The 249,682-nt window shown below is 46.6% G+C and overlaps 3 protein-coding genes and 1 long non-coding RNA gene across 8 annotated transcripts; 2 read left to right on the top strand and 2 right to left on the bottom strand.

The window, feature by feature from the left end:
* Positions 1-60,165: 60,165 nt before the first annotated feature.
* LOC115247606 (uncharacterized) lies at positions 60,166-66,258 on the top strand. Its single transcript, XR_003886648.1, has 3 exons — positions 60,166-60,644; positions 60,737-60,870; positions 65,788-66,258. It is a non-coding gene; the product is annotated as an uncharacterized lncRNA (long non-coding RNA).
* A 5,994-nt stretch (positions 66,259-72,252) lies between these two features.
* LOC101075546 (netrin receptor UNC5C) lies at positions 72,253-185,541 on the top strand. Of its 2 annotated transcripts, XM_029830365.1 has the most exons (18): positions 72,253-72,789; positions 126,389-126,625; positions 133,276-133,419; positions 141,984-142,087; positions 155,994-156,174; positions 158,808-158,975; positions 159,044-159,208; positions 162,723-162,779; positions 167,564-167,755; positions 171,050-171,267; positions 172,257-172,392; positions 173,201-173,288; positions 175,593-175,761; positions 177,416-177,649; positions 178,967-179,116; positions 179,228-179,392; positions 181,498-181,676; positions 182,816-185,541. In XM_029830365.1, exons 1-18 carry the CDS (start codon positions 72,672-72,674, stop codon positions 182,976-182,978), a joined length of 2,868 nt encoding a protein of 955 aa, XP_029686225.1. In that variant the 5' UTR covers positions 72,253-72,671; the 3' UTR covers positions 182,979-185,541. The 2 variants fall into 2 exon arrangements, with proteins under 2 accessions (XP_029686225.1, XP_029686226.1); XM_029830366.1 differs by lacking the exon at positions 162,723-162,779 and having other exon boundaries at positions 72,269-72,789.
* Positions 185,542-185,893: 352 nt separating this feature from the next.
* On the bottom strand, positions 185,894-201,161 carry bmpr1ba (bone morphogenetic protein receptor, type IBa). The gene is made up of 11 exons (XM_003974817.3): positions 200,750-201,161; positions 189,900-190,062; positions 189,714-189,816; positions 189,490-189,592; positions 188,713-188,809; positions 188,431-188,569; positions 188,052-188,244; positions 187,415-187,712; positions 187,153-187,328; positions 186,795-186,925; positions 185,894-186,712 (listed from the first exon to the last, which is right to left on the bottom strand). The coding sequence occupies exons 1-11, from the start codon at positions 200,853-200,855 to the stop codon at positions 186,587-186,589; spliced, it is 1,635 nt and encodes a 544-aa protein (XP_003974866.1). The 5' UTR covers positions 200,856-201,161; the 3' UTR covers positions 185,894-186,586.
* Positions 201,162-224,126: 22,965 nt separating this feature from the next.
* pdlim5a (PDZ and LIM domain 5a) lies at positions 224,127-249,338 on the bottom strand. Of its 4 annotated transcripts, XM_029829809.1 has the most exons (13): positions 249,209-249,338; positions 238,847-238,886; positions 237,641-237,666; positions 236,850-236,870; positions 236,722-236,739; positions 236,280-236,452; positions 236,140-236,176; positions 228,842-228,924; positions 227,815-228,010; positions 226,399-226,579; positions 225,523-225,643; positions 225,302-225,417; positions 224,127-224,957 (listed from the first exon to the last, which is right to left on the bottom strand). In XM_029829809.1, exons 1-13 carry the CDS (start codon positions 249,310-249,312, stop codon positions 224,868-224,870), a joined length of 1,206 nt encoding a protein of 401 aa, XP_029685669.1. In that variant the 5' UTR covers positions 249,313-249,338; the 3' UTR covers positions 224,127-224,867. The 4 variants fall into 4 exon arrangements, with proteins under 4 accessions (XP_029685669.1, XP_029685670.1, XP_029685668.1 ...); XM_029829810.1 differs by lacking the exon at positions 236,722-236,739; XM_029829808.1 differs by lacking the exons at positions 236,722-236,739; positions 236,850-236,870; positions 237,641-237,666 and adding an exon at positions 238,068-238,498.
* Between the last annotated feature and the right edge of the window lie 344 nt (positions 249,339-249,682).

Here is a 249,682-nt window from a genome sequence, read left to right as displayed (position 1 = left end):
GTGAAACTATTGTAACGTGCAATCATCAAAACGATTGTAAAGAACAATAAGAAGTATTTACTGACTGAACAGTGGACCTTGAGTGCAGCCTCTGTTACCTTCGTGGTTCTTCAGAACAGGACGGTGGTTTGTAATGATGACAGATGGTGTGTTTTAGATATCTCCATTTTGCCATGCAGCGTTCCTGCCAGCTTTAACCCAGGACTCTTGGCATTCACCTGGCACAGGCTCGCTAAAACGTAGCCCTCCTGGGACCTGAGCTCCTATATCGCCTGTTGATCCACCACCACAGAACACGAGCCTCATTTGAAAGAGGCTTTGATTGATTTTCCTAAAAAAAAATCGAAAGCTTGATTGACCCAAGACTCAAAGTTTTTTTTTTTGCTTATCTGCCGGGACTCACAAGGTCTGCTCTCGTGTGTCCAAGCTCTCGTGCTGCTTTTACAAATGCGCCTAATGCAAACGGGGCAGCGGCTCTTTGGCATCATCGGACAGCCGCTTCTAATTGAAGCACTGATGACAATCTGCTGTCGGTCCTGCATGAAGGAAATCGTGTTTGGAATGGGAATTCTGATGAGTACTGGTATTTGTGACATCCTCCACGGTTGGCTTGTTAATATCTCGTGCTTTAAAAAAAGACTCTTGCACACTCACTGAAGAGGAAAAATGAATGGAATATAATGCACATATGGTGAGGAGACAGTGGAGAATGGGAAGCTTTTTAGCCATTTTGCTGAAGTGCAGCCTGACAGTTTTCTCCTTTGTAGCAGAAATTTGTTTAACATCTTTGGAATGAAAGAGCTGGTGGCCGCGCCTCTAAAATGTGCTCCGTAATTACGGCATTATTCAGCGCACAATGGCTTTCTTTAAAGATGCACGCGGCATGTAAGGAGCACTCAATGATGGAGCGGCTGCGATAAGATGGAAGAACGCCATTTTCCTCATTAGAACAGACACTTTTATTGCCTGGGCAAAGTTTTTTTTCTTTTCATTCTAAAAGCTCGTGCATCGTGAGACAGAGAGGAAGATAATGAGCTGGAAGCGGCTTGTGATATTACCAGGTGCCCGAGACACAGATTGGAAGAACAATCAAAGCTACGGAGCGAGAGATAAAGAAACAGAAAGTAAAGGTACTTTCAATTGTCAGGTGATTTGTAAAGATTTGTCAGGACTAGATGAGGAAAGATGCCAACAACAGTGGCTGTGTTACAGCGGCTGTCCTCGTGCTGCTTGTTCCTCCAGCCAGCAGAACTGCTTCATCAACATAATGCATTTAGCCTATTATCCTATATTTGATCGGGCTGCAGGGCTAATTCGATAAAGATGCTCGGTAATTTATGAGGAGCAGTTGATTGTGCTGCGACTGGAGGTCTGCTGGTCCGAAAGATAAAGGCTGGAGATGAATGATGATGGGAGCTGCAGCTTCACCGACATCCTTCAGCAGCACGCCACAAACCGCCCACATCATCCTCTGAACCGCGCTCTCATTTAGCCGCTACTGCTCGGAACACGTACGCACATCCTAGCTGACAAAGAAATATTTGAAACTTTTCCTTACATATAGAGCGTTTAGTTGAGGACAAAATACTCAAACAACTATTGGTGAAAACGAACCCCCACCGGAGCAGATGACGGTCCTGCTAACGGCTTAGTGTCCTACTACCCCCTTCTGCCCCTAGCATGTGTGGACGCGCCCCCTGAGGGGACTGTATGAGCTAAGCAACGCCTGGGGGCAGCAGACAGCATCACGCGCTACCGCTGAAAATATAAAAGAATTAGCCAGAACGGTGAGGAGATTCAAACAACGGAGAGACGAGCACGTCGCCATTCTATCGCCACCACCTTCAAAACCATTCCTTAATGGGTCCTGTCTTGTCGAGGGCCCCCTCCTTTCCATTTGTGCTTTGAGCAGTATATAACACACCTGAGTGCTGTCTGCTACAGGAGTGACTCATACCTCGCCCACTAAATCTGTCCTGTAGTCCAGTTCAAGCATTACAGGCAAGTTCTCTCTCGCTCTCTCTCTCTCTCACACACACGTGCACGCGCGCACACCATTCAGTTCCGCCATCTTGTCGGACTCTGACTGATTGATTACTACCCAGAAGGCTTGGCTTTGTTGATGTCAGGAACAGGACAGGTACTCCAGACCACAGGGGACGCTGAGAAGATTGATGTCTCTTTCACAACCCCCCTCCGCTTCCGCTTCCTCTCTCCATCCTCACCGTACACCGGAGTTCTCCTCTCATTTACATCTACAGATGATCGTTTCTGGCTCTTAATTCAGCCGCCGGTGTTTGGTCACAGTTCCTGCTTCAGCCCCCCCCCCCCTCCCACTCGTCCTGGTGGCAGACGCGCCCAGTATTCCTCGAGGATCTCGAAAGGGTCTTGAAAAAGTGGCTCTCCACCTCTACTTTTGTTCTCTGCCCCCGTCTGTGGTTCGCCTCTGTGGAAGGCATTAATGACCTGAGGTGGGATCTGCCCTCTACTGCCCCAACCAGCTGTAACGCAGCCTTTGCACTAGTTTTATCTGATGTGGGATCATCCACTGTTCCCCCCCAGCCAGGTGTTCCAGGGCACCTCAATGCTTAATGATCTGACCAGGGACGTGACCTTTGACATTTGGAGCAGCAGTCTGTTTCAGCCTTACCTCCCGTATCACCTATACTGTACACAAGCCGCGGTGCATTTACACAACCTGGAAACGGCCGACACGAAATATTTCTGGGGGTTAAAGGTCCCAGGAGGAGTTGGTGGCATCTAGTGGTGAGAATGGAAAACTGCGTTAAATAGATACTCGCCTCCTTTCTCTTTACTCTGAATGTCTTATTCAAAAATAAACCAAACCCCCCCAAAATATGTTTTTTAAAACACTTTCAACAATCTGAAGCCTCCCAGCCGTCACGGTCGAACCACACAAGCGATTCTCATCTCTTTTTATTACTTTTATCGTGTTGTTTTTCTTCTGCGCAGTAGATAAGCCTCCCACTGGTATCCCCACGCCGTCTGCTGCTGCATTCCTAATCTGAACTAAATGTCCAGACGAGGTCGACAATAAAGCCAGCTTTGTAGATCCTTCTTTTCCCCCCAAAAGAATGCAATTATATTGGGCATATTTTGCAAGTTGAAGGGGATTTCTCTTCATCCGTGTCCCATTTTTAATTCTTGTTTGGACCTATATGTGCTGAGCGCCACGTTCAGTAACCTGTCGGACAGGCAAAACAACGGCCAATTATGTCCTTTTGTGGTGGAACACAGCTGACTGGAGGTCCCCGTGAGCCCCAGCAGAGCTAATCTCGCCGTCTCTGTCTCAGATTTAGATTATGCAGCACATCTTTCTCCCTCTCGGCATATTGCGCGCTGCTCCATTTTCTTAGAAGCACCTTGAAATTCTGAGTGCTTTGGTAAAGCGATTATACAACCGAGGAGAAATCGGTGGTTTTGTTCATTTTCTCGGTTGCATTAAATGTTTTTAGACCTTTAACGGCCACGACAGTTTCTCTAAAAAAGAATATGAAAGCTCCAGCCAGACGGACCCTGAACCTTCCATGGGCAAAGGAGTGAACCTGTGCACCACTCTACTTCCCCAGTGGAACCTCTGCTACTGTCAGCCCTCACCCTGAACCTACCCCGTCTGTGCTCGAGTGGTGCCCATGGAGGTCAGGAACCAGTGAGGAAAGGACAACGGGGCCATTTAAGTGGCCACGTCACCTGTGAAGGGGTGTGGCGCCGTGCAGTCGCCATGACAACCAGATGGAATCAGCTGATTTAGAACACGCTTTTGATGAAGGGACAGGGTGGCGCCAAAGATGTCAGGTCAGAGCCAGGAGCAAATGGACACAGCAGCTGAATTATGGGTAGTGAGGCTGCATCCTGCTTCCTTCATGGGCTCCTCTCAACTATTTGATACAGTCAAAACTTATTGCTTATCTGCAAGTCTCTTTTTGGAACAGGAGACAACAAAAGTACAACAATTGTCTCTATAATACAACCCAGATATCTGCGGCTTTGCTTCAGTGCAGTTAATCCAAAGTAATATCGGATTTACCGGCATCAGAAAGGTTTCGTTTGATTGATAGGGTCAGTGATGCTCCCTGTTACCCACACAAGCCGGGCTGCTCTGCCCGGCTGCAGGTGTCACACGTGGCCTGTGGGTTTTCAGTGTTTTCCAGTGGGCCGTCAGGGCTCAAGGTTTGAAATCCTTGGACCTGGTGCAGCAGCTTGTGCTTTAATCTACACCTGAAGGCTGCGTTAACCTTTCAGTTACCAGCAAGCGCCTCATCACTGGCTCCAAAACACTGCGCATGATTACTTCCTCTTCTCAAAAAACAGGACAGATGAAGGCATCTGTAACACAAGGGTAATCCCCCACCATTTTGTGACTAAATTTACCAGATTCCCTCTGACAGGGTTCATACGATCCAAATACTTCCCTGTAAAGCTGTCCTCTACTCCTGCCAGTAGGTGTACAACCACACACGTGCAAAGGAAGAAGTAACCAGATCTGTCTTCAACATATTGTCAGCTGAGAGAAGCCACCAAGCAACATATGTGAAGGACTGGAGGGATGAGACGCAGGAATGGGCTCAAGGTGTCATCCCCGAGGGCTGATGGAGGAGTCTGCAAACTCCTGCTAGGAAAACAACATATTGCTTCATGTTTTAATTGGAGCAACTTAATGGTCCATGAAGACTTGTGTATTACTGACTACGACAAGCTGTTCTGATCAGAGTGTGTGTGTGTGTGTGTGTGTGTGTGTGTGTGTGTGTGTGTGAGTGTGTGTGTGTCGCTGTGCCAGTGTGTGGTTCTCTGCCTGTTTTGTGTCGGTCCTCCAGGGTGCGGCACTTTTCTCCTCTTCTACCAGCAAACTTTTTCTTTGATAAGAAACTTGAGGGAACTTCTTCCACTTCTTATTTTTCTAGGTCTTTTTTGTGTGCAAACAAGCTAATAGTAACGATGAAAACCCATGTCTGGACTGGAGGATATTCAAGGTGGATAGTGGAATAAAAGTTGCCACAAGGACTTAGCTTCATCATGTGTGTGTGTGTGTGTGTGCTTAAGGAGCTGTCCTCTCCATTAACTGTGGTGACAGCTGATAAAAAAGACAGACACACTACATTTATGTCACATGGCTTCCCTCTACAGTAAACACACACACACACACACGCACATGCACACACACACACACACACACATACACGCACGCACACACACACACACACACACACCACAGACAGGAAATGAAGCATTTAGTCAGGATCAGATCCTTATCTTTTCTCTCCAGCAGTTCATTTTACACCTCAAACTTCCTAACTTCAATTCAAAATTCAACAACCTGTCCTCAGAAACGATAACGCTCCCCCAAAAGCCGTTCATCTTCATCCTCATCCTCACAGTAAACACTGATGATGAAATGTGGTTTGTTTGCTAAAAGAAGTAGAGGAAAGAAGAAGAAATATGCTAGCTCCGATCTCTCAAAGAGAAGCCGTCCTGATATTTTCTGTAATTTTGTCACCGTTGGTGGCCAACTCCACTATTACACTGGATAGAGACATTTCTTGGCAGTGAAACATCAACTTGGAGGAGTGATCCGATACCAGTGTTGTTAACAAGCTGTACGTCTGAGACGGATCACTATTTTACTGGTAGCCAAACATAATTCGTCCCTTTAATAATCTAAAAAATAAAACTGAATATGGATGAGTGGTTCCTAATGAGAGGCACCATGTGTGACAGGACCTCACAGAGCCCCAGAAACTGCTGGTGACATCACCTGTGAGGCATTCACTGCCCCTGGTTCACTGGGAGACACTGGGATTTGGAAAAGGAATATCTATGCAGTCATGTCATGACAGACTAATTTTAATGAACTTATCCCACTTTAGTTTTATCGTGTGTTTGCTGAAAAGAAAATAAACAAAACATATCAGAATATGGTTTGATAAGATAAGAAAACCCATTATTATATCCGCAAAAGGTGAGCAGTTTTAAATTTAGTGTGGAGCAGCTCCTCCTTCATGACTTGGACTTCGTCGAACATTTCTTCTCCTCTCTACCCCCTTCCCCCATCAGCAGGAGGGTCCCCCTACATGAGCCTGGTCCTGCTCAAGGTTTCTTCCTGTTAAAGGGGAGTTTTTCCTTGCTACTGTTGCTTGTTGGGGGTCAAGTCCTGGGATTTTGTAAAGCGCCTCAAAACAATTTTGATTGTAACAGACGCTATATAAATAAAGATTGATTTGATTGATGGACGACGTCCTCCTGGCAACGGAGGGGCGGAGCTTCAGGCCATCTGGGAATCCCAGGTATCGGTACAGTGTTGGTTCACCTGCGTGCTGCTTCAAGGGCCTCAACAATGCAACAGCACATTGACACAGGCAGCCCGAGACCAGAATTTCACCGACATCCGCGTTGTAATTGTTAGATTATCCAGCTGCACACTGACTCCTAGTGCCGTTGCTCTTATTATTAGACATCATCTCAACTGGTCGCCTGATTCGGGGTGATTAAGGTTTTGCACACAGAGGTCAAAATACAGTAGTATAAATCCACACCTATACAGGCTTTCCTACTTTACACGCCAACGTGTTTCCATTCTCGTCTGATGACGGCTCTGCTGCACACAGAGACGGGCAAAAGCAGCATAAATTAAAAGTGATGGGAGCAGGGAGCAGGACAAAGACCGGAGGTGTGCTGCTCCTCCTGTCTGTAGTTCCTGCTGTCTGTAGCTCTCACAGGGGAGCTGAAGATGAATACCTTGTCCTCGGACCACATTGGCCATTGAGCAGCACATCTTCTGTCTCATCTGATGCTCTCGCCGCCGTCTCTCTGCTCTGGAGTCTGTTTTTCCTGCTGTTTACTTTAGCAGTGCAGCAGATCAGAGTGAGGGCAGCAAACAAGCCCTTTATGTAACTCTGAGTGCGTTGGTGAGTGCGGATCGAGCCGGTATGTGTGTATTCATGAGAGTGAGATCATATGTATTGTTTGTGTCAGCAACAATGCACACACTTGCACACTGGTGTTGGACGGGTTCAATCCTCGGTGGTTACATGGATCAGGCGTTATCGATGGTGTCGGAGATCTCGGAGGTGAATTCCTTTAGTCTGAGCTGGTCGTTGTTGCCGAGTGTGAAAGTCACAGTAAAGTCAAGCTCAGTCCCACGAATGTATGACGAAACACTTTTATATATCCAGTTTGTTTTGCTCGACGCTATATTTTTATATATATTGAACATGTTGTATTCTATTTTCCCTTTTTCTATAACTCTGATGGTTCACTCCATATTCGCAGGACTTTGGACTTGACGTCATCACGTTTGTTTTCTGATGTTCTATAAAAGGATAATAAACCGGTTCCCCCCTCTTACATTGACGTGATGGAACTGGTCTTACTGTAACTGTTACTGTTAGCTGTGTGACGCTGTTTGAAGCAAATCACCGAATCCAAGAATCATCAGGAGTGTTCTTAAAGCAATGACTGGCACTAATTTTTGTCATGTTGACATATGCACACACACACACACACACACACACACACACACACACACACGCACACACACACACACACACACACGGACCTTTATGTAACCCTCAGATAGTGTCCTTGCCCTCAGCAGCCAGCAGCTAATGTGTCATGCTCAGAGGTGGTGAAATTTGGTCACCGAAGCTGGCACTTGCCCCGGGTCACCCCCCCCCCCCACACACACACACACACAGACACACACCAGTGTGCTAACCTGTCCCCAGAGGAGCGAAAAGAGGACAGTGAATCAAAGGACACTGAGGAACAGTCATCTGTGACACAGATTGATTCAGACAGCCGCGTTCCTCGTCCTCCTCGTTCCTGCTCCATTAACGATGCGGGGACGTTTTCTCCATCAGATGCTAGCGAGCTTTTACAAAACTTTCTGAGGCCAAAACACATTTGCCTATTTATTTCCACATTTTAAAGCTGTTTTCATGCCCAAAAAAATGAGAGGAAAAACATCCACCCACGGCTGACCTTTAGTTGTAGCAGCGCTGCTTGGTTACGGGTGTATCAGTTCATAAAAAGATCAGATTGTGGCGATTCTAGCACGCTCAGTGTGGTTTAAGGTCACTGCAGCAGACCTTCTATTGATCATGAGTCTATTGTAATGCGATTTTTTACCAACAACATTAGAAATAACACCTGGAAAAACAAACACATCATACTGCAGCTCTCCTTCTGAAGGCCTTTGTAAGTCACACAGAGTCATATAATGGAAACACACACACACACACACACACACACACACACACACACAAACCAATTTTCCAGCTGCAGATCTATTTTCGCATTAGTCTATTGTGCAATGAAGAGCCAAACTGCGCAGAGAAATGCTCCAGGGAGTTACTTTGCCATTCATGTGTCCTATCTATATGAATTAAAGAACTGAAAGTGCTGGTGTAGATATCGCCCCCCCCCCCCCCCCCCCCTCCTGCCACCCCTCCCACATTATCCCCACGCCTTTATCCAAATGTGTAGGAAGAATCGAGGCTGTGCAGACATCAGCATTTTGCTGACTCACTTCACGCCCTGCAAAATTGAGGGACCTGAAGCGTAAGGTCAAAGTGATATAAACCGGACATGTAGAAGAAGAGGAGGAGGTTGTGCTCTGGGGGGCGTGGATGCCCTGGACTCCGTATACAGGGGTGTAAAGCCTCTCTACCCCTCTTTCATGAATGCATTCCAGCACCACTCCAGCAAAGCTAACTGGTGTCTGGCTAAACGCAGATGCTCCGCTGATCCGGAGGAACAAACAAGGTTTGGAATTTCTGGTGCGTTTACACAAACATCCAAGTGTACACTTCCCCCAGTGATGCAGCGCGTCGGCTGCCATATCAGGCAAAGAAGCTGTCTCAGTTCAGCTGTTTTCAAACAGCGGGCAAAGAAGGAAAGAGGGTAATTAGAGAACAGGTAACAGCTGCACTAATTACCCCACCTCATGTAAGCCAAGTCACACCGCTGAGAGCCAAAAACGGAGCCGAGCCCCCAACGAACACGCTAGATTGCGAGTTACGCAACTGACGGCTGTGAATTCGCGTCACCTTCTGCGTCACCCCAGCCTTGGGAGCGTCACGTAAGATGCTCCGCCCACTCGCTCCTGTCACTGTTGCGTTTGCTGTCAAATCGTGACGCCAAGGCGACGCCAACTCCTTTCCCATCATATTCACCACACCAGTGTTTGGATGATCGGGGGCTCTGTGGCGACTGTTTTAAGAGAGCGGGTCCGTCCGAGGTTTCTGCCCACCGAAGGAATGTTTTTCCTTCACACTGTTGCAAATATGGCGTCAAGCTTCAGAAGTTAGAAAGAGCAAAAAATAGAATAGTGCCGCAGAGGTAACTCACAGGGAAAATGTGCGTCTGTCACGTGTTTAAACGACACGGAGATGTTAATGAGAAGGGACAGCTGTCCTCGGCCCATCGATCTGCACGTCCTACTGCTCTGAGCCAGGATTCAGGCTCACGCCCAGAGTTTCATCTGCGTTGGGAAAGATTTTGAACACACCCCAAACGAAGACCGGAGGCTGTCGGTCTCCCTCTGACCTCTGACCTCCCTGACTTTTGAAGGACTTTTTGTGAAAACCTGATCTGCGATCCTGACCTCCTGCTCCCTACGGTGGTGGAGATATGAGTGGATCTGACTTTGTGTCCGTCCAATCCTTCCTTTCATCTCCTCCGGTCACCTCGCGCCCCGCTGCCTCTCACCTCAGCCTCAGACCCAGTTCCCTCCTCTCACATCAACACGCGCCTACGCCTGCAGCTCCGTGGGTCGAGTCCACACTGTTCCTCTCTCCCTAAATCTTCCAGCTCCCTCCGCTCCCTCCCACCGTCTCTCCTCCTCTGCAGCGGAGCGCCATCTGTTCCACGCCCGTCCTCCTCTCCTCTTCTACCTCCTTTTATGTCACATTTGTTCAATCCATTTGGATGCAAAAACAAGACAGGTGGACAGTTCACATATCAATTGTGAATTCGCTCTGTCATTGACGTGTGTCACTACAAGGGAGCTCAAACTTCTATTTATAGTCCTGAGGTTTGCTTTTTCACGTACATATGTATTATCTGGACTTCTGCCTGACCTGTGGGACTACTGTCGTCATGACAGCAAAAATGAGTCGTCTGACTGATAAAACAGGGATTTAAAAGCATTGCTTTAAAACAAAGACACTACGTTGTTCTTTCATTTCGGTGTGAAACAACACAGAAACTCCCCGTGTCACTTTCTGCAAGACTTCCTGCGGACTTCACAAGAAACTCAGCAACTGTCACGTGCATCAGCAACATCGGCCAAATTAAGATTCTCTTAGAAGCGGAGTCACATCTTAATTATTCTCGCTTCAAAAACACCCTCAACAAGCTCATTCATGTCGTTTCAATAGCAAAAACATACAACTTTTAGAATAAACAAGAGCTGAGCTACAAAATAACTGGTTAACTTTGTCCTTGCACTTTGATGTTGAACTTGTTGTCCACTAATGGCGGCGAGTACGTTCACCCTAGCGTTCCAATACCAAGAGTCACTGACTGGATCTTTTTTTAAAATTTCTTTTACTTTTTGAAGTACAGTAAAATGAGGTCTGCAGCTGCCGAGAAGTACCAAAAAGTCTATGTTGTCCCTTCAACTTGGCCCTGAAATTTCTCAGTCAAGGTGATTTTGAGACGTGCATCAGTCAGTGAACGCACCACGGAAGTGAAGACATTGTGTAGAGTTTGTGTAGAGTTCTCTGGTGCTAATGATGCTAATGTCCAGTGGTTTCATGTCCAGATTGTGATGGGATCTGTATTCTTGCTGTGAAGGAGACCATTGATATCTCACAAATGTTTGTCTTTGGTTCAAACCACAGGAAATGCATCTATTTAGGAACCTTTTTAGGCTGAAAGGATGCAGCATATTAATGAGGCCTTTACAGTTTCACCACTCAACCTCTGTTATTCAGCCGGTCCTCGAGAACGAGAAGGAACGTGAGCGGCTTGAATTGGGTTAGTGCGCGGCTACCTTCACTCTCCTTTCCTCACACACCTCTCCTTAACTCGCCCTCCCTTTGCCCTCTATTCAATTTCGACAAGGCAAGTTAATGGGTCTTTAACCTTGTGTCAATGAGCTAGGGGCTTTGGTGTGATCGCCCACACCACCACGGTTTCCCTTCCAATTAGCCTAAGAAGCAGGCTGTAACTGTGTGTGGATGAGTGTATGTAGCCTCCAAACATAGCCTACAGGGCACCCACAGTATTGTTGGTAATGACAAAGATAATGGGGTACACATACTCTCCCAACAGTAAACATGATAATAACTATAATATAATACACACAGATTCCCACTGGGCCGTGTAAGATAATACAATCAGGAGATTATTAGAATCACCAGACTTGAAGTGATTCATTTTCTGCAGCGATTGCCTGATTTGATAACGTACAGTTTTCCTCCATTAGCTGGGATATTGTTCTGTGCCTGTAATTAGACGGCTGTGTTATTAAAAACTTTGGTTGGCTCACACTGACCACAACTGAAGTCGGTCACATGTTGTGTAAATGTCAGCTGGTCACTGTAGAATCTGTATTTTTAGTTGTTTTCTTCATTGTCCATTACAATTTAATAAAATTTTGTTTACACAGTATATATAATGATACAACAGTGCTGCTTTTACTCTGGTATTCTTGAAGGCCCAAGCTGTTTCCCCAGCAACGAGTACGCAGGCGGGGACTTGTTAACGACTGAAGTATGCTCTTTCAGCCATTGCTGCCCTCACTGACCGAGGTGAAATGCATTGTGGGATACCTGGCTATGCCGAGTCCAAACAAGTCATGTCTAATGCATACTTGATAGGACGGGTGGCGCAAGTGCACATCTGAGCTCTTCCCAAGGCTTCACAAAGCTCACATAGAATCACAAGAAGGGAAACTGCTGAATTTTACACATGGATTTTGGAAGTTTAACCAGAATTCCTCCCTATCGAGCATAAACAGTGTCATGGGTGCTCTTCTCTGCCTCTCTGATGGTATTTTTTTTGTTTGCTGCAGAATATTTGAAAGTGAATTATTTCCTCATCCTTCACCGGGACAGCTTAACCCCCTGCTGAGACGTGGCAGGTTGGCACGTGTGTGTTGGAAAGCCGGGAGGGGGTGGAGCAAAAGTAGGTGAGAGGGGTGGGACGGGGTAGATAAGGGGCATTATCTACCCTCTAATTCTCTCTTTCACCATTGGAGGACTTTGGTGTTTGAGCCATGCTTCCTGCTTTGTGGGCGTAAGTTATGTATCACCCACACCCACACCCACACACACACCCACACACACACACACACACTGAGAAATCCCACTGTCAGCACTGAGGCATCGACACACACAAAGGTTTTGTGTCCTCATGCACACATTTCAGTTTTACATTTACTTGTAAACAACCCGTCCCCCCACAAGGACACCGTCCGCCTCGGAGCGCCGCCCACTGTCAAACTGTGAAGTGCAAATTTGTGAAGTTTCAAATTCAAACCCAAATGTGGTTGGGGGGGGGATTCCAGATGAACAAAAAAGGGCTGAAATGGCAGAAAGACCATTGAAAGTGATGCTGAAGGCACAAAGGAGTAAAGAGTAAATGGTGGTAACAGAGAGCAGAGTATCCACGGTTGGGAGGGACATGGAGGACAAAGGTAAGGGAGGAAGGAGGGACGCATCATCGGCCTGTCCTTGATTCTCTCTTGCAGCTGAAATGAAAGTTATCAGCCTCCTTCTCAGAATGAGCGTGGTGGTCATTTTCTAAAAGCCACGGACCGACGGTGATATTTACCAGAAGGATGCTCTTTAGATGATAAGAGGAAACTGCACGGGGACGAAACCGACTTGTGGCAATCGGCGTAACATTTACAAAGGAGATGATTCACAGCAAAATGCCAACAGTTTATTGTAAAACAAAAGGCTTTTGTTTCCTGTCCAGCTTTTAGTAATTAAGTTCATAATTCATAATTCAGCCGTTACACTCAGATATTGAAGCTGTGATTTTCTCAGAAAAGGCCATTATATTACCAGAATGTGATCTGAGCTGAAAAGAGCACGCGCGCACACACACACACACACACACACACACACACACACACACACACACACACACACACAGACTGCATTTATCAAGTCTCACATTTGCCCTTGAAATGCACCAACCTTCGTTAATAATGCCTGTCTCTGATGCTCAGCCCACCAGATCAGCATTTAAAATCACTTTTCTTCCTCTGAATGATTCTGAGATCAACGCGACACAAGGACCAGCGTTGTGCGTTTGGATCGTCGCCTTGTGCAGAATCGGTGGAGGCTGGTGCACTTTGCCGCCCATCTTTGTGGCGTCCTATCGACCATCAGATATATTCATGGACATCAGTATTTTTATTTAGTTGGGAAGTAAAGAGTTTAGATCTACCTAGAGCTGTTAGCAACATTTTAAATAACTCCATTTTTGATATTTTATTGAGATTTAATGGGGAAACACTGTTAATATTACAAGCCCATTTCCTGAGTTTTTGTCATCATTTGAAGGTTTTTATACGTTTCCATATATTTTTATGACTATTGTGGTAGAAAGTAGATGAAATACAACATTCCAATTTGTAATAATGAGGAGACTGTACGTTCAACATCAGTGGACGGCTGATTTCCATCTGCATCAGAAATGGGACTCAGTTTTCACTCTAGAACCTTGTAAACACAGAGGCGATAATGAGCAAGCAGCAGTGCTGAGGCACCGGGCATCTCATGGTGAACCGACAGGCCGTAATTCCTCAGCCTTTCAAAGTGTCTTGGCAACAGCAAGAGCGCACGAAGCATTATTACCTTGACCAGCCACGGTTATTTAATGAAGACAGAAAAGAAAAAGCGATGAAAGCAGTGACGTTCCAGCTGTCTAAAGGTCATCAACACATGTGCACACACCCACATACACACATTCTTGTTTGTATGCCTTTGTGAGGACTTTCCTTGACACAATCCAGTCCCCGGGTCCTTATCCTAAATCTAACTGGATCCCTAATAGGAACATAAAGGAACATCAGGATGAGGAGCAGATGAAGGAGCACCTGCCTTGTCAAAACAGGTCCAGACCTTTTGTTTAAATCCCAGCCGAGGCTTCGTTTCACTCTGAAAACTCTCCTGTTTTAGCAAGCTTTGATTTCCTTTTCTTATTAATAAAAATTCACTGTATGCTACCAGTGTGTATATTTTCTAATCCTGCATACCTCAGAGCGTATTCTCTCGCTTTGGTGCACAGAACATTTTGTTTTCAGTGGAGAGCCACTGGCGCTGACCTCCACACATCCTGTTGTTCTCAGTGGCGTTCCACCCTCATGGGCAAGTTTAGCTCCAACTTTCTTCCCCGTTTTAGCTCCGTGCATGAGCGCTTGGCAACATCCGTGCAGGTTGGGGTCTGCGCGTGTGCATTCAATGCTACTTCCTGTCTGAACCCTTTTTTCTCTTTAAATTCAATCGCTCCGCTTCCGTTCCAAACCTCCTCGTGCGATCACTTTGCTATAATTGAAGTAACCGTATGTAAGTGGTTAATTATTCAGTTCGGCCATCATGTCGGGGATTAAAGTAGTGATGCATGTGCTCTGTTAATAACGATCGCACGGCGACTTCACGTCGCTATATGATACAGGCACGCCGAATCATAAATCACTGTCTCCGCAATGAAAACGCAGCCATCATGACTTCATGTCGGTTTTAATTGACTCTATACTCACTAAACGCTCCTCCCCTGCATTTGAACATCCACTCTTTTCCACCGGTGTGGTCAAATGGAGAGAAATCGCCACATTAACTGTACATAATGGTTGCCCACTGCATACAGAAGCCCACCTCTTCCGCCCCAGTGGGGGGGTTCCTTCACAGAGACCCCTCAGATGCTGCTCATGTTATGCAGGGTAATGGCGTGCGTCCATCTGCACAGAACAGTTGCGTTGGCGAGCGGCGGCTTGGGCTCGGCGGAGGCGTGATTTATAGATAAATCCTGTCGCATCAGCCGCAACATTAACCATACAGTCACAAACGAACGGACAAGTGGACGGCGATGGTCGTCTGGTGAAAGTGCAGCATGCTGGGAGGTTTCTTGTTGTGGCACTCATGCGTGACGTTTTGAGTCAGAGCATCTCATGGAGCATCTATACACACCAGAGACTCACGTTAAATCAGGTTTTTATGTTATGGCTGGCTAATCACAATGCGTTTCAAGTGAGCACTGAAAAAAGAGGAATAAAACTGGAAAAACATCTGCCATTATTCCAGCTGAGTCACACTTCCTCCCTTCGGTTCTCATGTGTTGTGTGGGTCGGGGACATATAGTCCCTGCTATCACATTTTCTCCCTATTTGCAATTCCGTCCTGCTCTCCATACTGGTTTGCTCTTTTCTTCCCTCCATTTACCCACAAAACCACAACTTCAGAGCTTTTTTGCAGCTTTATCGACCTGTAAAATGAAACAGTCATTAAAGTCCGATGTTTAGTGGAATTACAGCAAGTACACAATTAGAAAAATGTTTTTATTGCCTATTTCTTTAAATGTCAAGTGTGAGAAAACCCCTGCAGCAAAGTGAACTAAATAATGAATTTCTATAAAATATGACGTATATTCTATAGAGCTATTTCATGTAAATTCTTATTAGACTCCAGCCAATTAAGGTGATAAATTTGCTCGACATTTTTAGAAACATTTCAAGTGCTTTTCCTAAGAAGTCAAATTCTGCCATGCAACTCAGATATATACAGCTTTCAGCCTTTCTCTAAAAGCCTTTTCTTTTATTATTTTACCCTCCGATCCCTCTATTCAACTCTATTTTGAAGCAATCTGTCAGATCTTGGGTCAGAGTGTGAGTGCACAGTGTTTAAAAATATAGATGTTTAATCCCGGCTACAACTTTTGTTCATATTAGAGGATTTTCAGACAGGAACACAAAGGTTCCATCAAAGAAATGAACCCGAGTCCTGTCTGGACTTCTGTAATGGAACCTGACATCTACAGTTTCAAGGTCTTTTATTGTTGCTGCGATGCATCCATCAAGGCTGCGTTGTGACGACCCGCAGCAGTGACGGCGCCGAGGAAAGCAAACAGCGGAGTTTATCAGACCACTGAGGTGTGGAATGAAGCCTTTCACTCGCCCCGTGCCCAGAGAGTAATGGCTGACGGAGAGGAGCGGCGTCAGCAGTGCTTCCGTTCTGATGATGCTGGTTGGGAAATGGCATCAGCGACTGGCTGTTTTTCCACAGTTCGCTGCTCACCCTCGCCAGTTGTGCCCTCTCTGCAGCTGTGAGGGGCCATCGACTGGTCTTCTGAAGCCCTGGAGAACAGTGTCTGTGTGGGTTTCCTCCAGTTTCCTCTCACGGTCCAAAAACATGCACAATAGTTTGACTGGAGGCTCTGAACTGGTGTCAGTGGGTGAGTGAATGTGTTGTGTGTGTGACTGACTGGTCACCTGTCCTGGGTGTATTCCTGTCTCCCACCCAGTGAATGCTGGGATAGACTCCCCACCCAAACTTAAATAATCTGCACAAATTTGTGAATTTGTGGATAGATTGAATTTTCTTTGATATAGCAACATCATCTTTGATGATATATAATTAGCCACTTTCTGGACGCAATAGTCCGCAGTTCAGTTGGCTGCAGATCGTAGCGGTTTATCCCTCTCTACTGTTTCCTTAGCGTTACTTCCTGTTTACTTGAAATGGCTTGTCAGGCATCCTTGTAGGCTTTAAAAGACACCTAAAATAAAATGGGTAATAAGTATAGTTATTTTTCTGTCCAGTTCCGGTCCTTGGTTTAAGGCTCCTTCATGCTGCAAAGCTGCTATCGCCAGTCAGATGTTTGGGACTTCATAAACGGGCTCTAGCTACTGTATGTTCTCTCCACACCCTTAAATGTAATCTATCGCTCCATCACAACCTGCTTGTAACTCTATCTAGGTCAGGCGGCACTTTGTGACTCACCTCACGCTGACGACTGCCAGAGGAAAAGGAAGTCGTCTGCCATCCTCATTTTCCACTGCACGGTGCTGTGAAATGGCTCTGATGTGAGCGGGTGCTTGACAGCTGATGACTGTTTATGTGAAAATGTACAGACGGTAGCTCAGTGTGACTGCGCCACTCGCTGCTTTCCTTTTTAAATGACATGCGTACGGTCAGGACAGAATAATTAGAACTTGTGTTGGTGTCCACTGTTGCCCTAAAATAATCTGGACGTGGATTTGAAAAGCCCCCAGTGGGTGTTTTCAGCTTCTCTGCTTCTTAATAGTCAGCCAGTGAACAGTATGGACCCAGTAATCTTCTGTAACTGTCACTTTTGTACCTGGTTCGATCCACCCATTCATCGGTCATCAGTCCTTCATGCATCACACAGTCCCCAGGTGACTGCATCCTTGTGTGTATCATCTTTAGGTACAGCAGGTATGCTTTATTTATTCATATGGCCTCTGTGACCACCACGGTTGTCTTAGTAACCCAGAGCTTGAACCCCATAAATGTATGCATGTAAATCTGTGTATGAAGTCATGTGGTCCTTTCTCCCCCCCCCCCCCCCCCGACAGTAGCTTGATTCTACACGAGAAGATTCCCTCGCCACCACTGCTGTCTGCTTTCTCCAGGGTGTTCACGATCTGGGTTCCGTAAAGCATCTTGAGACAATCTATTATTTTTGATGCCTTATGAATAAAACTGAATTAAACTGGGGGAGGAAACGCACACACACACATTCTAAAGGTGTGTAGAAATCATCGTGCAGGGCATTGGGAGGCTGCCTCATCATAGCATTTTAGTATTTGATATTGTCTTAAATAACATTTGCACACAAGGCGGCGAATGAAAGCGCATCACCGAATTCATAAAATACGAATAATGAGGAAAAGTTTTCCCGTCTTCGGCAGCTCCACTGAAGTCAACATGTACTGTATCTGTAATCAGAGCAGCAGAAAGTCAAGTCAGCCTAATTACGGGCCGTGTAATGAACCACCTGCTGGGCGGCCGTGTCGCTGAATGTTTATGAAGTGGCCCAGATGTGCACACGCACAAGCTCGCTCATGCACACCGGCTCTTACAAATGACTGAGATGTGAGAATGCAAATCAAATTCACACAAAAACTGAATAAATACTCAAAAAACAGATGTAAACACACATTTGAGCGTCTGTTGTTGTGAGTCCTTTGACAGACAGGTAGGTCCAAACCCCGACCCTGGCCATCAAAAGGAAACCCCCAAGTCTAACCTTAACTTAAACCCGACTCTAAACCTCTAAACCAAGTCTTCAAACTGACCTTTGGAGCCAAATTGTCCTCATTTCTCCAAATGTCCTCACTTTGACAGTGAAATGCATATTCTGGTTGTCACTGTCGTGTGTATACACACACGCACACACACACACACACACACACGCACACACACACACACACACACACACACACACACGCACACAGACACTCTCTCCTATGATGGAGGGTGGGGAAGATTCTGTCTTTGACAACACTGCCAATTTTCCTCCTTCAACAGCTTTCTGATCCTGACAGATAATTTTGTGAGCCTTCAATCGATTATCCAGGACGTCGTCCACCCAACCAGCAGAGCTGAGCTCAGAGACCACGTCCATTCTCACACGGACACACGTGTCCACAGACGTGATCACAGAACAATCCCAGCTCTGCGGTCTCCGCAGTAACATCCCCCGTCGTGCCATCTCACACTTGAAAACATTTAAATGCATAAATATTCCAGTTTGTGTGTATTTGTCCTCTCCACATGTGCAGAAGTTGTTTTCATATATCCTTTGAGTGTGTAACAGGATTATGTTGTTTCCTGCCATGCAGATTGCGATAGTTTGTCATCATTTGCACATATTAGTGCACAGCCATGTTCTCATACTGGCCCAAATGTGTAACTATTTACTTTTAGGCGCACACTCAGACACACCGAATCACAGCCACGCAGTTCATTATGAGGAATTGTTCCGTTCTGAAAGCAAAAATATGTAAGAAATGCAGCACAACAGTGTTGCTGCCCAATTTGTTTGATTTGTATAAAAGCAAGGGGAAAAGAATCAACACGGCCCTTTTGAGGGTGCAGTTTATTTTCACACAGCATTTCATTTCCAGCGCTGCTGCAGAGCCACTGTGGGGATGTTTTATAAGCCACCTCCACTCCAGGGTAATTGGTTTGGGATGGCACTTAATGTGGCAGACCCTCTGCGAAGATGTGGAAACTGAGTAGATAGGGTAAATGGTGCAAGGTTCAGTGTGTGAAGGGCCCCGAGAGCGCCATTATGGCCCCTGTTAGTGTGGAGGAACCAATGAAAGAAAAGCTCAGAGTCCCCAAATAACAGTGGAGGAGGTGAGGGGACACTCGGGTGCTCTAGTGTGCTGTTTCAGAGATGCTGGTTTTGAATTTTATGAGCCACTTCCCCATAAATTCACCACACACGGGACTGAAGCTGGTCGGCCCCCCTTTGTTTTCTGATCTATAACAGACGGATATGACGGATCAAAACCGATGGATGGATGACAACCCATAACCCTAAACACACACACACACACGCACACACGCACGCACGCACGCACGCACGCACGCACGCACGCACGCACGCACACACACACACACACACACACACACACACACACACTCTGACCTTTTCAGTCCACATCCAACAGAATCCAGAAGCGTCTGTGTTTCTTACCAGCCTGATACTCAATTAATAGTTCTTTTCCCTAATAAACTGTTTTATTCCCTAATTGTCTGAAACTGCAACAAAAGTGTCCTTTGTGTAAAATTGCTGGTAGACATTCGTCAAAGCTTTAATAAATGGCTTCATTGAAGCGTTTCTTCTAATTTACTCTGTTGTGGTTGGTTCAGACTGTCCATGGTTTTATTATGCGCTACTGTAGCATCGTGCATGATAATGGGACGAGGGGAAGGAAATTGCACATAAAAGCATCACATTAAGTAAAATGAGTGTGATTTCCCTGGCAACGAGAATGAATTACAGAGGGGAGATGATGTACGATTGAAGGGGGAAGCATCTAATAGAGATGTACTGTACATGACAGGAGCCATTTCTGTGTGTCGCGGTGATGAGTTTAGAAACTACGTCTCCGCTCATATCAGCTTTCCTTCAGCTGTCCCAGGTGACAGACGTAAACAAACACAGATCCAGACGCACTGCAGGCCTCTACGTCTATATAGGTGTGGAGGAACGCGCACGGTCACATGCACACGTCCGCACAAGCAGCACACTAGGCCGCCAAAAGGGCAATGACAGCCGGCTGAAATTGCACCTATAAATCATCCGTCAGACAGGTTTAAATTCTATCTGCCAGCTATACATGCGCTCAAATGTTCCTGTAACCACACACGTGCGCGCCCGCTGCCCAGGATGGATCTGTTTGTTAAATTGAGTTCCCGACTGACAAATGCTCAAAACGTAAACTTCAGGCTCCATTTTGTCCATCTCAAAGGATCAAATGTGCCGTTTTTATCCGAGGGCGGATTGACGACATTGAGCAAGAATTCCAACGTTAAAAACGCACCATCAGCCACGTAACTGCATTGATTTCTGCATCTGTAACCAACTAACCTTAATCCTAACGTGCCCGTAAGGACAACGGCGTGCAGCTAAGATCTTTGGCCACATTCTGCCATTAATTTCAAATCAGCTGCCTTCACCTTGATCCAATTAGAGGCACTTGCCTTCTCTTCAGCGCAAACAAACACGACACGGTGTGACATCAATTAGTTTATCAATCCATCAGCTGCAACTCTGGCAGCAACGAAAAAGAGGTTTTGACACGAGGAGCGAGACGGAGGCGGAGCCTGCACCTGTACCTGTTGTAAAGCTGAGCTTGCCAGTCACGTTCTGAACGGTTCCCTCTGCCTTTTCCCATCACGACTGTATTCTCATCTGAAACAATAAGGAATCACAACATGTCGCGTGTCTGTCTGCTGATATTTTTCAGCGAGCCATCGGGCCCCGGCGCTTTGGCTGGCGGCCCTGCCATCAATCACAGGGAGCGGGTGGTAAATGGCTTATGTAATTCTGTCTCAGATGAATGACCGTGGAAGGGAGTGTCACCGCTAACATTATTGAGATCTATACGGAAGCAACCAGGGGTGGTGGGGGGCAGGAAAGCGGCAAAGAGCGGGTTTTTATAGATCTGAATTAATAACTGATGAATTACGAGGGAACGCATACTATAATAATAATTTATATGAATCAAACTAACCATGATTCATCTTTTTGATATTCGTGTGAGTTAAAAAACATACGTTTATCACTGGGCCAATGATTTTGTTACATTATTATTGAACATATACGGACATTGAACATAAGCAGTTAGGAGAACAGGCCCCGCCCCCAAATTTAATGGAAGGAAGAGTCTCTTTGACTAGGTTAACCTTCAGAACATCACCTGGCCCGCTCAGACTTTCCTTTTCAAAGTTCCTTCAACATTCCTTCAATAAAATGCTTGTGACATTTCTGTTCTGCATCTTAAGGGCAGCATGGCTCCAGTTATGGTCGGGAGAGCAGCAGGAGTGATTGACAGAATAGACTTTCTAACTGAAGGCGAGTTCCTGACAACTGGCACCGTATTGGATCAAGAGGTCAGCGAACGCCAGGTTTGACGGGCGATGTAGAGGCTGGAGGACCTCACACCGAAGAAAATGGCGTTCGCTTCACTATATTTCAAAGCATTGAGCGAGTTTCAGTGTTGTGTGGAAGCTGTCGGAGATGTGCGTGAACACCGAGCATACGTAGCATGTTTTTCTCTTTCATTGGTCGTTCTAGTTCGGCTGTCTCGGAATGACCCCGGAGCTCTTCCCGTCATTAACGTAAAGTCAATATCGTCCTCCCCGCCTATAGAAGCGGAGAAGCTGTAACCTTTACCTCAAAAGAGGTGACGACGTTTGTGACTAAATCACCTTCTGACTAAGATGTCGATGTGAGCAAAATGGCCGTCTCCTTTATCTTCTCGGCGGCTGAGCCCACAGAAGCACCGGCAGTCTTCAGAGGGGGATTTGTGGACGAGAGCAGGACGATGGCGCTCACTCACAGCCAAGCGACACGTGACGCGGTCACATATGTTTGACGTTGCTGCATCAAAGCCGGATGCTAACTCCCTGCCCTGCACAACTGAGGGAGTTTAGCTTTGTAGGACAGAGACAGAAGGCCCGGAGGGAGACAAATCTAGTCTTTATGCTCTGTGAGATCACCAGAACCCATGGGGAGAGGCTGACACGGATGGTTAGGAGTTCTTTCTGATTTGTTTCCTGATCACAGGAACGATCCTGCACAGAAGACGCTCTCCTCAAAGATTCTCTAGAACTGTGATACTAAAGTGGTGCAGAAATGTTCACACTTTCAAACTTTCAAACATATAATGCATTCAAACTTCCCACACAGCCCTTTGTTTATAGACACCCCCCCCTTCACACACACACACACACACACACACACCACCTCCACACACACATTCTGACTTAGAGCTGGGTTAACATCTCTGATGTGATCTTCATCGTATAATAGATCAGGTTCACCACTGCGTTATTATGCACCAACGACCAGCAGGGTGTTTTCCTGCTGTGTCCTCGTGTTTCTGCTGTTTTATCCGCATGTTTCCCACATTTTTCCTCTTCTGTCCCTTCTGTCTTCAGACCGCCTGGATTAGGCTGACAGATGGAGACGGTGTGATACCCTTCATGTATAGATAAACTGGTACTGAGCTCCTTACACACTCAACAGGCAGGCAGGCAGGCAGGCAGGCAGGCAGGCAGGCAGGCAGACAGACAGACAGACAGTCAGTCAGTCAGTCAGTCAGTCAGTCAGTCAGTCAGTCAGTCAGTCAGTCAGTCAGTCATTGACATACCACATTCCCCAGCCTGTTACCCAAACCCTATCAGAACTCACTGTACCCTTTAAACTGGTTCCAATCTTAAACTTCAAACCAAATCCCAGCTTTTAAACACGTCTTTTAAGTTCTGAGGTGAAACACCTGTTCTGGTGCTCAATATGTAGCATGCACAAAAACACTGGCTTCCTTGTGTAGTCGCATAATGAATGTGATAGTTTTCACCTTGAAATATTGAGTAAAAATCAACGTTCGGTCTTGGACATTTGAAAATCCGCTCAGCGTTAAGACATCAAGCCTCAAAGCCACAAAATATTATGCCAACAATAACAGAACGTTCCTTGCTTAGCATGAGATCTGCTTGAGTCCTGTTTTCTTTTTCTACATCAGTCATCACATTTTTCCCTCCTGTCCGTCTTCCTTTTACTCGGCCTTTTTGCTTCGTCACTGATTTTCAGGTTGAGCTTCCTCCATTTCAGCATGTAACGCTCAGGCTCGGGGGCATGGAAAAGAACTGCCTTTCCATATATTTGCATATTAAAGAGAAATGAGCCTCGTCCGCCGCCAAGCCTCACAGGACCGACGACTTCTTAAAATGGAAAAAAAAAGTCCCAGGACACACACTCTCTGAATTTGTTTGATTTCATCATATTAATTATTAAGATTACATTCAGATCACACATGCATGTATGCAGAGCTGCGCTTCCTGAACATAATCCTCGGTACGCTTTTCCACGACTGTTGCTGCCCACGTCCTCCACATTCCAGATGAGACCCATGTGTGAATGCAGCAGAAGACAAATGTGTCTTCTGTGAGAAGGTGTTGCTGCTAAAGCGTCTCATTGTCCCCAACGTTTGTGAGGGCGTCCGTTCTTCTGCTGTTCGCAGCATGTGTGAACGCACGCGTTCTCTGGAGATTCTCTGAAGTGAGCGTGTGAATAGGCCTCTCAAAGGCATCGTTGTTGTCAGAGCTGTGGCGGAGCGAACAAATGCCGTCGGATTGGACAGCGGTGAGCGTTCTTCAGGTCAGGACTTCCTGAGAGAGACGAGAAATCAACAATCGGTTATTTCCGGTTGTTTTACATCAAGTTTAACTTGTTCAAAAAAAGGGCTTCTCAAACTGATCTATTCTTGCGGTGAATTACCAAGGTGCCCCCCCCCCCCATCACTGATGCCCATCTGCCCGGGCGCTGGAACTCAACCGACGCAGTTGCTGTGGAGACTGCGACCTGGTCACCTCTGCGCCTGGTTTTCATAACAACCATGGCAACCAGCGTGTCAGCTGGCCAACAAGTGACCTCTTGCCGCCTGCCGGGTGTGCTTCATATGCTGTCGCTGGTTCTGCTTCCAAAGATTTTAATCTTTAGTTTCTCCTCACCGACCGACAGTCTTTTTCCCATCAAACCTTTGAAAGTGTAACCGCCAGAGCTCAGTCCCCTCAGTGACCTCTTTGGACGGATGAACAATGGAGGAGGAAGTAGCTGCAGAGAGATATTTACACAGGACGCTACCGTTAGTATGCTAGCATTTGCTCTGTTGAGTCAGACTTGTGGCCTGTTGTTGGCTTTTCATGAGGAGAAGCCATCTGCTCAGACAGATCCAGTCCAGACTCTGTCACTGTTTCTGGGGGAGGGGGCGCTGGCACGTCCTGTAAAAACCTGTTTCCCCCCCTTTTAATCTAAAGTGCTAGCCTAATTTTGAACATTGGCTCCTGCTAACAGCTTGTACAGTGCTGAGACTGATAGATTTCCACATTATGCATATTTGTAACCCAGCAACCTATTTCCTGGCTCCCATGATACCTTGCATGAATTATAGGCATGATGGCGCTGACTGTTGCGCCCCTCCGGGTTTTTTTTGAGTGAACGATGTCCATGAGTATGGTAGCATACTGTGAGTGAAGCTTCAAAGGTGATTAAACACAATTTTGGTGCTGGTCGAAGTTCTGAAAGATGCTAAATTTGTTCAAACATCTTCAGCGCCACAGCTGCTGGTTTCTAGCGAAGGAGCCGTTTTGCTAGGCTCAGAAAGATGAAGCTCGGCCTGCAGCAGAGGAAACAGAATCACAGAGACCGTGGAGAACATGACCAACCAACAGCTACCTGCCCTGGATAATAGCTTAACAACCTATAAATATTTAAATGAATATGGATTTCTTTAGCGATACATCAAGTTCATAGCAACATTTGTCATGTCGTTAGCTGATCTCAGCTTAGCCAGACATAAGATGCGATGTTGATCCAGGTTGAAAATGTGCAATGTGAAAATGCTTTTCCATCATGGGGGCGACGGCGAGCACAGACCTGGCATGAAAGAAGGAGAAAAAACAGACGACACACCTGCAAACCAAATGGGAGCACGAGGATGACAATGGAGGAAAGGTGGAAGAAGAGGGGAGACAAGTAAACTGATGGAGAGGACAAAAGAGGGGGTGTTACAATCGATGAGTGTGAGACGAAGAGCGTAATGGACCGATTAAAAACAGCAACGCTGATGAGGCGGCTGGAGAGAAACTGTATCTATGAGATAAAGCAGAAGAGGAAACGAGGCTGAGATCAAAGTGGCGCAGGAGGCCAGTGGTGTCTACCGGGTAGACTCTACCCGTCTGGGCCGGGAGGAAGTGCTCGTTCAGTGATTTGCTTGGTCAGCACACGGACATTTTCTAATGATTACAGAGGGGTCAGCCCGTACGTCTGACCCCCTCATGACAAAACAACATCCAAATGAAGCCAGGCTCTTTTCATGACTCCAAACAATTCCTTTAATTACTGGAAGGTTTCTTTTATGGTTCCTGTCAAAATCCCTCATGAGTGCACATTGGTGTTATTATAGGATCCATTAAAGCTCCATCGTCTCTGATCGACCACAGGAAACAAATGTTATTATCGCACGCACACACACACACACACACACACACACACACACACACACACACACACACACACACACACACACACACGCTTTATATCAGGAGTTGGTCTATTAATTATCCACTGGAAAACTGAGGACTCTTTTCATTATTTACTGTCTTTAGATCACTGAGAAGGAGTTTCATGTTTTTAATCTGAACTTAATTCCACACGTCTTCCTTCTTGAACTGACATAATCCTCTTGTTGTGTTAATTATCTCCCTTAATATTTACAATAAGTCAGAACAAATCAACCAAAATGGTGATGAAGGCATATGTATTGTTTGTTAATGAAGATAGTTCAAAAATCCCTTTTCCTTCCTGAATCAATCCTTTGATTTTGATAGCTACATGACTCAGCATGTTCCTTTCTTCCTTTGCTTTCTCATTTTTGACCAGTAGAAGTTGCGGTTTTGTGTTATTCACATAAATCTGACTACATTTAAACCCGACACAGTGACCACATACGTCGTTGGTCATTGTTTCGCTCTGCATCTCGCGCTTTGGATCAGTCGTAGCTTCTCCTCCATGTGCGATATTAGCAAACACTGCCGACCAAAAGTGCGCATTTGGATTTGCTGCCCAGTCTCAGCTGGATCACCGTCTCAGGTGGGGAACGATGACGATTCCTGCCCACTCCTGTTCCAGACAGACAGGGAAAAAGAAGAAAGGGAAGGGAAGACAGCGGTCCGGGACACCTTCTGTCACTCCAATGTCTGCCAAGACCCTCTCCCTCTCCAACAGCACGCGTCTTGGCCAGGCTTCTAACTCCGAGCATATAACAGATGAAGACACATTGTTCTTTCAGTTGGTTGTGTTTGAACCGTTGTTCTCCGTGTTCCTGTTGTGCTGTCTCCTCCAGACTGTTGTCCCTGTTAACATCTTTAATTCCTCGGGTTGGTTTCAGCGCGCAGCTGCTCCTTGAGACAGTGTTGAACCGTTGCAGGTGTGACTCAAACACAGAAACAAAAATTAAACACCAACAGATAATAAACCTGACGTAGCCCAAGCTGGCTCAAGCAGATGCTAACTTTTCTGCTACATATAGATTTTTTTTTTATAGTGCAGGGTTTAAAAAGACTCACAATTGTGGGTTAAAACCATAAAAAAAAAAAAAAACACATTTCAGAGCAGCATCATATCTCTACCGAATCAAAGCATCAAAGATCAAAGTATGTAAGAAAAACGTGCGTTGCGATTCACTTTCTGGTTAACAGAGGTGAACGCAGCTGGTGTGTGCATGCCGTTAAATCTTAATTAACTAATGTGTGTTTCCTAATCCTGGAGGGCAGCACATGGATTAGAGTAGAGCACACAAATATCATGGCAGAGGGTCGTGATTAGGCTGGTGAAATTGGCCTAATCCTGTGTCACTGTGGTGCTGGTGACCAGCGTTTGAGCTAATCTCATTAGCAACAGGCGGCAAATGTCTCATCACAGAGGTTTGTGTTGCTTAGTTGGTATTAAGAATTTGCTGAAATCAAAAGCCCAGACACTGTGTTGCTTAACTGTTTTCACAGCCATTTGACTTCAAATTAGGGGTCAAAAAAACACTAGAAGAGGTGAGACAATCAAAAACTAAGCATGTTTTCAGACACATTGTGTCCTTTTTCACTTCTGAATTTTTATTGGAGTCAGTGTGAGTCTCCAACATGAGAGATTGTGTGTAAATGAACTCCAGTTACTAAGTAACCGTTGATTAAATGATTCATATTTGGGATAATTAATAAATTGTGTCTCGATCGTCTCAAGAGTGTCTCTTTGCCCTGACTTAGTATTGCTAAGCTTTGTTTTTCTTGTTTGTTCTCTAACTCACGATAGCTATATTTGCTATCACATATTGGCTAATAAATTGCTGCTGCGGTTGTTAGCGTGGTCATTTCATTAAGAAGGTCGTGGGTTCGGTTCCAGCTCAGATCTTCCACTGTGGAATTTACATGTTCTCCAGTTTTCTCCCTCCCAAATTGGCCATGAACAGAAAACTATGATGAACAAACTTTATTATTGAAGCCAAATGAAAATATAACCCCCCCCCCCCCCCTCCCCGAAAAAACACATTTAGTGAAATGCCGAGTTCAGCCCCATTTATATGTGATAGGAAACAAATTCAGTAGTATCAGGGTGACAGTTTTTATGGCTCATTGACGTTCTGTCTCCATGTTTATGACTCACTACGCTCGTCACACCACTAAACAGCCTGACTCCCTCAAGGGCAGGGGGACCAATCAATATAGACAGAAGAAGACTTTAATAATCAAGCTAGACATATTCTCCTGGGCTCGATGCTGCTCCTCATCTCACCCCGCTGCACAAGTGACAAGCTCTTGATTTCATTTTCATAATGGCAACCACAATCTCTGTGGGCGGGGCTAATCTGCTCTGAATCTGCGAGAAGCTCAGTGTCTGATATCACGAACAATTACGGAAATTACTGCTGCGACGTCCATATTAATTAGACCCTGAGTAATAGTTCTCTGCATTTTAATCAGAGATTTTCCAGTAATAGGTTTTACAGCCACAGTTCTGATAAGAATCGTCAATGCGCAGCTTGTCTGAACGGAATTTCGGGATGTTTACATTCTGCTGAGCTGTCAATCAACGAGCTCGACCGAGCCGATCAATTAAAGCAGTTCGGTCACGAATGGGCCAGCGCTAACAGTGAGATATGCATTTCTAATGAGGCTGCAGACGCGAAGGCCGTGTCAGAGTCTGGGGGACATGAGACACACGCCAAAATGTTGTCCAAATGTTGGCCAGTGCTCATTTAAATATGCTGAAATGTGTCGGTCCGTCCCCCGGGTTTTCAGAAGACACATAAACAGGGCTTGTCACCTTTTTTTCACTTCTTTTTGAATAAAGTAGAAAATACATTTAATTCCAAATCCCCCCACCCTGTTTTTTTTTGGAGTTGGCTGTCGGAGCAGGCGAACCCGGGTACGACAGTGACATGGCACCGTGACATCTGTGATCTCCCTTTGATTCCAGTAACGGATCTCCCAGCAGGGTGAAAATGGGCTCTGGCTCGGCCCTGTCAAACAACAAAAAGCACTCAGGGTGAATACTTATGAGTAAAAATGTAAAAGCGAAGGACAGACCTCTCCAACAACAGCGTTTGACGAGCTGGCAGTCTGCCATTTTGATTAGCTAAAATCGCCGCTAAGGAGCTAAGAAACGGGAGAATCTATCAGGAGAATTCCTTTTGGCAGTTGCAGGAGAGTAACTGTTGTGTACTTGTTTATTAATGACTTGTCTCCCTCTCGTCAATGTGACCTTATCTAAAACCTGTCACCAGGAAGATGCTCAGTTTGGGGCCCGAATGAGCCGATCAGATCGAATCTTTTAGCCTTTCACGGAGCAACTTTTGCATTTGGTGCAGCACATGTGGAGTGAATCAGAGGCCACGTGAACATGGCTCCTTCACTGGCTTCCTGAAGACGTTTATTGTACTTTATTGAGTATTGATTTGTTTTTTCCTGGGGGAACGAGGACAAAATAATGCTATTTAATGGAAGGAAATAAGGATGAGAAAACAGAGATATTTCAGCTTTTTTGGGGAGCTTTATCTAAGTTTGGAGGACAGTAAAAGACAACCATTTTAGACGGAAGCACTCTAATGATTTTTTTTCCCATTAAACTCCAAACTGCTCAGGTAGCGAGCGGCCGGTGAGACAGGCCTTAACCCTTATTATGCCTGGGAAGCTTGTCTCAACCAAGGGTGGATTCTAGAATCTTGCGTGTTGGATTGCGTCACACTTTCTCTGTCAACCTAAATGTCCACACGAAACAGTTGTTTTAGTGTAAATCTGCTTTGGTGCGTCCTAACAAGCGTGAGGCATTTTCTACTCTTGTATAATCTTCTATGAGCAGTTCATCAGAACGGAACTCTGGAAGTTCTTGATCATGGCTAAAGATTTGAGGATGTCTGTCCCAACCACTAGGGGGCACTATTATAGGAGGTACTCCTCTAGGCGTCTCGAGGGTTCTTTGTGATTTGAGGGAGTGTTTCCTGTTTTATTTTGTCTGTCTGTCCCTTACTTGGAGGGTTTGACCTTTTGGCCCTGCGGTTTGAAGACGAAATGAGTAAGAAACAACCTCGCGTTGATAATGAACTTTCAAAGAATCACGATATGAGACGATCAGAGATGAAAGTATCGTCGCAGGATTCTGCCCAGAACAGAACACGCAGATCCAGAAGTTTGGAGTTTGATTCCGATTGGTCATAAAAGCCTAGTGATGACGCTCATGTTCAGACCTCCAAACGTCTGGGTGGATTCTGAACCTGAGATTATGTTTTCACAGTATTTTGAATATCGTTAATTCTCTCTCTCTCTTACACACACACACACACACACACACGCACACACACACACACACACGCACACACCTCATCCCATCTTCTTCCACGGATATCAGTCATACCTCAGCTTGGCTGGGCAGGGCCCCGACTAGTTGAGAGGGTGGGTAATTGAATTTCTCTCCAAGAGTGAGTCACACCAACACGGAGCGCTCAGACATAGCCGGGCGCCGCGTAATCGACAGGAGAGGCGCAATTAACTACAGGAGGACACAGACGCTTGAAGCCTGAACTGCTCTTTAATTTTACACTCCAGGTATTCAGTTTTGAGGCGGACGTGTCCTCTGAACAGCTGCAAAGGAATCGTGCTTCCTTTTCAGTCCAGGCTGTGGTTAAAAAAATAATGGTGATTTTTAATATTAACAAAAAAACCCTGTTAAATCAGTTCATATTAATTTTAGTTTAATCCTCGTTTGCCTTTAGGTCTGAGTGCACGACCATGGCCGACCATACATTTTAGGAATTCAGCATCTTTAAATTAATTACCTCAGCTGTTCCAATAGTGATTTAACTAAAATTTAATTAAGAGATCATACAAATGAACTATTTATTGAGTCGGGGGATATTAAAACTTTAAAAGATAATAGAATTACAAACATTGTGTTTAAATCTGAGAACAGCTTAAATCTCAAATATGCCACGTTGGACTATGAATCAATGGGTTACAGTTAGGGTCAGGGTCAGGGTCAGGGTGAGGGTCAGGGTTAGGGTTAGGGTGAGGGTTAGGGTTAGGCTCAGGGTCAGGGTTAGGGTTAGGGTTAGGGTGAGGGTGAGGGTGAGGGTTAGGGTTAGGGTTAGGCTCAGGGTCAGGGTTAGGGTTAGGGTGAGGGTGAGGGTGAGGGTTAGGGTTAGGGTTAGGGTTAGGCTCAGGGTCAGGGTGAGGGTTAGGGTTAGGCTCAGGGTCAGGGTTAGGGTTAGGGTTAGGGTTAGGCTCAGGGTCAGGGTGAGGGTTAGGGTTAGGCTCAGGGTCAGGGTTAGGGTTAGGGTTAGGGTTAGGCTCAGGGTCAGGGTCAGGGTGAGGGTGAGGGTTAGGGTCAGGGTCCTGCAGCTCCTCTGGTCTTTCTGTCTCCTGGTGTTTCCTAATGCTCCTGGTTCTCCAGGCCCCCCAGTGTTCTCAGTTCTCTCAGCTCCCCTGGTTTTCTTCTCCCAGTTCTCTTGATACTCCCAGACTTCCTCTAGTGTTCAGAGTTGTGCCCCGAGCTCTCGCAATCTTCCAGGTTCTTCTGCTCCTACTTCTCCTTCAAACACATGTGATATCAAAGTTGCAGCTCCCAGACTGTAGGCAAGAGGGGCCTAGATGCCTCCAGGGCTGAGGTCAGACCAGCAACATGGAGGCACAGTCTCTTTCTGATCACCCACTCAGCTGCCTGCATTCACAGGATGAGGTTGGGATGTAACTTCTTAATTACAGCAATTCCCTTTGGATGCAGGCAGCTGCTACACCTGCGACGTGCTTCCACAACCTATAGGAGACTGCTGCCAGCTTACAAATGAGACTTCCCCCCCCAACCACTCAGCATTAACTGAACATATTCAAGAGTAATAATCTATACTGGGCCTCTAATTACATCTGACTCATTATATATGGTGTGTTAAGGCTGTCGCTGAGATGATAAATCATCCTTCTGTGTGTTCTCCTGCAGCCGCTTTGTGCATCAAAAGCAAAGATATCACTATTCTCATATGACTTTAATGCCACAAGTCTATCCCATAATGCGTTATACTGGTGCCACCCTGTTATCAAGAAATAGAATGCATTTCTCTAAAGCGGTGAGAAGTTATGGAAATAGATTGCTGTGGGGGTATTGTGGTTGTCTAAGCAGTGCTGCGCCCATTTATCATGATACTGTGACACCTGGGGAAAGATGCTCTGCAGGAGATTCCTATGCACAGAGTGGTGCTACACACACACACACACCTGTGCATTTATAAGTCCTATAAGCAGCGATACACACGTTCCAATTGTAAATAATTCTGTTACTTACACATTAGCACAGACACGGAGACACCTTTTACCTTCTCTACCTTCAACGCCACTAACGAGCTTGCAGCTAAATTCCAAGTATGCAAATACAGCAGACGTGCACAATTGGAGACTGGGAAAAGCAGATGTAACCGGAGCAGACACACAAGGCTGGCGGAAGCCCGGAGGGTATAAGAAGAACCTCGCTGAGATATGAGCTTGTTTTTTCTCACTCCACCAACTCGGAGACAGATGAGACGTTCAGGAAGAAGAGAAAATGAGTTAAAGAAACAAAAAATAGAAGCCTGGTGGAGGGTGCACTGGCTTTGACAGATGGCAGTGGAAGGCGGTAAACTCATTTAATGTCCGCATATTTGTGTGGTAATTAGCAGATTTGTTGCATTTATAGGCGTCCCTGTGATGAATTAAGAGGCTCGACAAAAAGGTGCATTCTATGTATTTGTACTGTATGTTTTTGGATTTGTATTTCCTGTTTCCTGCCTGCTGTCGTCTCTACACAATGTTGTTCTGATTGTTGTCACTTGTTCTCCTCACCTGAGCCACGTTGGCTCCGCCCATCCTCAGGTATAAAAGCTGTGCTGTTCTCCTTCCCTGGTCAGATCACTGCTCTTCCTCTGCTCTCACTTCCTGTGTTTCTTCTTGAGTTCGGTTATTCTTCCCGTTGCTCTTCCTTACTTGTTAGTTCTCTAGTGATGTCATACCTGCCCGGGCTTTCTTTTGGCTGTTTTCTGATCGCCCTTTCAACAAGATGTCTGTCAGTCGGCGTGTCTTCTCCATCTTGGTGTTGATTGTTAGGAACATGAAGACTGCTTCGATATCATTGTGCTCAGATATAAAGGAAAGTCGGAAACCAATCAAATCAAACACGTACACAGTAAAACGGATCACTGGGTGCTAAAGATGGTGTTTGATTACAGAAGATTACATAAAGGACGTAACAGGCTTGTTGGTTAGCCTGCTGAATGTATGCAGTCAATAAAGAATCCTATAGTTCTGGACGCCTTGTTTTCCTGATCTTGTTTGCAGATGTTCACAACAAAAAAGGGGAAACTGTTCACACGGACGGATGGTGATGGTTATCTGAGTAAGCTAATGTGCAGAAATGCACATTAGCTTTTTTTGATGGACGGTAATTCGGTCGTCGTCCAGCTGTTTCAACTCTTTTTTTTTTAATGAAGGAAAATATATTGTTCGCTGAATAAATCATAATGGTCATCGGCACATTCTTGCAACAAAAACGTGCATTTTGTGTATACGATGTCCTCATCGTTGTATTTTATCTTCATTTTAAGAAACGATTTGTTATGTGAAGTCAATTTGAACAATCGGAAGCTGTTTCCAGAGCTGGCTGTTTTAAGACTTGTTTATCGGCTGGAGATGACAGAGAGGCTTCAGCGGCAAACCGCAACATCGTTCCCATCAAAATGATAATTTTTCCCTTCAAAATGTTGCCTCTGAGGAAGGCAAGGTTGAGTCAACAAACAGCTTGTCTGGTTCTACATGATAAGACCAGCCTGTGAATGACAAATGAGGGAAGTTTTACACCCTTGCACTTTACTCGGCTAATATCGGATTGTGTCCGTTGAGGCCAAAACTCTCATTTGACTCTGCTAATGCCGAGTCATGGCCCCGTAAAAAGGTGACTGTTGAGACTGTTGAGTGAAATGCTACCTCCACAGTCGGGCTTGCTGGGGATGTGGAAGGATTGTATTGCTCCAGCCATCCTGCTGGACATCTGGGCTGCTAGCGTATCGTTCCCTTGTTTTCATTTCCACAAGGTGTTCAGATGGAAAGGGTTTGAGAACAAACACCTTTCACTGGAATGACTGAAAATATTGTCATTTCCAATGCTAAGACACCTCCTCTCTAAAGCACACAAGAACAATATGCAGTAAGCAGATTTAGGTGTGGATAACACACTGTAAGAATGCTCAACTCTAGAACCCATTTTTTCCCCCATTATTATAGTCTAGAGTTAACATTTTCACCTGAAAACGCCCTTGTGTACCCGGGGCCTTAGATTATAAACACCACTCTAAGAGTGTGTAGAGACGGAGCCTCCTTCCATCTAGGAGCTCCACTAGAATCCATTTCTATGATCTTTTATTAAATCTCGTTTACACTTTAACCCAATGGCAACAATGTAACAAATACAGCCAACAAAACCCTCAATTTGTGTCCTGCATTTGCCAAACAAATGAGAATTACCTCTCTTGATGGAACACACACACACACACACACACACACAGACGTCAAGTCAAGGTCTGCAGCTGTCAAATTATGATTCAATCATGACGTTAATACCGTTTTTGCAGGGCAGAGCGTGTTGAAGCCAATATTTCATACTTCAGTGGCTGAGCTCAGACGTACCATCATACCATCTTGGCTGTGAAGAACATTGATACCCTTTGTTTTCTTCCTGTTAGCACTTCCTCTGGCATGTGTTGCCGAGGTGTTCTTCACAGGTGGCTGATGACGCACCGCAAAACAGCTTTTGCGGGGGAGGGGGGGTCGCACAAACGTAAGGAAAAAATGGAAAAAGAGCAGGAAAGTGTGCGGTAGAGACCACGGTCATCCGTCCCTGTGATCTATTGTGAGCTGACATGCTGTGCTGACCTTTACTTACATTATCTGCCATCACTTCACCATAAAAAAAACAGATTTATGACTTCACTGAATGCCACAGCCTTAAAAAATCTTGTCGCCTTCTTCTCTCTGTCTCCACCTTCTCGCCGGTGCCTCTTTTCCTTCTCACATCATCAGTCCTCCTCTGCCGGCCTGGTGTTTAACAGTGGAGAAGGTCAGAGTCGTTAGTAACGTGTAATGGATCATGTAAATGAGAAGGCCGGACTTTAGTAGCATGGACCTGGCAGCTCGGACAGCGTCCTGCTCGGTGAAAACATGAAGATGCTGCCAGTGGAATATTGAGCCTTTACAACGATTCAGTCGTGGAACCGGAAGCTTATTTTCATTTATTGTTGGAAAGTCACGTTTTAACAACAGGCAAACATAAAGTAACACATTTATTGTTTTTCATATAAGTTGAATCGATCAGATTCAGTTCGAACGTTTAGTTATGCTTGAACTAGTCGATGGGGGAGTCGCCTGTGTGTTCCGACCAGATGGTTTTCGTATGGTTAATAATCTACTTGAGGCATTATTAGCAAAGAGAGAAGGATCTCCTTAAGGTTCTGTGCTATATAAGTGCATCGGTACATGGAAGAGTGAGGCCATGGCCCTCAGGGTTATTAGGGATTAGAACAGGATTAGCATTTTCTCTATGTGTCATGACCTGAGTACAGTTTGGGGTTCACTGTAAACATTAATACAGGCTCATATTAAATAGATTTAAATAAGTGCTGATATCTAAAAGAAGAACAACATTTTTAATGCTGGGAAGCAGTTTATAACTCTGGAGTTTGGCCCTTCAGACCAATTTGTCCTTCCAAGAAATTTTCTGGTGTTTTCCCAAAACTTTGAAGTTTAAATGAATGCTTTTGCTTTCAGTCCTGTTCTCTGTTTACCAGCGATTAGTGCTCGGTTGCTCACAGGTTCTCAGAAGGAGTTCGGGTCTGAGGACACGTTTGCGTCTGCTCTCTGGTCGTGGGGACATGGCAGACACGTGTTCCTCCAGCGCTCCACGCACGACCTTGGTGAAGGACAAAGAGACGGAGTGCACCAGCTCTAAATCTCTGACATCAGGCAGGCTCCAGTGTCCCCACTTAAACCTCATCCGCGGTAATTAGCGCTGGCAAAATGGCCGACAGCAGAAGGAGGAAAACACTCAGGTGATTCAAGGACGTGGACGTATTTTTTTTGTCAGTTTCCTGGAATAAGTTTTTATCCTGTTGGATTTTTGAAGGGTTGTTTTCGGAGTGTGTGAGTGTGTGGACGTGTGGCTGGTCACGGCCCTGGTACTGTGTTCCCTGTAGACACAGGTCAGCTATTGAAATCCTCATGTGTCGAGGGACACCTGGGGGATTAGAACTGTAACAGCCACCATCCATCACAGTCCATGAGCCATTACCTGTGTTTATCACATGTTCTAATGTAAGTGTCGGGCCTCGTGCCCTTTCTGCTCAGACACCTCCGGTTGGAAATGCAGCGGCTGTCCAAATGTTAAGAAACATCTCTGACAGCCGTGAAGGCCACATGTGGAAGGATTGAGGAGAGAGGCTTGATGCCTTCTGCCACAGATCTATACTCCATGTCCTGTCTTCATCTGTATTCTGTCTGTGTCTAGATATAACGGAATAAGCTACCCTTAGCTAATGTATCTCTAAGTCTAATTATAATGTTGGGCCTTATCTTAACTCAGCCATCACTGATTTGTAGCAGATCTTACATAAGCAGGATTTCTTCATTAAAAATGAATGGGGTGCTTACTGTATCGTACTTCCTGTTTCTTCATCAGATGCTAATGTGAGCTTTAGCCTGGGCCGCTCTTTTAGCCGATTCAATAATTGAAAGAAAAACAACAAAATATGATGCCGTTCTTGTCTGGCAGCCCTGTTTTGGGAGTTGTATGCTTGGTCAGGATTCTGCAGCGGGGGGTGGGGGGGCTATATAAGGACTTTTGCACTCGAGCAGCATAAAGTCTTCTGGCCTAAACAGACCATTTTCTCGCTACCTCGAGAACACAAACAGATTTCATTGTTCTTGCAGAGGACGTGACAGCTGTTCCTCCTCACTGCATCTCTGAGGTGCAATGAGGTTTCCGAGCTCATCCACAGCTGAGACACGGTCGGCGGGCGTCTGCAGGACATGTGAGGGCTGTGACATGTCCCCTAGAACACCAGTTAACTGAAAGGAGAACCACAACTTTTGTGAAGGGTAGAATCACCGTGAGCTTCAGGGGTCCCTCCTCACAGCAGCAGAGAACATGCACCATGGATGACAGCTCCTCTCGCGCCTTTCTGTCCATAAAGCGCTGCTCCTGACTCATAAAAAGCGTTGCGGCTCTGCGGAGCTTCCAGTCGTGTCTATTTTTAATTGCAGGAGGTCCAAATGCCGTTAAAAAAGGGAACATACGGACCATAAATAAGGAAAGATGGAGCGGAGAGGGAGCCTCGTTTCTAGAGTGTTCTGCAATCTCTACGTGTAACAGCTCATAAATATCATCATTTAAACATGTTTTCAAGCATGTAACAGTCTCACACACACACACACACACACACACACACACACACACACACACACACACACACACACACACATGCACAAGTGTGCCACGTGTGAGAGCTAACTCACGCAAGCCGCAACAAATACAAAACATCTCGATGGTGGTTTTAGCCTTCTCGCATCCTCGCGTCCCCCCTCCCGATGAGCGGCTGTGCTCAGAACTCGACGCCCTTTCGGTCGTTGCCAGGACAGCATCGTCTCCGTGGCCTCACGTTGGAACCTTCACTTGACGTTGATGAATATTTGACATAATGGCCACAACGTATGAATTAATCTCCATTTAAGGGCTTGTCACTGATTCATTAATGGCGCTTGATGGCTTCACAAAATATCACTGTCCTGATCTGTCTCATCCAGTCCCCCCCCACCCCCACCTCTCGGCCTCTTCCACCTTATGGATCTCTACATTATAGATGACTCTGTCTAAGGAGACAGGGTAAGGCTCTTAGAGTGTGATGAATTTTGTACATTATCAAATTACATTTCTCTTCAATTCCGACGTCCCTTCCCTACAAAGACAGTCCGCCTCAGCGGCCCTGCGAGTGTGCGTGTGAACAAAGACCCACAGCTGGGTTCTTTTGAGCACTTCTTCTGAAACAAAGGGTCCAATCATTCCAGAGCTTCCATAAAACACCCTATCGCCAGGCACGTGTGAGTTGGCAGAACAGTGAGGTGCACGTTCTCACAGGCTGGGATTTTTCCATGTTCATACCTGCAGCTGCTGCCTGCAGTCTGGAACTGTGATAGGAATAAACTATTCTGCAGGACAGACCAGCATCAGCAACCCCCAGAGTCTCCTTTTTACTATTAAGAGGCTTGAACAGGTAACGGCGCCGCATGGCAACAGTGAAAAAGCATCTGAACTGAAACCTCCAACTCAAAGATAAATAACAGCGCGAGAGTGGAGATATATTTGCATGTTCAAATGGGATGGAAATGTGTCTTTCATATGGAAAAAAACAGTTTGAATGATAAAACAAATGGCTAATATTGCAGGAACGGCACCTAACTTTAGAACTTATTTATTCACACAATTTTCAATCTCCATATTTCTGGACTCAAACCTGGAACCTTTCTTACTCAGCTAGTGAAGGCAGGGTGGAGGCGCTTCTCTCTCTCCTCTAGTTGTTGGTATTTTCAAAGCATCTCATGTTCATATATCATCCGTATAAGGGGACTTTTGCTTCTCTATTCCCCAATGCCTTTTGTGCCCCATCTTCCATTCTGCTGGGACAAACTTTCCAGGGTGCTTATATCCAGCTGCAGAGTACTGGTAACATTTGCCCGAAGCTGGGTCCTCTGTCCTGGGTCCTCTGTCCTGGGTCCTCTGTCCTGGATCCTCTGACCTGGGTCCTCTGTCCTGGGTCCTCTCTCCCGGGTCCTCTGTCCTGGATCCTCTGTCCTGGGTCCTCTCTCCCGGGTCATCTGTCCTGGGTCCTGGGTCATCTGTCCTGCGTCCTGGGTCCTCTGTCCAGCCGCTGATGTGATGGATCAGCGTCAGACCTCTTTTCTTCCAGCCCGTGGTCCATGACCATCCCTCCTCCTCTTCCTCCTCTTCCTCCTCATCACCGGTTTAGTCTCTATTAATAGTAAAGATATTAACGACACTTCAGCAAACGACACGAGCATGTGCCTGACTCGTCTCCAGGGTGCTCGTGTGAAACACTGAACTCGCCGTCATCCTCGGTGAGAACGAGCGCGCCTCCATAATGGTTGCTAGGTAACATGTACTTTTTGGCAGCTGACACGTTGCCGAGCTTCTCCGCCTGGTAATGTCGAGGGGGGTTAGTTGAAACAACTCATGTTCAGGAGAAAGGTACAAGTGTGTTGCCCAACTGACCAAATTAGTCAAGTGTGCGAGGTAACAGGGCAGCAGAGAGCGCGGTGCTGGTGGAACGCGGCCCGACTGTTACGAGAGCGTTATAAATCTGGACTATGGTAATAGAGTAGCCAGCCTCTCCCACCTGCAAATGAATTATTACGCGTCGGTATTTTTCTCCCCTTCCTCTCAAGGTATTTTGGCTTGAAGTGTAAATAATTAATCTCCCCATTTAAAGAGCGCCATGTTTGATTTATACCCGCTGAAGTGCAGCGAGGTGACTGTACAGGGGTGGCATTCACTTCTGAATGACAGAGGAGCCTTCGCTCTCCACTGAACAGGGGAAATGAGCAATAAAGGTTAATATGGCGACCGCAGTATATCTACATGGAAATAAAAATGTAAACATAACCTTTACTGAGATCTTATTCTATAAAATTCAGCTAATTCAAAACTGAGAGGAGGCTACTGTACCTGATCTGATGAATGGCCACAGTGCTGGTAGCTGATTGATTTATTGTTTGACCTTTTTGGACTAAGAGTATGATATTAAAGGAAATTGACCCGCTCAGAAAAGATGCGGAGGTCTGCCCGGGAGGACCAGTTTCCTGAAGAACAGTCTATATAATCTTTACAGGCCTCAGACCAGAGGCCCCGCCCATCGCTGAAATAGCATATAGAAATTCTTTAATTTATTCAAGGTTCCGTTTCATTTTTAATACGGACACGAGAGCCTAATCGAGATCAGTTCTTGGAAAACGCACGCTGGGATGAAAATCAGACGTCTAACGATGTGTTTAATGAGACTCACAATGTGAAAGTCGCAGTTTTAATACACATATCAGATCGGACCTTCACTCGGTGTCGGATGGAGACTTTGTGTGGAAAGGTGTGCGTCTCAGATAGATTCCGTACGCTTGTACAGGTTGGAGCATGTGGAAATCGCCACCAGTTTTGTGTTGCTCCTGAGAAGGTTAACTGATGGTTGTGGAGATCACATTGAAAGAATCACACATGAAAGAATAAGAAAATCCTTCTGTTGGAGATTTCTGTGGACAGATAAAACAACAGAAGCGTCAGTGTGGTCGCAGCAGTATGTCTGGAGATGAAAAGCTGCGATCTTTGACCCCCAGAGCACTTAAGCTACTGTCATAGATGGAGTGTTGTGCTGTGAGGTTGTTTAGCTCCAAACAGAACTGCTGCTTTATGTTCTTTGCACAACGTTCTGAGCATCCTCCGAGCCGTGCTGTCATGGCCGTCCCAGTTCCTGACGCGCGTCTACGTTCCAGCATGAAGGAGCACATGCGGATTAGCCGTTTAGGATTAGCAAACTACCGATTGATGTGATCCTCTACAACAGTTGATGTCAGCAAACCAATTTGGAACAGAAAGGGAAGCAAACCGACCTATTTAGGGCAGTTTGTTTACCCCCCCGCCCCAATAAACTTCAGGAAAGTCCTCCCATCTGTCAGAGCCCACATGCTTCACCGTAAACACGGCTGAACTTTAACGAACGCTCTGTTCTTTAATTGTTCTTCAACAGTCACTCCCTTTCATCTGCGTCCTCCTAAGAAGTTTGAACATGACGCTTCGCCACTCACACGTCCATTCACCGAAGGTCAGTTTTTATCTATCTCTTTCTGTCTGTGTTGCCCCCCCTGGCTTTAGATTGATATCTAAGATGGCAGCTTTGAAGCCATGTCAAACTGGGAGGCTTTTATTGCAGCATTGGCTCGTGTTCTGCATTCATAAGTCAGTAATTTGGGTCGATGTAGAAACGCTCGAACCTTTCAGTAACTGCGGGACAATAGGAGGGAGCCGAGGAAACTAAATCAAACCACATGACAATATTCATACACACGATCCTCTTTGGAATACTTTGGCTTTACTGCTTTAATGCTTTGTTGATACAATCAGTTTGAAAGAGACGCTTTAAGCTGCGATTAGACTGGAAACCACGCTGACAGACATGCACTTTAAGTATCGTGCTGGCTAAATTAAATGTCCTGTGATGATTTCCTCCTGTTGACTTGTGGAAATTTAGCTGACGCCTGAGTGTTGGCGGCCCTGTGTTAAGACAAAAGCGGCATTTCTTTTCCAGAAATAACAGCGATGTCATGTCTGTCGCGTTGGGTCCAGATGACTGTGATCAACTGTATCTAAACATATAGCGTTACTGTAACACATACGGACCCGCATGTGTTTGAGGACAAATGGATCAGAGAGACGGTGGCGAAACACCCCTCTGTGCTCCATCCCCCTGTTTCTTCCTTCCATTGTTATCAGCATGGAGCAGGCATGGAGCCCGCCTGTAGAGAGGCCATGGTGAGGCTGGAACTGCTCTTCCAGCTGGAGGTCGAACACCATCGGGGGTGTGATTTGGTGTGATAAATTGACATCTCACCTCCCCCTAAAAAATGCACACGCTGGTTCTTGCACTTGATCTTGAGAAAGCACCCGGGGCTGCGCGCTAAGTCATTTCCCACATGTGTGCACGTGGCTCTTGAACAAACACCTTCCATCTTGTGATCAGCCTGTTTAATGTTTACACGCTAATTATCGTGAACCGTGCACTCCAAAACACCAACACAATCATTTTGCATGAACACGGTCATTTACTGGTGCCAGCTGGGTCACAGAGGCACTAAAACCTCATAGCACAAAGGTTGTAGGTTCGATCCCCCGTTACAACAGGCCTTTCTGTGTCAGTCTGCTGAGTTAGTCTGCTCTGTCTCTGGGTTCCAGCAGCTCCAGTTTCCTTCAGGTTGATCCACAGTGGTGGACCAACCCTCCGTCTGGCCATCACATGATGTTGTGCCATTAATAAAGGCAATAAAGGCATCTTCTGCTCGCAACGCTCCGCCCCCCTCGCCGGACGCTCAGCGTCCCCACCTACTGGAGGATTTACGTAAAAACGGCCACATTATCTGATTGGCAGATGAATTATTATTCAGCTCCTCTTCTTAAACCTTCACAGGAAATGCTGATGAGGTGTTATGTGGATGATGGTTATACAAGTGCTGATCTCTTAAACGCGGCAGGCAAAGCACGTAACGGATGATGTAAACCCTCCCTGGGCTGACCTCCTGACCCCCCCTCTCTGCTTGAGAGTTCTTCCAGGTTTCTAAACAGGAGTCTTAACAATCAAGACATTTGTGGATAACTGAGTGCTATTTATTTACAGGTTAGTCTGACTATTTCTAAAATTGGTGGTCAAATTTTGTCTGAAATGCTGTAAATACTTCGCACTGCCTCCTCTCCAGGCCTGAAAACATAGGACAGGAAGAGATCTGGGCCAAAGTATTACTATGACAACGGTGCGGAGCATTTTGGACTGGAGATGCCCTTTAAGCTGCATCACTTGACCATCTTGAACCAATTTTTTCAGCAGCTAAATGGGTCATCAGTGGCTCCATTTGGGTCAGAATGAGTAGACCAGAGAGGTTGGGATGGTAACGAGCTATCAGTAACGGGAGTCGGAGCTGCGTTGATGTGCGGGAGGTTCTTCCCAGGCAGTGGCGGCGGTCACGCTATACCCAGGTCAGCTAACTTGTGCTTTTAATGGCAGTCAGCATTGATGGAGTATCACCAGTGCTGCTTCGTTTCCAACCGGCGTGATGTTGCTGCTTTAAATATTTACAGTATGGATCTATAGCCTTAACGAGTGTTTGAGATTACAGAACATAAAGTGTGTGAGCGGCGCCGTTATGCACCTTTAATCCTCCACACTGACAGCGTTCCCTCGTGCCTTCTAACCAGGCACGTTACACGTCCGCAGAGCTGCTTATGTTTTATGTGCCAATAAACTTACAGCAACTTGACATTTTGAACTTCACATCCCTTTTAAACATTTGGATGAACATATTTGTTGGTAGACTTCACGATTAGAATGACTGCTGAGAGTCAGATTATCTCTTTTTCTTGGTTCGATTTTGATCCCAGTGGGATCCAGCACATCTTTAATGATCCGGCTGCATCAACATGATAGAATGAAGCGAACTTTGTTCTCCTCCGCGCTCTGTTTTAGTGAGCCACAGAACAGTGAGAGAGCTTTCAAAGGTCTTCCCCGTCCCTGCGTTGTCCTGTTCTGCAGGACATTTCCTTTGTTTGGTTAACTTTGTTAGTGCTGAAGGGAAGACAGGATTATTATTATTAATAATTTGAGCGTGTAAAGATTTCCTGGCTGAGCCGCAGCCTCATAAACGAGACCGCTGCCATTGTTGCTCATCTCATTATCCCCCATTCCCATGAGCGATTTTAACAATTCAATTTCATTAATCAATCTCATATGTACCAAAAATACAACTCACATATACGTTGTTATTATTTGTTTTCTGGGAAGTAATTGACAGAGTTGCAGCAACTTGTTGCGACTAATTACTTGTTTTTCTGTCTTGTTTTTAATCACTATTTCCAGCTCGGAATAGCAGAGAAATGCCTTTTAATGAGCGGAACAACTTGGTGTTTGCTCAGTGTGTGAAGGTGTGTGGGAGTGTTTGTGTATCAGCAGTGTAACCTGAATGGGTGAGGCCAGGGCTCTGTTTTTAGCCCGCTCTAAATGAATAATTGTTGTTTTTGTAAAACTTCAGTTTGTCAGAAAATTGGGCTATATCAATTTCCTTTAATATCATACTCTTAGTCAGGATATATTTCTTTTTCTTGGATAAGAGGACGAGTGCCAAATCCACCCATGCATGACCCCCGCCCCCAAATGAATATTAAAACAGTGATTTCCTAATTTCAGAGGGTTTGTTTAATTTGGGGCTGTTTTATTTACAGAGGAGGGAGGTCTGTGAACCCTTCTACCACAAACCAAAGCTCACAGTCCAACACCGGTGCCGGCGGAGTGGTGGCTTCCGCTCACGCTGATTGGATAACTTTGTCATTCCTCCGTCAGATTTCCAACCGATTTTCCCTCACAATAATTCCCTCACACATGTCTCGTTACAGCGCGACCCAGTCTTGAGTTTACATGCGGTCACAGCTCGCTGGTAGCCGCACTCCCAACATCCTGTATTAATTCACACAGTGGATCGCTTCAACGTTGCTCCTTATATTAATAGACTCTGGCAATACTGCAGGTGGTGTGCATGGTTGTCACGGTGATGAATGGTCTCCAGGGTAACAGAGGAAGTCCAAGTGTGGAGAGATCTGCACCAGGAAGCGGAGAAGAGAGCTCAAGGTTCCAGCTTCGGCTTCTACCAGATTTATTCCCATTCGCAAAATAATAATAATTAATTCGCAGATCTTTTCATTACAAGAAAAGATCTCAATTACATTCATTCTAATTGAATTTTCTCAGCTGTTCTCCTTCAGGATCCACAATTTACAGCAGGTACCGGACTCCTGAGCCACCGCTGGCCCAGATCTGGATGTATTGGTACTATTGGTTCATAGAGCCACGTCCAGCAGGTCAGCCTGGGCCGGAACAGACCTGCGCAGTGCTGACAATTATTAATACAGTCCAACTGATCAACATTTCTAAGTGCTGCTGCAGTGTTCTCCGTTTGTTCTGGGACCGTAGGTCGATTCTTTCAATAAGTGTGTTACCGCCCAGCATTTTCTCCATGCCTGCTTGTAACATAGTTTTTAGGCTAGTTTACAAGAGGGAAAATCCTGTTTCAATCAGAAGTCTGACATCAGATTTTCTCTTTACTCACTGTGTCCCTTGAAATCGCCTTTTCCCTGATTTCCACTAATTTATCTCCTTCCCTGCAATTTCTACGAGGGTTAATTTATCTTCCAGCCTTTCAGAAACAGCCATCCACCCATCCAGCGTGCATCTCCTCATTAATTGTGGCTATGTGACGCTGAACAGGCTATCAGAACGGCCTCACGGTGGCAACAAATTGGTGTCATGGTGATTTCCACGTAGGTTTCCAACATTTCTTTGCAGCCCCTCGCTGAGTTGCATGTGCAACATGTACTTGTTTTATCTCTGCCCACTCGCTGCTCAGCAAACAACTCAGATCTCTGCTAGCATAAATATCAAAGTGAATTTTCAGCGTGGTGCGAAGGCTGCGTGTTGGTGCTGCTTCTTTTCCTCACAGCTGATCTATGGAAGCGTTCCTGAGGGTTGGCTGAGGAAGAGGAAGCGCTAAAGCACAGACAATGTATAAACAATGTAAGTAAAAAGGATGGGGGGCAGGAATGCTTTGTGCCACCGTCTGTTTCAGATTATGAACAGTAAGAGCTACTAAAAATGTTAGCTGGAATGTTAGACAGTGAATATCAAAGTTTGCATTTCCCTTCATGTACGGTGTTTGTGGGAGCTTTGCTCTATTCTTCACCGGGCTGAAGAGAATAAAGGAGGACAACACCTAACGGCACATGAGCTCAGAAGTGTTTCCTGTATGACAAGTTTGCTGGTCGCAGAAGAAAGTGGGTCATTTCTGTCACTTGGTTCTGTGCCTCGATCCTCCGGAGAGACTGACAGTGACACGAGGGGAGAAGCTGTCACCGTCCTCACCTCTCCTCTGGCTCTGCTGTGTCAGACCGCGCGTGTGTGTGTGTGCGTGTCTGTGCGTGCGTGTGTGTGTGTGTGTGCGTGTGTGTGTGTGTGTGTGTGTGCGTGCGTGTGTGTGTGTGTGTGTGTGTGCGTGTCTGTGCGTGCGTGTGTGTGTGTGTGTGTGTGTGTGTGTGTGTGTGTGTGAGTACGCCTCTCTGAACATGCCAGTGGGTCCATTCCTTGATTTGTGTCATGCCTCGCTGGTCCTTCACTTAGTCGCTGCACGAGTGTATCTGTGCTCGTGCCTTTTATTTGAGGTGTGTGTAAGACACCAGACTTGTTCACACACACACTGACAGTTGTGAACTCTCCCCGAGGACACGTGGACGTGGACACAACTACTTAAAAAGTGCTTCTCACCAAAACTACATGCATTACAAACCAGTGGGAGTTGCACTATTAGATATTATTATTATTATTATTATTATTATTATTATTATTATTATTATTATTATTATTATTATTATTATTACCAACAACAACAACAACAACAACAACAATAATAATAGGAGGAGAAGGAGGAGGAATCGAGTCAGGTCATGCAGTGTTGTCTCCTTTCTGAAGGGTCTTCACTCTGGTGGACTGACCCAATGCTTGGAAAAGGGGGTCCAAGGAAGGGATTTTCTCTTGGTGGGAGCTGAAAGTGTCCATTTATTCTCATTATTCTATTTAGAAAACCCTTCTTTTTTTCAAATTTTTTCGCAAGCCTCAAATTTTCTTTTTCTGACTGTTCCTGAAAAATGTTTAGCTACCTGTGTGTATGTGTGTGTGTGTGTGTGTGTGTGTGTGTGTGTGTGTGTGTCGGTGCTGATCAGTCTGTCCATCCATCCAATTGATGACTGACCTTTTCAGTCCTAAAAAATCCTTCCAGCAGCCCAGCCGACCTCCTCCTTTACTGCCTTTATGACAGTTTGCATCGTAACAGACAGAAGTTCTCCAGCTGGTCACTAAGAGATTTTCAACAAACCTCTGTCGCTGGTAGCTGCTAAAATTCGACCTGCATCTACAGCCCAACACTCCCAGGCAATTGTGCTGTGTCAGCAGGTTGATCAGTGATAAAGGTTCATTTTAAAATAAAGGTCTTCCATGTTGTTCGTTGATTACCAGGATTGCATGTGATTTAAAAACTGTATTTGCTTTTATATCTGCTGCTGTTTCTCCTTTCCTTCTGCCATTTTTCTTCCATCCTCGGGAAAGTAGCCAGGCTGAAACTATTATCTTTAATATGATGGCTAAATGTAGCCCCGGACGGTGCCTAAGCCCACCATTTGATTAAAAACATGATCATTTCCATACGGTCCGGCGCCAGCGGGGAGATTGACAGTGATGTGGAGGGGCTTGGAGGTGTTCCTCAGAGAGCAGTTGACAGCTATATTCATCCTGGGTTGTTCTCTTCAGGAACAATAGACAGATATGCATCAGTGAATTCAGTTGTATGCAGATGACACATGCAGAGGAGAGGAGCGCTGCTGAGGTTCGAGGGCATCTGACAACTCTGCAAAAACAAATATCGGTGAATTTCACTTTGAAGAATGAAGCAGGGCGAGATGGACATTTGCACGGCTATGAAAACATGGACAGCGTCGAGATGTTTTCTGTTAAATTTTAGTTTGCTGAGCTCTTTGATTATAAACGTGCCGCTTCCTCAAAGATAACACATAATTAAAGTCTCTGTGAAAGGGTTTTAAACTGCAAATTATAAACCATGGCAACTGACACAGTTTCCTCAGTAAAACCCATATTAAGAGTTAAACAAAACAGAGAAAGGTGCAGTTTCAAATGTTCTAGCGCTAACTTTGCGCTAACAGTGGCGGCTAGCCCCAGCTGCCACCACCAGCCGACCAGGTTGGTGGTGTGAAGGTGGGATGGATGATATGTAAAGATGTGTGTGATAGTGTGTGTGGTGTAATGTGTACTGATTATGTGTTTAAACCTTCTCTGCAACATTCAAGGATCGATCGGATCTGAATCCTTCTGGGTTGTTTGAATGATTTAGTCATTTGATCACCATGGCGATGACCACGCACCACCACGTTCTACAGCTGATTTGGAACATTCGGAATATGTTTTTGCTTTGGTACCTGGGGAGGAACATCGCCCTGCTTTTGCTTAAGACCTACAGAAACTCCATATACAACATATGTTTACATCTCATAAAAAAAAGTTTGCATTGTTACTTTTGTCCTCTTCTGACGGGCCAGGACGAGAAAACTAACGAAAGAGAGACTCACTGCTGCTAAAGACCTGATGCAACATGTTGGCAAAAATGTCTGAGAAAACACAGAGGGTCTGATTTCAGCTCTGAGTTCTCACTAAGCCCTGCAGTTACGTTGGTATCATCATGGATTGGTTGACTAATAGGTGTCCTTGGAGGATTTGAAGGACGCACAAACATTCAATTATTGCTATTGGTATTGACGGGAGGGAGAGAGATGCATAAATGCATAAGAGACGGGAGCGCTGGACCTCCAGGTTCTTCAGAGAAGAACACCCCAGCTCTGTGCTTCCTCCTCTTCTGTGTTTACTGTTTGGGTATCCTTCCTCTCTTTCTCGCCGCCTCGGTGTTTTCCCTCGCTCTCTGACCTCGCGTCGCTATTTCCCCGCCTTCTCGTGTTTGCTCCTCTTTGATGCTCGAGCACTTCGGGCCCCTGCTGCGGAATTACAATTCCTCTCATGATTATTGTCTAATGGGGTTTGATCTTTTATTTATTTTTTTGCTTTTAAAGTGTTGCCGAGCGCTCGGTAAACTGTGGGAGCTGGATATGAGACGATGACACTGCTGGCGTTGCCCTTTCTCCCTCCCAAAGATGAATCGACTCCTTTTTAAGGGATCAAATAGATAGTAGATGATCCATAGGTAGGTCGTAAAGTCTACTCGTCTTTCCTAAATATAATACTGACGCTCTTTACAAGAGTCAAGGTCACCTCACAGAGGCAACAGCCATACAGGTTAGACAGAAGAGTGCATCTGAAGGTCACGGGTCATCTGTAGGGGAGAGGTTGTGGACGTCAGGGGTCTGCAAAGGTCAAATGTCGAGGCCCCACAAATAAACGGCGTGAAGTTGAAGCGAAGTGAAACATGAGGGAGGAGGAGAGGAAACTGGGGCGTGAGAAGGTAATCAGCCAGGCCAGAAAGGGAGGCGGAGGTGAGACCAGGTCAAAACTGACGTCTGCAGCCAGTCGGTGAAGGTGCTGAAGGAGGGGGGACGTCTTGGGGTCCGGGCCACCTGTAGAAGAAAATCGAGTGGAAATAAGAAAATCTCCATTTGATCAGTGTTAACGATTTAAAATGTGAGGTGACCAGTTAATCAGAAACTCTTACAGACAAGAGGTCGCAGCTCTTCATACTCACGAGGTGGGGAAGTTGTTCGCTCCGTTTCCCACTGGGTGTCCAGTGTGTCCTTCTGTCACCTGTTGGCATTTCTTCTCTATCGTCTGGGAGAGCTTTCATTGATTTCTGCGTCTTGCAGGTGGCATGTGTCCGAGACCCAATGATTAACGCTCAGCGGAGGGGGGGACTGCCAGCAACTTTGACAGCTGATCAAATATATATATTTATATCTCGATATCATTAATACCATAAGCTACAAACTGGGCAAGTGGAAAAGTTTGGGTGTTTTTCTGTATTTTCAGAGGCAGTTTGACCAAATCACTTGAAGGAAATGATAAATTGATGGATTGCAAAACATTTGCTATAATTATGGCACCTTATCTATTTTTTTTTTTTTTTTAAAAGCTGTTTTTCCAGTCTGATTTTATCGCCCGTCTTCTCTGGTCACCTCCAAACAAACTCAGCTTTAACCTCCATTATTTCTCAGGGCTCCCAACAGGCTAGCCAGAAACATTTATCCTCAACTAGTACATGAAATATATCAAAACATTTTACTGGAACTTCATATTCACTCTTATTGCACTCTTAGAACGGCGAGCTCTGATCTGACCACCTCCCTACGAGGCGTGTTTGCCGTGTCGGCAGCGAAGCAGCGTAGCAACACAGTCTCACCAATCGGATCTTTCCTTCTGGTTCACCTGTGTTAGACCTGGACTCTCCTCTCCAGCCACAGAACAAGCTACAGAGACCTGTGGAGGTTACCCAGGCAACAGAGGTCTGTCTCTCTTTCAACAGGTATGACTGAACATCTGTTCCAGTCCTCTTTCTGTCCCTCCCCTCCCTCTCATCTCCCCTTCTCCTCCTCCTTTAGCTGGCTGGTCATGAGCAGAAGGGCCCCCCATAGGAGCCTGGTCCTTTAAAAGGTTTCTTCCTGGTAAAAGGGGACTTTTGTCCTGACATTTTTGGTGAGTCGGTGAGTTGGTGAATTGTCTGTCAACCAATCAGCAGACTGTATTTTGCTTGGCCCCGCCCACACCACACCAAAAAAGGCACCCAAACAGTGTTTCAGTTCTAACACCACCTGCTGCCGTCCACCTTGCCAAGTCAAGGTCACGTGTCGTTAAAAAAACATGTTTGTCTGTTGTGATTTAAGCACCTTCGCACTTGTGTCTTTACTGCCGTGGGTTTAAAACCCCCCAGTCGGGCCCTGTTGGGCCTCCACCCAGGGTTTTCTATCATTTGCCTCTGTGCACAATCCCACTTGAACTCCCTGCTCTTCTTCATCATACCATGTAGACTTCGCCTGAACTGTTGCCATGGTGCCCAACACCACCCAGTGGTGCAGAAAAACAATCTAAAATGAATTCAGTGTATGGAGAGACAGTTCTGCTCGGGCATCCATGGTAACTAACCAGCCTCTGGACTGGATCCAAGCATTCAGAATATCTGATATTTAATGGAGGAGCTATGACGGCTCATTGAGGGCTTCTGAGCATGAGCCAAAAGAAAGCTTGTACGTTTAAAAAGCACTTTTAGTCATTTTCTTCTGACCTGAAGGGCACTGTTTGGGGCACCTTCCTTTTCTGGCATTGTTAACTGTATTTTGGTCCCTTTGGTCCCACCCATGAAGTGTCTGTAGTTGTTTTTGCAGCTGAATAATTGTTTTGGACCAACCGGTAAAATTTCAGCTTCTCCTTGATGGCTGCCTCTAACAACAGCATGTTGAGTGCAGCAACAGACAAAAAAGGTAAATCTAAAGATTTTTGTCCGTTGACTTTGACAAAGAACTGAATCTTAAAAAGTCCCTTTTTGTCTTTCAATAAAAGTCTCGTTTAATGAGTGCTGACCTTTTGCTAATTTCCCTTTGTGATTGCGATAGGGTGTGTTTGTGTGTCTGTTGATTATACTCCCATTATACACCCCGAGAACGTGCATGGCTGCGCGCACGTGCTCTTGTATCGGAGGGTAATAGGGTGGCACGTCTGCGGCAGCTGTCAGCAGCCTGAGACAAAAACGACATCCTCCTCTGTCTCAGAGGCACAGATGCTCATGTTTAATCCTTTCTCCTCCAACATTCGGGGAATGCGCTCGCATGACGTTTCTATGTTGGCATCAATGAGCCGTTTTCATGGTCTTTTCGTCAGCAAGCCCCCCGGGTGGACGTCTGCGGCAGCGTGGGTGGACGGGAGGGTGTGGGGAGACTTCTTCTAGTGTGTGGGCGTGTGTTCGAGGGCCTCGGTGTCTGTGCGTCTGTGTGTTTGGGGGGTGGCTCTCAGTCCGCTTAATAACGCACACATTGATCAGGCCAGTTTAAAGAGTCATTGGACTCAGTGTCGCACAGAGATTTCTTTTGTAAAGAAATTCTCTGTGCATTCTTGATGGCCTGCGAAAGCAAAACACCAGGAGTAATGAAATAATAAAGGGGAAGGCCTGTTTCCTCAGATATGGAGAAAGAATGCCTGTCAGAAGTGATGCTACCACCGCTTGCTGCTACAAAGCCACAAAAAGAGCAAGAAAGATCAAAGCCGATACCCGTGCTGTTGTGTTATCTTTTAATCTTTTTAAAGAATTATTCAGGATAAAGGCATGTGTAATGGGTTCAGTCTTTTAGAAAACACTCTTCCACCTTCTTTCTCTTCCCTTTGCTGCAGTGTCTTCTTTTTTTTTAACTCATATGAGTTTGGGTGGAAAATATTTAGCGTTGTCCCCCCCCGCCTAGTTTGTATATCTTTAGCCTGCAGCCAAATGCTGTTAATTAGGTTAACAGGTAATTCTCACCATGAGCCAAATGCAGCACGCGCCCATTTCATATGTCTGAGCGCCGACACGTTCATGTGAGAGGACGTAGATCTGCACGCTAACATTGACTAAGAAGCTAAGCTACAAGTAAAAGCGTAAATTGAAGGCATTCGGAGAGACAAGAGGCTTGAAAACGATTTAAGAAGCAAAGAAATGGGAGAGAGGGAGCTAGTGAGAAAACGTGATGCCCTCTCCTTATGTGTCATGCTTACTGGTGTGTGACTTGTCTGTCTTACTGGTGACACCCCGACTCCCAATAGCCTCTAATTTCCATAGTTTTTTTTTTTCATTTTCACATCAGAAGAACTACTTTATTATCTGCTCCTCACCTCTTTCTTGGTATTTTTATAACCTTGTCAAATCTCCTCGTTCAAAATAAGATGGCAAGAGGAGCTTTAACACACACATCCTTGTATTTCTGTCTTTGTGAGGACCTTTATGGGCACAACAGACTCTCCAGCCTTTCACCTTAGCCCTAAACCATACCTATCCCTGAAAACCCTCAAAAAGGCCTTTACAGTTGGGAGGACTGGCCCAAAATGCCCTTGCCTCCCCAAAATGTCCTCACTTTGCTAGTAGAATAAGTATTTTGTTATTTAATATGTAGCAATGCAAGAGCACACACACTCTTCTACACATCAGTGGTAGGTTCTTTTATTTTTTACACTGAAATGAGTTTTTGAGGTTGTTATTTTAGATAGTGGTAAAGCATTTTGCAGTTGTTAGCACTGCAACCTCACAGTGGGTCTGAATCCCCCGGGGCCAGGGCTTCTTTTGTGTGGAGTTCACGTGATCTGTATGTTCTCTATAGGTGCTTCAGCTTCCCCTCATTCCCCCGACAGGCATTTGAGAAAATTGTGAGCGTTTGTCTCTGTATATTAGCCCTGAGATGAGATGGCAAGTTGCCTCCCCTACAACCTCTTTAAGGGATTACATTAGCTTTGTTGCCACTGGTTTTATTTGAATAAAGTTTTTTTTTTTTTTTTTAAAAACATCCCGAATGCTTATAAACTTTGTGCCCTTGGCTACATTTGCACCCTAAGTTTATTAAAGCATCTTGCTAGCCATCTGTCTGTAATGTTGCGTTTATTTCTGGATGCTTTCCTGCGTTCATTAAGCATGTGTTCTTCCTCCCACTCTACAGAATCAGAGCTGGAGCCAGAATCTACACAATATTACAAAGAACCAATATAGCAACCAAATGTGTGGTTGGTCCTCTTTGAGCATTGTGGGAACAGTAGGCTGAAGCTGGGCTGCACGTATGAAGGTGTGTGATGGGTAACGGCATTTGTTTTGGTGCCACCATCCCAAAACAGCTCCGCTCCTCCTCATCAAATGCCTGATTGCCTTTGCTTCTGTCCAGGCCGCCGATGGCGATCGCACGGCACGATGGGTGACCCATTCCCCCATCGTGTGGCTCTTTGGGAACCACGTGGTGCTACACTCAGACGCAGCTGATAAGATGTGTCAAAGGTCGCCGCCCCTGTTTAATAATGGATGACATAGATTGTTTCCTGCGTTCCGCCCTGGCGGTATCGGTGTATGCTTAAGATGCAGGTGTATGGCGGGGGTGTTGTTATCTGGAGAAGCTGCCGCTGTTCTGTTGAGCAATCAGGTTGTAGAGCGGCATCTTTCCCTCGTGTGCGCTCGTTGCGCCGCACAGCATACATAACATTCCTTAGATTGTGTCGAGTTGTTTTCGGCCTTGTGTTTCCAGAGCATTGATGTGTCTGAAGTGCACAGTTGTGCTCGGAGAATCCTCTCAGCCATGGAGTGGGTTTGAAGCCTCTCCCTGAGGGTGCATTTAGTAGGTTTCACGTTTGTAGAGTTTATTATACATTTAACAGCGGAACACTTCACCTTTAGACAGATTTTCCTTTTGACTGAGTTTGATTAAAAAACACAGGTCAGTTTTGCTAATGTAGCTTCTACTCGCAATCATGAGTCCTTGATCATAGAAAAAGTCTATGAAAGGTGGCAAAAACATGAAAACAGGTCTTTTTGACATGTTTTCCTCTAAGAGAAGCCTCGTGCCAAGATGTCTGTTCCCACACAGGTTACTAAACAGACTCTAGAAAACTGAACTCATCCACATACAAACTCACATGAAACAAACACCAGATTTGCATTTTATTTCAGTGTAACAGGACGGAGCAGGATCTGGACACGAATTAGCAAAATGTTTTCCGATCATAAAAAGACCCTGGAAGTTATTATCAAAGAGCACTGACCCAGAGGCTGGGTGTTGCAATGCCATCGTTCCATGCTGTCCATCACCACTAACTGGCCCCCTGACAGTCCCGTCATAGATCCTGGGGGCCAATCTTCAGAAGAGTTGCTCATTATCTACCCAAAACAAACAGCTCTGCGTTCTCTGTAGTGAAGGGAGGCCGATTGTGGAAATGACGGATGACTTTTCTCGAGGTTAAACACACATAGTGAGACAAGCTTTTATTCTCGGGGGTCAAACGTGGGAGGCAGAGAAGTTGGTGACACGATAAGAAACAGGTGCTGCAGACATGTCTCCATTTAACCGCACCAAAATCTGGATTAAAATCAAAACGCATGATTATTCGTCATACTAAAACAACAACATTTCAGCCACTTGGGCCCCTGTAATGACCAGACAATTCAACATTGTTTGTAGTCTTGGCTTGTTTTTCTCCACATTTTTGCCCGATCTACAGATGAGACGAGAAAGGTGGGGGCAGAACTTTGAACATTGATACATTAGAATGTCGGTAATTCAACTTGATACCTGAGATGGAAGGAGAAATCTATATATACATTCAACTAGAGAGACCTGATGGCAACCAGGAAATAACACAAATGGAAAATAAGTCATGAAAGTTCCTTAGCTTCATTATATTTAACTGCCACCGAATTGCAATGATAACTTAGAGTGATTGAAAAAACCCCATCTAAGTCTCCTTAGACAGACCAGAAAATCTCTAATTATCCCCTCCGCTAGCCGACTTGGCTAAAAGAATGATGGCGAAGTTTCTCATTAACAAACACTATGTTCAGTTACACATTTGATACACATAATTGGGTTTTATGCAAATCTGCTCTCAAAACATCAACCTTTATAAAGCTGCTTTATTATTTCAAGAGCTGTTTGTAATGCGTGATGCACAATCTTATCATTTTCCACAAACGCCGAAACAGTTGCAAAGAAGTCATTTCATGAACGCATGGCATCTGAAATGGCACCAAACTCCCCAGGGTCTTTCTCCCTCCAAGGAGGCTCCTATAAATCTTGGCACAATAATTGGATAAAGATATGACCGACTGCCACATGTATGGAGGTTACTGGAGTGTTTCCTGTCAGCAGAGGGCCTCACTTCCTGTCAGAGTGACAGGGAGGGTCAGGGGTCAAGGAGAAGGGTCAGCGGTCTGTTTTGCATCAGCTCCCAGCTTTGTCTCTCGTCTTCAGTCCCTTTCTGCTGAATTCTCCCATTCAATGTATTTTTATTTATCAAGTGTCCTGACGAGCTTTACTCCATTTCCCCTCCTTTCCCCTCTCTGTTGTTCATGCTCCCTCTTTTATTTCCCCCCTCTTCCTGCCTCCCTCATGCTGACATGCTCTCCCAGTCCCCCCAGGCGAACACACAAGAATAGACCTGACTATATCAGCCATTCAGCCTCCCAAATCAAATTACCATGGACACAACTCAGTAATAAAAAGTAATGGGTTGTTAGAGGAGGCACCAACTCTGAAGCAGAATAAGTCCTTCAGCACTCTGCTCCACATTATTCTGTGTGTTACTTTGCCTGGTAGGATGAACCGTATCCACACTTCTGCACAGGCCTCATTTAATTACGGATTCGTACCTTAAACTCTTACATACAGTAGATCATAAAAATTCCAATACACTGGGGCTTTTCTTTAGATTTTCCAGTTTCCTCCCAAAACATGCTCACAAGCTTGATGATGGTCTCAAAAGTGGCCTTCAGTACGGGTGCGAGTGAATGGAGTGTGTCCTGAGATGGACAGTGGACCTGTCCATGATCCTGCCTCTCAACCAGCAACTGCTCCCGGTGGGACGCACCAGGAGCAGGTAAAAAAAGACTAACGATGGAATCTGCAATGTTTGGAAGTGAAGACAATGGTCCGGTGGTGGGAGTTTGAGGATCCAGACTTGGTTTTAAGGTTAGAATTGGGTCAAGGTAAGGGTCAGGGTTAGGGCCAGGGCTTACATATTTGGTTGAGATGCTTAGGGCAAGGGTCTGGTAAATGTTTTATGTCAAGAAAGTTCTTATAAAGACAAAATTGTGTGTGTGTGTGTGTGTGTGGGTGGGTGGGTGATAAACAGACATGCCATTGTTCCCAGGTAATCTCTAGTAGTAGGTTCAGTTGACCCATCTGCACTTGGTCATTAACCTCTGACCTTTGATCTGGTCTTTGTAGAAGTCTCCGTTTTGTTTGAAACTGTCAGACAGGAAGAATGAAACCTGTTTTAGATTTGATATGAAAGCTCACCAAATAGCTGGACCAGTTAGCAACGAGTCATTTTTAACAGTAGTAACAGTCATTATAACGAAGAACATCCAAAGTTCAGGCAGAAGAAGTTAAAAGACTCCCAAAAACTAGTACAGACTTCAGCAACAGCCACACTTATTCCAGACTTCCTTGATGTAATCATTAGTGCTAAATAGTTGCTGTGGAAACCAACAATTCTGCTGTGTGAGCCGACAGTTGCGCTGATCTGTGTGTGTTAGTGTAGCTGTGTGTTATTGTCAGTCTATGATGTTGGTCCGTTTTTATTGTTTTGTTTTTGGTGTAATGTGCTTAAAATGTTACACACACACACACACACACACACACACACACACACACACACACACACACACACACACACACACACACACACACACACACGCCCGCCCACACACACACATTCACATAGACACACACACATTCACAGACACTTGTGTGATGGTAGGCAGGTTTGAATGATCTGTCAAATTCTGAGAAGAAAGCATTGCAGACATCAGCCTGACACTGTGACTCTGTGGCTATTTAGACCTGCACACACACGCACACATAGACACACACACACACACACACACACACACACACACACGCACACACACACACACACACGGAGGCTGACTCATTGGTCTGTTCCTGTGGAGTACTGATAACACTGTTTGCTTTGGGGCCTCTGGAGCAGAGTGTGTGTGTGTGTGTGTGTGTGTGTGTGTGTGTGTGTGTGTGTGTGTGTGTGTGCGTGCGTGCGTGTGTGTGTGTGAATATGCGTGTGTGAGCACATGCATGTGTGTATCAGACTGAAGGTGTGTGTTTACAGTCATTTCAAAGAGAATGTTCAAATGAGCTGGTGCAGTTAGAGCGAAGAAGCAGCCATTTTAATCAAATCCATGGACAGGCAGACAGACATGACACAGCAGCCAGAAATGGAGAAAAGACGTGTCTTTGAAAAGTTTTCAGCCGCCACTTGTTCATTCTTTTTGTTCGTAAGCCGAGAAAGATTAAATAACAGCGAGAACCCCCTAAGCTCTTTAATACCGAAAAGAAAGACCCCAGGCTTAAAAAGTGGGAACACTGGGACACCAAAACAAATTCAGATCAAAAGTTTCTTTTTCATTATGATGTGACAATATTGCGAGGTACAGCACATTATTTATCAGCTGTTTTTGTCACTTTAATGTCCACATGCTAAAGGGCACTGAGATATTGTGCTCCAGTAAAAGTACTATTACTTTAATTACATTTCATTTAAGGGGGAGTAAAACTGGTGTAACCAGCCATAATCTACACTCTCTAAATCCATAAAATGTTTAATAGTGCAGGGAGAAGAGGAGGGGGGGTCTCTCCTCTCCATACAATTGTTAATTTTAATGAGTATTTCATATTCATATTTACAATCAAACAGTTAATGTTACATTTTCCTCGTGAATCATGGACAATGTTGAGTTAGGCACCGTAGAGTAAAATAATGGGTGTTTCGCGGTTATGTTAGCTTAATGATCTCAGCGGTTGTGGAAACGAGAACAAAAACCCACAAATCAGCTGTAGGACAGATGGTTGCCATGTGGCCGCGATGGGACAGCGCCCGTCCTGTCCTCGATTTTAAGAAGCTCAGGTAGTGCACTTTTGTGACGGTCCCTAAGTGAATCACTATTGCCCTTCATCCATCCATTCTGTTTTTAACAAAGCCAACGGAATGGTGCAAGAAGATGTCGACACCAGCTAAACAAGTACCCAAGTTGTGACCTAAATGTCAGCGAGAGCACCAGATGGAGGTGTTTAACGTGACAGTCAAGGTCATCGTCGCGACTCTGGACGAGTAAATGGAGGAACGCGAGTTCAATCGACAGGCGGAGGTGAAAGTCAGATGGCAAAATTGAGACAGCAAGCGTGAGGAGTGAGTGGAGGATGAGAGGAGGTGTGCAGGGTCTCCTGGGTGAAACAGTCATCTACAAGCCAACGAAGCTCACATTCAGTCCCGGTTCGGCGGCGAAGATCAGCGCGAGAGACGGGGCAGCTGGGCCTCTCACTGCTAATCCAGGAAGATCTAATCTGCACCCATCTAATCTAGCCTTAATCAAGTCCCCCAACTGTTGTAAACAGAGTCACTCTGCCATTTCCTTAGCCAATCGTGTAAAATTTGATCTAAATATTCTATATGGAGGAAGGTGTGAATGTGAGGAGGGATGGAGGGAATATCTGGCAGCAGTCTTCCCACTCCTACAAAGTCACTGGAGATGATTTTGAGAAGGCCCACAGCCTGGGGAGCTGCCCACTACATAAAAAACTTCACTTCTTTTACTTCAGCAGTGTAGCTCCAGGGGAGGCCAGACTTCATCACCAGTGTATTAAATTAATTATACAAAACGGAGTCTCTCCTCTGGCAGATTTACCAACCACAGCCTTTGTTTTTAATTTATACTCCCAGAAGAAAAAATGAAAATGATTTGGAAATTTAAAATAAGGTGCTGGGGGAAAAAATAGGTAGACCATCTAAGTCACGGCAGAATTTCTTCCAGTGGATCAATAATTCATCACATCCCTGCTATATTCATCAGCTTCCTGCAGGGCGTCCGGACGGGGAAGTTATCTTTTGTTTCCCTTTGACTATTGTCAGTTCAAGATTCAAGATTCAAGATTCAGGATGTACTTTATTCATCCCCGTAGGGAAATTGAATTGTAGTAGCAGCCTAACGTGGATTAATATAACTGTAGTCTAGGTTTTGTATTTACAAAGTATAGAAATAGAATAAATAAATACAAATAAGATTAGAACATTAGAAGCATATACAGCATATATATATATATATATATATATATATATATATATACACATACACACACACACACACACATATATATATATATATATATATATATACACACATATACAGTATATTATAAGCCTTATAAGCATATACACATAAATATAGAATAAAATAGAAATAAAATTACAACATAAACATTAGACAATTATTCTTGTTGAGTTGGATAAATTATACAGTCTGATGGCGGACGGCACAAATGACTTCCTGTAGCGTTCCTTAGAGCAGCGAGGCTGCAGGAGTCTGTTGCTGAAGCTGCTTCTCAGTTTGTCCACTGTGTTATGGAGGGGGGGGGGGGGGGGGGGGGGGGGGGGGGGTTGTCCATGATTGTCCGCAGTTTCAACACCATCCTGTCCCTCACCACCTCGTCCAAGTTTGCCAGTCTACAGCCAACAACAGACCCTGCCTTTTTAATGAGTTTGTTGAGTGTGTTGCCATCCTTTGCTTTAATGCCTGCTCCCCAGCACACTACAGCAGAGAAGATGGTGCTAGCCATGACAGACTGGTAGAACATGTGGAGCATCCTGCTGCAAACACTGAAGGACCTGAGTCTCCTGAGGAAGTAGAGTCTGCTCATGGCCTTCTTGTAAACAGCATTGGTGTTTGTGGACCACTCCAGTTTATTGTCCAGCTGAACACCCAGGAACCTGTAAGATGTGACTATTTCCACATCTTTCCCACTAATGCAGACTGGGGAGGGTGGGAACTTGCTTTTACTGAAATCCACCACCGTCTCCTTCGTCTTGGTCACGTTGAGCTGCAGAAGGTTCTCCCTGCTCCAGCTAACAAGACTCTCCACAAGGTCCCTGTATTCATCCTCCTGTCCATTCTCCACACAGCCGACTATGGCTGTGTCATCCGAGTACTTCTGGAGATGACATGTCTCAGAGTGTCTCAGAGTGTCTCAGAGTTAGCTTAAGTTGCTGCCTTTTGCTGAAATAAATTTGAAAAAAGAATCAGGTCTTGATGATTTCATGTCTACGCTCAACATCCCAGAGTGACTAAATGGAAACTGAACTTCAGGAACCTATCAAGAGAGGAAAAACCTGAACCTTTGTGTTGCCATCAATATTCAGACCTTTGACCCGGCACCTTTTGGAAGCGATTACAGCCCCCCCCCTTCCCCCTCCCCCCAGGAAAAGCTCCTGGTTGCTCCAGATGTTCTGACCTCATGACTCGTTTTGCTCTGATCTGCATCATCTTCATTTTAAACTGCTTTTTAGTTATTTCCTTTCCAACAGGCGCCCTTCTTCCTCTCCTTGTTCCTCTTCCAGCAGCATCAACACCTTTAAGTGTCATCGGGCCGTAATAAACAGCAACATGCAGTGAACAACACGAGGAATTACTCATCTTTGTTACCCTCAGATGTGTTTTCAGCAACGTCCGACAGAGTCCTGATGAAGAAAACAACCTTAAGAGAGCAACACATGTTTTGTGACTCATGAATCAGGGTTTCTATCTGATGTTAACAGACAGGAATGAATCGGTCATTTTGGATCAAGGCGCTTGTTAATTTACCCTGACTCCTCTTGGACCCCTTCTGCTTTGTTCCTTTGAATAAAAAAGGAATTTAAGGTGAGATCTTCTGCTCTCTGTGATTCAGCACTCCGGCTAAGCAGACTTTGTGATTCCTGAATTCCCAAGCAGCATTTCCACTCTGTTGAAAGGGTTCTCGGCTGCACCGTGTTTCTCAAATCAACGCCCTCGTCTTCCTCCAGGCGGAGAGAGAGAGCGAGTGAGAGAGGGAGGAAGAAACGGAGAGAGAGAGAGGCAAACATCCAAATGTGTTCCTCCGTCAGAGGTAATGAAAGGAGTTCCATATTCTTTGATCACATGGCAAGGGCATCACGCCTGCATTAGATTTCTGAAATATCTCAGAAACTCTTTTAAGCTTTATCTGTTTATGCTCTCTCTCTCTCTCTCTCTCTCTCTCTCTCTCACACACACACACACACACACGTTCTTTTGGGATGTCCTCAGCACACAAATGCATGATTGAATCAAACATCACACAAACACTGAGACGCTTTCAGCGCTGTCAAGAAAAAAACCCACCCAAATCAAACTCGGGCAGCCCAGATAAGCAGGCCGGGTTGATTTCCTTCGTTTTTTTGCCGTTGACACCAATAAAAAGTTGCCTTTTTCGCCTCCTCCTTTCCTCCCCCGACGCCACCTTTGTCGTTTCCTCCGTGCATGCCTGGAACGGCTCCCTGTCTGCTGTCATTCCAATTGAAAAGTAGAGATGCTAAACCTCTGAGGTTGACTTTAGTGGTTGTGCAATTACAGCCGGCGTCGTTTTCCCTCTGGATTCGGTTTTAATTGATCTCTCCTTCTTTACCCAACTCTGCCTTCTTCTTTCTGGGGGAGGCTGTAAAAAGAGGCTTTGCAACAACAGCGTGTTTGACTTGGAGTTTGATTTAGGACCTAATAAAATCAATGACTGAATTGAGGAAAATCATGCGTCTGTGGAGGTTTCTATGGTTACGTTTGAATGGAAACTTCCTGTCTATAAAATAATCGGGCCCACGTTTCTCCACCTCTCGCTGGTCAATCTGGCCGTAGCATCACTCTCTAATGGCAGAGCTCCGGGGAGTTTTTCCAGATGTTCCCACTCTGTCAGGCAGCAGGAGATATTTGAAGAAAAGGAGGGTTAAAATGACAAAGCGATCTGGATCAACACGTTTTGCGTTGTCAGTTTTGATAACAAGGTGCTGATGTTGGTCTTCAGCCTGGTGCCGAGAATCAAAGCCGCTAACAAAGATCTCACCTCCCTCAGCACCAAAAACTAGTATAAATGCAGGGATCAGCACAGAATGTCCAGAAGAACTCCTGATAATAGGAAGCCATTGGATTCATCAACTATTGGAGCTTAATAGTTCCTTAATAGTTTTTTTAGCATCAGCATTTTGGGCCTTAACCTGTAAACAGTGAGCGGTTAACAAATACTCGATACTGTGAATCCCACTAACATCCATCGCGACTGTAGTAGTAATTCACCTCACGTCTCAGTAGTTCCGCTGTTATAGCTGCTATTTGGTCCCAGTGCCTGGTGCTGACCTCCATTAGCGTTTAGCAACAATGTCAGGGTATCCTTTTTGACATTAGCAATAACTCTGCTTCTACCTTAATGAGAAGCTGCCAAAGTTAAATTCACTGTTTCCTGTACGCCAAATTAGGGGGGGATTATGGCCTCTGAACGGCCTAATCACAGTCGGATCACCCCTCCTTTTCCTCTCAGACGTGAAGTTAAAGAGGGAACAATGCTGCAAATTGAAGCCATTAACTCAACAGCGTATTATTCACGTCATGCTCTGACAGAGGGGAGGGAGGCGAGGGTGCTGGGGTTAAGTATTTATGGAGAAGAACCTGGAAAGGGGGGGGGGGGCAGCAGGTGTAGCAGGAGGCTGGTGATGAAGTCACATGGACAGGCGGATGTGAGGAGGAGGGGGGAGCAAAGGTTGGCGCACATGTAGAAGGGCTGAGTTCAAATGAGTTCTAGAGAGTTCAAAACCTTCATTTAATGGACAGAAGAGTGATGAATAAGACGATAAAGTGGAAACCGCATTGAGAGACCTTTCAAAAGCTCTGCCGTCGGAGCAGGAAAGGGAAAACACCAACCTGACCTGAATGAATCAGAGATATTTCGGAAAACATCGGGCTCGGACGCGTGATGAACGACCTCCTCACAGCTGGCCGTGAAATCCGGCGGACGGGGGAACGCGGGAGCGGAGTGCACGAGAGGCACGTGAATGTGTGGGCGAATTGGGGAGGAGGTGGAGGAGAGGAGCGGGTGGGGAAGAGGGGCGAGGAGATGGAGGTAGGGAGATAAAAGACAGGATGTTTGGATGAGGAGAGGAGGACAGTGGAGGAGGGAGGAGTCGGAGCGCCACAGAGCTGCAGCCACCCGCTCCAGGCACCGCGGCTCCGGCTCCGGCAGCATCACGATCTGCCCAATCCTCTTCTGAGGCCTCGCCACACAAGTTGGTGTAAATTACCTTTAAGAGCCGACATTAGCCGACGAGGAGGGAATGAGCGGCTCAGTTTTTCGCCCTGGGTCGTCTTTAATGGGAGTGAAGAAGGGAGGGAAAGCTCATCTTTGGCACGTCCCCCCTCCTCCTCTTCCTCCGTATGTTTCCCCTACATTAACTCATGTCCGCACACCTCATTTTCTCCTTCCATCCATGCATTTAATGCATCCCTCCTCTTGTCCCGTGTGCTCGCCGGCGCTATATTTCAGCTTTGGCACTTAAGGCTGTAAAAACTCTCGAATCAGTTGGATTTTCAAAATAAAACGCCCTGTTTAGACCATAAAATAAAACGAGGGACTTTGTTTCAGAGACGCACTGCAGACACGCTAACATGCCCTGCTCGTGTACGTGCGATCATAAACGTGCACGATCGTGTTTCATGTAGGGATCTGGGGTCAGTGATTGAAGCAGATAAAGAGCGAAGCTTTTAAGCAACGTTGTGCACTGGATCTATACGTTTGTGTGTATTTCCCCACCAGAGTCGTAGAATAGAAACCGTAGCCACGGTGGAAGGCCAGCGGTTCCATCCCCATCATTTCATTGCGTGCACAAACGAGATAATAGAGCAGTCTCAGCAGGACGCCGGCGCGGCGGCACTGCTGGAAGTTCCAGTAACCGTATGGAGCAGCCTGTCTCCTCCTGCAGACGCAACCCTTCAATCTGCAGACGCAGCAACCGCTGCGTCCTGCTCCTTTGAAATGCAACAGTAATAGAAGAAATGAGCTGGGAACGCATTCAACGCTCCGCCGCCCCGATACCATAGATGTCGGGCTAATCCAAGACTTCCTCTGCTCGTGGATGCAAAGACGCCATTTTGTGGATATGGTCTTCCTGCTGTCCATGTTGCTCCTCGATGCTGCTGTCGCTAATATTCCACTGGCTCAGTCGCTAATATTCCAGACACTTTTCCCACAGAGGTCCAAAGGACCCAAAGATGCTTTATGTTTAATTCCCTGCTTTCCTTTTTTCCTGACTCCCGTAGACAAGATTGACATGGTTTCATGTGACGTCTCAGCCTCAGGAGGTCACCGCAGGGTGCTTCTGACCAAAATGTTCTCATTAATATTGATCATTTAGATCTGCGTTACGCAAAGGTGAGAAGAAACGACATCGGCAACGATCTAAGGGGAGCAAATCTTGCTTTGTGTCAACCTGGGAAAGGTGACAAGGTCATTTCACACCGTATTTGAAGTTGTACTTGAGGAATCCTGCTACTTTGAGGACGGTTTCTCAGAAGTGGAGCTTTTTTTTTGAGAGTTCAAAAAAGGTCAGCAAGTTAAAATCGTCTGAGAATTTAGGGAAAAAAAAGCAAAACCCAAATCTGGCTGTCCTGGCTCCAGCGTTAGTTGTTGAGAATTTACGACAGTACGGTTTGAACTGGATGGAGCAAGTATGGTTTGTTTGGAAGCGCTGACAGGAAAAAGCCTCCTTTTCTCTCTAAAAAAAGAACGTGGTGGAATTCTTCGCAATTCCATAGCTGCATCCCAAACACACCGCAGGACGCCTTCGTACCGACCTGACCGATGAGAGGTTTGTTTGGTTGGAGACCGTTGGACAGACGTGCACAGAGGAAACGCTCACAAACCCCATTAAGGAATGTTTCACTTCGTGGCTCCTTAAGTGGGTCCTGGGTGTCGATCATTTCACACTTTCCTATCTCATGTTGTCTTTTTTCATCTGTCTTTATGAGTAGCAGAGGTCATATCACATCACATCAAAAAACCCCAACTTGGCTAAATAAGTCTAATTCCAGACAAAATTGGGGGCTCAATCCTAATCTTAGTATCTTCTGGACAGCTTTAAGAAGCAGATGTTGTGTAATGGCTGCCAGCTGCAGCTTGTCTGCTTGAACACGAAGCGCATTACAGTCGTTCCGTTACTATAGAACCCATTCTCAGCCTCGCATGCTAACGGCTAAGTTGAGATTCCTTCGTGCTTGCAAACTGATAAACGGGTTATTTCAACATGTTCTTATTCAGTTCCACAACTTTCACATGCCTGCAAAAAGAGAAACTCCTTCTTTTTTCAGATTTCATAATTACCTGCAAGAGCTAGCAACAAGTGACCGCAATCATTTCCCCCTGACAAAAGCCATGTAGCGGGTCTTCAGTTAATTCCTAATCTTTTCCAGACAGCAGAGGGAGGCTTTCCTCTGGCAGACCTTGTGTAACTCTTGCACAATCCTTTCATCACGTTGACTCGCATTTCGCGGAGCAGCCGTTTCGCTAGTGCTGAATGACTTTGCGATGAGAGCCACAGGTCATTCATTTCCCCGCTCCCGTATTTCCAGGCAGAACACGGTCTCCTTGAAGGACGTCACGTTGATTTTTGCTCAACGCCAGACAGAAACGCCGGTGCCTTGCGTGTTCCGTGGGATGGAGACAGACAAAAAGAGGAATCTCAATGCATAGATTCAATCCTGCATGCACATTTATAAAAATGATCTAACTGGGCTGGGCGGAGTTACAAAACCATCTATTCCGTTTAGCATATTTCTGATAAAAATGATTTTTATGCGTGCACATAAAAGCAGTCATTTGTCCCCCACTGCTCTGAATCACTCATCAACTCTGTCCACCCAGCGCCAGCAGGTAGCTTGTAATTTATTCTTGTATTTCTGTAATGAGAAGGAACACTTGAAAAAAGGCAGCTGGGGAAAAGAAAGGGATAATTTTCCTCTCTTTTTGCAGGCTCCATCGCTCAGAGAGTCTGGGTCTAGGACCCCATCTGCTCGAAGCCTGTCAAACACTCGTCAAACGCTCGTCAAATGGTCACTTATCACGCCTTCCCCGTCACCCCGTCGGCCACCGCTCATCAGCCACTTCCTGTTGTTTAGTAACCGCTGCGAAGAAGCTGAACTTGGATTTGCCTGACGAGGGGATTGAAGGAGCCACCAAGTCAGAAGATTCGGGGCTTTGATTTCAGATTCCGCTCCGCTTTGATGTGCTTCCTGAATAAATGTTGCATTTGGGCCGGTGCATTTTTGGAACCCATGAAAACTGTGAGTCCAACCTCCTTCACCCGTTCCACTGGGGCGGGGGGGCTCGCGACGACGCTTGCTGTTGCCGCCTGTTGATGTCAGGCGAATCAGGGAAACATGCTCGACTATTCGGGGAAAAGGCATCAAAGAAGAAGTTTTCCTGTGTTTTTTTTTTTTTCATTTTTTGTCCCATTAAAATTCCTTGTCTTCTTCTTCTGTTCCCCAAAGCGTTGTTTTTTTATTGCTTGCTCTGTTTCTGGGCTCCATAATACAGAACAAACGTTGTGAAACGGTGATAATTACCTCAGGATCCTCTTTGTTTAACTCATGTTTGGCTGATTGAAGCCCTCTCAGCACATCCCTGTATGGAGAGCGTAACAGGTAACGCTGGGATTTGAGTTTTATTTCATTTGGGCAACCTCCTCTATCTCAAAACTGTTGCCTGTGATAACGCACTTTAATAATTAGCTTAAGTTCAGATTGATATTATTTTTTTAATGACTTCATTATGAAGGTTTTTCATCAGGGGGGACCAGGTAGCAACGGTTAGCCGGGAACGCTTTTGCCCGTCAGAACTACCCTCACGACTTTGGTCAGGTCTGAATTTGGAGGCAAAAATGAAGCAACTACCAAATGTGTGATCCAGCAAAAGATATTTTTGGCCCCGAGCAATCAAGCTAAGCGAGAATATTCGCGAGAGTAGCCACAATGATCTAATCAATAACCCACACAAGTCCGACCTCAGATATCTAAAACACTCACTTCAATAAAAGCAGAACCAACACATTTGGATTCCATTCCCGTCCCCCCCCATTAAAACTGTCAACACATTGAGGATTTGACCAGCACACTCAGAGAAAAAGAGGTTTCCTTTTTTTTCTTCCCCTCCCTGTCAAGTGAATCTGCTGTGAAAGCCTCCGCAGGCCTTGAGGTTTCCAGGCTGCGCCAGATTGATGATGTTCAAATAGCAGCTGAAAGAGCTGTTAGGGATTTTTATAAAGAGCTCAGAGGGTGACAGCTGAGTCGAGCTGACGCGAACCCTGACCTTACACCTCTTTAGAATGGCACCAGCAAACACACAGACTCACTGGACCCACCGTGGACACGTGCAGTTCAAAGCTCTTTACACACACACACACACACACACACACACACACACACACACGGTCTTTGAATGCCACTCCAGTAGTTGCTAATGTGTTGCAGGGTCCCTTTAAGTGGATGCAAACTGTTTCCTTTCATCTTCGGGGGATAAGGGGACGGGAATGGAAGTCATCAGGGAACCTGTCGGCCGTCACATGACTAACCCTTATCTTCAAAACACCAGAGATTCAGGAACTCCTTTGTGTACTGATGAGTATCAGCGGATTATTCCTTCATTCCTTTATTGTTTTCAAATCGCTTCAGGAAGATGGGAAGTTTTTTTTCCGATGCCTGGAGCGAAACAGTGCGGGATAATTCTACAGGCGGCGTTGGACCGGCCGGGCCGGTGGACCACGATGATGGAGACTCTGATAGGAGACTTGTTTTTTTCTTTGGCTCCGCCTCCAAGGGTTTTTGGTAAATCTGTGGTGATTTTGCTAATTCTGCTACATGTTGCTCAGCCCGGTGGGGGCGGGGGGTCCGAGCTGGCTGGATCACTGCTGCTCCACACGACGCGTCTCTGGACGCGCGCACGTTCTCCCCTGCTCTTATCATAAATTCAAATGGCTTCTCATTTACATTCTCTGACCATTCGGGCTGATCACCCCCTCGTCCACGGGGAGGACGGTGCAGCAGCAAACTCCTAATTATTTAATTACATCAATATTGGTCACCGCTGGAGCCGCCATTGTAATTAAGTGTGATTTCAGGTTCTACGGGTGTGCATGAATTAAAAATGAGCTAATCAAAAAGCACTTGGGCTGATTAGCGGGATATTAACACATAGGAAGAGGAAGGGAACCAGCCATTTTCTCTATCTGGGAGCACACCTGCAGCTCTCAGGGCCTTCAATTAACTGCTTTGTGAATGCTAATGTCACACTTAAATGCTCTGCAGAATAGCTTGTCTTTTAGCAACTTTAGCATTTTTCCGAGCATTTTTCCGCCTGGCCCACCCGCACCCGTCTAAATTGAAGTGTCATTTGCAATGGCGCCGGGCTATTTCTCTGGGGAAATAGGGTGAAGCGATCTAATGTAAGAGATGGTGTGACAGCGCCCTCAAAATGCCATTTTGTCTCCACAAGCCACCTGTCGACGCAGAAAACATGCTTAAATCGGATGATGGGCAATAGCGCAGATGTGTCCCGCCCCTCCCAACAGGGCCGGTTTCAGTCTGAAAACCTGAGCAGAGCAATGCGGGGAAACTCCTGCTCTTGTTTCTGATGCAAACCCTGGCAGGTCTCCATGTTCTAGATGGTCTTGATTGGTGTCCTCACGCTGATACACATTTGGGATAATTCCGTGCTTCCGTGGTCTCCAGTCAATATGGTCACAAGCGAGGGGGGTCCACATGATAGACACCCCTCCCCATACACGACATTTCCGACCAATGTTGCAATGGCGCCCAAGTGAAGTCCAGCCTATATGTTGGTGTTGATGCCAAAGAAGTTCTGTGTCCAAAGAGGCCATCACATTGACCGGATACCCAGTTTGGACTATAATGCCAAATTATATTTTTGCTGTTCAGCTCTGAACAACGACCCCACCGGTCGGTCACGCTGAGATTGATGCTTCTATCAATTTATTGGTCAGAAGATAAAAAAAACCTCATGAAACACAATCAGGAAATCAGTTTGCATTGATTTCCTTCACGCTCCGTGTTCCCTAATGCCTGTTAGGTCCGACCATTAGACAGATTGTCGTTGTGTAAACAAATAAAAACTGCAAGCAATTTTTTACGTTATATGAATTGAATTCTTTATTGGCTATGAGGTCATAAGCTGACTGGGGTTTTCAATTACTTTATTGTGGCCGCAGCATTTTTGTATTTGTGGATAAACCTTCTCGTGTGTGTGTGTGCGTGTTTGTGTGTGCGCTCACATTCACTACATATTGAGGACCAAAATCCTCTTTTTGACCAGCAAAATGGCCCCACAGTCAAAAGACTGTATGAGGGTAAAGACAGTTTTAATTTGGATGTTTGATGGATTTAGGTCAGTGTTGGGATCAGGGAGTTAGTTGTGATGTTTGGGTAGGTCGCCGGGCAATGCATCCCCACAAAGACAGCAATGCGGGGATATGTGTGTGTGTGTGTGTGTGTGTGTGTGTGTGTGTGTGCGTGTGTAAACAATTTAATTTCATGACTCTGCATCCTCTCCCCTTCTGTCTCTCTGTCTGTCATCTGGATAAGTTTTTGCTTTTGTTCCCGGCGGTGGGGCCGCACCGCTGTGTGCGGGACAGGTCACCCAGGTCGCCGTAGAGCCATCTAGTGAATGAGGCTGTCAGGGCTCGTTGCCAAACGCCCTGCAGGACGAACTCCAAATGGACGGTGATCGGACGGTGATGGCGGATCGGTCTGGTCGGGACAGACGAGCACCTGCAACAAAGACAAAAAGCACTTTTCCCCCCCGCCGAGTCTCATTTTCTACATCTCAGAATAACACAGGGATAAATCCTCCTACAAACGCTGGCTGGGATTGCAGCGTACCACCTGCCCCCCCGCCCCCCCTCTAATCCACTTGAATGTATCTGGATATTAGATTAGAAAGTTATAGATGTGATTATTCGTCTCTAGATGCAGCCATCTATTCTCTGATTAAAATGTGAACTGGGGACCCATTATGTAACTGCTTAAAGAGATTAAACCTCCTCGGCCCCCAGCCCGGGGGCCCACTTTTCTGCTTGAGCACAGAACAGAAACGACACATATGATTTTAATACTCCTGCAGGTAGCTGGCAGAACAAGGGGGCAGGAGAAAGTGTGATTTAATGTCCTTTTATTTAGTGTAAAGAGGAAAAATGGTCTGTTTCAATGGCGACTGTAGTTCAATCACCGCTGGTTGCCAGGGAAACTGACAGGGACAAAAAAGACACAAGATCTGGGCACCAAGTTGGAGAGAGAGTTTACGGCTGTACATTAAAAATGTTTCCATTTGCCCTCAGTGGAGGCGTATGGTCACAGAGGCCACTGAACTAGGCTCTCAAAAGATAGAGAGACAGAGAAAGAGAGCGAGAGAGACGGCGACCTAACCTCTGTCCCTGAGGAGTAAACAAGAACTTCTGCTTTCTTCACAAGTTGTTTGTGTCTCCATGTTTACGGCCTGTAAAGCCGCACATTCCTCGCACGCGGATCGGTTGTTGTCAGTTGATTGTGTGGCCGGATGGTTCGCTGTCGCCGCTCGCTGCCAGAAAATCCTGAAGGAAAGCGTCCAGCCAGCCTTTTGTGTCCGGGAGCTCAGGCCCGGTTGTGTAACATAGCAGAACAATGATCTGGAGCACAAAAAAAGGAGACTAAAAATCCATGTCTCGAAGGAAATTAAATGAAGGGTTTTGGAGTAACTAAGTCAAAGTCCTGAAATAACTCGGATTGGGACGACGTGGCACGTCCTTAAACTGAGGGTTCCTGCCCAAAATGCTTCTAGTGTGGCTAAAAATAAAAGCAAACTATTCAATTTTAATACATGAAAACAAGTGAGAGTCAAAGCTGGTTCTGGAAGAATTCAGACTTCTGCATTTTCATTGATTTCTGTCAGATAAACACCAGAAAGGCCTTAAACAAACGCCAAGACTTCCGATGTAAAGACAGAAAATGCAAATCTAATATAGTAACAACCTGCATTTCTAACGTAGCTTCATCAGTGGTCATCATCATCAGCGGTTCTGAGCCCGAGAGGCGCTGTGTTCATGTGGCAGGAAGGTTTTTACATGAGCATTGAGCATTAGCATGTTCCTCCATCGTGCTTCCACGTTAGCTTGAAACGAGAGATTGAGTATAAACTTCATTACTTGTAATTGAGGGTGTCGACTGGAATCCTTCACCACTCCAGACTGGGAACGCTCGCGGGCGCCGTTGTACAATCATCCAATTGAACAGCCCTGCAGCCACCGTCTGCTCCTTTTGAAAACGGAGGCGGCTGAGCACAGGTGCTCCATTCTAACGGTTTGCATTCCCAACCAGCTTCCTACCAGTTCAAACTAGTTCCAGTAGAAATGGCCGCATGCTGCGGCGACGGCCGTCCATTCGGTTCGGGCCAAACTCTCGACCTCGTCTGCACAGAGAGTCTGCACAACTCAACTTCCTGGAAATCCCATGTTGCTTTGATGCACTTCCGCGTGGAACGCTGAGAATCCCATTGAATGCTGTTAGTCCGTATTCAAGTGTGTCCCTTGTGTAACTTATTGCTTCCCCCTCCCAATAAAGTGGCAGAATAAAAAGGCTTTTACGGCTCCCTGTGGGCAGCAGCTACTTCCACTGGTAGCTGCTGAACTGCGGCGCTGCCGCGGTGACAAATGGTGCCGAGCACATATTTCACCACATATTTCCGTTACAATGCCTGATCCAGCCCGTGGTGCTCGGATGAGTGTGTGGCAACACTTTGGAGAGTTATGTTCGGTGTGTGTGTGTGTTTCCAGATTACTTCACGGTGGATCTTTTTGCTGAACGCTTCAAGGTGACGCTGAGGTTACACAACGGCGGTGCACAATGACACAGCTGTAAATGTGTTTATGTGCCAGTGCGGCGGCGTAAATCTGGAAATGGGGGCTTGTGGGATGGCACTGGTGCTTAAAGGGGATCTCTCTTCCAACAGCTGTTTTTGTTGGTTCGTTGTTGTTTTAATCTTCCTAAAATGATTATTTTGTGATTGTGTTGGCAGAAAATAAAATAAAAACTTTCTTTACAATGCACTTTGGTGAATGTATCCAGCTGTCTGGTGTGTGACGTCACCGGGCTGCGCACAGATTAATAAAGCGTTCAGAAAAAAGCAACAGGATTTACGTCCAGGTTTGGGGGATATACGAGCTCGTTTTAGTGTGAGAAACTGGATGAAGATGTGGAAACCGACCCTTAGCGCTTGCAGCCGTCAGGGGGCAGACATCAGTAGGGTCGCGCGCAAACACCACTGAAAGTAAATGAAATCCCACGTGATTGGAGTCTTCAACTATCATAAGTTTTATTTTGTCTTAAATACGCTTTTAAGGAAGTAAACTTATGCAGACATTTAGGGCTCTGGAGGAGAATTGCTGTCTTGTAAAAAAAAAAAAATCAAAGCTGCTAATTTTATTTGAAAATCTGCAGTTTCAGACGGGAGAGAGGCTGAGCGCAGCGGAGACGCTGAGCAGGAGTGCGTGCGCTGTAGCCAGAGGGCGGTGGCATTTCTCTCTCTGCGTAAACGGAGAGTGGAGCAGGAGGAGAGCGCGCACGGAGAGAGCGGCAGAGCTCAGCGGCCACGGCAGAGAAGCGACCCCGCGCTCGTTCCCACCGCTCCAGCCTGCGGACCTCAGACAGCGGCGACACACACACACACACACACCTTTGTGCGTTTGTGATTTTTTTTAAAACAACTGACCAACAGACCCTGTGCTGGACGAGTGGGGAGGTTGTTCCCGTTTCCCCCACCCTCCGCTGTGGACCCGAGGAGTTTGCGTGTGTTTATGCGTGTCACTTGTCGTAATGGGTGAAAGTGGACAGAGGAGTGGAATAGGACGCGGATCTTGCTGCTCGGCGAGGATGTGCGCCGCGCCGGGGATCCTGCTCCTCCTGGTTCTCCTGCACCGAGGAGTCGCCCAAGGTACGCCGCGTCTTCCTCCGTCTTTAACGCACCTGAATTGCCTCAAAGCTGATTCCTTCCCCCGCCGCTGCCGTGCGGGCACGGCTGCGCGTCCCCCGTAGTTGTTGTAGGCTACTTTTTTGGATGTGTTGCGCAGTTTCATTTGAATTGACGTGATGTGTCTTGTCCAAGTCAACGCGGCGCCTCTCCTGGTCCGAGGGTGATGCTCAAGCGGGCAAGAACCAAAGACCTCCTGCCAAAGTTACTCCGGGAGGAATGAAATCAAACGTGCACTCAATTGAGAATAATCTCTGCTGCTGCTCAGGCCACCGATTTAAACTCCGGAGAAGCGTCAGGATCACTGATCCGGAGCCGAATGTTCAAAAAACAACTCTGAGGTTGCCGCTAATTAGGGGGGGGGGGGGGGGGGGGGGCTGTGGACAGTAGATCCCGATGAGTCTCTTCGCGTCTCACGGTTCAATACGGCAAAATGATCCCCAGTCGTGCGCGCTCACTGACGCGTAAAAACGCTCCACAAATCTCCCAAGAAAACGCGGAGAAAGGTGCAGCAGCGGGAACCATCATGTCCTCTGACGGTCCCCGATCATGGAGCCGATCATCGCCAGAGTTGCTCTCGCCATATATGAGTGCGCGGATGTATAAATAGCTATAACGTCCCCACGGGTTTGTGTTGGCATCATTAAGATTCCCCAGAGAAACATACCGGGAATGTTTAAGTGATATTTCTGAAGGGTGACGCAAGGCGGCTGCAGCTGGTGGATGTTGCAGGTCACAGACTGAATGTAGAGAATAATAAGAAAAATATTGATATTAATAAGGGCGATAGTCACAATTGCTGCCAGCAGTTATTTTAATTCCACAAAAGGCCCCCAACATCCATCCCAGCCCGTCTTAGTTCTTTGTGGTGTCTTTTGGGGCCCAGGTTCTCCTCAGTAAAAGTTACACTCTGTTATCAGGACGCAGTTCTGCACCTCACAGAACCTCCGCCAGCCCCCCCCCCCAGCCCACCATTTGGGTTTTCCATTCTGCCTTTTCTCTGGGGAACAACGCCCACTGATATTCATTATGACTCTTCTGATTGGTTTACTGTTAAATCAATACATCGCAATTTAGTGGGCTGATTTGAAAAAAGCTTTCACCCACCCCAGAAAAATAGCACCTCGCCGCCCATAAACAGCCCAATTTGACTGTGGAGAAACACGAGAATTAAAAAAAAAAACTGAATTGTTTCTTTCTTTGGGCGGATCGAAACCCTGCCGAGCTTGTGTTTTTTCCACTCTTGTCGTATTTCAGCCCATAAAAGACCTGACTGATGTCTCCGAAGACTCTGTTTTTCCACTGAGCGGGGCAAAAACACACAGAACACATTGACTTGAGTGCAGCCGAGTGGGCTTCTTTGTGTTTGTAGATCTCACTGACGGTGCTGGAATCAATCAGAGGGTCTCTGGAAAACCTTTGGTTCTTTGTGCTTTTCAAAGAAATCCTAAAAAAATCAACCTTCAGGATGAAGCTAATATTCTTCTCAACAGCTTGTCCGTAGCTGAGTTATTAGATGGGAGTCATTGGATCAGTGAGAGCAGAGTGTGTGTGGAGATCCTCGTGTTGTCCCCCCCCCCCCCCCCCCCCCCCCCCCCCCCCTCCAGCCTCTCCGCCTGTTAAAAAGCCATTAGCCCTCTCACTTTTAATCTGGACTGAATGGACGTCACGATCACTCCACAGCGCCTCCGAATTCCTCTCGTTCGTTACGATGACTAAGCAGCGGCGCGTCCGATTCAGCTGTTTCTGTGGGGGGGGGGAACCTCCTAATGTGTGAACACCTCAGCGGCCTCAGCTTCTGTGGTGCTGCTACGGTTTCAAATGCAGTTTCAAATTCAGTTGATTCTGGGAGAGAATTCTTCTTCTTCTTATTATTATTATCTGGTGTTACTGAATGCAGGGGAGGTGAAAACCAGAATATGTGGAGAGGGAAACTTGTGGAAGTTTTGTGAGAAGTGTGTAAGTGTGTGTGTGTGTGTGTACCAGAACGTCTATATGTGGGAGACTTGTTAACTTGGCATTATATGTTTGTTTCAGCACTAGTTTCCCTCTTCCGTGTGTGTGTGTGTGTGTGTTGTCTCAGCTTTATGGTTTTGCCAGCACTCCCATGCTGTCTCCCATTATGCTCTGATCCAGTCTCCTGGTGCACTGCAGCCGTCCAGGGTTCAGTGTGTGTAGGGGGACAGCAGGGGGGATTATTGGAATGGAGCAGCCAAACGTGATTTGCAGTGCCAGTTCAAGCCAGGATTTATGTGTTAAAATGCTGCTGCTTATTTTTATTTTTCTTCAAATTTGGCATCCGGGCCGGCGATTGGAGGCAGGAACAAGAGAAAGTGGGTGAGGGAACGGATGAATGGATGAGCAGCGAGATCTCTGTGGGTGGTTTGTACCAGCTTTGATCACTCCACGAGGACTTGACAAGCTGACTGACTGCCCCCCCCCCACACACACACTCACACACACACACACACACACACACAATGCAACGTTGTCTGATCAAAGCAACATCTTTGTGTGTGCATTCACATCAGTGTGTAGAAGGACGACTGCGTCTGAGGCTGTTTGTCAGGAGAGCTTCCTGCACCGATGCACCCTCACCCTGAGCCTCCTGCTCTTATTTTCTTCTTCCCTCAGACCTGTCACCTTTTCACACACCTTTCCTCCATCTATTCTTCACTCCCTCAGTAGTCGCGGATGCTGGATGAATGGGTCAATCTCAGCGTTGCATGTTCGGGTTTGCGTCACGCAGCTGTGAACGTGGACGGTTTGTCTTTTTTTTTTTTTTGCATTGTAGAAACTTTGGTCTGGAGGACAAACGTGCGGCGCTGCTTGCACCATTTTTCTATCTCTCCCTCTGCAGGGAGGAATGTCTCCTTCAGTGCACGTGTGTGCACGCGTGCATGTGTGTGTTTGCTCCGGGAGAGGCATTCTCGAGCTGAAGAGGGCGAAAAACCCCCCAAAAAGGCTAAATGTTCTGAAACTGATTCCCAGCGTCTCCTACTGCTAGGTCTAATTCCTTCTAGAGTTTCATGTAAAGATGTGGAATTATGAATTTTTCATGGCCTGTGAAACTCAAGGCCTCATTTGGGGCTCTTGTTTCCAGGCTTTTTGTTGTAGCTAGATGCATTTGTGGGCGGGTGTCGTAAGAACGGTTGTTGGCCTCCATGTCCTGTAGCTCCCCGCTGGTTCCAGGGAGCTCCAGGATGTGGAGTGGGGCTTGCACAACAGAAAATGACGAACATATTTGAGTGGTTTTAATCACAGTTTTTGATTTATTCCTATTTTCTTTCTCTCTGTTCCCGTTCTTTTCTTAGTCTGCTGCCTATGACGTTCTTTAAATCTTTAAATTTACGCTGTTTAATTGAAGCATGGCTCAAACAAGCAATGTTAAGTATCCTTATGGGCCCGGAGCCTCTGGCTGGAGGGAAGAGAGCTTTTTAGGGCGTGTTTGGTAACGGAAATATAGCACGCAACCCTGGAGACATGTTGGTAAATGGCGCTCACCTCTCCACATGGAACACTTTTCTCTAAGGCTTCACAGCTACAGTACTCAGGACTGATCAGCTCCACCTTTTTCATGCTCTATACATTGTTTTTACTTCCTGCTCTGTAGCCTTGGATGCTTCAGGGTCACCAGGACCCATGTTGAGCACGTTGCATCCAGTGAGGCCAAACTCTATTTGTGTAAAGAAAAGAACTTCTGCCGCTTGTGCCTGATCCTCCGTCTCGTGTCTGTCTCTGGTGCTGAGTTTGGATTCATGCCAGAACACCAATCTGTTGTCTCTCTTGCTTCACGTCTTGGGGTGCGCGTGCTGGTGACGGGCTGCATGTGTAGCTTTTATAGTATCAATGGAAAACCCTTGAAAGCGTGTCGCACCGCTGAAAAGGCAACACGTTACGACCTAGGCGCGTTTTGTTCCTCAAGTGCAGACGCACGGCCAGCAGATGGGTCCTGTGCACGCCGGCTGAGTGGCGTGTTTTTGTGTTGGAGCGAGAGCATCTTATTTGTGTCACCATGAATGTGTAATTAAGCTGCTATTGAGGAAAAAAGACTTTGCAGCGCCGCAGGGGGTCCGCAAGGCTGCGACTCTGATCCCCTTCTGTTTCAAAACTGGCGCTGCCCCTGTGAAGAGAGGGATGAAAAGGCCGGATAAAGAACAGACCGACGAGGACACAAAGTCTAGGAGAGCCTGATAGATGTAGGCAGAGAATGAGGGAAGAAGGAGGAGGAATTAAAAGGTGCTCTGCCTCTTTTTCTCAGTTCTACGTGGAGAATTTGACATTCATGCTCTTTTTTTGATAAGAAACAAAGCTTCACTCCAAAGGCTTATTCAACTCCTGGTAGAGTGTGGAGAAAAGGATGGGGGGTGGGGTGGGGGGGGGGGGGGTTTGGGGGTAGGTGGAAGAGCAGGAGGTGTTTGGAGGCTGCCAGAAGGATTAGCCTTTCGCTCCTTCATATCTCTCAGCGCTACGTTTTCTTTTGCTTTTCTGTAACGTCCCCTTGTCCTTTCCCCACCCCTTCTGTTTTAGAACTACTTTTCCTTCAGACTCCCATGTGACCCCCCCCCCCCCCCCAACCCCAACTCTCTCTCTCTCTCTCTCTGCCAAAACGCTCCGGTGATCCCTCTGAGAGCATATGTAAAAATTTGAAACCATAATTACTATAATCACCACTGTAACTTTTAACGTCCTAGGCTTACGTCTGCATTTTATGTTACACACACACACACACACACACACACACACACACGATTCTGCTTGTTGTGTGTGCCGTAGGATGCCATAAAAGGGGGATTTAGCGTGCATTGCTGAGAGGTTTCTGGTTGCGTGTTCCTCTGAACGTGGACGTGTCATTTGCTTCTCTGTAGGCTTTGGAAACAGAAGCGGCACACATGCATGGCAGTTAAAAACAGACAAACGGCAGGAACACCACGGTACCGTTAGCTGTAAAACACCCACCTCCTTGTTGCTCATACTAGCAAACGTGTGTGTAAGCACTTTGGGTTATGCGAAGACGTACTTTAACGTGGCCAGATGAATACGGCCGTGCTTTGCTGAAAAGGCACATTCGTGTGTGTCGTGCAGATGAAATATCGCGTTGCTATTTTCAGAAATATCCGCACAGCCTCCTCCCTGTTTTTGAGTCTCCCTCAAGGAGCTCAGGTAGGAACCAAAGGAGAGAGTAATGACTCTTCTTTGTTACAAAAATTACTCCCTGAAATCTTTTGTTCTGGGAAAAAAAAAGAGCGAACAGGTGAATAGGCCGGGGATCGGTACAGCTCTAAGCAGCACGTGTTCAACGAGTGGGAGGGAGAAAATGTAGTGACTTATAAGGACGCAGCGTGCAGAGCGAGATATGAAAAAAGGAGCGTGGGGGCAGTAATTAATCACTCTGCTCAGAGAGGGGGAGACGATTTGATGAAACACGACTAAAGAACTCTTCCAGAATTAAAAGCACGGACCTATGGTGAAACTTTTTGAACATTTAAGGGTATTAATGACACTTTTGGTCAGGTTTGGTGCCTGAGGTCAGAACAGAAATTACCCCCCAGCCTGTGAGAGGAGGCGTGTTGGGAAGAGCTTAATCATCCGATAATGAGAACAAAAGCCGTGAAGAGCGGACAGGAAGGCCAGCTGTTCCTCAAGTCTGGAAACAGAAGCGTGAGACATTTGTATGTGTGTGACAGAGGTGCACTTGTCTCATGTGTCACCCCTGCACAGCCTGGCTCTCCTCTGCCCTGGGATGGAGCCGCTTCTGCAGAGAGATGATGCGCTGCTTCAGCTAATGAGCCAACAAACGTGCACAGCTTTAAAGTCGAGCATCAAACTATATTTAGTTTTGTATCGAGAGTTTGACAGTCTTAATTGGCTGCTTGTGTTAGCAGAACTCTGGAGGCGTCATCATTTCATCTCTTTATTAATGAATGAAGCCAGAAAAAAGGCACTCAAATTGATTTGTCATATTTAAGGGAAGACAATTACACAAATTGTCTATAAACCTGAGGGTTCATGTCCAACTGGCCATCTGGACAGGCATTAATAATGAAAAAAATAGTAGTGAAAATGATTTCTTTACTCCTGGTTAAGCAGATTATGATCTTGCTTCTCATCAGTTGATATGTCGGCGTATTAAAAGCTTTTGTTCTGCGGCTCCTGTTGCTCACAATCTCTAATTCGGCTGCTCTCCCAGATCATCAGATGCGACTTTTGGAGCGTCGGCACTGCCTGATAAATTGAATTTAAAATGACGCCGAGGTCGGAGGATTTGAGTTGTTGTTGAGCGATTGAGAGACCGAAGAGGTTCTTCTTCAACGCCGTCCCGCCAGCGGCTGGGACGACCTCCGGTTTTACTGCTTGTGCTTGATGGCGGGTCAACAAAGGTGCCGCCAAAGTGCACAAGCGCATGCTTGCGTTTGTTTATAGCGCATTCCGGCTCTGCTTTGTTTTCATCGATTCTCTCCCACGCGGAGCGTGCACATACATGTGCACACTATCGTGTAAGCAGAGCAGCACGAGCGCCGCGGCTCTCCAGGCTGCGCGTCTCTCAACGCTTTATTGATGTTTATTAGGAAAAAAAGGACAGAAACATTGGATTGACCCCAAAATGTCTTCCCTTCCTCTCCTCCGCCTGCGGTGCTGTGTGTTTCAGTCCCGGAGGAATTCTGCCGCGCTTGTTATTAAAGTGAAGTTTGGCGTTCGGAGGTCAAATAACGGCGATACTGTTTTTCACGTGGGGCTGCGCCGGGGTGCCTGTTTCTCGCTAATGGCGTCATTTTCAGTTGAGAGTGCAGATGATGATGATTTGACTGTTCTGCGATTGTTTAATGTGGCGGGAAATGAAGTGATCCGTTATTCAGCCGTCATTTATTGACCGGGACACTCGTGTATGGGTCTTAAATCAGTGGATCCATTACAACTGCGTTTTCTCTGACAGTTCAGTTCTGCTGGGGTTAAATCCGTCCGCGGAAGCGTCCTTATAAATAACATTGATTGAAGTAAAGCGCGGGACTCATCACAGAGTCTGAAGTGTTGAAGCATCGGCTCGTCGTTCCTGTTTGGAGAGACACAACGTTCGTTTTTCCCTCTTTGATCCAACGTGATGAAATCCATTTGCAATTTTGCATGAAGGCAGAATTCTTGCAGCCCACACATGTAAACATTAGCAAACATCCTGACTTCATGCAGAGATTTCCAGCTAATCTGCAGTCCTGCTTCGAAGGGAGAGACGCAGCTTTGACTCAGGAGGGTGCCGGCATATCCGTGGTTGTGTAATATGTATGATTTAATTCCCCATACATGGCTTTAACCATTCAGCATGGCGATATCTATGTAGTTGTTTGTTTATTTATTTATTCAGCCAACAATGTCCAGTGTCTCTAGGAGGCACAGCTGGTCCAGGTTTTTCTCAGCACAGACTGGCTCACGGTGCAGCGACATGTGGCGAAATATGCCCGCCAACACTGGAAAACACCCACTACACGCACACACACACACACACACGCACACACACGCACACACGCACACACACACACACACACACACACACACACACAGTTTAGTTTGTCAGTCAACTCGACTGCATCTGTAGGAGCTGGTGTGTACTTGGCAAGTTCAGCTTCATTAAGTCTTTTTTTTTTTGGACCACGCAGAGCAGGAAACTCAGAAAAGGAACATTTCACATCACAAAAATCAGAGGAAAAGTCTTCTCAGAGATGGCTGCAGCTCTGCTTCTGCTATAGACCATGATAGATACATAGAACGATGGTGTCTGAAGCTTTTTCCAGGTTGCCCAGTGGAGAGTTTAAACTATTTCAAATGCGATTTTACCCAGATTTCTTTTTCTTGCAAAAACGAGTTTTAATGACTCCCAACGTAGTCAAAGTTTTGGGGCGCTCCAGCCACGGAGGAGACTCGCATTAATACTTTCATATTTTACTACTTTAAAATACTTATCTTTAGCAAAAGAGAAACATTTTAGGTAGATTTTCACACTGGCCCTTGAAACTTCGGATTTTTGCCCATTTCTGAGCATGAGCGGCCGTCACATGACCGTCCGTGTCTGCGGACACGCCACACACGTGTGTAGAACCATGTTGATGAATGTTCACAGTCAACCAGGGCTTAGGCCAAGAGTTCACACACACGTGCCGCTACATCATCTGCACCCAGCGGTAGTTTTGTGGCCTACTTGTTGAATCTGTGTAAACGTCGGGGAGCACCTGTGAGTATCACTGTCCTCTTGACCACATCATCTACGCGGGGTCACTTTCTCTTGGGTTGCATCACCGCATCAAAAGGAGCATTAAATGAATTTGTACCCGGCCTCTCCTTCTGTTTTTACGCTGTTGTTCCCTCTCCCTTCTTTCTCTCCTCCAGGGAAAAAAGTGGGGGATTTGAAACTTTGTACAAAGGACACAGGGAGGAAAACTTTGCTGAAACATTTGAAGTGTTTTCCCCTTCCTCTGTTCTGAGAAATGTCATCACACCCAAGAAACACTTTCAAAAGAAGCACAAAGTAGCTGACTGAAGCCAGACAATGCCCACGGCTCCTTCCAGCTCCTCCAAATCCTGGTATTGTTGCCGTGGTTATTTGTGCAGCCTCTTCCTCTGTGCCCCTCCAGAGTTCATATTTATCTCCGCTCCATGCTGAGGTCTTGTCAGAAAATGAGGGCAAGGCAGCTGCCATTTTGGTCCCAGGTCCACACTTTAAAAAAAAAAAAGAAGGAAATTCTAGTTTGAAAATGGTGGAAGCTCTCATGACAAACGTGTGTTTTGTGTTCAGAGTTGTAGAGAGCCGGCCGCAGGAGGCAGCTACAGCGTGTTGCAGGAGGCGAGGGAAAAGAGCAGCCCTTGTACTTCCACAGTATTTTGTTTCACACAGAACTGTTGTGGACTTTTCTTTATGTTGTTTTTTGCCTGGTTTCTCCTTTTGGCAGAAGGTAACGCTTCAGACAGACTGGTGCCATCAGTTACTGCAGGATCAACATCTACTTATCCTGAATTTGATTTTCTAGACAAGACGATCATTCATTTATACATAGCAGCTGTAAATCCAGAACCGATGCCGAAAAACTGAAACTGGAAGAGGTTTTGTATTCAGGAAACCTTAAAAAGAGGTGTTATTGATAAAGTTTCCATTACTTTAATTATTTGTAGAACCTGCAGCTCATCCAATACTTGGTGGCCCCTTTGGAAGTTCATGCACCTTCCACAATCTAATGCTAGTAGATATAATTCTTTGAATAGAAGCTGGATGGGCAAGTTAATGAGTAGAGAAGCAGTGTGGTGGTGAAAAGACTAAAGATAACGCTAAAGATGCTATTCCAGGTAAGGGCTCCCCTGCTTTGTGTCCAATCAATACTCCAAACAAGACCCTTTAATCTACGGAAACAAGACAGATTGTATTCTGGTTTTGAAGCTCTGCACCCAATTTGTTAGTGAGAAATCGATGACGACAGATTTACGGTTGGTGAATATCAAATATGTAGGACCGATTAAAGCGCACGGAGACACCAGCGCACACATTCCGACGTCTCCAAAGTCTGCTTAAGTGGACGTTTAATCAAGGACCTTTTTCATGTTGCTGCACTATTGAGTTGTTGTCTGTTCCTTCTACACACACACACACACACACACACACACACACACACACACACACACAGACACACACAGAAAGAATGTTGGGTGGCAGCGAATTGATTCTCAGTTTTGTTCTGGTGCTATTGGTTAAACAAGACAGTAATAATGGAGCAATGTTGTTTAGTCTGTGTATTGAACTGTGACTGGCCATCATTGATTACTGTCTCACACCTTTGGAGAGTGTGTATGTGTGGGTGTGTGTAGGGGTGTGAGAGAGTGTGAAAGTACAAATTCAGGTCTGTTCTCTGTATTCTTGCTGGCTAAGGTGAAGAATGAATCACTAAAAGTGAGAAAAGAGCTTGTTGAGGCTGCCCTATTTATGCATTTGATTGACAACAGGGAAAAAACAAACCTCGGAGACACAACCTATATTTCTAATCCATTTTTGCACAAGCACACGTTTGTGTTGTTTTCACTGTGGCAGCATTTAAAAAATTCAGCAGAAAGAAAGAATATTTTGAAGGTGGCTGTAACAATTTTAGCCATCTTCTTCAGGGTCATCAAATTAGCCCAAACCAAGCTATACATGCTATACCCAGCTATATATAATATGTAAATGAGCTATACTGGGACAGAAAGGTCCTTTTATTCCATCATACATCACTTTGTAGGAGGTCAGACAGGCAGGTTGGAGGTGTTTGTTCATGTCTTTCTCTGCTGTGTCATAAATGTCGTGGCGTGTTGAGGAGGAAGGGCTGCTAAGTCTGTATGAGGAGCCTAAGAGGTCCTGCAGGCTGTAGAATTTATTCAACTTTTGGTGTTTCAACTCATCACAAGCTTTTTGATATGACAGAATGTTGTGCCTTCTACATCCGTCTGTCTCCGAGGCTCCACAAGCAGCCATGCATAATTCATGAGGGTTTAATATTGAAATTGGTCATTTGTTTCATTGCCAGAGGAGAATTACAGAATGTTGTGGCCCCCAATTATTAATCATGAAGATGTTTCCCTGTGACACAGAAAGAATCAAATACAAGTTATGTTTTTATTTTAATGAACAGACCCTCTTTGTCTTCTCCGCGAGGTGCTTGGTCAGCATTTTCTGGTCCAACTTGTTTGTCTCCTGCCCATTTAGACACGCTCGCCCAGATGTGTGCAGATGCACAGTCAAACACAAGCTCCTTGCTTTCAATTAGGATGAACATTTAATAATTATTTTCATATATTTGAAACAAGAAGTAGCAATAATGGGAATGTGGTTTGCAACTTTGCGTGTGATCCAAACAAACTGCAGGCTTTTGCTGCGTTTGATGCCTTGAAGCTGCATTTTTGTTGATCTTCGGCTGCTTTAAATGCAACTCCACTCTTCTCCCTTCTCACTCACTCCTTCCATGTTCTCTCATTTTGTTCTTTATTTCCACCGTTTCAGCATTTTCTCTCCTCCAGCTGCGAAAGGCCAAAGGCTGTCCCCATGAGGGATGAGAGGTGTGCGCGAGTGTGTGTGTGTGTGTGTGTGAGGGGGAGAGAGAGAGAATAGGTCCATGTGATGGTGAATATGCAGAAGTGTCTGAGAAAGATAGTGAGACTCTGTGTTTGTGTAAGAAAGAGATTATGTGTGTGTGTGTGTGTGTGTGTGTGTGTATTTGCATGTCTCTGTGTGCCGCTGTTTCACAGGCTCCCTAATTGGGACAAGGGTTCTGTCTGTGCTGCCATTTTGATGTAAGTCCCACATGAACATCGCTGTAAATCTTGATAATGGTATTAAGCTTGTCAAGGGACTTTAGCCTGGAGTGTGTGCATGCATGCACAGAATCACACACACACGGATGTAGAGGACACCATGCTTACTAATGTCAGAAAGCTCCACAACTGTGCACAGCATACACACACACACACACATGCATTCGGTGTCACCTACAGAAATGCAGATGTGTTAATTGGAAAAGAAAGTACTGAAAATGTTAGCATATGTAGAACACGCCTGTGGTAAATCGTCCACAGCGGCGTGACGTCAGCCCCAGCGTCTCCCCGGGAGCCAGTTAGACCTGCTTTTTTCGTTAATTGTCACAGCAGTGGGTCACTTTTTTGCCGGCATAAGCAACAGTCGGAGCGGGGAAATTGCAGCGCGTCTTGATTGGTCTCAGCAGCTGGATCTCCTGTGAAAGTGCTGAAATTGTTGCTCCACTTCAGCACATTTTGGACGTATTGAGGCTGTTTGGAGGCTCAATCCCTTTTTTGAAGTCTTTGGCTGCCAACTGGGCTTTTGTACATTTTGTTAGACAGTTGGTCCATAATAAGTGTGATAGTGGTGAATACTGTGAGAGCAAAAACACAGTTGTGTTCAGGCCTAAAATGATGTCTGAAAGTAGCTGATACAAAAGAGATAAAATGATTCTGTTTGCATTCCATAATGTGTTTCCTGTTGTCAGACTTTTCTCAAACACCTATAGAAGAGTCGCTGCTTTACTGCTGTGTCAAATCTCTTCCCGCAGAACACACTTTTGGTGGGGGTCAAAGGTCAGAAGACAAATCCTGCGATTCAGTTTAGTTGGGTTTTTAACGGCCACAATGAAAGGAAACATTAATGAGTCCAGTTGTGCGACTCCTTTCCTCTTTCTGTCCTATCTCCTCTTCCCTTCCTCCCTTACCCACCTGGCCATCAACATATGTGAGCCTGGGTCTGTTCAAGGTTTCTTCCTGGGAAACGGCAGTGTTTCCCGCCACCGTTGCTTGCTGGGATCCGGTTCTGAGTGTCCGAGAAGCTCCGGGAGACGATCTCCAATGTAACAGACGCTATATAAATAACGATGAATTGAATTTAATAGAAGAGTGGACGTTGGGTTGGCATTACGTCATCATTGTGTTGGGCCTCATCACGTGTGGAACCAGACCTAAAGCCACCACGTGGACCATTCTGCATCAGCGGGGCGTCCTCTTCAGCACCCGAGCTGTGTGAAAGGGAACGTGAGTAACGGGGTCTGGGGTACTCAATGCTAAGATATCGGGGGGTAGATCCCTGCAGCTGTTCTCGCTGGCTGCCCCTCGCTTCACGTCTCCATCTCCGAGCAGATGGAAAATATTATGATGCTGATGATGAGTGAGAGGGGAAAGAAGGAAACGCACAGACGACGGCGGGATGAGTGAGGAGACACGGCGACAGCCCAGGGAGACGAACGGCGAGAGAGCCGAGCGGCGAGAGAGCCGAGCGGCGCTCCCCTCCTCCGTTTGCTCTGTTGGAGCTGCTCGGTATTTCACGCCGCTGTCAAACAAAGTCTCAGCCGAATGTTTTTACTTTGCTGACGTTATCGACGCGAGCGCCGGGTTCACGGGAGGGCTGTGAAACCGCCCCGCCCCCCCCGCCCTCCACCGCAGATCTGTCACGGCCACTGTAAAACCAAAGGGAATAACGTGGCGTTCATGTCAACAAAACCAGATCCACAGCTCATATACAGGACACGTGTCTTCTTCTTCTTCTTTTCTGATAAAATCGGGCAGATTTTATTTATTTTTTACATTTCCCAGCCTGACCCTCTTGGCCCTTGAACATAGATGTAAATGAGGTCATGGAAATCATCTGGTTGCAGTAAGGAGGGGGAAAAAAATCCCTGTATAAAAACAAATGCTGTTATTTAGATGTGGACTTGCAGGTTTGGGACGCTGAGCGGAGCGAATTTATGAGAAATACGTCACTTGGACCCAAATGTGTTTCAACCACTTGGATTAAGAGACTTTTTTTTTTTTTTATGGAATCACTGGCGGGTCATTTATTTCGGCATTTGCGCGCCATAGAAGGCGATATGATGTACGGAGGATTAATCAGCGATTAGCGACACGTTGACGGGTACGAGGGAACGCAAACCGAAGAAGAAACAGGCGTCTGCTGTCGTAATTAACGGCAGCACAATTCATCAGCCCCTCTAATCATCATCGACGGGCCGCCGACCACGTGGCATTAGTGGGATCGAGACGCGCCCAATAACCCATCTGTGGTTTATTGAACCCTTTTTTCCCCCCGTAATTTATGGTTTAACAGAGTAGCTGGGAAATGAGGGGGGCACTTCAAGAGATTTTTGGTTACAATCTCAGCTCCTCAGTCAGTCAGTAGGTCACATTTATTCTGACCCATTAGCTAACTGGTACTCCTGCGGTCTCCGCTAGCAACCCCCCCCCCTCCTCTCTGCCTCTCTTCCTTCCCTCAACACACACCTCATGCCCCCATGATGTGTCCTACCGCTGTCTGAGGCATTTGTGTCTTCGCTGGTTTACATCAGAAGGCAAGTCCCCCCCCCCCGCTGACGGGGTATTCCGTGGGCCATGGCGACAGGGGCTGGGGCTCATCCAGGCTTGGACGCCCAGGCATGCCAGGGGACATTTCCCTGTGTTCCCGCCCCCCCGTAACTGTGCTAATCAGAGCCGCCAGAGGTATGTATGAATTTTCCTGCGAGAGGCTGAAAAAAAAAGTTAGAGAAGAACTAAGAAAAAGAGCACACACTCGTAAAGGAGTGCGCCATGGAAATAAAGCGAAAGGAAACAAAAGAGGCGCCGCGAAACGTGAAGAAGGTTGCACTTCACAGGAGAGGGCGCCGCGCCGTGACCGTGCACTGTGCTAAATTTCCAACCATTTGTATTATTTATTCAGCAAACAGTCAGTTCCTGTCAGAACAGTGAGTAGAACCACGATTTCATGCTATTATTGTTACACTCGACAGCTGAATCCAAAAAGAAGAGGGAGAATGGGCAGAAAAAATTGACACTTTAAGAAGCCAAATCCCCTAAAATAAATTCTGGTCGGAGTGTGAGTGGACCGGTGGAGCTGCGCACACACACACCCACCCACACACACACACACACACACACACACACACACACACACACACACACACACACACACACACACACACACACACACACACAGACAACATATCCAGTCTGGCAGCAGGAGGTCGAGCATAAATCAGAAATGTGAGCCTTTAACCCCGACGCACAGATTTAGCTTTAACACGACATACACGTCGACGCGCTGGCCACAAGTTTCCTTTGTCTTTGATTTCCACAAGTGTGGAAGCAGTTTTTCAGCCACGGCACCGCTGCCGATCCGAAGTGATGATCCGGCTGCGGCATCAAGATTTTACTAGCTAGCTGGCTAGCCGCCACCTGGGACTCGGCATTTGTATGATTCTTATCTCAGTTAATATTGAAGTGACGTTAAAAAGAAATTCTCCTTTATGGAGCCCAGAACCACCAACAGTCTGTTGCATCCGTCTGTGCCCGTCTGTCACCCAAAGTTGCTGTTTTTCCATCGCTGCCTGTTGGCATCATAGCTGACTACACGTGCACGTGGGCATGCAAGCACATGATTTTGCCCAATCTCACATTGATTGGGCAATATTTTTATTATTTAAATTGTATTCATTTAAATATATTAAAGAAAAAAATACTCACAGCCGTCAAAATCTATTTAGTGGAAAATAGATAAAATGTTCAGTTAATGAGGCTGTAAATGACACCCAAGTATGAAAGTATAAAGTTTGGCATTTTTAAGTCCTGCTAAAGTTAAGAGTTTTGGACTGAGGTACAGAAATCAAATTTTTAGTGCACTTGAAAATTTGTATTTTGAAATGGCAAACATGTTAATTATGGGCTGCTATTTGGCAACAGTCAATCATCCAGTTCATAGCGCTGCTGCTGGCATCGCTAGTTTTAGGGAATTTAGGAGTCTCTGCTTCAAAACAACCACAGCAAATACGCATTTAGGATTTTATTGCTCCACCTGTTAGAAGGTGGAAAGTTAAAAAGGGATCAAAAGAAGCATCAAAACGACGTTAAAAAAGACAAAAAGCCAAACGTTGAGGACATCATAATTATTCTCAGTCATGTTCTTGAAATTGTACCCACGCACACACCAATGCACACGTGCACACGCAGGCACACACCAGAAAACCTTTCCTATATTCATCAATAAAAGAGAAATTCCCAGAAAGGTATCGACTTCCAGACGTCACCAGATGTTGCTCTCTCGACCCTCTCACTGGTTTGAATTACTGGCTTTGAAAACAGATTGTCGATGCCTCCGTGTGCTCCTAGGATTTAGTTTAAGGAATACTGTCGGTTTGTTAGCCGTTTTCCTCTCGGAACAAAAGCTCCCATTCATTTGTGTGCCTGAGATGGATTTTTCAGTAAAGTGACACCTCGGCGGCGAGGGCCCACCGTTTCGGTGGCATTAATCAATCTGACATCGTTGACTTTTTCGGGCCCCTCCGCCGCGTCTTTGCTTGTTCCTGTTCTTTATTTTTCCGCGGCCCTGCTTCCCCTTCGCTTCCCACCCAGTGGAGGAACAAGTTCAGGGAAAAGCCAGTCGATCTGCCCAGCCCGCCCCACAGAGGGAGCGCGGAATAACGAGCACTAGCGGCGGTTAATGGCCGTGATTTAGCTCCCGAGTCACAAGGTTACACTGTTCCTGCTGCAAAATGGATGTAACAAGAAACTCCACGGGATCAGTCAGACCTCACGTGAACGCCAAGTCCCCAAAGGCTTTTTTCCCTAACAGTTAATTTGTGTTGTAAAGGGAGGGAATATACGGAGGTAAAAAGAGGAGCTCATGGGGAAATTACAGGGAAAAGTATGGAACATGATGCACATGGGTGATGAGTGTGTGTGTGTGTGTGTGTGTGTGTGTGTGTGTGTGTGTGTGTGTAGGGGGGGAGCTGTGTCCTCCCGGCAAAAAATCTAGGGCCGAAAAAAAGTAGTTTATTTCTTATCGCCCAGCTGCTTTTAAAAATTCCGCACGCCGATTTTCTGAGCCAGTCAGAAAATCTAATCAGATCTGGCGAGAAATCTCGCGCAGGAAATCTCTCCGCCCACTAACAGAAACGCGAATATAAACACGATAAAATAACGAGGAGCAACGATGATCAAGAGTTTCATCCTTGTAACCCGCCTGCTCAGCAATATGTTGCTAGTGTTTTGTCCACATATTGATTTAATTAGCTGTTTGTGTGCGTGTGCGCCCCGTCCCAGTGTGTGTTTTGGCGCCTGTGGGTATTTGTGTCGTTGTTGACACGAGGTAGCGATTACTTGTGTATTTCCAGCACTGGAGAGGTGGAGAAACACACCATTTCTTTGTTCGACAGTTGGCTACTGTGGGAGCTGAGAGGGTGGCGCACACCCACACACAAGCGGTGCGCTACGTCGCTAACCTGCTACCGAGTCAACGTTAATGAATGCCACATTGCTTGTGTTCCGAACCAACTTTTTCTGCCGTGTTTTTCCTGTGCTGTGCAAACTTTTTCTTTCCCTGTCACTAATTCTCAGAAAAACAAGTCATAAAATGGCACCGAGGCGCCGAGGTCAGCTGATAATTTGGTTTTAAATATGCATTAAGGAGAGAAAAACAAGAGCAGTTGATTGATTTTATAAAATGCAACGTCTAACACATAATTTTTATAATTTATGATGTTCACAAAAATATCCTTAAAAAGGCCAATATTTTTATTCATAATGACTGCACTCATTTTAAGTAAATTCAGTTGTCATGTGGCTATTTAATGTTGATTCGTGCATGCTAGCATCAAGCTAACAGGCAACATTATTCAGATGTGCGCATTCTATCAACATAGTTGGTGGTTTGCCACATTCAGGATTATTTTTAAAAACCCGTCGCCTGGATCCAACAATACTGCTAAAACAACAGCGATGCTACTCACAGTTTTGGTGAGGATGCTGCTAGCATCGACGATACCAGCAGTAATGAGCCGTATGCACACAACTGTGTGTTGGTTTTATTCTGGATTGCACCACTCTGCCACAACTGTGGGGCAAATACCCATACCGTGCTCGCTGGAATCACACTTCAGATTATTTTAGTGGTTAAGGACATTTTTGAAATATCTTTTGGTTCTGAATCTTTGTTTTTCCCAGATGTTTTGCTCTCAGCAGCAACCGTGCAGAGGAACCAAATATGTGTGATCACTTGATGAAACATGGCAGCTTCGTCTCCTCAGATTGGGGTTTGTGTTCACTTGGTTGTGTTAGAATCAGCAGTTTAAGTTCACACACACACACCTACACACACACACACCAATCTCCTTGCTGAATGTGACACCCACCAGTCGTCAATCAGGTGATTGACACCTGAGACGGCCAATTACGTAAGGTGGAAGCTCCGGTTGGTTCATGAATAAAACATTAGCAGACTGGTCTGTGCTTTAATGTGGCGGCTGTTTAGCATTAAATGCTAACACATTTTGTTAGCTGCCTTTTACTATTGACTGACTGATGTTTTGGGGGAAAGCCAAACGTGCTTCAACACAAACTTTCACAGGCTGGAAAGGAAAAAACAATCAATACCAAAATGCTAATCAAACCTACTTCCACGGCCCCTCTGGAGGCCGTCGTTCTTTAAGAATCTCTGTAACGACGAAATTGAGGCTGTGGCATATTTTGACGACAAAATAAGTTTAAACTTTTAGGTTCAACAGAGCCGGAGACGTTAGCTCCTGTAAAAGCCCGTCTGAGACGGTCAGACCACGAGCTGAAGTGAAGGAAAGAATGTGTGGGAATGTCGGTCAGCCTGGGAGACCACAGGAAGGCCGAAGGGGCGGCAGACCCAGGCACTCCCTCGCTCTCTCTAATTCTCTGTCTCTCTCCCACAAACCTTTTAGCTGTCCAGCCACTGAAAGATGGAACCCAGAACATTCCGGCGCTCAGATGGCAGCAGCTAATCGACATGGTTGCCCATTTGAAAGTGTAACTCAGCCCCGCAGGCAGACCCGGGGTGGACTTTAAAGAATCTTCTGGAAAGCTTTTGCTTCATGGGCACTTTTATAAAGGACAAACACTGCTGGTCAACCTTTATCAGGAACAAAGGCTCACGCACTTCACTGCATACCCGACATATTTGCCGGGGCACCGGCTTCATCTGGGGCAGCAGATGCCTTCGGGTGACGTGTTTTTAATACGAAATTCACCACTTCCTGCACCTGCCCTCGGAAAAAGAGTTCTGAGAGAAGGCTGTAATTCAGCAATGCATAAACAACATTTTCAGCACAGGTACAAAGAAAAACCTTCAGTCATTTACAGCACAAGTTTAGTCAGTATTCGTGTGTGTGTGTGCGTGCGTGTGTGTGTGCCGCACTTGTCCCAGAACACCCCAGGCGGCTGCAGCAAAGGAAAATCTTTAAACAAATCTTTATTTTCCGCCCATTAATTTCAGCGTGTATTCCCGTATTCCTTGTGGATGGAGATGGAGGCAGCCGGCGGTGCTCCGTTAGACCCCTGAGGGAGGAGCGAAGGCTGCGGGGAAGGTGGGGAACGGGGATCACGGGTGGGAGCGGAGAGACGGACGAGAACACGGACGGGTTCCTGCCCCCATCAGGTCCTCGTGTGGGAGTCGGTGGGAGCGGGACTGAGCCGTAATTACGCCCCGTTTTTCATTTTTGGGTCGACGGCTGTGTGTTTGAGATCCCGCGGTCCGAAGAAATAAAGAATACTGTCAGATCCACCGTGTGCGTGCGGATGCATATGCAGCCATCCGTTAATGGATGGCAGCTGATTCAGCCGTGTGTGTGTGTGTGTGTGTGTGTGTGTGTGTGTGTGTGTGTGTGTGTGTGTGTGTGTGTGTGTGTGTGTGTGTGTGTCCATCTCTGTCTTCCCTCAGCCTCCCTCCGTCGCCACGTTCCTCTTCAGTCTCCCTTTTTTCCCGTGACCTCGTTCTCCTCCTCCTCCTCTCTCCAGTCGTTTCATGGTGGCCCGCAGAGACTGGAACCAGGTCGGGGTTTAAGAAGTGCACTCAGCCCAACTGAAGCGTGACATCGGTCGGACGTTTGCGCCGTCTCGGTCGCCCAGACACACCTGTGTTTTTAGCATGTTGGCGGCATGTTAGCGATGCTCATTATTGGCTGCAGGGGCGTTCAAGAACGCCGCAGATGGTCCAAGTACCAGCTGTAGTCGCGTCATTTTGGGGGGGGGATTTATAATGAAACCATTGAAGCTGCCTGTGGATGGATGGACAAACGTCCCTGAATGAGGTCCACGTTAAAGAAATGAGAACGGCTCCGTTCACTCGGTGCAGCTCCCTCGCTGTTCTTTACTCTCTGTTCTGGAAATTATAGATCTATTTTCTTTTCCCCAGCAGAATATAGAACCGTCAGCAAAAGTGCAGAGGTCAACACGTTCCTCTGGCGTGTCGCTGACCCGGCCACGCGGGTCAGAGGTCAACTCCTGTGGCCCGACACCAGTTGTGGTTCGGTCCGGATCTTTTTGATATTCGTGGATATTTAAAGGCCAGAATATTTGGCACCTCTGCTTCCTCAGGTGTGTGGACACGCTAACGCCGCTGTGGCGTCCCTCATTTCCTGTCCTCGTGGGGACTTTTCCGTCCTCAGTTTTGCTCTCTTGACATCTTGACTGGACTGTTGAAGGCTGTTCCATCTATGATGTGATTCCGGTTCTGCCACTTCCTGGTTGTCCCAGGCCAGCCAATCAGGGCATAAATCCGCTTCATCAGCTAACTATTCCCAGCCAGCGGCAGCTCGTCGGGCTAATAAATATGAATGAAGAGACCCTGGTTGTCACAGAGACCAGCGGGCACATTAGGAAAAATAAAAATAAATCTCTTCCTATTTTCTCACAGATATTGGTTACTCTACATTCTTCTTCACTTCCTTTCTCCATCTTTCTCACACACACACACTGAGGCGTGCACTTAAAATGGGGACAAGCACACACATGGGGATTTGGAAAGTGGTTTTGGACATTTGCTCTACTCCTAAGCACTTAAAAGGGATTTCAGCGGAAGAAAAGAAACTGGAGCTGGAGGACGGGGAGGGTGGAGAAGTGTATCTAAATAGGATCCTGGGAAGGTTGTTCCCTCCTCAGAGCTCTTCCACCATCACATTACTCCTGCGTGCTCTATAATTTCCGTGATTGGTATAATGTTGGCTAACTTCCTGCTTTGGAAGGCATTTCTTCCCTCTGCTCATCAGGTCACATCTCCGAGTCCAGCTGCTCTGAACGGGGCGCCGGCGGATGGCTTTTTTAGTGGTAGTGATGACATGCTTGAAATGATAGACACTGCTGACTGAGCGCAGCAGCATATGCCGGCAAATGAGCTTGTCTCAAGGCTTTTTTCCCCTCCACTTCCTGCGCTGGTTACTTAACCGGGAGCCGCTGCGCACGTTCTCCTTCGCCATTTGAAAAGGAAATGAGGAAAAATATCTGTAATGAGTGAATTCTGGGGAAAGAGAGTTGGATTATTGCCTCTGTGCAGCCTTGAACACACACTGCGGTGTGTGTGAAGCCTCGAACACACACCGCGGTGAGAGTCGCACAGAGCTGGCGCTGACCTCCAGACCTGAATGTTCCGAACAGTCTCCTTTAGAGGAAACTAGACAAGAAAACGGCAGAAAGTGCATCAGGTTGGACTTCTGCTCTGTTTTCTGTTCATCTCACAGTCCTGATGCGTCTCCAGGAAGCTCACATTTAAGGGAAAAAGAGCTGCTCTTGTCATGTGATCCAACATTGCATCTGTTGGATATTTATTCCCACCAATAATGCAGAGATTTTGTTTGGAGCTGCTTTGCTCCAGCAGGCGACACGAGGCCGAAGCACCTTACGCAACACTTAAGACAAAACCCAGCAGCGTAGCCTCCAAGCTGCCTCCAGACTCTCACAGCACCATCAATAAGTAATCAGCTACAATCAAAACGGATGCTAAATGGACCTGAGTGCTAAAAAGCTGGTTCCCTAACCTGTTGAGCCGGACTGGTCCGCCTGCTCTTGGCTGCAGCTTTAAGGAGTTACAGCTGGAATCTGATTTATTAGTTCTCTTAGGGAGGAATAAAGTGGCAGAAGATTATTCTTTTCCACTTTAGGGCTCCGGGTCAAACCTGAAGCACAGACGCTACAGACGCTTCAGAACGTTTGATTTTACGTTCTTAACCATGTTCATGTCCTCGTGTGGCTGTCTCTGATCTTATTATTCTGACGTAGTATAAGGATGATATATGAGATATAACATCAACATAGCCATTACTGTGGTCACCCGACGGTTTTTCACAATGAATTTCCATCTTTGTTGCATCCTGATCCATAAATGTGGCCCCACTCGCCAGGTCCACGTTGGCGTGGAGACCTGGATCACAAAAATCAGCCTTTTCTGTTTGAGTGTGATTGGAGGTTGTATTTAAAGCCGCTGTTGCTAACGACACCGCCGTGTCAGGACGCTCTAACGGGGATTTTGACTGGTTTTCACCCCAATTACGGCGCCTCGTTCAATTGAGGGCCCAATTGAGGATTCTATAGAGTCAACTGATCTGGAAAATTCCTCCACCTCCGTCCCTTATTAGATTAAACTTGAAAACGCTCGAATCTTTGCACCGCGAAGGCGCTTAATTGGCTGGTTTGATTCTGGCAGAGGGCGCCGTGTCAGCCCAGGCATCCGCCGTCGACACGACCTCTGAATAACTTAGCAGAGATGGTTGTTGTCCCTCCTCCTATTTCGTTTTGACTCAATTTTAAATTCTTGTTAGATCCGGACGTGGCGGCCACTTTTTTCCAGGCTCGGTCCCAGAGCATCAGGTCCTGGACGGACCCAACGTTCTCCCTAGTCCTTAGAAAAGAGACGTCTAATGATCTGAACACAGCAGAACATTTTGTTTCCTTCTACCTTTAAAAGCATGAACTCTGATACGGCTGCAAGCTTGTCTTTCAGACCCGGTTGCGTAATTCCTGTGTCGGTTTGGCATCAGAACGGATCATCAAACATTCAGAGGAAGGAAAACAGACTCGCTGTCTGGCTGCGATGGTTTCAGACGGGCTGTTGAAACGCTGCTCGGACGTGAGCCCAGCGATCAGTCCATCCCTTCACAAAACTGATTGGAAAACTTCCTGGATTTCCATATTGGCGTTCCTCACACATGCGCATTATTCCTCACATGCACACAACTTGTGACACCTCCTCGACTGATGATCCCCGCGGTCCCCCGCCCGACCGTCACCTCGAGCACGGAGAGGAAAATCTACTGTCGTCTGTGTGAACGTCAGGACAGAAACTCTTGCAAAATGATAAAAAAGATATGATAAAAAATCCAAAATCTGCTAATCCGAATCGTGAGACCGTCGACACGAGAGGAGGATCCTGTTCAAATCAGGTGTGAACTGAAACTGTCGCGCTAACGAAGCATCGGAACACAGAAACCAACAAGAACCGTGTTTGATCTAACAGAGAGGAAATGTTCAGCAGGTGGTTCCGTCCAGTCGTCTCTCAAGCACTCGCGCTAGCATTAGCATTAGCATCAGCAAAATCAAACGCTTCCCCCAACATTCTTTAAAATAACAATTCCAAACGGGAACAAGATCCAACCGTCACAGAAATATTGCGGCTATTTCCAGGTTTGTTGCATAATTCCAGCATCTGAAGTGGTTGTGGAAAGGTGTGTGTGTGTGTGTGTGTGTGGGGGGGTTACTGAATGTTAACGTGCTCCTGGAGGCAGAAAGAAGGGGACAGCAGGATGTGATGTCATAGTCGCTTCCACCTGTAAACTCAACAAACCAAATACTTTCCACTGACTTTCAGTCCAACAGTCTCATTTTACACCATTTCCATGACCACAGCATTGTGAAAATCCATTTATCCCATTATTTGAATGATTTGGATTTTGGGAGAACTTGAAACCAGCTCAGTCCTCCACCTTTTTGCACCCTTCACCTTTTCCTCCCCTTCCCTCTTTCCCTCCATCCGCTCGTCTTTGTTTTGCAGAACAGGTCGTGGCGGCACTCTTTTCCCGGGTCTCACACATTCCCAACGATCACAAACCCCTCGGAAGTGCGCTCGCAATTAGACACTCAAAGCTTAAAATAAAAGTGGGAAAAGCAGACACAGACTCTGGAGATTGTTGGGGGGGGTGGGGGTGAGAAAGAAGAACGGAGTTAATAATACATCCTGCCTGATTACCTGGCTGTTGCCTGTGGAGGGGAGCGGGGAGACAATGGCTGGCTTGTTCTTCTGTCTGAGGTGCGGAAGTGGGGGGGTTCTAAACTCTTATCTGGGTCTTTTCGTTTAGATCTTCCAAGGATAATTCCCCAAAATCCGGAATATTGTAGCTAGATCTCAGCCCCACAGCTTTGTGTATGTCATTTTTCATCAGCCTGGTTAAAACCTTAAACTGACTGGGCTCCTCGGTGGAGGGTTGACAGTCATCAGCAGACTGCACATGTGTTGTTTTGGGTGTGATTTGGGCGTACAGAGGGCGTGATGTCACCTCTAATGGCCAAAAAAGGATTAAAACAAGCCAACAGTGGGCCGCTGAAGGCCAAGCCCAACGCTGCTATGGCGGCTCTCTGCCAAAGACCCAGTTTACCTGAGTTTCCAGGCTTCTCCTGTGAGTGACCCCCCCCCCCGAAGCACCGATGAGCTCCAGCCCTCGTAGGCAGCACATCTCCTGCAGACGCCTCCTTTTTTCACCATACAAAACAAAATTCGAGTCTTGAAAATGGAGCCCAGTCCTGCAATTGTGGATACAGAATATATTTAAGATTGATTGGACCTCTGCGCAGGACGAGATTCGTCGTCCTGCTGAGGGAGGAGAAGACAGGAGCACAACAAATCTGCCCAGATTCCCAGAAAAAAGCACACAGGCAGACAGATAATCGCACATAATCACACACTCAGACAAGACTTTCACTGATTCTTTTCTCCTTTTCCCAACTCGTATTATCCTTCCAACGTTGTCCGTCGGCATGGAGTCAATACTTTAAAGACAGATGGAAGCGGCGCAGTCGCGTCACGCTTCCACTTTCCTCTGGGCGATGTTTCTGAGTGGGCTTGTGGAGCAAATAACGCTGGCGTGAGAGGACAGCCGAGGGAAGACGGGAACCCCATCCTTCTGAAGAGCTCCGCTCTCAGCGTTTAGCAACCAACAGCCCATCAGTGTGTCTCTCCCACATCTTCAGCTCGCCTACATTAACTCGGTCAACACATTTCCTGGATGTGATTCCATAATTAAGAGAAGGAGGTGAGTGGCAGCGTTAACCTGAGCCCCGACCCACCCAGCAGATGAAGTGCACGGATAAGCAGTGTTGCGGGCGTGTTGGCTCCTGTTTAACCTTAATGATAGCTGCCTTGTTGATTGCTTTGAAACCAATTAGACTGCTCCAGTAATTGTATTTGATTGCTTTGAGGCCAATTATATCCACTTAACTTCTGTTTTTTTTCTCTCTCTATTTTTGGGTGGCACATGAGGATCTAGTATCCGGCGTGTGGTCTTCCACGATAGCATCAAGCTCCACTTTGTTGTTTTACTTCCAGTTTGCGTACTTTCCACAGCGACCTGGTCCAATTATTAAAGCAGGATTTGAGCTGTGACGGAAGTTGAGCTGTGGTCTTACAGTAGGTGTCATTAGCATTCAGTGGCGCCGCGCTGGAGGACTCAGATTTGGGGTTCTGTAGAGGAACACTGGGGTTCTGTGCTCGGCTTTGCAAAGAGCTGCTGCTGAGTCGAGAATTTGACTCACTGAAGCTCTCTTACAGACCTGGCCACAACTGGGCTGGGAGTCAGCTTTTAAGAGGCTTGTTTCTTTCAAATGAACAATCTTTTTTGGCAAAGTCAGCAGTTTGTTTGTTATTTACCCTAATGAACGAGCACTTTTCAACCACTCTAAATAGAGACTTCAGTATGTCGGTTTCACTGGTGCGTTGTGCTGTTGAACTGGATGTTTGTGTGATTGCACCACAGCTGCTGTGAGCTCCACTGGGGGGCCTTGTGGGTGGGCTTTATAGTGTTTGTGACGCTGTTGTCAAATCAGGATTACAGTTGTGTAGATTAATCAAGATTAATCACAATTCACAAATATCTAGTGGGGTTGAAATGTTAATGGAAAAAGGCGAATACACACATGGAGGTTGTCGTTATAGAGCTCTGACACGTGGGAGCGTTGAGATAGTTCAGCTTCTGGTGCTTCAGTCAAATGGAAATTCTCAGCTCAGCGCTAACATTTATACAATTTTACAGTGTTAGCTCAGTGTGCTAACATGCACGTGTGTGAATAGAGCTTCGAATTCCGCTAATCCCAGAAGATTCATTATAAGACTTTTTTTTTGGGCAGATATTTTGTACCTCAATAATCCTGCAAATTCATTGGATGTGAATAGAATTCAGCCTATTAAATCCTTTTTAAGCATAAAAGTTGCAAGTCCGTCTCTGATTTCCAAAGGTTGGTTTGTTTCCCTCTTCAGCCATTTTCTTAATTCAGGCATGAAAATGGTGCAGCAGCAGAGACTGAAGTCTCCACGTGTCTCCAGGAAAATGGAGAGTTGAAGGTTTTGCTCTCATGATTGGGTTTTTGCTGGCTGATGCTGAAGAATGTGGCCATACAAAAAGTACAGTAACTGTGTGTTGTTGCTAGTTTTTCAGCGTCTCAGACTTCAGTGATGAAACAACACACAGTGTTTACGTGTGGCTCCATTTGTACTATTATTCAAAGAGTAGAATACAAAAAGTGGATGTCAGTATTGTTCATTTTTGATATATAGGTGATTTTTTATTAAGGCTACAATGACAGCAAAGGCTGGGGACGGTCATGGAAAAAAAAACCAAGAAACTGATTTCCTTTAGCTCCAGATACTCTTGTAAACAGTTCAGCAGCTTTTTATTTTCCAGGTATTTTCAAGGTAAATATTCTTAAGCTTCTGATGGCATTGTGGTAGAAACCTAATAGCTTGAAGCTGAGTGCACACAGAGGACTGCAGAAGCCTGCTCAGTGGTGGGAAAGAGACGCGAATCCTATCGCGAGTGGGTAAAAAAAAAAACACAAATAGCACCACTAAAGGCCTCTCGAAGATGGTCCCCTTAGGATCGAGGCTGATGCAATATTTAGAGATACAAGGGCCAGCAGTGTCACCCCACTAGCTTTTAGACCTCTCTGAATAGCAGTCAAACACTACCAACTCCCCACGGTGCAAAACTGCTGCACATAAACAAAGCGACATCCAGGTGAAGCAGAGCTCAGGTCTGTTTTTCTCTGCTTCAACAGAGCAATCAAATGGTTCCGTCTGGAACCGAAATGCTCTGCGGGAGTTATGCAAACAGAAAAGCATTTAAAGGCATAAAGTTAATGAAGACTACAGGTAGCATCGTAATGTCTGATAGCTTCTGGCTATTTGGATATTTCTGAACTCTCCTGCCGTTTATGTGCGTATTACTGCATATTCATTAGCCCCACTGTTGTTTCCATGCTCCCACCACTGGACAGGAACATTAGCTTAGCATCCACCTAAAGGGGATGCGAAGGGGTCGGGCAAAAGATCGATATGGCCATATATCATCATCCTGGTACGCCACAAGGAAATCCATTTGCTGGAGGCAAACACCCAGCTTTAATTAATAAAATTAGACTATAAATGAATTTTTTTTCCAACTTGCTGTCCTCAGCGTAGCTTCTTTATATCTCCAGGTGAGCGTAATTTGGAAGTTAAATGGCTTTAGGAAGGTTTCAGCCTCTGATGGGAAGGTTACTTTGTCTAATTCTCTGCTGACATTTAACTTCCCGTTTTAATCACATCCGCTGTTGGACACCTCAGAGCTCCTTTCAAAATCCAACATCCTCCAAATTCCTCCAAAACCAGCAGCTCCGCCGCTGTTGAAACTCCGGAAGGTAAAGAAGGACGACTTTGTGACGCGGTTCAAGGTAAAGTTCGGCACTCTTTTGTTTGAATAATTGATACCACACACACACACACACGCACACACACACACACTTTCAGAGACATGTTACATGAACTTTCTAGCCCCTGACCCATGGGACCTTTCACCAACTTCCTCTAATGTCTAGGAAGTTTAGTGTGGTTGTGTGACTGCATGTGTTTGTCCCCTAAGCGTGACAACGGGCCCTTTCATAGAGGCCCTGGCCCTTCAGCTCCCCCAGTACTTAGACTGCACGCTGGTTGCCCCTGGAAGGGCTCAAATCTCCGTGTCCCTTGGCTTTTATCCTCTGCCTGGTCTCTTTTATCCGACTCCTCCAATCTCTGCCCATTTTTCTGTCAACACAGTCAGACTGAAACAGAGTCAACCTAATTTTTTGTCTTTTTGTTTAAAAAACAAGCTTTTGTTCATCTTCAGCTGTTTTAACAATACCCTCCGCTCTGTTTTATGCATCTATACCAATATCTCTCTTCTCTTCTCTTCTCTTCTCTTCTCTTCTCTTCTCTTCTCTTCTCTTCTCTTCTCTTCTCTTCTCTTCCCTAACCTACCATACCTTATCCTACCCTAACCTACACTATTCTACCCTAACCTATCCTAACCTGCCCTATCCTACCCTAACCTGCTCTTATCTACCCTAACCTACTCTTATCAACCCCAACCTACTCTTACCTACCCTAGTCTACCCTATCCTACCCTAACCTACTCTTATCTACCCCAACCTACTCTTACCTACCCTATTCTACCCTATCCTACCCTAACCTACTCTTATCTACCCCAACCTACTCTTACCTACCCTATTCTACCCTATCCTACCCTAACCTACTCTTACCTACCCTATCCTACCCTAACCTACTCTTACCTACCCTATTCTACCCTATCCTACCCTAACCTACTCTTACCTACCCTATTATACCCTATCCTACCCTAACCTACTCTTACCTACCCTACTCTACCCTAACCTATTTTTTTAAAATAAAAGATTCAACGTATTGAAGTAAACTGTTGTTTCTCCTTTGATACCAAGTGTTTCCCTGTTTCTGTCTGAATCTGTTAGAGGTTACTTCTCCTTTGTCAAGATAATCTGTCACCTCACAGGTTGCAGGATGCTGCTCAGACAGCATGATTATTGCCCAGGTGAGCCTCGTGGTGGCGTGATGCCGTAACCAGATCCTGAGCCAATGTTGCGTCACCTCATGTTGCAGCATAATAGTGCACAGCTGCATCTTACAAGAATCTGTACACGATTCCTGGAAGCTGAAAACATGCAACCATAGAACCTCTTTTAAAGAGTTTAAGTAGAAGTTTCTCAAATATTCTCAGGAGCCAAATGATAACAGACCTCATAAACACTGTGCAACAGTCATCAGATGGTCAAACCGAGGACCGTGCAACAGTCTGGGCTCGTAATGACTAGCAAACAAAAGAAATAGAATTAGCTCGCCATTGTTGAACAGACTGCAGGCACCGCTAATTCAGTCGGGCAGCAATCATTTGCATGATAACATCATTCAAAACAGCCAATCAAATGGATTGTTTCCCAGAAACGAGCTGTTGGAATTTGATTACAACTGAATGGAGAAATAAAAGCTCGTTCAACAACTATCTGATCGTTGTTTCTCAACTGGGTCAGAACCACCCAGTATAGCAAAAGCAGCTAAAGCATCTTCAGGCCACGAATCATTGAATCAGGTGTGTGTGTGTGTGTGTGTGTGTGTGTGTGTGTGTGTGGGATGGGGGGGTGTCATGTGTGACATCATCTCAGATCCCAGATGTGGTTGAATGAGCTGATGTCACATGTTTTGGGTTCTAACTATCTTACAACACCTTTGGGGGGATGCTGTCTGTCTGTCTGTCCGCCTGTCTGTCTGTCTGTCTGTCTGTCTGTCTGTCCATTAAGGCTTTTAAATGTTGTTGCTGCTTTCAGATTACTTTTGGATGGTCCGCTTTCACTCAGTCTTCACCATTAATACATTGGGGGGGAAAACACAACTTTAAAAAAAAATAAAATCATCTATAATAATTTACTCGCTGTTTGAAATCAACCCTATTACTTTGATTTGTTGCACATTGCAGGACAACCATACATCTTCCCATCCCAACCATTCAAATCAATGACTGAATTCCTTCTGTGTGTTGGTGTCCTTGTTCATGCTGCACAGTGAGGACCAGACTACAAACTTAATCTCCAAAGTGAGAAAACATCCCTGTAGTCATCACAAAAAACTGTATGCGTGTCTGTGTATGTGTGTGTGTATGTGTGTGTGTGTGTGTGTGTGTGTGTGTGTGTGTGCACGTGCGTGCTGGGGGGATGTCAGGTTTTCCAGAGTATGGGCATTGGATGAGTTTGTCATGTTGCTGACTAGCAGCTTCAGTTTTTATCCAGGCAAAACATTCTTCACACACACACACACACACACACACACACACACACACACACACACACACACACACACACACACACACACACACACACACACACAGAGTTTTAATTTTAGAGACACTTCATCTGTGTATTTATCATGATGTTAATATCCAACATCTGTCTATACCAACATGGACGTGGAATGTCTCCGTGTGAGTCTCGGATGTACGTTATTCATATTGTCTCAATAAATGTTAATGTGCAGTCATTAAACTGTTTACTTTATGAATCATCTACTTGCTAACAAATACCCTGCTGGATTTATGCATCAGCGTCTCCAGAATCCAATTATGCCGGCGTGTGTGCGCCAAGCCCAACTCATAACAGCCGTAAACTACCGTCATACGTCCTTAGCGGCGCTGATGACGTCATCGCGTCACCGTTTACTCAGTGTTCTAAATACTGCACTCAGTACTGTTGTTGATGAGTAAATAAGTTTTAGATTAAGAGAAGAAATGAACTTACAGCAGGATTCGTCCGTTGTCGTGCCAACACTTTGTGTTGTGTCTACGGATGCAGAGAGCCCACCACTACCAGAAGACCACCATTAAATAAACAGTGCAGCTTCCTGAGCATTCTCACTACTCCCACCTGTTGGACTGGGTACAGCTCAGCCCCAGTTATGGCACTCAGTTTCTTCATTAGTTTATTCAGTGGAGCGAACCTCCTCCTCTAAACACCAACCAACAAATCTCTGGCCTCTGATTAAAAAAAGTTCAGCTGGGCTGAACCTCCACCTCCGTGCAAAGGATGGTGAGAGCAGTTTCCTTGGTTTGGTGCACTAGTCATGTCCCAGTGCTTGAGCGTGCATCCTCCTCTGCTACAGAAACCCTTGTGAGAACCCTGGGCTGCTAAGGAGTTAGCTTGAGACAAAGTCCTTCAGGTGATGATGTTCTTGTTTGTAGGCCAGCTAGCCCATGAACCAGGAGACCAGAGCTGACTCCATCATCATCCTCTTCTTCACAGCAAGCAGCGCTAACTTGATGGGATTGAAGTTGTTTAATATGTCAAAAACACATTCCTCACAGTCCGGCTGGTATGCCGACTGCAGGGCTCCATGTGACACCCTCACCCCGGTTCTTTGAAAGGAATGGACCAATTTCTCGTGTGTTCTGGTGATGTGATTCTTTTCTGAACGGTGTCTCTAACAGGCGAAGGATGCAGGGAGAGTTTACCTGGGGTCACAGGTGAATGGAAAAATAAAAGCCCGTTCAACAGCAGATTCAACGGATTCAGCAGAGACGAGGACAAATACTTGGCTCTATTTTCCCTGCAGTTCTTGGATTCGATCCATTTGTGTTTCTGCTACCTTGTTCAGATCTGTAACAGTGACTTCGGGCACTTTTTGGAAGCGCACGGATGCGCACAATCAGCCGTGTCTGAGAACAGCTCATTAACCATGCCTGGGCCGGCGTGCATAAGTGCTGATTGATGGGGTCACAGCAGGGTGCCGGGCCTGTTTACACCCAACCTCTTCGCCTCTTCCTTCCGCTGCCGTTCCTGCCTCCCGTGGCTCTGCTCCACCCCCGTTTGATCTGGCAGCAGAGGCGAAGGAGCGCGCCACTCACCGGGGGACACTGCCTGTCTTCAAACACTACCCTCACGCCACTCCGCCCCCCCCTCCCCGTCACCTCGTCTTGGTGTTTTGCCCTCACTTCCGCCTCCTCCCAGCATATTTGTCTCCGCGTTAACATCTCCCGCCTCCCTCGTTCGCCTTGTCTCTGTCTCACAATAAGGTTACCGTAAACAACTTGTCATATTTGTCTGCTGTTTGCCCCATTTCTCCTCTTCGGTTCTGCTTTTCATTCCACTATTCTAGTTTAAAATCTGCGCTACTTGTGGGAACATCACCGAGGCCACTGAGGCCTCATTAACGAGTTTTTATTTGACAGCCTCATTTTATTTATTCTTTTAACAGTGCAGCCCTCCACCCTTTCACTTCTTTAGTCTACTTGTTTGTTTTTGGATCTTCCTTTAACTGAACTCATACTTTCAAAAAGGCGTCCAGAACAGAGGAAATATCCATAAATCCTGTAAGTGTGTGTGTGTGTGTGTGTGTGTGTGTGTGTGTGTGTAGAGTACAGTTACAGACAGAGAGAAAAGAATGCAAACAGAAACTGTTAAATCAAATAAAAGCTAAATAAATAGGGTTTGTGCAGCTTCATCGAGTGACACAGGGATTCAGAAGTAAAGCAGAAGCCGTCTGCTCTTTTGTTTGGCCTTTTTTTCATACCTCTCTATCACATCCTCCCCATCTTTCCATAGAAAACATATTCCCAAAACATATAGTTATCTCTGTGGTGATGTGTACATTTATTTTCGATTATTTTTTCCGGAGGTTGGAAGCATCTTTTGTATGCTGACCGTTTTATACCTTCAGGAACAAAATAAAACCTTTAGTTGCTGAAATATTTCTACTAGTATTTAAAAAGAAGAGGTTCTTCTCAGTGATATCAGAATAGGAGCTGGCTCATCGGCACGGTTGAAGAGACGTTTGAGCCAACTTAGAAATGTATCCCCCCTTCACTCTTTCAATGACATGACGGTTTGTGTTCTTTTTCGAAAGCTTGATCGTCAGTCCGTGTGTGTGTGTTTGTGTGTGTGTGTGTGTTTGTGTGTGTGTGAAGACAGAAAGACAGAGAGATACGTGCTAAAATTGAAATAAATATGGAGATTTTCCTGGAGGCTTTTGTGAGCCCAGAATGCTACTTAAAGACCACCACAGCTGATGAGCACACACACCGACCCCCCCCCCCCCCGCGTCTCTCTCTGAAAAACCACTAAAACACTTGACCTTTCACCTCACATCCTCTGCAGAAGTCGTTCCATTGGCGTTCCTTTGGCCCCAAACAGTCCAAACAAACGGGCTCATTGTTTATGAACTCCCGCTTTGTTACCATGTCGTTCTACCGCGGTACCATTCTGTGTGTGTCACGCTAGCGTGACTCTGTGCGTGTTTATACTGGTTTTCCGACAAAGAGAAAGCATTTCGATCGCCTTCCTTTGCCTAAACAAAGGCTCAGCTGAAGCCAGAAGTAGCGACAGCCAGAGACGTGGTGACAGTCGCGATGGAGACAGGTGGAACGTCGGGTCCGGAGACAGACAGGCCGGCTGCAGACAAGCATCCACACCCGCAGGATGGCAGGAGTGCCGGCCAGTAAACACCAGCGAGTGTGTGTTTACAGCGGAGGTTTGAAATGCGATAGGCTCGTTAAAAGACTCCCCTACAAACAGCTCAGAAGAGTTGCAGCCACTAAAGAACGACATCGTCAAAGTTTTCAATGAAATCAAAAATAATAAGAAAGAATAGATAATGCTTAAAGGTAAACTCCGACTTCACCCTGACTTCAGATCGCTCTCCCGGGTGACTCCAGCTAATAAAAATAGATAAAAAAGGGGGTTTTGATGATGGAGAGAACATGAGTCGGGGGCGGGTGGGTGTTTAGGGGGGTGTTTTAGGTGGAGGATGAAAGAAAAAGCAGGAGCTAAATTCTAAATTTAGTCTTTGATTGTTAAGAGAACAGTGTGCAGGCAGATTGTAGAGCAAGGTTGTCTGTTCACTCTGGGACCTGAGCAGAATATAAATCAGGGAGGAACCTTTAATTAATCCACCAAGTCAGGAGAAAAGACTCGCTCGGAAATATTTCACCCTTAAAGCAACTTTTTGCATCTATTTTCTGGCTCGTGTGTCTGTCTATTCAGTTCTGTTTTTAAAGGTACTTTGGAAAAAAAGAAGCTTTGACTAGTTTGTCCTGGTAACTTCACATTAACGAGAAGATTGCTTTCAATTCATTTTAATTAACTGAAACTCCAATCTAGCAACCTTTAATCTGACTGAATGTGGTCGGGGGTGGAGGGGGGACAAACTTTTTACCTTTGCTTTGTTTTTTGGAGTTGTTCTCTGGATATTTATGATCACTGCTTTAGAGCCACATTTCAAAGGCTTCCTGTGGGCTTATTGTCCTCCACTTGTTTCAGGCGGATGCTTTGAATGCATTACACTTTACGCCGAAAACATTAAAGATTAAATTGTGCTCTCTACTGAAGAGGACGCTGCAGCACCGAAACACGCATCGCCGCAGCCTATTTGTTTAATGTCGTTTCATGTTCACAATAGATATTCATGAGTTCCCTTTCACAGTAGGCCCGTGTGGTGGCCAGAACTTCACGATTCAGATGTTTGGGGACGAGGGTCACAGTTCGTTTCAATATGGAAAACATGCGAATGAATAAAAAAACACACAATGCTATTATTTTTACGACTATAGTGGTTGTGTAATTAGCCTAAAAGGCTTTTACTGTTTATTTTGTCTTTAATAACATTTCAAAAATGGGGCCCAAGTTGAACCTCCGTGCTTCATAATGCTTCTTGTGCAGAGCCTGGAAGTCCTTGAAGGACACATAAACTGCATAAAAGGAGTAAAGGTGAGCTCAGAGATGTCAGAAACCTTCAAGAATTCAGAAGCTGGAGGCGCTTTTGTGAAGAACATTTGATCATTGACGCAGTTTTTGGCACAGAACACTTTTCCTGTTATTACCAGGGGAAACTTCTGGTAGAAGCTGTGTTGGGAGACCCACATCTCTAATTCATTCCTCCATCTGTTTTTCCACCCAGCGGAGCGATGCCGTCATTTATTCATCTATTCTTCAGGACAATCTTGCTGCGTAATGAATACCTTACAGACAATCAATAAAGCTTTAATTCATCACTCAAAGATAATTTCATGCTCTCTGAAGCCCATTGGTTATATTAATACATCCATTAAGGCGGCAGGGTATGAACCTAATATCAGAGAGTCTCATGTGGCGTTGGAGAGATGAAGAGGGAGCAGAGCGAAGAGTGCCATGACCACGACCGTCTCCGTGTGTTAAATTAGAGTTTAAACAGTTCATCATCTTGGTTAGCTTCCCTCTAAGATGAGGTGCAGCACTCCTAATGGATAATAAGACTCTGAAACGTTCTGCATTGCTGGAGGAAGCAGACGGCGTGCTGTAGCCAGACTCCCCTTTTTTCCAACTTTCACTCTGCACAGCAGCAGCTGATTAATGCAGTTTCCTACTTTGTTCTCCATCATTTTCATACGCAATTGTGACTCCGTATCTACTTACCGACGCAGTCTGAGTCTCAGCAACGACTAGGCACGGAGACAAAAGTTGTAGAAAAGAGGAGAGAAGAAATTATCTGAGAAGATACTCAGCGAGGAGGAACAGCCACAAAAGAAGTCTCACTGTTGAGTGATCTTCCACTGCGGATAATGGCAGCCATCATTGTTACTGGATGGCTTTAGGCCTGGTTGACCCCTCTCACTTTGTTTTTGTTCCCACCCCCACTCTTCCAGGTAGGAAAATGCAGTCGCTGAGGGAAAATGTGCGTTCGGCCTGCATGTTCTGTCAGGAAACGGTGGATGAATGACAATGAGAGGTCGTTTCAGGATTGGGCAGAACACTTGAAGAGTTCCTGCTGTGGCGGCTACAGTCTGTAGGCATGGACTTGTTGACCGGGTGATCCTGGACGCGTGCACATGTTGGTTTGCAGGTGTGCGTGGTCACAGGTCGGTGCAGTAACCGTGGTAAAGAAAGGAAAAAGACAATTTTGTGCATCTGTGATGGTCCTGACCTGTGGCAGAGAGCAGAGTAATAGCAGCAGGCGGTCTTCCTCAGAATCACACACCTGGCTTCCGTTATGCGCTAGCATCCAACGGGTGGTTACACACGCTCGCTCTGGTCCCACTCGATGGTCACACACGTACCCGCGGGAGATGTTTGCATGAATTATGCAAAAGTAGGATCTTATTGCAGCTCATGTGTATGAGGCTCGTCTAGTTCTTAATTTAGCCAACACTAACACGCAGTCCTAACTGAAAGAGGAAGGACAAACTGTACTTTTAAAGCTAACATCACAAACAGGAAGTGTTAAAGTGGCGGGGCGACAGGTCGATCAAGTGTGGGCACGACCTCATGGTGTGTATGAGCTTTGAAACAGGCACGTGTGTGGGTTCTTAATGATGTGTGTAAATCACATGGAGTGCTCGGGGTCTTCACCCAAAGGGAGTGGAGTGGGGGTGGTCCCTCGTGATTGGCCTTAATGACGACTGGAGCAACAACAGAAAAATGCTTTTTCAGCGCGTCTGCGCTCACTTCAGCGCTCATTAACTCCCACAGGAAGTTGTTGAGGGCAAAAATCTGCCCGGCTAGGTCAATGGCAGCTGAAAAGGTTCCCCAAATCAGGAAGCAATCAGCTGCTGATTATCAACACCATGTCAAGAGTGATTTTGTCTACTCAAATGGTCGCCTTTGTGCCCCGGAGCCGTCCCCACCAGAGAGAAACCTTTTGCTTTTTGCTGTTGGAAATGTTAAATCTATCATTTTGGGGAATTTGATCAGAATCCTTGTGGGAACATCCGGACAACCGAGATCCACAAGACTCACGACTGATAGCGTGTCAGCAGAACATGAGGCAAAATAAGGTGCCACATCGGGAAAGAGGCGGGGCAAGTCATCCGAGTCAGAGGGCCGCAGCGTCGTTGGGAAATGTAAATAATGCTACACAAGTTTAGTGAGAATAACTTTTTGCAAACGTGTCTTCCTATTTAAATGAGGACCGAGAGGAGGGCAAACTGTGGAAGATTTGGGAGCATGCAGCGTGAAGGGTTGGAAATAATTTTAAGCAACAGGAGGAGTGAAATGGTGCAGCCAGAGCGGCGTAAGGGAGAGAGGGCAATGACATTAAGCGTGAATTATTTAGAGGAAATGAAAAAGTGAGTAAATATTGTGGTGGTGGAGGAGAGGGAGCGAGCAGACGTCTCAGTCTGCTGTCAAGGCCTGGTTTGGACTCCCCACAACCATCTGCAGTTTGATCTCATAACAAGCAGGAACACACACACATGCACGCGCCCACATGCACTCGGACACAAGCCAGACAGCCTAATTACGTTCCATATATTCCGCTGCCCCTGTGTCTCATCACCTCTGATTGGTTAAAACAAGACATGGCCTCACCGGGTCTGTCTCCATCCACAAATGACTTTCAAAACTTCCCTTTCAGACAAGCTAACATGCCTGTACCGCATTTAAAGCCGTTTTATTCGAAATAAAGCAATAATTGATTTTTTTGGTGTCCTGTAAATGTCCTGAATGAAGCGAGCTGCCTCATTGCCACTGAAACGTGGTTCCACCGTTAAACATTCAAGTCACGAGTGAAATGAAAATGTACTCAAAATAGCTGTCTGTAATACTCCGAACGGCCTTGATCTAAATATCTTCTCTATTCTCTCTGTTCCCCCCCCCCATCCATTTCTCTCCCATGGTGGTTGCTGTCCTCCTCCGTCTCTGCTGCTCTACTTCTCGTCCTCAGGTAAGAATCTATTTCAACAAGAGCAGATGTGTTGACTGTGACTCAGAATATTGGTGTGTGAGTGTGAGCCGACAGTGACCTGGCAGTGACCCCAGCACCACACCGACACAGGCTGATCGATTCAGACCTCAGACACGTTGGTCTCGTGTTAAAGGATTTACACGATGATATGCCGATGACACTCTGTTCTATATGAACTCTTTTAATCCATTTTACCAGTCTGAGAGCTAATATATATGGCACTACAGCTGGGGTTGCTCACTTATGATTCATGTTGGCTGTATAGAATTTATGTTTATTTATATAAAAACAACAGGCAAACATATATTATATAACCACGGAGTGCCTGAAGTCCGACATCTTTAACCTGTCCAAATCTAATTTGCCTTTACGGCCATAGCAGCTCGGTACTGAATCATGTTAGAGTGGGTGAGAGATAAACTTCTGATTCTCAGAGAAATGGCTTTGGACAGGAACAACGGTTCTCGATCCCCTGTTCCCCCCGGTGTGCGTTAAGTTTTTGTTCCAGCTTATCCCTCCATCTAGTCAACTCAATTGTGCTGTTCAGTGAACAGTGAAATGGACTTAGTGGCTCCTCAGTACTGTCAGGTGTGTTTGTTCTCTGAAATAAATGAACAGATGGCTCCAAAAAGAGGAGGAAAAAAAGGCACCAGGTCAGAGAGGCACAAGGTGTGTATTTCTTAATGTATTTGCATGCATGTGAGGAAATCTCTGAACCCTGGTGTGTGTGTGTGTGCACGAGTGTGTTTGTCTGGACTCAGGAGGGTCCACAGAGTGTTTTGGCATCTTAGGGCTTGGCAGTGTCCGACAAACAGGCGACTCTGGAAGCTTATTTGAGGCTGAATATGAGGGCATACTGGGAGGTAAGTGAAGGGAAAAGCAGAGAAGATAAATTGAACGGCATGAAAAGGTTCCAGGTGTGTTCAGTTAGATGCTGAAATGCGATAGAGGGAACATTTTGGCAGTAAAATAAGGAAGAAATTGGACTGGTGGGAGAGAAGCAAGGAGAACAGGAGATGCTGGGATGATAGAAGGAGTATACCTAACTAGATTTGCTCTACGGGGAGCAGTGAGACGGACTGGAAGTGCAGCCGAGAGACGGCAAATAAAAAAAAGATGAATCAAAGAATGCACAATAATGCAAGAGAGGTGGGTGTAAAAGGAAAATAGCGCACAGGCTTGGAAAGGACCGAGGAGCACCAAGTGAGAAGTGAGGCAGAAACGAAGCGGAGACAGAGCAGGAAGGAGGGCAGAAGGCATGGGGGGGGGGGGCAGCTGTGAGTACGGTGTCCCTCCTTTATTTAGTTTCTGCTTTTAAAAAAGCCACAACCCCAAAAAACAGGGAATTAGAGGTAATCCCTGAAAGAAAGGGAATGTGGGTGGGGGCGGGCGGGAGGTGCTGAGGGAGCGCTGACATGAAGAACAAGTGACCCCGACAGAAGTTTAATTAGCGTATGTAAATTACAGCTGCCTCCACGGCACCGCCTCCCTCCTCTATCACTTCTCCTTTCATTACTCGCAGCAGACTGGTGTCTCTTCACTCCGTCACCTCTTTTTTTCCGCCCTCTGCTGTGACTTTTCCTTCCTCCCTCGGATTTCTGGCGCTCTCCTTTTTCTCTTCATCACTGCCGGAGATTCCTGCCATTTCTCTCCGGTTCCAGTTGCTTCATAATGCCGAGCAACTGTCGTCTGTTATGATGCACTCAACTGCGCTATTTATACGACCCCTTTTTTATGTCTAACATAAAGTCAAAGTCGGCTGACCGGAGCCGCCAGCTCATCGGTTTTGCTGCAATTATGCTGAATTATGGCAAAATTCTGGTCAACCCGAGCTGGGATAACACACGCGCCGCATGAGTGACCCTAAATTGACATCATGACTTTGTTCTGATTATAAATGGACACATGAATATATTGTTTCCACTAACTGGGGCATTTATGTCACCACCAAAATCTGATCATTTTCTGAGCTCATTCACAGGATCATGTTAACCGACATATGTGATTATACTCTACGGCGGTGATCTGATGTCTCATGGAAACTAAAAGACACCAGTAATGGAGTTTAAATGAAAGAACACATTAGGTTGTGGACTATTCTTCAACTCTATTGGAGCCCATATTAGCGCAGCTACCGCTGAGACTGTGGGCGCCGCCATGTTGAAAATAATTCGACTGAAATATGTAAACCAGGGTTTTTGGATGATCACATTTCTGAAGTGCATGTAAGCACATCAGATGGGATTATTACAAGTGTCTTCCAGTCCTTCCCATTAGTTCCACGTCATTCCTCGATTGCCCAGCAATCTTCTTTGGTGTTTTTAGCTATTCTTAACATCGCGTTTGTGTCCTTTGGGTCCTCAGACCCAGGTACGGGCGTATTTATAACCTAAATGAAGGAACACACAAGTTAAAGAAAGTTGAGGAGGTACTCAACGAGGAGGTACTCAATAAGTACTCGGCCCTGGTGGAACCCCCTAGTGGAAAAGCCTTCAACCATGTCGCGTTGCGCTGAGCAGGTACTGGTACAAAAGGGGGCGAATGTGTGCGCAGAGATGCAACCTAATTAGGTCTGAAGGAAAACATGTTAATCGTGTTAAGGGTTTCTCCTGGCTCTATATCAGGTTTAATGTTTGTCGTGTTTTGTTCAGTAAACACTTCCTCATTGCCTGCTGTTGGGTAAAGCGCTTCTCATTTGCTGTCTCCACACAGACATCAAACGTATGTGGAAATCCCCGAGGGTCTTAGCATGCTAAAAACCTTAACGAGGTGCACACGCAGGGGAGGAGTCTGAGTAAATGCTGCCTTTGGTGTCCGTGCACTTAAGTTCACGGCAGCAGCAGCATCATCGTATCTCCGACTTCTTCTCTGTTTGTTGTGCTGAATTATTCACAATTGAGAGGAAGTACACCTTGGGCCGTTTCCCTTCTGTCTGATATCAGAGTGTTCTTTTGATTCTGGCGTCGGCTTTGTTTCTTCTTTTAGTCTGAACTCAAAGAAGAAGTCAACATAAAAAATAGACTTTTGAATCTCAACGAATGCTAATTTAATCCCTAGATTTTCCATCATTACTTCTGTTTAAGATAGCTTTCGTCATTTTCCCGCTTTTTTGTGGATTTTGGGCAAGCTTGGAATTTTTTTTTCTCTTTTTAATCAATAAAATGCTAAATAATAGACTTTGACTGCACAACATTGGCAGCGTGTTTCATTGTGTCCCGTCCCTCCCCGGCAGTTTGGTTCCTCTCTGACTGGATCTGTTGCTTTTCAGGTTGCCAGCTTTTATCAGCTCAATAGACTCCGGCTCAAATTGACGGCTGCTTCATTGGCACAGAACAAGTGCAGCAGGCTTTGCCAAGGCGGACTTCTTTTATTCCAAACACAATAATATCTGTCACCGCGAGAGCCGGCGGTGTATTTAGGTTAGTCTTCCTCGTTTGTTAACTGCACTGCAGGGCATGTTGGTAAAACAAGAAGTAATAAAAGGAGGAATTCCCAGAGTAGGAAAGTCACAGTCTTCATCTTTTGATAAAATGGGGACAGAGGTATTCCTGCTGTGAGTTTGCCACAGCGGCGTTGTGTGAGGTGCTGTTAATGTTCTGTTGTTGTGCTTTTGCAGAGAAACAGAATCATAAATTTACTGTTTTTCATTAGTGACGGCAGCACATCCAGGATGAAGCCGCACATCTCACAAGTCAAAACCCTTTCATGATCCCAGTTTTGTAAGTCATTTAAAGAGGACGTGTCATGAATTATAGATGCCGCATTTCACACAATAAAAATCACAACTTTTATTCATCTGCTCTGAAAGTAACTTTAGCAGAAAAAATGGTTCCAGTGATGAGAAGAGAGCAGCACAAACAGAGCCATTTCTAACCTGCAGCGATTTCTCATCTGTGTGTGTGTGTGTGTGTGTGTGTGTGTGAGTGTGTGGGGGGGCTGTGTCAGCAGGTGAATACGCCCTGGACTGATCACCGTCACTGGAAACACACGCCACTCACTTATACATGGCTTTGCAACTCATCATATCTGGCTAAAGTCCCAGTTAGCGCAAATGCACCAAATCTCCACCCATTACCTCAAGATCACGTTGAAAACATATCACCAGGATTCCTTTTCTGCGCTTGCATTTTCCTGTGGCGCGAGTGTCACGCACAGATTTACTGGCTGCTTTTACGATCCACTCGGATTCTGTACCATATGTTCTGTAATTTGCATCTGAATTGTGATCACAAAATTCATTGAGGTCATCCTGTGCAGCATCGCACAGCAGGGTCATAAATCTTGAATCCTCACTGGATAGAGAGCACACACACACACATACACGTATGCACACACACATGCGCACGCACACACACACACACAGAGACACACACATGCACATTCGCCTCTTTATGCAGTATAATAGACATGATACATTACGCAGCTCCTTACCCTAACCCTGACCAGCCCAACTAGCCCAATTCTAACCTCAACATTTCTCAAACCTCAAAACAGTTATTTAGACAACTTTCAATGACAGTTTTTTTTAGGGTTAACATGACTTTATCAACACGTCCCCGCTTTGCAAACACGGCCGCGCTTTGCTAGTAGACTGAGTATTGTGTTACTCCATACTGTATGTAGTAAATGTGAGGACCCACACACAGACGCACATACAGACGCACACACACACACACACACACACACACACACACCGCTGCACAGGCCCGTCAGTCGTACGCTGCAATAATTAGGTCTTTCAGGTTATGATAATGTTTATGCTGGTCTCTAGCTGGCGTGCTCACTGGAGTGCACAGAGCACCATTAATCACACCAGTCAAATCACATGCTGATTCAGCCACAGCCTCTCGCCGTGAACGCCGCGTGTTTGTGCGCGAGCGTGCCTTCTATATGTGATGGTGTCGGCTTTTTGTTGTTCACTAGCAGAGGTGAGGAATGAGCAGAGAGGAGAGGGGGCGAGAGGCCAAAAGCCGCAAAGGGGTGAGACGGAAAAAGAGCCGCCGGTAGTGACAGTGTTTTCCAGAATAATGCACACCCTGCAGACTCTCCCTGGCCTTTATCCTTTTAATTCTTAGGCTGAGCTGGAAACAGATTTCATTTTGCTGCCCCACATGTAGTGTTTCTGGAGCTGAACATTTAGAAACCCTCCCAGATGCCACGGTGGCATCAAGAGCTGCTGATCCTGGCCTACGAGTGAGACACATTTGAATTATTATTATCACCATCGCCATTGCATCAAGCACTCAGACCTTCAAGCATAGAGTATCTAAACCAGAATCTGCTGGTGAAAGGTGCCCCGTGATCACTCGGCACCACTTTTTTCTTTCATTGTGGAGACTTATTTTCAGTCTCTTTCAATAGCTGAGGGCCTGGTTTTATAAGAAAACTGATTTCACAGCACCGCTCCCCGTAGGTTTTAGTCCTGATTGTTTATTGTAGTGATTTTGATAGAATGCAGCAAGAAAGTGGCTGCACAGCTCACCTGAATGCACGCAGGCACACACACACACACACACACACACACACACACACACACACACACGCACACACCAGTGGCTGCAGAAAACAGCCGACATAGCAATAGATCATCCATGAGAATGGCATACATTTCCTTTCCCTTTGTTTCCTCTTTTTCCCTCTTGCTGACACAGTAAACCAAAACAGTTTGGCCAATCGTAGGGTTACAATCAGTCGGCTCTCAGTGTTTTTAAACCCACTTAACCCTTCAAATCCTGATAAAGACATGGCTTTTATGTCAGCGGGGTATTGTCATCCACAGAATGTTGGATATCACTCAATTCCCCATTAATAAAACTACAAATATGGCTGTTTTTTGTTTTTTTTAATTCCATGACAGTGATAATTCCAACGCGTCCATCAAACAAGCGGGTCCCTCAGAGGCCCTTCAGTTTCTAGGCAACATTCACATCCTCTATGCGGCGGCGCCACATCTTTGCTTCATTTGCTATGCATCTTTAAAACGTCTCTCACTGCGGGGTGTTTAACAGCGAGCAGCATCTACAAACATAATCTCACGCACAGCGGCTCACTCAGCTGTAGTCCATTACCTTTGAGCTTTCACAAGCCTCCAACACTTAAGACTCATTCATCAGCCGTCTGACAGGGCGGCCCACAGCATGCCGATCCAGCCATGCGGCAGGGTTTCTCCCTTCGCTCGCCACGCCGTCTCAACTCCTGACCTCACACTCCACCTGCACAGGGGCTCTTTCATCATCGCCGCGTCCTTTGGGCTCACCCTCGTGCAGAACTCAGCGACATGCGCGCCTGGTAAAATCCTCCCCACCTTTGGCCTTCTGACCCCAGTTTAACTAAGTAACCTGGTTCTTCCCCCTGATGACTGTGCCTCTTTGTGTGAGGGCCTCGGTGAAAAGAGCCAATCATGTGCAGCGCTGGTCGCCCCGGGGGCCACGTCCAGCCTCCAGCCTATCAACATACATCTGTTTCTTCCATCAGGCCTCATATAGATGTAGTGACTCACTAACATGTGCTCACAAAGGTGCGACCTTCTGACCCTTTAACTTGCTTCTCTGTGCTCTTCTTACGTTGCGCTGAGCTTTACGGGGACGTCGGTCGGCCCCAAGCAGGGGGCCGATCCTGGGGTTTGCCACCGGAGGTCTGACGTGCTGAATAATGAGGAGGGAGAAGTGACTATCTAAAAAAAAAAAAATCTGCTTCATGGTTTTGATGTGGTGACCTCATCCTGAGCGTCCATCTGCACTCTGACCTCCGCCGACTCCGGTTCTCAAACTCGTCATGTGAAAGTTAATGACGCACGGCGTGCACTTCTTTCCACCTGAACTGAAACTGAACTTTATCCTCCGCTGCATAATGGTGCGATCTATTCCCCGACCAGCTAATGTGAGCATTGTAAATACATAATTAACCACACCGTGACTCCGTATTAAATAGAATTAAAGTGGCGTTCCAAATAGCCCAAAATGGAAATGAATCTTTAAATTGAATCACCTGAGATTAAACTCACAACCTCTAACAGTGTTTCCAGGCTGGCTTTTTCCTAATAACCGGTGATAGATCACTGTGTCCAAAGCTCCAACCACCTGAACAGAAACAAGAGTACTTTTTGTTTTCAGGTGGAAGGATTGTGGACCGTTTTAATGGAACAGCTTCCCTCTGTCTGGATGCTTTTAAATGTGCTTCTCCATCAAGCATTCATGGCAGCGTTGCTTCAGCCACCTCATGAATACAAAGCTGAAAAAGTTGTTCTTTATTACCCCCTTTGTTTCCCCCAAATACAAAAGAGTTCACACTTGTGTTTACTTCTTCTTCTTTTTGCCCGTGAAGCCTCCCGCAGCCCTGAACTTGTGGCGGCACAGTTGCTCAGAGTCACTGGCACGCATCTGAAGTTCAGGATACACCGTTTAGCAATCGCCAGCCAACAAACCAATGACTCAGCAGACAAACTGTGCTGCCCTGAGGCTCTTGGAGTTCAACACAATCCAACCAGTAAAAAATACTTAAAAGATCTAAAAGATCTCCAGGTCTGACTTGAGAGCAGAAAGGAAGGTTGACACCACAAGCACCTAAAGCCACCGAGTTAAAAACCCAAAGTCAGCTAAAGGAGAGCTTCAGTTTGCCACCTTGTGTTTAGTGGGTGGAGGGCCAAGATTCTGCAGGCTGACATGATTGCAGGAACATCTGTCAAGCAACAGAGAAACTTCCACCGAATGCTGAAATTCTCCCCAGGCGGCTGGTTCCGGTGGTCCTGTTGTTGACTCTGTCTGTCATAAATGACGTCTCCATGTTTACAAAAATGCATCTGTAATTACAAGCCCGTCTACTCGTGTTTACGAGACTTCTATACAAACTGAACTCTCATTGGAGGTTCTGCCACGATGACATGCTGACAGGATCACATCGGGCCTGAGCGACTGTAGCTGACAGTTGTGCACGAGACCTGAGTGCTGCTGAGATCTGCATCTTAGATGAAGCGTGACAATGAAATAGGCCCCCACCTTTCTGCTGAAGGCTGGGCTACACATGCTTTTTACTCCCAATGTATGCTCAACTTTTTGGAGGGTTCTGGAATGCTCTAAGATACGAGAAGAATTCTGTCATTCTGGCAGATAAGGCTGAATCAAAGCACGCTCTCTAAATACGCTATAGCATTTCAGTAAAAAGGAGATAGAAAGTAAACCTGGTGCTCCTTTTCTTCTGACACTCTTGAGATCGGCGTGCTCCTGCTCTGCTAGCACAGTTCCAGTTCTCACAGGCTCAAGCAGAGCTCGTTTCACAGATTAGCACTTGTGAGGGTAGCAGGCCCGAGATAATCGTTAATTAGGTCTCCGGCAGCCGCGGATCAGACAGATCGAAGGGCAAAACAATAGCAAAGGCATCAAAGGAATGGGCTGACATTTTACAACCTAGCGTTAGCAGTGAGCTAAATCATCTATCTAAAACCAGAGCCGCTAGTTTCTAAACACAGCACGAATAATGTGCGCAGATATTTCCACATTAGATTATGATCTGTATTCGTTTCCTGGAGATGAAAAAAAGCAACACATCACATCAACAGCGTTGTAAATCTTGTGTCACATTGATTGCTACCCCAAAGGAAGAGAGAGGAGAAGAAGACAAATACTGAGTAATGTAGCGTGTGGTCAGTAATGTGTCTGTAATAAGGTCAGAGGCAGTAGTCCATTATGATATCCCCTCCAGACTCTATTTATAGTGACCTAAGTAGTGGGGGATAAACAGAGAGAGGGATAAAGAGAGCAAGTGAAATGGTGAAAAGAAAAATAGAAGATCTGAACTGCAGAGAGAGGAAACAAGATGAGAGAGGATGAGCGAGAGGAGGCGGCTGAGGGGAGGTGTGGAGGGAAAAGACACCAGACAGCAAAGCGTGGGAGAGGGAAGGAACACAATCCCAGGCTGAAAGGTGAGAAATGAGCCTGGGAAGTAAAGACAAAATACCAGAGAGAGAGAGGGAAAAGAGGAAGGAAGTGAGCGCCGAGAGGAGGGGAAATGGCGAGTTTGGCTCTGAGGCGAGATAATGAGTTGGGAGGCACCGTGTTGGAGCGAGATGCTAGAGAGGGAGGATAAGGAGGGGAGACAGTGAGCCTGCAGATGGAGAAAGGCCCGAGCAGTCGAACCACTGATCCACTCGTACCTTCAGCTCAGGATAACCTGCCAAAATCTTAAAATGAAATAAGCCTGTGAGCGGTTCTTTATCTGACCGTGTGTGTGCTGCCAGTCTTTCATCAGCGCGCATTTAATCTAGAGAACTGGACTCGGCGCTGCCTTTTAATGCCAGCCTGAACGGAACAGGCGGAGCAATGAGAGCTGGAGCCGAGGAGATGAGCTGTTCAGGAAAAGGAAAATGGGAAACGTGGAAACGCCGAGGTGTCAAAAGAACAGAAGATGCAATGGTGAAGATGAGGAAATCTGTGTCATTCCTCAACGGAGGAGCGAAGACAGGAAACGGACCACAAAAAGTAAAACGGGGAGAGAAACGGAAGGGACATCACAGACCAAGATAAAAGCAAAGGAAAAGCAGTTGGGTTTAATAGAAAAGGGAAAAGAATCACACTTAGCCTCAAGGAATGATACTGACAGGTGGAAACACACACACACACACACACACACACACACACACACACACACACACACACACACACACACACACCAGCCATGCGATCAGGCATCAGCCTTCCAGTACAACATTATTCAGTTTGCCTGAAAATAAAAACAGTTTCCCAGGCTAATGTTTTGATATTTTAATGCGTTGCCCTGCGCTAGCTGCTGGTGTTAACAGCGTTGCGGAGCTGTGATAGTAAAACATGAATGAACGTGGATTCTCCCTTTTCCCATCAGGCCTGGGGATAAGGCAGAGAATCCGTCTGGAAGCTACCACTGCACAGCAGCTGAGACCAGTTGGTTGCATAAGCCAGACCGCACGTGAACCGATGCTGGTACATCTAAACATTAGCATTTAGCATTGGCGGGGAGGATGGCTGCTCTCCACGTTTGAAGCGTCACCTCGTGCTTTTAAGATGGGCTGAATTACGAGCTTTTGCTCAGCTGTCAGATGGACCCTGAGATTCATTCCCACCGGTCCCACCGCCTGGATTGATGGCGTACGATGCGGTTGCTCACAACAGCGACAAGGTTCAGGCGGCATTAAAACCGGCGGCTGAGGCGGAGACTGAGCCGGGTCCTCGTCTGGCCCGGCTGTCGACGCGCTGTGAGATTTATGTCCCCGGCCGGGCAGCATCCCACATAAAAGATATGAAATCCGTAACCAAACCCACAGCGCCTGTTGGTCAGCCGTGAAGGACCATCTCGGGATGGCGAGCTAAGCAGAAGCTTAGGTGCTGCTTCAGGGCAAATTGGGCACACCTCGCCTCCCGTTTACCCCCCTTTGACTTACCCATCCTCTGAGCTGCAGGCGTGAGGTGAGGATGGTGACATCAGGAAAACAGGCCAAGGGATGAAGAATCCGAAAGACACAATTAATCCGAAGCTGCAGTCGTCAGTCCGAATCAGGAGAAATATCCCCGCATAGATTCGTGCAATGCTTGGCTTTGACGGCAACAAAAAATAGCAACGGCGTGAGCTCGCGCAGCCTACCTGCAAACGCCCACCCTTCAGCTGCTGGTGCGCTCCTCGATTAAGCTGTCACTGGGCCCGGTAGCGTGTACGTGTGATGTATGTCCAACTGGAAGTGTTCCAGTAAGTGATGGCGGCTGTTTTCAGATACTTCTGAAAATCGCTCCAAGTCCTCCTGACCTGTCATGGACGCAGCCACCAACACTCGGCAGCTAAACGGTTAGAAACCAACTCCTCCTTCCCCTCCAGCATGTTAAAGGATACTAAATACTCACGTACCATATATGGGGTGTTCTGCTATGCTGGAAACAGCAACACAGCCAACGGGCACACGCGAGTTTGTAAATGTGCATAAGTGCACGTTTATAGTTCTTAGATTAGAATTCATACGCGCTGACGGACCCTAGACACACATTTGCACGCGCACAAACACTCAAATGCGCACTCTGACTTTTCTCTGACCTGATAAACAGAGGTAATTCAGTTGCCCGAATTTTAATTTGGAACTAAATGAAATATGCATGACGCTTCCATACTCTCTCTGAATGTGTAGAAGCACACAAATATCCACACGTGCCTTTGCAGACGCTTCAGAATCTGACAGGAGAAGCTGAAACTGCCTTAGATAAAGTGTCTCATTAATTAGGAGGGGGCATTTTGCTGAACAAACAGTCAGATTCAAGATTAGGGTCGAATATCTGCCTTAACCTGCAGGTGACCTCGGACTCATTGTCATTCTGCAGTAATAAGTAATAACACAAGTCTTCAGACTCCAGTCCAACTAAATCTGGTTCTCGGCCTTGTAGGCGTATGAATGTTATCATATGTTTGATAGCGCAACCTTGAGGTGCCTGCAGCGGCTACACGGGGTTTATTTTCTTTGTGTAAATCTATTCCTGCAATGATGCGCAGATGCAACAAACACAGCGAGGGCGGCGCGCAGCACATCAATACCGGATCAAACGACGCCGACAGTTTGGTGAATTCCACCTCCCGCGGCTTCACAGACGCGGCCTAGATTTCACTGGGCTGATACATATGGATACATAGGTGTGTTTCTGAGGATCTGTGGGTTTGCTCCTTTAACGGGCAGATTTGACTCCTTTAACGAGCCTCTTGCACCCCACACTTCCACACGCTGGCTGCGTCCGCGATTCACGAGGAAGAGGGGGAAATTAAATGTTGATTTACAGTAATTGTTCCAAAACTCTTGCATTCCCGCTGCTTATTGCCAAATATAATATTTTCAGCACTTTCATAAATAGAAGTAGTCAGAGTTTCTGCGCAGCGAGTGTGTCTAAAAGGAATATTTTAGCCAAACTGGGTAAACAAAGCATCAGCAGTATTGTTAGCTGTTGTTTTAGGCATGAATAATTGAATAGAGGGAGAGGAAACACTTAAGAAAATTGAACACTTGAATCTCCTGTGGAATGTTCAAATAAATGATAGTATTTTTTTATTTTTTAAATCTGAATGTTCTTTAAATGAAAACCCCTGCAATTTGGTAAACCAAGACCTCCTAACACCCACGCACTGTAGAGGAAATGACTGATCAGTGTGTGTGTGCGTGCGCGTACACGTGCACGCTGTCTAACACAGATAGGGATCATTCCACTTTTGTTTTCTTAGTTGTCGCCCTGTTTGTGCGCCTGTTTTTGCAGCTGCTGCTGATTCCCGATCTCCGATAAGACGTATGAGCTCAATCGCCACGATCGCCACGGCTACTGCGCTGATACCAATCAACAAACGCTGCACACGGACGCACAAACCCCCGCAGTCTTTCGCATGGGGCCTTTTTATTGACCTTATATGGTTTTGTTGGGATTTCCTGGTGGGGGGACTGGTACAGGTCACCGAATCCCTCAGATGGAGCATCTGTGTGTTGGTTAAAGCCCCGAGTCTGTTCCAGGTTATAGTTTCCCGTAAACAAAGCTGCTAGAGGAGCTACGACTTCCTTTTGCTCAGACGACCTTGCTAATGCACCTATAGGCTTTATTACTATAAGATTGGAACATAAAAGGCTTCCTGGGTACTTTCATATTCATGGATATTGCTTTCCCTCTTGCCCTGAAGGAATGTCTCCCCGGTTCCTTCACCTGTTTGCCAGCGGTGTCCCCCGGTATCCCCGCGGAACATTTGAAGTCGCGCTTGTTTGTGCCAGTCCAGGTACTGTGCAGGGAATCCAGTGGGATATTAAAGACAGAAAGTAAGAAACCAAAAGTTTCACAGGTAGACCAGCTGTATGCGTATGTTGATGTGGCGACTGCTCCCACAGTCCCCCTGCACCCCTGACGTTCACCTGCATGGCCTCAGAGACCTGAGGGATGGTGGAACCCTCACTGGGTTAAAGGCCCTTGAGGGAGACCCCAGTAAATCCATATTAATTCAAGCCACTGGGTTAGAATCCCTCTGAGGCCAGGGGGGTTTCTCCCTGGTTACTGAGTAGGTCTTGAATTTGGGTGTCCACGATGTAGCCCATTACCTGGGATAGCCACCCCATTTAGGACTAAAGTATGGATGGATGCTGAACCACAGGCTTTTATCTCGATTTTAAACGGGGTATTATTGTCGGTGATTTTACCGTGTTGACCCCCCCCCCGCCGAGACTGAGGCACGAAACAACCAGGCAATGCCAACAAACAGCACACACTCATCTCACTGTGATCGCCTCCACGTGTTTGGAGATTGTCTTGCTTTTTCTGTTGTTTTAATTTCAGAGCACTATCTCAGGCCGCCAGCTAATCTGTGGACGCATCTGTGAAGTATCTGTTGGATCCTCCTCAGCCACCCTGCCCTTAAACATGATTTAACCAGAACTATTCCATTCAGGGCTGCACTTCTTGTCCAGCAGTTCAAAAATCCCCATTGATCCTGCGGCATCCTTCAAGAGTGCTGTGAATTTCCATCCCCTACTCACAATTATCCCTAAAATTAAACGAGCGAGTGGCATCGTGCTGCACGAGGTAAAACACTGCTTCTCCCTTGAGTCCAATTAAAATCAATACCAGTGGCATAACACGATTGGATCCTGTCTACCAGAAAAGTTGGTGGACCTCACAGAACATCAGAAAGCATCTTCCCATTAAAGTCTTTCCAAAGGGCTTTTAAAAATGTGTCTAATTGCATGTTCTCAGATGAATTACCAGAACGCGCCGGGAGTTTTCCGTCCAGCATCAAAAGCCACTTCTTTAAAAATGTGCACGTTATTATTAGCTCGGGGTTTAACAGCGGCCGCCACCGTCCTGTTTGTTTTCCTTCGCAGCTCAACAAATTCTGATGGTTCTGACCTCAGCGGCCACAGCGAGACAGTCCGCCAGGCGCACTGATGGATGGGGTCTAATTGCCCATACTTGACAAGAAGTTGCTAAAAGAAAACAACGGACAAATGACCCGACGCGTCATACTTTATCAACGCTGTTCCCCACGCCAGTTCAGCCAAAATTCTGCTGCAGGACCGAGTATCAAACCACTCATCTTCCAGATTGTCTCTAAAGAGGTTTAAACAAACGCCTGATATGATGGAATATTTCCAATATGTGTGTCCAGAAGCGTCCTTGTTTAAGACCGTGTTGATTGAGCTTTTCCCGGGGAGGAGCGCCTCATGTTTGTGGTTGTTCCACCGCACGTTGCCTGAAACCATTCACACTAGAATCCATTTCATTTCCCTGCTTTCCCTTTTTTTCTTCCCCTTTTGTCATCCGCCCATCAATCTCTCCAGCCATCAGTTCACTCTGGGATGATTGGCCACTCCTGATGGCAGATTTACACACCTTTATTGAGCTTGCAGGTGTTCTGAACTGGGCTTGGTCTTTTTTTCCCCCCAACCCCCGCTGCATATTTACAACATACTGTAAATCGAAGGTGGACGTTGTTCTGCTACAGCCGTCCATTATTAATGACAACATTCAGGCGAGATGTTTATGAGCGGGGCTGTTAGCATCTGTAATTCACCCTGTCAGGGGATCTGAGGAGGGCTGCAGGGGCGAAGGGCCACAAAAGTAGCGCTATTTTGCAAAAAGAGGAAGCGAACGGAGCGAGGAAGTGGCCCTGTCCCGGACAAAGCTTTCATTCATCGGTGTGCGTGTCCCCCCAAACCCGAACCTGGCCCTTTTTTTCTCATTCCACACCCCCTTTTCTCCGGGCGAACACATTTCCCCAGCCAAACAATAATATACGACCGTCGGTTCAGTGCAGTGACCCCCCCGCTGAACAACACGTGAGCGAGAGCGAGCGTCGAGGCAACGTGAAAAGAAGGGTGACGTTGCTACGAACAGGGAGGTTCAGCGGAGCAGCAAACCGGGGCTGAACTGGGCGAAGAGCCGGAGCAAAACAAGCTGTGGATCGTAAAATGATGCAGCCGAAATGGCGTCCAGCTTTCGAACATTCAGAGAACTGGGAGAAAGTGTCAGCTTCATCACATCAAAGCCCCCCCCCACCCTCTTATTTAGGTCTTGTTGTTTTACTTAAGCTGCTTTTAGCTTGAAGCCCAGGGCGTTCTGCTAGCCGCTAAAATAAGAACCATAACGGCAGAAGTAGATGGGCGTGTGTGTCCTTGTTTCCTTGTTGTTGGACGTTTACGGTTGTGGAGCGGAAAACGAGTGTCGGCCTTGAAGGAGAGTCAGAACGGTGGCGTGCATTCGTCTTCTTATGAGTCACGGACCTCCTGGTGAGTCAGGTGCACTAAGAACAGTCAGAAAAGGTCTAATCAAAGCCGGCCATGATGGAGTGAGGGGAAATTACTAGCTATGAGAGAGGAGAAGCCACTATCCTCCTCTGAGTCCCACTCCTCCGCTGTACTGCGATGACCCCGGCGACCTGGTGACCAGACATTTTTGGTGTCTGTGATTACGATCGCAGAAACACTTACAGGACACTTTTGAGAGAGTAGCAGAGAGAGAGGAGACGGAGGCTCCTGCTGCCCTCCATCATTCACTCACTCACCAAATAAAATTGTCTTTGGTCAAATCTGAATATCAGTGTTCAGGGGCACCGGTTTCTCTTGAGCAGTGGACAAATGGACTGGTTCCGCTTGGACAAAGTGGATGAAAGGACTGGTTATAGTGGGACGGCCAGATTAAACTGAAAGCTCAGGGAAGATGCTGAAACACAGTGTCTTGTTTGTTTTTTCTTCTCCAGTCAGTTATTATTCGTGCTTCTGCTAAAGATCAAAGTTTTAATTTTGAATGTTGCTCCGTGGATTTGTTATGGGATGGCAGGGCCAATATTTAATAGCCTGAAGTGGCTGTTAATGTGTGTGATGTCACCATGTTTGGATTAAACGATGGTTAACATGTAAATGAGTGCCGTCGACTGACATCAGCCCATCTTGGCATCAGTGACCTTTGGGGGGAGCTGAGGAGTCCAAACTAGATTAGCCTGCCAAAGCTTATTAGCTGTACTACACGATACATAATATCCTACTTATTTCATCCACAGTTATGGGATGTCTCGTCTTGTTGGAACTGCTGACCTTGTAGTTAAATTACAGCACTTCTTTAAATGTAATCAGGAATTGATGACATCATTTTCTCGTAACCCGAATTAAATGTATTTGTAACAATGTATTAATGTACCCTTTTCAAGTCCAATGGCAACAGCAGCTCGCAAGTGGGCGCCACAATCAGACCCTCATTAAAGTTGCCTTTCATTGGTCGGCAGGAAGAAAAGTAGAGGTGCAGGTCAGCAGGCTGAGACCAGGTAATTAATGGTGTTGAAATGAGGACGCTCTCCGTTCAGGGGACAACGCTGCTCCCTGCTGTGAATCACCATATGCTAATGAGCGGTAGCATGAGCGCCGCCTCAGCCAGCAGAAATGTCCCCCTGAAGCCTCCTAAACGGACCAAACCAGGAAACGGGTCAACGTGCGCTAATTCTAAACTGCATTTCTGCTTCTTTGTCCTGCAGTGAGAGACGACGACGATTTTCTGAGTCTGAGCGAACTCCCCGAAACCTTCCCCTCCGATCCTCCCGAGCCCTTGCCTCACTTCCTGTTTGAACCCGAGGAGGGCTACATTGTCAAGAATAAACCCGTCAACCTGTACTGCAAAGCGACACCTGCCACACAGATTTACTTCAAGTGCAACAGCGAGTGGGTCCATCAGAAGGACCACACGGTGGAGGAGAGAGTGGACGAGAACTCAGGTACGCTGTCTGTCTGTCTGTCTGTCTGTCTGTCTGTCTGTCTGTCTGTCTGTCTGTCTGTCTAATCTCTTCCCGTCTCCTCTCCTCTCCTCTCCTCTCCTCTCCTCTCCTCTCCTCTCCTCTCCTCTCCTCTCCTCTCCTCTCCCCTGCCCCCTCCTCTCCTCTCCTCTCCTCTCCTCTCCTCTCCTCTCCTCTCCTCTCCTCTCCTCTCCTCTCCTCTCCTCTCCTCTCCTCTCCTCTCCCCTCCTCTCCTCGCCATTGGGATGATACTTCAAACTGGAAACGCGGTGGATCCATCTTTTTTATCATATATCGATAAAACCATCGCTCCAAATTTGTGTTTTGCGAGCTTGCGGCGGGAATTGTCGTGGTAAATCAGTGGCGGTGTTTGCCGGGTCACATGTCGGACATGTACAGGCGCCGCCCTGCCACGGGCCCTGCGATGTCGCGGGGCGGTTTAATGGGATCCGCAGTGATGTTCTGGACCGCTGCCAGACTTCCACACTTGTCACTTGGTCTGTGGCGTCGCTCTGCTGGCGAGGTGGCAGAGCATCGCGCCGCGGCACTTTGGCAGGAAGACAAAGACATTCAAAAACTGTCTTCCTGGACTTGAGGCGGGACTCAGCTGCTTGTTGCTGGCGTCCGCAGCCTGGAGGATTAGGCCCGGGCTCAAAGATCCGCTGATGTACCTGCTGAATACGATAGAGAGCTTAGCGGGAACGTGTTGCTGTCTGGATTGTTGTGATTTCTTTAATTCAATTTTTTTAGTTGACGTCTCAGGGCAGCAGCTGAGCAAATGTCGCTGTGCTTATTTTTGTGTGCAGAGCGCCGATCGAGTGTCGGTGGGAGCCCAACTTTAAATTGGCTCATCTCAAGTTGATATGGAGGAGCTGTGCATATGTGTTCTATAGACCCGCTACATATTGAGTACAAAACACTCATCTCACTACCAAAGTGAAGACATTTTTTCAGAAGTGAGGATTAGAATTGGTTTGAAGTAGTTTTAGGTTAAGGTTAGTTGGGATAGGTGGTGTATTATGACTGTGGAAGTCCTCACAGAGATAGAAATACAAGGATAAGCATGTTTGTGTGCACTCGATGCTACATACTGAGGGCTAAAATATGCATTTAACTAGCAAAGTGAGGACATTCCTCTGGTGATGAGTTGATGGTGGCTGGTCCCACTGATGCAGAGGCTGTCTGAGCCCTCATGCTGCCACGACCTTCACAGGAACAGAGAAATGTGTTCATCACGTAGATTTGGCCACCCTCCACGTGCGCTCTGTCTACAACATTTCAGGCTTTCCACAAACTATTACAAATTGTATTAAAAATCCGAATGAGTCATTTGAACTTAATAAATTCTTTAAAGTGGCATTGATTGTCCTGCAGTCGGATTTTGTAATAACCGTTCGGTTCTCATAATAGATCTGGATTGAATCAGATTCTCTTTTATTTTTAAACCCAATGAAATCCCACAGGTTATATCAGTCTGGCTGTAATTGAGTTAACGCCTGCTTAATTCATCCCGCAGCAAGGCGAGGATCAATAACGCAATTTGATTTCAAGTTCTTGCAACAGTTGTATATTCACTGGAAGTTCTTGTAATAGTATTAGTTGTGGTTGTGCTTGCCGTCGTCGTCGCCACTGCGGTCCGTATTTAGCCGTAGTTCCCAGCGAGCTGTTTCCTCCCCAGCGTTTGCTGCAGGTTCACAGACGCAGGTAAGAAATGTGCTCCTTGTTTGTCTCCCTGGCTGTCTCGTCCTCTCTGTTCTTCTTACCTTCCCGTCACTCCAAGCTGGTGGGTGCGTCCCTCTGATTTCTGCAGGGTAAAAACGGAGGAGAACGGAGGGAGATAAAACTCAGAATTGAGAGAGGAGAAGTGTGCGGGGGGTGATGGTGGGATGCTGGATGACGGGGCTGGAAAGGCCAGCAGATATCAGGGAGTCCCACCGAGGAGGAGGATGATGGAATTCCTGCTGGGCCCTTCTCGTTTTCTCCCACCGGCTCTCCTCCTGGATTCTTATGGTTGCTTTTCTCCTTTCTTTAGATGCAGGAAAGTCGGCTTAAGAGCTGACTCTAAGTTTCTGGGGTGGTTTTATCTTTCTTTTAAAATCAGGGATGAGAATTTTTTTAAAAGTACACAAGATAAAATTAACCCAAGTTGTAGGGGAATAGGTTCATGGTAAGAATCGTTCAGGGCGTCTCACTTTGAACTGGTTCCCAGTTTACGACCTTCTGTGTGGATCTTTGTGGGATTGCTCCGAGGATTCTCAACATTAAAAGCATGTCAGTGTAAGCCGGTGATACGCCCCGGTAGGCGCGGCGTTCCTGCAGACGTGTGAGCGCCATCGTCCACCCACAGCTGTGATTGGGCCACTCGTTTGCCACGTTTCCCAATTTAATTTCCTGCTGCTTCATCGATGCGTGCGCGACGCCAGAAGCTTATGACGGTCTGCTACGTGTCTAAGCTACAGCGAGGGGGCTGCGTGCAGGGCTGAGACAGCGCCATAAATCACGATGTATTTTCCAGTCGGTGCGCTCGGCTCCTCAGAGAGGCGTAAGTGCAGAGGTCACGTCTCCCTCTGCATAAATGTTACCGATGAAGTATTCACGCTTTCGTCATCATCGTCAAAGAATAGCACACGTGTGAGCTTTCCAGCAGCTCGGGAAATTAGCATACGGCCACATTGGTCAGGGAGAAGGTCACGAGGAAGGAAAGCATTTAATGGAGCAGGTAGAGGTTGTTGGGGTCCAACTCAAGGGAAGGTTATGAAGAGGCTGAGGTCAAGTTTGTTTAAGAAAAACTGTTAGCTAAAAAAAAATATTTTAAAATATTTAACCCTACGTTTGGAGTTCAAGCATACTGCATATCTGATTTGTTTGCTTAAGCAACACGCTGGACCTCAGAATATCTCCATTAGCATTAGGTGTGCTAATGACATAGCACGGACCGGGCTACTTACTTTGTTTCCATTAGCTAAAGTGTGAATAGGTATTAGACTGACCTGTGACTCTACAGCTACACACACTTACACAAACACACGTGCATTATCGGCGCTCTGTACCGACTGAGGTGATTTGTGTCCTCTCCCTCCTTCTCTGCCGTCTCACTCCTATTGATTTCTTCTCTTATTTTCCTTCATCTGCCCTCCACTCGCTTCCTCCTAAGGTTCCTCTTCCTCTCTGGCACCAGGCCTGTTCTCCACCGCCCACCTTTGTTTTGCTATGTTCTCCTCTGAGTTTTCATCTTCCCTCTCCTCCGTCTCTTTTTTATTTTGTTTTTCTCTTCTCTGCCCGAACCGTTTCAGTTCAATTAGTAGTGACAGACCTCATCTTTTGTGAAGGAAGCCAGCGAGTGGAGCGCGGTTCGAAGTTTTCTCTCTTGTCCTGAAGTGTTCTGGTTCACTGGGCCTGTGGAGCGAAAAGACGAGAGAGCGCCTGCTCGATGTGACAGTCACACACATACACACACACACACGCGCGCGCGCGCACATCCTCACATTACTAACTTTGGTAGACCCGATGCCTTGCTCAGCTTCCTACCTTAACCCTCCTGACCCAACCCCTGACCTCATCCCCAACCTAATCCCAGTTAAGATCAACCTTTAAACCAGTGTCTTCACCCTCAAGCAGTCCTATAAAGTTGCAGGTCCCAGCAAAATGGCCCGCTTTGCTACCAGAATGAGGATTTTTGTTATTCATTATGTAATAACTCCTCTTGTGTGCTGCACTGCACCATAATTGTTCCTTTTCATCCGCCAGTTTCTGGTTATGAAAAATGGACCTTTTCCCCCCTTTGAGCCGCTTTATGATTCTGTATTTTGTTATGCTGACTAGTGAAAGAAAATGAAAGCAGTTTTTAAATTTTGCCAACCGCTTTTAGAACCACAAAAAGAAAAACCTGTATTTTAATTTTTTAATTTTTTAAAAATCAAATACTGAGTTTATATATATATACGTATATATATATACGTATATATATATACACAACCTCATATATATATATATATATATATATATATATATATGTTTTAAAAACCCAAACACCAAAAGTTACACCGCACATCCACTCGTCATCCACGTCCCTCTACTCGAGACAGACCACAAGAAGCGTCCCTCCACGCGTTCACCTCAGTTCCTTCACTTGATCCAGGGCGGCAAACAGCAGGATCGACTCCAGATCCACAGACGGATACTGTCGCCGTCGCCGTCACCATCACGGCATCGTTTTCACAACAGAAGAACTATTATAGAGATGTTTCTTTGACTGCAGACTTCCATTGTAAGTGCATGCAAAGGCACACACACTAATGTGAAAAGTGTTAATGGCGACAGTACACATGCGGGGGAGCGTCACGATTGACTGCCGTAATGGCGTTGCCTTGGATACAGTAGTTGGTGATTAGCATTGGATCATTTCCTGTTGACCTACGATGTCACAGGCGGTAACGGTCAGTTGTCAATAGCGCGTAGGCAAGTTAGCAGCCCAGAGGTTGTTTCTCTGGTGCCAGCGCAGCACATCGCAGCCCGTGCGCTCACTGAAGGCTAATGGAGGGTGTGAGATGGTGCTGGCGTGAATGCGTGATTAATTAAGCCTCGTAAATCACGCTCTTGACGAGGGATCTATTTTCGGCCGTCAGAGTAGCCTGCCGCCTCCACTAGCACCTGAGACCGTGCACGTCTGAGGCCGATCCTCGAAAAGGACCCTCCAGCTCCTGACGTTATGGTCTTCCCCAGGCATGAAGACAGTATTATGGGATTGCTTTGTCTTTCCTGATTGAACCTTCACCCCCGCCAAATTGAACGCATTCTGTCATAACGCCAATTGATTTCCTCTCAGCGGGAAAGCAGCTCATCTCTCTTTCGTAGCCCCGTTTCGCTTTGTGCCCTTCCTGTTATTGTTTTCCTGCCGTCTGCCTCTGATTCCTCCGTCTCACTCCTCTCCCCTGTTACATTGCAGGCGATATCGCCCGTCCACCGACCTGCTTTCCACTCTCCCGCTCCAAGCGTAGCCTGTTGCCACCTGCCTGGAGCTCATTTAGCTTCACTTTGCTCCTGTTTTTCAAAGCGAATGGTGGAGGCGCGTCAGGCAGATGTCACGCGAGCCCAGACCGGATTCATGTCCGGGGGCTTGTGTTCCTTTTCAAATGGGGGTCCGTTACCCTTTCTACAGATCTAACGTCTTTCATTATTGCTCATTATTAATGAAAGAGTGCAGGTTTGATTCGGAATGATTAGGAAGCCATGTGCTCGTCTTTTGAAGCGCTCCGCTGGTTCAATAACTGCCCCCTGCTGTGTGTTTGATATTCAGCTTCGATGTTGGAAGATGATTCAATATTTGAGATTTCTTTTCGACAGCTCTGGTCAACCCCCAAATTTCACTTTAATTAACACTTTTTCTTCTCCAACCCTTCCTCTTCTATTGATCCGCTGTGTCCGTGAGGCCTCACGCTGTGTTTTTTGCTCGCCATCGCGGTCCACCCACAGACTGACAATCCTCATTCCAGGGTCGCCCGCTGGATGTAATTGCCAGTTTATCTGCTATTTTCTTTGCTCCTTCCTCTCTGGCTGTGCCTGGTGCTCTTTGCTATAAAGCCGTAACAATCCTTTGCTTGTTTGCTCAGTATTCTCAGGCTTCTTCACCATATTTGCCCTTTGTCTTTAAGGCTGTCTGCACCCCCTTGGAGCTTATCCCTTGTTCCCGCAGACAGTCCACAAACCTTTATGCCGTCGTTTAGATCTGGGATCCTCGTGCCCCCTCTCTACCCACGGAGGCTCTCAGATGGCAGCCATTAACGGCAGCGGTCTGCCTCGCTCGTGTTTGCTGGATCTCCCGTTTAAGCCTTGCAGCCTTCGTACTATTCAGGTCACACTTCTGGAGCTCCATATAGATTGCTTCATGATTCTTTGCAACACTGCTGAACCTGAAATGAACTACCGGGATCTTTCCTCAGAGCATTTACCCAGCATTCCCCCCACATGCGTTCGCTTATAGCCCATTTTTATCCCCTTTCCTGTTTCACATTTCATTGCCACCTCTTATTCTGTCACTACCTTTCCTTCCTTCATTTTATATGGTATTTTATTTTTACCACTCTGCTGAGCCTTTTTTCAGGGCGGTGGTGGCGGGGTGGCCCTTATCCCTGTTTTCCCATTGCATTCTCTCCATCCTGCATCATTTTCCTTACTCCTGGCTCTGCATCTCTGCTCTCCTGCATTCTTAGGACAACTTTTCAAAGCTCACACTTCACTCTGACACCGAGCGGCTATTAAAAGGACATGGAAGGGTAAAAATTGGAGAGTGGATAAGTGGCACAAGTGCAACGGAGCTATCCACAAAGTTTACTTGAAGTCTGGAGTGAATGTGCTGGGAGAAAAGATCTGGGATTGTAAAAAGCAGTAGATATTGTATGATTATCCCCTGCTTCTATTGACTTGCTAAGATGGTTTCTGCTTGAGCTCTTTGCTTCTTAAGCGGACATAAAAGCATGTCAGAGTTAAAGCTTAAATAGACCGCAGCTTTTTCTCTCCTTTGAGTATCAGTGGCTCCCTGACGAACCTGAATATGTGGCTCATTTATCACTCAAAGGCTCTTTTTTCCCTCTGAAATCGTGCTCGTGACTCAGTACTGGTGTGTTCTCCTGCAGGTCTGGTGGTGAGAGAAGCCAGCATCGAAATCACACGTCAGCAGGTGGAAGAGTTGTTCGGCCCCGAGGATTACTGGTGCCAGTGCGTGGCCTGGAGCTCCGCTGGAACAACCAAGAGTCGCAAGGCACACGTTCGCCTCGCATGTGAGTACAGCACCACAACTGGGCTCCCGTTGGCCGTTTGAATGAGCACCCACGGATCCACTCACGCTGGTAATCCAGTGAGAGGGAAATTGAAAACAAGTACTCAAAAGAGCAGCAGGACTCTTACAGGTCCAATATTTGGCAGTTATAGAGCATAAGAATTGAATACCTGCCCTCGAATCCCTCCCCTTTCAAGAGTGTCAGGGAAAGCACCGTCAAGAAACAGAATGGATTCTTCCATGCCTCCTAAATATAGCTAATTACACCCATGTGAATATTTATATGTATAATATTCAACTTTGCGCGATGATTCCTGACAGGAAATGACTGCAAATCCTTCACACTGGAACATAAATGCTTTCAGTCTACCTTCGACTTCCTGTGAATTGTGATGAGGGATTAAAATTACAGCGCTGTGAGAAAGAGCACGAGCCCGAGGACCAAACCTGACTTGACTGGATATTTCCCCGTGTTGTGGTTCAGCGCTGCGTTCACGGCCATCGCACAAGTAAATCATTTCAGGATCGTTAGTCCCCAACAACAGTCCGGGGGCAGAGGGAAAGGTTGCATCCTGTTGTGAGTGATTGTCACTTGATGGCTCTGCAGCACCGTGGTAACGGGGGAGTTGAAATATCTGTCGGAAGCTGCCTAAAAAAAGGGCCCTTTGTTCATCTTCATATCACCGAATGGATTGTTCCTGTAAAGTTTCCCGCAGTGCTCTGAGAATTGAACACATAACACTCTTGCTCTACTCGATCTTGTCATAAAACAAGTGGGGGGGGGGGGGGCTGCTGAGGTTATGGGAAGGTCAAACAGGAAAGAAACGCCGATAACAAAATCGACCCTTCCTTCCTGGCTTTACTTGCCTGGTCCCGAAAGTGCGGTTCTGCTCGGCTGAACTCCCGAGCGGGCTACTCGGGGCTTTGATGGAGTCCATTCAGCAGATGCTTGGAACCAGCTCCACACATGCACTACTTAGACGCAGTATTTTAGCAGAGGGAATGACTCTAGCAGACGCGGGGCCTGGAAATCTGGTTTTCCCAGGTTGATCTTTCTCGCGTTGCAGGGGGAAATCCATCACGCCGGCCCTTGTTTTTCACTCAAGATAATTTATTCACTAGTAAATGTACTTCATTGATTTACTATCTTGTAATATTATTTCTGCGTCGTGGTTCAGATCAATGAAACGCTTCAGAAATGTTAAGAGTAACAGCTACTGTAAAATTAACATTTAGCAGTTGTTTTAGATGTTCTTCACCGTTATATATGGCTAAAAATGTAAGTGTAAATAAAGCAACAGGCAGCACTGAAGGCCACGTGGGGAAGTGGCGCTAGCTGCTGCACTGGTGTGAGCCTTGAGTGAGAGCGATGTAAATTGGTGTATTTGGTTCCTGTAAAAGTGCCTCATCTTGTTTGTTAGATTTTACCTTCATGGAACATCTCTACTGCAGCGTTCAAGTCCTCCACAACTGTCACGTGACCACATGCTGTCCCCAGAGGAGGAACAAACCCCTCCGACAGTGTTAGCTTGCTTTGCACCATCAGCTTCCAGTTAGTGATGCTATTAGCTGTTACAGGCAGCAACTTCATCTAGACTTGTAACCATCAACCATGTTAGATGTTAACAAGGGGGACAATGCTGGAAGTTGGCCAATTTAGGGAGCACAAGGGGCCTTAAAGCGTAACTACTTTTTCGGGGCCAGTAGATCTCGTAATGCAGGCAGATGCTGGTAATCCTACCTCTCCCCCCCGCCTTCATTCCTTCAGGCCCTTCCCGCCTCCCTTTTTCTCCACAGGACATGTCTTTTCCTCCTGACTTTGTCCCTCTGCCCTTCACTTTCCCTATTTCCCTTATAACAGTGATTTTCCCCCTTAACCAGATCTGATTACACCCAGCCCCTCTTGTGATAACCTTTTACTTCAAATCGACCCAACCTCCTGACCTACCCCGCTTTCCACTCCTATTTGGATCTGCTGTTGTGATTAAAATGCTTCCTGGCAGCTCGAGCTTGCTGAGCAAAGTGTCTTTTTCTACCACACCGTGCAATAGCAATTCAGCGATTCTGCCCTGCACTCCATCTCATCTTTCCTCATTTTCTTTTTATTTTTTCTCACCTTGTTTAAGCTCTTATTGTTACAGTTGCTCTCCTTTTTCTTTACCTCTCAGTCAATTAATTCACGCTTCCTGGCAGTGGTTCATTATGCAGCTACATCCGGTGGATGGTGAAAATTGCCAAAAACAAACATGTGGCGCTAACGGGTCTGATGGTAGAGGCTTTCTTTTAATTTGGAATTTTTTGCGGACACACATAGACACAAATATGCAGGCAGTGTCTCATGCTCTTTGGCCCAACAGCCATCAGGTTAAGTCTTTTTCCTTCAATGGATTAACAGTATGTCAAGGTCGCTCTCTCTCTTACTCCCCCCCCCCCCCACACACACACATACACACACACACACACATGCACAAATTCAAAATCACAGCAATTTGTTCTGCCACCACCATCTGGGACATGTGTGCATAGTAATCAGGAGCCCTCACTCTCGAGGACACAGAAACCCAAACAGCAGGAAAATGCATGCTAGTAATTGTGTGTGTGTGTGCGTGCGTGTGTGTGTGTCTGTGTGTGTCTGTGCGTGTGTGAGTGCGTGCGTGCGTGCGTGCGTGCGTGTGTGTGTGTGCGTGTGTGTGTGTGCGTGTCTGTGCGCGTGTGTGTGCGTGCGTGTGTGTGTGCGTGTGTGTGTGTGCGTGTGTGTGTGTGCGTGTCTGTGCGCGTGTGCGTGCGTGCGTGTCTGTGTGTCTGTGTGTGTGTGTGCGTGCGTGCGTGTGTGTCTGTGTGTCTGTGTGTGTGTGCGTGTGTGTGTGCATGCGTGCGTGTGTGTGTGTGCGTGTGTGTCTGTGCGTGTGTGTGTGCGTGTCTGTATGTGTCTGTGTGCGTGTCTGTGTGTGTCTGTGCGTGTGTGTGTGTGCGTGTGCGCATGCGTGTGTGTGCGTGCGTGCATGTCTGTGCGTGTGTGCGTGCGTGCGTGCGTGTGTGCGTGCGTGTGTGTGTGTGTGCGTGTGTGTGTGCATGTCTGTGTGTGTGTGTGAATGTGTGTGCTTGCGTGCGTGTCTGTGTGTGTCTGTGTGTGCGTGCGTGCGTGCGTGTGTGCGTGCGTGTGTGCGTGTGCGTGCGTGCGTGCGTGCGTGCGTGTGTGCGTGCGTGCGTGTGTGTGTGTGTCTCAGCTCCATGTATTTAGGTTTCCCTCCAATCAAAGATGAATAAGACCAAGGAACATTTGGACTCAACAGGGATTTCTGTGCGGTAGACTTCAAGCATTGATTAGAACCCAACGGTTCTGGACTCAGTCATGCTTAAACCCGCTTCCAGCTCACAGAACCGGTCACTTGTAGTACAGCTACTGGAAACAAGTGCGCTTTTTTGTTGGCCCACCTTTGTCCACTGGTGCAGAAGTGAAGTTGTCCCCGACGACCTTCTGGTGATGTCACTCGACAGTTCTGCGCGCAACATCCCGGGACTCCAATTGTGGTGGGTCTGGTGAACCAGAAGACCTCCTCAGCCTTCTTCTCTCGTCCTTTCAGCACCGACCGCCAGTGGAAAACTTGAAGGGTTTTCTTCCCCGGATGACATCATGGGGAGTCTCGGTTTCTGGCTTTGAGCGAGTTCATGATGGCCACTAAGACTGAACAAACATTTTTGCACCAACACCCATAATGTGCGTTGATGTGGATTTGTGGTCGTGATGCCTCGCCATCGCTGGAAGCCGCTGAGCGTTCCCCCAGATATGAAGTAACCGTTGAGCATGTTACCGTGGTTAGCCGCCATTCTGATTTATCAGTCAGAGCTAAAGCTGGAGTCCAAATGTGGTGTGAGAGGGCCCACGTGCACTTTAAACATTCCAATTCTTTCACCAGATGGTCCAAAATCACCACCCTTATTCAGAACCACACACCTACGTGGTAGTTGGAGAACCTTGGTAATTGCTGTGCATTTGAGATGCACACCTAATGATCCCTTTTTTGGGGATGTGTCTCAGGAAGAAGCAAAATTCCTCAGAGAACAACCTCAGTTGTTTACACGTTTAAAAAGAAATCGCACTCGGCTGTGGATGGAAAGACGTCGTGCGATGCTTCCGGATGATCACAGGTTGTAAAGTGTTGAAATGACAGGGTGGAAGAGCTTCTGAACAAGTGCAAAGAGACTCTCTAAAGTCGCAACGTCTCTGAGCAACTTCCTGTTTAACAGCAGACACGCTCACACGCCTGCGCCTCCAAACTGCCACAACAGCGGCACTAAATACCTTCTGAAGGGTGTTTTTATTCACTATTCAATGAAAATGTTCTCAGTTACTTTTTATCCAGATGAATTACCACATAAAGCAGATGGGAACATTCGCTTCAGGAGTTTTGTTCAAAATGTAGAAAATAAGACATGTTTTTGACTTTTCTTTATAGAAAACCCCCTTATCATCGATTGGTTTGAATTATTTCTGTCTACCCTCCACATTAAGCCTTCCGAGGCCGACAGACGTGCTTTTATTTAATATATTGACTGTGTCACACAGTATTCAGTGGTAATCATTACCCAGGCTCTGCTTGTTTCCATTGCGCGCCCTTTGGAACTATCGTGAATGATCCTCTCTGCGACTGCTTTTCGGCTTTTTTCCCCTTTCTGGACACGTCGCTCCTTGTTGCTCGCGAAAGGGAATCATTGGCGATTGGGCACGCAGGCGGAGACGGCCGTTTTGTATAATTGCCCTGAAATGCGCTCATGTGGAGGTGCCCGAGGTAGCAAGCTAACCACAAACATAATAACAGTTGGAGCCGTGGAATAAGTTGGAGAAAGAGCAGGAGGTGGGGGGGGGGGAGCAGAGTTTATGCAACACAAGCCTCCAATTGGTTTTTTGTATGTTTGTTTTATGGAGGTTCACGCTGAGAAGGCCGTTTACCCTCCCTGCTCGTCAGCCTGGCTGCAACTGGCCTCCCCTGTCTGAGACTATTGTTGGTGTTAGCGCGTCCATTTGGGACACGTGAGAAGAAAGGACGCAGCTGTCCCTCCTCTCCTGTGCACATATTTCCCACAGGCGGGTTTTTTCTCTGCCACGCACACTTCAAATGAATTCATGCTTCCTTTAGCTTCGCGAGCACAGGGCCAACCTTTCCTTTCAACAAGTCGAACATGTCGGCGGACGATCTGGAAACTTGAGTGCAGAACATTTTGTCCGGTTTATGAAGCTAGTCCCGCTAAAGACACTGCTGCTAGCTGCATTAGCTGCATTAGCGCTACAAATCATCCTCATGCTATGGCATAGATGTAATCTCACTTGTTATATTAGATTCTCATAATTTGCACCAGAATGAGCACATGCACAGTCATTATAGGAGAACTGTCAGAGTGAGTAGCTCTGGACATTTGGGGGTTTACGACCTTGCTCAAGGGCACCTCTGAAAGTAATCCTGCACCTCTACTGCTACCAACAATCTTCCCTCTATGGTCTGCAACCAGGACTTGGACTGGACACCCTCCCAGTCCCTGCCCAGTCCCCTACGGACTGAGCAACTGCCCCTTTTGTTGCATCCTAAAACGCCCCCACATTTGTTTTGCTTGTCCCTTTTTTGTCTGCCCCTACATATGTGCTCTGTGTGGGCAGCCATGTGGTGAATTTAGGACTAAAGCTGTGGGTGATTACTCCCATAATGAACCATCATGCTCTGTTTAGGCTGTCGTCCCCAGAGGGATGGACTGCATTATGAAGATATCATTCAGCCTCAGCAGCACTTCCTGTCCTTACATAACTTGCTCAGCCAATATCGCGCCGCACAAGAGATCTGATAATCATTGCATGAAATTAAACCCCGTCTTTTAGCGGGTGAGATGTACTGCAGGAATTAGAAATGCCTTTTTTCAGCGGTGGTTATCATAAAAGCAGAAAAGTGGCTGCAAATTTAAAGATTGACAACAGTAGCTTCAGATAGCCCGAGGATACTGTTGCTAAACTTTACGGCTTAATTTCCCGTTAAATAAATGAGAATCTCTGACTGTATTTCAGCTCTTTGGTGTGTCACATTAATGCCACTCGGGTCTTGGGGAGAATAGGGTCAGGGGTGATGGGCGATGTTAGCTGTTGCTCACACACGTCAGAGAACATTCGCCTGAGCTGGGAACATCCGCTACTCACCCTTTTGCACCACTGGGTTATGAAGTCGTGTGGTTTTGGACGCTGTTCAGAGGGGGGAGAGTAGAAAACAGCGGATATTTCAGTCAGAAGAGAAAAGAGAAGGATGACAGGAAGAAATGGATCCCTCTCCTCTTTGGTCGGAGAAGAGAAACTGAGCCGCCACCGTTTTCCCAACACAGGAAAGGGAGCTTTTTATGAATGAACTAAAAGCTTAAGTTTGCTTCAAAAAACAGAAACAATGACCCGTGTTTAGACACATTCCACATTTCTGCCATTTATCCATATCGCCAGTCTTATTCAGCGCTGAGATGAAGCGTTATAAGTAATATTCTATACAAATCTAGCAGCTGGAGCACAAAAATCAACGATTCAGCAAACTGGCTGACTAGAACAGAGGGGTAATGAAGCCCTGGAGGGTCCAGGGGTGACCATGATGAGAAATTCTAAACTTCCTGTATATGATTGAATTATTTATAAGGCTCAATCTTTACGTTCCCTTCCTCCCTCCGTGGATTTGGGATTATGACTGAGATCCCGATGAAGACGTTGCAAGTTAATAGAGATATTATAGAATCCTATAGAGCATACTCAGTGAACATGTGCTTCTGCCCCTGTTCTTTTGCCCCCTCCTCCAGCTTCTCCCTTCACTTGTTACCTCCTGTGTCTGCCAGCGAGAGCTCTGATGGAGAGCCGGGTTTGACCGGTTCAGTCTCAAAAATGTTCTAGTGTCTCTGTGTGTGTCTGCAAACGATGCAGCACAGCGGGTAGATAAGGTGATTAACGGCATGGTCAGGAACCAGGACACAAGGACAACACACACACACACACACACACACACACACACACACACACATACCGATGCCTGTGCAATCCTCTGGTAAGTTTTGTCTGTTTTCAAACCCTAAAGGACAGAGGGGAGGACATTTGTCTTCCACAGACGCTTTCACCAGATTGTGACCATCAAACTTTTTAAAGTCAAACCTTTTTCTGTGAGCTACAGCCAGCCCTGCTGCACGGAGAACAGATTCATCGCCGAGTTCTTCAGTCCATCAATCATCCTCACATCCCTCCGTCCACGTCGTGACGAGTGCACGTGATTTCTGAAAGTGTGATTAAATTAGTGAAGGCGTAATACTGCCTCTCCTCCAGAGACGGCCATGAACATTTGCAAAACAGCCTGAAGGAAGGATGAAAAAAGAGAGGCTCTTTTCCCTCTTCTGCCGCTTCATCTGCTGCACATGTTCTTATTTAGCAATCCATCAGTGCCATAAATGAAGCACCTGCTAAGTCCCGCTAACGCGGCCTCTCTTCTCGGATTACCGTGTTTTCGCCGCGCCTCTGTAATGATCTGAACATGTGTTGAGCTCTGCTTCCTATGAGGGAAACCAGCAGCTCGCTCAATCAGAGACGTACGCTTCACAGGCTAACAGACGGAAGAGGTTAGCGCCCCATTTGAAGCGTTTCTTTTCGTAAAATACATAACGTTTGGTTAAAAACAGCCATCCAGAGATCCACCTGCACCTTCCCCCCTCCCTTGCCTCTTTAAACTGTCTTCTGCTGCTCTTGTTTAGGTGTTGGGCTAATTGTCTTAAAACGCATCTAATGCGAAAAATGCTTTGCCCTCAAAATAAAGCAGCCAAACTTGTTTGAGCAGTTTGTGCGAGGGATCACTGTGCATCTCTCGCTGCTTTGTGGCGCTGTCACTCGTCTCAGCGTGACGACCATTAGCGTGAATCGTTCATTGTCTCGATTATGGCTGTCACCCCCAGTGCCACGGCACGTCTCCGTAGGATGAAAGTACGATTTATTGTGCGTAGCATTCAAAGGCCAGAGCGTGCTACAAAGCAGCCAGTGTTTAGCGTGTGAACCGTCTGTGTGACAAAAGCAATTTGCGGCCCAGAGATTTTTGTGTGTTTGTTTTTGTGTGTGTGTGTTTGTTCTTTTACACTCAGACCCAGACAGAAAAGTGGTGGAAGTTAAACATTTGCGACTTTTAGCGCCAGTTATATAACGCTGACATCAAATATCTGGTTAATCATCCCAGTTGGAGATTAAATACCCAGCTTGTGGGTAAATACCCAGTTAAATACCCATGTCTCACACACCTCTCACCAGTGTGTGTGTGTGTGTGTGTGTGTGTGTGTGTGTGTGTGTGTGTGTGTGTGTGTGTGGGTGTGTGTGTGTGTGCACGTAACCTGAGCATTTTTACTGGGTGCCACAGCAAACCTCCCACTTTTGACATCGTGACATCGTTTCTTATTAAATCGATATGTCATCCAGGCTCATCATGATGTCATTTTTCCTTCAATCAGTTTACCATATGCTCACCGCTACGGGATATATCCTGTTTTATGGGACTCATTATATTTCTTCTCTGTCTACAGACCTGAAGAAGACATTTGATCAGGAACCCCTGGGAAAGGAGGTATCTCTTGAGCAGGAAGTGCTGTTGCAGTGTCGCCCCCCGCAGGGGATACCGGCAGCTGAGGTAGGTCAAGCAGCACCGCTAAACTCCAGCCGATGTCTGAACGAATAAAAGGGCGAGATTAAAAATGAGGCCCTGTGGAATGGGGGTGGGAGTGTGTGTGGGGGGGTTGCGATCCCAGGATGATGACAGGTAGATGTAAAAATAGAAATCATCAAATGGATTTAACTTGAAAGTGCCAGAGAAGCAGCCTTGGTTGCAGTATGACAGGTTGACTGGGAGCGTGAATGACAGGCAGCAGAACATAGAGGTTCTGATGGGCCCATATGCCTTTCATTCTGCTGACAGCATTCAAAGGCGGGGCCGAATAAAACCGCAGCCTGACCCCGACGACGCCACCCGTGAATAACTTTTCAAACTAGACTTACGTCTGCAGCTGGTCCAATAATCCTTAAAAATCAGCGTCGGATTATTTCACCCTTATTCCTGCCGTGACTTGAAGTGAACACGCAGGGTGAAATTCCTCGGGATTTAAGTGGGTACTTAACTTATTCCGGCGTGAGACACGTTGATAACCAAGGCTAACCTCACGCCAGAAGAGGTGTGGATTAGCAGGCTTAAATGTGAACACAAGTATCACAATACGACTTGTAACTTCAAGTACGTTGTCACCACGTCGCTGTTCTCCAGTAATAGCCGCCCCTCGCAGGAAGCTGGTGCCCGGAACCCCTTCCCGAAGCGGGTTTCTGCCACAAAGGAGAATGTCGTTCACTGTTAAGATGTCCTTTAATTTCCTAGTTTGATCGCTCGCTCTCCCACCTGAGCGGATGAAAGAGACGGCGCAGGGACGGCTGGGCTTCCGGATAAGGCGCTCCGACCCGCTTTCCTTCCTCTCCGCCTTCCCGTCCTGAACCACCGTAAAAGACAAAGAGAGATGTGAAAAATGAAGCAATTACAAATTTCCGCCGTGTTTGGAAGTTCCATTCGTACAAACTCCCACGCGCCATTATGTCGTAATGAAATGTAACAGCTGCCGTAATTATGCCGAAAGGACGACATTTCTTTGGGCTAATGAAAGAGATTTGTGCCGTGCCGGAGAAACGGATGGGTGGCCGTAATACGCCATTGACCTCGGTCGCATCAGAATCCAAGGTGAACTCCAGGTCCTGGGAAAAAATATACGGCTTGGATAATTAGGATTTAATGTGGAACATTTGTCCCAAGTCGCTGCTGACATTATTAATATGACTTTGTGGGCTAACTCAATGCCGCCATGCGTCCTAACTGAACAGCGGGCTTGGATCGGCGGCGTGTTCGGGGCCAACATTTCTGCTAACCGTTGGACCCGTGTCGTCTAGAACAGCTGCGCTCTGTTCGCTTTCACTGCAAATTAGTTATCGTGGAGTCCAAAATGCAATTTCCAGGCGACAGGGTTGCTTATTTCGTGTCACATGCAGCCACAAGCACAACTTCCACGCCTTGGCGAAGACAAATCCCACCCCCTAATGGCTTATCGCCACCGAGACTTTATCTGCTTTATTTATTTCCTGGTTGAAGGCGCCACATCTGCACACTCAAACACAAAAGACGAACAGGCGGACACGGACAATCAGAGCGATTTTTCAGGTGCGTTCCCGTTTCCCTTTTTCCCGTCATAATGGGATCTCGGCGTGAGTGGATTGATCCGTCTCCCCTGTCTGCGGGAGCTGATTAGAGGGATTTATGGGTAAAACCTGCAGATAACCTCAGTTTGTAATCCCGACTCGCTTTGTTCACCTTCGCCTCCTCTTCCTCCTCCTCCTCCTCCCTTTCTTCCTCCGGTTTGGCCCATTACGCCAACGCCGCCGGGGTTGCTTTTTGCTTGATTGACAGTTGCAGGGGTGTGGCCTCTGTGACCTCTTTCCAAACGTTCTAACATTAGTACGGACTGTTGCCGTGCCACTCTCAGGAGGACGCCGAGGGGATGGTGTCCATGTGACATGCGATACCCTTGGAGGAGGAATCGGCTGGCATCACGTGACGGTCAACATGTCAGAGATTCGACTCCATAAACACACACTCGGGCATGTTTGTACTTCAGCCTTTGTGAGGACTTTTCGAAGCATAAAACCCACATTTTGTCACCCCCAACCCGAACCCCATGACCCCAACCCTCACCTCACTCTAATATCAGCCTTGAACCCATCTCTTAACACTCCTTTGTTGTGAGGACCAGCCAAAATGTCCACACTTCCCCCAAAATGTCCTCGCTTTGCTGGTATAATGAAGAGTTTGGTACTCAGTATGTAGCGAATACAAGAACACACACTCCTGACTGTGGATAGCAAAGCAGTGATATCAACAGGCGCTCCCACTAAGACCCTCTGTCACCCACACACTCAGCCACATGTTGTCACCTCCCCCACCCCTAACAAGCCAGAGCCGACCTCTCTCAACGACCGCGTGTCATCTGATCACCTGATCAAGCGTGCCACTCCTGTCTTAAGAGAAGACGGCTTCATCCATCTTTGTCATTATTTTCTTCTTTTCTGGCTCTTTCTGGCTCCCCTGAGAAGCTAAAATTGACACTTTGAGAAACCCAGAAAAACCCTCCAGATCTCTTTTGACTGCGATCAAAAGCCTTTAAAAGCTGATGGCGAGCTTCTCGATTCAGCCGGGGAGGGTTCAGCAGTTCAAAAGGAAAGGTTCCCGACGAGTGCAGAACATTGTTCGCTCTCAATAACAGACGGACCCGCTTCCATTGGATTCCGGTTTGGTTTTATTTTTCAGAAACAAGAGTTTCTGAGCTATGAGGAAACCAAATAAATGAAATCGTGCAAACAGAGAGCGGTAACCTGAAGCCTCCGAGTTCACATATGTGCGTGGGTGTGCGTGTGTGCGTGTGTGTGTGTATGTGTATGTGTGTGTGTGTTTGTGCACGAGTCTGCCTGCATTTGTCTTCATGTGTGAGTGATTACCCCAGCTGCAGTGAAATAAACACATCAGTGTGTGGTGACAAGTTCTCCTCGTGTGCATACCTCTCGCTCTCTCTCACACACACACACACACACAGACACACACACACACACATATTGTCAGACAGTATATGTCTAGAAGGTGATCAAGGGACTGTCTCATATCCACTCGATCGGCATCGTAAATTAATAAAGTTATTTATGGATTATGGCTGATGGCTTCTGATCAATCTATGGCTAATCAAACAATCAATCACATGACAGTGTGCCAGTGTCACCAACAGTGGATCTATAACGTTAGCATCTGTCTGCCAAGATGATCCCTCAAATCAATGGGCTGATTAAACGGGATTTATTGATCAGGCCTCTCTCAGGATCATCACAAATAAGTAATCACTTAAGTTTCAACTTCAACTATGAGGAATTTTAATAAATGGGCTCTTGGAAGTGGTTTTGCACATCTTCTCCGCAACCTGTCCTGACCAGTTTTCCATTTTTGTGGGTGTAAAATGTAAATCTGTGTCATGGGATGAGACGAACAGTTTTAAAACCTAAAACTGTTCAACTTACCCTCTAAATGAAGCTAGTTCTGTTCTGTGTGTTATCCATGACGAGGAAATCTCTCCTGGTGTCAGACACGTCCGAGGTGAGCGTTTGGATGCTGAGGACAGTTATGACAATGAATTATAGATGAACTCCCCGAGGTGGTTTTGGAGAGCGAGCGCTTGCTCTTGGTGGGTTGGTCACGGCGGCTGATCTCGGGATGCTGTGCAGATGTGCAGGAGACGGAGGTCCGAGATCAGATGTAAAACACTGGAGATGCTTCACGATCGCTGGAACGAGCTCTGAGCTCAGCAGAGCCGCTTTCATTCATCGTTAGCTCGTATGAATGAAAGCTTTTTATTGTGAGCAGCTCGAAGCATAAATTCTACTGAAAAGACTTTAAAATCACATCCTCAACCACGATTTAAAACATTTCTCGACTGCCTACGCTTAATGAGTCGTAATCCTTATTGTATTTGCATTAATTCAACATAATTAGGATGTAACATTAAAAATAGACATCATCCCAACAATTAGCTTCTCAGTTTGATAGTTGTAAGATGTAAATATGTGTGAAAAATCTCACACTCTAGCAGATTTAGCTGCTAACGCTCCTCCCAGCAAACATCAATGTCATTCTTTTTTCTTTTCTGAATGGCTGTGCTGACTCCTGTAGAATTAGTCCACGCGCAGACATTTGGGTGTGTGTGTGTGTGTGTGTGTGACTGGTTGTGATGCAAATCACAGCAGACTTTTCTGTCAGGACTCATCAGCGCACCGAGCGGCTGAAGCACCGGCGGCAGCCTCGCTCTCACTCTCACTACAGTCTACTGTACCGATGCGCGCAGTAGATTTCCCTCCCCGAAGTCACCGTTTGCTAACGTGTCACATGGAGGCGTCCGCTAACAGAACACGCCCAGAGGTTCCAACTTCTGTGCTGGTGGAGCGCTTTGTGCGAACACTGAAGGTGACAGTGTGATTTCAGCTGTCGGACAAATTAGACACGCTGTCTAATAGCGTCCGTCTGGATCTGCTGAATTCCTCATCGTACTACGAGATTAGCTATTTAAAAGTCCTGGAAGCATCCAAAACATGTGTTGTTTTGTCAGAAGAGTGTTTTGGTGGTGGGAGGAACGTATGGAGGCGTTTGTGCAGTTGCCTGTCAGGAAGGTTCCGGGTACAGTTCCACAGGATGGTTCAAGGTTAGTGGGGGAACTGCGAAAAAGTCCTAAATGTGAGCTGGGAGACTGTGGATTTCCTCACAGAGGACGGCATCAGTGATGGATCACCAGGAAGAGCCGGTGACGGATGGATGGATGGTGGAATAAATGTCATTCGGTGTCTTCATGATTAAACTGAAGGGATCTTAACTATCAAACACAATTTATCAAAACAGAAATGTTGCTGTGACCACATCAAACTGTTAAAGTGTGTGTGTGTGTGGGTGTGTGCACGTGTGCATGAGCTACTGGTGCACAGAAACAATTTCTGTAATGCGCCTCCCTCAATAGATCCTCACCTTAATCCTCTTTGAGCGAGCGGCGTAAGCCCCGCGGCTCATCTCCCGTCACACTTTACCCCCCCCCAGCCCTTTCTCCCAAATCACCATCGTAATCCGCAGATTTTTCATCGGTCGTTTTCATACCGACTTCCGCTGCGAGTCCACACGGCGGCGGCGAGATTACCGAACCGTAGCTACGCCGTCCAATGGCCGCGCAGCAATTTCCAAATGGGCAGAGCTGAGCCTTTGTTCTGTAAATAAAGGTGTCGTGGGTGAGCTGATCATTATCTGATGAGGCGCTAACATGTGACCGGAGCGCCGCTCCTGCTCCGCTTCCGCCTTCAGAGGCCTCTGCTCTGCTATCGATGTATTTTAATATTGGGCTGATATGTGGAAACCAGCCATTTCTACAAAAAGGTCCTCAAGCTAAAGAGGAGGAGGCTTCTCACCACCTCTGATATTCCTGTATCATTTCTCACCTGCTCAGAGGCACTCAGGACGGGCGTCACACGTGGTTCTGCTCCTCGCTGCTCCCAGCTTCATACTCTGTTATCCATGTGGGTGTTTTAAGTGTGAGGAGAGAAGATAATGAATGTTTGCGTCGATCCCTCGCTCCCACTCCCCCTAAATTAGCAGAACAGTCCCTCTGTCCCCCCCGTCTATTATCTATTTAAAGGCTCTGGCACAGGCGGAAAGCTTTCGGATTGGAACCTTTTCACAGCATCTTCCTGCCAGCTGATGGAGGGACCGGAAACAGCCTTAAATGTGCTGCTGTTGATGATTCAGGTACTTAACTTCGCTCCATCGCGTCTTTTGTTTCCAGTTTTATTTAATGGCTCTGGCGCTTCTCTCCCACGCCTTCCCTCCCCATCACTTCCGCTCGTTCCATCACTGTCTCTCCGTCTCGTCTCCCTGGACGCGGTTGTGAGACGCCGCGGTGGATTGATGGTGACATGACTGCGAGGCGTGCGCCGCGTCATCAGGCGGCCACCCGCGCTGCCTCCGGCGGTCCTGGCGGCGTTGTCACGGATGAACTGGCGCGCCGTTAGTGCATAAGTGTCAAACGCCGAGTCTTTGCTGTCTTTCCTTCTCGACTGTAAAAGTTGGTCTGTGATATTGTAAAATTAATCAAATCATTATAATTCCTCACGCGGGACCAAAGCTTAATAAGCTTTGAAGAATCGCAACTCAATAATTACGTCTCGCTTACATAACTGGTTTTTTCCAAGTCGACTTCAGTGAGTCAGAAACGCGGGTCTCAGGATCCCGATGGAGGAACGAGGTCGCCCTGGGGCTGCACTCTGGAGGGAACAGTGAGCACTGAACGTGCACCAGGGTCCCAGCACGCGCTTATTGTCCAACAGAAACGTCTGACGAAGGTTTCTTCTCATAAAGGTGGAGCTGGTTGAGCAAAGGTTGAGCAGGTTCGTCCAACAATAAAGTCCAAAGTGTTTTTAATACTTCAGCCTGAAGTGAAGGGCAGCTCACTCATTCATCAGCTAAATGTTGGAAATGGAAGTTTTTGGGGGGGTTCTGGGGGCTCCTGGTGTGACCGGGCCCTTCTGGGAGCTGTCCAAGGAATTCTACATACAAACTATTAGTTTCTACGCTGATGGTTTGAAGTGAAGCTTTTACGTGCATTTGGTTTTCTTAAAAGCCGTTCTGAAAATAGCTCTCTGAACATTTAGAGTTCCAGCTATTATGTGGATGCTTCCATCCCACAGTTTATGAATGAATGTTGAAATGTTCATCGGATCAAGAAGAGCAGCCATGAGTGCACTGCTAAATGCGCATGATGGTTTGTTTTCTCAAAATCCACTTGAGTTGAAGTGATCATTTTTTGTACTGTTTATTTCTTGCTTGTTGTCCTGGCAACAATGGTTGCGAGCAGACAAATGTCCCCTGAAAAAGAAAACAGAGAAAAGTTCAGGCTAATTTCCCCATCTGAATGCAAATTTTGCCCAGAATCAGAGCCGTCCATCCCAGCCGTTGGCCAGATGTGACCAACAAATGGGGACGTCTTCAGTAGTCTGGCTAATAAAGCAAAGCTGATTTTGTTATTGGGGGGTTTTAATAACACCAGAGAGTTAGAGAGTCAATTAAAAAGGATTAGTGTGACCCCAATCAGCTCAGAGCCGCCATGCTTTAATGATTATGGAGTGTCATCAGCACTCCTACACTGTGGCTCAGCTGGCAAACACACACACACGAACACACACATATACACACGCACACAAAGCAAATAACGGCTAGCACCCATATCAATGAATTAGTCAAAGGAGCAGCACGTTATGGTTCTGTTCTGGGGTTTTGCCTTTCTTCCATCTGTCGACATGGAAAAGCGAGGTGGCCAGTTAAAGCTGTAGGTCCGGAGAGGCACAGAAATCCTTGACTCGACTAACTTGGATCAAACCCGGCAGGATGAGGAGGGAGGTCTGGATGTAGGTGCGTTGTAGCTCAAATCTAAAAGTAAACCGAATAAAACCTCCTTTCTCACGTCGGCGTTTGAAAAGTGATTCCAATGCTCCGAAATGAAACTAGAATTCCTTCTTTCTCTAATGTCATAATCGAGGAAGCGCAGCGACTTGTGACCTTTCCGTGGTCCATTTGTCTGGTAACACTGAGCACATACGGTAGGAGGATGTTAGAGGTGCGACCCGACGAGCCAGACTCTGAAAAGAGACGCACGTTGTGTTTTTCTTTGCACCGCGTTCGCGTGACTTACGTCTTTTGCCAGTGCTGACGTTGGAACGCTCCCCGAGGGGGTTCAGCAGGACACCTCGAAGAGAACAGGCTGTCAGGGCTTCGACCACTCTGACCCGCAGCCACGCGCGGGGCACTTCTGTCACTTCACCGGCCGTCACTCACGTCCACCCTGACTCACAGCCGTCAGTCAGACGCTAAATTTAAGTTTTGTTCAGGCATTCGCTGGTTCGCTGCCGTCAGGAGGGGCCGACGGCAGACGTACGCGTGGGCGGGTCGAATCCCCAGCTCGTCTGCCGTCAGTCAGGGATTCAGAGCGTCCTGCTGATGGTTGCTCTGCTGATTGTGATTGTTAGTAGGTCAGCGTCTGGATGGAGAAATCTCGCCATGGCTGAGCCGCTGAGTGGATTTGGACTCTGCAGATTTGAGCTCACGGTCTCATTTCTTTATTTTCTCCCAACGCTCTCACCCCAAACTGCCCCCCCCCCCCCCCCCTCTCTATGACTGCTGCTATTTTTACCCCTGTAGCCTGTTAATTGACTCATCTCCCCACCTTCTTTACAGATCTGACTCGTGCAGAGACTAACTGAAACATGAATTAAAAGCATTTTAGTAGTTTGTTTAGGAACATTTTTCCCTTCTGGATGAGGACACACTTGCAGCTGAGTGGCACAGACAAACTTTGCTAGTTTTTCTTAGATTCCCTCCCTCATCTCTTTTTTTTGCAGGACTTTTACTTCCCACTTCTTCTCCCTGGTGTTTGGTCTCCAGATTACCTCAGTAAATCTTCCTTTTCTGCTCTTTTCTCCCCATTCAGCAGCTTGCTCCCGCTCCTCATCCATCCTTTGGCTCCCCTGTAATGGTCGAGGTCACATGGTCATTCCAAATCTCTCCATCTCTCCGTCAGTGTCCCTCACCTCTTCATTAGGTTTTCATTTGTCCTTTCCTTCCATCCTGTTGCTCTCTGTCTCCTCCCTCCTCCCCATTTGTTGCTGTTATCGGGGTAGCTGTAATGGATCATCGGGAGCTCTTTGCCCTGAGCTGATTCCTTAGTTTCGTCTTCCACAAAAAGCCAAAACTTTTCCTCTCTCCATCGCCATGGAAATCCCTTTTCTCTCCCAGACCCTCCTGGCTCGTCCATCATCCATCTTTCCCTCTCTCCTCTCTTGAATGTTGAGAGTAGGAGCCTAATGGATCACTGTGAAGCATCTGCACCTGTGTTAAATCTCAGAGGCAACCGTGTGTGTGTGCGCGCGCACCCTCGACAAGCTAATACACTCTTTCTGCTCAGCACATCTGTGACCTCCTTTGGTGCAGAGCGACTTACATCTCTCCCAGATTTCACCCGCTTCTGCTTGTTTGCCCTTTTTGTCTTTCATGCTTTTACTTTCGGCCATTCGTGAGCGCCCGCCGCAGGAAAGGGACCATTAACTTCTAACACAGAGTAACAAATTACCGCCTGTCTTTGAAATAACACGCACTAAATCTCAGAAAACAAATGTAACAGCCACAACAGCGCTCTCAAATAGGAGCTAACATTAGCTAAAATAATAAATGTGTGTCTGTGTGTGAGGACATTTTGAGGGACACTGTGGCTGGTCAACTTCAGAGGCCCATTTCGTGGTTTTAAGGTTGAGGTTAGGATTGGGTCAGGGGCTAATTAATGCATTACGTCTATGAAAGGCCTCACAAAGATAGAAGGACAAAGGTGTGTGTCTGTGTGCTGTGCACCCATGTGCAGAGCAGTGGTGGATTATAAATAGGACCCAGTAGGCCTGTCCCAGTCCAACTGGGTGTCCTCTGGCGTCCCAGATCTGTCTGTGTGGGACACCTTGGGAGAGCGCTCTTCTGTCCTCATGCTACATCGCACGTTTGGGGATTCTCTCATTTAGACGTGTCATTTTTTCATATGGTGCCCAGTGTAACTTTAACCATAAATCACATCATCGTGTGTGCGATGCCTTTGAGAATATTTAGCTCACAGTTGAGGGTTTGTTGTAGCGCGATTCCATGTTTTTTGTGGGTTTTTTCTCCCCTTATATTATGCAGATCCTGCCTGACAGTCATTTAGACAAAAGATGACCAGGGATTGACATTGTTGAATTATTCTATAAAACCGAGTTAGAAATGTGAAGGTGAGGGTAAAACTTGTGTAACACCAGAAATCGAAACGGATGCTCACCTGAGGCGGCTTTTGTCTTTTACGGAAAGGAGTTTATGGACGAAAACCGATGTAAGAATCACCGAGCTAACGGCTGTCTTGTCCAAACGTCTGTTATATTTGGCTGTGAAGTGGCCGCTGCTAACATCCAGCTGGCGATAGTCGCCCCGCTTCCCTCCCGTGTTTTAATTCTGATTTGTAGCCTCCCTCTACTTTCCTTTCGCAGCCTCGGCCCCCACCTTCCCATCTTGACATCTTTATTTATAATAAATTCCCATTTATCTCCGTTTTTTTATGGGAGGATGAAAACAATAAAAGGGAGCACGATGGAAAAATGGCTAAAGCAGCCTTGGACAAAGCTGTTTTTAGACCATCAGAGTGGGACGGTTCCTGTGGGCGACCTCTTTATGTCAGCGTGCTTTACGGGATCTTTATGTCACCTGCCTGGATCTCGTTAATTAAACTGTCAGAGCCCCTGAAATCCCACGCCGGCGTATTTAAATACACAGATGCATCGTCATCAACACACACCTGACCTTTACTTTAACCCGCACAAGCTGCCTAGTCTGCCCAGTCTTGGCGTGTATTGTCTTGTGGCGGCATGGGAGCTCCCTAAGGTAGCCGTGGGCAGCAGGACCGTCCTAATCACCGCCGCGGCGCAGCGAGGAAGCGGACAGAAGCACCAGGACATATGGCCACTTAAACCACAGCTGTCAGAACACAGAACATAGTGTAAATGATCTTTCACACACCTGCACGCGACATAAAACCACAACCATATACACTGCATCTCCTGATGCCGAGGCCATTTAACATTGTCTGTGTTTCATATTTGCTCATCTCCTCACAGCGAGCTGATTGTACGTCTGCTATCAACGCACGCGCAGCCAAACAGTCTTTATTATATTTGTGTGCAGTGTTGGATTAAATTTCTATTAGCGCTCCTCAAATGAGGTTGAAGATTGTTGATTAACCACTAATAGCCTGTGTTATTGTGCTAATAAATAGCTCGATTACTATTTGACTTATCTACACATCAGGCAGTGGATATAGCGTGTGTGTGTGTGTGTGTATGTGTGTGTGTTGGCATTATCCTTTGGTAAACACACAGACACTTCTGCTGTCTGGGACTGTGTCAAGAAAACTGATGGCAGCAGAAAGGAGAGATGGATGTCAGCTCTGTCAACACTCGTCTCACACTCGCTCTCCTCTCTCGCTCCATCTCGTTCTGTGTCTCTCTCCCTCTGAAGGTATTCTCCTCCAGCCGATCAGCTTTATCTATACCCTGCACTATTAATTATTCTCCTCCCCACATCTTTGTCTTCCTCTCGTCCTCCTTTCCTTTGTTTTTTTTCTGCTGACTGGAGGCTCCTGAGAACTGAGCTGGCATGTAGCCTTGTGGGTGTGTGTGTGGGTGTGTGTGTACATGCGTGTGTCTGCGTACATGCAGGAGTGAGCGTTGCAGCAGGCGAGAATGCCAATTACGAAGATAGCTCTCCAGTTGCCAATCAGAGCCAACATTAATGTCCGTGGCACATCTGCCAGAAATGCATCAACACTTTTCTTTTCCCAGGATCCTTTGGAACAGCAAGGAACAAGGAATTCTAGGCTAACCCCCCCCCCCCCCCCCCCCCCCCCCCCCCTTCTATTAACTTTAATTAATTAGGATTTGAATCAAAGGTAATGCAGGGGGTACATCTGCTCAGCTGCTGCTGAGGTTTTTGTGCTGCAAAATGCAGAAAGAAGCAGCTGAAAGTCATTTCAAAATGCTCAGAGAAGAAGTCGAATCGTCCTTGTCTGCTTTGGTGTCATTTAAAATATTTCCCTTTATCTCCCTGTAAAACCACTCCGGGCCTTGATCGACAGAATGGTTGATTTTGGGGGGTTGTGGGTTATTAAAACATGGACAGACCCACGGTGCACTTGTCCCCGCCCACACAAAGGTAGATTAATGGCTGAGGGAGCTCTTTAACCCACTCATCTGCACTCCACATAATACATCTAATCAAGAGGATAATCCTCAGTGACGACCGTGTTAACACTTCAGTGAACACACACACACACACACACACACACACACACACAGTCTGCTTTTCCTCCCTTTGTCCACCACCAGGCACGTTTGCTCCTACTTATGAGTGTGTGCCTCTTGCCGCTTTGAAAATATTAATATTATGATTCAGCTGCCGATTCCATCGACCCCCCCGTGTGACGCATCACAGCCGCTCTACAAAGCGTGACACATTTTCCTGTTTGTCACAAATATTCTGTCTGTGTCACTTTTTTTTGTTGTTGTTGCACGCTTTACCCCTGCGCTGTCTTTGTGCCACAGCGAGACTCCGTCGTCCCAGATACGGGGGGAGTTCTGCATCAGAACATAGTTTGTGCGGCTCCCCAGCGCGGCGAAATGCTCAGCATATACCTCCACCGAGTGCCTCAGACTTTGGTCTCGCACATGTTCAGCCAAGCCTGAACACATAGATGCGTCTCCTGACAGATGCGCCCAACTTCACGCCTTTCCTGGATGTTACAGTGTGAAACGGGACTCAGGCGTTGCAGGTCAGAGATTGTGTCGAAGAATTTCCATGTCAGATTTCATCATTTCAACCTTTAGCGCGCGTATCAGTCGACATCTGTTGCACCGTCGCCTCTGTGTGCGGCCCCTCGGTGTGACCGAGCACATCAGCCATCAGGCGTCATCAACCACCAGCAGACCAGCTGATGGGACCTGAGTTTGGGGAGGGAGTATCTACCTTTAACCTGCTACAGGTGGCATGTTCAGTGAGGGGGGGGGTGTCCAAACGTGGACCAATCACCATGATGGAGGGAGGGCTGGAGCAGTGAAGGGTTGGATGGGTGGAGACATGGAGGGTTGGAGGGGAACTGTTTTTACTGGATTGCATTTGACCAGACCTTTATATTTACATCTGTTGTTGCAAAAGCAATTTAATTGTTAACAACTCAGCTGCTCCTCTCTAATTTTTGATCTTTTTCAGATGAAATGCTTACAGTGAAGTACACACACACACACACAGGCACACACACACACACACACACACACACACACACACACAGACTGCTATCTAATCAGTCTAGCTTGCAGGCCTTTGTTGAAGTTGCGATCAGGCAGTAAATCATTGGGACAGACAGAGTTTCAGATCCGTTGGGACATCAGATTGTTCTGGCAGGCTGCTCAGACGTGCTTGGTTTTGTTTCCCTAAATGGAAAATTAGTGTCCGATGATCAGTGTAGGACCTCGCGACGCTAACCCTGACGTTAGCCTCTGTGTACATATGTGAAGGACCAGATGAGTTGTGTCTTTTTTCCCTGTGTATCGCCCTAACCAAACAGTAGCAGCTAAGCGTTTCCAGCATGCCTGTGTTTTTTCCTCCACGGTGACCTTTTCTTTTTAATGGAAACCGAAAGTTCGTGCAACATCTCGCTTAAAATTGAAAATTCAGAGGAACAGCGAGCCCGTCGGCCAAAGATCAGACAGAGGCGCAGGTTGAATGAACGGATGAAGGAGAGAGACGGGCTGAGCCTCAGCAGGCAGTAAACTGAATAATATGAGTGAATTTGCTCTTTACTCAGCTGCACGTTTCCATTTCCTAATACGCGCGGGAGAGGAAATTAAGCAACGCGAACGCAACAATGGGACTCGACATTTATGTGCCTCCTGTAAAGCTCAGACAGGCTGAATTTATGAGCTTCACACTAGTAAATACAGCACTCAGGAAATGTGATTAAACTCATAAATACGGTTGTTTCCTGCTATTCCATTCGTCCCCTAAAGTCTTGGGAGAGTATATCTCCATACCAGGCTGTTTCATTTATGTTGCATTAACGCCACCTCAACGTATTTTTAATCTTGGTATTTAAACGCACCAGTTTTGATTTTGAAAATCTTTTTCCTCGATTATGCAGGATTGAATCAGGAGAGCTGCTGCTAAAGCGTCAGACATGGCCCATTGTTGTGGCTCAGTCATGAAATTTAGATAATCATGTGACTTTACCAGGAAACTGGCCTCCAGTGCTGCCACCACAGTTCTTCTTCGTGGCTTCGGTGTAGAACAAACTCACTTTTAGTGCCTTTTGATTCCATCGCAGGTGGAGTGGTTGAAGAACGAGGAGATAATTGACCCGGCGGAGGACAGGAATTTCTACATCACCATCGACCACAACCTGATTATCAAGCAGGCGCGTCTGTCCGACACGGCCAACTACACGTGCGTGGCAAAGAACATCGTGGCCAAAAGGAGGAGCACCACAGCCACGGTCATTGTTTATGGTGAGTTTGAAGGATTGGCCACCGTGAGGCCGCCGCGCTCTCCCGGCGAGCGGTCCGGTGTCACTCACATCACCTTTGATCTCTGCCAATTAAAAAAGTCCACCCATCACAGCTCGAGCCTGAAATTAGAAAACGCCATCGCCAAATGTCGCCTTTCCAGCCAAGAATCAGGCCACCGGTGCACGAGTCATGCAGCATATGGCACGCCAGTGGCGGCGGGTGGGGAAGACTCATCGAGATGAATTTTTTGGCTCCCTTTGTTGCTTTCTGGAGGGAGCTAATAAAAAAAAGGCATCTTGATGTGCTTATAACAAGTTACTTGTTATTTTTATTATAACTGAGAAGGCAAAAATTAGAGGCCCATTCGTCCTTTTACACTCTCTGCTTTTTCATCTAAGATGACAGGAAACAATTTTATGAAAAAAACAGTGTATATCCGAAACACACACACACACACATGCACACACACAATAGTTTTCCTCAAATGTAACATTCTAAGAGTCTATTTTCCCGGAGAAACGATTCAATCAAAAGTTCATTTTTCTTTCACTCCACAATGCGACGGCTGACATTGTTGACAAGGTGAAACCGTATCAGGAAACACCAGGAATGAGGAATGCACCAGAGATGGAAGCTTTCAGGGGCAATCGGAAGCAGCGGTACCCGTGTTCATTCTGATAGCAGCTGTGATAAACAAGTTATGCACTATTTAATCCCTTCCAGGACTTTAAATACAAAAAAAGCTGTATTCTCGTTTTGAAAATTGCAGCCTTTGATGGCATCAAACCCGTCTCCTGACAATCATACAACTTATTGTTCACTCATTCATCGAAATGTCCAAATCCCAAAATCCCAAGGAAATCTGCAGGAGCCAGAAGATCCAGAACGAGGCGCTGTGGCTCCCTCGTGTCTACAAATTAAGTTCTGTCTCAGTCTTCATCAGAAGAATGAAGAAATCTAACACTTTGGGACAGGACTGCAGGGGTGGAGGAGAGCAGAGCAGGTGAAAATGAATCAATCTGAAGACAGACTGAAGTTTTAAGCTGGCATTCGGATTTATCAAGTCAATAGCGAGCTAGCAAGGTAGCAATCCAGAGCGACACAACAATCCAATATACTACAACATTGCATTTATCGACCCAAAGACAAGATTTTGTTGCGTTCAGCCGACTTCTTCTGCGACCTGTTCTCATACTGGGAACCTTCTGAGTTTTTGAGGATTTGGTGCAGCGCTCTAGTCTAGATCATCTGGTCCACATCCCTGCAGGAGAAGCACTCTGAGGCCTGGCCTCACCAACATGTCGCCTCTTTGTCTAAGGAGAGGAAATGTTGTTGCAGCCAAGTGTCGGCATAGAAATCACATTTCCAGTGCACGTTCATGGTGCCCAGAGTTTCCCCGTCGAGGAGCTGCAGCTTTGTTTTCCTCTCCGATGAGGGTTCAGGGTTAGTTAATTTGCACGCGGCGTGACGGCACGTGAACACAGTGTGAATAAATAGGCTACAGTAGCCGCAGCCTGTGTGGGGGCGTGTATGCGGCGGCTGTGCACGCGGGCACGTGCGTGGGTGATTACTGTGTAGGGAAATCCAGCTGTTTGCACTAAACTTTGACAACCCATCCTCCCACCATCTGGAAAACCCATACTGACTCCATCAAGACAAGTAGCCTCGTAAACTCAAGCATCACATTAAAGTCAGCGATTTGTCCGTTTAGAGTTAGCAGGTGGGCTTGCACGCAAGCAGCGAAAGCTCCACCACACCGTCCCCTCGCAATGTCGTCCTCTTTGGGCACCTGTGTGTAGAATTGGAACCAGTTTGCTGCCAGGGTGTGTCCAACACAGCTAGCCGATGATAAACATCTCCTTTATCATCAAGCTCTGCTTGAGCTTTTACATCCCAGAACAAACACTCATCTGTTAAATAAGCTAGCCTATGTCAAGCAGTGAGGCTGCCACACACAGTTCTTAGACGCCTGATGAGAAAAAAAAGTTTTGCTGTGTGCTGATGTGTTTAGAATAAGCATAAAGGACTTTAAGAACAACCTGAGTTGCGAGGAAATATTGATGTCATTTGTTTTCGCTCCCTTGGCTGCAAGTCGCTAACAGCCCTAAACAGCTTGGATAAAACATGTACAGCTGATCCAGGAAGCAAGTGCACAAGTTGTTATAGTAACATCAGAAAGCGGGAACTGTGTGTGTTCATTAGTCATTATTGTGTGTGAGTGTGTCCGTGAGTGTGTCCGTGAGTGTGTCCGTGAGTGTGTGCGTGTGTGTGTGCGTGAGTGTGTGCGTGAGTGTGTCTGTGAGTGTGTGCGTGAGTGTGTCCGTGAGTGTGTGCGTGAGTGTGTGCGTGAGTGTGTCTGTGAGTGTGTGCGTGAGTGTGTGCGTGAGTGTGTCCGTGAGTGTGTGCGTGAGTGTGTGCGTGAGTGTGTCCGTGAGTGTGTGCGTGAGTGTGTGCGTGAGTGTGTGCGTGAGTGTGTCTGTGAGTGTGTGCGTGAGTGTGTGCGTGAGTGTGTGTGTGAGTGTGTGCGTGAGTGTGTGTGTGAGTGTGTGCGTGAGTGTGTCTGTGAGTGTGTCCGTGAGTGTGTCCGTGAGTGTGCGGACTGTTACTGATGAAGCTACTTCCTGTTGCAACAGTCAACGGCGGCTGGTCGACGTGGACCGAGTGGTCGGTGTGTAACAGCCGCTGTGGGCGTGGCTTCCAGAAGCGAACCCGCAGCTGCACCAACCCCGCCCCTCTCAACGGGGGGCTGCCCTGTGACGGACAGGCCATCCAGAAGCTGACCTGCACCACTCTGTGCACGGGTGAGTCTCGCTGTCGGTGCGGAACCTGCCTCCGTGTTCCCACATTCCTCACTCCTCTTGTGCTGCAGTGGACGGCGAGTGGACGGACTGGAGCAAGTGGTCGGCCTGTGGGACGGAGTGCACCCAGTGGAGGAGGAGGGACTGCAACAACCCAGCACCTAAAAACGGAGGCAAGGACTGCGAGGGGCTGGTACTCCAGTCCCAGAACTGTACCGACGGTCTCTGTATGCAAAGTGAGTGGACCTTAACCAGTTTCCTTGAAAAAGCTTGGGACTATTTCTCCTAAGCGCGTGTTCCGATGAGTCCAGGTCATCTGTTGCACCTCTGCCAATCAGAACCGTCCCCCTACCGTGTCTCTATTAGATGGAAATTGACCCCGACTGGTGGAACCACTGCAGTGGTGACGACAGAAGCCGCTAACTTAATTGGCACGTTATAATTATGGGCTAAATTGAAGGACTCGCGGTGACATCGTAACTAAATACGGCTCGTATAAAAGTGCCGTTTAAAAGCCATCAACTGGAGGGTTTAAGGACAGGTCTCATTTTAATGAAGCTCTCATCATTTGGGACGTTTCCTGTCCCCATGTCACCGAGGGAACTCCAGAGGTTGAAATGTTTAATGAGATGATCAGTGAGGGGTCCAGCTGAGCACCGGCGGGGAGTAAATCATGCAGGGAGGGCGGAGCCTGTGGAAGAGCTGGGCCCAGGCACCTTATTGGGCGGCTCATTGTAAAGTGTCCAGAAAAACCAGTTAGTGGAGGTGATGTGATGAAGGCCGTATTTGTCTGTTTACCCCTCTCTCTCTCTCTCTGTCTTGCTCTCTCGCTCTCTCTTTCATTGCTTTATTTTTCTGGGCATTTATTTCATTCCCCCCCTGCTTCTCGGTGTTTTCTATGGGGTTTCCTCCTCTCCCACCACTCTGGCCATTTCTCACACGCACACATTACTCATTGTTCTCCATCTCCCGTGATTTATGGGCGCCATCGTGACTTCCTGTACATCGGCCGCCCCTGCTGTCCATAACTCAAAGCCACGGCGCCGCTTCTGCTTTCCAGGCAAAGTAATTAGAAATAGGGACGTGGGACAATCATCAAACCTCTGCAACACCAAGAAGGAGCTTGGTCAGTGTAGAAACCTCACAGAATCATGGGCCATAATGAGTCCTCACCACTCACAAATATAGTCGCAGCAGCTTTTCCAGGGTGGAGGCAATTATATCTGTTGACTTTATGTGCGAGCACTTGTCGCTCCCTGTGCTAAGACTAATTGGCAGACAAACATCTGACACAGAGAGAGAGAGGGAGGGAGAAAGGGAGAGAAAGAGGAGCCTGATGGAGTGATGAGAAGAGAAAGCAACAACACACACACACACACACACACACACACAGCCGAGCTCGTAATTATGCCATCAGTTCTCATTAGACGTTCTTCACGCAACACGGCGGCGGCAGACGGCATTCTTCATTTGTTTTAAGGCTCTTCTGGTTGCTTTAAATAAGTTTCATAGAAGCGAAGGAGAGAGCCACAAAGAATGTTTGAGACTTTCGGAGTTGCGCCCAATATGGCCTCGTGTAAAATACCACCCTCAAGATATAGAATATTACAGATAGACAGAGGGAAAAAGTGTTTCTTAAAGAGACAAACGTCCTGAGGAAAGTATGGGACAGAACTAGAGAAAGTAATATTGCTGCCGGTGGTTCAGTTGGAATTAATTAATTGATACTAATCGATCAGAATTGGGGATCGCAACAATTCAAACCCCAAAATGAGGCAATGAAACAGCAAAAATTGGGAGATCAGTTGCTGGACTGAAAGACATTCCCACTATCACCATTAAGAAGAGTGGTACGCTCTCTGCTATTGCAGCCCAGGATGGGAGACACCAGCAGGCTGTTAAAGGCTTTAAGAACACTAAAATCTCCTCCATTTGCTTGAACTGCTTCCTGTTCCCAGACCTGGACGCTTGCTTCCACTTTGCCTCCAACTTCCACATTTTTGCAGCTTTTACTGTGTATTTTGTTCATTTTATCATTATCTACTATCTTTTTATGATCATATCATTCTCAAGATATTATGAAATGCATGACAGGTTTTATATCAGATATTAACCTGTAAGAAAACCTCTATGTATTATCTTTTTATTTGATCACAGTGATTATGTTCATGTTTTTCACATTTATGTTTTTAAAGGCCTATTACAAACAAGACTTTATTACTGCATGTCAATAAAATAAAAGAATTCATGAAAATGTTCATTTTAAGTCATTGTGGATCGTATAGTCGACACATGATCAGGTTGCGTGAGGCGTCTCTTCCTGAGCCTGAGGGGGCTCCACAGCAGCATTTTACGGTCCCATCACAGGCCCATTATTGACAAAAACCAACGTGCACCCTCGCACACTGCAACAGCCGCTGTGTTTCCCCTGTAAAAGAACTCCCTGCGACGCGTGTGTGTGCAGAATTGGGGATAAAAAACCTATAGCAGTATAGATTTAGGCTCGATTCCCTTCATTGATTTTGTCTTTGGAGTAGATCCGTGGTGATGGTGATGGTGACGGTGACGGTGATGTCAGCGCTCCTGTTTCAGACGTTTCCTGAAGCATTTACAGGAATCTCGCATGTGGCGGAGCTCGGAATCTTGTGTTCCGCTCAGGATATCACTTTAGCTGCCGCTACAGAGGTCACGTGATCCGACTCGGAGCAGCAGTGGCCCCAAACTCAACAAAACGAATAAGGAGGTTACATATTAGGGCAGGAAAATAAACCAATGGCTCCCAGATGTTCTCCACAGCTGGCCAGCGCCGGACGACATAAAGGCTCTTAATGTGTGAAAGCAGGAAATGATGCAGTTTTAAAAAAAAAAAAACAGTTAAAATGATTTGATGTTAGAAGCGGCTTTAAGTCACGGCTAATCCTGACACGAGGTCAGAGTTTAGCAAACATTAGCTTAGCATTGGAGCGATCGTGGGTGTTTGCTGGATAATATCAGCACCGGGGTTAAACTGTGATAATGTTACACCTCCTTCCCGGCTTTCATCTTAATTAGCATAACTGCTGCTGCTCTCACCTCCAACCCACCGTGGCTCGCTTTAGCGCCATTCTTCTCAGATTTGAAGCGTTCTGTCGCCATCCAATGGCGCTAAACCTCTGCCCTACTGCGCCGTTCCTTGTCAGCGCTCCCTCAAACATTCATCAGCATGGAATTTTGTTGGCTGCTCTCCTGTAAAAAGGAGCAGTTTGCTCATTCCATTAATGCAGAACTTGTAAATCTGTTTAAACTGTGCTGGAAGTTCGGGGCTTATTCCAGACTGGCTGGTCTGCATGCATAAACGGAACACGCAGCGTCATGTTGGGCCCACCTGCTGCTGGATGTTAGTTTCCGTGCGTCTCCCCACTTAACCTTGTCCGGTTCTGTTGCCCTTTGGTGCCCAGTGGCTGTTCTGGCAGGTCTCCTCTGAGCCCGCTGCTGTGTTGCCTTTATCAATTATAAAACAGGTCATTTAATTATACATCAGGATGTCGGCGGTGTGACGCAGCAGAGCTGTCTGGCGAACAGCGGGCTCCCTCTGACGTTCTCGGTTCTCCTATAGAGAACCTTATTTAGTCTCTCTGCTCCTTCGGCGGCGTCCTTTTGTGTTGGCGTCCTTCTGTTGGTTTCATCTGATTTGATTGATTTGATTTTGATTGTCGTGTCCCTCTCCCTTCCTCCATCCATTCCACCACCCCCTTGTTTTCCTGTCCCAAGGTTCATTTTTTCAGACGTCCTCTGAGCCCAAAGAGAGCACTGATTTGGGATTCTCATGTAAGTTCATCTTTTATTGTTGCTCGTTCGCTCCTCATGTCTCACTCACTCTCTGTCCTTTCCTCTGCCTTTGGCAATCTAAAACAACAGCTCCTCTGCCTCAGTCTCAAGCAGCTTCATAAGATTTTTTGCTCTTCAGATTTCTTAATAGTTTGATCTCGTCACGCCGACCACGTTTCCCTGATCAAGTAAGAGACCCCTCACTCCTTTCAGAAAAAGCTCAATTACTGTGTCGCTCCCCATCTTTTGTTGCCTCTCTTGCATACGGGATCAGGTCAAATAAAATCATCTTTTCCTCACTTCATATGTCACGCAGGATCGCGCAACTGTGTGTTAAAAGTCACTGGACCACATTGGTGACAGATTCCTTTAATTAACTCCGTTCCATCTTCTTCCTGTCTGATAGCTGTGAAGCAATTCATCAGCCTGCTGATTTTCAGTTTGTGACTCTGTTGCTGATTTGGTGCCTGTTGGAGAGTAGCCAGCAAGCCCTGCCCCCCCAACACACACACACACACACACACATTTGGCTTGTGAATGAAGCCTGGATGGATGCCACCGTTTTGGAAAGTTTTGCCCGTAAATGACCGATGCTCTGGCAGCAGGAAAGAGACGGTGGAAAGGAAAGCGAAAGCTGTCGCAGACGCACCTGCGCTCCTTCTTTTTACGGCCGATTTAGCGTCCTCAAAGTGACATAACGAGAGATCCATAAGCAGTGGGGGAGCCCTAATGTGAGGGAAAGGACCTCTGCCATTTAGCATTAGCACGTCTTTCCCTCTCGCTTCAGCCACTCTGGATTCATCTCCAAAGCGATCAGGTGGCCGTCTGTGATGAGGTCTAGAGACTCTCCTTTGCTTCCTCATGGAACTCTCTTCACAGGGCGAGTTAGATCTAGGCAGTCTCTGCGCATTTAGCAGACTGTCGCTCTGGTTTTAATATTCACAAATGCAGTCAGGGAGGTTGCATCAGAGCCTGGTCTCGGAGAATGAACACGTCTGAATGTCGTGTCTCATTTGGCTTGACTTTGTGCCCAGCCTTTGTTTTTGTTGCCCCATGACCCAGCGTCATGCCAGGGAGGGAGTGTGCCTCATATGCATCCAGCTGAGCTAATATAAACCCAACTGTCACTTATCTGAGACCTAAAGCCAGATCCTGCAGCTTTGACCACCTCTGTGATCTGCTTTCATTTAAAGGGGAACTATGGCAACAGGCTCCGATTAAACCATGTCTCTATTATTGTAATTTGCTAAAAACAGAATTTTGCTTGTAAGTCTTCCTCTTTTTTAATACTCTGGCCACAGAGATCATCAGTGGAGTGTCTCTCCCCCCTCCCCAGAAAGGGGGGAAGCTCAGCCAGGCGTCCAGCGTAGGTGCTGTTTGCATGTTTGTGCCAGCGCGGATCAAAAAGGTTGTTGAATGAGTTTCAAGCAGCGATTGTCCACAGCTCTGCCCTGGATGCAGATCACAGAGACAAAGACGATCTAAGCTGGGTTAGTTACCCCCCCCACCCCACCCCCACTCGGCGTATTCACAGTAGCACATTGGGATAATGAAAAGCTCGGAGATGTTGGCTGACTGAGGATGAGCTGGTCAGATGTGTTCGGGGAGGGTCTGCGTGTTATTGAAGCTATTTCCCGTCTGCATATGCTTATTAACCACAAATCTCAGCATCTTTGCCAGCGGCGATGTCGTTTTCTTTCCGATTGAGTTTTTGACGGTGGAGCCTGGCATCTATCCAGACAGGGATGAAATGATAAAGCCTTCTCTGCCCACTTCTCACAAACTTCCCAGGCCAGTTATTGTGCAAAGATCAACCCTGCTGATCAGTGATCTGCCCTGTCACTGATCTGGTCCCAGCACCAAAGCCGCGCTGCCTTTAAGGTTCGCTGTTGAGTCCATGTTTCGCTTTATGGTGTCACTTCTGCAGAGGATGAATGGTCCCTTTTTTAAATAAACCAAAAAAACCTGTGTTTGAATTGTATGTGGAAGCCTATTGCTGTAAACAACGGCCTTATTATAAGATGATGGCAAAAGGATGTTGGTGTGTGACCTGTGAACCGTCTGTGGTGTCCTCCTGCCTCTCTTCCAGTGCCTGCTGGGAAAATAATGATTCTGCCCGTGTCAGGCCTGTTGAATGTCGGTGCTGGTGCTCAGCTTCCTCATTCTGTCTCTGTCTGCTGTGGCTTCACAACCAGGAGTCTCCTCTTCATGTACACACAGAGATCCAAACCCATTAGTCATCCTTCCTGCTTTGGTTTAAAGCGCGTGCCCACGTTCTGTCCCTTTATAAGCCCTGGTCTTGTCAGGGAAGGAAAAAAAGGCATTCCATTATGCAAGGTTGTCTGACAATCTAAGAACATCAGAATGAAAGAATAGGCAGTCCTCGAAGGAGCACTTTAACAGCTCCTTGGTCATAAAAGAAGCAGACAGGCGCACAGTGGATGGTTAAACGCTGCAGAAAAGCCCCTGTAAAATGCATTGAATTAAAATGAAAAGGGGAAAATTAAGGTATTTTTTTAAAAGACGTTAATCCATCAATGAAATTCCGCTGAATGTTCCGGATACATAATCTGCTTTAGAGGTCCTCCCTGTGTAGGAGGATTATATAGGCAGAAGTTGATTTCATATTCATAATAATGTTTTTGCCGGAGTGTAATCCCTGAAACCCACAATGGTCGTCGACCATGTTTATACCAACGGTCAAGGCAAACATGGAGGGAGAGTTCGGATCCATCACCCTCACGCCGGCCGCCACACACAAACACTTACCTCGCAGAATTTCATTCATGGATGAGTGCCCGTGTGCGGTAATGCTACTAATACTTCAGCAAACGTGAGAAGAAGGGTCCATATTTGCACAGACGTACTGTATGTAGGTTACAGAGGCAGGTAGAGGCTCTGATGGGAGCTGTCGCCTCATTCATCTGCAAATCAAACAGATGGAGACAGACAGTGGAGCCGGGGAGGGAGGCGAGAGGTGCCGGGGGAGCGACGGATCTGAAAATGACGGGATCCAAATGGAAAGTCAGTGGAAAAGCCCGCCGGTGTGAGACGCACGCGTCAGAAACACAACAGGCTGCCGCCTCGTCAAATTATCCCAAAGTGTCCCAGAGCGCTGGCGATGGAACTTGGGGTGTGTGTGTGGGGGGGGGGGGGGGGGGTCTGAAAACACCTCGGAGTTGGAAGAGCGCGAGTTTTATTTCCACTTTTCTCAACCTTTAATTTAAAAAGTGGAAACAAGATAAAGACATTCTGCCTAAATGGGGATGAGAGTGATGATGATGATCATAATTAAGATCAGAAATTCGCTACTTAAGAGGATTATCCAATTCTGTTCCTCTTTGGCAAGAGCAAAGACCTTGATAACGGCTAACTTTGTTCAGCCAGTGGGCTGCTTTTAAAAAAAAAAACAAAAAAAACCAACATAATCTTTTTAACGCCATTAGAAGGAAATAGGTATTACACCTGACCGATCCCTGCAGAGGTTAAACACCGAAGGATTAAAGGTGCTCTAATGTGATGAATATCTGCTGATTGGTAGCGGCAACAGGCTCCTGGGGTGGCCGTGCACAGAACGTGACCTGTTAAACACAGATGACCGCTCCTCAATCTGATTACCTTCGATTATCTCATTCCCTCTGATGCCTCTGGGAGCAAAGAGTTAAGTTAAAAAAGTGGGATTTTTTTTTGGAGGAGTGGACAGTAAAGTCATTTTTCCTCCATCGTGACATGATTGAGACGGCAGGCAGAGGCTCACAGCTCCCTCAAGTGGCAAACAAGTCACCCAGCAACTAAGATGTGACCTCTGTGTGTGTGTGTGTGTGTGTGTGTGTGTGTGTGTGTGTGTGTGTGTGTGTGTGTGTGTGTGTGTGTGTGAGAGGGAGAGAATCACGCCCCGGCGTACGTGAGCGTGGCATCAAAGGTTTCTCTCGTGCATAATCTAGTCTGCGCCTCCTGAACCGGCGCTGATGTGACAACAGCAAATCCTTTAGCGAATGACTCAGGCTGTTTGTTGCTAAAAGCCTGTTATCTGCCTCTCAACTTTAAGGGCGGATTAAGGAGAGCATTCCTATACTTTTCTGTCTTCGACTTAATAGCTGCAGACAAATCCGCCACAACAGCGGGAGAGGACATGATTATACAAGCAGCGCTTTAAGTGCCTCCCTAAATGTTTTGATGCTTTGAAGTTTGGCCGCCTTTCTTTAAGTTTTCTCTTTCTGCTTTATTGGGGCCTTTTTCTAATTCCCCGTCTGGTCTTCCATTTCATTCTTTCATCACCGTTGCTGTCGGCAGCTGCTTGTATGTCCTGTATCGCCTCCCTCCCTGTTTCACCTTTCCCCAACCCCCGACACTCCTCCCCCACGTCCTCTTCTCCTTTCGTCCCATCGTCTCGTAACTTTTTACCATCATCTCCATCCTCAGCCACCTTCCCTGCCTCTAAAATATGGATCACAGAGGATATTTCCTTGCAGAGACGCCGTTAAACTCGCAGCCAGATTGAAAAAGGATTCCAGGACCCTCGTAAAATAATTAACAGCCCCTTTTTAGTGAAACAGCTGCTGCCGTTCTCATTTTATGAAAGCTCCTCTTCTCCTGTCCAGACAAAAGATCATATTACACAAGCTGGAGAGCTTCACATGAAACAGAACCTGTTGTCCTGTGTGTCTGACAGCTCTTCCGAGGTGAAACTGAAGTAGTCAGACACAAATTTGGTCTGATGCCTTTTTTTAGGAACGCTTCTATCAAGTGTAAAATCCTCTTATTGGGTCTCTGTCCCCCCCCAGCGGCCCCGAGCACCGACGACGTGGCGCTGTACGTGGGCATCGTCATCGCCGTCATCATGTGCCTGGTCATCTCCGTCATCGTGGCCCTCTTCGTCTACCGCAAGACCCACCGCGACTTCGACTCAGACATCATCGACACGTCGGCGCTGAACGGCGGGTTCCAGTCGGTGAACATCAAAACAGCCCGCTCAGGTGAGGAGGCTCTTTCTTTATCAGGCGCTGCTTAAGTCATTTCTAAAATGCGATTGGTCAGTTTTTGTGGGTTATTGAATCTTCCCTGAATCGTCCCTGGCTTTCAACATTCCAGGGATTTGTCCCAGAGACCTTTAAAGCAGAGGAGAGCCACCTCGGAGCTCCTGAACTCTGCAGATATTGAACCACAGATATTGCTGAAAACGCCACTGAGCGGCCACAGATGCGGCCGTGTTCGTGATTTAGGTCTCCCAGAACGTCCCAGGACTTTAACTGTCGCCATCGGTGCCTTTGCAGCCAGATGCTGTAAAAAGTTGCTGAGATTTAGGGTTGAAGACTGTTTCTCAGTGGACTCTGGAGGCTGCATAGGGTTTGATCACAATCCTTTCCCTATGTCTTCTAATGATAGGGGTTAGTTTTGTTTCATCACTGGTAGTTTTCTCCTGTTCTGACTCATCCCTGAAGCAGGCAGGTGCTAAATCAGTGCTTCCTGTGAAATGGTTTCTGAGGATCGCTTCCTGTGGTGCCAAAGCGTTTTATGGTGGATAATAATCTTTAATAATGTTGCTGCGACTGCTCTCCGGCTGTGATACCATCATTTAGTTTGTCCCCCCCACCCCCTCATCTTCCAGCTGTCTTCAACCCCAGACCTCTCTATTTTCCCACCTCTGTCTCACTTTCTCTCTCTCTTGATCATCTGTACCTTCAGGCCTGGCACGTTTCCTGTTTCCCGGTATTCTTCCACTCTCATCGTCCCTCCGTCTCCGCGTCTCCATCTTTCCCATCAGAGCAAACTGCCGCCCTAACGGGCTCGCCGCAGTCAGACGCTGCAGCCTTCTGTCTCCTCGTCTAAGTGGAGCCATCTCTCTCTGTCCTGTCTGTGTGGTCATTTCTCCCTATCTGTCTTTTTTGAAATGGGCACCAGAACAACAAACAGACATCTGCAGATTCTTGTACCTGCACCAGCGTGCATTCAGTACATTACTGGAACCATTTAGATCAGACACTTATGATGCTTTCAGTCAGTCAGTGTGTGTGTATCTTCTGGTAACACTCACAAAAACTTCCCAAATAAAATAATGAGTTAAGTCGTCCATGTCAAATCATGCCCTCTTCAACAACTCATCAGTAAAACTGGACTTTAAAAGTGCATTTGAACATGTCGGCTGTACCGAAACTGAAACTTTATGTATGTGTTGTTTTCTAGTTGCAGGGAAAACCCTGGAAGACCTTGAAATAAATGGAGCGGTCATTTGTCGGTGCATTATTATATTAAATTCACAGCACGGTTTCCAGTAAAAACAGAAGAGAGATGTCGGAGGCGATGGGTGTGCCAGTGTGCTTGTGCATGGTGAAGGCGGGGGGGGGGCGTGTCCCTGTTTGCACAAAGGTTGACGGCTCTGCGTGAGCAGAGTGTTGTCCAAAGTTTTTCAGCGATGCACCAAATGTCCCCTCAGCGGTCTGCACACAGGGACAATTTCCGATAACTATTAATGAAGAATTATATGCGCCGCCCCCACCCTCGTCCCCACCCCCGTCTCTGCGGTTTTTCCATTAGTTGTTAATTAAATTTCAGCAGGAATGGTTTGGCCGGAATACCCACCGGCGTTAAGGGTAAACAGCCTGGTTACAGAGAAGAAGAGAGAGGTAGGTGACAAGTGTGTGTGTGTGTGTGTGTGTGTGTGTGTGTGTGTGTGTGTGTGTGTGTGTGTGTGTGTGTGTGTGTGTGTGTGTGTGTGTGTGTGTGTGTGTGTGTGTGCGCAGGCAGCAGTAGGGGTGATAATGAAGGTTTTCAAAATTAGTATGGACAGCTCTGTGCAGGAAACAACAGGATTTCAGGCTGGCTCCACTAAAAATGAGACCCAGTGAGAGCAAATCTGAAATTGCTCTCAGCGGTTAACTGCCTACTTGTCATCCTTAGAATGATTTTTTTTAAATGTCTGCGATGCCGGTAGGCTCTCTAATGAAAACTGGGCCATGCATTTGCGGTGACGAGCGCCTTGTGTCGCACGGTGGCCTGCCGACGCAGCAGAATGAGCTTTAATCATGAAGGATGTGGCTCTGCAGGTGAGCAGATTGTCCTCCAGCAGGAGGTTGGGTCCTCTGCTGCAGTCAGCATGTTGAAGGAGCTGTTTCCACCTTGTCTTGACAAACGTCCTCTTAACAAACATCCTCCACGCTCACACATTGTCACCCAAAATACAGCGAGGACACAGTGACATTGGAACCCAACGGCCTCTTTCTGAGGTGGTCCGACCACGAATTTAGGAACCCTTTCACATAGTTGCCCTATAAAGGTCACGTGCGTTATTCCGCATGACAGGCAACAGGCGGGAAAAAGCTATAATGCGTCAACAAAGACCTTGAATCAACCGCGTTTCGCAAATATTACAACAGTGTTGCTGCACGGTAACAGTGGGAATGCTGAACGGGCCCGCAGGCACTCAGGGTTAATTACTGACAGTCTGAGGTGAGTTCTCAGACACAAATACAACAGAACAGAGCCTCAGCTGTTTGTCTGAAATCCCACATCAAACATCCCACTTTCAGACTTACATCAGTCGCTCTCCTTATATTCCAAATGCTCCGAAAGTGCTTTACTTTACTGTTGGCTCCACCGAGTCTTAAGGGAAAGGATGAGATTATTAGCACATATCTTTGTTTATGTTGTCGTTTTCTTATGTTTTGTGCTGTTAAGCGTCGAGAACTGAACGCCAACTCGTCCATCAAAGGTTGCGTATGCTTCTTTAAAGTCATTCCCATAAAAACAGAATGACGGGAGGAGTTTTCTTTAGCAGAAGTTAACGCTGTTACACTGCGGCAGACGTGCGCGCAGGATCCTGTGAACGCTTCTAAAATAGGGAATTGATGGCGATGGAAGTGTGACGGCTTCTGAGCGCGTGCAGGCTAAATCGCAGACGCTGAAAACATTTTAAAGCGCAGCGTTGAAGTCTCCCACTGTCTGTTTAATGGGATCTGAACCTCCTCCCAGACCTCCTGCTGTCCTGTCTGTCTGAGGACTCTGTCCCCGTCCAGTGCAGCAGCCATGAATAGTCCCAGGTCCAGGTCACGCCCCTGCGGGCTGCCATGGATCATACAGACACTGATAGCTTATCAGCAGCCCTGCCTGCTCTCGTCTCTCTTCTTTCTGCTCCCTGATCTACAACATCAGCCATGTGCCGCGGCCTGCGCCCAGCATATTACCCATCTGGCTTTACCCTTCACGTCCCTGCCTCCATTTTCTCTCCATTATTCACATCAGCTGTTTTCTCTTCGTTTTGCCTCTGATTCCAGCGGATCTGCTGACGGCGCCCCCTGACTTGACAAACGCGGCCGCCATGTACCGCGGCCCGGTGTACGCCCTTCACGACGTCTCCGACAAAATCCCGATGACCAACTCACCTCTGCTGGATCCTCTTCCCAACCTGAAGATCAAAGTGTACAACTCGTCCGGTCTGGTCACGCCCCAGGATGACCTCGGGGGAGACTTCACCGCCAAGCTTTCTCCTAAGGTATCCCAGCGACCCAAACTACCAATCTGCTTAGTTGAAGCTCTTTTTTTTGCACCAGGAGATAAACTTGGGGGCGGTGAACTGATTTCATGTCACGTAAATGCAAGTTAACGTAGCTCTGCGGCCTAGTTACCCCTGCGCTCCATCGCCAACGTGTCATGCATACGGCTAACAGCCGCCACAGATCCAAGGAACCGTTGCATCGTGGTGCAACTGCACCTCCGGCAGGTTCCTCCCCGATGGGCTGATTGAGCCACTGGTATATCTCCAATTACCGAACTGCCCCGGCTGGTTTGGGGGGGATCTGTCTTGTTGCTTCTCTGATTTCTGCTTTAAACACGGTGAGGTCAGCTCGATTCATCTCGACGAGCTGCGGGAGCAAACTGTTGAATGTTTAATGTGGCGTTTGCATCCCGCAGCACACCACACACCACCAGAAGGAAATGCAAAGCAGTTCGTCTAGCCTTGGGTGGTTTCATGGAGCCTACTGTACCCCCCCCCCCCCCCCCCCCCCCCCCCACGGGCTTCCCTCCAGTGTTTCTAGTTAACGGTCACCAAGAAAAAGATCCGCCTCCTTTTCTATTTTCATAATCACTCTTGAGAGACTTTGGGGTGGGGAAAACATTGTGTTCATATTAGAAGAATAACTCCAGAACAGTCGTGTTGTCCTTCAAACAACACATAACGTTTTCCCAACATGAGGTATGTATGTATGTATGTATGTATGTATGTATGTATGTATGTATGTATGTATGTATGTATGTATGTATGTATGTATGTATGTATGTATGTATGTATGTATGTATGTATGTATGTTCTTCTGGCCCCCATAAGAGCATTGATGCATGTTTATGCAAACATCTGCAGAATCCGCAAAGCTTCTGATTTCCTTTCTTTTTTTTTTTTAAACAAAAACAAGCTTCTAGATGTTTTTACTGTTATCGAACGCTGATCAACTGCATCCCTGGACGGTTTTGGTTCTGTTTTAGGTCACTCAGACTTTATTGGATAACAGCGACACGATGAACCTTCGCAACCAGAGCCTGGCCCGCACACGGGACCCCTCCTGCACGGCCCACGGCTCCTTCAACAACCATGGGGGCCACCTCATCGTACCCAACTCTGGTATGAGCCAAGATTGTCTGTCGTCTGTGACAAATAGTAGATTTTCATTATTTTTTAAATCTATCTCTGAGCTCTGAGATCGAAGCTGAGTCCAGCATGGCCTCGGTGGTGAATGATTCGGGGTGGGGGGGGGTACGTCTGAGCTGCTGCCCTTCTCCCCCACAGCCCTACTGTCTCCCTGTGATCTATGTGCTCTTAAACTCATAGTTTTGCTGCTTTTCAAAGGGTTGTTAATCAGTAAAATAGGCCTGTGGTCAGCTCATCAAGAGGTTTAGCTAAAGATTTAACGATTCCACGCGTAAATGGAAGCACGCGTGCCACCCCTGTTTCTATGGGATGGCTGCAGGTATTGTTATTCAGATTTCCTCCTAATTAATGGTGCGGGCATCCACGTCCGCTCTTAACCAGAATGATAATTATTAAATAAGCAATTATGATTATCAAAGCGAGCTCCCCGAGGGGCTGTCGCACAGATACAGCAGCTCCCCTCCTCTGACATCAGAATGTGCCTCTTCTTCTGCTCTGACACTCGTTTTTGATGGGAGGGAGGCGTGGAGGTGAGAGTCTACCAGGAACACCTGGTTAGTGGACACAACGGGAGAGAATACTCTGTCTTAACGCACGTTGTGATGCTACTTTCTGCATGCAGCTCTTTATTTGAGTCACACCCAGAAGGACGCTCCCTGGAAACACCCGTGATTTAGACCAAAGCAACGCTCAGTGCAACACAACAGCCATCATAAATCCTTTGATGAGTCTCATTATTTCTGCCTGCGTCCAATCCGTGTCCCCTGTCGTCCCTCTGCAGGCGTGAGTCTGCTGGTTCCAGCGGGAGCTGTTCCTCAGGGCCGCGTGTACGAGATGTACGTGACTGTTCACCGGAAGGACAGCGTGAGGTAATTTTCCCCCTTCGTTTTTATTTCATCTCCGTGGTCTCCTCTGTCTCTGCGCCTGTTTGCCTCCGGTTTCGTTATTCCCTCATCAGGCTCGCGCGTTGCTCTGAGTGGAGGCTTTCACCGCGCGACAGCGTCAGGTGGAATTTAGCAGAGGTCCGGTTTCATCACAGATTTCCTGTAATAGTTCCATCATTAGAATAGATCATTTCACTCGTTACTTATTGCCTACTTAGCATTATAATCTGTGCAGTAATCCAAGTAATCTCGTCGTTAAACTGTGAATCAAATGATTCGATTCAGCCTCCGTTCTGTTATTCATCAGACTCCTGTGAAGCTCTGTGTGATCGGACCCCTTTCAGCTTTAGTTTTCACCTCGTGCCAGAGCCAAAAAACAAACACCCAGCTTTTGCTGAAAGAGAACACTGTTTCCACAGTAACTAACAGATTAGTGGTTATTTTTAGGATAATTGTAATCCTGTTAACATGTATAATCCCTCACTTCCGAACCCCAAACATGAGTGAGGTAAAGCCCTTTATGGAGCACAACAGATGAGGGGAAAACATACTTTCCAAATGTTTTATGCACTAATAATAAGAAATAGAAGAGCTCCACATTTATCCTCTTCCTTTATCACACGCAGTTATGCTAAAACAAGGCTTTAACTAACTAACCACCATCCTAGTTGGAAGTGAAGCTTGGCTGAGCAGAACAGGCTTCTTCCTGCACCAGATGTGGCTGCCAGCTTGATCATGTGGTTGTTTGTGGACGCCCCCATTAGAATGTGTCCCCGACACCGATGTTCCGGGCAACAGGACCCCAAGGTGTCGGTTCTTTGGGGTGGGTAGCTTTCATCCCGTTAAAAGAAAATCATTTCAGTGCCGACAGTGTTGTGTTTTCCAAGCTGCTAATGTATTCATTATAGAGGGAAGGTTAGATCGAAAGTAACTTAGTCCAGCTTGAGGAAACTCCAGTTTGGGTCCGCGTGTACTCTCGTGGTCCTCCCCGATCAATGACGTTCAATAAGCGTTCAATCAGAGTTCTATAGCAGTACTAAAAAGCAAATGTATCTGTGCTTTGTCCTCATCCCAGTCAATAGGTGGACAGAATAATCACAAAGCTGCAGATACTGAAGTTCCTCAGCAAATGTTTGTCCTGTTTAATGTCATACTGGCACTGTCATTTCCTCCATTTCAACACCAAAACAATCTCCGGCTTTAGTTTAATACACAAGACGTTTGTAATTCCTTCCAAGCCAAACCGGCGCCAGATTAATGAAGGGCGGCCGTTGCAGGGTGAGCACCGTCTTATCTTTCAGCTTTTTCCGCCCATGCGAACGCTTCGTGAGTCAGTAATGAGCTCCAGATGCTGAATCAATGAAACTGCTAAGGATTAGTGCCCCCCTGACATGAGGTGTGCTGAAAAAAATGAAATCATTTACAATTTTGATGCAGCGCCTCTCTCCACGTGGGCAGGTCCTACTCGATAAAAATCTTCAGATACACGGGTAGAAAAAAGTGATGGGATAAAGCCTTTCACTGCCGAGCTGAGGCAGTTTTACACCTATTTTCATCACGCTTTCAGAATGCGGGCTTATCCTTTGACTCGACTAAGAACGCTAATAACTAATAAAGACTGGTGGGATTTAGCATAATCTAATCTGAGGGGTTGCGTAGCCACTTACATACTTCCATCCTCTCTCACACGGTGTGTATACGCTGTACTCACCACCTACATGTACTTGTTATCCACCTACTGGGACTGATGATCAGCTCCGAGCACGTGCCGAATAATCATCCCGAATTATCGTTCGCAGCATTGAATTATTAGGGAATGCTCATATTTGGACAGCTTTATAATGAGAAGCGGGTGCTTTACAAACATCGGGACGTCATGTGTGACCTTTGCAAATGTTTGACGCACTCATGGTGTGTGGCGAGGTGACAACAGCCGTACACTCAGCTATGCAGATTCGATTCTGTGCTGATCTGCTGCGTAGATTTGTGACGGTAGACGGTACTGTGCGTCTACAGGCTGTGACCAGCACGCATTTATTTGCCCTCCACGAGCCGTGAGCTTCTGTCTCCAGCTGCGGCCTGGCTGAAGCCCCCGCCGCCTCCACCAGTCACGCTCTGATTGAATTTGTGCTGCCCTGTTCTCATCTGTTCTGGTGTCTGATTTTCAGTCCTAATCCAGCCTAACTGCCATCTTTATAATGCCGGCTCACTTTTTATTTATTTATTTTTGCGCATCAGAGCGGGAAAAAACACCCAAACAGAAGTTATTTCATTTCCTGTTTTCTCCAGACCTCCGGTGGAGGACACCCAGACGCTTCTGAGCCCGGTGGTGAGCTGCGGACCACCCGGGGCTCTGCTGACCAGGCCGGTAATCCTCACCATACACCACTGCGCCGACAACGTCGAGGAAGACTGGCTAATACAGCTGAGGAACCAGCTCGCCATGGGGGAGTGGGAGGTAAATGTTCCAGTGCAATTAAGATTTCCAGTCCCACGTTGAAAACTCCACCTCCAGCAAATAAAAAGAGCCCCCCCCACCCCGCCCAAAAAAATCCCATCGGCATTGAGCTGCTGCCAGGTGACAGTACACAAGCACAAGACAGCGATTCACAGCACATTTATGCACGTGTAAATGATGGTCTTCTCCCAGGAGAGTGGCCGGATCACATAACCAAGCAGCACAGGCTGACGGGGGAGAAAAGGAGTGAAATTTCAGTAAACATAAAGTGCCTACAGGCTAGCAGATGAGCAGGGGGCTGAAGACTGCTATCAGAAATGATTTGTTATGCTCCTGCCGTCCTCCCCTTCTTTCATCTTCCTTCTTATGTTTCCATCTCTCCTGGTTTCCCTCCCTCCTCCAGTGTCTCCCAGCATGAAGTCTACCTCAGCATTCTACTTTGGTGTGTATGCAGCTGTGTACGTGCGCATCTGTATGTGTGTGTCCTTGTGTGCGTCCTTGCGTGTGGGTGTGGGTGATAAGACTGACTCGCAGCATCACTGTGTCTACAAGGCTCCCGTATGCTGTCGTCTTTGGGCTTATCACAGCTCCGCACAATGTCTCTGCACAATTAGTGTGTGTGTGTGTGTGTGTGTGTGTGAGAGAGAGAGAGAGAGAGAGAGTGAGAGAGGGACTGAAGGTAGTTGTTGTTCAGCGGTAAAACTGAGAAAAATGAAAAGTGGAATATCATCAGGAAGTCGATTTGTTTCTCTCTTATTGCGGTGGAACATCCATTTCCCATCATAAAATCCCCCCAAAACACACAGAGGGGAGGTAATTGAATTCCCCTCACATTGGGAGAGGGGCGGGGAGTAGGGTAGCTACAGCTATGATCACCGGTGATAAAGGATTCACACCGTATTGCTCTCCTACCTCTATGTATTGATTTAGCTTCCCCAGAAACAAACAAACTCCAGGTAAAGAACAACTATAAACCCAATATTCAGACGAGTTAAATGTGCACATGCTGTTCTCAATCGTCACATGCGAGTGCACCCACCCCCCACCAGAGGGATGAGTTATTCCACTGTGCTTGGAAGCTGAAGGAGACAGAGTCACGTGGATTTACAGTCAGTGACGAGGGGATAAGAGCAACAACCAGGGACTGGGCACACATTGTGGGCCTGGACCCACTTCCTGTCGAATGTGTGGTGAAGGACTGATCCAGGAGCTGTTCGAAACAGCTCTACTGTACCTGACAGTACACAGGTGTTCTGGAAAGGAATAGCCTTTCACTTCACTAGAAATACACAGTTTTGAACACTGCTTAACTCTGCCACTGTTGTGGATGCAAATGAAGGGGGAGTGTGTGTGGACAGGTGATAAAACAAAAGACTTGTTCTCACCAGCAGAGAGGTGCATCAATTAGAAATCAAAGCACATTAATTCAGGTTTAGTTTGTATTCGCAACAACAGTTTTTTTTTAAACAAAAAAACAGAAAAACAGCAGAGGTACAAATACAGATCCAGGTGTGTTCACGGCCCCAGTCTGGCTCAAAGTCAATAAAGCCGCCGCTCAAATAAAGCCTCGCTCACGTGCAAACAAATAAAGGCAGCTTTCCAAAAAGGTTGATCTGATTCCACAGCATCAGGATGTGTCGCTCCGTGTTTACAGGACGTGGTCGTGGTCGGCGAGGAGAACTTCACCACCCCCTGCTACGTGCAGATGGACTCAGAGGCTTGTCACATCCTGACGGAGACGCTGGGGACGTACTGCCTGGTGGGCCAGTCGATCTGCAAGGCGGCCGCCAAAAGGCTCAAACTGGCCGTTTTTGGACCCGTGTGCTGCACGACGCTGGATTATCACATCAGGGTTTACTGTCTGGACGACAACCAGGACGCACTGAAGGTAAACTGAAGCGTCTGAACTGAGCCGCTTTGGCTGCAGGAGCTGTTTGTTTTGTTGCGTACGTGACGGCTTGGCGGGAGGCCGCGCGTCCGCATCCCTACTGCGAAAACCAAAATGGTGCAACTTGCGTCGGCGTCACCCGCGGGTTTTGTTTTTCACCTTTGGTCCTTTGGAAATGAGCTCAGAGGCAGTGAACAGAACAGGGCCGCACAATGTCGAAACAAGATGCTTTAGATTTTAAACAAATTCAAAAGCACTGGAGGGACCGGCTGATACGGCAGATTAGCATCGGTAATTTATGCAGGCAACGTTAAGTCAAGTGTCAGCGTGGCACGCAGCCACGTGCTCGCTCCGGCACGCACGCAGCGTTACCGTTTCAAACAAACAATTGCAGCTTTTTGAAAAAAAGAGGAAAGAAAAAGAGTTCAGAAGTGGTCTTTTAATGACGGAGAGTCTGCGCTGCATAATTGATCGGTTGGCGGTTCAAAGAGGACGATCGACAGTGAGCCGCTGCGTAGGCAGACGATGAGAAGAAGGAATTGATTTTTATGAAAAGGCTGTAGGAGGCATCACGTAGTCACAGGGGCAGCGTTTCGTGGTCATGTGCGCACGCAGGATGTGCGAAGACCAAAAGAAGCATAAAATGCGATTATGTCATCCTCGTGTCTTCACCTGCTGCTGCACGTCTGCAGGGACCAGGTGCTTCTTTAGCACCCTGTCGGAATGGGCTCGGATGCTAAACAGGAGGCAATCATAAAACCATGAGCTGAATTCCCACAGGAGCACCTTAGAAATGGAGCCTCATTGGGTTTTTTAGGTTTTCTAGGTACCTTCCTTCTGACTGGAATTTTCCCTTCTTCATGCCAACCAACTTAATCAAACCCCTCCTTTTTTTCCTGAGATGTTAGAAGAAGATTTATTGATTTATATTGTTTACGTGCTGCCAACGGGAAAAGCAGAAGAATGCTTTATTATTTGAGGCCTAAAAGCTCAAGTAATCAGAGCTCAGTCGACTTTATATTTTCTTCTGAAGAGAAACTGAATGAATTAATTGCACTGTCTCGCATTAAATAAGCTGCCTCCCGAATCTCACAACAGCAGAACTCTGGCTGGTGCTGAATTATTAATCAGTGCTTTTAGGAAGCACCTTCACGTCTCTCTGCAGCGCAGAAATGTGCAACCTTTCAGATCTGCAGAAGCAGGATGACTTAGAGGCCGTCTGCTGTCGCTAATGCTGCATGACTGTGAAGCCCAGGAGAGGCTGGAGCAAGCACGGGACGATGTGTGTAGCGTTTGTCCTGCTTTTCTTCCCTTTAGGAGGTTCTTCAGATGGAGACCCAGATGGGAGGGAAGCTTCTGGATGAGCCAAAGACTCTCAACTTTAAAGACAGCACACACAATCTGAGACTATCCATCCATGACGTGCCGCACACACACTGGAAGAGCAAACTCATCGCAAAGTATCAGGTGAATGATCTCTCTCTCTCTCTCTCTCTCTCTCTCTCTCTCTCACACACACACACACACGCTCTTACAAATAACAAATAAACGGATGATTCCTTTTGCTTGGTCCTGCAGGAGATCCCTTTCTATCAGGTGTGGGCCGGCAGTCAGAGGACACTTCACTGCACCTTCACTCTGGAGAGGCTGAGCTCGGCCACCGCGGAGATCAGCTGCAAACTGTGTGTGCGGCAGGTGGAAGGAGAGGGACAGATCTTTCAGCTCAGTAACACTCTGGAGGAGGTGAGCCCCGCCGACACGCTGGCAGAGAAATGGGAGAGAGTTCCTCACTTGGAGGGTTCCAGTCTGAAGGTCCTAAAGTCACTGAGTTCCTCTCTGCAGACACTCGGGTTTCCTGCTGTGGTTGTGTGACTGTTCAATCATTCATACGGAGGCAAGAGGTCACAGAACATGGGAGAAATACCTTCTCTTTGATTTTTCTGGGCATTGACTGTGTGTGTGTGTGTGTGTGTGTGGTTGTAGCTCTGTTTCGTTGTGTCTCTGTCCTCCAGAGCTGGACATTGAGTAAAAGATTGTCCCCAGAAATGTTGCTCGGACAGTGAACCGAACTGATAACTGGCTCTTCCTGATTGGCATAACCTTTAAACGGATTCATTCTCCACATCAAGGACTCCTTTTGTTCAAGTCAAACACAAGTTGCTCTCGTGGCTGTAGCGGCGTGAGCAGCTGTATCCTGGCCTCGGGCCGACCTGACAGCCCCCCCCCCCCCCCCCCCCCCCCCACCCTTCCCGTTGGCGCCGTCTCACTGCATCATTCCTGATCGATACAGTCTGACAAAGACATTTGTGATTATTTCCTCGCTGTGGTTAATGGACGTCTTTAATGTGGAGTTGCATCAGCGGTTATGAATATTAACAGCATTTACATGTACATTATTCTGATATTGTGGCATAGAGCTGACACTGACCCCCTCAGTTTTAGTGCTGCATCCTTAGTTTAAGACATTAGTTACATATATGTCTCTCCTTCATCTCTACCACCCTCCCTCCACCTCCTCCTTTCCCCTGCTGCCCACTCGCAGGAGGGTCTCCACTCACGTGAGCCTGGTCCTGCTCCAGGGTTCCTCCTGTTAAAGGAAGTGTTTCCTGCAACTGTTGCTTGTTCAGGGGTCCGCACCGGGAGACAATCTGGACTGTAACAGACGCTGTATAAATAAAGTTGGATTAAATGTTCCCGCGTCTCTTCTGAAAACGCTGATCATGTTGTCTGTTGAACATAAACAACTGTTGTCCCAAAAGCTCACGTCACCATAACAAGATGGCATTAATGCTGTGGCCTTTTCAGCTTTGCTCCACTTAGTTGAAATATATCCAAGATTGTGATTCAGAAAACGTGTATTTTTGTCATATTTTGCCACGAAGCACTTAAATTCAGAAGAGCTGCTTTTACTGTGACATTTTTATCACTCTGCTGAATATTTGCCACGATTCGAACAAAAGTTTATGTAGTAATTACTGTTTTCCAAATGGAAGCGTGGCATTTAAGGTGATTAGAGGCAAATGGCAAAACAGTTATTCATTTGGCCTCTTCGTGTTTGACAAAAGCGACACAAAATTATCGACCATCAACCAGCCAGCAGGCTTGGAAAGTGCAGGGGGAAAAAACCCAAAAACCCACCCAGTGGAACCACAGCTGTCTCTGTGCATCAATCATTCCGTTTCCGTTTCCAGCGGCAGAGCTTCCTGTAAAGCGCAGCTACCGGAGGAAGTGAACGGCAATCGCTCACAGCAACTGTAGCAGTTGTTTTCCTCCGCCGTGACACATTCATTAGACCGCCACGTCCTCCCGCTCAGGAGTGGCAGATTAATGAGGTGAGGAAACGGAGTGAGAGGCGCCAACAGGACGAGAGACCGAGCAGCTTGCGTTGTCATGTATTAATTAGCATGCACAGCGATATTGAACCGTTTACATTTTATGATGTTCCTGATGAAAAATACATTATAAATAAATACAAACACATTAAATCCTCTTCTGGAGTTGTTGTCCTGAACCTGTGGTTTCCAAACTGAGGGGCGCGGCCTCCCTGTGGGCGGCAGCACTGATACAGGGGGCAACTGTCATCACAGTTTCCTCTGTTGTGTTACATCCAGGAGGTGGCGCTAATACCACCAACCACCCTAAAAACACCACCAAAATGTTAACAGTGGCAATTTCAAAGTTTAAAGGAGAAAATAAGATGTCTGATGAATCAAATATACAAAAAATCTATTGTTATCACATAGTGGTAGACTGAGTTATTATGTTTGTTGTTCATGTTTTATCTATTCTGAGTATTTCATATACACTACTTTCATGAATGGGAGAGTTACCAGTTTGTATTTTTCCAGGATGTCCAGTGCATAGACACGTCCCTGATGGATCCTGCCAGTAACATCACGACTTTGGTCGGGCCAAATGCTTTCCGCATTCCGTTGTCCATCCGGCAGAAGCTGTGCGGAAGTCTGGATGCACCACAGACCAGAGGCAACGACTGGAGGATGCTGGCCCACAAACTCAACCTTGACAGGTGACAAAGACACTGATTTTTTTTCTTACCATTATTTTTTCAGCCATATTCATGATTCCAGGTCGATGGGATCACGAATGTGGGAAAAAATTCTCCGGAAGAAGGTCAGCTCTGATGTACGGTGGCTCTAATGGAGACGTTATCTCCATGTCAACGTCAGCTACGCATGCTGGATGTCACCTCGTTGCCAGTACAGTCAATATGTCTTTCAGACAGCAGAAACAGGCGCTTACTGGTGGTTAGCACAGCCGTAGCCACCTTTCATTTCTCTCCCTGTGGATTCTGAATCAAAGCTTCAAACAGGTTGCGTCCGCCTGTTCCCACATGTGTGTAATTCAGAGTTTAGTGAGCACCAGCGGCAGGAGCAGATGCAGGTTACTGAGAGGATGATTGGGCACGAGTGCATCTCATTGTCCCAGCAGGCAGCCAGCTCATGGAGCGCTCCGCTAATGCGGGCCCCAAAACATTCCTGGCTCGTGCGTTGTAAAAAAAATAAAAATAAAAAATGGAACAGTTCGCCAAAATGTTGTTTACCTCCACATTTCAACCATCTTCAAAAGGAGCATGGCGAAATGATCCGACACGCAAATACCCCCTTTTTATCCTGCCTGCTCTTTTAACTGCCACGTCAGACTGTTGAAGTTCAGAGAAGGACTCATCCTTCGCCACCCCCCCCCCCCCCCCCCCCATCCTGCACTCACGAATGCAAAACGCTGTTTATCATCCGTTTCGCTGAAGCAGTTGTGAGAGCAATAACAATGATTTAAAAAATCCCCATCTCCTCAGATGTTTTAAGTGAAAATGAGGACGGGACAAAAAAAAGAAAATGTCAGGATGTTGCGCCGGAGCGGAAATAATCAGGAAGGAGGAGCGACAGCGGTGCTCAAACGGAGTCTGTCGTCAGCGTAAGCGCGCGACATTTACATCTTCAGCGAGTCCGCCTCGTTTCTGAACTGCAACGCTGCGTTTATTCTTTATTTTGAGATTAATTATCGTATTTCGGTCGTTTTTAATGCCGTCTCTGCGATAACGGGCGGCTGCAGCTTAACAAAAGCTTGGATTTCATCCTTAAAGCTGTAAACTGTGAATGCAATATTTCAACGTTTGTCTCTGGTTTTCCCCTCTTTTCACCTCTCCAGGTACCTGAACTATTTTGCCACCAAGTCCAGTCCGACAGGCGTGATCCTGGACCTGTGGGAGGCCCAGCACTTCCCTGACGGAGACCTGAATGAACTGGCCGCCGTGCTGGAGGAGATGGGCCGCAGCGACAGCAGCCTCACCTCCATGACCAAGGACCACTGAGCAGCCGTCGCGGTTACTCCTGACAACGGCCGGGCCCCGGGGTGACCTCTGACCCTTCTGACGCCGCAGCTAAGCTCGCGAAGCATCGGAAACGTTGACGTCGACGTGCTCAAGCTGACGCTAAAACTGTGTGTGTACCTTTGTGTTTATTCGAGCAATGTTGCCGTGTTGTGTGTGGCTACAGGCGAGGGTCGACCCGATCAAAACCACAGCGACTGCAGCAGAATGCACGCCTAAACCGGACAAAACGAGACCTTCTCCAGCGTAACTCTTGTTCTTTTGATGGTACTTCACACAGAACTGAGAGAAAAAGACAACACTGGCCTTGGAAAATGTCACCAGAGTGAAAGAGAAGCTAAAGTGATCAGGGAAAAACGGGAGTAGTTGGGAAAACGGCGTCAGGTCAGCACTTTCAAAGAGCGAGCACAGAGAGGAGCTAACCTGGTTACAGCGGAAGGAGGAGGACGAGAACACGAGATGATGGAAGACGCCGCAGGCCATCGTCCGTGAGAGCGGGATGATAACGCAGATAATGAGAGACGGGAAGCGAAGGCGGGATCTTCTCCTGTAAGCCTTGGCTGTACCTGATGGCCGGTACAGTTGCTTTGGTCCTTATATCGTTTCCTAGGGAACGTTCTATGTATTCAGCTATCCCTATATGTGGATCATTTCCTGCACATGCATTTTGCTACAGACGGGGGTCCCGAACAGAAACAAGCTGTGCGGGATGTCTAGAGTTTGTGGGTTCCCCCTAGAATCTAACCTCTCCCATTTCATCCAGAGCATCTCTTCTTCATTTGGGGCTGTTTGCTTCTGCCTCTTTAATCCTGGTTGGAGGTGTGTATCTTATTTCAACAGACCCACCTGTGCCGAGCCCACGTGCATTTCCTGCCTCGTTCCCGCTGCTGTAAAAGCACAACCAGACAGCCAGAAGCTGCAGGCTGCTTTCGATACAGCCTTTTTTCTCTTTTGTGCTAGAGAGCATAGTAGAAAAGAATTCCCAGCAGATTTGGTAAAGTGTTTTTGGAACATGATTATTGCGTATTTGACCAAGAAATGACGGCACAAGCTGTCAAGGACTCCACATGCTCGACTCCAGCTGGCTTGTTTCTGCACAGGGCCCCAATTCAAAGACAAAAGAAGGGACAGGAAGTAAAAAGGGACAAAAATGTACTAAAATAAAGAAAGTGGTCTTAAAAAGTTATGTAGTATACAGGCAGAATCATTTATCGCCACAGTACACAGTATACAGATTTTATCATATTTTAATTGAGTCAAGCATATAAAAATTTTACATATATTTTGATATTATTTTTTTCTTCACATTTTCTGTATCTACACATCAGGTTGTCAGCTGTCTCGCTGCAGTCGGGTCATGTGACCTTTCTATGTGATTGCAGGTCAGTAGCACCATCCAGTGGCTTTTGAGGATGCTCTTTTTTTAAAAGAAAACAAATGATCTCAAACATTATCACCTTTGTACTAAAGTGTGATTTTAGTCATTTCCGCTTAGTTTAAAATTCAACATCTCTGTCATGCCGGCGTGTCACCTGCGTCTCCTTTTGAGTCTCCAAAGACCCCCCCCCCCCCCCCCCCCCTTCCCGAGGGGCCGATGTAAAAATGAAGTGTAATATATTTTTGTGATTTTCATTAGATGCTCATTGACTCAGGTCAGCAGGGCGCCGTGAGGCGTGAGGAAGGTGGAGCTTTTTGACATTTGTCACCACGGGGGAGGGGGTTAGGAGAAGTAGGGAAACAGGTGTAAATGACCTGTATTCCAAAAGCGGAGATGTTTCTGCAAGGATTAGACACAAGGAGGAGAATACGTCAGCTTACATCCATGCAGAGATCAGGTAAAGTGAAGGTGGAGGCCTCCAGATGACACCATGTAGAAAATACTAGCTACTAGCTAGCTGCTAGCATGAATGTTCTGAGCTGTCAGACTTTTTGGTTTATTTAAGGAAATGACCACATTGTGAATGCGATCATCCACACTTTGGCATGTGGGGTGCAGACAGGGGAGGAGACAGTCAGATCAGATCTGATTGAGCTGCACCTCTGGTTGTTTACCTGCAGGACACCCAGTTGGTTAGAGCCCCCAGGAGGGTCATGCTTGTTCAGGAGAAACCCAAAAGTATGTAAATATAGTTTCTACAGTCTGTACAGGTGTGTGCTGTCAGCTTTATTTGGCAAATCTGCGAACAGGAATAAGAGCAGAACAGTTAGATATTAGTTTATTTCTTAAGTTTTTTGTTTTTTTCTCTCTTGTAAACCTTTTTGTCTACTATGCAAACTTGGCATTTGTTATCATGATAGTTTAGAGCAGTGTTTAGAGCTTGTTATTGCTTTCTTTTGTTCTGTTTTATTATTCAGGGGTGATTTGAATTTGATTAGTTCAGGGTAGTGTCAGTGTCAATTTTAGCTAAGCCAGGCACGCTTCACCAATCTTGCTCAGTCTTGCTGAATGCTCGCCTCACTATCTCCTCTAACTGGTTTCTGTACAAAGTGTAAGAAAGAATTTTTAAGACGATTAATAAATTATATTTATAAGCAATGCTGATAAGCCGTGCTCCAGGCCGTGGCTCATTTCTTGTTCGCCTACACATTACCTTTGATTTTCTACTCATTAAGCGTACGTGCAGAACCGCAACAAGACTGTAGGTGGCGTTTTCCCCCACATTCTACCACCGCAAATGCTCATCCTATTTTTCAACAACAAAACTCTGAAGTCAATAAACAGGAAGGGAAGACAGCTCCCTCGGTTTACTTCTGCCTGCTATCAGTAAATCACGTGTCTCCTTGCAATATCAGCGCCATAGTTCCTCGCATTTATGACATATTTACAACATGTCATTCCAAAGAAATCAAGAGACTCTAGCGCCCCCTCTGGATGGCCAAAGAAACACGAAGCTTTGGTAAAACGTGTGTTTGGACATGAGCTTTATTTTTCAGGTACAGTCTTGAGTTTTTACAGGGACAACTCTCCCATCACAACTTAAAAAAAAACATACATGTGTACCTTTTACTTCAGTGTCGACACACGTTACCAGCATAAACCAACCGTTTAAAGCCTCAAAATACTCTATTAGTCTTATTATTATTAAATTCCTGTCACATAGTGTCAGTCATTGTAACCAAAAGAAGTCACTTTAAGTGCGTCCGGTCCAATTCTGAGTTACAGGCAGTAGTGAGAGTGTCGGGGCTCTGACGGAAGGCGTCATGCTGCGGGAGCGCCATCGTTACCGTGCGTTCTTTCCTTCTGTCAGCTCTTCGTCCACAGATTGTAGCTTTCACAGAAAGCAGCGGCATGATATTGACTCACTGGTGGGTCGCTCGACTACGAGCCGGATTCGCCTTTCTCCAAGGGGTTTCAGAGCATGTGGACAGGAGCGTGCTTTTAGAGTCTTCACTCGTTTTTCGTTAGCGGACGGAAGGGGGCTCTTTGTTTGCGCCAACCACCAGAGTCATGTGATACAAGGGAGATCGGACTGCGGGACTCCACCTTTGTCTGATGGCCTCTCTTCCCGTCCCGTCTACTTTTCCCCCGGGCCGGAGGACTGTGTGGCTCGGACCAGAGCGAGTCCGCTTGTTCATGCCTTCTTCTTCGCTCACAGCTTGATGTCCTGTGATTCTGACATCTTGGCCAGTGTCTTTTTCACTCGGAGGGCCGTGAGGCGGGAGCCGGGGTTGTGGGCCCAGCATTCGGTCATGAGCTTCCCCATCTGTCTCAAACACTGCAAAAGATCCGGAATTAGTTTGGCACTCAGATTGTGAGCGCGTGTGTGTTCACTTGGGTGTAGCAGTGACATCCTGTACCTCGTCGCTGGTCCATCGGTTGGGAAAGGACGGCCGTAGTCTCTTGATGCAGACCACCTCTTTCATGTCTTCATACGAAGGGTCCGTTGGAACTAACTCGTGATAGGGCAACTGGTACTCCTCAAGGATCCCTGTGGAAAACACACACACACACACACACACACACACACACATCACTTCTGTGCTCTCAAGCATATGCTTGGTATTTTGAGGCATCTGCAGTCTGAATACATTTGACATCAGACAAGGATGCTAGATTGTGTGATACACCTGTGCCACTATTTGACAGGTTGGCAGCGAGAACAGGCTCGTTTTTCTTGCATACTGTAAAGATGTATGAAATTCTGTGAATTCACACCTCCTGAGATGCAGCGCCGAGCGATCTCCCAGAGGATGAGCCCAAAGCTGTACATGTCCGCCATGATGTACGACTGAAAGTGACTTTTGTTCAGAGTCTCGTCCAGGACCTCTGGCGGCATGTAGCGCTTGGTACCAACTTTAGTGTTGGGGGGGATGTCGACCTCATTGGTGTCACTGGACAGAACAACAATTATTACATGACATCGAATCCAAGGCCGTTGCCATAGAATTTGGCAGCCGAGTTCCTGTGTTGCGCTCACCTGATAAACTTGACCGCCAGTCCCAGGTCGGCGATGCAGCAGGTCCCGTTCCTTTTCACCAGGATGTTCTTGCTCTTCAGGTCCCTGTGGGCGATGGCCGGCTTGCCTTGGGTGCCGAAGATCTCGGTGTGGAGGTGACAGAGGCCCGACACGGAGGAGTACGCCAGTCTCAGCATGGCTTTGTTGTCCAGCGTGGTGGATTTGAGGTAGTCGTACAAGGAGCCGTTTTCGTGGCAGTCGGTGATCAGGTAGAGCTGGGTCCAGGAGCCAGTGCCTTTAATATCAGCGGCAATGAAACCTGCGAGTGTGAGGACCCAGAGGGATGAAGACTGGGACGCAGGAGGGCCGCCACTCAGACAATTAGCAGTGGTTGAGACTCATGCAGTCTGTGATCAGCAGACTGTAATCGATCCCTTTATTTCTGCTCTTGTTGGTGCATTTGTTCACCTGCTTTTAACGGCTGTCATCAGTAGTTTGTTCGAATTGTCATTGATTTATACGCCCGGTCATCCGCCCATCAAATAACAACTTGGGAGTGCTTTTAGGCACTTAAGGGTGACGTTGCCAACACAGCAGACTGGTATAAAAATAATGACTCTTATCACAAATAAACAAGGCAGACAGAAATCAGCCGTACCCAGAATGTTCTCGTGTCGCATCAAGACGGTCTGATAGATCTCAGTCTCTCTGGACCAACTGGCCTCGTCGGTGGTGAAGAAAACTTTGACGGCAACCTTCTCACCCCGCCACTTTCCCATCCACACCTCTCCATAGCGGCCCTTGCCTATCTGCTTCACCATCTGGATCTGTTTGGCTATCGTTCTCTGCACCTGAGGGGACACATGGGGAAGGGCTCCTTTGATTCGGGCTCTTGATTGGCCAGAAAGCTAAAAGGTTTTACTTGGTAATGCACACATAGTTACAGCTTGAGCCATTGTTGCTATGGAAACCTGAAAGACGCCATCAAGTGATCTTATGTAGGACCCCTGTGAGGAACTGCAGTGTGTGCCTCTCACCAACAGAGGGAGCCCCGAGCCTGAGCCAGAGCTTTGGGACTGTTCGATCAGGTCCTTCAAAGACTCTCCAGGCAGGCTGTAACTCTCATCCTGCTCCAGGCCGATACTGTACCGAGGACGAGACTCCTGACGCCTGTACCTTCAAAACAAAAAGAATAATGGCCTAATTCAAAAAGACAGACAGAATCAATGTAAATCGGTGTAAACGATATAAAGGGTTGGAATTGCTCCGTGGCTGTGGGATTGGAGTTATACGTGTGTGTGTTGGACGGGCACGTTTACCTAATGTAGCAGAAGATGATGACGGTGACCAGTATGAGGCTGCACACGGTGACAGAGACCAGCAGGGCCATGTGGTGGATCTTCCCATCGACGTAGACTAGCCACGGCGTGGACGGAGAGGTGTCAGAACGAGAGAGAAACACAAATATCCAATCAATCACTTTCTCACCAGTGATCTGGAACGGTTTAATGAATGTGAGAGACAATGGCGGAGGAAACCAGGGACGGGTTCGCTGACGGATCAGTCGTCCCAACGAGTCGCTCGAAGCTCTTTGGACAGTAAATCAAGTATAAATCATATCTCGCTCATCCATTTTTCATCAAGCGCTGACAAACGCTCTTCCCCCGGGGGCGACGTTCAGATGCAGGAAACCCAGCTGATGGATTTCCACCCTGATCCACCATGATGGGGGTTCTGATGGATGACTCTACGCCTCAGTCTGACTCTGGCGCTGAGTCACCCGGGAGGGGGGGACAACAGGCTACAGGCTACAGGTGGAGGGTGGTGTGGTGGACACACCAGCACACACTGACACTCTTCCTGTCTCATATGCACTCCAGAAGGTCTCCAGAGACCCAAACCAGAGGTTTCTCCACGTGTGCCTGGAGAACATGTGCCGAAGATGTGGCAGATACCCCAGGACTTCCTCATGTCCTCCACCTTCTCCTTCTGAGTCACATGTGTGAACTGATCAAAACCACGCTCGTGTCCACACATGCAGATCCTGGATCAGATGTGTCTTCTGAACGCGGGGGGGGGGGGTAAGGTGAACTTACGGGGAGGCTTGAGCGGCGGCAGGGTGGGATGCAGGTTCTTGTTGCAGTAATCCTCGTCGGTGCAACACTCGATGGATCTCCTTTGTTGTGAGCCCACCGTGTCCTGTAACAGACCAGATCAGAAGAAGGGGTCAGAAGAAGGGTTTGACTGGCCTAGGCCGGCCCTAAAGTCCCGCTGTCTTTGAGCACAGCATCGTGATGTTCCATAACGTTCCATAACTCACCCGGCACTGAAACACTGAGCCGCCCAGCCCCAGGCAGCCCGCAGTCTGGACCGGAACCCCCGCCGCCTCCTCCTCCACCATGGTGAAACAGTAGCCATCCGTCCTGGAGGACAAGGTCCATGGTTTTCATGAAGGGATGCAAGCTTTTTATTTATTTTTTTGCCTTCAGCTCAGCTCTTGGCTCACCTGCACGTGTTGTTGGTGGAGTCTTCGGGGCAGTAGTGGTAACAGTGGCACCATAGAAGTCTCTGGGCGGACGGTGCCGGAGCTGCGCTGCCGCCGCTCTCCTTCCCGCTCCCCGCTGCCTCCCTATTGGAGGCTTTCAGCAGCATACTGTCCAATATGTTTCCTGCAAGGAAAGAAGCAAAAAAGTAGCTGATGAGAAGTGGAAACAGACCAGTGAGACTCTCAGCAACTAATTTGGGACTCAACCTGAAGTAAAAATAACTCTAATTGAGAAATATCCTTAAAAGCTCAAAGGTTTGCTTCCGTGAAATGTCCTTCCTGGGAGGAAAGATCCGTTTGTCAGTCCTCCATATCGTATTTCAAAAGAGCACCTGTTTGTTTGTAATGGGGTCGCCCCCCCCACCCCACCCCACCCCGCCCCACCGGAAGAATTTTGCTTCCACGGCTCTCGCCGTTTTTCATTCATGGCATCATAATGGTGGAGACCAGATGCTGAACAGCTGCGGGCGGCGGCCGTCTCTCCGCTGTGAGACGCAGCGTTGGCGAGGCCAGCATCCGCTCCGCTGATCCCCGTCTCAACACTTTCACTCTCACGTTCGCTGCATCACGGAAATTGTTTTCTTTTGAAACACCCACGGTTCTTAAGAACGCACCAGACAGATGTGGTGACTGCAGGCTCTAAAGGCAGCTTGACTGATATTTTCATTTCTGATGGTCACATGGAGCAACAGTTTAGCAGCGTTAGCGCTGAAATGTTTGTTAGCAGCACTAACATTTGATGCGATTGCAGCTCTGTTAGCCACAAACCACAGGTGGAACTCAGATGTGGATGAAACTTTGGATTTAAATCTGTCCATTTTAGGCCACTTAGAAACACGCCGGCAGACTTTGGAGGGAGACCACGGCGATATTCCTGAAAACACAACCATTAGACGGCTGTAAATTTTGGTCATATTTCCATTTTGGACTCTGGCGTGCAACATTTTGTTATCGAAACCACCTGAAAAAGTCCAGATAAGGTTAGATCCTAGTGTAGCTATAAATCTGAACATTAGGGAATTTAAATGGAACAACAATCAAACAAATCCCTATCAGACCATGACTCAGCGATGCTAATTCAATTCTGACGAGTTGGTGGAAAGTTTAAAACTGTAAAGGGGTGTGGGGGCGTATTCGGGGTCGTTCTGCACTGTCGGTCAGACGGCGAGCGAAGAGTCGAATCCTCGCTTTCAGCTGAGCGCCACTGACTTTCACAGGACATCAAAGATCTTCCTCTCAGGAGCGACGCTTAGAGCTCGCTAATGGAGCGAACAACAAGCAGTTCCCCCAAACGAGCACAGCCTTCACCACCGAGCCCCCTTTTTAAATGTCTCTCTTGTACACAGTGTCGACAATGCCGCGAGAGGGCCGGTGGGGTTTAAAGGGGTCACTTTAACAATTGACCGATTTGAGTGAAAGGGAGCGCGGAAGGGTTGGAGGGGGAGAAGAAAGGGGGATTAACAAACGAGAAGTGACAGAGCTGCGGGGAACTGGTGGGCAGTTTAGCAGCGCACAGAGGGGACCGACCAGAGGCCACTGGCCTTTTCCACCCTTTCTCTCACTCTGAGAGAGAATCCATCCATCCCGCTCCCTAATGCTCACTCACTTTGTGTCTCACTCCCAAACAAGCTCTCCCGTCCCTCCTTTCCTTTGTGTATCTTTGTGTAACCGGCCTCGGCCTCCCTCCCGCATCCTCGGCTTCTCCTTTCCCTGATAAAAACCTCTTCATGTTGTTTTCCTTTTGCTTTGTTTCAACCGCGCCGTCTCCCACGCGTCCTTCTCCTCTCACCCCTGCTGTTTTCCCCCTCTCGTCTTTCTTCCTCTCTCCTCTCCGTGTGAGCGGACAGTCATGTGAGGCGCTCCGCTGTTTACAAAACACTTCAGATTTCCACATCTATCCCGCACCTGGGACTCCTCACTCCGGGGGTGCGTGCACGGAAGAACAGAGAGAAGGTTGAGATAAAGAAAGGGAAAAAAATGGGAGCGGGCAGAATTCTTTTTTCAAGGTGCAATGCGTGAAATAGTATCCTGGCAGCACGAACCTGAAGTAGCAAGAACTACGTATCATCATATTTGCACCTCTAGCGACACTTTGTGAGATTGATTTTTCTTTTAAATTCCATCCACAGTCGGTGTTTATGATGAATTTTAACGTCAAGCTATCGCTAACATGTGCATCAAAAATGAGGGCTCACCCATTTTTTTTGTCTGCCGACTCATTTAAAGCGCATTAAAGGTGAGCTACAGTAGGTAATAGTCTTCACACACGGCCTAAAAATTAAGGAGTCATTTTTAAACCAGCCACGTTTGCATTTCCTCCCTCCACCTCTAATATTCCAGCTAGCCTTCTGCCACACGCGTCTGTGGGAGGGCGAGCGACCAAGGACAGATTCTCAGGGATGAAAGAGGACTGATTTCCCTCTGCAGAGATGGAAGAACTGCCCGTCCTAGAAACTCGCACAAAAAGTTCTTTTTTTTCTTCTCTCATTAGGAGCGATGCGATCAGCAGAAGGAAAGCCACTTTTCTTTTGAGAAGACATTTCACCCACGCTGGAAACGTTTTCCCAAACTCAACACTGATGTCGACACTTTGGGCATGTTTCAGGTTTAATGGCAGGATATGAAGGGGGTGCGAATGTGTTATTAACAACTGTGACACACACACACACACACACACACACAAAGTGAGAGGTATGTGAAGCACGAGACAGAAGATTTAGTGACAGACAGACAAAATGTGGAAGACGAACGAAGGGGAAAATATTCATTTGTTATCCCGCTCATGTCAAACAAGGCCAGCCACAAAAACCCTTTCAGCGCCCGTGTAAACACTACCCGCCTCCCCGTTCCACTTAGGACACACTCATTTGACGACGCTGCTGCCTTCCTGCCCCCTTCTTCCTGCTGAGTAGCGGTCCATCTTGCTAGTGTTTGACAGGGCCGTCGCTGCACAGAAAGAAACATTTAAGGCTGCGGGCTTTTCTTTTTTCTTTTTCCTTTGGTTCCCTTCACTCCCGTTTAGCTTTATCGCTGTGTTCTTGTTCTTATCTCTGTGTTCATCTTCCTGTCAGTGTTATGATGAGGCCAGACATCCCACATGTGCAGGAATGTCTTAATGAAGCCGGCTCTGGGATCGTGCAGCTGGACAATGGGAAACCGAGGTCGACCCTGTTTTGGCTGAAGACGCTCAGGATTTCAAGGGACTGTGAGGAACGCTTGTCTCCTCGTCATTGATTTTCATAATAATGAATGTTTCTAAGCTGTGGGAGGACACTGAAGAAGCTGGAAACCCACACAGGCACTGGGAGAACATGCAAGAAACACATGCTGGTGGAGGCCTGAGGAGGCACCTGACCAGGCCTGAACGCTGGAGAGAGAACATGGTCCTCAAAATGAGCCTTTTTTAACTGGATTGACCCGTTGACCAGATCGGTTCCTCTCATTATTCTATTCTTCATTGTTTTAGGAAATCACGCCGGAGGCCGAGTCTGACCACAGACCACAGAAGAAAATGTGACGCGAACACGGTTTAGGATCCCGTTTCTACACCGAAACCGGCAGAATCGAGCCGAGGAGAGGATAATTGGGAGCTGCCGGAGCTGCTTTCAGCCCTCCTGTCCTCCAACACAACAACATCATCAACAGCTCTTCAAACATTCCTTCATTATGTCACCCTGATGAATGATGCAATAATGAGCTAGGCTCTGGGTGTGCAGCTGTCATCCCTGTGTGTGTGTGTGTGTGTGTGTGTGTGTGTGTGTGTGTGTGTGTGTGTCCTTTTATGGGGAGGAGTGACATGTACACAAGGGTTGTGGAACTCGGATTTCATGTGAAGACCCTCAACGTTCCTTATGGAGTAGCAGGAAGTGGTGAACCGGCTCTCTAAGGAGGCTGCAGAGGGAGAAAGGAGTCAAAGGGCTCCAGCTGGTCTCGTCAGAAGGTGCTCAGTTCCTTCTCAGGGCCATCTGGGAGCTGCTCTTCCCATCTAACCAGACCTGGCTGGATCTGGCAACACTCCCCTGATGCTTCTGATCCCAATCCGGCTCCCAGACTTTACCCTGATGTGACTCAGATATTCTATACATCCCAGCTAATATGGCAGCTCCGTGATGATGGTTCCCCCTCAAACCATCAATTGAGACCTCTGATTCAAAGCCTCGCAACGCTAAACACCGGACTTTTTAAAACACACCACGCACGATTTCCAACACAACTCTGCGGCGTGTTTGTGTCCAACCGCTGATCTGCAGAAAATCCATTAAAGCGGCCGATTCTCCACGCCGTCGGACAGATGCGTTTGCTGCATCACATGGAAGGGCAGATCTTTCTGAGGGTCTTATTTAAACACATGCCATCTTGTTATGCAGCTCTCCCTATTTACAGCCCAGATATGTAAAAGACATTAGCCACCGTTACGGAGCTGGCAACGGCGTGCGGATGAAGACGTTCTGCAGGGATAAACAGACGGTCACGAGGTGCGCCCGCATTTTTGGATTGGGTGAGTTTTTTGCTTGATAATCTTGGAGGAAGATGGTCGATTTTAGTCCGGTGTTTTTGAACGACAGAGTCAATAAATACGAAAACTGCAGATCTCCTTGAGTAGCTGCTTCCAATTTGAAAATAAACTAGAGTGTTTAGCTAGTTGCTAAATCCTCTTCCATGTGTCTACTGTAGGTTAGTGGTTAGTGTGACATTTTGCCAGGAAACAAGACCTCTTTAACTTGAAAACTCTGATTTATTTTGTGTGTGAACCACAGTGACCTCAAACTTTTACTTTGACTCCTTTCAGATTTTCGCCCTCGCTACGCTAAAGTCTTTTATCTCGTCGCTAATGTGCATTAACATTTCCAGCTGATACAATGTGAAGCACAAACTTTAGATCCTTTCATGTGTGGTCTGTAATGGTGATGACTGCGGTCTTTGCAGGAATATGCAGTAAGAAGGAGTATTATTACGGTTTTAGCGGGTTTTGACGCAGTGGTTTTAGCAGGAAAACCACAATAAAAAACTTCAGCCCATTTCCGCCAACATTTCCAGGAACATATAATCCACCAGGGTAAACAAAAACTAAACTAAAAACCCTGGTAATCTGTGTGGTTTGCTTTTCCACCGGGCCTCAGAAGTTACGGCCTGTTCACGCACAAAGGAGTAATGACCTTTAATAAAAGGTGGAAAAGGGTCTTTTGACTGAAAGAAGCTTTTACCTCAGCGGTGTCACCAGGCTGACCAGAATAGCTTCTGTCTGCCGTGGGTTAGTTATCTTAAACTGCGTAATTATCTCTGATGGGGAGAAGCAGCCAGGCTAACGACCCCACACCTCACTGGAGTCAGCCGGGATCGTGACCTCCAGCAGGCTCTGGAGCCGGCCGACGGCTGGACACCAAACTGGAACGGGATGCAAGCAGATACTGGTGGAAATGTGACGAGGAAACAAAATACTTCCGCACACGACTGGGACCAGGAGATGCACGTTAATGCGACGGTTTCAATCTCAACATGGTTTCATGCTGCGACACTGGTTTGAGCACACACGCGCGCGCCCGTCAGTCCGTACACGCTCTGCAGCTATTTTTACCTCATCAGATGAGCTATTCCTGTGCTAACATCATGTGATTCATTGTTCCAAATCATCCCTATAAACCGATAAACAATGGACACACACACACACTCACGAGGTAAAACCTGTGGAATGACTGTACAGCAGACGCACGCAGCATTTTTAGCAGGCGTAGCCCCCGACTGCTAGCGCGAGTGGCTAAAGTCTAATTGCATATCACCTTTGTGGCGTCACATAAAAAAAGAAATGCATACAAACAATTTGGAGTTTTTTGATTTCTGAAATAAGTACCGAACCCGGTCATTTAATAATCAACACAAGGCAACCATATTCACGATATTCTTCCCAGCAAGTTAAGAAATAGTCCCACTAGATCAAAGGTGCAAAAACGACCATAAAATTCTACAAGAAGAGTCGCAGATGTGCAAAATACATGGACTGAAACTTCAATCAACCTTCAAAAGAGTGAGTGTTCTCTGAGATACGACTGGAGCAAGTGTTGAGATGCAGATAGGAGTCTGATGAAGTTGTTGTCATGGTTTCCAGACACAAGGCATGCTCACTGGGTCAAGCTGCTTCCACAGTCAAGGTAATAACGCCGATAAGATGATGTTCTGAACAATCCAAGAATTCAGTGTGGGCAGAGTTTGACCTTAGTGAACACAGCGATAGAGAACGCCTTGATGCAAGCGTCTGTTTGATTGGAGATAAAAACGCCATGATAATGTGAATTATATCTGAATTCTGAGGCTTTTGTATCAGGAATTTAAGGCTGATAATAAATGTTAAAATGTGCTGACGGTGTAAGATGTGAGATTTTTCTATGTGTGTGTCTGTGTGTGTGTGTGTGTGTGAGAGAGAGAGAGAGAGAGAGAGAGAGAGTCCGTGTTTGGCAGTAGATGGAGGGTTGTTGGTGTTAACATTACAGCTGCCGTCTGTTTATTTCCCAAAAAATTCAGCCTGTGGCATCTCAGTCATCCCCACAGGCTTAAACACACAGTTTCGATCCATTTACAGCCTGGTTCTGTGCACGTGTATCCAGCTTTTCATTGTGTGCCTGTGTGTGTGTGTGTGTGTGTGTGTGTGTGGGTGTGTGTTTATAAACGTACATCCCTTTAACGAGTGGACAATAAGAGATATGTGGACTTCACAGTGGATTTGTGTAACATCCATCATAAAAACTGTGTCTACAATTTACAAAAAAATTGTCTACACAAACCTGTGCTTGGTATTTATCTGTGTGTGTGTGCGCGCGCATGTGTGTGTGTTTACAGTTCTATGCGGCCCACTGTCTCTCCGTGTGATTAGATTCCCATCATCTAAGTCAAATATTGCCCATCAGAGGCTCCAGACCTCCTCTGTACTATCTCACTGGACAAACATGCTGTCAGCTATTCCTCTTCTCTCGTCTCTCTCTTTCTGACACACACACACACACACGCACGCACACACACGGGCAGCCATTAGATAGCCATCACTGCATGATGATTGTCTATATTCCCATAAATCTATTTGGTTAAAAGTGGACACGCTGACATCCAAAAATGACCCTAAATTGCCGTCTGTGAATGTTTCTTTCACCACATTTTAAGCCGTTGATTCATTCGCCTCCTCCTTGCCAACAATTTCCTGCAATTAACCCATTGGCCAAATATGAATCGTTCAAGAGCCCGTGAGGTCATGTGTTTTCTGTCCGGACAGAAGACATGACAGCATCTCTGACTGAGCAGAACATCTGAGCACTCGAATTAGCCTTCAGCTCACTCATCTGTAAAACAGAGAAAGCAGAACTTCAAACTTCTAAAGCTATATTTCTCATCCATCTGCATTGACTCGGAATATGCACCTACTCCCAACACAATTAGTCCATCTGAAACAGAAACCGTTCCAGGGGCCGTGACGGCCCGCCACATGTGTATGGAAAACCTTAAGCCCCGAAAGACCCGACGCACAGCGGCTGTGACAGCCAGCTTTGCTCTGCTGCGCAGCGCAGCGCGTCACCTGTTCCCTGTCCATCACTGCATTGTGCCGCTCAGTTCGACCTCTTATGGCTGCAGCGCAACGACTACAGACAAAATACACAGATGAAACGCAGAAACGCAGCAGCAAAACTTCCGGATGCACTCTCATGTTTTCAAGATGTCCGAGCACAATGTGACACTCTGCGGTCAAACAGTGACCTTCATATCAAAACACACACACACACACACACACACACACACACACACACACACACACACACACACACACACACATTCCTATCTCTATGGGGACCACCCTACCCATAATACATTACCCAGCTCTGGACTCTAACCCCAACCATCCCAACTAACCCCTAAATCCTAACCGTAACCTAAAGCCGATTCTAACCTCAACCTTAAAACCACTCCTTATCCCTCAGTCTTTTGAAGTTCTCAGGTAACATGGCGAACATGGTTAGTAGAATGAGTATTTTAGTATTCAATATGTAATAAATGTGAAGACACTTGCATGCACACACACACACGTGCGCGCACACGCACAGAGACAAAGTCAGACTGGTAGCCTGAATGGGTAAAGTTACTGGATCTGTGACAGGATGTCACCCCCCCTTACTCCCCAAGTCTGGGGGTCATTTTATTTTCCTTCCTGTTAAACACAACATTAAAGCAGGGCAAATCAAAGACATGAAAGGGAGAGTGGATCTGAATTCTTGCGGCCAAATTAGCCCTTTGGGTCGTGACCTGTTGCCCTCCCCCAGATGGTGAGTTCCTGTCTGCATCTCACACAACAAAATAATATCGTCTCAGCCATGTCTGAGATGAAATTTGACTTCAGGACGCCAGCAATTTGGTCTTTGAGCGGCGCGCAGCGGGGCCTTACCTTCGCTCCACAGCCGGAAGATCAGTGGCTCTAATTGGGTGTCAGTTTGCAGCGAGGATCCAACACATCCTGGCAGGAAGCAGAAAGCGCGAGCAGCAGTTTCAAAGGGTGAGCCAGCTCTCAAGACTTCTGCCTAGGCTCTTCCGACTTGTTATTATTATTATTTTAAAAGGTTTAACGCCAGGCTGCAGGGGTTGGAGTAGAACAAACGCACCATCGATTTTATCGTGAGCATCAGTGATTCTGCCCTGTTAACCTGTTGCTCTTCCTGGAAAGCACCATAAGGATCATCATTAAGGTGTTTGTGACACCATGGCAACGAAGCTAGCTCATAAAAGAGCGCAGCAACAGTTCGCAAGCAAACACATGAAGCAAGAATGAGCCTTTTATTACGTTAAAACAAACAAAGTGAGCGGCGGCGACTAGCGGACAGTGACAAAAGCAAAGCAACTGGCCGAGCTTTGACTGTGAAAACTGATACAGCGGCGCTTATTTCCACCAAGGACAATGAAATGTAAGCTATCACGCTCACTCCTCACTTCCCAGAACTGGCGGCAATGGGCTGCAGCCTGGAGAGGGTGGAAGGTCACAGATGATCTGCATGTGTGCGTGATTCATACAGCGCGCACATTCCTAATGCGCGCCTCTCTCCTTGAGTAATAACACAAGAGCGTCCTTTATTTGTTTGCGGGAGAGGCAATATCCTTGACACGCCGTGTGACCTTCAGGCAGAAAAAACACGGGAGCTGCTCATTTCCATAGGCTCTTCACCTGTGAACGCCGGGAAGCACCGGGCTTCCGATCACATGACCTTAGCCTCAAAGTGAAACCTAAGAAAAATGACTATAAAATCTCTCTCTTCTTTTTCTCTCTTTCTCTCTCTCATCATAACATTTCATTCAGAAAACAAATATTTGCCTTTTCAGACACATCAGCGTGTCGAGCGACAAAAGGGTCACTTACTGGCCCAATCAATCATGTCTGCGTCAACAAACAATGAGCCCAAGACTTGAAATGTGATATTTGATTTTGATTAATATAGTTCTCACTGTTTGCATGCCCCAAATTGATCTTTAACAATATCCTTTAGCGGGAGAAATAATAAAAGATATATACACACATACTCACATATGTGTGAGTATGTGTGTGGTGGATGTGGCAGCTGAGTTTTAAAAACCTGGAAAAATAGTAGTAGTTTTACCCATCCAATAAAGGGCTTCGAGTCTGTATACAGAACAATGATTAGTTGGCACGTATGTTTACGTGCTGGATCGCCATGGTAACAAAGATGTTGAATGAGCCTCGAGAAGCCATAAAGTCCCAATGATCAAGAATATTACTGACAGAGCAAGAATGAAGACATTCAAGGGCGGAAACTTGAATTTAAAATGTAAGATTACAGAAGGGAAAAAAATAGCAAAATTGAATAATTTAAAATGAAGATTTAAAGAGAGATTTTCTTTCTTGAAAAACAAATCTGGTGTCAAGACAAAACTATGGAAGAGGAGACTAAAAGAGGTATTTTTCCGCCCGACGTGCATTTGTGGCGTGAGAATTGACTGTCATTCCTTTGAATGATAAAGGAGCCTTTTTGAGCAGGAAGAATAAATCACCAGGAGGGGTAACACAGCATGGACTCCATAGGAAAGCCGACCCTACTGGTGACAATGACAGGAAAGATGGACGAGAAAGAGGGGATGACATGAGCCAGAGGTCACAGCATGACCTCGGCACATAGCAGAGAGTCTGAGCCGTGAGCTTCTGCTGGCTTTACTTCAGGACTCCCAGCTGAAACAATCTGTGATGACTTTAAATAGACCAACAATAAAAAAGAAAATACCAGCGCGGGCGCAGTCACGACTCATCTGCGGGCTCCTGGTCCGTGTTCTGCACACCACTGGAAGCCTCCGTCAAACCGGAGAAGGTGAATTTCCAGGAGGGTCGCGCACATCGCAGCCCTTAAACACTTTACAGACCATAAAATCCAACCGGTCTCTCGCCGATCACGTCCCACATACCAAACATGGTCACGGACAAAAGCAGCTAACGGCGTCCCTCCGTGACAATATCACTGCCAGCCCATGTGAGGAGATCAAAACACCTGCCGTGATTAAAATCCCGCATGTGCTGGAGGAGCTGCAGGACTCTGACAAGAGCCAGGCTGACAGATCAGGCTGAGAGGCTGGTTCAGACTTTTAAGGGTGTCAAGTTGTCACACTGAAGAGCCCCAAACACCCCTCTTGCATACCTGAGGTCAAACCAAGTGCTGTGCTAGAATTCTAACTAAATTCATCCGTCCACACCGGCAGCAGGGCACAGATTTGTGCTCCGGTCGGCACAGGCAGGAGTCAACATGGGAGGCGGAACAGAGAGAAGTTTTGCAGTCACTCACCGTGTGCCTGCACGTGAAGGGAGAGCAGTCCGAGCAACAGCAGAGGACTCTGCCTCCATAGGCAGACGGACAGGCAGCGCTTCAGCCTTCCTCCCTGCACTGGCATGGTGCAGTCTGCCGCTCCTCTCCTCTCTTCTGCCTCACTTCAGTGTTCTGCCCGGGACAGGATCCACACGCCTCCTTCTCCCTCCCGGAGTGTGTATGTGTGTGGATGAGGGAAGAGAGAGAGAGCAAAGAGAAAAAGAGAGAGAGAGAGCTGGCGGTGGGTGGGGGGTTGGAGGGGGGGGAGCGGCGGGCATGCGAGCCCTGAATGTGTGTGTGTCCGCGCAGCCACAACGTGAGAAAGTCCACACCATGTGAAACGCAGCAGCTATGGCAGCACAGCAGTCGCAGTCGATTGTCCTCCAGCAGCGTTCAACAGTAGCAGCTCAGCTGAGAGAGAGAGATAGAGAGAGGGAGAGAGAGGAGGGGGGTGCAAAAAGGTGGAGTTTATTTCACTTGTGTAGTAGGGAGGGCTGGCCCAACACACACACACACACACACACACACATACACACACACACTGAGGGAGGACATGGGTGCATAGAAACGGGGGCAGGGAGCAGATGGGGGTGAGATGGGGTTGAGTAAAAAAGGAGGAGGGTGAGGAGTGTCTGGAAAACAAGCTCGAGTATCTGAGGGAGTTGGCACGGGGGGGGGGGGGGGGGTTAAAAGACAAACAGCTACGAAGGAGGGATTTTTAACATCTCATGTTTTCGAGGGGCCTGCTTTCAGGATTTGTTAGTGGGATGCTAAAATAGAAAGTTTCACATGAGAGGATGGAAACCGCCAGTCAGACCGCGAGGCAGCAGACAGAGGCAGCATCTAGCTGAGCCATGAAATTCACCAATTCGGCAGAATGGGAGACAGGCGCAGGTCTGACGTACGTCAAACCGATTCAGTCATGATCTCATCGTGACAATGTTCTCGAGGTTCGACAAGTTAAAAATGCCGATTTTAAACAGCAAGGCTGCAGCAGGACGATGGCCTGTGCATGGCGTTATTGCAGCTTTGAGACAGCCCCGACGCAGGTGCAGAAATGTGAGAACCGTTTCAGTGTTTGAGGAACACAGAGGACACGTCTGAGGGTTTCCCAACATTCCTCCGTTAGTCCAAAGAACCTGTCAAGATCTTTAAAAATAAGATAAAATAGGGGATTATTTGTGAACCTGAAGACCACACACTGAAATGAAAGGGCAATTTCTAAGGGTAATTAGACTGAAGCAGAATTCTCACCAGTTAATCATCTTCAAAAAGGTTTTTTTTGTCATCAGAAGATGAGGTATTTCTTTAATTAGTCAGCTTGGATGTCACATAAAATGCATAAACACCTAAAAATGGAGAAGGCTGCTGAGATTGCCGCTTAAATTTCAATATCCGAACTGAGTTGATCTGCAGATTTCCTGCATTTCTTATTCCAATATGTTTTTTTTAATCCGTCTCAAAGGATTTTAAAGATCATATTTCTTTTTCCCAGTTCACTTCAAGCGGAATTCATCCCTTTATTAGATGTGCGAAGTGAATGGCTGTCAGCGGATGAAGTAGATTTTAAGGAAACTCCTCTGTGCCGCGGCAGCGCAGCAGCTAATCCCCATCCATTCACGACATCGTGTCTTTAAACTAACAAGCAGTTTAACATAATCTGCTCTAAACCCGGCCGCTGGCACCCATTCACCGCTGCATTTACGCAGCAGTCCTCTTCTGGCTGAATGGTCTGAAGGGAGGGACACAGAGGGAGGAAGGAGCAGACAGGCGTGAGGTGGTCAGGGCCTGTGCACGTGAATGAGTGACGTCCAGCACAGTTCCTTTAAACAACCCTGCTTCCTTTCCTTCTGTAATCCAGCACATTGAAACGCTCACCAACATCCAGACGCAGCAGCAGATGGCAAATATAACCCTTAAATTACGACGACGGCCAGTGGGTACTAGGAGAGAGGGGCAAGAAGGCACGTGGGAGCGCGGATTGTCAAAGCGCTGAGCATCAAGGTTGAAGGTGGTGCGACCGCGGCCCGGGGGAGAGCTAACCACCACCGCAACCACGCAACCGCGGCTCAGCCGGCAGCCAAGGGAATCGACCGGGAAACGTAGGACAACGTGGAGTGAGGACAGAGGCACGGCCACGGAGAGGAAGCCTCTCGGTTCGACCTCTGACCTCGACACTGATTCATTCAGTCGACCTTTGACCTTCAGAGAAAAAAATTCACCCCCGAGCCACTGTGAGAAAATCCTTTTTCATGGGTGAGTCAGCAGCAGCGTGAGAGGGCAACGATCAATTAACTTTCTGGCTGGGAAAAATAAGGTCTGAGGTTTTTTTTAAATTTTTATTGACCAAATCTGACTGTGAAACAGTTGAACCAACGATGGAAACGATTAAATGTCTGGCGTTTTTTCACTTTTACTGAGAAACAGCCACGCGCAGAGATGACATCAGCGCCTGGAAGGGGTTATGAACACATCCCACTGGGATACGTTACAGGCAAAACTGCAAAAGCCAATGAAACGCGAGCTGGCATTTTATTCAAGTTATTGTGGCGACTTCTGACACACACACACACACAAACCCACACACACATTGACGGGGTAGGTGTCAAGCAGCCATTTAAACCTAATGAGGGCGTAATGATGGAGTGGGAATGGCTTTTACAGCTTGTTATTGTCATTGTGAAACCACTCACTGTATCACTTTACAGCTACCATAAAATCATCGCCAGGGATGGGCGGGCGGGGCGAAGCACAACAAAACCCAGAACGAGAAAAAGAATCCACCACAAAGCCCCTCCTCTGTAATTATGATAGCGTAAATATTTCCATTTTTCTTTAATTGCTCTACAGTAGAGTTTTCCCTCAGGTGAAAAGGACAATAAATTGGGATTTCAATGGATCGGTGTCCCGTTACTTGACATCAGTGTGCAGCTTCAGGGTAGGGCAGAGGGCTTCTGTAATCCCAGACAAATTATTATTATAGACACAAAAGGATCTGGGCCAGAATTGAAGTAGTTTTGTGGCCCCCGCTTCCCGAGTGGGAGATGGATGAATGTCGCACCTGCTGTGGAATTTTTCCCAGCAAACCACCAACCTTCTCTTCCCTCCCACAATGACTGGCTCATGCGCGCGCTTCCATCTGTCACCCTGAAATAAAGTCAGAAACTGCTTCGAGTGTGGTCGGCCGGCTCTAAACACATTTGATTAACATGTTGATATGTGGAGCACGTCAATACATCACAACATCGTCGACATAGAAACGGACCTTCAGCAGCTGGTTTGATTTAAGGATAAATGTATACGTACGTTACGTTGACAATAGCGGTTCAGATATTTAAGGAGAATGTCCCGGTTGGGAATGTTGGGATGTTTCCTCATGGTTCATCATCTAGCAGGAGTGACTTAGGGGTCGGTTGGGTGGGAGTGGCTGCTCTGGCCTGCTTGGTGGAACAGGATGGAATATTATTGAATATGTTATTTTTTGGGAGTCTATTTTTTCCATGTTTTGAAATGTGTATTGGGGTGTTTTCTGTGTGTGTTCCTGTCAGTCTGCACGTGTGCTGGTTCTTGGTTAGTTTATAGCACACAGTGAACAGGCGAGGGACCAAGGCCAATGTGGATTTTTGTGTTCTGGCTGGACACAGAAACCTAAATTGATTCATAAGCAATTAATCATGCAGACAGTCTATCTGCTGCTGTCTGGAGACAAAGTTTGGCTGTTTATTGCATCAGTTCTCTCATTTCAACAGCACTGAGCCAGAAATACTGTAAAATTGAAGTTTTATCTTTGGGATAAAATTGGAATGGCCACCATCAAACAAGTAAAGCAACAACTGAAGAGGTTTAAGAACATTGGGAAAAGGTTCAAGAGGAGTTTAACCAGCTATAAAGGAAGCACATGCCTCTCATGAGGTGAAGTAATTACACGTTTTGCCTCTTTCGAGTGTTTCCCCCCTGTGGGTGCCGTCACTAGACAGTTTACGACAACAGTCTGCAGAGATAAATAACTGGGTCTTAACGTGCCCGATAGAGCATTTATGCCTTTAAGTGTCCGTGTTAATTTCATATCTTTCATTCACACACAGCAGTTACAGAAACTCTAGGAGAGGAGAGGAGAGGAGAGGAGAGGAGAGGAGAGGAGAGGAGAGGAGAGGAGAGGAGAGGGGAGGGGAGGGGAGGGGAGGGGAGGGGAGGGGAGGGGAGGGGAGGGGAGGGGAGGAGAGGAGATGAGAGGAGAGGAGAGGAGAGGAGAGACCCCGTGGTGTTGGTTGTGTGGGCCCAACAGAACAAGCTGACACCAGGGGCAGGACGCTGACCTGCACACTCATGCCAACTACCACACCTGCAGGAACACACTGATTAACACAGGACACACTCACACACACCAGTCCAGGCTGACACACACGCACACACAGACTTATTTACACACGGTCGTTACTACAGCGCTCCAGCCAACACACTGCTCGCTTTGTGATTGTTCTTTCTCTTAGACTTTACCCAACAATCAGAGGCATTTTTGCCAGACACTGAACGCTGTTTTAGAGGGCACTTCAAAGGGGAGCGGAGTGTCGGAGGGGTGAAGGTCAGGATGGATGGAACAGGAAGAATGCTGTGTGTGATTTGATTCAACATGGCACGTTGGAGCGGCGAGGGGGAGAAGCCAAGTGAGGGAAGCCTGAATTCATTTTAGCTTGTTTTGCTGATGTACAAAAAAAAGAAAGCACCTTCAGTTCTGAACTCCAAATTGTTTTAGAAATTGGGTTAAAATCAAAAGGATTTTGTTGTTATTTAACAAAACGTGAAACATTGAAATCCATTTTATTGCTTTTGTTATATATATTTATTTATTGTTATTTGCTGGTTGTTTTTTAACTAAAACAGCCACTCTGTGCAAAATGTGGAGTTGCTCAAGCACTTCCTGTCCTTTACTGTCACTCTTTTTCACCCCGGGAGGGTCCTGCTCAAGGTTTCTTCCTGTTAAAAGAGAGATTTTCCTGGGACAGTCTTGATTGCAATGATGTCATATAATGACATCTTTGTGATTACTCTGAGAAACTTGCGTTACGCAGAACAGTTACGCAATTCTAAAAGTCATTTTAAGTTAGTTTAACCCCCAAACCAAACTTTCCACATGCCTGTTGCCGATACTCTTTAATCTGCATTGTAAATTATATTGTAAATTATATTGGGGGGGGGGGGGGGACCAGAGAGGAACATGATGTCCTGTAGCATCGAGGCTCAATGTTTGACCTGCTGCAGAATGTACAGCCCAAGTTTCTGATGCTAACAAAGCGAGACAGGAAGAAGGGACAATGGGACACGGGGAGGGACGTCAGGGTTGGAGGCGAAGGGTAGGTGGTGGGAGCAGAGTGGGGTGTCGGAAAGGGTGGCGGAGGGGCATGAGGGTCTGCTAGGGGTGAGTGGCGCAGTGGGATAAGAGCGTGGGGAGTTCATGCCCCTGCCAGGCCCTTTTCGCACTGCATAAACAAAGACATTACAGTGAGAAGGGGCTCTGTGTCGCTAACAAGCAGGACACACACACACACACACACGGAAAAACACACATAAACACAATATGAACACAATAAAGTGACACAACGAACAAGAATCACCACAACATAGTGGCGCCACCTGTCTCCTCTTCAGCAATTAATGAGCTCCCGGCTCCTGTGATGCGGCGACGAGGTGGCAATTAGCAGCGAAAGGAGAGGGGGAAGTCGCGAAAAAGAGGGGGGCAGAAAGATAACAAGAGAGGGGTAATGGCTGAGGGAAGAAAGAGATGAATGGGAGACGAAATAAGGAGAAATGGATGGAGAGTAATGATGAAAACCGCTTTATTAAACACATCTGAACAGGATGTGGCCGGGCCACTAAAGCTCCCACATGTGGGGGATTTTCATGCTCAAATGTTTGGATCATTTTTACTAACAAAGAAATAAACACGAGTAAATTGTCAACGGTGGATGTGGGGAGAACGAGAACGCAGCGTCACGTCGTCGCCACAAAGTCATGTGGTCATTTCGACAACTGTGTTTATATTTCCATCCATCATCGTCCTGTCTTTTTCTTCCTGTCGTCCTGTCAATCTTTGTTTCCTGTTTCTCACCAACACTCACACACACACTCACACACACGCACACACAAATACACATTCTTTTGTTTGGCACCTGATAACAAGCAGTCATTCATTCCATCACTCCACTCATTCTGACCTTTGAACCTTGGCTCCCAGATATGGAACAGGAAAGAAAAAAACTGTTTATGCATTTTTTTAATAGTTATTCCCCAAAATGCACGAACACTCGACTGGATGGGCTTATCTGTGCCAAAGCCCTGGTCCAAGGATCAAGCTTCAGCTTGTTTCAGATGAATTTTCTGTCCGTCACTTTGACCCTTTGTATACGACAGTGCTGATGGATCCTACTACACACGTGAGGAAATAGTTTCAACATTTTTTAAAACTTATTCCTAATTTTACAACATAATTTTAACTGTTAAATGAGACATAAAGAGGTGAATGTGGATATGGTTGTGTCAAATGTTACACACACCCTCACATTTCTATCTTTGTGAGGACGTTCCAAGTCATAAACAGTACCCTGCTCCTTATCCGAACCTTAGTCATCCCAAATAATTCCCTGACTCTAATTAAAACCATGTGTTAACCCTTTGCTAGTAGAATGAGGATTTTGGTACTCAAGTCATAGTAAATGTTAGGACACACACACACACACACACACACACAAACTGACAAAAACCTCAAACATTTGTGATGATGGGGGATTTTTGAAGCTGTCGGCTTTGAAATTATAATATGTTTGTAATATTATAATATGAATATAATGAAATATTTCCAAAACTCGCAATCACACCTAAACTATGTTTAAGGTTAATTCATAACTTGGTATCAAAGTTGGAATGTTTTCTGACATTTATGCCAAAAATCTTAATTTGAATGAAGAAAAATTTGCAATGCAAATTTAAGTATGAATGTATACATTTTCTTACTCTTCTATAAAGACTTTTCTTGTTTTCCCCACAAGGAAGTGGTTTCAAAAGGAAAGTAACACACGCACACACACACACACACACACACACTCACACACACACACACACACACACACACACGGGGCAGGTGTGGGGTCAGTGTTAGGGCCAGTGGCTTCGGTCCAGCTCCCAAACATAGAACCTCCACTATTTCGAGATTCTTAGGTTCAGCAGAGGTTCTCATATGACCGGCGTGGACCTCTTTACGAGCCAAATGAAACACACACGTCACACAAAACACTCACTCTTTCATGTATCGACTCACACGTACACATGCGGCCATGCAAACATGGATGCAAATGAACTCATGTGGACAATAGATGAGAACAGGCTGCATTATCCTCACAGGTCATTAAGATCTTTATCATCTTCCTATTTGAAAACATTTCCTGCCTGGGCCACCCAGACCTCCATCTGAAGACTGCTCCAGTGTCCTTTCAGCATATAACAGAGGACCTCTTCTATAGCTGAAACGCAAGACATAAACTCTGACCCCCTGGGGTGACCTCTGCACTCTGAACTAACGGCTCCGACACGCAGAAACATGCCCGTGCACACGTTTGCGAATAGACCCGCTGTTTCCTCCAGGCAGGAAATGCACATTTCCTGCATTGAGCTGCGCAGTTACAAACGTGAATGCGTTAAATTCAAGGCGATAAAAAACGCGATACGGTGAGCTAGGTAGGACGGACGCGATGCTAGCTCAGGGGCACGCCCGAGTGTGCAGGCAGTTGGGAGTGTGTGCACGTCTGAGAGAATCAAGGTCAAAGTGAGGTGGAGAGAACATGTTCAAACTCAATCCTGTGATCTGAGGCTGAAAAAAGGCTGAAAGACGGCGAGCAGGTTCTGAGGAGTTTATTGGTTATTCTAGAAGATCAGCTTCTGACATTTAATAACAAGCACCTGTCACTTTATTTAAAATACCTCCAGCTCACCAGGCTCAGAATCAGGTGCAGAGAAACGCAGATGAGATGAATGCCGCCGCCTCACACGCACAACCCCACATGCATGCATGCATGCGCACATTAAGCCTGCCCGGGCCTTCAACAATGCTGCATTTGTCCAACAGCTGATCTCTGTATGATAAGAGGCAGAACATCCTTACGCAGACACGATGACTATCTTTAGAGATCATTAGATCTTCAGCAATCTGATGTTTCTTTATGAGGATTGGAAATATGCACTGTCTGAGCAACTGGTTTATAAAAACCTCGATGGTCATTGTGAGAAGGGCTCCTCTGATGTCTTATTACAGCCATCGTACATTTTAGTTAGTTAAAACACTGGTTTCAGTCAGGCCAACATGTTTACATGGACTTTTCCTGCAAGTTGTAACTATTATAACCTACGTGAGCCTACTGTCTTAATCTAAATGATGTCACACAATGGGGGAAAAAGGATCACATACAACAAAACTTCACACACCGCTGCCGCCAACAGGGTCTAAAATCAGCCTGGGAACAAAGTGAGTTCCCTCACATGTTGGAGCTCTCAGCAAAAGAGAGTAGTTTATGATGAAAACAGCAGAAAAATCAATAGAAAAAACAAAAGAAAGAGAGTTCTATTAGGCCTCTACTGTGGCCATGTGTAAGAACATGGCAATCTTCATACACACATACACACACACACACATACATGCACACACACAAACTCACATGCACACACAGAGTGGGGGAGAGTGAGAGAGAGAGCACCTCCCCACATATAAGAGAAATTACTGCCACCTGAAGCGGAACCCTGTCTATCATGCTGGGGCCCCTAAAGCCCCACAGGTGTCCTTTAACATGTCCAAAGCTCCCCCCTCCCCCCCCAAACTCTCCATGTGGTCATTCATCAGGCCACAGTAAGAAACATCAAAACAAAACACATCCCCGGGGGAAATCCTCTCAGCCTGTCCTGCACATGAATCACCCTGGAGATTAGAGCTTCCCACCCAGACCAGTCAGAGGCTCCTTCAACCATTATTTTCTTTTAAAAGAGCTCAATTACAATTCAAAAAGGTGGACCCATCTTTTCTTCTCTCTCTCTCTCTCTACAGGGAAGAAATTACTTCATTCAGACAACCTTCATGTTATGTTTTTCTAATCAATGTAAAGATATCAAGCAACTTTTGATTGAACCTTTATGAAGTTTTTTTAGAAATAAATACTGAAGATAGCACTGAATAAACAACTGTACTGTACATTGATCTTATCCCTAACTGGCAGTAACACTAAATGTCCCATATTGCACCGTGAATTGAGGAGGAATTTCTTACAGGATGTTCTACAAGCAACCTGTTGTGACCTTAAGGTGCAAAAACAGCGCCATCTAGCGGCCGTCTAGTATCAGCCTAAAATAAAAATTGACAGAGCAGTTGGAAAGTTTCCAGACCCATTCACCTTTTTCACATTTTTTTAAGTAGCCTCCTAAAACCTGCAATTTATTTCCTAATCTGAATAAACATTTAAATCATTCAACATCCATGATGATTAATAATAGGATGATTATTAATAGGACAGACTGTGTCTGTGTGTCATGGAACTATTGGAGGGTCCACCTTGGATGTGTGCTTTGCATTCTTGGTGAGCGTAATAAAAAATGGGGTGGAGGGTGGCGGACTTAATAATTAGTCATGGGTGTGTGCACGGCAATAAACCAATCAGAATGAACACACACCCCCATTAGCTTTAGAGGCAGCTGCACTGCAGCGTTAGCATTTAATCCTGCAGGATTTGAAAGACGGCAAGCTTGGAAAAAGGTTCTTGTGTGCTAAAGTCAAAGCATAAAAATGCGCGCACCATTAAAATCCACTGGTATCAGTACTGGCATGTCTATAAGGGGACAGAAGGCAGAATTAGGATCAACCAATCGTGCACATTAACGCACCAAACACACAGCTTCAGGAGCAGCTCTGGGTTCAAGATCTTGATGAAGTTACATAGCATGTAGGGTTCCAGGATCGACCTGACGACCTCCGCATCACTGGACCGAACACTTCCGGCTTAGCTACCTGTTTGTCCTTTTTATCTTAGATTTTGCATATCCCAACATTAATTATGGACATCGAACAGTATCGCAGAGACACAAAAATATCTTCCACGCTGTTGTTGATCACGCCGCTCAACCTGCCTCTCCCTGCAGATCACATGCTAGTTTTTAATCACGGCTGAAGGCAGCTGACGGGCTGCAGAGACGACGGTGACGGCGATGCTGTGATGAACACTCCGACAGTAAACAGTGGAGTCGGATCGCAACAGTTTGTTTAGGAATCTGTTGTAGTCCAAACAGGGATTACAGCAAAACCCTCAGCTCCCTCTTTTAGACCGCTAAGTACTTTTTGTTGCCGTCGGACGCTCAGAAGCTGCTGAAATATACGACCAGGTGCCCGAAAGGCAAAGAAAGTGTGTGTGTGGTTTGCATGTGAGAGAGCAAGAGAGAGAGAGAGAGCAACTGTGCCGATAATGCCTCACAGCAGTTGGGTCAGATTAGGTGGACACGCTGTTGCAAAAGGCACAGCACCACGTCTGAAGTCAGCTCTCTCGTCACCTTCTGGATGGGAGCGAGATGTTTCCCGTAAAGTGTGTTTTACAAATAACAAAATAACCCAGGCACGACGGAAACGGCGCTTCTGTTGTTTACCTGGATGATTAAGGGTTTTTAACTGTTCAGAAGTGATGGATTCATTCACCACTGTCACCATGAACCCGCTGAAACTGCCCCCCAAACATCCACAGCTCACCAGTCCAGAGTGGGATCCACTTCTCAATTACAAGTTTGTGTTTATGTGTGCTGGCAGGAGGGAACACCTTCTCGGGTTTCACAAGATCACACGCGTGTCGCACATGCAAAGGGTCCGAGCTGAGGTTCAAAACACGCTCGGTGACCAGCAGGATGTTCCAGGACGGCCTGGAGTTCATCCCGGTTACGTTTAATCCAAAATATCATCACAACAACTATGTTAAAATCCACTTTTGGCGGCACCAGTCGCTTGAATTTACTGCAGTTTGTCTATTTGCATCTGTGAATCTCAGTGAGGAGGCAAAAGGGAGGGTTTTACTTCTCACATGACATGGTTCTGCAGCATCTATGGTGAACAGCAGCAGCCTTCCGAGTGCACGTGTCCAAACTCAGCTGTCACTTTCCATGAAGACGGATATAAAATGTTCCCAGGTAATCACATAAATTCTTTCCCAGGCAACTCAGGCTAGATCACCAGTGTTTGTGCAGGTTAGGGTTACCAAAAGAGCCCGAGGAAACCTTTAAATCCATAAATAAGGAGCACTTACACTCAGCCGTTCTCTTTAAATTCCAAAGAGATCAAAACGAATGAAAATCGACGGGACATTCTATAAGTGAATATTACATTTTCAGTGTGTGTCCGGCCCGTGTTTGATGGATTGGAGACAAGCTGGGAAATAGGAGTCCTAATGTCAGTGAGTTCAGGACAGATTTTTAAGATGAGGTCAAATACTCAACGATTTATGAAGGATCTGGTGTTGCTGTTGGCAAATTCACTGCCGCGAAACACCGAGGGCCATTGTCACGGCGACCTGGCGCTGCCCAGTTTGAACACTGTAAAAAAAAGAAAACCATCCAGCGATTTAATGTTTTATTTGCTTTTTATGAAACATCTGACTAAAGTTTGACTCTTGGCCACAAGTTCAGGCCAGACCGTGCTGCTTTTCCTTCATGTGATTTAGAATATGACAACAAGTAGTGCTCTGTCAAGGTGTGCAGGTAACTAGATCTCAGGGAACTAGTACCCCCCACTAGGGATGGCCAATGAAGCTTAAATTAAAAAAAATTACATTCTTTAGCAAATATGACAGTGGAATAGGTGGGTTCAGGTCCTCACCTGCAGGAAAACAGCCTCTAAAATGGTGCCAGTCGAGACTGGATCCATTTCCCACAGCGTTACTTTTAACTGCCACCCAATAAACCACCCCAGCTGTGTGTGTGTGTATGTGTGTGGGGGGGGGTGCGTGTGTGCGTTTGGATTTGTGCGGCTGTCTGTGACCTTTTGTGTGTTGGTTATCCCCCTATGGCCAAAACCAGCAGCAGACAAAGAGGTCAATTCATTTTAGATGCGTTAAAAAAAAAAAAAAAAAGGCAAATTGTCCATAAATCAAAGCTGTGCAGACTTTAACACATTAAATTACAACAAGTGGAAAAATGTATTAAAATCTGTAAATTCTTTCAAATAACGGCGCCATTGAGGACAAAATGAAGAAAATGACACCTGGCAAAGCTTTAAAAAAGATGCGTGTTTTAGGTGTAATAACATAGTGAAGGGATTCTTTTCAGGCGTTAACAGACGTTTCTGTCTCTCCCACTGATGACGCCAACACCCACAGAAACAGATGATTGGTCACAACTTGCAAACCTCTCACTGTTATATAAAAACAATTTTCAACACCTGTGATCAACATAAAGGCCTTCGATGATGCTAAAGCTTAGTCATGCAGGCTAAATTAGACAGAATCCTTCACCACGGAGGCAACAGCTAAGCTAGCGGGGCCGTTGCTAAACGGCTCACCACAATATTGAAAACAATACTGTACAAAAGAATAATTCAGAATTTTTTTTTAAAAAAAGAGAGATTAAAAGTATTAATGGTGCAGTAATCCTGTAAACCAGTGACAGGAGCGGCTGCGTTCCACTTTGGGTGCGATCCGACGCATGTGAGAAGCAGAAAATGCCACTGTGGGTGTTGGTTTACGCTGGTTTACGAGCCAGACCTCAGGTATCAGAAGCAGGCGGCGCGCCAGACAGTTGGTTGCTTCTAAAAAAGATCAGTGAGGCGGAATCCTGCCTTCATTCAGCGAACCATCACGTCTCTCTCTGCTCCACAATAGGCAGTAAACCCTGGCGGATATTTACCACCCTGAAATAAAATCATCCATTTCTCTTTGTTCCTTTTCTTTCCTTTCCAACACATAAAGTCCACAATAAATAAAAATCACTAATTGAACCCAGAACCATCTGGGGACGTGCGAAATAGTTCCCCACTTTGTCTGCGAGTCGTTTTCCTGATTTCAGACCATTAAAGAAAACACATGATCAAATTCATGTGAGTCAGCAAGTTACCAAACGTCTGAACAGAAGATTTATTCATCTACTTACGTGGTAATGTGGCACTGGCCTTTTACCCAACACACTCGCTGCTGAGGAACGCACACACACTCACAGATGCTTGAAGGAGCAAAGCACAATGCCAACTTTTTTTTTTTACTATCTAATGAAAAACATCTTCAGGGTCTATTTCTAGAAAAGGCCACCAGCTCTAAACACAGAGCTTTAATTCAGCTCTAATAAAATCCAGGTAACCATATTACCCATGAGGCCACCCCTGATGAACTTTTCCCCTCCCTAAATAGTTCTAACACAATGCTGTGTTTTAAGCACAGATGCTACGAGGTACGACTGAAGAGACACATTATTTTCTTTAAGACCAATTTCTTTTTTTTCACCGTTTAGAGCTCTTGATTGCATTTTGGTCAAATACAATCCGGGTTTATCTTTGCTTTCTCTACATCGTTGCTGAAAGGGCTTTTTCATTCTGCAACATGATGATGGTCAATGCAGGTCATCAGACCACCTCCGCTGGCTCCTGAAAGTGGATGTTGTCCCAGAAAGCAACCCCCTCCCAAGAGGTGTGAGTGGTGTCATCAGCAGGTATGAGGAGTGTGTGTGTGTGTTTAAGTAGGTGTCTGAGATGGGGAACAGCAGTTTGAGGGATGTGACCCATTAGAGTCTGTATCACGACCCTTCTCCTATAAACAAGGAACAAAACTGCCAAGGGACCAATCTGACACGGACACTTTTGCAGCTGAAAGCTAAAATAAGAGGTTAAAAAATGCTCAACGACTGTGTGAACGTGCGCTAAACATCCCAGCTGAGCTCCAGGCTCAGGCTTTTACAAGCCGGCTACTGAATCAATGGTTCATAAGTTCTTCGCAAAAACTGGGGGATTTGCAAGAAAAATGACCTGGGTCTATCCTCGCAGCTGGTTCTCAGCGCTTCATCGCGGAGGAGCTTCTTTCAAAGCAAGGAGTAGTCCTGAAGAACAGCTAGCCACCGTGGTGAGGAGGTACGAAAAGTCACACAGCACATCAGGTGGGGCATATGAAGACACGATAATTCGTGGAAAGAGGAAGAGCGAACGCTGCAGAGAAGATGTCAATACCCTCACGATACAATTTGTGAAGGATTAATGGAGATGTTTGCTAGTCCTTTGAGGACTTCCCAGATGTTCCGCACTCACCAAAGTGGTGAAGATGTTTACCTCTTACTAGATCTGTAAATTGTGCCCCCATGCCTCGGGTCTCTGAGGCCAACTGAGATTTCCACAGGATAACGGCATCAGTGCCCGGTTGAAACGACGCCATGACATCAGGGCTGGAATTTCGAAGAACTCAACTGAAGACCATTGGTGACCGTATCGGCTTTTTTCTGTGGTTTTCAGTTTGTAGCGTCACGCTCACTCCTACACAACCGACTCCATCAGATGTTGAAAGAAAAAACGTTATCCTTGAACACTTTTAAAAAAAATATAGCGTTACGATTATTTCCTCTAAACGCAGACATTGGCCACAAAAACTCACTTTAACAGGGAGAAACCAGGACCAGGACCAGGCTCACATGAGGGGGTCCGAGCGGAGAGGATCAGACATGCAAACACATTAGTCATGAGTCAGCAGAAACGTCTTCAAGACACTTTTGTGGACTAGATACAGCGAGCTGGTGACATCACGCTAGGAAAAGGTCATTTCTCTACTGATATCTCACAGCAACAAATGCGCCTCGCGTGCACGTGACGTTCGCAGCGTCTCAGAGGCAACTTACACCACGTGAAACAAGAGTGCACAGTCTGGGCAGACTCAGATGGGATATAAACCAATCACTTTACCTTGAGAATGCCTCGTGGCAACAAAGTGTGACCACAACCTTCACATTATCCTTAATTTCCTGCAGTGGAAGGCTGTTTTCATGACTTAATTACGTATCCTCAGGAAAGGTCGGGGCACCATTTGGAATCTGTTCTTGGATAAACAACAACTCTTTCTCTGAAACGAAATGATGTCTTTTGTCAGGTATTTTGTTTCCAAAAGTCACATTGTTTTGACGGTTGAACCATTCCTTGTACAACATCAACGTTTAAAATATCCATCTTGATTTTATACGATGTCCACGTCCTCTGTGGAGTTTGGCTCCGCCCACCTCAGTCTCTTTTTTTACGGGACTCGGTCGGTCTGAGCTCGTTAAACCTTAAAACAGAGCATAAATTTAGCTCAAATCAATTGTTTTACTACCTAGCGGGACGGCTGGCCTCAATTCTGAGCTGCTGGTTTGCGAGTTTGTTGAATGGCAGCATGTTAAACGACTTCTAGCCCGTGTTTGAGCCCCGGATCATTGACAAGCTGAAAGCAATAACCGCTGAAAAAGAAAATATTCTGGCCAAGTTTGGACAAGACTTAACATTCAAGGAGGGGGGATACGACCCTAATCCGCGAGGGGGTCGGTGGTTCAAGCGGTAATACGGGATAACAGCTTAGAACAATAAATCAACTAATTAATTCACAACCCTGGAGCAAAAGACAAGATCCTTTCATTCTGCCAGGCTCAGACCATCTTCATCCTCATTTTCCTTCTCTCACGTTCTCAGACAACAAAGGACGGTCTCGTTGGGCGTCCCCCTCACGTACCCGTACCCCCCTGAGGCGGTCGCCGGCCTCATAAACGTCTCCAGACGCAAAGTCTCTGACCGCCATCTGACAGTGATTAGGACGCCGGCCTCGCAGTCGAGCGGAGTCTGCACACCCGATAGCTGCAGCGCACCTTTAACCGAAAACACGCCACCCACGAGTTTCCGTAGTCGCGCGCACGCGAGGTGCCAGTCACCCGTAGATTAACGAAGCGGACTCAAACGCACCCTCTTAACCTAACATTTCATCACCTGACGTAGAGCAGCGAGAAGTTGGAAACCTAAACATCCTGTTAGCAAATATCAAGTAAATATCAAGTGAATAAATGGAAGGAAAATTCCAGCTTCGGGTCTGAAGGCCAGTAAAATATTACTTGGTGTCGATGCACATTTCGGCTTATCGGCATTCTTGGTTATGCATGGACGGGAGAGACGAGATTGCTGTTGTTCCATCTCTCTTTCCACGCGTTCATCCATGAGGTTTCTTTCCTCTTTCTCTTTGTCCGTTTCCTCCACCCGGACATCTGATAGTGATTACAGCACGGCCTCACAAACACAACTCACTTAACTCCGCACTGAGGGACTGGGTACCACCGACATGATTTGTACGTGCCGAATTAAGCACACACACGAGCACGCGCGCACACACACACCTAAACATATGTATTTTATGGTCATATTTCCCCATTTTAAGGCAGGCCCTGACCCCCCTGACACACACACACACACACACACAATCTGCAGCGTCCTGGAACGGAACAGTCACGCTTGTGTGCAGCGGTGATTAGCTCGAACTTGATCCCAGTGGCAACGAAGGAAATCTTAGTGCTCCTTATTGTGTTGCCTTCTCAGACATCCTGGTTCCCCCAATCAGATTATCCTTTACCGACGTGAGCAGCGATTTCTCCAAACTCCATCACGCACGAGCAAAAGAAAAAGACCCCGGCTGGTCATGCTGTTGCTGCTAGCCGCCCCGGAGACATTTACCTTTCGAGGTTTCTGGCAGAACCCCCGTGACATCTTGTAATAACATCAAAACCTTTCAAACTGCAGCTGAGCTCTCAGCGTTTGCCTGGAGGTCCAGCAGACACGGTTTGAAAAGTTTTGTCTAAAACTTTGGGGTCGACGTATCACGTAGCATATGAAAATCAGATTAATAACACGCACACATTTATGGGACAGCAGATGCTACAGTGTGTGTTTGTGTGGGAGGGGGGAGGACAGGAATTCATGAGACAGGTTAGACCATATTTTTTAGATCTGATGCTAAAAACACAGGAACGCATGAAAACGTGTGATGATAAGTTGACCCAGTGTCCAATTACAAGCGAAATGGTTTGGAACAAAGTCCGCAGGAGCCTGCTGGGGACTTGTGGACTTTAAATTAAGCCCTACTTGATCCAGCCCAGCTGATTTGGTCTTGTGGATACGCACATGTCGTAGCTAACTCTAGCATGACACAGCAAAAGCGTCCCTCCCGCCCTGAGACCATACATCAGACGAGATTATAAAGACCGTGTTTATCTCCTCAGCGGTTATCAGTGATCAGCAGAGATCTTCATCGCAGCTGCATTTATCCGTAACCCGATTTAAGAATCAGAACCAGAACACAACAGCAGGACCACTGCAGCCCCCCCCCATCCCCACACACACACACACCCCTCCACCCCGACTCTGCCTCGTCAGATGAATATGTATAAATCCGCCAGATGTGTAAGTGGAGAAGCAGACCCCACTTCCAGATTCGATTTTGCATGCATCAGATTCAGTATCACAGGGGCGAAATTTGATTTAGCATCAATCAGATGTGATTCTTCTGGAATAATGACTACGGAAAAAACACACACATCGACTGGTCCGTCACAAATTGATGCCTCGTGGGACGGTGGTGTCTGCACGGGCAATGTGGACGCGATTTCAGCTGGCGGGCTCGAAGTGGTCCCACACAAATTTGGACCTCTGCAGGAGCAGATGAAGGGCTTTTAGGGAGAGGACAGGAAAGCAGACAGAGAGAAAGAATTACGAGAGGCTTCTGAGTGTGATTACCGTTCTGACCCATCCTGGGCCAGTGGCACATCTGTGCGAGTCAAGCAGACATTTATCATCCCAGACAGAACAGAGCAAAGACGTGAGAGGTTCTGGTGAACTGAATGGCCGCTAATAATTGCGCTAACTTAGCATTTTTAGCAGCACGTCGACACAGTAAGAGCACTTGTTTCTGGGCACTGATGGAAGGGCACCTGAAATGATGCACCGGGGAACCGGGGCGCTTGTGTTTGGACTGTAGAAGGAGGGGGAAGGGGTGGAAAGTGGTCCAAACTGGATCCAGATGTTATCTCATTTTCTCATTTTCTTCTGCCCCTCCACTCATCACTCTCTTTCTTTTCCTTTCTCCGGGTGAAGTATGGCCTCGCTGATGCTTCGGTTCGAGGTGAGCCAAGTCAAACACGAGAAAATCGAGTCGCGGCCACGACAACAAAGAAAAGTCTCGAAGATCACAGCAAAGCCGAGAATCAATCAAAGGATCATCAGTCAGTTTGTGGAGGCTTTTACTCCGACGGTGAGATTTTGTCCATAAATAGCAACCGAAATCAATAAAATCTCGGATAAAAGATTCATACGTCCTCTTGTGTGTGCCTGAACTGATCCTCTGACCACAACTGCTCGCGGCAGCTGAGCAACCAGGACTATTAATAGATGCTCTAAAGTTTGTAATCAGGATTTGATGAGTCTTTACAGAGTTCTTTTTTTTTTGTCTCATATTGGTGCCAACTGGGGGGAACGCGGACGTGTCCGGATGGTCAGGAGGGGTTGTCCTTGTCAGTGTTACTCTTCAGAGTCGGAGGAGACGTAAATAAGCTGAAGACTGGGCTAAAAACACGATATGAGGTCATCATCGTCCCGTGCTTCAGTTCGCCCTTAAACAATAACCCACATTCAGGGATAACACCACAAAACCTCCAACCGGTAAATTTGCGCCTCACCCCGTCCCTCCCTCGGCCTGTTTTCACTCCGAAAGTGAAGCAAACCGGCTGACATTTTGTTATAACCCCCCAAAAAAGAAGAAAATATGTATTCTGCATGTTTCTAGAGCAGGAAACAGGTTGAAATAAGAGAGGAAAGCAGAGTTTAAGAACCAGAACTGTCAAACAGAGGAAACTGGGCAGCGAGCTCCTACTTTTCCTCTGGTGTTGGACATGTTCGCTGGTCTAAGCAGGGAAATTCTGCTGCCATCACACAGCTACAGTAAAGCTAATAAAGTCCTCGCTTTTAACTGCAGCGATATCATAGTTCTGTTACTACTGGGGCTGAATGTTTGCTTTTATTTTCTTGTTTTCTCTAAAATAACAAATTAATAAAAATGGATGTGTTCGTGTGTTGCGACAAATGTTGTAACGTTAATGTTTCCTGCTGAAAAGTTGACTTTTTTTAACTTAACCCAGCTTCAGACTTCAACAAAGAGAGACTCGATGGGGTCATAAAGTCTAGTTTCACAGGCGATAAATCACATTTTCTTCTGGGAAAAATACTCCCTTTTTCTTTTAACTCATCCCAGATTCAACAAAAAACAGTGGAGGTCTTCATAGGAAATATTTGCATAAAACAAAGCTCTTAAATTTGTATTTTTTACACCAATGTGGTAATAGAAAAGCGTGGATCACTGTAAGAGCTCCGGCGAGGTGACTGACAGCTCACTGTATATTGGAAGGTAGCCAGTAGAAGCAAACGGAGGATATATTGGAGCCTATTTTCAGCCTAAGCGAGCGCAGCGAGGCTCCTGTCAGGATAAAGTACACAAAGGCACTGAGAGATTAGCAACAACGGTTTCTCCTGAGGGGAAATGGGAGTGAAGAAGCTAATCACATCCTCATTTAGCCCTGATGAGGCTGAACAAATCCAACATGGCTGCCTGACAAACCTGCTGACGGAGAGGCCTCAAGGGCCGATGGAATATTGTTGCTAACAACGCTAACAGGCGTCCTGCGCCGCAGACATTATTAATATCTCCAATAACTCTAATAAATCCAAGCGTTTCCACGGACACAGAGAGCCAATAAACAGACTTCTCCACACATTCATTTGTTTGCGGTGGCCCCCCCATGTTATAAATTTTGTGGGAAACACGTCCACATATTGAATTTATTTGGCGCTGCTTTCTGAGCATCCCCACAAACTCATTTAGCATCTTCGATCACGAAAACCAACAAAGAAGACACAAAACAATTTTTACATTTTTAAATATAAAATACATCGAATGAGGCATTCTGGGAAATTAAAGAAGCAATATCCATCTTCTGCTGCTGCTTCCTCCAGGCTGGGGGGACAGATGACCAGTCCATGACAGGACACACACACACCTACACAGAAGTCTCCGACCAGGCTAATGTGCATGTGCTAGCAAGAATCCAGAGAACAGAGTTTTTCAACTCAAACGCAATAATCAGACGGACTAATAATCAGTGCGTCTCTGGAGCTGCCATGTTTACTGTCTAGGAATGTGCTCTCTTCTCATTAACATCCTCAAATCATTTAACTACATACAAAACAAAAAAAAAACAGGATTTTGTATTGCGGGGATTAAAAGACTCGGCGAGACAAAACAAAAAAAGGCGACCTTGCTGTTCACAGAAGTTCAGCTCTGCAAATCAGCAGCAGGAAGCCTCGGAGGAAAGTCAACTCTCGGCGTCGTTAGGTTCTAAAAAGAGGTTCAGCCGTGGTCTAAAGCAGCATCTGGACATGATAAATGAAAGTTAAGGCTCGGAGGAGCGGGAAACACGAGCCCTCTGAACCTCAGTGATGCAAAAATAATGAGCACAAACTGAAACATCTCGCGTGTGATGGGTCAACAGGTGAATGACACAGCACGGAGCGCTCATTATGGCTGCAGCGCCGAGGAAGATGCGAAGACGCTGCCCTCGGACAGTGCGCGACCCCAGCCAGCCTCTGCCTGCACCAGACAGACAACAGCGGCGGCGTTGTTATTCTTGGCCTGCAGACCAGGCTGCAGCGGCGTGCTCCGAATTTGCGGCCGTCTGCATCAGACAAGCTCGGCCGTCACACGCAGACGGGCCGTGTTCGCTGTTTACAGCTGCTGCGTGAAACTCGATTACACAGATAATCGAGGACGCCGCTCGGGGTTGTGCGACGGGATGAGATCCTGACCGCAACGAGAGGAGAGGAGCGGCTCCTCGTGCTGGTGTTACGGCCCCTCTGATGAGGTGAGGTAGGATTTGGAGGCAGGGATTTTTATGCCATCTGGATATACATTTACACACGCACACAGATATAGTGGTGTCATGGCGGGCGCTGACACACACCTGGAACTGGTTACTGAGCTCAGAGGGGGAGCTGAGTTCCATATGCATGCCTGCGTAAGTGTGTGTAAGTGGGGTGTGTGGGGAATACCAAGCTGGAGCTTTTCCAGCGCTGGAGGCTGTGTTCATTTTCAAATATATCTTTTTTTACCCCCCCCCCCCACCCTTTCATTTGTGAGGACTCGTGGAGGGAGCCTCAAGCGTCTGAAAAAATAAAAGCAGGTCACGGCCGTGACAGGATGTTGACAGTTTCTCCCAAACGTATAGAATTAAGCCTAGATTAGGAATTATTTGAATTACGGGCTGGAATCGAGTCCAAAGAGTGATGACGTTTACGGGCAACTCGAAGAAATATTCGAGTTTAACATCCGTTTTCTGTTTACATTCAGTTTATTCACGTTTAAAATATAAGGTGGACGGGAGAAAGTTCTGGAGCTAGTTCTGGAGAAAGTTCTGAAGATAGTTCTGGATCTAGTTCTGGATCTAGTTCTGGAGATAGTTCTAGAGATAGTTCTGGAGAAAGTTCCGGAGATAGTTCTGGAGCTAGTTCTGGAGTTAGTTCTGGAGATAGTTCTGGAGCTAGTTCTAGAGATAGTTCTGGATCTAGTTCTGGAGATAGTTCTGGAGTTAGTTCTGGAGATAGTTCTGGAGCTAGTTCTAGAGATAGTTCTGGAGTTAGTTCTGGTCTCCTGACAGGCGACATCTTTATACAAACACTCAGTTCTACCGAGTTTATTGATTGTTTATTCAAAAATAGCCTTCAATATATGTGTATATAATGCAAAGTTGTTGCACAAATACGTTGCTAAGATACCAATTAAAAACTCAAAAGATACCAATTAAAAACATACTGACGTATTGGACGTGACGAGTCCGTTACATGGGTCGAGGTTTCACTCGTGCACGTCAGACTCGAAGCCTTCATCGGGCAGCGGTCGGAGCCCTGAGCTCAGCGGGGTGTAAGAGCTCCCATTCGCCGACATTCCCAGCGCAAACTCTCCCCAGCAGGCGGGCAAGAGGCGGCCACGGATCGCGCACAGCAGTCAACAACAACAGCCCCCCTCGGCCCCGGCTCACCTTTCTGGATACTTTCTTGGATTCGCCTTTGGAGTGAAGGAAAAGTTGCGGCGGGTCGGTTCTGCAGATGTGAGTCGATGAGAGGAGAGGAAGAGTCTACCTCCCCCTCTCTCTCCCTCTCTCTCTCTCGCTTTCTCTCTCTCTCCCACCGACCCGCACAGACGCACGTGTCCGAAACAAACTCAAACTTGACTACGCTGATAAAGGCTGATAAAGAATAATAAAGATTAAACTATAAGAATCAGAACAACAATAACAAGTAATAACAACGACAACAACAATATTTATAATATTCTGGGATGAAATTGCTGTAGAAGTTGACTAAATATGGTCTCAGATGTGCACCTTGTATGAAGTCAAATGTCTTCAGATTAATCCTTAAATCCTTTTCGGGGTAAAACATTGACTGAATAAAGATGGTTTTCTGCCTCACCGCCCTTCCCATACATCTGGGGTTTGACCTCCAACTCCTTTCAAATCAAAAGCAGCAACTCTGCAGAGAATTAAATGGTGATAATCGGAGTCACTGAAGCGTTTGATGCTGCTGCAGGTTGATGCATGTGTCTGAGACGTTCCACCAGTTTCCCCAGTCTGGTCAGAAGCTGCAGCCTGGCCGTTCTGAAACTGTCATTAATGGACAGAAACCTCACAGAACTAAAACAAAAACTTTTTTAGGAGAAGAAGCAGGACGGGGGATGGCAGAGTTTCAGAGTTCTGCAGGTTCTGGAAACTATCCAGAACCTATAGCTCCAGTTTTATTTCCAAAGAAATAAAAGTATTTCTGTGTCCAAAGTGCCAGAAATATATTTTTAAAAAGTCATCAGCAATGCATACGTCCAGCAGTGGTGACACAGACGGTTCACAGACTTTGTTTTCATCTTAAGAGCGTTTTTCTTCCTCCAAACTGGAGCCGGCATCAACATTCTGGTGCTCCTCAGGCCATGGAGGACCAGTGTCCTCCCACAGCCCAGTGTGTGTGTGTGTGTGTGTGTGTGTGTGTGTGTGTGTGTGTGTGTGTTGACCAGTCCAGTTCTGCCGATCACCAGTGAATCGACTCCATTATCAGAAATCTAGAAATACTTTCCAGATTCTTCCATCATCTTCTCCCCAGTCTCATCTTCACCTCGCTGTGACCTTTGCTGCACTTTGACCTTTCCCAGCATGGAGGAGACACACTTTCAAATCTAGATTTCACACCATTCTGCCACGTATCTGCAATTTAAGAGAAACATTGTCTTTGGAAGTCATTTATTTGGGACATAACAGTTTTTATCCATTAGTCATTCTGAAGATGAAAAATAAGTGTTGGGGTTTAGTTTTAGCCTTTAGCCATTTATAATATGCAAGATTTCATTCAATTTATTCTATATGGAAACTCCACCATCACAAGAAATTAAATTAATGTCCTTATAAAATACAAAATAAATACAGGATCTAGAAATGCAAACAGAAATGAGAAAAATAGTACAGTATGTTTGAGAATACCAACGTCAGGGGATTTCCAAGACGTAAAAACAAAGATAACCTGGTGTGTTTAGTTCACCTAGATATTAAATTGACTTATTTATCCATATCTAATTCTAAAGCTGTGTCCCATAAAGCAAGGTCCTCGTCTCAAAACTGAAAAATGGCACATTTCAAATTTTATTACATCATTCTTAGAAACTGAAACACATTTTTAAAGTAAAATATAAAGAAGCAAATATGAAAAACTGATTTTTCCCCCCATCACCAGCTTATATAAACTAGTAAAAACCATCTATTATATAACTATTGAACAGTTAAAGATGGTTAGAGAACATTCTGACCAACACGGAACACAACAACCAAATATTAATCATCAACATTTTAATAATATCCTTGTAACATGGGACGGCTTCCATAGCGGCAGGCTGATATTTGACCTTTACCATCACCTTAACCTGCATTTTTCTTTACTGAGCTCGAGTGTAGCTAATGTAACGCTGATCATTCAGAGCTTCAGTGTGTGAGCGTGTTTCTTGCAGAGGAGTTTGTCTTTCTTGGAGAAGAACGTCTGACCCTCCAGAGCTTTGTTGCACACCTGAGCAAAGAGAAGAGGAAGTTGTCTGAACAACACTGTGATCTATCAAACTGCATGAAATGAAATTCTTTTTAGATACAAAAGAGTCCTTTAGTGTCCCAACCCCCCCCCCCCCCCCCAACAAGCCGCATTGCCAGGAAAACCTCCCTTTGAACAGGGAGAAACCTTGAGCAGGGCCTGGTTCATGTGGAAGGCCCCTCCTGCTGATAGCAGGCAGGATAAAGGAGGAGGGAAAAGAGCGATAAGGTGGTGGTGGTGCTAAGGGGGGACTAGCAAGAATTTGCAGACAATTAGATCCCAAAACAAGCGCTCCTCTACTCTCTTAGTGTGAACGTTGTTCTTACGGCACAGGCGAAGCAGGTATCGTGCCAGGTGTAGCCCAGCGCCTCCAGGAACTTGTCTCCGGCCTCGACGGGGAACTCGCAGCCATGGCACCCAGTCCCAAACAGAGTGTAGAAGTCTTATTTTTAAAAGAAACAAAAACACAGACAAGCATTCACGTCTGAATCGCCATTCATGCGCCCGCGCGGTGATGTCACCCCTGTTCCACGCCGTCATCGCTCACCTTGTTCACAGTACGGCTCTCCGTCCTCGAGGTGGAAGGTGTTGTTTCTGATCGGCTGCTGGCAGCAGGCGCACAGGAAACAGTAGACGTGCCACGTTTGCTTGAGGGCATTGATCACCTCCTGTGGCAGATAAAAAGGGTGGTCATTCGGTGTATCGGGGCTCCTTTTCTCAGGTCACATTTCAACGTCTCTTCGTCTCGTGTGGACACATGACTCGGCTTAAATTAACTGCTTTCTTTCCCACCCTTCAACTGTGAGAACAGGACACGACAGGGAAACCAGAGGAGGGTTGGTGGGCCCGAGTGAATCGAGGGATTAGAGGAGAGCGAGTGCGAAAACAGGTTAATGAGAAGCCATAAGCTGGTTGAAGATGTGTGAGAAATCGAGGGTTGAAAGGGATTGAGGCCAGCGAGGTTCCGTCACGTGAGGGGGGATTGTCGGGGCTTCAACGGGAGCAGAGGCCACGGTTTCCAGACACCCTGGGTTCGTGCGATGCCCACAGCCTCTCGGCCTGTTAGCCTGATCTCCTAACTCCTAAACTCAGACGGCAGGTCTTTATTCTCGGCCCTGCCGATTCTCATCTACTCACCCATCAATTTGTTTCCGTGGCAACATCGTAAAACCGCCGCACTGATCCAACCACTCTGGACAGGGACACCCACCCACACTTCACATCTGCTCACGCTATCAGCCAGCCTGAGTTTGTATTACTGTTGTGTTGCATTTAAAAAAAATCCAAATGTCATCTGTCACCTAACATTATTAAAATAATCGGTGGATCTTGCTAAAGTATATACAGTATATATATATATACATATATATAAGGAAGTTGTCACACAATCACACACACGCTCAACACAGTCAGAGCCTCTCACCCCCAGGATCTTGGCCTGGCAGCGACTGCAGGCCGGAGCGAAGAACTCTTCGTAGCAGTGTTCACAGTAGACGGATCCGTTTTCCTCCACAAAGCCAGTGTCTGCCAGAGTCGATTGGCAGTGGGCGCAGTTGAACTCCTCCTTATGCCACGACTTCCCCATCGCTACCAGAAACGGCCCTCTGATGAAGAAGAGACGCTGGTGACCTTTGATTTTCTCTCAGTTTTACCTGAACCAGAACAGCCGAGCTTCGGGGGCTCTGCCCCTCCCCCCCTCACTGGGGTCCCTCATCAGAAGATTCAGCCTCCACACAACTCGCAGTTGTCCCTCCAACTGCTTGCTGGTCTGGAACCAGTCCCACGCTCACCCACATTCACTGAGGTGCTCTGTTGATGCTGCGTTACCATGCCAACCGCTGATGGGATGGGGACCAGCGCCTCAGTGCAGACGTGCCTGGAGCACATCAGCTTTGGATTTTGAGCTGATTTCTGACGGCATTTATTACGAGTTTAGCAAGTCTGACTTGCGCAACAGTCATAGTTTAATCTTTAGATTTCACCTTTTGCTTTGATGACACCTTTGCAAACCCATGGGCTTCTCTCTGTTTTTCACTTCACTGGGATGCCTTGTCAAAATTGATTTGTTGAATTTCTCCCCTTCTTAATGGGGCTGGGACCATCATCTGGGTTGCGCAGAAGTCTGGTTGCTACATGGCCAACAGCCCTGTTGGACAGCTGTTAGAATCCACATTTTAGCAAGAGACATCAGCTAAAAGGTGAACCGGTGGTGTCTACGTGCATGGTGAAGCATGGAGGTGTGGTGGTGCGAAGCATGGAGGTGTGGTGGTGTGGGGGGCTTTGCTGGTGACACCGTTGGTGATTAATTTATTTAAAATTGAAGTCACAGTGAACCAGCACCATACCACAGCAGTGGTCAGCCATCCCATCTGGTTCAGTTGCAACATCAATTCTTGTTCAACAGGACAATGACCCCAAACACACCTCCAGGATGTGTCGGGGTTAATTGACCAAGAAGAGTGATGGAGAGCCGCGCCAGAGGACCTGGCCTCCACAGCCACCTGACCTAAACCTATTCAAGATGGTTTGGGGTGACATGGACCACAGAGTAAAGACAAAAGAGCCAACAGGTGCTCAGCATTTCTGGGAACTCCTTCAAGACTTTAGGAAAAACTATGTCAGGAGCCCTCCTGAAGCTCAGAAGAATGAGCAAGCGAAGCAGAAATCAAAGCAAAGGGTGGCTGGTTTGAAGAATCTAAAGCATAAAACATGAGTTATTCCACACGTTTTGCTTAATACTTAATTCCATAAGCATGGGTATTCAGAGGTTTGATGAGTGGCTCACAGAACTGATTCCTCCTCCTCCTCCTCCTCCTCCTCCTCCTCCACCTCCTCTCACCTGATGACCATGCTGCAGTGGGCACACATGGGAGTGCGGGTTCCTGCTGGGATGTGTTCTGCCATCTGGACCAAAGAGTCCTCGTCTTTAGGGTGGGGCTGAGGGGCAGGCCGAGCTGGGACAACACCCTTGGGTGCACTGGCACTGCCGTTACCCTTCATACTGAAGGATGGGGTGATCAAACCCATCCGGGGTCCTGCAGAGGTGGAGGAGGGATAAAGAGATAGTTCACACAGAGGTTGTGTGGACGGACAGGTGGACAGGAAAGGTCCTCCTCTAGCCTTCTCAGGTGTGGGAGTTGTTTGACCTTTGACCTCTGTCTTCTCAATAAAAAATATGATTCTAAAGATATAAGGAGATATGTTGGCAAAACAGCAACAGTAACAGTAAATGTTGGAAGAAAAGAATCCTTTATTTTGACGACGGGGGCCCCTCTGAGTGCACGGATGCGAGCATTACAGTGCACTCTGGTGGGTTTTCACACTTTATTCAGAACTCCTGACGGATCCCCTCAGTAAATATTGTCTTTCCAAAGGAGTAAAACTTTTATGTCTGTGACTGGGCGACGTAGGGGAGGCGGGCCGGACCCTCCTGTCGCCTTAATGGGCGAAAAAGATGTGAAAGGAGAGACCACAGTGACCTGTTTCACCGCATATGTCACGCTTCAACAGTGGAAAATACAAGCCTCTTTCCTGGTGCTAACTGGCTGCAACAACTTCCAGCCCAGCAGCAGTAAATCAGCTTTACTTCACGCCAGCATTCGGAACTTAAACTTTATGTGCTTCTTATAATAAAGAAATAAAGGAAAAGAAATGAAAATTAACCTGGTTTGAGAAAAACAACATATAAGCAGCTGTCGAGTAATCTATTAGTTAATTACAGCTGCCCTCCTATAAGACGAATGAGCTCCGAATGAAGGTTAATACAGAACAAATTAGACTTTACACTATCATGCAGACACCCTTCTGTTGGAGTGTGTAGATTCAATCACATAAATCAAAGAGGAAATCAGTGAGTGCGTTTTTACCCTGGGTGGATGGGGGTCCTTTGATCATGGTCTTGACAACTGGAGACTCGTGGCTGTTGAATTCGGTCTCCGGCACCTCCTCACTGCATGGAGAAAACACAGCACACCTGATCCAGCGGGATTCTTCAGATACGAGCTGATCCAAGAGAGGTTAAACTGTCCGCAAATTCCCATTCATCCTGTCACGTGGTCTTTTTGTAGCATAGAACCGGCGTTTCAGACACACATGCAGCTCTCCGGCATCCCCTGCTGCCAGAACACCTCCCAAATCTGTCCGGACCAGGACTTGAACCATTAACCCCCCACTTCTCAGCCCAGTCCCCTTGTTAGTAAAATTACCTCTAGATTACAAGAAAAACAATTTTACATTTTGGGAGATAAAAGCTCAATTCAGAAGGCCAGTTAACTTCAAAATCTGAACGTATGAAAAATGTGCATGGGAAATTTGACATTTTTGTAAACTATGCCATCATTGGATGAGCAAACGAATCCTTGGTAACAGTGGTTCGAGCGGTTGTAAAAAGGTTTCTGGCTTCGTTTATGAAGCAGCAGGAGCTCTTCCAGACAACCAGCCTGCTGACAGACCAACAAGATGATGGCAAACGTGGCACCAACCAGAAGACGGGACGCAGCTGCAGCCAGAACCCTGCTCAGCCTGACAGAACACTTCCTACAGACCTCGAACCAGTTACACAGAACAGGATCCAGCCCGCACGTCTCCATGACGGACCAGAGATGAGGTCCACTCAAAACCAGGGCCAGAAGATCAGAACAACACTTACTGGAGCGACTGGTCCAGCGGACATGGAAGACAAACATCCACTGTGGCAACACTGAGCAGATATTCTAGCCGGGAGCTGAGAATAATAAAGAGCCGCTGCCGTAAAATGTTTATGATTGCATCGAATTTTGCTGTCATAGCAACCGAAGTGAGGGGATGAAGAAAGGCCCACAGGACTCGTCAGTAGGTGAGGGCTGCTGTTGAGCCGCACGCCGCCTCCAACTCCAGGGTTCTATTTAAACGATGCAAAATGAAAAACTGCTCTATGAATAACATCAGGCCTTTGCGCACGTGTGCGTGCACGGGCTCGCCCGTGCCAGCCGAGGAACTTGGGTGGGCCATCAATCTCTCCCCAGACGTACTACACCCAGAGCACGGAGTCGCCGCCAACATCAACAGTTGGATCACTCCCGTCCTCTTCGCCGTGCGCGCCCATTCGTCAGGGAGACAAATGTTATAGCAACTGCGCCCATGGTTACGCTACATTTGAGTGTGCCTTTGTGCCGAGTGTGGGAGAGAAAGACGGGGGCGGAGGTGAAGACAGGCAGAGAGAAGAAGTGGCGGTGTCAGTTTTACACTGTGAGTGTGTGCGTGTGCGTCTCATTGCTGTGATATTTGACCTCGTGCACACTTCATTTGAACACTGAGGACATCCATAACATTAAATGGCCCCTGCTCAGCAGGAGGGGCACCAGTGCACCTCCCAGACCAGCAGGGTTCCACCTCTATGAGTGCCGAACGCTGCTGAGAGTTCACCTGAAGGCAGCACGAGCGGGGTGGAGAGCGGGGACAGGAAAAGGATGGAGGCTCCGACACTAATGCGCAAAATCACGATAACAGGCGCTGTGATGTCCCTCCGTCGGGGGTAGAAACCTCTGAAAATAGCTGGATAATTGGGTAGAAAATGAGGTAAACAGGCAGGCCACAGCGCTGGTTAGCCTCGATACCGGGTAATCAGTTTTTAGCCGACGCAGGCCTAAAGAAGAGACAAGCAGAGCGTTTCTCTTCGTTCACGTGCTTGTGTCACCACATGTCCGCAGGCTGCCACCAGTGAACCCAGTGAAACCCGCTGGGTTTGCTTAACCCAATCTAACAGTCCCCTGTCATTCTCATTTCACTAATTAACTAATTAATGACAAGAACCCAAACTCTATAAGCCTCCGATGTTGAGGATATGCTCACATATCTGAATGCTCACGTATCTGTATGTAAGTCATTAATACAGTGATTAATTCACAGGAAACATGTCCAAAAGACCAAAATGAAAGTAAAAATAGCCAGAAGTTAATCTGATTATTACTGTCCTGAGCACCAATCAAGATAAGGACATGGCTAAATTTAGCTTTAACTTCTCACTAGCTAATTATCCCAATGAGCCGCCCGAATGATCTATGCTGCAGAGCTGCTGAGTGAGATTGCAATCTATGGTTTCTTGGGCCACATTAGCTGATTACAACAGGTGACGAGCAAAGCTGGAAAACAAGACGCTCCTCAGTCCGCCATCGATTAAACCAGATTACAGCAGAGCTCGTTAATATTCTCCACCGTCAGACTGATTACGGCGGGCCCTAACAGGATCCTGCAGGGCCGTGATTGGTTGATGAATGGAAGCTGCCGTCGTGATTCAATAGTCACTGGTTAGAGAGCAGACCATCTGGTTTGACTGGGGCGTGCACAGCTACTCTGCAAGCCTGCTTCAATTAGGACGGGGGTATTTTTCTACCTGTCTTTTACTGCGCTGATGCCTTTAACTCGTCCCTGTCTCATAAACTGTTTACTCAGTGAGTAAAAGAGATCCATTTTGTCCATCCGTGCGTGCCGTGCGCGGCCCCAAAGGAGACCTTGCACCACGCATCTCGCGAATGTGTTGGTTTCATTTTGCACATTGAACAAATGGTCAATTAACATAGCTGACTGTTGTCCAGCAGCTCTGCAGCAAACAACAGATGGCCTCTAATTCAGCACCGTGATATCCTCTGGATCAAAGTCAATCCTCACACAATATACATACTTGCACGCACACACGGACACACACTCAAACACACTTTTCATACTCGGCGGTTTTAAAAGTGTGCAGTTGTCCACGCCGGCCAGTGACAGATCTGTGTGAGATGCTGCCAAGTTGTTTCCCACTGACCACAGAATGTCATCAATGGTGGGACTTGTCTCCACAGAAACATATGGGCCGTGTCTTTTGGGGTTGGCCCTGACCAAACACTGCTTTTTTTTTTCTTCTTTTTTTCCACTGCTGCTATTCATATGCAGCCAGCTTTATCTAAATATTATTAGTCAGGCAGTGAGGCGAACACGTTCTTGCTTTCCTGTGCACTCGTTAGGCTATGAGTAACAGCGTTGGACAAAATTGTAGTTTTTTTAAAAATATATTATTATTTTTATAATAAACATGAATTTGTCCAGTTCTGCTCAGCTTACCTTTTTTTATTGTTTTTTCCATTTCAGCAGCCTATTGATGCTATAATGTTTCTATTTCCTTATAATAAAGCGGCTGAGAGGACAGAGATGCTGTTGTTTTAGGAAGACAGCTGGGATTTATTTTATCAGCCATCAGCAAGAAGTATCTGGACTAATTTTAAGATGTGCTGCCCTCTAGTGGACGTATGGCGTTATTACTAAGCTATCTGTGTAAATTCTCAGTCATCCAGGTCATTGTATCCAAGGTAGTTTTCTCTGTCAACTGGACTGGGTTTCTTCTCTTGAAGACGTTTCGCCTTCTATCCAGAAGGCTTCATCAGTTCTGAAATCGCTGGGGAGAGAGCTTGAAAATATATAGCCCCTGTGGACCATTTGTATGCTAATGATCTGGGTCACCTGAGAGTCGTTAGCAGGGTCGTTGGTCGGGTCGTTCACCTAGTTTCTGTTGAGATGTCTCCCCTTTGTCTGCTGGGTCACATGGTGATGAGTCACTGGGTCTCTTGGAATGGTGTGAATGTTTGTTTTGCTGTTGGAAGGAGTGGAGGACTGCATTGTATGTGGGTGACAGGAAGTGTCTCAGGCCACCACCTCTGTTTAAGGATGGTTTCTCCAATTTAACATGGATAGCTTCCTTGACCCCCCTTTCGAACCAGCGGTCTTCTCTGGCCAGTATCTGTACTTGGCTGTCCTCGAAGGAGTGCCCACTCTCCTTTAAGTGTAAGTGGACTGCTGAATCCTGACCCGAAGAGGTGGCACGTCTGTGTTGTGCCATTCTTCTGTGTAGAGGTTGTTTGGTTTCCCCAATGTACAGTTCCTTGCATTTCTCCTGGCACTGTACAGCATAAACAACATTACTTTGTTTGGGTCTTGGTGTCTTGTCCTTTGGGTGTACTAACCTCTGTCTGAGAGTGTTGCTGGGTTTGAAATGAACCGGTATGTCGTGTTTCTGGAGGATCCTCCTAAACTTCTCCGAGACTCCAGACAGGTAGGGGATGGAAACGCTGCGGCGTTTGTTTCTCTCCTCCTCTCCTTTGCTGAGGTCTTGCTTTCTTGAGGTTTTGGTGAAGGCCCAGTCTGGGTAGCCACATGTTTTGAGAGCTGTCTTAATGTGGTCCTGTTCCTTCTTTCTGCCTTGGGATGTGGTGGGTATTTCTCTGGCCCGGTGTTGGAGAGTTCTGATCACTCCCAACTTGTGTTCCAGTGGGTGGTGAGAGTCATCCTTAAACAGAGGTGGTGGCCTGAGACACTTCCTGTCACCCACATACAATGCAGTCCTCCACTCCTTCCAACAGCAAAACAAACATTCACACCATTCCAAGAGACCCAGTGACTCATCACCATGTGACCCAGCAGACAAAGGGGAGACATCTCAACAGAAACTAGGTGAACGACCCGACCAACGACCCTGCTAACGACTCTCAGGTGACCCAGATCATTAGCATACAAATGGTCCACAGGGGCTATATATTTTCAAGCTCTCTCCCCAGCGATTTCAGAACTGATGAAGCCTTCTGGATAGAAGGCGAAACGTCTTCAAGAGAAGAAACCCAGTCCAGTTGACAGAGAAAACTACCTTGGATTACTAAGCTAGAACTGGCGCTTACCTAAAACATAGAGATCATTGTCGACCTCAGCTCTGGATAACTGGTGCTCATTTAAATGTTCTATAAGAAGAAACTGGTGTAGTTTATGTGCATCAGATCATGACTGATATCAGTGTTACATGTGTCCTTGAGTCACCTCCTAGCCTGATAAATGTGATTGTTTTATGAATGTAGAAAAATGAATTTGGAATGCCATTTGAAAAGGAGATGATAATGGCTACTAGCATAGCAGCTAATAGATAATGCATGTCTGATGATACAAGAGGTGATAAAATGCAGACTGACTCTGAATGTGATCACTAAAGGTGAACAGCAGAACCCTTCCCTGGTCTGACATGTTGGTCAGTGGCAGAGAGTTCCCAGCGATGGTTCTGTTTGTGACAGTGAGGATGTGAGGAGGGTCAAGAAATGAGTAAAAAACTTGAGTAGCTTTAGGGGAGTAATGCTACTGATCATCCTACATTCAGTAAGTAAAATGGAAAAGAATGAAGGCAGGGGAGTGAAAGAAGAAGGAACACGAAGACACCACAGAAAGACGGAAAAGAAAACAAGGAAAAAAGTAATCACTTTATTGTCTGCAATAGAGAATAATAGCTTTTTCTAAACACAACAAAGAAGAGAAACCCCAAACAGCAGCTAGTTTAAAAATGCAAATCACGTGAACAATAAGGAGCAGACACAGGCCGCAGTAAACATGGAGATGAAATAAACGCAAGGTCTCTGGAGGGATATTTCACATAGAAGTGGCCTCAGAATAAAATATTTGAATTGTAAATGATTTAATGGCTTCGCGCAGTCACATATACCATGAAAGCGTTCCAGTCTTCCTCATAGCATCACTGTTACAGAGCAGCCGTACATTTAAGGATCATCTCCTGTTTATGAGTGTGCTGCACATATGATGCACTTCTCATTCCTCATACTCTTGCATTTATTTCTAAAGGTTCGTGTTGATGGAACACAGTAGTTCTAATGCTTGCGGATACAGGAAGGCTGGGATTTACCGCCACCTAGAGGCGGCATTAAAAACTACAACTTGAATAGCCGCAATCAATCCCAAATGATATATGTTCAGTTTTATTTTTCAAGTCAAGTCAAGTTTTAATTAGGATTATAATAGAATTTCTTCCCATGAAGAAAATCAAAGGCTCAAATTCTCTTTCGATCTGATTAACCCCAGAATCCTGCCACGTATCCTTCTGTAAACATCCACAATAACAGTCTTTTCATGAGCTGGAGACGTTCCACGCACGCAGAACACGGAACATGTGTGCTGGACAGTAGATACTGGGGAGCTTTAACATCATCTTCAACCAAACCCAAAGGAGGGACACAGCTGGGTTTATGTCAAAAGCGTCCCTGCACACTTTGCTTTAAATCTTTGCTTTCTTTTATTTCCGTCAGCTCCACCTTCACAAAGAGCCAGATTCATAAAGACCCACCTACACAAGTCAAACTGCCACAGTGCACACATACACAGACAATTACGCCTCTGACATGCACACACACGTAGACACACACCATCTACTGGACATTGAGGGCGCGAGCAGACACTCCGTGGTGCCAGTCCCTCAGCTCGTTGTACTTGGGGCCGATCACCAACCGAGTGGTGGTCTTGTTCTCTCTGACATCGCAGGATGAAAGAGGAGAGAGATAAGACAGCAAAGGAAGAAAAGACAGATTTAAGAGGGCTGGAGGATCTGCCATTAAGCACATGTGAGCCATGCCATGAGGGGAGCATGATGATGCACACACAGAGCGGATGATTGACAGGTGGTGCTGCTGGAGATGGGTCACGTGGAAAAAAGACGGGAAATTGCGAGGCGGGAGTTTTTTCTGTCATCAGGATTTCTCCTCGCAGCCACCGTGGCCAGGATGGGATGAGGTGATGAATTAATTCCACCAAGAAGCGGATCACAAGGCCAACGATCGCAGGCACACAGGAAGTCACGATTTCACCCCAAACGGCATCGCCGCAGGTCAGTCCATCATTAGCACGGCCAGAACGACAAGTCACACCGCATGCAGCACTGCAACACCTCCACGCTCACGAGCACACACGACAACAAGGGCAGGCTGAGTTCGTTTCACTGGTTACCAGAGAGTTAATCACTGTCTGCTGCCCATGATACCGTTTCAGTAACCCGAGAGAGCTGAGCTGCCTGAACTTTAGGAACTGCTGGGGAGGACATTCTTTAAGAGGTCTGGCTTTTTACTTAATGGCTCAAACACCATCTTTTCTCTCCTGTCTAGACAGGATGAGTCCACACAGCACCAGTGCTGCCAGAACTGTGCCACAAATATCTGAGATCTGACTTCCTGATGCTCCGCAAATGTAAACTTTCAATGACTGAAGGGCCTCTTTGGGGATAATTGAAGGTCATAAACACATTTTTGTTATTAATTGATACGTCACTTTGGGCAATTCAAAGCCTACAAACTGGAATTGAGGGTATTTAAAATCACATTCATGCACTTACTTCTTCTTCTTGGTTGTTTCTGCCTCCTGTTCTTGAGCTGCCACGGACAAAGCAAAAAGAAATCAATGTTTCTGCTGTTGAAAACAGCGTCTTAATGATGCTTTGGTCATCACATCGATCAAAGACAGCCGGCATCGTACCGTTCTCGGTGCCCGTGATCTGGGCTAGGATCCTAAAGGATCTGGACTGGGTGGTGCCGGTACGGGGACGCCAGTCCTCCGTGTCCTCCGTGATGCGCTTTCTGCTGGCATCAGCATGAGTGGGCACGTGGTAGAAGTGGATGTCTGTGTCCACAATGTGTCTCCTGGGAACTCTGGAAGGACACAAGAGCCTTTTATAGGCTGCTGTACAGAATCAGCACCATATAAAAACACTATGGAGTCTGCATGGCAGAGTTTTAGGGGTCAAAGAGTGTTACATGGATTTGAGTGATCTAAATTAGCAAATGATAAGTTACTTAGTTACTAGAGGAGTATAAACTGTATATTCACACATGGTTATTATATGAGACAATGGAAAGAAATGAAATCACACCACGAATTATTAAAAGAGCTGATCTCTGGGTAAGAACTGTATAGGTACCTCGGTGGGGAAGGTTTTCTTGAAAATGTATTGACAGAGAAAAAATAGGAAGAAAAACATCAATACAATGGAAGAAGGTCTAAGAAAGAGAGAGATCCATAAAGGCTGGGAAACTGCAATCAACTTACTTCAAAATATTATGAGGTCCACTAAAGAGGGGACATTTAGAAGAAGAGACAAGTGTGTAAATTAGGAGGGAAACATCAGCAAGCAGAAAGTGATTGACGCTAAATCCACCCCAAAAGCATGCAAAGCTCAAGCTCGGTTGGTCAGAAAATTCACTGCCACGTTCATCCACAGGGCGGTGCTGTGGAGCTGTTTGTGCAGCGTGTTTTATCAGACCAGAGTCAGAGGAAGAAGTTCAAGAATAAACTTAAACAGCGTGAATGCGCAAACAGCAGAGCTTTGATTGAGTATATTGATGATATGCAAAAAATAAATAAATAAAAATGCATGGCCAGAATCCTCCTTGCCAACAGGGTGCTGACAGGCCCGTGCTAACTGTCACTAAATCCAAACATAGGTCAAATACACAGGCGAGCACACAAGCACGCTTGAAGACTTTCCAGGCACCGCTGTCAATAAATCCCCTATGAATTGCTCTCAACACGTGCACGTCAGAGCGGCAGCGGCTATGTAGATGCCTGAGTGTTGACACGTCCACACACACCAAGACATGTCTCAGTGTACTCTGAGTGCATTTATAAGTTGATTTATTTTTAAGGAGAGAATAGTACCTCCAAAGACCTTCACTGATACCGATGAGCTGCATGTAGCAGCAGCTCTTGGATAAATATAAACACAGCAATGCCATGCTGCAGGAAAATTGTTAGCAATGCATGCAGGCGCCATGACAACAGGCAGATGCAGAGATGGAACAGGATGGAAACACTCAATAAAACATCCTGCAGGGACTGACTTTGTGACTGGAGGAGGTGCTGCAGTCTGGAAATGCAGAAATACAAGAATTGAGAGGAGAGAGAGAGAAAGAATGGAATCAGTGACATGTGCCTTTTCCTGGTGGTTCTTTGGCCATTTAACCACAGCGTTAAAGGTTGTCGGTCCAATTTCCCCTCTGAAACGATGCACGCGGAACACCAAGAAGCATGCATGCAAGCAAAGATGACCACATGCTGGTTCATTGGAACACAAATGAACCGTTGTTGAAAGAAAAGAAAAGAATGAAAAGAAAAGAAAAGGTCAAATCAATTTCCATTTAAATTTATTTTTCCGAGATTAAGAATAAACAATTACTGGAGGGTCTGAAGTGAACGAAGGGAAACCTGAAAAGGCAGCAAAAAAATGAAAAGGACGTCTTGTTTTATTAATGGGGGAGCGCCACTCACCCATTTAACTGCAGAGGCTGGGCTCCGCCCTGACTCTCCATCAGGCCCCGCCTCTGCCCCATGGCCACCTCACAGGCGTTCTCAGTGGAGTACAGGTTGATCGGTGTGTTGTACACTGATGGCTGGGGAGGGACCAGGACAGGGGGGGAGGAGGGGGAGGAGGAGGCGGAGGAGGAGGATGGGTACGAGACAGGAGGTGGAGGTGGAGGAAGTGGGCTAGTGTAGGAGGCCGAGGGAGTAAACGCAGAGGACGGGGATGGAATGAACGGTGCAAATGGGGACTGGGAGGGAGGCGATTCACACTCCGTTCCACAGCCCCCATACGGCCTGGGGGCCTTGTTGGGGAGGGTAGAGGGGCCGGAGGAGTAAAGGTGGTGCTGGGACGGTGGGTGTGTGAGGGCCACCGGTTTGATGATGTCTGACCTGGCGTTCTGGTTCCACGAGAGGAGAACATGCCGATACAATCGGGGAAAAAAAGAAACACAACACACACGATACCGATGACTCCTCCCGGTGATCAGATGACAAAATTAAGGAAATATTTAAAGACCACTAAACAAAAAAAACTCCAAATGGTTTTCATGCAGGAAGTGTGCGTATCGTTTCAGAAGGTACTCGAATAAGCAAGGTATACCAGGTCAATGACACCATTTTATAACTTCTGCCATGGCTTCAGACTTAATAAAAATACAATGTTGGCCTTAAAAATCAGCCCGAACATTCATCTATTGGTCACCTGGTATGCCTGCCTCTGCATGCGTTACAGACTGGTATCATACCTTTGGTGCAACTGGAGGGGGTTTGGGAACACTGGGAGCCCTGCAGAGAAAAGGAACAAAAGAAGGCACATGAGGGTTTCATTTTCACATTTTGACCAGAAAATGCCCCATTTTGAGTGAAAAAGGATGGAATTAAATGGGGGCAGGGGGTCAAAACAACACAGAAGAAAGTACTGTTTGAATTTTGAGGTTCACATGAACACCAACTATTCACATGTAAGTATTGAGATATGTTTTTCCCAACTATTTATGGTGTTTGACCGATCCGAAAGATTAACATCTTACACATATGGAACAAATCAATTTAAGTCAAATTCTTCTTCGGTGCGTCACAGGGTATCGGAGGACGATGAAAGCTGAAAGAGACACGAGGTAACGTAAATTGAGGGTTAAGTAAACTGTGCAGTAACTTAAGATTTGAGAATGTCAGCGGCCCTGCATTCCTCTCGGAGCAGCGCTTCCACGGAGTTCCTGAGGGAGGGTCGTGTCCTTCACCCTCAGTAACGCTAAACCTGCGGCCTCCTGGTGGCGGGAAACACTCGCACAGCTCTGCCCTCCTCTTTCTGTCTAATCTTCCTCAGCACGGCTGGCGAGTAGCCACGATTGTGTTCCTTTAACAGGACAACTCAGAAGGAGCTCATGGAGCCGACACCAGTGGTACCAGTCTGGGATGTTGGCTGATGTCTACAGATTACAGCACATATCAAAGAGAGACGCACAGGTGTGGGCTAAAGCTCCATAAAAGCCCACGTAGACCTTAACTATGACCCCGTCAGCAGCAGATGTGTGTGCTACCGTGCGCTGCTGCGGATACCAACGACACAAGCCTTTTTCTGGGTCACCAGTGGCAGGGACACGTGTGCAGAAGTGGAGAGGGGACACCATCAGAGTATCGAGCGGGCATCTCAAACATGCCATCCCCCTGTTCTCTAGCCCGTAACTGGAAACACTGATGCTGAAACATGTCATAACGAAAGCTTTAGCACTCTGAAACGTGTTTTGATTGGAATGACTGAACAAATTTGGCTCCCATGGTGCGTCGGGTCCACCGAGCACACGTCCCGTCAGAGGGGTGGCTGGAGCTCTCCGCATGGAGATGCCACGGAATCGTTGCCCGTAGCTGAAATGTGTGAAGGTCAGAGGATCAAGTAGAGGCAGTAAATACGAGCACAGTGTGAATGTGTCAGACCCCTTTTGGTGACGATCATAGAGGGTTTTTTTTATTCCAGCATGTGCGATTGTCTTCCAACTTCTAAGACGTGTTTCTGTTGTCTCAGATTGGCCGTTTAACCTTCCAGGTTTGCATACTGAAAGCATGAGTCTCTACGTCCCTCTAACAAGTCTTGTGGTGACGTTTCTTCTCGGCTTTGGTACCTCAGCACATCCAAGTACGTGCTGCGGTCACAGAGGCAAAGCCACAGAATATTTCCATTGTGGTCATTTCTATTCTAATAGTCCTGTTCTTTTGTTGTCAGGGGTGTCAACGAGCTGTTAAGGTGTTCCATGTGAATGATCATGAGAGCCAGCCTGACAACAACCTGCTGGAAATGGTGTTGCTTCCCTGCTTTTATAATCAAAAAGAAAAATGTTGAGATGGAAACAATGTTGAGAGAAGTAAAGTATTACTGAGCTCCAGCCTCCCTGGTGCTGCTCCTGCTTTGTGCTGCATTTGTGTCTAATCTCTCTGCTCTATTCTTACTGGAGTGACATCATCGCCCGATGTTTCCACGGCCACGGTCTGACACGCCGTCAGCCACACCAGCGTACAGCGAGCCTCGCACAATCGCTGGGAGGCTGCTTCCCCTTGAATGTGTGCACCATCCGGTTGCTCAACGGAGGGAGGTGGTCCCAGTGTCATGGGAACAACTTACGTGGAGGTGAGGGTGACGGGGAACATACAGCCCTTAAACGTGCACACACAGGCGCCGGCCCAAAAATAGGCACACACTGCCCACTCACAATGTCTTCAAGTGTGGAACCTGTCATAAAGAGAAACCGGAGTTTCTTTCATTACACACACATGCACACACACGCACACGCGACTTGTCGAAATCTTCTTTCTATTCGTGCGTTCCAAACAGTGAAAAAAATGATGATTCCGATTGTCAGAGATGATTTGGAGACACATTTTGGCCGCTGTGGCATGTTTGTTGTGGCAACTTTTGCGCTGCAGGGAACAGAACGATCCGCTTCACGTCGGGTCAACACGCTCGGCATCGTCTTCCCTGCGCTGCGTTTCCCATCGTGTGTTTCTCGTGCGTGGGCCGCCTGCTGCTTGCGTATTCGTCGTGCTTGGCCAAGTTTGTCACCCAAAGCTAACCTCCGTCTTTTGACATGATTTAGTGTCCGTGTTCATTAACTTTTAATGCAGAATAATTAGTGTTGCAGAAACAACAATGGCCCACCTCAAAGGCCTGGGAAGAGATTTGAGAATTTGAGATACTTTATTTAGATACACTTACACCCAATACAATAACTTGACTTATTTTTTAAGTCCATTTAGGCCTTTTCTTACTCTGCCTTCACGTTGCCACCCTTCTCTGCCAGGACGATGACCTCACTCTCCTCTACTTCCTGCCTTTCATGCCATGTTTTTCCCTTCCCTGCCAATGAGGTCGACCTCTTTTCTAAACAAAAGTGATACTTGTTAACGCTCATTAAACTGCGCGAGTTCGTCATTCCCAAAGATAGGTCGGACACTTTTAGCCCTCGGTTATTTAGTGCCCCTTTTTTGGCGCCTTACAAGGAGAAAGGGGCGAGCTGTTTGGTCTCGAGAGATTTGTTAAATTTACCTTAATCTGAAGCAGACAGACCGGAGCGAAGGGGAGAGAACGCCAGATGCTAACTGGCACAATTACTGTCACATGTGGCCCAAAATTTGGAGATTTGTGAGTGGAGTATTGGAGAGGACGGCTCGGTGTGAGGTAGATATCTGGCGCGAAGGAATATTTAAAGTTTACACGCCAGTCCGGGTCAATTTAAAATAGACGGAGTTTCTGTTGAGTCTACGCGAACATTTATCTTAGAGTGGCCTTTAAATAGATCTGGAGGTTTCCTCTCTTTATCAGAGGTTTTAGTGCAGATCTCGCTGTGAGTCTGTCAGTCTGTGTGTCTTTTTATCCTCCCCATTCTTATCCTCTGTGGATAAGAATGGGGAGGATAAAAAGAAGAATAAAAGTTAACAGAATGAAAGTTTGACGCTGAGCAGACTGACAGAATCGGACAGATTAGAGGTTCAGAAGCAGTTTAAGTCAATCTGGAAGTGGGTTTCAACCTTTTCTGGACATGTGCGTCCGCCACACCTCTGTTCCTTTAGTTGCTGTCTTCATTTGTCCTCGAGCTACTGGCACTTTTTAGCCTTTCGCATGTCTATGATTTAATTCATTCATTCATCTTTCAGTGGAAGGGTAGATAGAGGAGAGCGTGTGTAAGAATGTAGAGAACAGATTCATCAGAGATGGAACTGGTTTACCTAGGCAGGGTTGAGGTTAGGCAGCCCAACAGTCCATGGGACTTTTTTTGGGGTTTAAACTTTTTACAGCTGTGTTCAAGAGCGAGAAATGAAAAGTGAGGAGCCGAAAACGGAGGATCCGCGAAAACAAACAGACACAATCGTTCAAAGGCGAACCGCTCACACGCCCAAGACCCAGACACAAATCACATATTCCCGCAATTGTTTCCACAGTCTGGCACGTCTGAGGCATTTTTGTCCCTCGGTAAATGAGTCTTGACCAGCAAATGTCAAACCTGGCAAACCTCTGTCAACCCTTGACGCCAAATTCCATGACGAACGCTGCCATCATTGTTTTAAAAGGTTGCAATTGAATAAAATAATAACTCTCTGGATTCTAAATGGTGTAAAACCAGCCCGCTTTCAAATTCTCCCCCGCTTCCCCATATCGCCGTGGATCATGTAAGTGTAGAAGTAACAAAAGTGAGCTTTTGACCAGAGACACACAACCCTGCAGAGGAGGCGACCTGATGGAACCCCAGAGACGATCCCAGTCCGTCAGTCATGACTCTCCTCTGCATCCAAAAGCAAAACTCCAAATATTCTGTGTGATTTTGGACTCTGTCCCGACAGATGTTGGGTGTCTGTGTTGTTGGGAGACATTGGCTCACCCCACGAGGGAAACATCCGATCAGAGTGAATCAACCAATCAGATCCCCACCTTTACGCAGCGAGATTAGGCAGAAAACTTGACGGGTTTAGCTACTTTCTTCAGGGAAAGTTGGGTTTCCCCTGAAATGCTACTAACCCTAACCTAAATTAAAATGATAAAAGTTCCTCAGGTGCAAAAGAAGTTAAAACGGCTTAAATTACGGCACGCACTTCGTACATCATCGTGCGTGGAACAATCGCTTCATCAATCAAAGGTTCACCGCCGTGTCCGCAGCATTCGACACGAGCAGTAGTGAGACATTTGTTAAACTGTACGGGTCTTTCTCTGTGGAGGCTCACTGTCAGAATCAAGAGCACTCTGAGGAGAAGAACAGTCCTGGGAACTGGACCCAGCGCTGAGACAGGCTGCCCATCAAAATGATCCAGAGCTGGACCAGGAGGTCTTTCCCCATCAACATCTGGCCGTGGGTCTGCTGAGGGGTCAACACATATCTGCACAGCGTAACCGGCTCATTTGATTGTTTTTACCGTCTGATTTTTGTTTTCTGAGCTGTCCTTTTTCTTTGCCGCACGCCGGCCTTCTGTACACGGGCTTTCACGTGACACCCCGCCACATATCTTACAAAGCTTGACATCAGCACTGACCGTAAAGCCATTCTGGCTCCCATACAGAACAAATTGCCTGAAGTCTCTCAAGGCTCATCTTGTCTTTTTTCTTCATTTAAGTGTAAAACTACATTTTCCCCAGATGACCTGGAAGAGGATAATGGTGAGAAAAGGTCAGAGAAGGGATGAGTGTGTCCCCAAACTGCACACTGCTCTGTTCACTTCATAATAATCTACTCAGACTGAGATGAATCTGCTGTCATCTGATTACATCATTAAAGAAAAGTATAAATAAATACACAGCGGGTTGTTTTGGTTGAGTTTAAATCCATCTTAGCTTCCCTGAGCTGATAATGGTGTGAATTTTAAACAGTTTGTGGGAACCGCAAACTGTCTGGGACATTAATTGTCTCGAGTTTCAAAACATGATTGCAATTTATTACAGAAACAACTTGGACCGTGATTACAAGTTTATTTTATTTGGAGCAACACGGCCGAGCGCGTAATTTATGTTCGGGCTGCGTCTCACACCCCGAAAGCTCGTTTTTAACAATTACTCAGCGCCTGTGAAACACTAAACTTTCTACTTTTCCTTGTCTAATCAGCCCAGATGATTCCTCCCACTGTTCCAGCTGCCTCTTTGGATGTCGCTCAACATGGATGTCTGGCCTAAAGACGGTCGTTCTTGGCGCCAGAAAGCGGACATTTGGCCAACAGTGGAGAAGAATTAAGAAAGCAGACAGATGAGCTCAGCAGTTCCTGACCTCAGAGTTATCTGAGGAAATGTCATTTTCGTACGTTTTGCTTTTTCTTCAAACGACAGACGGGCAGGGAGTGGTGCGTGTTATAATCGAGCAGCGGAATGCTCACGGCTCTGCCAAAGATGGCGGCCATCCCTTTTGAGAGGGTCACTGGCAAATACAGCAGGCCAATGACAGACAGAGACAGGTGAGCCCAGTTTAGCCCTCTCGGCTTTAGAGGATCTTTGGCAGACATCAGAGGGGAGTAAGTGACAATGGCAGCTGTGCACAGTGGGTCTGAGGACGGAGGATTTGCAACTCCTGCAGCCGGGGTGGAAATCTCCCCTGGTTTTTCCAGCCCGGTTGTCTCCCACTGGTTTTACTGGTGTTCATTACATTACTGTACCAGCTCCGTCTTATAATTTGCTTCCAGGGTTTTTTCCAAACTTTTCAGTGGTTCGAACATGCGCAACAACACCGAACATGCGAATTCCAGCAGATCATTTAAGGAACGGAGCACATATTGGCTCGGTTACCTGTTTTTCCTGCATTTTGTACTAAAATGATACGTTTGTAGAGTTACAGAAATCACATCAGCGCGTGGAGTTTCTGTCAGATGTGATCTGCCCACTGCAGGACGCAGGACGGAGTCTAAGTCTTTGAAATGAACTAACACGTTACCTATTCCAACAAAGTTCCTTTGTCTAATTTTCAATATTTTTACTTCATTTTTGTCAGACATGCAGGTTACCTGCAACATACTACTTATAAACATGATCAAAATGTCTGTTTTTAAAATATAAACCTTTTCTTTCAGGTAGTGTAACTGCAGGCTTATTTCTGCTAATTCGGCCGGGGGGGCAGGGGGCTAATCCATGCTTTTTAGATAAATGGTGTCTCCAGTTTTTAGTTAATGGACGGTCTAATTATCTCAGTCCGTCTAAGCTTAATTAAAGATCATTTTGGGTCAGTCCATTTAAATCATGTTGTCCTGTCTGGCCTTAATTCCAAAGCTCCAAATATGCAATAAATCAGAGTGGAATCGGACCAGGACACGCGCGCATAATCCATTACATCATCATATGCTGACAGGCCATTAGATGGACGTGCAGACAGTTTCAAAGTTCAATTGGAGGAATATTTACACTAAAAATGATAAAAATGTTCAGACAAGCATCTTCAGGTGGACCATTTATCAGTGATATCGGTTCTCTAACCCTAAACCTAACCCAGGCTACAGTTAGCATCACATGCACACACACGTGCATGCCCCGTTTTCAACCCCAGCGGCATCTATTAACGGAGTATAATGTAAAACAAAATAAAAACGCATACCCCAACCTTACATAACCCCCCTCCCCTCCTCAGTTTACACAGTGCCAACATCCAGACTCAGAATAACCCGCACAGCTGCCACGAAGCCGGCGTTTGTTTGTGTGCGTTTCTAGGTTTGGGTGCGTGCGCTCGTGAACCGCACAGGATTTCTGGATGCGATGGAGTCTTTCCTGCTGACGTGTTTCAAAAAGGCCGGTCACCGGCTTCAGTGTGTGACCTTTACCATCAGCTTGGCCCCTCCACCGATGCCCCGCTGCTGAAACAAGTGAGATCTACACCGTGATTAGAGGAAGCGCCTTTGTAACGTTGTTGCAAAACCTGCCCTCATTGCGTGAGAGCTCGTTTATTGGAATCAGACCTGTGCTGTGCAGAGGAACCATGATGAAAGTTTGAGCTCAGGTCTACCGTGGAGCAGTTCAGGACCACCTGAAGGAAAAACCACTCTGGCGTGAACTCCTGTCAAACAGTCAAACATGCTTTGATGTGAGTAACAATGGATCCAGTTCAGCAACAACTGATCTGTGTAAAAGTCACATCTTTAAATTGTAGTGTGTAAAAAGAAAAAACTATTAAAATGTCTCTTAAAGGCCTCGACTTTCCCTTATCTGTAACATCTTCATCATTAAACCTCCCCTCTGTTTGATTCCATCTGCATTCTCTCCCTCTCTATGTCGAACCTCCCCTTCATTCCAAAACTTCTCTCCATCTGCCACCCACATTTCAGCTTCACCCTCCGCCACCTGTTTCAGTTTCTCTACCTATAAAACTCTCCTTTGACATCTCTCCAACAATGTCTTCTAAAGCAATTAAAGACTGCCGGTATAAAGCCCGAGAGCGGACCAAACCATATTCTCTAAGCGGGGGTGCCTGCTCCCCCCCCCCCCCCCCCGACAACCTCGTATTTCAGTTTCAGACACATTCCATTCAATTTAGCCAATATTTTCCTAAAGTTTAATTTGAAATAAAATTAGCAGGTTAGCGCAGAAGAAAGTGTCGGCCGGTGCAAGTGAAGGTCTCACCTTGCTGTTTTCCATGACGACTTCCTGTGAAAGTTCTGACTTAAAGAGCCTTTGGCCAAATTAACTCAGCACCTTTACTTTGAAAGTCACAGAGGAATTATTAATTTGGATTGGGCTGGATTTTTGACATTCACACTGATGCTGCTGTAGATGAGTCAAGATTAATCATTCACTATAATGAGCGATTTTTCTAATTATTATTGACGGAAGGTAGGGAAGTGTTTTGCTGTGAAACGGCCTGAATAGATTAAATGGAAAGTATGAAAACAATGGCAACACTTTAAGAGGGCGTGCGCATGTGCGTGTGACGAACACGTGCGCTCCATATGCTTCGGGGTTCTGATGCAACGGCCTCTCGTTAGCGAGATATTAGGCCTTTTCGACGGTCTCGTCAGGCAGAATTCTGTTTGACACCAACTGCTAAAACGGGAACAACTACACAGCGAAAACAAAAATTCCCAGAAAGTTGAGGGCATTTTTTCCACAGCTGTGTGAAATAAACCGCCTGGATGTTGATAAATCCAAACACGGAGCGGTGATGTCTTCATGGGACGATCGGAGGTTTACAGAAACTGCAGGATGGTAACCAAGTTCAATAATGTGGTTGCACACCTCCAAAACAGGCGGGGGGAAGGGGGGGGGGGCATGAAGAATGAAATGATTTCAATGTTTTTGTGCTTTTTAAATATTTATACCATTACACTGCTAATTTCCCTCTAGTGGTTCTGCCGTTCCTGCTTTTCAACAGTTATTCTGTTTTCCCTGGAGAAGAACTGCAAGGACAGACCAGGCGAGACGGACCACAATGGCTCCAGCAGGTCGGTGCAAAAGGTTGGTGTTTAGAGAGCTATTATTGACCCAACAATACAGAGTGCATTCCTAGACACAGGGAAAACGTGGGTTAAGAGTGATGTGCTGAGTAAAACAACAAACACCAAATTCCACATATGTGATCTGTCACTGGCCTGAGCCACTAAATGTCAACAGTGGAACTCGGAGGTTTGCATGGCACCGTTTTCAGATATAGAGAACCTTCAATCATATCATAGAAATCTGACCATTATCTGATTTCTGGAGTTATTAAATTGTTCAGGTGATCATGTGAACAGGGAATGAGAGAACAGCAGTCATCTGATTATTAGAAATCAGATTAAGACCCCTGGTAATCTTCCAGCACTGCTGTTGTTGTGCATCTCTACCTGTTAATCTGACGTATCATGTTATTCTTCATCTGTGCATGTGTAAAACCATGTAATCAGAAGACAACGGGCCACTTCTGGAGTGACGAGGAGACAAATCCCAAGTCAAATGGAACACAAACGCATCAATGCAAGACCAGATGTTTTACAAAGAACACAAACTTTGAATCTTTCGTCACTACGTCAGTATGCTTACAGCCCCAAAATCTGATTATCAGATTAGGATTTAAATGATTCTGATCCATTACAGTTATCTGATTACTCACAGTTTTTATGCACATGTTAAAATGGACCTCCGCCCTCCTCATTAAACGTCTACATGGACAAAACAACCAAACATCCACCCTAACAACACATGCAGGCTTTGACTACCACAGGAAACAGATCCCTACTAGTAACAGTGATCCCTGGCCCCGCTCTGATGGCTGATCCCCATACAAACACACACAGGAAACAGTGTTGACGCTCCTGAGCGTTTGTCCTCACTTCATTTAGTGACCCAGCAACAAAACCACACAGGACTTGTTGCCACAAAGGGAAAATGGAAGGTTAGATGAGTGATACCCCTAAAAAGAGATGCTTTAAAGGACACGTGTAAAGCTATTTCAACCCAGATGTTGCACAGCTACAGCATGAATCAATAATGCCTCCGTGTTAAAGAAAATCCTTTCAAATGAAAACACGGTTCCACAATCAGCATAACGAATGGCACTGAACTCCTCCGCAGACCCCCTCGCGGCGGCGTTTTACGCTCTGACTCGCTTCACGCATCATAAAAAAGAAATCACACGCAGATTTTGACTCGGTTTTAGCCCCGCAGTACCGCGCGGCATGTTCCAACTCTGCTGTTCCAGCTCACGCTAATGCGTTCAGTCTGTCGCTGTTTAGATGCTTCAATGGACACGCTCGGTTAACCCTCGACTAGGAGGACGAGTCGTGACGACGGCGAGTGACTGTTTGAAGGAGAAAGCGCCTCTGAAGAAAATGGCACAACTTAAGAACCATTAACCGTGATGACCACAGAAAAAAAACAGACCCAGACCCAGAAGTTCTGCCAGTACGAGCACAATTTGCACCCGCTAGCGTGTTAGGACGGCCGATGCTCCACGCCAGGCGGAACTAATGGCGTTGCTGTGTGTGAGACAACAGTGAACATCTGCATGGATGTGGAGGCTCTGTGGTTAAAATGGAGCGCAGCCTCAAATCTAAAGGGTTGTTTGAGCGAGTATGGAGGCGAGCGTCTCGATCCGGCGCTGTCATGAAGATAAATGTCTTCCTGTTCTTGACTTAAATCAAGAAGGGGGGTTGAGGCATGCTCTGTGTCTCAGTTTGTGGCTTACTTCTGCAGAGTGAGGCTGAGGTTGCCAGTGCAGCTCTTGATCTTGTTCTGGGCCTCCAGGTGGTTCATGCCCTCGGTGGCGATGCCGTCAATGGACAGAACCATGTCTCCCACGGTGATGCCACCTTTGGCTGCTTACCGCCATCCGTCAGCTGCACAGACATTAAAATAAAAACAAGTTAACCGCACGACCAGCATCAGTCTGGAGAATAGGGTGGGTCAAGGTGATGTAGGACGGAAACCTCCACTCTGTACTTATCACATGATTTATGGGTCCATTCCATTACAGAAGCCTATAAGCTAATTAAAGGCCCGGTTGTTCCAGCAGATGACGGAGGCTCTGCAATGATCCACGTCTAACAGCAGGAGCCTCCGTCTTCTCTCTCCTGACCTTCCTTTATTACGATTATTCTGGCTCCTCAGCTTTTTAAAACAAGAAAATAAAAACTGTAAAACGGGGCCTTTTTTATCATTA

This window comes from Takifugu rubripes, chromosome 21 (assembly GCF_901000725.2).
Source record: "Takifugu rubripes chromosome 21, fTakRub1.2, whole genome shotgun sequence".
Classification (NCBI taxonomy): domain Eukaryota; kingdom Metazoa; phylum Chordata; class Actinopteri; order Tetraodontiformes; family Tetraodontidae; genus Takifugu; species Takifugu rubripes.
This window is presented reverse-complemented; position numbering and strand designations above follow the sequence as displayed.

Coding starts and splice junctions, on each gene's coding strand:
- LOC101075546 (XM_029830365.1), top strand. CDS start 72,672: ATGGGTGAAAGTGGACAGAGGAGTGGAATAGGACGCGGATCTTGCTGC. Junction 177,650..178,966: donor ACAACCAGGACGCACTGAAG/GTAAACTGAAGC, acceptor TCTTCCCTTTAG/GAGGTTCTTCAGATGGAGAC. Junction 181,677..182,815: donor CACAAACTCAACCTTGACAG/GTGACAAAGACA, acceptor TCACCTCTCCAG/GTACCTGAACTATTTTGCCA.
- pdlim5a (XM_029829808.1), bottom strand. CDS start 249,312: ATGGTTCTGTCCATTGACGGCATCGCCACCGAGGGCATGAACCACCTG. Junction 236,177..236,279: donor GATCACGGGCACCGAGAACG/GTACGATGCCGG, acceptor TGTCCGTGGCAG/CTCAAGAACAGGAGGCAGAA. Junction 226,580..227,814: donor CACTGCAGCATGGTCATCAG/GTGAGAGGAGGT, acceptor CTTCTTCATCAG/AGGGCCGTTTCTGGTAGCGA.
- bmpr1ba (XM_003974817.3), bottom strand. CDS start 200,855: ATGCCAGTGCAGGGAGGAAGGCTGAAGCGCTGCCTGTCCGTCTGCCTA. Junction 189,593..189,713: donor GCTCAGTGTTTCAGTGCCGG/GTGAGTTATGGA, acceptor GGTCTGTTACAG/GACACGGTGGGCTCACAACA. Junction 187,713..188,051: donor GCGACACGAGAACATTCTGG/GTACGGCTGATT, acceptor TCACACTCGCAG/GTTTCATTGCCGCTGATATT.